The 246133-nt window shown below is 42.3% G+C and overlaps 9 protein-coding genes and 1 long non-coding RNA gene across 15 annotated transcripts; 3 read left to right on the plus strand and 7 right to left on the minus strand.

Annotated features, from left to right (window-relative positions):
- Positions 1-2405: 2405 nt before the first annotated feature.
- KDM1A (lysine demethylase 1A) lies at positions 2406-29525 on the minus strand. 2 transcript variants are annotated; one of them, XM_026679472.2, is made up of 20 exons: positions 29124-29525; positions 27454-27619; positions 21261-21320; positions 16423-16556; positions 14635-14713; positions 13034-13126; positions 11931-12037; positions 11485-11566; positions 10760-10854; positions 10154-10296; positions 9708-9798; positions 9165-9299; positions 8948-9021; positions 8221-8332; positions 7282-7414; positions 6407-6594; positions 6056-6170; positions 5290-5417; positions 4510-4656; positions 2406-3003 (listed from the first exon to the last, which is right to left on the minus strand). In XM_026679472.2, exons 1-20 carry the CDS (start codon positions 29460-29462, stop codon positions 2818-2820), a joined length of 2607 nt encoding a protein of 868 aa, XP_026535257.1. In that variant the 5' UTR covers positions 29463-29525; the 3' UTR covers positions 2406-2817. The 2 variants fall into 2 exon arrangements, with proteins under 2 accessions (XP_026535257.1, XP_087826992.1); XM_087970866.1 differs by lacking the exon at positions 21261-21320 and having other exon boundaries at positions 29124-29519.
- A 7298-nt stretch (positions 29526-36823) lies between these two features.
- ZMPSTE24 (zinc metallopeptidase STE24) lies at positions 36824-49460 on the minus strand. The gene is made up of 10 exons (XM_087970857.1): positions 49257-49460; positions 46761-46907; positions 45714-45800; positions 44642-44758; positions 42947-43099; positions 42153-42294; positions 40446-40633; positions 39593-39697; positions 38556-38699; positions 36824-37645 (listed from the first exon to the last, which is right to left on the minus strand). The coding sequence occupies exons 1-10, from the start codon at positions 49377-49379 to the stop codon at positions 37421-37423; spliced, it is 1431 nt and encodes a 476-aa protein (XP_087826983.1). The 5' UTR covers positions 49380-49460; the 3' UTR covers positions 36824-37420.
- Positions 49461-61863: 12403 nt separating this feature from the next.
- RLF (RLF zinc finger) lies at positions 61864-81668 on the minus strand. Its single transcript, XM_026679475.2, has 8 exons — positions 81463-81668; positions 72722-72876; positions 71803-71884; positions 71061-71193; positions 69582-69784; positions 68974-69110; positions 68116-68257; positions 61864-66967 (listed from the first exon to the last, which is right to left on the minus strand). The coding sequence occupies exons 1-8, from the start codon at positions 81616-81618 to the stop codon at positions 62315-62317; spliced, it is 5661 nt and encodes a 1886-aa protein (XP_026535260.2). The 5' UTR covers positions 81619-81668; the 3' UTR covers positions 61864-62314.
- A 4535-nt stretch (positions 81669-86203) lies between these two features.
- Positions 86204-91506, minus strand: CTU1 (cytosolic thiouridylase subunit 1). Its single transcript, XM_026679476.2, has 2 exons — positions 89263-91506; positions 86204-87661 (listed from the first exon to the last, which is right to left on the minus strand). The coding sequence occupies exons 1-2, from the start codon at positions 89999-90001 to the stop codon at positions 87105-87107; spliced, it is 1296 nt and encodes a 431-aa protein (XP_026535261.2). The 5' UTR covers positions 90002-91506; the 3' UTR covers positions 86204-87104.
- A 21655-nt stretch (positions 91507-113161) lies between these two features.
- On the plus strand, positions 113162-149604 carry LOC113419879 (beta-1,4-galactosyltransferase 3-like). Of its 2 annotated transcripts, XM_087970879.1 has the most exons (8): positions 113237-113402; positions 123115-123192; positions 139321-139669; positions 141078-141313; positions 142867-143054; positions 145482-145604; positions 146577-146681; positions 149039-149604. In XM_087970879.1, the coding sequence occupies exons 3-8, from the start codon at positions 139408-139410 to the stop codon at positions 149187-149189; spliced, it is 1065 nt and encodes a 354-aa protein (XP_087827005.1). In that variant the 5' UTR covers positions 113237-113402; positions 123115-123192; positions 139321-139407; the 3' UTR covers positions 149190-149604. The 2 variants fall into 2 exon arrangements, with proteins under 2 accessions (XP_026535262.1, XP_087827005.1); XM_026679477.2 differs by lacking the exon at positions 123115-123192 and having other exon boundaries at positions 113162-113402.
- On the minus strand, positions 146275-185129 carry LOC113419880 (dual specificity tyrosine-phosphorylation-regulated kinase 1B). 4 transcript variants are annotated; one of them, XR_015750479.1, is made up of 12 exons: positions 173122-173417; positions 165549-165694; positions 164972-165091; positions 164482-164670; positions 162510-162657; positions 161568-161854; positions 161154-161300; positions 160747-160887; positions 158816-159119; positions 158571-158677; positions 157800-158431; positions 146275-147411 (listed from the first exon to the last, which is right to left on the minus strand). XR_015750479.1 is itself a non-coding variant. In XM_026679478.2 (11 exons), exons 2-11 carry the CDS (start codon positions 165609-165611, stop codon positions 158036-158038), a joined length of 1902 nt encoding a protein of 633 aa, XP_026535263.1. In that variant the 5' UTR covers positions 165612-165694; positions 184780-185129; the 3' UTR covers positions 157449-158035. The 4 variants fall into 4 exon arrangements, 3 of the variants coding, with proteins under 3 accessions (XP_026535263.1, XP_087826998.1, XP_087826999.1); XM_026679478.2 differs by lacking the exons at positions 146275-147411; positions 173122-173417 and adding an exon at positions 184780-185129 and having other exon boundaries at positions 157449-158431; XM_087970872.1 differs by lacking the exon at positions 146275-147411 and having other exon boundaries at positions 157449-158431.
- Positions 185130-187064: 1935 nt separating this feature from the next.
- Positions 187065-198558, minus strand: FBL (fibrillarin rRNA 2'-O-methyltransferase). Its single transcript, XM_026679479.2, has 9 exons — positions 198437-198558; positions 198210-198272; positions 195903-196088; positions 191607-191701; positions 190385-190555; positions 189372-189504; positions 188607-188719; positions 188268-188413; positions 187065-187267 (listed from the first exon to the last, which is right to left on the minus strand). The coding sequence occupies exons 1-9, from the start codon at positions 198444-198446 to the stop codon at positions 187234-187236; spliced, it is 951 nt and encodes a 316-aa protein (XP_026535264.1). The 5' UTR covers positions 198447-198558; the 3' UTR covers positions 187065-187233.
- A 392-nt stretch (positions 198559-198950) lies between these two features.
- Positions 198951-202515, plus strand: LOC148129907 (uncharacterized). Its single transcript, XR_015750486.1, has 3 exons — positions 198951-199061; positions 200528-200582; positions 202383-202515. It is a non-coding gene; the product is annotated as an uncharacterized LOC148129907 (long non-coding RNA).
- On the minus strand, positions 199719-224619 carry IL20RB (interleukin 20 receptor subunit beta). The gene is made up of 7 exons (XM_026679482.2): positions 223673-224619; positions 219131-219257; positions 213452-213642; positions 211841-211965; positions 208279-208429; positions 204534-204679; positions 199719-202409 (listed from the first exon to the last, which is right to left on the minus strand). Exons 1-7 carry the CDS (start codon positions 223728-223730, stop codon positions 202281-202283), a joined length of 927 nt encoding a protein of 308 aa, XP_026535267.1. The 5' UTR covers positions 223731-224619; the 3' UTR covers positions 199719-202280.
- Positions 224620-224718: 99 nt separating this feature from the next.
- DBR1 (debranching RNA lariats 1) lies at positions 224719-236257 on the plus strand. Its single transcript, XM_026679480.2, has 8 exons — positions 224719-225285; positions 226492-226616; positions 227536-227616; positions 228310-228395; positions 229563-229787; positions 230792-230872; positions 233254-233399; positions 235254-236257. The coding sequence occupies exons 1-8, from the start codon at positions 225086-225088 to the stop codon at positions 235939-235941; spliced, it is 1632 nt and encodes a 543-aa protein (XP_026535265.2). The 5' UTR covers positions 224719-225085; the 3' UTR covers positions 235942-236257.
- Positions 236258-246133: the final 9876 nt, after the last annotated feature.

The following is a 246133-nucleotide window of genomic DNA, read 5'->3' on the forward strand; positions in this document are numbered from 1 at the left end:
TCCATCTGTTTCTTAGGAGTGTCCAACCTTGGCAACTTTTAAGACACGTGGACTTCAATTCCCAGAATTCCCCAGCTAATTATGCATAGCTGATTGGGGAGTTCTGGGGGTTGGAAGTCCATAGATCTTAAAAGCGGTCGAAGTTGGACACCCTACCTTCGAATATACTTGAACAGCTGGGAAGAGGAGGTTTTTCTGAGAACCGTTTGGGACATAAATCTATCCTTGTTTTCTTCTGTGCTCTTATGTATTTACAAAATCCATTGAATTGATAGCTACTATATCCATCCTTATTAGGGTTTTTGGGGGGCAGGGCAGAAATAAGATTCTGCAGAAGAAATGTATTTTCCCTAGTTAAATATTAATACCATGTCTTCGCTGTTATATATCAGGGAATCGACTTCCCATTCTCAGTTTTACTATTCCCCATCAATAATCGTATATTAAACTAGATGTAGAGCAATAAATAATCCTTATTGCCAGAGAGGGGAAGGACTGTTATTCAATGAATGGCTCTGTAAATCAGGATTATAACCCCTGGCTAACCCCAAGTGCAATAAGAGCCGATTGTATTTGTGAACATGAGGATTTCAGGACATGAAGATTGGCTCAGCTTGCACACTTCTAACGAAAAACAACTGTAAAGTGTATTTGTAAATATTTGCCAATGTTTGGGGTGAATTAATGAATTTGTGTTTTAAACTGCAAGATGTAACTACCATAGGGAATCCTCCCTCCAGGGACTTTCGGATGCTGAAAAATTGTGGTGTTTTTTTTTTTAAGGAACAAAAAATAATGCAGCTTTGTATTTGATGCACATGAATTTTCTTCTTCTCTTTCTTAACTCAAGAAACTTTAAAACATGCAGCTTCTCCCACCAGGAGATCAGGAGACTTCCGCTTCTTAACAAGGACACGACCTGTTCTTGCTCCTTTCCTACCGCTGCTGAAGCAGCATTGCAGCTCTGATTGAGGGCCAGGCATCTTGTTGACCAAATCAGAGTTTTGTACGCACCAAGTCCCAACTTCATGAGATGGTATGCAAGCCGCTGCCAGCCAGAGTAGACAGTACTAAGCTTCGTACTAAGCTTCTTGCCATTAAGAGGCAAGACTAATTTAGAGATAAAATGCTGACGTCCAAGTGCCAAGAACGTAGGGTTTTAGCCATAGGGTCGGTGAGAAAGACCCTGCATGTATGCAGCAGCTGGGCAGTGCCCCTGAAGCACTGAAATGATGCCCCCTTCCCTGCCCACTCACATTTACGGAATGAGGAGGCTGCATTTTGCTGCTTTAGTTAAAAGCCCGACTTGATCGCCAAAGAAGGAAAAGAGCAGGGAGAGACTGCTGTGCAGAAGTTCTCCCCGTCTTTTGTCTTCTTGGTTAGAGACCAAAGGAATTACTTTCTCTCTTTTTTGGGGGGGGGGGGGGTGGCTGTTGGAAGCCGAAAATCCGCCTTCCATACCTGCACAAAGGGCATATTGGTCTTCCTGCCGTATGAAACACTTGAGAATCCTTCAACTTCTGTGGAATGTATTTTTAAGAGATGAAAATATATTTTTTCTATTTGTTAATGTCCAGATGGGGTGGAAAAGGGACTGCAGAAGCCAGACAATGTTATGTGTTCTAAGGCAGATGGGCATCGCCTGCCTTCTATTCCTTTTCAGGTGAAGAAAAAAAAAGCAAGTGCAATTTAAGCCCACGATTATCTCGAGCGCCTCGGCTCCCAGCCTGCCACATGCTCAGCCAATGACCAGCACTATCCAGGTCATGCTCCCCCCTGACCCACAAGGAAGCACTAGAGTACCAGCATGCTGGCTGGGGAAAGGCTCCCCCTTCTTTCACCTCCCAAACTCGCCTATGCACTGGACAGGCAGGCAGTGGGAGCCTGCCAGTTACACAGAGCAACGAGTCTGCATGCTATGTTTAAATACATTTTCTTTTGTCCGCATGTTATCTTCTGACTAATGCTATCTGTTCTGCAGTACATAATCAATAAAATTATTTGTATGTTAATGCAACTTGTGAGGCATAATAAGTCCTTTTGCTTCTTATATGGGAAAGAAAATCCAGTCACTTCCACACAACTTACTGTGATGCGTTGGCATTGTGATTGCTAAGCCTGCATCTCACCTCACATAATTTAACTTTTTAAGCCAACAAAGAAGACCCAATAGAAGAGACTATTTGTAGCTCAAGGTTGAGCTGTGGGGCCCTTGGTGCTCTCTGAGCTTGATTGTGTTTTCTTGGAGACATTTCATTACCCAACTAGGTAATGTTATCAGTGCTCATTTTGGGTAATGAAATGTTTGCAAGAAAACAACCAAACTCAGAGAGCACCAAGGACCCCACAACACAATAGCATGCCATACTAAAAAAAAAAAAAAAACAAACCAAACACATTAGGAGTTTTTGTAAAAAAAAAATTAGGAAGATTTATTTTTTTGCTTTCTAAGCCAAATCCATGTAAAACGAACTTACCTTAATTACTAACAGCTATCTTACAAGAACTCTAAACCATAGGAAGAAAGTTAACCAAAACCCCATATGTACCTAAAATGCTCCAACTTGAGAAAGACTCAGTTTATTTTCCGAGTAGTGTGAACACTACTCTGTTGGGCCTGAAGTGGGCTGGCAAATCAAGAGCAGCATTTCAAATGATGGATATCTTTGAAGGGCTTCTCTGTTGGGTCACATGATTTCCAACTTCTGGATTAAGCCCTCCAACTGATAGTGGTACAGAACACAGTTCCACTTGCTTGTAACAGCTGCCCATGCCAAGGGTTCTGATCCCACTGCACCGTTTCTAGCACTGGCATCTTCACATAGGAGGTGTCTGTTGTGCTGTTGCCGCAGGGGTCGCTTGGCGAGGAAGAGTGTACATCGCACCAAGAAACTGGTCTGCAATACGCCCAGCTTCTCTCAGGCCACTTAGCAGCGCTCCATGAACTGTCGCTGGGTAGTTACGAATTGTATGTTCTCCAGCAAAGAAGAGACGAGGAATTGGCTGGGGGGGAAAAAGAGCAATGACGTGAGACCTTCTGAGGAAGGTAATGGGCCCCTGGTAAAAGAAGGATGGTCCGAGTCAGCTGTGTTTTTAGTGAGGTCCCCGGAAATGGAAACTGGGTGGGAGGATAATTTGTAAATTTTGCTGAAGCAGCAATAAGAATTGCGAAAATGTGATAAGCATTTATTTAGCAGATGAAGAGGGCAAAGGAAAATAACATAATATTCCTCTGATGCAAAAACAAGAATTTAAATTTAGCAAACAATAATGGTGAACCTCAAAACATGTTCAGATCAGAAACTTTTTAAAGCATGGATGGAAGGATTTGCTCACTGGTGTAGGGACTCCTAACTGGCTTCCAAACCAAGTAACAAACATCAACCTCCACAGGAGGTCCATCTTCCTCCTGGAATTTACCCACAGCCCTACACCAAAGCCTTAAATTCTACATCAGTGTAGCCCAGGGTTTTTCAACTTTGGCAGCTTGAAGATGCGTGGACTTCAATTTCCAGAATTCTCCAGCATGCTGGCTGGAAAATTCTGGAAGTTGAAGTCACCAAGGCTTAGAAACACTGGTCTAGCTGCTTTATGTCTTTTGACAGTTATAAATCATGAAAGCTGATGCCTGTTAATAAAATTTTGTTAGCTGGAAAAGATGCCACCAAACACCTGATTTTTCTGCCATCATAGACTAACACAGCACTCTTACAGAAATGTGAGTACATCTGTTTCTTTGTTCCCACATGGAACTCCTTAATGCCTGAGTTCCTTCAATCCCCCCTGACTGAAAACGGGTTAACAAAATACAGTTGCAATACATAGCCTGTTTAGCGTGATGGCCTGATCCACACAGTATAAGGCAATGGCTGTTTTCCCCAGCACACAAATTACCCAATTCGCCATCTTCTAGTTGAGTGTGTTGTGAGAATTGGGTTGATATAGTTACACACCAGGGTCCAGGTGACTTCTATGGACAACGCGACACTAAGTTTGGCTGCATGATTAGATTAATCGAAAGTTGTTATGGCTGGAAGAGGGGGAAGCTGATCCAAGGAATCAAGTAGAAAACAGTACAGGTAGTTCTTGAATTACAACCCTTCATTTAGTGACCATTCAAAGTTACAAAAGCACTCAAAAAAGTGACTTATAGTTGTTTTTTCACATGATGGTTGCCAGCATTCCCATCATATCTGGACCCTTGGAACTGGCATGTATTTATAACAGTTATACTGTCTTAGGGTCATGTGATCAACATGTGACCTTCCCAGTTGGTTTCCGACAAGCAAAGTCAATGGAGGAAACCAGATTTGCTTAACGACCACATGATTCACTAACAATTGCAGTGAACTTACTTAACTATGTCATAAAATGGGGAAAACTCACTGAAGTGGCCAATAAATTTGATAAATAAAATTAAGCCCAAGTAACTGGGTTCCTTATGCTAGTCACATCCTAGCAACATATGGTTAAACTTGGCTGTTCTTCAAAAGGATGTTTTAGACTCACCTGGGGAGCTCCTGGAATGGCTGGTCCAGGAGTAATTGGCTGAGCCATCAAATCATAATCATTTCCTGAAGAACCGGCTGCTACATAGGAATAAGAGCCTCGGGCCCACGGATCAGCCCGCCATCGAGATACCACCGTCTCTTTGGGCTGAGAAAGAAGCAGAAGAGAAATTCAATGGGAACACTGCCGAAGTAAGGTTTTTATGAAGTCTTTGGGATAAGGGTTGGGCGAGAATGTATGAAGAGGCAAATCAAGCTTATAACAAAATTTGTCTTGCAAGCAGCAAAAACCTGAAAAGTTCTGAGGTGCCTGCAGAAAAGGTTTAAGATTCCTTAACATCCAAGAGAGAACAAGCAACAGGTAGATTGCTGTCAACTCACCTCCTTCACAAAGAATGCAAAATGGAAAGAGACTGTTGCCCCATCATTGGCTATTAGTGCAAAAGGAAAGTGAAAAATCCCAAGACCTCAAAACTGACCAGATTAACAACATACAGCAATGAGAATGGCATTAAACCATTTAAAATATGGAGTATTCAGCAACCATAATTTTTCTTTAAATCAATAAAAGATGAAGCAGAGAAGGGAATTTCCAGCCTTTTCTAATACAGCAAGTTTAAAAACAGCCCCTTTCTAGTTTGGTAGATTTGCTTCACAAAGGGTATTTCTTGAAAGGAAGCTGCAAGGCTTTACTAGGATGGATAGACAGGAAAACATGCAGGCAAAAGGCTTCTAGACTGCGCATCACACAAAACGCCCAGCATTAGAAAGGACAGGATACCTGTGGGACAGCACTGCTGCCAAAAATACCCTTGAGGATAGCAAGGCAGCGTCCAACGATGACATCATCGCTGATGTTCTCCATGATTCCTGCTGCTTCTCCTGCCACCAAAGCCAGAAGGATCGGTGCTGTTTAGGGAAACAAGTTTATGGGTCATTAACAGACAGCAAGTCCAAGAAATATTAACTCCACCCACCTTGTGAATGTTTGCAAACAGCCTAGAAATGAAACAGATTTCCTAGCCATGTAAATGGTTGAAATTAAGGTGGTCTTACAATGATGCTGGATAGGCTAATGACTTGAAAACAGCTAAACTTAGAGCTATTCTGTTCAACCAGATCTGTCCAAAAAAGAAAGGTTTAAGAAAAGCTCTCATACTATGCCGAAAGTGCATGCTGAAACACTGGCTGACATCGGTGTTCCCAGTTATGGAGGGTCAGGAGCCAATGAGAGTTATTCAGGGATCAAGGAACCATTTTTCACTTAATATAGTGCTGTTTCTTTCCTTTGAGGCTCATGCAACCTCAAGATCTCCACTGCATGTCCTCAATTTACTGCCACTTCAAACTTTTCCAGGTTTGCAGGCTTCACAGTTCTTAAAATGAAGCTCAACAACCTTGTACTCAATCTTTAAACTTTACTCAGTGTTTAATATTTTATGTACTTTGAGCACTTAGTTTGCAATCCCGGTATATGACCTTATGTATTCAGGGATTCCAGTTTGCTCGTTGGAACATGAGAGTGTTACACGCCTTCACACAACTACCTTTGTAAAGATTCCAAAACAGGAAAAGCTCCCCTCTGCTCGCCGTTGTACTGCCGACATGACCAAATAAATTCACACTCGGATCCCAAAAAACACGATCAAAACACAGAACAACCTATTAAGCAAAGGAGGAAAACATTAATGCCAATTAAAGTATTCCTCATAGTTTAACAGCAGATGACAGAACGTCAAAAAAAGGTATGTCTTTTTTATTCTTGCAGAAAATATTTCAGGTATTGATAAAAGGCATTTTGCCTTTTTCACAGAGTAAGACCACAGGCATAATCACGCTGACTCTCCACGAGCTGACCAGTTATACTAAATAAACAGTCTTTGTGCTTTTCATGTTACCTTGTTAAGGTTTCCAAATCCCATTCGCTGTACAGCTGATGTCTTCCATTCCGGGAGAGGAGGAACAAACTGGACTGCTGGAGGCTGCTGCTTTAGCACTCCCAAGGGAAGGGTACACAACACAGCGTCACACTTATAAATAAAAGTCTGACTAGTGGAACGGGTATTGACAGCGATCACTTCACATCCTAGTGAAAGAATGCAAAGAAAAGAAACTGTCATGAATTAAGTGCCTAAGTGGTTCTCTGTTTTCAATTCATTGGTTCTAAATATTAAATGGTTTCGAATTCTATCAGATCTCAATGCCATGATTCCACTCTAGAGTTCTTTTAGTTGACAATTTTTTCATGTGACTTGGACAATACAACACTGTGGCACTGCAGAGATTTAAACCTGATTTGACTTCCTTGTTTCAGCCAAAAATGCCTGTCCCACTGGAACCAGATTATCCTTGTCTAAAACCACTTCAGAAGTTTTATTATTTTCTACTAATTCTACCTCTCTTACTTTCTACTAAGCTTTCTATGCCAATCAAGTGCATCATATTTTACCTGTTCATCCTGACTTCCTGTGCAAATGAGTTGCCTATTTCAAACTTCTTACTTTTTGCTTATTGGTTCACTATAAATATGAATACTTTGGTGCTATTAAAACATTAATTTTGCATCCATACTTGCATCCACTATCTGACCGTTCTCTTTATTGCATTCATTTATTTTGGGAGATCCATGGGCAAAACAGGTTTGTATATCAGTTTTGCAACCATAGAAAATAAAACCACCAAGCGCTGACAAATTGTGTGTGCCTGAAGACAATACCAGAAGAGGCATTTGAGCCAGTAGGATAATCAGAGACAACTCTTAGGTTTTGCTTACCTGAAGCAGTATAGCGAACCTGCCGAACGGCTGTGTTCAGTTTGATATCTAATCCTTCTGCCAGAGCCACAGGCACACAAGAATAGCCATTCCTCACAGTCAGGTGACTGCCTGTGAATTCAAAATCATCATCCTGAAATGGAAGCGGGGAGGGAGATTTAGAAAACTCATCAGCACAAAACATTTGTAACAGTAAGTTAACTTAAAAGTCAGTAATTTCTCCCTCATATTGTTCCATATTCTCTAAGGGTAAATGGAATGAGTAATTTCCATGGGTGACAGGCCAAAAGGATATTGCTTGAATATAGGCAGGCAATGGGAAAAGAAATTCATCTATCTGTTGTTACACAAAGTCCAGATCAATCTTTCTCCAACCTTGAATCTCTTAATATTCAGAAATTGTGGGAACTGCCCAATTAAATCCCTCCTCCCCCTAGCTTTCCATCGTTAAGAGCATAGTCGTTCCTCTTTTGGCAAACAAGAGAGTGATTCTAATTGTCTTCTCTTCCCCTCCATGTCCCTTTTAAATTTTATACTCCCCTGTAAAAATTCAGAAGTATTTATCAAGTAAATTATAATATTTATCACTTGATGTTTTTTCTGAATAATTCTGGTGCCCCTAATTTGAATTTGCTGATAGAAAATAGCTCTGTTGGGCTAGGGACAATGGCTCTTCAGGCCAGTTACACCTATTGTTTAAAAGTCATCATAGTATTTATTTTTCCATTTTTTCTTTTGGATTGCTTGTGCAAGATCAGTGCAACTTAGGCATCACACGTAGACTCGTAACTGAGTTTTCTGAATTTTAGCTTTAGTCTTGTTACTAGCCATAGCATTTGTACACTTCAATGGAAACGAATGCTTCAATTCCCCTGACATTTGTGTTTATTCATTCAGACCCATTGAAATTTTAGTATGGATGAAAAAAAGAATAGTTACCTGGTCCCAGTGCTTCAGTGACAAAGTGGAAAGTGGTGTGGCATTTGCAAATTCAAGATTTGCAAAATGCCAATCGAGAATCTGCCTGTCCCTTGATGATAAATACACATCGCTGCACATTTTTGAGAGGAAATAAAACAAAACACTGAGTATATGCTCTTATTTTTCTTCCTTAAACGTTTAACAGTTTTACTTAAATTTCCTGCACCAAAAGCTGGTCTAAAAAAACATTCTTAATTATTCTGCAAGGAAATAAAGAGATTAATTTGTAGGTCATAAATGAGAGGATTGGCCACAAAATGATTATGTAACTGTGAATAATTATTAAAACAAGGCAACTGCTAAAGGAGGGCCACTTACATTAAAAACTTCTTATTCTTTATGAATTTGTATGAATAATACTGGCAAGAAATCGGAGTCCTGGATTAGTTCTTCATTGCTATTCCCTAGCAAGCTGACCATGTAAGAGAAAATGTTACAGGACAAGGGAGTTCTCACATGAGATGAAAATCCATGTTTAAAATCTAATTCATTGCATTTGAATTGAAGTGCAGACTTTCTCTTCAAAGGAATCTGCAACTCTTCTGATTGCATTTATTGGCATAATTGTAGCACAATTTATGAATGTACTTGTAGATTAAACACCAGTGTAGTCTCCCTTTGCAATTAGTTCATTGATCTATTTGACCATCAACATAAAACATCCAGTCTTTTTCCTAAGATTTACCTTGGAGGATTTGCTTCTAGTTCCTGGAGCTTCTCTTCCAGTTTTACTTGTGTTTCAGCTAACTCATCATACTCCTAATCACAAAATAAGATAAGGACACAAATATGTAGATGATTACTAAAGGCAATATTTGTAGAAATTGTTTAATAAGTGTACAGAATAGCTTAAATTAAATTAGACATTTCCATAATAGCCAATGAGACCCATTAATTCATACCTTACAAAGAGCAGTAAGATCTCTGTGCTTGCTCTTCACAAGGAATTCTGCAGTAATATCTCGAGGTGGTTTTACTTCTGAAGCTTCTTTGTATTGTTGGTGAAGCTCTTTTATTTTCTCTTTCAAGTTTACCATCTGTAACAGGGAGGAAAATCATTGAGAGAAGCAAAACATTTCCTGACCTCTGCAGAATTTTAAGGAAAAGGATAACGTTTTAAAAATTTAAATCTTAAGATTTTTAACTGAAGCCAAACACAAATAAAAGATGAAGAAGCAGAATCATTTACTTACTGAAGCCCATTTTTACTGCACTGGTTAATCTGCATTCACAAATACTAGGAATGTGTAAACTTCAAAGATGATTTCAAAGAAAGTACTTTGGATTTTGCACAAGTATAGGGACAACACCTTCTGGCAATTTTTAAAAGTAACCTAACTTTGGAGTTCCATGAAAAAAGTGGTGGCTTTTTTATAATTTTAAGGAGTTGGCTTTATAATAAGCCAACTCCTTAAAAGCAAGTCAACGTTAAAAGCAATGCTAACCTTGTTAAGGAGATCTTTAAGTTCTTCCTGAGTTTTCACTATCTTCTTCCAATGTTCTATCTGTTCATCCTTGACATGCTTCTCCTGTAATCTATGGAAAGGAAAGAAGTCAGCAACTACCACAGACCTTTAGCAAAGATGCTGCTATAGTTCAGTGAGGAAAACTACACTGCAACATTTTCCCATGCCAATTCTCTCCAGAGCGTGCAAGATATTTGATATTCAGTTTTCTCAAGGTAGAAAAAAAAGTGCAATAAAATGAAACAGAAGAAGCCAATGAACTATGAATGCATAAAAAGGAGGAATTTGAAGCTGTTATCAGGATCTAGGCCATAATGTGCTATGTGTAAGGCTGTTAATGCACAATGCCGCCATCACAACATGGATGCAAACTTTGAGACTTAACACCTGGCACATCCCTTGACGTGACATTTAGCTTTACTTACTGTATGACAACTTCCAGGGCCTGGCCAAGAGAAACAGGCTTGTTGTTGAGGACATTGAAGTCCAGTTGGTGACTGAGGTATGAGGTAGCTTCTAGCAAACGGTTGAACTCTTGCTCTACCATTTCATCTTTTTCCTTTGGAACCTGTGGGTTAGCAAGAGGAAGTAAGCAGGTGCAGATAGTTCAAAATGGAGAAGTTAAATCAAGCCCTTAGCCTAAAAGTGCATCTTCCATATAATGAGCATTTCAAACCCTGCCAGAAACCTATTCTGAGTACTCATTCAGCAGAGAAGGAATGACTTGCACAAATTTTACATTTTATGACTAAATCACTGAGGTTCAGAAAGTTATTATGGCCCAGCCATTTCCAAAATCAGACTTAATGTATCAGCTCCTGAAATGCATGTGATGTGAGAATAACATTTCATTCAAACTTAAACATTATTAGGGAAAATATTTTCTCTTTGCATGCTACTTGGAAATTTAGGGAGGAGTGTTTAATACTGGAAACCAACTTGGCAAAGACTCTTACATCCAGTCAACAGATCACAGTATTTTCAGCTAAATCATTTCCTCAAAATTGCTTTCCAAGAATAACTAGACTTACCGCTTGTCCATTGGCTTCATAAAGTGGACATTTTTGTTTTATTTTGGCCAACTCCATGTTTACTTGCTTGCTTACTACAGCCATTGGATTTCCACCTGCAAATATTTTATACAGAGAAAAAAACATAAATTTAACAAAACAAGGGCTCAAAATCTGGAAGTACCTAGAGCTATAATGATCAAAGCCAGGCATTTAATCAAAAGTTAGATAATATGTATGTGGTCTACTGGGCATGAAAGGGCATACTCATTTCTTCCTTAAGCTTTTTTGCACATTTTGTTTCCTCTAAGAGAATGGACTAATTTAATCTTTCCTAAACCAGCACACTCCAGGCATGCTAACTTACAACTCTTAGCATCCCAGCCACAATGGCCAATGCTAGCTGAACTCTGACAAACGCAAAGACAGTGGGGTTGTAGAAAACATGTGCTAAGCTGTAGTACATTCTCAGTTTTATTCCAATTAACTGGCCCAAAAGGGGAGACTTTGCAACCAAGATGTTCATTTCTTATTGGGAAGATCAACTACTATATAGAACAGATGTGAAAGTGAGAGAGATCTCACTGCAAAGGACTGAGAAGAAAGAACAAGGAAAGAGAAGATTAGAAAAAGTCAACTTCTAATTCTGTGTGAAAAAAAGCAATACCAAAACCTGGAGATTATATTTTGCAAAAGCATGTGACTGTGTAAATTGGATTCAAATACATTTTCAAGGTAAGACTCACCAAGTCCTGTAACTACCATGGCTCCTAAATCTGCAACGTAGTTTCCTTTGCGAAAAGTAGCAACCCTGCCACCTACACGATCCTTAAAAAAAAAAAGCACAATGTTTATGACTGACAACTTCTGGGTCTTCACTAAAAACCTATCAGTAAGCCCTCTGAAATACTACAAAACGTAGGCAAGGAGAAAACTTCATACAATATGTGCCATTTTAAGGAAGTCTATTCAGCCTCATTCTTATGCTTCTGTAAAAGATAGGCTTTGCATAAATAAAGGGAACTGGAAATTACATAATTAGTATGCGAAGTGAAGATCTAGGAAGGGGAACAAAGAATCTTAGCCTCTCCCTTATGCATCATGAGTCCTTCCCGCAGAGATTAATGGAGAAAATTGGCTTATAAGAGTGTACTTTTTACAACGTTGACACACTTTGGCATTGCCCACTCACCCGCGCTTCTAGTAGTGTGACATCCATTCCAAAGCTCTGGAGCTGCCGAGCTGCTGCCAATCCAGAAACTCCAGAACCAATTATGATGACCTTGCCAGTCTTCTTGGCTAGAAACATCAAGAAGTGCTATTATGTTCGGGAGCAAACGAACAGAGAGACAGGCTTTTGACTAAAGGAGTGAATACGAGCTAAACACATCGTCAGTAAAATGGGGACCCAGATTGTTGGGAACAATATGCTGACTCTGTAAACCGCTTAGAGAGGGCTGTAAAATATACCTAAACAAAGACTGAATTCTCCAGCCTGACAGGCAGCTTGGCATTCTGCTGCTTAGCTGAAGCCTAGGAACTGGACATTGCCCTACTCTTCCCTATTGTCATCTAACCACGTCCTGAATTCCAAAAAGTGATCAACCACACCGCTTGATCTATTGGGATACTATATTTGTTTTGTTATTTTGAGGTGGGAGGTAACTATTGACAGACAAGCGAACCATGTTCAGTGGTTAGAGCTATCAACTCAATAGCCTGTCTTTCTAAACTTCAAACCTCAAGCTATCCATCCTGCATTCGGCTGCAATACAGTCGTCTCATTCTGAGCTAATCAGGCAAATTTAGCTAGTGTTTTACAGGCAATGGTTTAGCATTTAATATAAGCTGTGTGCCAAACCATGTGTCAGGATTCCGGCAGTTACCCCAATTAAATCATGAGTCTTGAGCCAAACTTCCAAAACTTCAAAAGGATTTATTGGGAGTTATCATATCCAGCACTGCCTGGGTGTAGCCGACTCATAATTCACTGTCACCCTTGACCCTGGTTTCCCCCCACCCCTGGGTATATCATAATTTATATTCTCCAATGAGACACATCCATAGCCAAGAGTCATCAATCAGGCTCTCCAGTAAGATATTTGCGCAGCAGAAACTTCAGTCACCTAGTTACTAGTTAAAACAAGCATGGCTTAGAAGGATGTGTGAGCCTAACTATGTCCTTGAAAGAAGGAAGAATCTAGAAAAAGTGTTCAGTTTTAGAGCTCTGTCACTTGGCCTTAACTTAAAAGATGAAATGATATAACTTGAAATTACAAAAAAAAATGTTCTTACTTGGTAGGGGCTTCACTCTTTTGTAGATACCAAAATTGATTAAGCCATGCCGTTCCAGGTAGCTATGTACTCGATGGACAAGTACCGTATCACCTACAACAACAAAATATCTTTTAATGGACATTTATTATGGAGAAGGGGGGGGGGGATATTTCTACAGGACTTGACAGTGTCACTCCAGTCTTCGCTTCTAATTGCATGTGTGATCCACATTAATAGTCGATACAAAGTCCAACAAATAAGAATAAGAAAGGGTCAGAGGGATTTACTGAGTTAATGAAAAAAGTGTCATAGTAGAACAAACCAAGAAATCCTTTCCCCCAAAAATCTCCACAAGCAAATTTCACCCGTGACTTTTACTTCTTAACACAGCCCTTTTCTCCAGTAACCATGTGTGAAAAGGACATAGGACCCAAAGGAAACAATCAAGGCACACTGCAGTGGTTATTATATAAACAATACATACTGAAAAAGACCCTGTCAAAGTGAGTCACTCCTGCAAACAAAAGAAATGTGCTGATATTTATACATTTCAGGAAAGGGGGAAAAAGATGCAGGCACAAGTATTCATAATTAGACAATGCTAGCATACATATTGATAACTAATAGATCTTGGGTTACTTCCTGACTTTCTACTATTCATACAGAATAATTGTCTTACTGAGAAAAAAAATAGATGAAAAGGAAGAGGCTCAAGGGGTCTGATAAACGTTACAACAGACAGGTGTGAGCCAGTTCTGAGGCAATGGGAAAAAAATTAGGTTTCCATTTGGTTTAATTCAAATGAAAACTTACCTTCCCCACATATGCTAGCACAGAGAGGCTAAGTGGCAATGTCTGAAAATGACCTGATGATACAGTGAAACCTCAAGAAATAGAGGCGCCCCAAAAGGACTGGGATTAGGGGATTTGTGGTATTTATTTATTTATTTGTTACATTTGCCACCTATCTCACCATGGGGCTATTCTACAATAGCTTACAACAATATTTTATTGCTTACAACAATAAAAAGGAAGAAATGAAAAGTGTAAATAGAATAGAAATGAAATTATAGAACAACAGACAATGAAAAAGAACATGAGAATACATCAGTATGAGAGCAAAAACATGGATGGGGGAGAGCAGAGAGCAAGGGGTGGAGAGTGGAGTCTGTCATTAATCCAGCAGCCAGTATATTAGCACCTTTTACTGTTCTTGGATCTTTCCCATAACTAGCAGAAATGGGACAATTTCCACAAATGTAAGAACCATTCTCTGTAAGTTGAAGTATGAAAAATCTCTTGTTTTGGCACAGAGGTTTTGTAAAACATGGATGAAATACGTGCCATTTCTGTACAGAAGGAACAGAAATGGTAGCATGTCACAACCCAAAGCACAAACATCAGTAGGATAACAGGTAAGAGGCAAAATGGCAGGAGGCAGATACAAAGGAAAAGAGGCTGGAATGGAGATGTGACCATCTGAAGCATCTCTTCAGCTTCAGTGTTTCTGCTGTTATTATTTTGAGCCTTTCGATTCCTACCACCACCAGTCAAGAACTATCTATCTTTGTCAAAGAACTATCTATGACATACTCAAATCCCCCACACCAGCAACTTACTATTATAGGGTGCTTCTAACTGCTGTAGTGTTGCCTCAAAGGTCAGCTGAATCTTTGGGTTATCCAACCAGAGCTGCAACTATGTTTAATCACACACACAAAATGTTGTCGTCAATATCCAGGCTGACATTAATACAGGTGTTAACAATTTTAAATGTAGACTTTGCATTGCAATTTTACATGCATTAATTTAAGAAAAATTTAAACTATGAGGATCCATTTATACAGGTAGTCCTCGACTTACAACCACAACTGAGCCCAAAATTTCTGTTGCAAAGTGAGACATTTATTAAGTGAGTTTTGACCCATTTTGCAACAGTTAAGTGAATCACTGCAGTTGTTAAGTTAGTACTATGGTTATTAAATGATTCTGGCTTCCCCACTGACTTGGCTTGTCAGAAGGTCGCAAAAAGTGATCATGTAACACAGGGACACTGCAACCATCATAAATATGAGACAATTGCCAAATGCCTGGATTTTGATCATGTGGCCATGAGGATGCCACAATGGGCATGTGAAAAACAGCCATGTCACTTTTTTCAGTGCTGTTGTAACTTTGAATAGTCACTAAATGAATTGTTGTAAGTCGAGGACTATCTGTATTCTTGTAGAATATTAAAAGTTGAAACAAATTGCTTAAGAATAGTCAAGGTTGTTTCAGGTAGAGGTTGCATGTAGCCCACACTGGCAGAAATTTACTTGGCTTTCAAAAACAGAACAAACCAAGTATTCATTGATCTGAACCCAATATCATGCCAGTGGAAGAGTTTAAATGGGCTGTGAGCAAGTTCTTGTGCACAGTTTTGTGATAAATTCATCTCTTCTTTCTCAAAGCAACTGATCAGCGAAGCCATGTATACATTATATAAGCTGGCACTCTAAACTGAAACTGGAAGAAAAACTAAGACAAAAAAGGGAAATACAAACAAGGCACAAGTCCAGGTGGTTAAGAGGAAGTTGTGAGTATCAAAGAAGAAGAAAATATTGGAAGGGGTGAATTTATTTATTTAAAACATCATTAAATAATATTTAAGCTTACTTGTACCCTTAAAGTCCACAACAATGGGTCCTTATTGTGGAAAATACTTTTACTAAGTTGCTTTTGAGCAACCTATCATGAAACCACATCTTCAGCTAAATTTATATATTTAGTTATACCCCACCTTTATTATTTTAATAAATAATTTGAAGCAGAAAACATACTTAATACTCCTTCCCATTTTCCCCACAACAAGAACCTTCTGAGATAAGTTGGGCTAAGAGAAAATGACTGGCCCAAAGCTGGCTTTCATGTCTTAAGGCAGGACTAGATCTCACAGTGCCTCAGTTTCTAGCCTAGAGCCTTAACCAGTAGACCAAACTCACTCCCTATTATTATTAAATAACAGAACTGCAGGTTTTTCATTTCAAAGTGTTACCAAAACCAAGCAAAACTGCCAGCAGAAAATAATTTCAACTGTGGAAAGAGAGAGAGAACTGAAAATGACTTAAGAGAAGGGGAGTTTTAATGTGTGTGGCTACATTTGTGGAATACATTAGTTACATACTAAAACATGGTTTGTGGCTTCTCTTAGCAAGGGGAAATTTCTCAGTATGTGCCATCACAATTCGTATTAAATAAGCTGTTTTATACTGAACAGTTCCAGCCTTCTACATATGAACAGAATAGCAGCGCTAGCAGAATCCAGTAAACACAAAACTACTTTTATGCTTGAGAGATCCAAAAATACCTGGGAAACCTTATCATCCTGGGGGAAAAAGCGTTTGAGTTTGAAATAATTATCATACCGTTCGGTTTCTGATGTAAAGAAAAACTTTCTGAGTTTGCTGGGGCCCACTGATAATATCTGGAAAACAAGCTGCTTCTTGTGATGTCATTCGGTCGTGTGGAAGCCTGCTCTGGAAAGCTGCGCCTTCCACACCTACAATGAAAGAACAAGCATGTGACAAGTATGCAAAAGTACAGGAAAGAACAAAATCTTGCTATGCACACAGTGCAAAAACTACAGAAATAGGCAGACTCAGATGATATATTTTCTTTGCTCTTTCACAGAAAGAACATCTCTTAATGCACTATTGACAACACACTCAAAACCCATTTCTAAATACTTGTCTTTTTCTTTAAAACTAAATCCTATTTCTCTTTTTTGCAGGGTGCACCTAACCTAGTCTACTTAGAAGCAGGGTTCTTATCTCAGGAAACTTATTAAAAAGCTTGAGACTTCAGCATACAGTCTAGTCTTAGACATCTTTAGTCAAATGTACTACTAAGCTTCCGTGTAGACACGGCAATCTTAATGAAGCATTTGTATACCAAGTCAAACATCCATCAGGATCCTGCTAATAAGTGAGGAGGCTTGCTAAAAGCAGTCAATACTTCACAAAGGCATTCATGTTTGGGTGCAGGCCTTAAAATGGAAATTATAAATAAGTATAAACAAAAGCACAGGTAGTCCTCGATTTACAACAGTTTATTTAGTGACCATTCAAAGTTACAACGGCACAGAAAAAAGTGACTTATGATTGCTTTTCACACTTGTGACTGTTGCAGCATCCCCGTGGTCATGTGATCAAAATTCAGACTTGGGTGAAGTGGCTCATATTTATGATGGTTGCTGGTTCCTAGGGTCACGTGATCCCATTGTGACCTTCTGACAAGCAAAGTCAACAAGGAAGACAGTCACTTCACAATCGCGTCATTAGCTTAATAACTGCAGTGATTCACTTAATAACTGTGGCAAGAAAGGTCATAAAGTGGAACAAAATTTACTTAACAAATATCTCATTTAGCACCAGAAATTTTGAGCTCAATTGTGGTGGTAAGCTGAAGACTACCTGTAGATCAGGTACAGGTAGTCTACCTGTGCCCTTGAGGTTCTCAATAGGTTATGTTTTTATTGATTTAAAGGTGGAAGCTGTCAGCTCTATTAATCGATGCTTTATTTTTTTTAGCACGAGATTGCACGAAAATATATTTATGCTGTCCCACTGTGGCACTGTTTATTTTCTTTCCCCTTCAGTTCCCATCTACAAAGGGGTAGAACAAACATTCTTTCCTTTTTTAAATTCTAGATTCATTTTTTTAGTTTTCATCCTGACAAAAACTTGAGTTTCGTCCTCTCAAAAGTTAGCCAGTAACCCTGATTCAGTTTCTTTTTTACGCTAATGATAAGGCTGTCTGGCTCGAAATAAGACTTTCCAAGCATTTGCTTCCTAATATATGAGATTGCTATGACAAAACAAAAGCTGCTTCCTGAAAAATGTGAAGCATATGCCATTCCTCTTGGGAAATTAATGGATTTTCTATTGAAAAATTACTTGGGACACTTTCTTTCAATCCTCAATAATTTGGGAAGAAGAACCTTTTCTTTCCAGGTCCACAAACTTGAAAACATAAGCTTGTATTATGATACTCTAATGGCACCAATTATGCACCCACTGCAATAAAAACTTCTAGAGGAAGTGTAATCGGCCATTCATTATTAGGCCCACAGATTTGTAATTATGCTGATTCCATCTTTAGAAAATTAGCCCATTATAAACTTTCTAACACCTTATTAGAAGTCTTTGTTCCAATGTTTGTCACATCTGGAGACTGGACTAATTTCTATAAAAGTTATATATGTGGTGCTACTGCTTCCAACACTACCAAGAAGATATTTAGCAAGATATGATCAAGACAGGGTGACACAAGCTCCTTGCATGCTATATAAATCAGACTTTCAATCCGCCTTCTAGCTTCTGGGTGAAAAATCCAAGCATATTTTTGGCTACTTCTCTCATTTTTAAATGTGTCCACTAAGCCAAACTATTGAAAAAGAAATATCAGATTTCCAATATCAGATGCCAACATGCCTAATATTTGTTGTTAGTTGTGAAGTCGTGTCTGACCCACTATGACCCCATGGACAATGTTCCTCCAGGCCTTCCTGTCCCCTACCATCCCTTGGAGTCCACAAGCTCAATGCCTAATATATAAGCTTGTATATTTTAAATTTTAACCCTTGAGGAATTCTAGCACTTCAGAATGAAAACCACTGATATTTTAGTTGCACTGGAAAAACAGGAGCAAACAGAAGTTATTATTTATGTATCACTAGAAAACAGTTCTGCCTGAGTACTTACTATTGAACATAGGAGGAAATCACATTGAAGCAGCATGTATCTCTGCACAAAATCCTAGTATTAAGGATTTTGTGATACCCATTTGTGATACTTGATCTACAACAATAATAAACTCTAATACAGGTCCACAAATGTGTATAATTGCAATTATCATTGCATAAATGGAGACCTGAGATTGCATAAACAGAGGTCTGATTTAATATTACCCCTTATTTATGGTCAGCAACCACTGGGAGAATTAGGGCACTGACGTTTCTCTTCCTGTTGGGGTTTTTGCTCTGGGCAAAATATAAATCCTGAATTGCCCTTGGAATGTTTATGCTGTAGTTACAGATTGATTAAATATTCATAACATGTCAAGTGCAAATAAATCTTAAATTTTTAAAAATAAACCATGAGATCCAAATGCAGTTTGGATGGGGTAATGAACATTTTTTATAGAAATAAAATTAGCTTGACACTGGACCAAATCCATGGAGCAATTCATTTAACATTCTGTTCTATAAATTGCTCCTATTCACAAAAGTCTGCCAGCAGCACTTTCAGCTACCTTCAGGAAACACAACTGATATAATGCATATTCTTACAATTATAAGAGCTCTGTATAGTAACAGTATGAATGCAAGAGCTGAATAATTACATAGCATGTAACAATCTGACTGTCGAATGTTATTTTCTATAATTAGCTCTTCTGTAGACAAAAGCTTGAAATTATAAGGTAGAAACTGAAACATGCATTATATGTATGAATGTAAATCTGTATATTTGATTTAAGTGTAGTGACATTTACATAATTCTTGGATGTAACATAGATGTAGCTAATTGTACAAACAAAAATAGATTTGTCTGACAAATCATCTTTTGCTAGATGTTGTCCTATAATATGGTTAGCTTTCCCATTTCAACTGAGAGTGACCGCCTAATGGTATTTTCAAGAAAGACAACTAAATAAAATATCATTACTGTAAATAAGCCACAAGTCATTCAAAGTGTAATTAAGTAATAGCTTAACTGTATTCTTTTCAAAGGAAATGCAGGCCATAAAATCACACTGAGGTGGACTGAAAGTATGCTGAAAGGAAGATTCAGGGCTTAGCAGGAAGAACCTTTCATCTCTGTCCCCGACACAAATGTATAGTACTTTGAATATAGTAATTGGAAGTTGACACTCTTGTGGTCCCAATATAAGAATATATTCACCACTGGAATTTTTGCCTTCCCAAAGTTGCCTAGAAAACTATACGAAAGTATATTTCAATTTTTTAAGCTATAAAGGGCCTCCTGAGTAACTGAGCTTGGCTGGAAAATCTAGATATATTGTCTAAGATAATATTTCCCAACTAATGCCACCCAAATGTTCATCACTGGTCTCATCCTTCCTAGCCCCCATCCAAACAGTCATGATGACTGAGGATCATTTCTTACTCAGTGTATCTGGAGGGCATCAGAATTGGGAAATTATTTCAAGGAAGAAGAGATTACAAATAAAAATCACAAATTCAGAACCACTGATAAATAAAATTACTGTAAATTAATTCCAGAACATATATACATACCACCTTCTTGAAATTTAAAAAAAAAAGACCACCAAAACCCAAATGTTTAATACTAGCACATAAAGACTCATTAGTTGGACCTTATTGTCAGACTTGCCAAGACTCCTTCTTTATTGCAGCATAACAGCACTTAACAGAGCTATCAGCTCAAAATTTTAAACCCAACCCATATTTTGAAATAATCAGAAGACATGACAAATAAATTTATTTCAAGGTCTATACTTTTATCTCTTCAGCATGTATATCCAAAATAATCACTCACTTACACAGATAAGGCTTAAAAAAATTAAACATATGATAAATTGCTCTGAAAAGCAGACCAAAGACAAATAATCTACACCTTAAACTGGCCACTTCTGTCCTTAGATACAAAAATTCTAGCCTGCATGCATGAACTGGAACTGAGATTATCATTTGTATCAAAAGTTTTCAAAAAGGTTGTCAAAGCAAGAGACTAAGACAGATTTGTAATCAATCGCTAAATTAACAGCACAATTCTATGTATATTTATTTGAAAATAAATCTAACTCTCAGTGGGATATATACTCAGAAAGTGTAAACCAAATTAGTAAAAGTGTGGGGCATCTAGCTAAGGAGTTATTTGTTCTTAAGACTCATATGCAGAATTACAGTATGTAATGGAAAAGGCCTACAGCTCTGAAAGGAGGGAGGGAAACTGCCTTTTAAATTGCATAAACATAAGCCTCTGATTTCCATCATATTCATAGAAGAGCAGAGGGTTGGGAATACTGCCTAAAAATTTCAGAATGCTTTCTTTCCCCAGCTGGGATATAAAGTTTTACTTTCCTTTTTTCAACAGGCAAATGCATGTCCCTTGTACTTCAAATTAAATCTGGGCCCGCCCACCCACACGCACTTGCAAGCATCAATCCCTGATTTGGGGGCTCTTGCTACTAAGTGGCAAGCATCAAACGCCACCCTCACCTGATGCTTGGCAGTCTCCATACCCTCCAGAACTGTCGTCTTGAAGTCCTCCTGCTTGCCCTGTGGAAGGAAAGAGGAGATCTCAGGGACCTTTCTCCATAAGTTCAAGTCATTTGGGGACAGGAAGGCCTGACAGTTGGTGATTCAAGTTTAGAAGTTCACCAACTAATGGAGGGAAAAACATTTTCTGAGAATTCAAAATCCTGAAATCTGAGTCGTGGGTTTCACATATTTTCCAGTCTTCTAATGCTTCATCCTTGTTGTTGGAACCCTTTGTCAGACTCTTATAGGGAAAAGATAGATATACACAGTATTTTCAGGGCACCTGGTGGGTAAATATGCATGAACCAGTGTATTAACAGTTTATGACAAAATAAATATATATACTTCCCATTATAATTAGGAAGAACATTTAGACGAGCGGTCTAACCAAGGGTTTGAAACACCAAGGATTTTTAAAGTCTTGGTTGGGATGTCCTTGGAAACACATATAATTTAAAGGACAAGAAATCTGATATATTATTTTATTTTTATTTATTTAGTCAAACATGTTTATATACTTTTCTTCTTTCCCATAATCTCTTACTTTCTAAGACTTTGTGCATTTAAATGCTACATAACCTTTACTATGCTAGGATTCACATTATATACAATGCTCTGGCATTTATTCAAGCATCACTGAATTATCCTACAGTGTTAAAGCTTTCAGCCTATTCAGGGAAAGAGGCAGGAAGTAAATACACTTGAAAGAAGCCCTAACCTTCCTTCTCCTCTCATTTCCACTTTTCACCAATACCAGAAGAAAACAGGTATCTATATAATGGGGAATACTTCAAGGAATAATTTGTTGAAGCAACTTTGAAGAAGAAATGTTCAGGTTGTTTCAATAAATCAAACTTATTTGCAAAACAGAATATTATTTATTTATATCACATTTTTATTATTTTTATAAATAACTTAACAGATTTTCCTCCTATTTTTCCACAGGCTAAACTGTAAGTATGTCTGGAAAAAAAAACTTGCACTGTTTCTTCTATCGTATATCTCATTTCAGAAGACTTGCAAATATATAGTTATATAATTATCTTTCTGTCCTTTTCTAACTCTCAATTTTTTATTTCTATAATACACTTTAAAAAAATTCCCATGGAAATACAGTTATATAAGTCAGCTATTTATTAGTAGCAGTCTTACACTAGAAGCTCCAGCCCTATAGATAATTTAAGGTCTATCCAGCCTTGTCAGTAGAAGAGAAATTACTGAGACTCAAGCACAACAAATTAGCACAGCATCCTTAATAAATAGAACAAACTTATCAGGACTCAGCCAGTGATTATGGTCCAGCCAGAACACAATACAACCTCACCCATTTTTGCTGAGTTAAGGGCTATAGAGCAACAGTTAGCAATAGTTAGCAACTGTCTCACATTAAATATACCACACTGTACTGTGTTAATTCATTTTATCTTGTTACACTAGGCAAAAATATATGCTTTCCAGAAACCCATGGCATGTCCAACAGAAGGATTGTTTGTACTTGAACTGTTAATTTCTTTCCCATCAGGACTTTTCAGGAAGCAGAGGCACAATTGGGTAAAAGAAAAAGGTTTTTTCCACCTGCAACAAGTTGAGCTTCAACAAGAAGCACCAACTTTCTTACCGCCGCTTTAAAAAACGCAAATGGAAACAAAAAGCAGCAATATATTCCTTTTGCCATAAGGCCAAAAAACAGAAAAATATATTTTCCCTCTTATGCCATTAGCTTTCTGTTTCCTCATTAGCAGTAAGGAAATTGGGTGGGTGGGGAGGGGAATCCTAACTCAGAGTAAAATAATTTTAAAGAACACATAACCAGCACAGCCTCTTTACTAAGGGAGAATTAAGAAAAGCTTTCTTCAAAATTTGCCTTATTTTGAAGAAAGCTTCCCTCAATTCTTCCCAAAGTTTCCTTTCATCTGAAAAATGAAGCAACCTATATGGGATGAAACACTTTTTCATCTGAAGATACAGGGGAAGTAAAGGTGTTATACAAAAATGAATTGCTTACTGAAGCTCATCTTGTGTCCTATTAAAAAGTCACCCTTCATGTGGCTATTAAACAGGAGTTGAGGTACAGAAGGGGGACCTAATGTTAAGACAACGGACATAGAAGAAAACAGAAATGAATGTTATAATATCTAAAAGAGGGGATGCAATAAGGCATGAGGTTTTTTTAACATTATGTCCCTTTAATGCACACCATGCAGTGCTACAGTAGGGACAATGCAAGCAAAGAAACGTGTAGGAAAGAGGGATTGCACAATTAACAGTACTACAAAAGAAGAAAAACCTGAGGGAATGGCTAAGATCTGGAAGGACGTGGTTGTACAACAGCAAGGTTCTAATTATCAACAGACATGGAATTATTTAGTGGATAGATATGACACAGCTAGGAATTCGCCAGCCCTCTAAATGTAGATAACTGTACAATCAGGATGGCCAGTAGTGAGGGATGATGAAAGTCGCAGCAATTCTCAATCTTGGTAAACCCTTTCTGTTGTAGAAAAACAAATTAGTAGATAATCTGTACTGTAGGAAAATTTATACTTCCTCCAAACAAAAACATTAGCATATATCAATTTTCCCTTCATAGCTTACAGCAACCTCAGTAAAACTTAAAGCTGTATGATTACTGTATAAATAAGAATTAGAGTACAGTGTAAATTGAACTAAAACATATTTTTTAAATATGACAATGATTATTTAATTGCTTAACAGATAATGTATAGAGATGCATGCTAGAACACTCCAAACCTCTTTTTAAATAATTTTTGTACTGTGCCTTTTGCCCGTGTTTTTCCTTGTAAGACAATTTTAGGTACAGTTTATCCTCAGGAATGTGTATTCTCAAGATTGTGACTTTGAATTATACATGTACTGATTCTTTGTAAACCACTTGCAGATGAATTCTAAAAAAAACATAATCCATTCTGTATTTTTGGGTAAATGGCGTGTAAATTGCCTTCTTTTTTCGTTGAGGGCAATGCTCAAACTGTGTTTTTGCATGGTATTTACGCTACTTAACTCACAACTAGAATAACTGCATTTGAACTCAGCTCTCTCTTCCTACATTTCTACATGCTGTTATTTTCATTCTCAACAAAATACATTCAAAACAGTAGTCTTTTGTGTTGTGCAGTTCATAATCTCTCTGATGTTTACTGCAAGATATTTGAAAATAATTCATCCTATTTCATTTTGCATTCCTTTTCTATGGCAAGATTATTAAAACAGCATTCTTTAGTGTAGCTCTACCACCACTTTCCTTCTTTGCTGACAAAAATAAAAAAGTAGAATCTTTTTCTCTGAACCAGTGTTCATGTGCAGGAAGAGATCATGAAATATTTATAGGTCTAGAGATATATTCAAAGCTGTTGAATATCTTTTAATTGAAAGGTTTCCTCTTATTTGTTGCAATAAAAATTACAGAAATGCAATTGGGGGATTGTAACATGTTTTATTCAGATATTCTGGTACAATTTTCTGAACAATTCAAAAGCAGATTTTTGCTACGAAAAAATAACTAATCCAATCCTTGCTGTCCCACCAATCTGTAAAACAATTAAGTCTTACGTGAAGAGACAAATGTGCTTGATGATGCACTTTAAATAAAATTACCCAATATAAAGACCAGTGAAAATTGTTTATACCCGTTAAGATTGATAAGTATCTAGTTACTAGCTATAAAAAGTGACAAATGAAGAGTCTAATCGTCTTCTTCTAAAGATTCAAAAGAAAACAACCAGGACTCTTTCTAAACCTTGTACTAAACTCGTAAATGACAAAAAAAGAAAAGAAAAAAGGAGGTATATGATTGTAAGAATGGATCTGAGGAAAGTAACAGAAATTTTCCACAAGTGAAAATAAAACCTGACTTTGCAGTGGTTAGGGCATTGGATTAGCACCAGAGAAAACCACATTCAAATCCACCAATTGCCATAAAAGGTTTCTGGGTGAATTTGGACTGGTCACAGCCTCCCAACCTACCTCACAGGAGTGTTGCTATGGGAAAAAAGAGAGGAGAAAATACTATGCACACTGCCCTGAGTTCTAGAACAAAAGGCAAGCAATCAATGAAACAAATACTTGGGATCTGGAAAAGAAACACACATGCTGACAAAATTAGAAAGATATAATTATACTGATGTACCATAAACAAACTGACAGCAGAAATAGATTGAAAATAAATGCTAAAGAATGAATAAAGATAAAAACTAGATACCTTGTAGCCTTGAAATTGAAGCCAGTGTACTGTTTTGCTAATTCTGCAGTCAATAGAATTTTTTTTTCCAAAAAAATATTATGACAAAGTAGTAAGGCACTAGATGCACTGTAATCAAAACATTTTTCAAAGACCAAAATTGAAATTCCTAATTAATGAAATTTAAATTAAATTGTCAATGAAAGTTTCCTATTAGCAGAAACTTATTTGTTTATGAAATTATTGTGCCTTTTATCTCCAGGTAAAGAAGTGAATTCTGTGATTCATACAGTCATAAATTAGCAAATACATCTAATGTTAAATTCTTCCTGGATAAGCAATTTGGAGATACATTTGTACCTTCAAAATATTCCGTTTTAACTATGTATTCCCTCTTGCTCTCTGAAATAGCTACATACGTAACACGGAATACAAAGAACATGGATGACAATAAGACAGATCTGGAATTACTGATAGATCTCTGGTAGGTTTGGAACAGATCAGCAAGAACCCCAATTATTTCCCAATAGCCTGCCCTATATTACACACTGAAATAAGGAGCTTGGGTGACCCTGAAATGAATGTTTATATGAGAAGACTGTATTTATCTACCACCCATGTAAGTGCATGTGATAACTGGATTTTTATTTCTACTATCTTTATAATTGCACTCCTATCAATTGGCAAATGTTATTGTCTTTCTGCAATAGAGGAAAACGTTCCCAGCACTTAAGTATTAAATAGAAAAAGGATACAAATGATTTCTGGTATAGAGAACATTGGCAAATATATCTAGCAGCAAAAGCAAAAGCTTGCATTTTTTAATTAAGAATAGCAACACAAATGCTTAGCACAATTCAGCAAATTAAGATTGAAAGTTAGAGAATAGATATTAGAAATGCTACCAAGCCATGTCTCTTCCACAAATAATATAGTCAAGAAACACAAAACAAATCTTTAACCAACTTACACAACTCCAAATACACTTAAACAAACTGGCTTGTTATCTAATTTTATAAAGTTCATTCATTACTGCAAGTGGATCTATTCAACAATCCAAGAATGGCTAAACCTGGATCTATTCAACTGTCTAAAATCAAACTGTGGTATCTACTAAATTATGCCTTCTCATCTGATGCCATCAGAGGTGGTATTCAGCAGGTTCTGACCAGTTCTGGAGAACCTGTAGCGGAAATTTTGAGTAGTTCAGAGAACCAGCAAATACCACCTCTGACTGGAGAGTTTACAGTATCCTTCCCCTGCCATGCCCACCAAGCCACGCCCACAGAACCAGTAGTAAAAAAAAATTGAATCCCACCACTGGATGCCATCTTCTTAATTGAAACAATAGGTTTAGAACTTCAACTGCAGGAAAGAGTGCCAGTTACCAACCATGTGCCATGTATCAAGATTAACTGTGTTTTTAAGAAAGGCAGGTGTCAACTCTTTTTCCATAAGGTACGACACATTGTTAACACTATACTGTACATGTAGTTGAACCGTAGCAAAACAAGATGCTAGAAACTTTCCTAGCACGCAGGATGACTCTTTCTCTGAAACAGAAATATCTGGTCATTATTTAATAGAGTGCAGAGGAAAAAAAACTATAAGCAATTCTCACAAAAATTTAACTTGTTTTATTTACAAAAGCAAGACCCTATACAAGAAGTCCTAGTTACAAAACAAGTGAACCATTATATTAAACAATGTCCAATAATTCTATCTTGCTGAGTAACTAAAATACAATAACATGCAGTACTTAAAAGATATAACTGACTATATTTAAAGAGAAAAAAGGAAATGAATAGAAATAACCTTTTTTCTTTGTTTCACATCAAAACCTATGGTGAACTCAAGGATTAGGGTGTGCCACTCTGTGCTGTCCTGAAAAAAACACAAATATCTCAGGGGTAAAATAACTGTTGCCTTGCTGGATTGGGATCTTCTACTTACCAGATGGTTCTTCTGGCTCACTTTCATTCTCTTCCTCAGGAGGTGGAGGAGGTGGGGGAGGCGGTAGCTTTTTCTCCTTTTCTGCTTTAGCATTTCTTTCCTCTTCAGAGTAATATTCATCTTCAGAAAGATTAGCAAGGCTCTCGTCCATTTCTCTGTATTCCACCTATAATTGGAGTTGGCCAGAAAAAATGTTGATGATCAACTAAATTTGCAAATTGTATTGAATAAACCGAACAGGCTTCAAATTAAAGATGCAATACATCATAGAAAAAGTCACAGAGTTATCTGTATAAGATTATCTAACCCTATGATGTATTCTGGAAGAAATTCACGTGGTCATTACAGATTCCAAAGCCATGGCTTAAGAGAAATTATTTCATAATTTGATTATAAATTCAAAACTGTTAAATACTAGTGCTTTTTGATACAGAATTTGATTTCATTCTACAATGATATGCAAATTCAATATTCTATACAATTCTGGAATATTTATTCAAAACCATGTTCAACAACAGAGTTTAATTTTAGGACTGAGGCTTAATATTATGAAAGATAATATACACAGCCACTCCCCTCTCACATTATATTATCCATTGTCATATTCTCACACACATTCTACCTCACATTCACAACTAAGCTTTGCCCTCAAACCTGGCACAGAGGAAAACTGGTCAGAAATCATAAGAGATATAGCACAAGATATCAAAAGAATATGGAATTACATAATTTCTCACAACTATTTCAGTAATTTTGCAAATTGACATAATTCTCTTCCTAGGAAGAAGAGAAGAATTCTAGAAGCTCCCAAGTTTCCCCTCCCTATCCAAACAATAACATTCTGTAAGGTATTTTGCAAATGGCAAAAAAAAAAGGAACATGAGAAGAACTGTATCATGACTCCACCCATAAAGCAATTAAGTTAATCCAAGAACTAAAAAAAAACAACCTACCCCTCTTTAAGAGCTTGGGACATTAAAGGATTTTAGAATGGGAATATAGCAGCCCAGGGCCCCTTCCCACCTCCAAACACAAAAAAAGAAAGTCCCGAATAGCTTTGGGAAATGCAATACAATTTTTACATTGAGCAAACTATTAAACATTTTCTTCCAGTGAAATGTGGTTTATAGGCGTTTGAAAATTTAAACGCAAAATAATCTTTCCACACTAAGCTTTCAATTATCAAGCTTTACTACTGCTACATAATGCTTTCAATCATTTCGATACCAAGAAAATAACACAAACTGATCTCTGTCTAGGGGGAACGCCACTTTTATTTTAAAGCTCTCGATTTGGGACTGAGTGGTTTCTAAGAAATACACTAGAGGAGGGAAGGTAGCTGCAGACGAAGGGGCTAAGGAAGTCCTCTGCCTGACTCAAGAGGAAACGCCGTTCTCCCGCCCATTTTGCCCACACAACAGCCCTGCAATGCAGGCCTGCCTGAAAGGTCAGGGTGAAGGTCAACGAAGTACCACCCATTTCCCCCCCCAACCTAATTTTATATTTCGAGCCGGGCAGAGGGATTTAACCGGTCGGGGGGAACTCGCAGGGAAAGGGGCGAGCAGGTCGGCCTGAGGCGACCGTCAGCTCCGCTCCGCTCCTCCGGGAGCGCCTCCCTCAGGGGCAGGCTAAGCCCAGGGGGAGATCCTGAACTCGGCGCAGCAACCCACCTTGGCTCGTTTCCGGCGGCTGGTCCTACGGCCCTCGGGGGTCTCGGCGATGCCGGTCGTTTCGGAGCCCACGGCGGGGCCGGCGGGAGGCGGCTCGGATAAAGCCCCGGGCGGCGAGGCACGCGGCGGTTCTTTCTTACGGGGCGTGCGCTCCGAGGCGCCGCCGGCCTCCGCCGCTGTGGCGGCGGCCCCCAAAGAAGCGGACAGGGCCGGGGGCGGCGGAGGCGGCGGAGGCGGCGGGGGTGCCGGCGCTTCCGAAGCGCCATCGCTCCCCGCGCCGCTCCCGCCGCCGCTTACCGGGGCCTCCGCGGCGGCCGCTTTCTTGCTCGACGACAGCATCGCCTCAGCCTGAGGGACAAAGGCAATTCCGCTCCGAGGAGGCCAGGCGCGCCGGAAGCTCCGCCTCCCCCGCGCGGCGCGGGCTACGTCATCATCCTCGCCCCGCCCGAAGCCGGTTCCTCTCTGAGAGAAACGGTCGAGGAAGCGGGTGGGAAGTGGAGAAACGAGGGTTTTTTGTCTCTTCTCGCGCGCCGTAGCCTCTGTCCCAGGTAAATGCAGCACGTGCAAAGCCATGGATTGCCAAGCGCTGCTGTACCTGGGCGGGTGAGGACCAAGGGATTTAGTGCAGTCCCAAAAGGTGCTTTTTCAGGAGGCAACTGTACTTGTAAGCAATTGACAAAAATAAATAAATAAAATAAATAAATAAAATACTTCCTTGGGTGTTTTTTTCTTTGAAGACGTTTCGCTTCTCATCCAAGAAGCTTCTTCAGCTCTGGCTGGATGGTAGTGGGGAATGGAAGGATACCAAATAGCTATGCAATGTGGGGGATGAACACCCTTCGAATGGTGTGGGAGTATGACTGGATTTTCCGAAAGGTTGCAGACTACAGGAACCATTAAGCACTACTCAGGTGACCCTGAGGATACAGGTAAACCTCCAAGTGCTTCAACGACCCTCCAAAAGGATGCAAATGACTAGCTATCTGCAAAGAATATAAATCCTTCCATTCCCCACTACCATCCAGTCCAGAAGCTTCTTGGATGAGAAATGAAATGTCTTCAAAAGAAAAAAACAAAAGTCCAGTTGCCTCCTGAAAAAGCACCTTTGGGACAACCACGGCCTGGATGACTTGAGAATTTCTAGACTTTTAGGCAACTGGACTTGGATGAGAAGGGAAACGTCTTCAAAGAAAGAAAAAAATACCCAAGAAAGTCCAGTTGCCTAAAAGTCTGTAGAAATTCTCCAGTTGGGACAACCACGGCCTGGATGACTTGAGAATTTCTACAGACTTTTAGTGCAGTATTTCTCAACCTTGGAGACTTGAAGATGCCTAGGCTTCAGCTTCCAGAATTCCTCAGCAAGCATGCATATCTTAAAATCATCCAGGTTGAGCAACACTGGTTTAGTGCTTGAGTAGCAAAGTGACGACTGTGAATCCAGAGACGGCACACAATATAGTCCTCAAATATTTGTGTTAAGGAATATTTTCTGGATTGGTTCATTTTAAAGATTATGTAAGGATAGATTCATTTCGGATTGGTTTTTTTCCCCTGGGAGAAAAAGCAACCCTGTATGGAAATACAGTAGTAGTCCTGAATGAGTGACCCACAGTAAAAGTTTTTATCACAAACTTGGCTTTAATAGACGTCCTTTCTAAGAAACCTTTTGCCTGCCCACTTTTTTCCTCAACAGATGCATTACAAAGACCTCCAAACAGAAAAAGACTCCTGACTTAAGAGACTTCCTTGGAAACAAGATAGAATAGGGAGGCAGAAACTTTAATCTGGAATGAATCATCTTCCCATTTTTATATGGAAAGAATAGAACAGAGCTGGAAGGGAATTTGGAGGTCTTCTAGTCCAACCCCCTGCTCAAGCAGGATAAGTGACTGTCTAGTCTCAGATAAGTGACTGTCTAGTCTCTTCTTAAAAACCTCCAGTGATAGAGTGCCCACAGCTTCTGGAGGCAAGCTGTTCCACTGGTTAATTGTCCTCCCTGTTAGGAAGTGTCTCCTTAATTCCATGTTGCTTCTCTCTTTGATCAGTTTCCAACCATTATTTCTTGTCCTGCCCTCTGGTGCATTTGAGAATAATTTGACCCCCACCCCCTTCATTGTGGCAGCCCCTCAAATACTGAAATGTCACCCTATCATGTCTCCCTTAATTCTTTTCTTTAGACTAGCCAAACCCCAAGCCTACAGCTGTTCTTCATATGGTTTTGTTAGGTATAACATTGATACCAAATATGGTTTGGGTGAATAAATATATAAAACTTAGATATCATGGTTTAAGTGCTTATCACTTTAAGCACAATGCAGCAGTCAATTAGCCGATTAAGGGTGCGGTTAGAAGTTACAATATAAGGAAGCATTAGAAGCTGGAAAGCTGACTGACTGTCTGTCTGTAACTGTGTGCTGCTGCGACTAACTGTGATTACTGACTGTGAGTGCCTGTGACTGAACTGTTATTGTTTGCTACTGTTTGCTGATTTACTGCGTAATTCTACTGAATATCCAGCGTTTGTTTCTCTGGAGAGTGAAACCGGAGGAGGAGAAGATATCTTTATCGGCTGATAAAGATATTGCAAGGACTCTTAACTTGGACTATACTAGTGAGTCTTACTGGATGGAAATACTGTGAATGACTTAATGGACTGAATGACAATGCTTAAACTCTAACTGGATTAAAAACTATTTAAACTACAAACAGTGTTTGTGTTCAGTGTGTGCATACTCTGGGGCCCTTCCGCTCTCCTTTGGTTGCCTGGCTTGACTACTGCTGCAATATTCTTCTAGGGGTTAATCCTCAAACCCTAACATTGGTTATGGGCCCAGCAGCATAGTCTAACTAACCAGGATATAGCAGAGAGAGTTGGTGTGAGTTGCACATTACTGTAAAAACAAACTGTTTTAATTAGTTTAAAATAGTCAAAATATCTGAAGAGCAATGGCACAAGTAAATTTGTCACAACTGTCCATGATATCCAGGCTGGATGGAACAAACTATGTTTCATGGTCAATGAAATGTAGTTTACTTCTACGCAGAGAAGGTTTGTGGGACATTATAGCAAACCCACCAGATGTGAGTAGCTGGGATCCTGCTAATGATGATGATAACGAAAAGTTACAAGACTTTAAACTGAAGAATGAGCAGGCTTTATGCATCATAGGACTGACTCTCTGTGATCAGCAGCTTGTCCATATTCGTGGAGAAGAAAATGCTGCAAACTGCTGGGAGAACCTCAGGAAGATTTATGTTCGGGACAGTGTAGGAGCACATATAAATCTTACACGGAAGCTTTTTCAACGCATCTTCAGAGGAATGGAGATATGTTAGTTCATTTAAACTGTATGAAGAGCATTTTTCAAGATTTGCAAGAAAAAGAGCTTATATTTAATGAACTGCAACAAGTCTACATAATATTATATTCATTAGATCAAAGCTATGATGACTATGTGACTTCGTTAGAGGTATTGCCAAAAGAAAGCCTCTCATTAACCGAGATTACAGGCAGACTACTAGAAGAAGCCAGAAGAAGGCGTGAGCGTGACGAGGCTGAGAGAAGATAAGAAAGAAGAGAAATTATCTTCAAAGCTTGAAAGAAACCAGCAAAGCAAAGTAAAGCACCTGGAAGAAGAGAATTTATCTTCAACAGCATACACAATTAAAAAGTGTTTTAATTGTGGAGGCAGAGGACATTTGGCAAGGTTCTGCAAAAAGAGAAAAAGCCAGAATGTAAAAAGCCAAAGAAAGCATTTGAACTAGCCACGTTTAGCAACTCTGATGTGAAGAATAATCTATGGGTGGTTGACAGTGGCGCATCCCACTGCATCACAAGAGATAAGACAAAATTTATAAAAATGTCTACAAGTTCTCAACATATATCTCTTGCCAATGGCTGGAACCTGAAAGCGAAAGGTCAAGGTTTTGCACGTTGTCCGTACATAAACCAGGATATAAAATGCTGTATGTACCGCAACTAAAGTTTAATTTGCTTTCAGTAAGGGTATTAGATAAATTAGGTTATGTAATTACTTTTAAGGATAATAATTGCATAATTGAAAAAGATAACAAAAGGGTAACTGCAGCTTTAAATGGAACATTATATGTATTAGATAATAGTAAGAAAGGGAGGCTCAAACTGTATTTAATAATATAAAACCTCATGAAGAATGTATCCATTTATTGCATAGGCGTTTGGGGCATGTAAATTTTAAAATGCTAAAACATACAGTTGAGTTATCTGAAGGAATAAGGTTAAAACCTTGTGATAAATATTTGCGTTGTAATGTTTGCTGTGAAGATAAGAGCAAGGTATTGCCTGCAAATAGGCTAAATGGTTTCACAAACAAAGAACCTTTAGAAGTGGTATTTGCAGACATAATAGGTCCAAAGAAACCCAGTATGGGGGTGCTAGATATATACTGAGCATTATGGACCATTATTCTAGATATGGGTTTTGCTATTTAATGAAAAGCAAAACTGAAACATATCAACATTTTTTCAATTGGCTTAGGTTTGCTGAAAGAAAGTCTAAACGACAACTGATAACCCTGGTGACAGATAATGGTACGGAATTTATTAATAACAAATTCCAGAACAGACTTAAGGTAGCTGGAATAGAGCATAAGAAGTCTGCTCCATACAGGCCAGAACATAACGTTTTTATTGAAAGAAGAGGCCAAACACTACAGGCAATGGTTAGAACAATGTTAAATGATTCTGGGTTACCTGATTCTTTGTGGGGAGGCTACAATGTGTGCTAATAACATATTGAATAACGTTGTTAATACAACAACAGGTGAAATACCATTCACCAGGTGGCATGGCAGGAAACCTGATCTAAGTTACCTGCACACATTTGGTGCACCAGCATGGGTGCATATTCCTGCACAACTCAGAAAAAAGGGCAACATAGAGCTAAAAGATTTTTCTTCGTTGGTTATCAGGCAAACCATAGGGCATATAGATTTTGGGAGAAAGGCACATCTAAAGTGTTATGTAGTGCTAGTGCCCAATTTCTAGAACATGAAGGATGGGAGAAATTAGAACAGGATGCCAATAAAGATGTAATTATTGAATCCTATAGAAATCCCATTAGTTATCCCTGTAACTTTAAAAATAAAGTAAAGAGACAAATACAGGATGAAATAGTGCCCATAAAGGAAGAAACAGATTCAATAGATGAACAGGATGAGGAAGATGAACAGGTAGTAGTTCAAGAAAGTCCTCCTGTAAGCCCTGTAATTCCCAGAAGAACTACACGTATATCTAGACCGCCTGATAGGTACCAGGCTAACACAGTGTGCCAGATTAATCAAGTTCCTAATTCTGTTGAAGAAATTAAAAAGTATCCTACTAAGGAAAAAGAAAAATGGTATGCAGCAATGAATAAGGAACTGAATTCATTAAGTGATATGAAGGTGTATGAAAATGCCAAATTACCTGTAGGAAAGAAATCCATTGGCTGCAAATGGATATTTAAGGTAAAAATAGATAAAGATGGTAATTTAATCCATAAGGCAAGGTTAGTAGCCCAAGGTTTTAGGCAGAATGCCAATGACTACGATGAGGTGTTTGCACCTAGTCTTAAGGCAGCAACCTTGAGGGCAGCTTTAGTGTGGGCAGCTAGTAAAAACTATATAGTTAACCATCTAGATGTGGAAACTGCTTACTTGCACGCCCCATTAAAACATATTATTTATATGAAAAAACCTGTTGGTATTAAAAGTGAAAATAAGGATAATAATGATTGTTGGTTGTTAAAGAAAAGCCTCTATGGTCTTAAACAATCAGGCTATGAATGGAACCAGTATATTGTAAAGGAACTAGACAATATAGGATTTAAAGCTGGTTTAGTCGATCCATGTCTGTTTAAGAGGGAGACAAATGGGAAAGTATCATTATTATTACTATTCACAGATGACATTGCATTGATAACTGAAACTAATGATGAAGCAAATAAAATAATAGCATCATTAGGAAAGAGAATAAAGATCAAGCAATTAGGGAGATAAAGAAGTATCTCGGTTTGAATATAAAGAAAACACGGAAAGGTTTTAAGATATCTCAGGAAGATAAGATAAGCAAATTACTAAAAGATTACAAGATGGAGCTTTGTAAGCCAGCTAAGACTCCAATGAGTCAGGAGTTTAGCAACACTGATGAACAAAGCCCTGAGTTTGATAAGGTGATTTATCAATCTTTAATTGGTAGTTTGAGTTATATTAGTAATTGGTCTAGACCAGATATTTCGTACTGCGTGAATCAGTTGGCTAGATTCAATTCTGCACCATGTGAAAGACACTGGAATGCAGCTAAGAGGATATTAAGATATCTTAAAAAGACAATGAATTATTCATTGTATTTAGAACCAAAGGGTGATTTAATTTTGAGTGCTTATGCAGATGCTAGCTTTGCATCAGAAAGAGACACTAGAAAGTCGACTTCAGGAACAGCCATAATGCTGGGTAAAACATTAATAGGCTGGAAGTCAATAAGACAACAGCATATAAGTTTGTCTACTATGGAGGCAGAATTCTCCTGTTTATCTTTGTTATGTACAGAATTAATAATGTATAAACAAATGTTAATTGATATAGGTATAACTGTAGATTATCCTATAATTATACATGAAGATAATCAGGCAGCAATTCAAATGGCCACAAATATTGGAATAAAAACAAGGAGCAAGCATACAGATCTAAGATACCTAAACGTGAGACAATCTGTAAGAAGTAAGATGATTCAGCTAGAGTACTGTATGTCGGAGGACAATTTAGCTGATAATTTTACTAAAGCCCAAGGTGCCAGTAAGCACCAGGAGAGTTGTGAAAAATATGGGGTTAGATTGTAAGGTATTATATATTTATTTCACCCAAAAGGGGAGTATGTTAGGTATAACATTGATACCAAATATGGTTTGGGTGAATAAATATATAAAACTTAGATATCATGGTTTAAGTGCTTATCACTTTAAGCACAATGCAGCAGTCAATTAGCCGATTAAGGGTGCGGTTAGAAGTTACAATATAAGGAAGCATTAGAAGCTGGAAAGCTGACTGACTGTCTGTAACTGTGTGCTGCTGCGACTAACTGTGATTACTGACTGTGAGTGCCTGTGACTGAACTGTTATTGTTTGCTACTGTTTGCTGATTTACTGCGTAATTCTACTGAATATCCAGCGTTTGTTTCTCTGGAGAGTGAAACCGGAGGAGGAGAAGATATCTTTATCGGCTGATAAAGATATTGCAAGGACTCTTAACTTGGACTATACTAGTGAGTCTTACTGGATGGAAATACTGTGAATGACTTAATGGATTGAATGACAATGCTTAAACTCTAACTGGATTAAAAACTATTTAAACTACAAACAGTGTTTGTGTTCAGTGTGTGCATACTCTGGGGCCCTTCCGCTCTCCTTTGGTTGCCTGGCTTGACTACTGCTGCAATATTCTTCTAGGGGTTAATCCTCAAACCCTAACAGGTTTAGTCTCCAGGCCTTTGATCATCTTAGTTGCTTTAAGACAGACAACAGAAACCAAGGTGGTGTCTGTAGGTATACCAACATCTTACATGGTATTTGGGACACCCAGAAAACCACATTGCAATTATTTGCTACCAATAAAAATTAGGTACAGGAGACAAGGCAAACCAAATTCCAAACCATTGTAATAGTAATATATGTAGGACACATAACTAAGGTATTTATCATTTGTAATTTATTTTCTGTTTCCCCTATTTGGGGAAAGGTGTTTTCATCATCTCTGTAATTTCATTGCGGATAAGAACTTGAATTGTGGAAGAAAGCTCCACTGTTCCCACCCGGATAGCGATTGGGTTTAGAAATGTCAAATCCCAATGGTCCAAAAATTATTCTTTAGATCTTTATCCTCTACCCCTGCCACAGATGAGTAAGAGAGTTTTCCATACTGTCTAAGAACATCTGGACAAAGTGCTTAAAAGGTACAAAAGTCACATTCAACGCTTTCACAGATTCAAGCATGGACATGTCGGTTGTGACAAATTATTTTTCCTTTCAAGCATGGCTTTGTGATTAAGATAAAAGTTACACATTACATTTCTCCCTCAACTTCTGATTACAATTCATTTGTTAGTCAGAAACAAGACTTTGGGGAGGTCATTTCAAATCAAGTGAACAGCGCATAGAGCTATGCAGGATGCTGTGGTTAGGAATGAAATGGTATACTGTATATACTTCTTTTTTTAAAAAAACCCCAGAAACTCGATTTGGGGAGAGTAGGTTTCTCTTATGGGCCTCCTCAGTTCTTTTCCCTCAGTCCTGTTTAGTTTCCTTCAGTGCTTGAAGTCTTTCTAACAGTGGAGGGTGAGAATAATGCCACATTGAAAATAACCAGTCTGAAACGGGGAATCCCAGGTTATCTTTGTTCAACTTGATCAACGCAGAATACAAATCTTTTGCCTTTCCAAGTTTCTTGGCAAATGCATCGGCTTGAAATTCAAATCGCCGACTTAATACAGTCAAGCAAAAGGAAAGCACCTGCAGTGGAAAACAAAGAGGATGACACGGGATTAAATTTCAGAATGAGTTTCACAGTCTTTCAAAACCATTTCTCCAAATCTCATCAAAGCTTCTGAAATCTAAAAGGGAGGAGAATTTGATCGCAGAAATGAGCTCTCTTTCTTTCCTGCCAAGCCCCAGATGCCACCCTCCAAAAAAATATTACCGGTACAAGGTACCAAGAGTGAATGAAATCATCTTGAGTCAGACTATAGCATGGAAGATGGAAGGGTTTTGGAAAACCTCAGAGTAAGAAGAGCCTCTAGTAGAGGGATTAGAGGCAGAATGTTCTGACCCAGGCTTCACAAAATCACAAAGCAAACTCCTTGGTTCCTTAACTATTCCCTTCTCCTGGCAGCTCTGCACATGCACACACTGGGAACAGGCTCCAGCTGTTCTTCTGCCCCACTGATTTCCCCACTCCGAAGGCAGCTGATATCTGTCAAATGGCCCTGGCCCCATCTCTGCCTCCGATGCAGAGCCTTCCCCAAACTCCAGGACTGGCCTCCGATCAGAGCCTTCCCCAAACTCCAGGACTGGCCCATGTTCCTTCCCAACCTCCTCACTGTCTTGAGTCTGCCGCCAGCGCCACTGGCTGCTGGTGGGCCACAACACAGAATACTTCCTGTGTTTTTGTGAGCTTCCTTCCTTATTGAAAGGATGCCCTGGGTGAAACATTTCTGGGAAGACCAAAGGTCTGGAGGGAGAACTAGGAACAGAAATGACCATTTTCTTGTCTCCTTTCATGGGAGGATGCTAGGACCCAACCCATTTATACAAACCGTAACAGTAATTTAGGAACCAAATTTTCCACACGGAACCCAGGCAACTTGGCCAGGAAAGCAGCTCCTATCAGTTGAGCAAAGTGCCAATCAAAACTGAAGTTTACCTCATTGTAAGGTGAGAAAATAAACTGGAAGATGATCAGCAAGCCTATCAGGGTAGGCTGGGTTTCATAGAATCCAAAGGCAGCGAAAAGCTCCTTTCGACCAATCAACACCGCAAATAAGAAGAAACATAAGAAGGAGTTCATCTGATAGAGGAGACAAAGACAGGGTGTTAGGAAAACTGTTTAAGCACCTTGACTGTTATACTTAACATGATCTATAATAAACGAGCTGGGCATTCAGAAGGAAACAGTAACACACTGCAGCTGAGGTGATTGGTTTGGTTTTGGCCAGTTGAGTGCACAAAGTATGAAGGTGCACTGAAAGGGTGATTATTAATATTTCATTTTTATCTTCTCCTATCAAGGTTGGATATCACATGCTGGGTAGCGCAAGAGGGAAGTGGGTGTTACATCCTTTATATCCTGCCTGCATGGGTATAATCCTGGAACATCTGGTTGGCTACCACAGGCATCGAATGCTGGACCAGAGAAGTATTTGGTCTGGTCTATCACAGCTTTTTTTGAGTCTGCAAAGACAGGAACCTCTCCTATGGAATGGACATTCTATGGATAAAGATATACCATTTTATAGAATGTGGAAGCATTCCCAAACTCTAGAGGGACTTTTTCTATTTCTATTTTGGCTATGCACCTCACTCAGAGCCAGCAATCTTTCAGGTTGTTCTATTGCAATCAGTTCTATATGACAACCAAGGCAGGTTAAAACATAAAATGGAAGTCATAAATGATAAATAAAAGCAACCTTTCTTCAGCTCTGATCCAATCCACTGATACATACACCTCTCTAGGGTTGCTTTTATAACTTTAAAAAAAGGCTAAAGATTCAGATTTCCTACATAACGTGTCATTTAGTCTGTTTTAACAACATTGCCCAAAGCTTGTATATGCCCTCATTCCATTTTTTTCGATTATAAAACAGAGATATAAGAAAGCAGAAAGTGAGCAGAAAAATGGAACTGCTTTATTTTCTGAATAAATAGTAACAGTAGATAGATGCCCAATTATTTCTTACATACCTGGCTAATGACAATATTTTTAATGGTGTGGCCAAGTTTCCAGTGTCCCAACTCATGTCCCAGTACAGCCAAAACTTCTTCATTTTTGCAACCTTGCTTCTTACTCTAGACATGCAGAGAAAAATATAAATCCATCTCTTTAGCTTGCGGGCATGCATACACAAATATGAATGGATAGAACACAATATCCTTGCTTAGATTACCAGGTCTAGGTGAATTTTAATAGGATTTTAAAGGGGCAAGACCTAAGATACTCATAGCTCCTTTAAAAATGGGCCAAATAGTTGCTTTCTTGTAGAAGTGAAAATTGAATTGAACAGTTCCATAAAACTGTTGAATTAGCCTATTTTACCACTTAAAACTACATTTCCACAAACCCAGGCCAAAAGTGTCAGCTTTATCTAGTCTGTTGTCTTTTAATTGACTATGACTCTTATGATTCCCATCAATCATAAAAGGTATAACTAAGGCACAAAAGGTATAGCCTTTAGAGAAGAAAACACTGCCTACGCTTGTTGTACACACAAAGGTAACTTTCTCCAAACTTGGAACTGGAGTAGAAAGCAAACAAACAAATTATCTATCAATCTAATCTAATATATATGTTACTTATGTATCCAAACATATATATCCATATATGTTACTTATATATCCAAAAATAATAAACCACATTGACATTTATTTCTTAGCAATTTGTTATCGTTTTAGCCTTAACAATCAAATATTCAGTGTGTGCATGTTTCTTTTCCTGTAACTGCTGCTTGGGCTTTCCTTTTAGGCAACCCAACTTTGTTATTTGGAACCTTTGGATCAGGTCTGTCAATAATAACCACATAAACGAATCAAGGCTCACTTTGGTTTTCGCCTTTGTCTCGGGTCCTCCCTCATTTCCTCCAGCTACCTGTGTGTCCACACCAGGGCCTTCAGAATGCTCTTTGTTAAGGGCAGAATAATCTTCCAGGAGAGTGTCAAACAACACAATACGTTTGTTCTTGAAGAAACCGTAGAAATAAGCATTGCTATGGGAAGAACGTTTAGAGCCTGGGGAGAAAGAATAGGGGAAAATTCAGTCATATTACAGCATTCTAGACTTTATGAGGGAGAGGGCTTATTTGGCTTTCAGCATCAGATAGTGCCTCCTGTTAGAGACCAGCAAACTTGTCTGGGTATGAAACTGTTCTCTTACACCAGATGCACATAGCTGGGGACCCAACCACATGGACTATAGTGCAATTGGAAAGGTCTGAAATCAAGTTTAGCATCCAGCATAGCTTTAAGGTTGAGTGCTAAACAGAAGCTACTTCCAACTGTGTAGCTACAGAAAATAACAATGACAATATTATGAAGTATGGAGAAAAGTGGCACAGGCCGAATACCTTGGGGTACTTTGTGAGACCATCCACCTAGACACTGAGCAGGATCAAACTCCTTAACCCGAGGAAGGAGGCGGCACTGCATGCCAACAAACTTAGATGGTGATTGTAGAGCACACTTTCTGTACCAACAGAGTGAAGGACCATCTTGGCAACATTACAAACCTTTAACGCAGGAGTCTTCAAACTTGACAGCTTTAAGATTTGTGGACTTCAACTCCCATAATTCCTCCTCCAATCATGTTAGCTCAGGAATTCTGGGAGTTGAAGTCCACAAGTCTTAAACTTGCCAAGTTTGAAGACCCTTGCTTTAATGTGACGGTGAGGTTTCAAGCACTTAAGCCAACTCTCTTCAGTCTGGATGCTCTCCAGATAAGCAGACTTCACATCCCAGAATTCTCAGTAGCAGTCAAGCACATCTAGAAGACACCCAGACTGGAGGAAGCTGGGTTAAGACCAAAAAGTCTGGGCTACACAGTACCAGTTCAAGGCCTGAGATTTGTTGCAGATACTTGTAAGGCTTATACTAACAATGTTGAAATGCTCTGAACATTACAGCTTGATGATGATTATTATAACCACTAGATTTAGACAAGCCAAGATGTTGAATCAATTCCCTGCTTTATTATATGCTCAGCTACAAAGTAATGGGCTGAGATCCCAGGAAGCACACCTGGAGGAATTCGTGTTCTTCCTTTATGGCCGAAGCAGGTTTCCACAGTCAGCAAGCTAAGGCTGCCTCCCCAATTTCAGAAAACCAGTGTAGTTTGGTAATACAGGTAGCCCTTGACTTATGACCACAACTGTGTCCCAAAAAAATCCATTACTAAGCAAGGTAGTTGAGTTTGCCCAATTTTACAACCTTTCTTGCCACAGTTGTTAAGTAAATCACTGCAGTTGTTAAGGTAGTAACACCAGCCAGCTTTCCACACTGGCTTTGCTCATCAGAAGTTCACAAAACGGGATCATATGACCCTGGGACACTGCAACCGTCATAAATACATGCCAGTTGACAAGTGCATTTTGATCCCATGATTACCGGAATGCTGCTCCCATCATAAGTGTGAAGAAATGATCATGTCACTTTTTTCATTGCTGTTGTAACTTTGGACGGCCGCTAAACGAATGGTTGTAAGTCAAAGACTACCTGTCTTCAGAAATGGAAACCGAGCACCCTGTTCTCATACCTTCCACAACGTAAACTTTGGTGAGTGGGAAATCTATATCCTTTGCCATTGCCTCAATCTCCTGCTTAAGCTCTCCTTCAGGAAGCGGAATGAATTTGTCAAACAACGGAGCAATGTAATCAGCATAAATTGTGACAAGAACCTAGAATGGAGCAAAAGGACGTTTTGATAAAGATACTGTTGTTCACTTAAAACAGTCCAGCTTGCACTTTTACAGAGCAAGTTGGAAAGTCATTATCAGCTGAAGTCATTTTATTGGTGCTGAACTAGAAAATAAAAACCACGGGGGGGGGGGGGCATTTTTTATATAGTGACTGAGATAAGAGCATTATATGCACAAAGTTGGAAGAAACATTGACAGCAGAGGATTGGATAATAAAATTGATGGAGCTCATAGAAATGGCAAATCTGACCAGTTTGGTCTTGTGGGGCAGAGGAGAAAGCAGTTGAGACTGTTTTAAAAAGTAGAAGCCTCAAAATGGAGTTTTTGCTGAAAGAAGGAAAGACTGAACTGATGACTGAGGAGGGACGAGAAAGAATAAGGAGGCCCTTATTAAACAGAAAGGGGGAAGTCAACATTCTACATTTTCTTTCTTTTTCACTTTTCACTTTTTTCTTATTCCTCATCCCTTTCTCATTTTTTTTTCATCTTTTTTATACTTTTATTGTAAAATTCAATTTTTTTTTTAAACAAAGGAAAATCACTATCAGCCAATGGATAAAGAACAAAAACTTAACAGAGGAGACCATTTTTGAATAATTCTAAATAAAACATCCGGATGTTGTGAACTCACCAAGGAAACAACTAAAGTGAAAAGCCAGGCATAGATGAAGAAATAGTCTCCACCTATTTTGATGATATAAAGCAGGAGCGAGGTCACCGGCAGGAGAATACACTGTGTCACAATGAACTTCTTGATGGCATCTTTAAAAAAGAATCCCAGGGTCTATTAAAGAGAAGCATACATAATAAGCTGGGGGTGGATCTGAAATGGACTCCATAAATACCACGAATTTTACATTGTGTGCACCAAAGTTACATTTCAAAGTTCTCCAGCCATTTAGCCGAGACAGCTAAAATTGACAGAACATTAAAAACATCCCTTTTATTTTATTTTAACTTACTGCACCTGTGTCTGGTTTGCCAATTGCACAGTGGCAGATCGGACAGCTCTCCAGGGAGTTAACGTCATTGCCCAGAAGATCACTGGTTGCCCTCTCCCCTCTTTGGAAGAGCTTTATAGCTCCCGCTGCCTTAAGAAAGTTCAAAACATTCTCAAAGATCCATCTCATCCTGGGAACTCTTTCTTTTGAACTATTACCATCTGGCAGACCGATACAGGACAATTAAAAACAAGGACAAATAGGCTGAAAAACAGCTTCTGTCCCAGAACAGTAACTATATTGAATTCTACTGCGTAGTAGAATGCAGTATCAGGGGTTTTTAACATTCAACATTCAATTGCATAGAATGTGAAGGATGTGTGTTTTGTTTTGTTTTTATAGTATTCTTATGTATAATGTACACTGAAGATGGCATTTAATTTTGTTGTACGAGGTGCAATGACAATAAAGTACTACTACTATTACTACTACTTTCCCAAGTATGACAAAGCAGCCCATGCAAAAACCCAAGACACAAAAAGTTTACTCAAGATGGCACTGAAAGAGAACGTGCTTAGACGTACAACCAGGAAATAGCTAAAATAAAACAGAAAAGAAAGGACATGGGCAACTCCCACAGACATCTGCAAAAGAACTAGGGCTTACACGCAAAGTGCACTACGTGTTTTGATTGTTCTCTATGAAGTTCGTATTTCAGCTATTAATCACAGTAATGAAACCATTATCAAGGCTGTCTTCTGGAGCGGAGGCTCTGCGGGGAGGAAGCTCTGAAGCAGAACAACTAGATTCTGTACTCAGCTCAGCATCAAACGTGTTAACTCTCAAGACTCCTTTTTCCCACTATGTATTCCAAGTGGACTGCAATTAACAGACATTTTGGTGTCATTTTTAGCATTTTGGGTGATGCTGCTGTTATTATATTATTATTATTGCTATCCTTGGGATGGTGACATTGTTAGGTGGGCGGCATTCCTTCTTTCGAGAGCAGGGCATTGAAATTTCATTTTAATGTGTGCCGTGGTGTATACAGGTAAATGACAATAAAGGTTATCTTATTGTTACAGGCAGAGAGAGCTCTTGCCTGTTAATAGATGTAGGATAGCAATTCCTCAAGATTAGCTGGAGTATAGTTTCCATCAGCTGTTAGGCAGCATGGTCAGTCGTGGATATCTTATTATTTATTAAATTTGTCCCCAGCTGTTTTCAATAAAGTTGACCTGTGATAGTTTACACGGCATGAAACAGCCACAATAAGGAACTATAAAACATGGGTAGGAGAACTCAAAACAAAAACTCAAAAGCAGCATTAAAACATCCACAGTAAGATATTGCATTCTATTGAGAAGGTAGAAATGATGTGATACCTGCTGATTGAAACCATGCTTTTCCTCAATGACAAAAGTATTATACAGGCTCCAGGGCAGACCTGTGACCGCACTGAAAAGGGTAGCAAGCAGGAGGAACACCAACGATTGGACAATCTGTGCATCAGAATAATGAAGAGAGGAATTGTTACAAATATTATTCTTAGCTACATAATAGGGTCAGATTGAGACTCAGTCGTACTTGCAAAGTCTCCCTACACTATAAACGGGATATCAAGTTAGTTACAACTATCTTGATTTTAATGGTTTATCTTAAGTATGACCATGTCTGAATTACAGCCTATAATTCCTATGCACTTTGGAGTTATGTTTAGGGCTTCTGCAAAATCCCTGAAATTATATGCTGGTATGAACAGTTTGAAGTTCCTCCAGCCACTGGAAGCAGTTAATCCTATGTTTCTCAACCTTGGCAACTTGACTTACAACCATTTGTTTAGTGACTGTTCACTTAAAGTCAATGGGGAAAGCTGGATTCACTTAATGACCATTCACAGGCTTCTGACTCTGTTTTCACCTTTCTTAGAAGAAGGTCTGAATAGCAATAGCACTTATATACCGCTTCACAATGCTTTACAATAGCACTTAAGACTTATATACCACTTTACAGTGTTTTACAGCTCTCTCTAAGCGGTTTAGAGAGTCAGCATATTGCTCCCAACAGTCTGGATCCTAATTTTACCGACCTCGGAAGGATGGAAGGGTGAGTCAAACTTGAGCCTGGTCAGGATCGAATTCCTGACAGTGGAATGCAGAGTTAGCCTGCAATGCTGCATTCTAATCAATGCACCACCATGGTTTCTTTCAATTAATTTGAAAGGGATTAGGGAATTACTATCCCATCTAGATACTACTGTAGCTAGCTAGAGAGATCCTAAATGGGAATCCAGACTAGATGGGAATAGTATTCCACCTTGTAAACCAGATATTTCTTTGGTTTGATTTAGCACACCTTTTCTTACATACCTAAACGTTTAAACAAAAGTTATTAAGGGATTACTTGGCACTTTACCGGGTTAGTATTCATCTGACTCAAGCAAACCAATACGCCTACCTCATATTCAGGTCCAAAACCAGCACGATTTGAAATGTCTCCAGATACAGACCAAAGAAAAGGAATTCCTCCACAAAGAAGAATTACCTGTAAAAACAAAAATACAATTTTATGGAAAAGGCTAACATGATATAACCTTTTTTAATTGTGGGATTCCAGAAATCAAAGAGGTAGATTCAAAGCTGCATTTATTTAACTGTAAACCTTATTGGGTATCAATCAACTAACAGCCAAAGCTAATGTGAGCCCAAAGCTCATTCATCTACCAGCAAATAATTTAATGCTGCAGCTTAATCACCTGAGCACTATTTTCACTGATTTTTTTTCCCCATTCTCTAAGCATTAGAAAAAAGAGGGACATGGAACCTCTGAGCTAAAGCTCAATTGTATGCAGGTTGTAGAGACAGAGAGAGAGAAAAATGGAGCATTATAGACAAAATGCTGCATAAAATAGAAAGATCAGGTAACAGAATGAGAATTAGCTAATCCTGCATTAGCTAATACACTCTTACATTTGTGGCTAGCTCTTGCTCTACTATCTGTTGCAGGAATGGACAAGTATGTCAATTTTACAACCTGTCGACTTCAACTCCCAGAATTCCTGAGCCAGCTGACTCAGGAATTCTGGGAGTTGAAGTCCACAGGTCATAAATAGCCAGTTAGCCCACCCCAATCTACTAGGTCCTTCTCTACTACTGACATACAGTCCTTGAAGGGGATAGCTTCAGGAAATGTTAGCAGGAGGAGGAAAAGCCACTCTCAATCCTATCTGGGCTTCTTCACAGCATTTGCTTCCAGCTCAAGATTTCTTTTATTCAATATTTTATGAAGGGAAGGGAAGGAAAGGAAAGGAAAGGAAAGCCCTCTGGATTTTTACATTCTATTACAGAATAAATCCTTCTAGGTTTTACAGGTTTTGCAGGTTTGTACAATTCCTTTGTCAATATTCTTGTGCTTGTATTCAAACATACTCACAAATATACATGGAAGAATACATTCTAACTCACTAAAAAATACACGAAACCAAAGAGCATGAAGGATACCTACCGTGCCCTCTAACTCTGAGTACAGTCCTGACCAGAAACTGAATGCACTTTTATCTAATTGGTAAAGACGGGATTTTTCAAACGTTTCTGAGTCCATGATTGGCCCTAATTCCAGTGGGACATGGGTGGTTGTCTTGTAGACAGTCCTCTGAAATGTTTAAAAATAAGCAGTCATTTAGCTGGCATTTTCAAAAATGTTTTCATGTGTCACTGTAAGTTCAAAGTCCAACAGCACAAGGATTGTTAAAATATGATAATTTAACAATCTACCATGATTACAAAAGTACTCATGTGCGACTAGTAAATACATCCTAAATCAATGAATCCAAGTTCTATTAGTGGATAAAGAAAGAATCTTCCTTAGTTTACCCGATAGCTTTTACTGAATAGATCTGATCAATTCTTTTAAGGCTTAGGGGCAAAACTACTTGGAAAAACTAATCAAAATTTGTTTCTGAGGCAAAGTGACTAAAGAAGCCCTGCTCTACTGTAACATCGCAATGTCAAACACTCTCATGATACCATAGATTGGTCTGTGTTTCATTAAATTTAAGAGGATCCACTCTAGAAACAGACTCTACCAGTTAAGAGGCTCTTCTCAATACCCTAGGGAAAGGTGTGTAATTTTCATAATATGATATTGGCCTTAATAATACCAGTGCTGAAGATAAAACACAGTATTAAAAATTTTGAGGCATGCATGTGTTTTGATGTATTTCAAGTTAAGACACCCAGCAGTTCTGCTGGAGGGGAAGAGAACAAAGGGCATTGTAGAACTAGTATCATACAGGTAGCACCTCAGGAAACACCTTTATCATCTATCAAGGATCTCTTTATGCTCTTCATTACTTAAGTTTTGAAAATATAGGACACCACTGTGCGCTGCATTTCAATTCCCTTCTTCCTAGCACCTATGGGAGTTGAAATTCGAAAACAGCCCTCAGGAGAGACCAGTTGAATGACAAAGACAGCCTAGCACTGACCACAGCTTTAACGCAAACGAAGCCACTTTAAGGAAAAGAGTCAGTTCTATAGCATCCCAAAGGTGCTTTTTCAAGTGGCAGCTGGACTTTCTTTGCTTTTGCTTGAAGATGTCTCGTTTCTCATCCAAGAAGCTTCTTCAGTTCACACAAAGGTGCTTTTTTCAAGAGGCAACTAGACTTCCTGGTTTTTCTTTGAAGATGTTTCACTTCTCATCCAAGAAGCTTCTTCAACTCTGACTGGATTGATGACTGAATCCTTCCATTCCCCACTATCCAGTCAGAGCTGAAGAAGCTGAGAAACGAAACATCTTCAAGCAAAAAAACAAAGGAAGTCCAGCTGCCTCTTGAAAAAGCACCTTTGTGACAACCTGGATGTCCGAGAACCTCCATAGACACCTGTCCTATAATGGTTTAGGTCAGGGTAATTCACAAGGCATATATCAAGAAATTAAAAGACGCTTTCCCCTTGGGAAGAAAGCTATGGCAAATCTGGACAGCATACTAAAAAGCAGAGACATCATTCTGCCAACAAAAGTGCGTAGAGTCAAGGCTACGGTTTCCCCAGTTGCAATGTATGGCTGTAAAAGTTGGACCATAAAAAAGGCTGAATTGAGGCCTTTGAACTATGGCGCTGGAGAAGACTCCTATGTGAGTCCCTTGGACTGCAAGGCGATCCAACCAGTCAGTCCTGGAGGAGATCCACCCTGACTGCTCTTTAGAAGGCCAGATCCTGAAGAGGAAACTCAAAGACTTTGGCCACCTCATGAGAAGGAAGGACTCCCTGGAGAAGAGCCTAATGCTGGGGAAGATTGAGGGCAAAAGAAGAAGGGATGACAGAGAGTGAGGTGGCTGGAGCACTGGAACAGTAGGCGTGATATTAAATGGATTCCGGGGGATAGTAGAGGGCAGGAAGGCCTGGAGCAGGGCTCCCCAAACTTGGCAACTTGAAGACTTGTGGACTTCAAGTCCCAGAATTCCTCAGCCCAGCGTAGCTGGCTGAGGAATTCTGGGACTTGAAGTCCACAAGTCTTCAAGTTGCCAAGTTTGAAGACCTCCAGCTTGGAGGAACGTTGTCCATGGGGTCGCGATGGGTCGGACACGACTTCGCGACTAACAACAACAACACTTCTCCCTAAGTGTGGTGCACGGTCTGCAATCCCGCCGGCCAAACTCAAGCTGCCCAGCCCAATCGATCCTGGGCCGAGCATGGCTTGTACCTATCGAGGCAACGTTAGGGGAATCGAAGTGTATAATCCTCAGGCCGACCCCGTTACATTCAAGAGACGAAAGAGAGATTAATAAGAAAAGCCGCGGTCTCCCAAGATCGGCGGCAACCTTCGGGAGAGCTACCCGCAAGGCTTAGAAACCAAGCCCTGCCAGCGGTACCCGGCAGCACCAGGTGGAAGGGCCGCTCGGCGCAGCACCAGGCGGCGAGGGGGTGACCCGGCCTCGTCTCGTCACGGCCTCAAACGGAGCTGTCAAGCGCGCGCGGGCTTGGGCGGGAAGGATCTGACCTGCCGCCAGGCGAGCAGGGCCTCCCACAGGTAGACGGCCCAGGAGAAGAGCAGCACGGAGCAGAAAATCCGGTCCTCCACGGGGCTCTGGGCCCAGAGATCGCCCAGCACCGGCATCGCCATGTCTGGTTTCGATCCGCCGCTCTTCCCACAGAGCCTCCAGCCAGCACGCTAGGTCCCTCTCAGCCGGCTTCCGGCTGCAGTGACACTCAGCCGAGCAAACTCCGGAAGCAGTTCCTCCCCGAAGAACTTCCGGAGCAAGCGCCCTCCCGTACATTGGCAGTACTTCCGGTTCCGGAAAGGCAGAAGAATCGGCCATGTGTAAGGAGGGGAAGGAAAGAGAAAGTGTATTCTCGCCCTCCGGCATTTTGGATGTTTGTAGCTTGCCGTTTATAAAATATTTTTTAAAAAAGCCTTCAACTCAGTGTTTTGTTCTGGTGACTGCCTGGACTAAGTGTTGGAAGTCGTTTGCCATTGCCTTCCTAAGGCTGGCTGGCTGTGACTGGCCCAAGGTCACCCAGTTTGCTTCATGCCCAAGGCAGATCTAGAATTCAGAGGCTCCTGGTTTTTAGCCTGGTGCCTTAAACCAGGGCTCTCCAACCTTAGCAACTTTAAGCCTGGTGGACTTCCAACTCCCAGATTTCCCCAGCCAAGTGGCTGGGAAAATCTGGGAGTTGGAAGTCCACCAGGCTTAAAGTTGCCAAGGTTGGAGAGCCCTGCCTTAAACCACTACACCAAATTGGCTCTTTACCAAAACCTGCTCAATTTTAATAACTCTAAAGATGCACAGATTTCAACTCTCAGGGTTCCCCAACAGCATGGGACAGCTTGAACTTATACAGCGCTGAACAAGGGGAACTTGTAACGGGTTCTTGTAGATGTGGCGGTCATATAGTTTCCAGCCACTGTGACTGCCATTTAGGCACTCTGCATCTAAGGTGATAATTATGACATTGTAGCATTGCATAGTCACATCATCATTTGTGACTCACTGGTGTCCATCAAAGTCAATGGGGAAACCAGCAGGAGGTTGCAAATAGTGACGGATCTTCACAACTGCTGGCCACTGTCACTGCATGGGATTAAATTAAGAATAGCAAATAGAAACTGCCCCAAATTGCTGTCATCAGTACAGTGGTGTGACATCGCACTTTAAAATCATGTTGCTTAGTAAGAGTTGCCAGTTCTAATTAAGTGAGGACTCTATATTTAAAGTTCATGGCAGTCTTAAAACTTAATGGTTTCAACCTACCAAGTTCCTGGGATTTTGAGAACCACCTGGATGGGTGTATTTAAAAAAAAAAAAAAAAGACTTGGAAGGCTGCTAATTTCCTAAGAACCCTGAGTAGCTTTCATAATTAAGAGGAAATAGTCAAAAAAAGCCTATGTAGCTTACATGCTACCAAGACTTATTTATGGTGAGGTAGAAGTATAATAAACAATTTCCAGGGGAGAAAACCTAGCTGCTGTTGTTATTTTGAACTGCATTTCCTCCCCTAGAGCTTACACCAAAGGACTTTGTTATTTTTGCATCTTGCCTTCTACCCCAACCTCACTTCCTCTTGAGGAAAACCTTAGCTTTAATGCAGAAAGATAGGGCAGAGTCCCTGCCATCTCTTGCATTTTTCCCCACGTGACCTTTTCAGTCCACATGTGAAGTGAGGAACCTTCAAGAAAATGAAAATATTTCTTATTTTCATACTGTATTTCTGAGCTATCTATATTTAAACTTAAACAGGATATGCATGAACAGAAGGGAAGTCTTGGATGGGATCTGGTTCATCCTATCCCAACAGAGGTTATTTATTCTACAGAAATCAGATTTATCCTGGACAAAATTGTGACAAACTCAGTAGTACTTAACAGAATGTTAAGAGGCACAATCCACAGCCCCAGAGCCTCTGAAGAGTATCCACTTTGGTGGGGGGGGGGAAAGCCTATAGCTTAAAAAAATAACACCATTCGGTATATTCAGCAATTGCTTAGCTCATACCATGGAAAAAAAACAATAGTAGCTGTATTCACTCAATACAAAACTCACCATAATATGAGATTGGGCGTTGGTTCTTACCTGATACGCCCCTTCGCGAGCCGCAAGAGCATCCAGAGACTGGGATGTGCTTCGAGTCCTCTTCTTGCAGGCTGAGCTTTAGATGAGGAAACGCTCCGCCCCCTCACGTGACATCGCGGGCGCCTCCCAGTTTTTTGCGATAACGAGAAGAGAGGTTATTGATTCTTTCTAATCTACTATTGGCTCCTTGGCTGAAGAAAGAGCCCCCACCAGACGGAGAAATTAGGGTGGGCTGGATGCTCCTTGCGGCTCGCCGAGAAGGGGCGTATCAGGTAAGAACCAACGCCCATTCTCCTCGAGCCGCTCGGAGCATCCAGAGACTGGGACATACCAAAGCTGGGCTGTCCTACGGGTGGGACTCCGTCTGGCCCGAAGGCCCTCCGGATCACTGATGACCCTCTGTAAGACCCGTCGGCCAAAAGAGGCCTCCGCTGAGGCGCACGTATCTATTTTATAATGTCTGATAAACGGGACGGAGAGGACCAGGTGGCTGCCCGACAAATGTCAGCGATGGGGCTTGTGTGGCCCAGGCCGCCGAGGTGGCTGCACTTCTGGTGGAATGGGCGGTTATCCCACCCGGAGCGGGCAGAGAATGGGAAAGGTAGCACCTCGCAATAGTAGCCCTGATCCAGCGACTGATGGTGGAAGGGAAACCTTAAGCCCCATTGACCTGGGTTGAAAGGATAGGAAGAGGATTCGACCTTCGCATGGATTGAGTGCGCTTAATATAAATACGCAAGGCCCTTCTAACATCTAGGGTGTGCCAGAGGACCTCCCTGCCCTGGAGGGCCTGGGGCAGAAATTTGGTAAAATCAGTTCCTGTGACCTATGGAAGGAAGAGTTAACTTTGGGTAGAAAGGTAGGGTCGGGACGAAGGACCACCCGGTCTGCGTGGAACACGCATAGATCGCTCCTGACTGACAGAGCTGCTAATTCGAAACTCGCGAGCAGAAGTAATAGCTACTAGAAAAACTACCTTGAAGGTGAGAAACTGCAGGGATGACTCCCTCAAAGGCTCGAACGGGGACGATGTAAGAGAAACGAGGACCTTGTTGAGGTCCCATGTGGGGAACCTGTGAACGGTAGGAGGGCACAGGTTGGTGGCGCCTAAGGAAGATCTAACCCTGGGGTGGTGAGAAAGGGAACCGTAGTTATCACAGGAGACCACGGTTGAGAGAGCAGAAACTTGCCGCCTCAGGGTGTTAGGTGCGAGCCCCTTGAAGACCCTCCTGAAGAAATTCCAGGATCTGTGCCACCGAGGGAGAGAGGGGATTAACCTGAGACCCGCTACACCACTTGCAGAACCCTTTCCAAGTGGCATCATAAATTTGTGGTGGAAGGGCGCCTGGCGACAAAATGTAGTGTCGATGACTTGAGTTGAAAGATTCTCAGAAGTCAGACGGATCCGCTCAACCTCCAGACGGCTAACTGGAGCCATTGAGGCTCCGGATGCAGAAGGGGCCCCTGAGAGAGGGAGACCTTGTCCGGGGGATCCTCCATGGGGCGCTACTGATAAGATGCGGAGATCCGCAAACCATGGTCGCCTGGGCCAATAGGGAGCCACCAGGAGAAGTTCTGCCCTCTCCTGAATGAGTTTTTGAACTACTCTGGGAACTAACGGGAGCGGAGGGAAGGCATATAGGAGCCCTGGGGGCCATGGGCAACGCAGAGCGTTGTGATTCTCCGACCTGTGAGACGGATACCGGGAGAAGAACCGTGGAAGCTGAGTGTTGGTCGGGGGAAGCGAAGGTCCACCACCGGAAGGCCGAATATTCTGGACGCTTCCTCGAAAAAGGGATGGATGGAGACGCCATTCCGCCTGGTCCACCGTGGCCCTGCTCAGCCAGTCCGCCTGAGTATTGTCTACTCCGGAGATGTGTTCGGCTTTTAAAGATAGGAGGTTGGATTCTGCCCAGCGGCAAAGGCGCCGGCTTCCCCTCATTAGCTGGATGGACTGGGTGCCCCCTTGCTTGTTGATATGGGCTGGCCGTGCGTTGTCCGTGAGCACGAGAACGTGATGATTGCGGATCTGAGGAAAAGCTGCGCGGGGCCAGAAGGACGGCGTGAAGCTCTAGCCAATTGATGCTGCACCCCTGCTCGGTCAGCGACCATTTGCCCTGTGCAGAGATCGAGTCGAGATGAGCGCCCAACCGGATAGGCTTGCGTCCGTGGAAGGGTGACGGTGAGTCGTTGAGGTTCCGCGAAGGTGGCCTCTGTTGATGGCGGGATTGGTCCACCAGAGAAGAGGCGTGAGGACCTTTGGAGGGACCCTGACCTTGACCCTCGAGTTGCTTCTTCCGGATCGTTGGGCGGGAGCAGGGAACCATTGGAGGGATCTGCTGTGTAGGCGAGCCCAGGGAATAATAGAGATGCATGATACCATTTTGCCCAACAATTTAGAGAGGTCCACAAGGCCACCCTCCTTGAACGCCTGATCTGATTGACCAGGGCTTGAATGCTAAGGAACCTCTCCGGAGAGAGGAAAACTCTCTGTGACACCGAATCAATTATGGCCCCCAAGTGGTTAATTCGAGTAGAAGGGGTAAGTTGGCTCTTTTGCCAATTGACTAGAAAACCGTGTGCCCGTAAGGCGGAGAGGGTGACCCTGGTATCCCTGACTGCCTGGGATTTGGACGGGAGAGAATAAGAATATCGTCCAAGTAGCAGTGGAGGCGGACGGAACGGTCCTGAGATGGGCCGCCAGGGCCGCCAGGACCTTGGTGAAGGTCCGGGGCCGAAGCCAGACCGAAGGGGGGCCACGTATTGATAATGAAGGTTATTATGGCAGAACCTGAGGAATTTGTAATGGGAGGGCCTGATTGGAATGTGGAGGTATGCCTCCGACAGATCTATGGAAGATAACCAGTCTCCCGCCTGGTGCCTAAGAGAATTGATTGCAAGGTGTGCATCTTGAATCTACGCTGGATGAGGTGACGGTTGAGCCGTTTCAAGTCTAGGATGGCTCTCCAACCCCAGAGTGTTTGGGCACCACAAAGAGATGGGAGTAAAAACCCTTTCCCTTCTGGGCCGGAGGGACAGGTTGAATGGCCTGGATGTCAAGAAGATGATGGATGGCTGCATCCATTAGAGCCCGTTTGGAGGGATCCCTTGAGGAGGGGGATGGGATAAAACAATCAGGGGCGGACCTGAACTCCAGGGCGAGACCAAACCTGATTGTGTCCTAACCCATGCATCGGAGGTGGATATGTCCCATTGGGCGGCGAAGTGGCTGAGGCGGCCGCCAATGGGGAGGGAGGAAGAGGATCTACCTTCTACGGTAGGGCCTTCCTCCGATCCCGGAATGGTCTCTTGTAGCCGCCACCGCGTCTGGTTCTATCACCCGGGTCCGAGCGGTCCTGGGACCGGAAGGAAGGAGGTCTAGGGTATCTGGGCGGGAAGGGGGGTTGGTAGAAGGGGCGGGGGAAGCTCCTCCGAAGGGCTGGGGCCCCTGGTCTCCGATCTTCGAAAAGGGAGGGCAAATACTTTCTCTTACTGCGGCCCTCGACCAGCAGTGGTTCCAAAGCTGGGCCAAACAGTTTGTCTCCGTAATGGGAGCAGTGGCCAGCTTGACCTTATTCTTTCGTCCGCCTGCCAGTGTTTGAGCCATAGCATGCGGCGAGCCGAAACGTGCGACGAGATGGCTCTGGAAGAAAATTTTACCGACTGGTAAGTGGCATCAGCCGAGAACTCGGCTGCAGCCACTAACTTCGCTATATCCTGGTGAGCTCTCAGATTGGAAGCAGGGATGTGGTCCTTGAGCTGACGTAGCCAGCGGATGGAAGACCTGGTGAAAAATGAGGCGGCCGTAGCCGATTTAATGGCCCAGGCGTCAGATAGGTGGGCCCTACGCAGCGCCAGCTCCGCCCGCCTGTCCTCAGGCTTTAAGGCCTCTAGGGCCTCACTAGGGGTAGAGGAAGAAGCTAGACCCACAATGGGGTCATCAACCTCCGGGATATTCAGAAGGTTAGACAGAGCCGCATCGAGATTGAAGAATCTCTTGTCTTGGCTAGATGGAGCAGGAGGTGTCCCTGAGGAGGTAAGTTGCTTTGCAACCAGATCTACGAAGATGGGAGGGGATGGGATGACCTCGGCTTCCACCACTGGTTGGGTGAAAATGGAGTCTTCTGGGCCCTCTTGGATTGGGGGTTCAGCAGGGGACTGGGGAAGAAGGCCAGATACATTCTTGGCCTTAAGGAGGAGGACTTGAACATATGTGGTTTGAACAGCCCCCAAAGGTGGGTTGGTCGAGGAAGGACCCTCGTCCTCCGACATCTCCCTCCATGATGTCAGCCTCTAAGAGGGGTTCACTATAGCGGGAGGATCCCATCCGGGAATCCTCTTCCTCCTCCCTGAAATCCCCAAAGTCCCCTTCCTCCTCCATCTGGGCCCCAACCGGTGGAGGGCTATCCTCTGAGAGAGTACCTGATCAGTTGGGGGACCGGTTGTGGAAGGGATCTGAGTGATAACGAATCGTGTTCAGAGGCTCGCGGAGAGAAACCTGATCTGGACACGTGTTGTAGTGCTCTGCTATGCTCCTGGCGGATGGCTGATTCCATCCAAGCCTTGATGTGAGGTGGAACCTCGGAGGTAGAGGGTTCATCCTGGCGCAGACCAGCGGCTGTGGGTGTAAAGGTGGCTTCGGGGGTCCGTCTGGTCGGAGGTCCGGGGGTCGGGAAGACCCTGAAGCGAACTGCGCCTAGGTAGGGAAGAAGGGTCTGAGGGAGAGGTAGAGCAGAGGTAGAAGGGGTTGGAGGAGGAGGTATAGGCGTCTCCGGCGGGACTCCTTGAACGCCCGGTCGAACTCTTTTCTAACGCTTTGTGGCGCCTCAAGGCGTCACGTTGTGCGGCCTTGGAAGGTTCCTTGTCCTGTCTGGAGCCCTTAGGTTCCTTGTCCTGCCTGCGCAAGTAGTGGGACTTTGCTTTAGCCTTCAAAGAAGGACGTTTAGATGGATTGTCGTCTGCCATGTTAGGTAACAATACTAGCAAAGGCGGTTGGCTCGCCCAGAATAGGCCTGGATGAGGCCGGATGAAGGTGAAGCTGGCCCTCTCCCCCTTTTGGAATTTGTAGTGTACAGAGATAACAGTGAGGTATCTGAACAATATAGTATGTACAGGAAAAATAGATACTCTATTTGTAATTCCTTTGATTTCTTTTTGTTTGTTCTTTTTATCTTTTTATCTTTTTTTCTTTTTTTTTTTTTTGTACGCAATATATATACAGGTTATCCGTAAATGTCTATATATCTATGAAAAAAATTATTACTGTAAAAAACAGAAATTATTATTATTATTATTATTTTTCAAATATATTCCTTTTATTCTCGAACAGTAGCAGTAACTGGAATCTCAGTACAGGCCGGATCAGTCAAATAAACGCCTGAGGCCTATGGTAGAAGAGAGGCCTCTGGCAGCAGGCCTCCAGACAAGAGAAAACAAAACCGGAGGGGGGCTGCAATCGCCCCGAACGGACTGCGGGAGGCCAACTAAGATAAAAGAGCGAGCCAGGTAGAAAGAAATGGGCAGCAAAGCTCTGACCCAAGGCCTGGGGCTCTAATTCACCGCAGCTAGAATCAGAAAAAAATGCGCCCGACCACGGCGGAGCCAAAATGGCGACCGAGCTGAACTGGTCGGGGACGCCTTCGGGACGGAAAGGAGGGCTTTGCCGGTCAGCTCGGCACGCCTAGGGCCTTAGGGGCAATAACCCTCCCGGTCGGGCGTTTGGGGTGGGGGAATCCAGCATAATGAAAACCACGAGGCGAACGCGCAGGAGGCGCGATGCGATCTGATAGGGGATGGGGGTAGCGCAAGCGCTGGGGCCGCAGCTTAGCCTCAGGGACGAGGGAACCTGAAGTCCAGCCTTGCGCAGGAGGAGAAAGAGGCAAACCTTATGAAGTGAAAGGAAGAAAATCTGCGACAGCCAAGGGCTCTCTAACACACACCTGACTCTTGAGCTGAGCAAAAGACTGGGAGGCGCCGCGATGTCCGTGAGGGGCGGGCGTTTCCTCATCAAGCTCAGCCTGAAAGGACTCAACACAGCTCTGGATGCTCTAGGAGAATGCATGATTTATACAACACACTCAGATATTACGTAGTTCAACTTGGTTCATGATTTTGTGAGTTGTGCAAAGTTATTGTAAACCATGGAACTATTCTCTCAGAGTTGTTATGCAAGGTGCAAATGAAAAGGATCAAATTATCTTATTTCAGACACATGTAGAAACCTAGCTCTCTGGAGAAGGCTCTAATACTGGGAAAGATGGAAGGAAAAAAAGAAGGGCTGGCAGCAATGTGGATGAATTCAATTACGGTAGCAACGGGGGCACTGTCGGAAGAGCTAAAGGATCAGGTTAGCAACAGATCATCACAGAGAAAATCTATATGGTTGCTAAGAGTCAACAACTTGAGGACACTTAATCAATCATTCCATAAATATATCACAAAATTTACTCTTTGAAATATCCCCAAAAGAGGAACTGTAATTAAAATCAGTACTAACTTATTTGGATACTCTCTGGTAAAACAAGGCAGTTTTTGATATGGACAAAAATTCCCCAATGATCCAGGATCTCCTATACCTCAATGATTTTCTATTTGTTTTTAAAGCTGAGGTTCTTTAAGACAGTTTTTCAGCAACTCCATTGAAAGACTTCAACTTTGGCAGTAAGAGCAAAAAATGCATTTTTTACTACATCAACTATAAATCTTCAGGAACAGAGCACTCTGTTTCCTTGAATAATAAATAGATTAAAGCAGAAAGCAAGAGTCATAGTTAATATGAAGCTCTGAAAAGTATCTTCAATTCAGTGGAGCTTGAGGGATGGACAACAATATAAAGGACATATTCTGCCATAGAAGATCCCTCTCACACCTATGTTACATCAGGATGAAAATATATGCCAAATAAGCCACAAGCATAGAACCACTTTTATAAATTAGAGCAGCATGTTTAGAGAAATAGGACAGAGAGAAAATAATTTCTGGCCTATTTATTTTGCTAGTCTAGTTGCTGGTAAGTAATTATTGTCTTAGTTGGTATCCTGAATTGCTTTGTGAATGACTGCCATTGGTATTTTAATATTTTAAGGTAAGCCTGCTGTCTCATCAGCCATATAGAATTAAAACACCGCAAAATGACATTCCCAATGGCAATTCTAGTTTTTCATAAGGAGTGGGGGCAAAATGACCAAAAAGTTAAATATTTCAATCTCCCTAACATTCATTAATACAATGGTAAAATATAGTTATAACACTGTTCTGCTTGTTCAGCACATTTGGAATACGACCTCTAAATTGAAATGGAGATAAAGGAACTAGCCCTATTTTGCTACAGAACACAAAATCCAAGGGGTTGTCCCATAAAGAAGAAAGCAGTCTTGTTTGTGGCTGCTATACAAAGTGGGAACAGTACTAATGAATTGAAGGTACAGTGAAATAGATTCAAGTTAGGCATTATGAGCAGTGGTTAGAATGCAGTACTACGGGCTACTTCTGCTGACTGCCAGCTACCAACACTTTGGCAGTTTGAGTCTCACTGGCTCAAGGTTGACTCAGCCTTCCATCCTTGAGGTTGGTAAAATGAGGACCCAGTTTGTTGGGGGCAACATGCTGTCTCTAGTGTAAACCACCTAGAGAGAGCTGTAAGGCACTGTAAAGCTGTATATAATTCTAAGTGGTATTGCTAGGAAGAATTTACTGAGATTTGAGCTGTCAACCAGCAGAAAGGGTTGCCAGGAGTGATGTGTTCTCTTTCATTAGTGGTCCTCAAACCAAATCAGCAATCCCCACCACCGAGGAGAAAGTTGACCCTAGGATATGTGTCTACCTCTTCAGGATCTATTACGGAGAAATTCTATCATGGATTAAGAAAATGACTTTGAATACAGAATGGGATTTTTCTGACAGATTTGAGGCCCAGAGTTCTTGCCCCCTTTTCTTGCAACACAGATAAAAAAACCTTCACGAAACCATGTTACAAATATTCAAATCCAATCTGCATAGCAGTTAATTACGCAATACAAAAAACCATTCTAGATGAATCACTAACAGCAATAATCTTCTGTTCCTTGTACATTTTTTACAGCCTTGATACTTCCCTTGCTTAGGCCCATTTTCTTTTTTTAAAAAAATCTGGGTTTCCCCTGTGCTTCAACTAAATACTATTTAGTTGCTTCAGAATGTCACATGATATAGTAGCACGGTTAACTTTCTACTACTTTCTAAATGCAGTACTTCCAAAACAGGTGCAAAATATAAGGAGATCCCAAAAAGCATACCCACTGGCCTGAACACCAGTACAAACATTTATTATAATTTAATGAATATCATCTAATGTAATGAAAATTTATCCTAAGCGATTAACTGGAGATAGTAGCACTGATGTTGTTGCCTAGTTTGGTAATAATGTAATGTCTGCAAGAAAATCACCAAGCTCAGAGAGCACCAATTGGACATTGATTTTGACAAGTTACTATAGACAAGGATATAAGATAAGGCAAGAAGAAGATTTTTAAAGGCAGCTATAAACAATACTTAAAAATTGCTTAAAAGTTATGTTAGAACTTGGCCTCCTGTGTCAAAAGGCCTATTGGAGAATAGATCTTGAAAACTCGTATTAAACTTCTGTAATGCTTAATCAGGGATATTTGATATCCACACATTTCAAGTAGATACCTACTTACGAATTTAGAAATTTAAAAAATATTCTGTGCTATATTAAATCCGAAAAATATATATTTATGTATTAATTTTAAAGAAATATAAAGAGTAGCTGTTGATGTTTCAGCATTTGTACCGTGTTTCTCATATAATAAGGCCGGGTCTTATTTTTTTGAGCCCGAAAAATGGCTAGGCCGTCTTTTCGGGGTGACTTAATTTCCCCCTTGCATCTTCGGGCGGGCGGCGGCCGGCTTGGATGTTGACCTCGGCGTTGGTGGGACACTTCGTATTGGGGTCAATGCAGGCAGCACCATATCCGGGTGTGCAACAAAGTACTTCTAATGGCAAGCCCCCCACCATTCCCCCCATTTTGCATGTTTTAATATAGGCCTTAATTTGGGGGAGGGGCTTAATTTAATTTCATGCCTATAAAACATGCTGGGACTTCCTATTGGGGGAGGCTGTATTGGAGAAACAGGGTACCTTTGAGACTACAACTGGGGATATCCTTGTCAAATTCCCTAGATATTAGGTCCACTATTGTGTTTTATAATTCCCAATGTGCAATCCTACCTATTCAACATTACTTTTAAACACCAGCAATTCTCAGTGAAAAAGTCAGTTGCTGAACCAGCTATAAGTAGACAAGAAACTTTAAGAAAAACTTTACTGAGAGTCTTCTTGCATTCTCTTCTTTGGAGACCCTACTATGGTGATTATTTTTCAACCTTATGACCTATAATTTGGTAGTCAAGTATTTCATAAACAGAATAGTATTACATAGAAAATGCCCCAAAATATTAAGTTGTTATGCTAAAGCTAGTAAATTCCGATGAATGGATCGGACCTGGAAGCTCTATGTCATTTGTGACAAATACATTGAACAGATTTTGGATTAAGAAAGCAGGTTAGTCATTGTGCTCTGAACAAAAGAAGTTAGAATTCCTTGAAGAAGAGCTAACATTTGTCTTCAAGTTATGACTTGCTAATGCCAGCTGGGGAAAATATATATTGACATCTTTGCTTTTTAAGTTCCTTCTTCAGAGTTAGGTAAATGTGGGTATCTACTTGCAGCTGTTCTACGTAGGATGTGACAGCTGTTTGGTTTGATTCTAGAAAGTAATTCTGGTCACCTATTTCACACGTACTGCATTTAGTGATTAGTAACAAAAATAAAGACTAAAGGGGACAGGAGGGAGTGTTTGCAAAGAACTGAAATTTTACAATACAGATCCTTTGAGAATAATCACTTAAGTTAGAAAAAATAATTTATAAAAATTCCTTATCAGAGTAGGTTTAAGGCTTACAAATGAAATCTAACCCCTTTATGCTACTGTGCTCATATGGTAACAGTAATTTATTAACTGAATTTACATGACAGGTTCAGCAAAGGAAAGAAAATGACATATTCTGGATTTTGAACCTCTTAAAAAGATTGAAAAAAAATCCTTCATGTTCTAAAAAGTGAAAGGGGGAGAATGAATGCTCAGAATACATTCTGCCACTGAAACTTCTTAAACCAGCCTCATTTCGTCCATCTGAAATGCAACTTCACTACCAGGAACAATCTTTATTGGTTTTTGCTTATATTTGGATTTTCTTATGGACGAGGCTCCCTATAATGGGAGTTGGCTTCTAGTTTTGTCATGGTAACATTCATATCTTTAGCGAGCTGCTCAGTTCCTTCTTGACATATCTTATAAAAACTTCCTTACATTTAATTTCACTAGTTCCCCAGCATGTTCTTTTTCTGCAATAGATTATCCCACCATGATTGAGTTTCCTCCCTTCAGTATTAAAACACACTCTACAGAATTGCTTCTCACTACACTCAATTCAAAGGTGCTTAGGCTGCCAACAGGTGGTTGTAGTCAACCAAAATGGGTGAAAAAATTCCTTTTATTGAAACTCATAACTCAAAAAATATAAGATGCTGTAGTGTACAATATGTTACACAAAGCACCCTGAGGTGCACATTCAAGTCAAGTAAGATCACCATCTCTCCCCACCCACTCCCACCCCACCTTGGTACCCCCAAGTACTTGTTCCATATACAATCATGCACATTTAATCTGTGAGAGGAAGCCCCCTCCCCCTTTTTGATATTCTGTTAATTAGCACCAAAGTGTCAGTTCTCTCTCTTAATTTAGTCGGGGAGCTATATTAGCCAATACTGTAGACAGATGTCATACATTCATGGAACTGAACAGTCTAATCTAACCTCAACAACATGTGCATGGAATCAGATTTAGCATTTCCCCAGTCTCTTTTTCATTCTTCTTTCTCTTCCTTCTTTCCTTCCTTCCTTTTTTTTTTAAATAAACACAACTATTTATGAACTTCCCACACAAAGGTGATCTGTTTTTTTTGTTGGAAAAAAGTCTATGAGGGAGGGGGAAAATTTAGATCTTTCGAGAACAACAACTGGCCGCAAGTAACGAAGCTGTTTTAAGGCGTGGTCCCCACAGCCTGTCAATGCCTTGCCCAAAATGGCCCTCAGGTTCTCCAGAGAAGGGAGGGACGGAGAGTCCGTGGATAAGAGGGGCTGCATTCCTCTCAGCTGCCCATGAGCTTTGGCACCACTGTTTTTCTTGGACATGGCTGCAGGGGGGATATTCGCATACAAGCCCCTGCCCTGCGACACGTCCCGTTTGGAGTCTTTAGCCTTCTCGATCGCACCGCCCATTCGGTAGGGTCCAACTGGCGCCCACTGATTTTCAAGGAGCTCATCATCATCATCGCCATCTTCCTCCTCCTCTTCTCGCTGCTGGCTTTCCTGAATGAACTTCAAAAATGAAGATTCAAAGCCCATGGGCTTGAAAGACTTCAGATCAAAGGGCTTCTGGGCTTTCTCTTTCGGAGCAGGAAACGGAAGCTTTTTTGTCGCCTCCCGTGAGGAGGACTGCCAGTCACTGGCCTCTTTTTCTCCGGACAACAGCAGGCTCGGTTTTGCACAGTAAGAGGCGTTCTCTTGTCCATGATTTCTCAGGATATTGCCAGCCTCGGACTGCTGAGATGACCCCACTCGATCACAGTCTTCCGAACACCTGCTTTTGGGATGGTGGATCTGTTTTAAAGTGCCTGAATACACAAGGACATCCGCCTCCCGGGATTCCTCCCCTTCAGAATAACGATCCCGTTGGCTGCCCTTCTCATCGCAACTGGAGTTCGGAAGATGCCTCTCCCTTGGGTGCTCACTTGCAGGGTGCCCTGTGACATCTTGTTTGAAGTCGGAGTTGCCCTCTGACTCCAAATTTGCTTCCATGTAGAGGTCCGTCAGTGCTGTGCCACAGTCGACACACAGAACAAGCTCATCGTACTGCTGCTCTATATACGCACCCGCCATCTGATGGGTGCGCTTATAGTGCCTCACGATGCTGCTTTCCAGTTTGACCACAGAGGGACATCCCCGAACCATGCAAGGGTACTGCGTTTGGTTGCAATTGTCTCTGCACATCTGCAGGGCTTCCACCCTTGTTCTGAAGACATACAACTGCTTTCCTTTATTTCGGCTGCCCCCCCTTTCCCCTTTTTCGCCGCTCTGCCTCTTCTTCCCACTCCCCTCTTGCCTGAGGCACCGATACTTTAAGCACCTTTGCTCCTCTTCGTCTTCAAGGTGGCTCCCCTTTTCTTTGGCTCCTTGCAAGACACCGTCGTAATTGCTGTGCCGAAAATACACATGCTGCGAATAGCTGCTATAAGTTGTGAACACTCTGTTGCAGCCGTTCAGGTCACAGTGGATCTCAATGCCTTTGCTCAGGTCCTCCTCCTTTTCGTGCTCTTCCATCAGGTGGTGCTTTAGCTTATGGAAAGAATAAAATGCAGCCGGACAGTGAGGGTGATGACAGGGAAACCTGACAGTTTCAGAAAGCACTTTGGAATCGCCTTCGTGATCAAAGGCGTGGTAGTCCACGCAATGCTTGGCGAGCGATTTAGAACACAGGAAACGCTTGCTGCAGGCCTTGTGTTTGCAAACAAAGAGTTTTTTACATTTGGCAAGTTCCCTCTTGGTTCTTTCTTTGTCTTTTTCAAGGCAGAGCTGCTCTTTGTTATACTGATGCACAGTCCTGTAGTGGCGGATCAGCCCTTTCTGATTGGTGAATGCAGAGTTGCAATTCCGGTGGATGCAGTGGAACGGTTTGTGGTACTTATGCAAAATGTAGCATAAATTCCCTTTGGCAACGGTTCTTTTACTTCCCCTCCCTTCGTTGGCTTCCAGTTCGTTTCGATGGCTGTCCAGCGATGATAATTTAGCTTGCTTTCCAGGGATGCAGCTTTCTGCCTCTTCGCTCGATTCCAAGTCGGTTTCGGAACTGAAGTCCTCCTTCTGGGAATGACAGTGTTGATCCCCGCTAAGCTTCGTTTTGTTGTCGAGTTCTCCATCTGTGCTGGTGTAGAAAGCAGACATTGAATCTTCAGTGCTGTTCAGCCTATCCTCGGCACATTCATTCATATCCTCAAAGCTTTCGTTTGCAAACAGCTTCTGGCTGACAGACATGTTGCCAAGCTTATGCTTGTTCCTGTAATGAACCCTAAGATGCGTTTTTCTTGTAAAGGATCTTTGGCAAATATGACATTTGAAAGGGGAGTAGCGATGTTGGAACATGTTCAGCTGAAGCACCATCTCTTTTGAATAATTATGTTTTCTAACATAATGGGTCAGCAATGCCTCTCTGGTCACAAATTCACATGTGCAGCCTTGACGCTCGCAGAAAAATGGCTTGGCAGCCAACTGGGTAAGATACTGGGTTGGGAGCTTGCCTCTCTGTTCTTCAGGGAAATGGTCAGAGGTAGATTCGTCTTCAGAGTTGGGGCACTTGGAGGAATAGGACTGCAACAATCTGGAAGGAGTATGACCGCTAGAATTATTTAAACTTAAGTGCTTCAAGCCCAGGAGAAGTTCCAACATGCTGTCTTCGGTATTTGACATTTTTGAATGTACGCAGACCAAGCTTTCTGGGGAAGAAGGGCACAGTTCCTCCTTAAAATAGTTTCTGCTTTTATAGACATCGCTAAAATCTACAACGTCCTGAGAGTCTGAGCTAATCTCTCCCGCAGGGCTTTCCAGCTGACTGATATCTCTATCTTTCCTTCTTGGTTTGAAATGGTAGGGATGAGCCCTTCGTAGATGTTTCTGCATCCCCTTGGAATTTTTGTACGTTGATCCGCAGCCTTCAAAGCCACAGGTGAACTTTTTCCCGTCAAAGTAGACGGCCACGTTAGAGTAGCGCTCTTTCAGGTTGGAGGGAAGGCAAGCTTTCTCCTGAGGTAGCGCAGCCCTTGAAAAGGCCTGGCCCTGATCCACGGCGTCAGTCACTGAGGTCATCTGATTCTCATTGGCCAGGCATGAAGCGTGACTTTCCAAACTGCCGTTATTTTGGCCACCCTCTTCTCCATCAGAAAGGGGCTCCTGTTTCATGCCTAGCATTTCTTCTCTCCTGGTAGATCCAGAAGGCAAACTAAGGTTTCCCTGCTGATCAGAAGATTCTTTGTTTTCTAATGCCTCCGAATCCAGGCGGCAGGCAAGCCCGTCCTGAGAAACGTTACCTTCCTGCTTAATGGACGCCTCCTCCATTTCGCCGTTCGACATATGCACGGAGAGATGATTTGTTAATTCGGTTTTAGAATAGTAGAACTTCTTACAACCGTGGAAATTGCAGGTGTAAGAGGCGTCCCGGAAATGCTGGGCTTCGTGATGGTACAGCTGCCCCAAGTCGCTGAAAACGATGTTGCAGCCGTTCAGTTCGCACTTGTAACGCAGGTCGTCATGCTGATGCTTGTGATTGAGCAGCTCGTTCACAGAGCCAAACCGAGCGTAACAGCCCACAGAGACACACATGTAGGGCAGAGGGCCACTGTGGACTTGTTCATGCTCCTGTAGGTGGAAGGCAGACATGAAATGCCGCCGGCAGTAGGCGCACTTCTCGCGCCGGTTTTTCATGTCCAAGTAGTGCATTGCGTTCTCATCGTTGTTTTGGTGTTCAGCTTTTAGGTGAACACTTAAGTACTTGAACTGCTTGAAGACTCTGGAGCAATCCGTGCCCGGGCAGGGGTACAGGTCTCGGTCTTGCAGGTGACAGCTTTCTAGCTTGCTAAACGTTACATAGTCCTGTAGGTCACTTCTGGGTTTTTCACAACGGATGATTTTGAAAGGGTGGGCTGCAGAAGCCATCCTGGAGAGGTTGCTCTGGGCCAGCCTCCGTTTTTTCAACAGCAATTTCTTCTCTGCCCGGCATTTTCTACTGGGTGGCATTTTCACATGCTCCATCACGTGGGTCACAAAGATGTCCTTCCGCTTAAACTTTTTGGTACATACCGGGCATGTAAAAATGCCGTCTTCCATGTGCATCTTAGAATGGTGGAGGATTCGAGCTTCGATACACTCCCGTTTGCAAATGACGCAAAAGAACTTGTACTGAAGCCACCTCTGGTATCTCTCCGAGGAGCCAATTGGCTTTTTGATTCTTACTCTCTCTTTGGGCCGATTTAAATAGCGGCTTTCAAAACTATTCTCTTCCCTACTTTCTTCACAGTCGCTGGGGAGACTATCTAACAGCTCAGTTTCGTTGAGGGACAACATCTCATTGCCACTCAGGTCGTCCTCTGACTCTGAAACTTCTTTCCCCAACAATTTGAGGCAATGCCGCTTTAAGGTTTTCCAGTCCCAAAATTCTGGATCGAAGGGCCAGTAAGCCTTCAGAGCTAACAGAAGCTCACAACGGAGTGAGTTTGGAACTGGTGCATTTTCTTCATCAAATTTCTGATCTGGTTGTACATACAATTCTTCCAGTAGACTGTATCCTTCTTCGCTTGGCTCCAGTAAGTATTCGGTGAGCTGGCATGCCCTTCTGACCTCAAGGTCTTCTGGCAGCAAGCATGCAATTGTTTTGCAAACAGAGCTCTTCATATCGTCTTTTTCGCTGGACCGGAGCTGCAGAGCTCTCACACACAGCAAGATGGATACAGCAAGGCCAGCTTCTTCTGCCTAGGAAAATGAAAAAAACAACAACAGACAAATCAATGACTTGTTTTTCCTCTGAATTTTCTCTGAATACTTTTGGAGGGCATGCCAGCTTCTCAGTTGGAGAAGATTAATCTTTTTTTTTTTTTAAACTGCAACATTCAATATCCAACAATAAAGCCATTCTGAATGTACCGTGAGGAATAAATAAACCTGCTCTGGAGTGAGAGGTCATGAGTGAAATGAAAGTCAAACCCTAAGAGGAAAAATAGAATGCTCTGAATTTATTCTGGCTTTGAAACAAACAAGGAAGTTCTCCCAAACTGAATAGAGGTTGTTGTTGTTTTTCCTGAAAAGCTGCAGGTCAAAGCATCACTTATTAACCTAAAGCTAATTTTTTTTAATGGATTTTAGCTTTCTTGGGAATTAAGTATACTTAGGAAGTGGGCACTTAAATCTGTAGAGGACTCAGCTGTAAGTTTGAAATTGGCCAGAGATGTTAGTGGCCAGACATCTAATTCTAGATTCTCTTCTGATGAAAAACAAGAAGAGTCTCCCAATTTCTCTGCAATTGCTTTACCACTTCCTGTTTCAGCTCCAGGCTTTTATGCTGTTGAATTATTTCTCTTATCTTTTCAGACAGAAACACTGTGAAAAAATCAGCAGAAGAGCAACATAAACAGAGCAGAAAGCTGCAGTGACTGGGCTAAAATTTATAGTGATCCACTGTCATTTGCAGACTAGGATAAAGAGGCCTTGAAAGATAGGAAACTCTACCCTGCAAGGACTCCCTGAAAGGCAGCCTGAAGCAGAGGGAACCTCAGCTAGCAAGAGTAAAGAAAACTTTTAGAGTCGCAGGTTAAGCGAGAATAGAAATGAAAGATGTGCAAGCTAGAAGGCGGCAGGCTATAATTTGAAGTGGCAAAAATATATGTAATCTTACATGAGTTATATAAATATACAACCTGCCAGTGGAATCTTCAGTCTATGGAATCTATCCATACTAAAGTACAATCAATTACCCTGCTTTCTGAAGTCAAGGCAAGAATGCACCTCCAAGTACCTTACATATATTTTTAATAATTACTACATACAGTCTCCATTATGTGATACATTTTCACTCTCCACAAAACCAAACAGCAGATGTTAATAAACCGCAAAAGGATACGTACTTCAGCTTGTATGACTCTTATGAGGAAGAACAAGTGTTGCAATGTTCTGGCAATAATGCCAAATTGCCGACATCTCTCCAGAAAGGAATCTAAGGATGGGTCAATTCTTCTTTGTAATTTGCTCCAAAACAGAGTTAGTTCCCTGCATAAGTTGGGGGGGGAGGACGGGAGGACAAGGAATTAGAGGGAATGTAAGACAATTCACACAACTTCCACAACTTCCAACCAACCCCAGCCAAAACATGATGAGAAAATATAGGCCAACACATTTATGTAGTGCCAAACTTAGGAAATAGGATTCTAGTCAACATCTAGTCAACATCTGAGTCAACATTACCGTCTAAATCAATTTCACTTTCTTTTAATGGGAGCCACAGGTTATTTTAGAATAAAATGAATATCCAAGGATGTAGAGTGCACGTACTGATGTTGAGGACCCAAAAACATACGTGTCTTTTTTGTTTAAGTAAAAACCCAAAATGATACAGCAATCAAGGATTTAACACATTTCATCCACTTCTTATACTTAAAACAACCTAGAAAAATTGTTCTTGAATTTTAATGATACAGGTAGAATAAGTTGCAAGAAAAGGACCTGTGGCATACAGCTAATTTTACCATGTGGAGTAGGACATGGCTTTTGTTATCAACACACTATTACTTATTGATTTATAGCAGCAAATATAGCAGACTTTAACATTTTAAAATACTTGGTTTCTCTTTTATTTTAATGCTTCTCATCAACAGATCAGAATGCACCATAGTGTATTTTTGTCAGCTGTTGAATTAGAAACTTTGAGAAGCTGTTTTGGTCAGGATGGGAAATTCTGAAAGCCAATTCTTGGACAGGCCACTTACCAAGAGCAGTATACGCTTGCTGCTTGAAGCTGCTGAGTGAAATATGTTGTACAGAGAATAAAAGCAGTGCTGTCTTGGCCTTCAGCTTCCAAATTGCATATCATATCTAGGACCTCTTTGCAATCCACTTTTGAAATCTTTATGAAAAAGAGGAAAAAAATTACATAAGTAATTTAAAACAAAACCTCTTTTCTTGCTAAACAAGATAAGCCCACCAGGACAACCTCTGCATTGTGTTATAATGCTAAGTTTTCATTTGGTAACATGTTTAAAGTCCATTATGGATAATCACAAGAAGAATAATTTAATGTGGATTCCTACATGCGGTAGATTAAACAGCACTGCAAAAGTTGAGGCTTCCGATGCCAAACAAGAAGGTACATTTTATTGTATTTCTGAGAAGGACAAAGAGAAATAGCACAGGGCTATCTCACACAAGGGAACCACCTGTCTCCTCAAACCTTCTGCAGAGTAGAAAGAGGGTTTAGCCCCTGCTGAGATGAGAGCCAACCCTGCGATCTGTTTCCAAATTTGATTGTGTTCGTTCAGATACTAAAATGAATATCAGTTGTTTTAAGAGTAACAAGATATAGTGATTGGCCATTTACCTCTTTGATGGACTCTTCATTTGGAGGCATGGAGCACAAGCATGTGATATAGGACTGAAGAAAAGGAGAGACATCTGGAATTTCTGCAGATTCTTTACACAATTTGGACAAGGAAGCGGCTTGAGGAAGGCGGCTTGTCTTCATCAAATGTTTTATTCTCATTTGCAGAAATGCCAACCCTTCACGTTTAATCAATTGATTCACTAGAAAAAGATGATAAAATGTTATTAAGTACTAGTTTAATATGAAGACTTAGAAGTTCAATGGAAAGATCTTGACAGCAACTGTTCTCTAAAAATTCCTGAATGTCCCACATAATACTTTCAGTTTATTATAAAATTCACTAGGAAAATGGTTCACAGCATGTCTTTTTTTTCTGCAAGTAGACAAGTGCATCTCAAATATTTGTGGCACTGGTGTGAGACTGCATGATCCACCAAATTTCTTCTACAAACTTGCTCATACATCTTGCTATCCTTTCTTTCAACTGAGCAATCTTTGAGCCAACAGAATAGACCATAATGCCACATGTTTCAAAGCTACATGACCCAAATCCCATGGCTTTGCAATCACCAAATGTATAATTATTGCACAGGGGCCACATTAGTCTCCCTGGGTGCATTTCAGATGCCTTCCCCATTCCCCATTCCTTTGTTCTTTTCTGAAAAGTCAAAGTTCCCGTATCTAGACTAGCCCCTACATTGGGGCAGAATGGTGGATCATCTCCGCAGTGATTTTTCTGGAAAGTTGCAAAAAAACCTACCCCATGGCATCTAGTCACTGTCTAACACAAGGATCTTAGAGGAGTTCTCTCCATCTCTGCCACCACAAGTAAATGAAATGCAAGACAATGTGGATTATCTGTTTTCAATATAACTTATTTTAATAATAATTTTAAAAGTAAATAAAGGCGGTGGCTAATTTGCAATAACCACTAACAGAAAAACAATCAGAATATTGTAGTTGCTCAAGAACTAATATTTGACATTTTGCAGACGTTTAAAAATGCTTTGGAAAGGTGAAAAGATCACCAGCAGAACTTTTTTTAAAAAAGAGGCTTCTTTTGCTACAATAGAGGAAGGTGCCAATCTAAATAAAAATGATGAATAAGTTAAGAGACTTAAAATGACAGCTCAGCTCAGCTATAAATGTATAAATAAATTTGTTATTACAGTAGTTCTCAACCTGTGCCCTGCAGACCCTTGTCATCATGTGGGGTCCGCGAAGACTTGAAGAAGTGTTATGATTTAACTCTTGAGTTAAGTCTTGGGGGTCCCTGTCCACAAAAGGGGTCTGTGGTGAAGAAAAGGTTGAGAATCACTGTGCTTATTACACATAGCAGTTTTTCAACACCTATCTTCTTGCTTGGTTCCTCGGAGGTAAAATAAAACAAAATCCACTGAGAAAAGACAGATTTAGTTTACACTTGAGTGGCAGCACATTAATACGAATGCTCAAAATTGTAGCTGAACAACTTACTTTCTTCTGCTTCCACTGGCTGCTGTGAAAGGATCTTTAAAAGAACTGGATTCTTCCATACACCTTCTTTTGAGATATCAGCTAGAATTTCAAGGCTATTATCTCCAAACTCAAGTAAAGCATTATGGGAGTCCTACAAGGGGAAAAAAAAGCCTTTTAAATTGTTATGTTTAACTTGGAATCATTGCTGTTTGTGTCATCTCAATTTGAATTTTAAAAGGGCAAAATGTACAAGCACGTTACATGCATTTTTACACTGCAGATCTTTATGTTTTGGAAGGTTGCACATTGCTATCTGTATCCTGTATCTGTATTCTGTGCCCACCCGTCCTCTATTTCTTTTATCAACTGAACCAAAGACAGAGGATACTGCAGGACAGGAGCGAATTAATACAACAAAAAATGTGTCCTTGGATTTCATCTCTGAATTAATAAACACAAAGATTATATGCTTAGGCTGGATTCACATGCTTTGCTTAATACAAAGTAGTCAGCTTGGTTTTGGTTTAGCAAGTGATGTGTTTACTTTCTAAACCACAGTTCATAGCTTACGGAATTATACAGGCCTTACTTACCCTGGTTCATTCAATTAATGATTAAACAAAGCTGTGATTTCATCCAAATATGCTAACCAGGCCTTGATATCATTCAAATAATCATACACAGACATTAAGACTCTCTACTCATAAACAACAGGTGCTGAAATAATGTTCTTTGCAGATAAAACAGTCAATATACTTGCCTGTATGGACTGACACAATCTTAATAATGATTCAGACAGCTCTTCATTTTCAGGCACAGACAGCAGTTGTTCAAAGCAGCTCCTGAAATAAGCAGGTTGTTAAAAAGACAGGAAGTGGCAACTGTTGTTGTTGAATCATTTTGTACTTTGCTTTTTCGTCACTCCAAGCCAAAAAGATACACAAGCAAGCTAAGAATTTGAGGACTTTTTACTTAGCAAAAATATAGTCAAACACACTGAAGCTTTGTTTTAATAATTGTGAATAAAGAACATGCCTCCCCACAATTAGTGTATTAGACTAATCTATTAGACTAATTGTGGGAAGTCATGTTCTTTATTCACAAATACCTATTCAGTACTAAAGGATGACACTTCACAACCTGCTACATTTGTGTAACATCATCATTTGTGCGATGGCATTATTGCATGATGTAAATCACTGTGAAAATCTGGCCTGTTGCATGAAAAGTCCAACAATGGTGAGTGCCATTAATTTGAGGTTTCAGCATAACAACATAATTGCTATTAATACACAGACACACACCCGTAATGAGGGGAGGGGGAATCAAGATTCTTGGTAACTATTCTATATTAGCATCAATGTAGGGTTCTTTAAAAACAAAAACAAAAAAAAGCCCACCCTCCTGATTATGACTTTCCAAAACTCCTCTTATGGTTCTTAGGATCCCATGGACACCATTCAAAGGTTTTTATTCCACGTAGAATATGTAATTTGGTGCCTTTTCAGATGTTTTGGAGTACAATTCCTACAACAGATACCCTGTTGGGGCCAGAACAGTTGGAGGGTGCCAGACTGTCTAGAAATAAAATAGGCCACAGGTATATATAAGAAGAGAAGATAAGATTTTACCACGGAGCAAAATTTCAATTAAAACAGAATGCCTGGAACCAAACGTACAATACTAGCCTGCCAAGTACCAGAAGAACATCTTCACATTCTGTAGTCAAGTAAGGTCGGGCACTGGCAAAACTCTGAATGGCAACTCGATATACTTCCAAAAAAGGCAAAACTTGCTCCGAAGTACCCTGATTGCCAGCATACTGTAGCAGAGTCTAAAACAAAAACAGATCAGAAAAGGATTTTGATTATCAGCTGGAAATTTTGAAATTCTGGCTGCCAAGCAATACTGGATTCTATAGTAACACGCTGAGGGAATTATACATTTTGAGTTGTTTTAAAAGCCAAAAAAAAAAAGGAGAAAAAAACTCTTGAAAGAGCCATGCGGAAGAAGAAAAAGCTTATGAATTAGAAAATCTTTGTTTGTAGACTACTGGAATCACGGGATCTACTTTCTGAATCCATAGTAACCAGAGGTGGTATTCAGTAGGTTCTGACCGGTTCTGGAGAACCAGCAAATCCCACCTCTGACTGGCCCTGCCTCCATCTATTCTCTGCCTCCCGAGTCCCAGCTGATCGGCTGGGTCTTTTTTGGTTGCCCTGCACAGGAGAACAGAGCTGCAAAGCAGGTTAGTGGGATGGGGAGGGAATAGGGATTTTACAGTAATCTTCCCCTGCCACACCCACCAAGCCACACCCACAGAACCACTGATGGTAATGTATGTAACGTGACTATAACATTACAATTTGTGTTCAGAAATGGTTTTAGCTTACTTAAAATATATATTTCACATGTACAGTCACATCTGCTGACACAAAATAAACAATGTTTCTTCCCAACATACTAGTGCATTTCACAAACCGTATCTCTTATCTACAGCATATGGAATAACCTGCCATGGCTAGATTGCATACATCACAATAAGCCCAAAACAAACAAACCGCAGTACACACCAGGGAGATGCGTGAACTCAAATTTGTAATCTAAATGTGATATGAGAAATCCGGGATCAAATTTCTTGAAGTTTTTCCTTGCTTAAAAACAATAATCCATATCTTATTTCAACAGTATCACTAGGCTAAAACAATAGTGAAAGAAATACAGAATATATATAGAAACCTTAGTCCAAATTCTTCCCAGTAACATGGTTGCTTTAAACCAACATATATTTAATCAACAGTATTTAAATGTTTTAAATGATCACATCTACGGCTGGTTGGCATACCATGCTAAACAGCTTGGTTTTGGCTTTGTACAATGTGTGAATTCATTAATTACGATTTAGTATTTTGTGCAAAGAAGGCCTTTACAGCTTGCTCAAAATCCAACTTTAGTCCTTTTTTGGTTAAAACTTTAACCAAAATCATGATTATGTTGGAAACTGTCACAACCAAACAAAACCTGAAGATGCCAGTGTTTAAGTCCTGATCTTTTCATGTGAGCTGTTTTCACAATAACACAACTGAGTAGGAAGAGGAGAAATATAAACGCTCTTTGTTTTGTTGGTTGGATTTCCACTTCCATTTTAGATTGTATCACCTAAGAAAATCATGTTTTGAAGTACCTTCCAAACAAGAATACAAGTTCTGCTACTCCCATGACTTATATTATTGCCTCAGTTCTGCCTAAAAGGAGGAATAAGCCTTCATGAATTCAACGCAAAAAAAGGGTGGTGGAATTGCACACCAGATTACAGCTGCCTTATGAATGGAAACCATTAATGAGCCTTTCTACGTAGCTTTGACTGCTCAAATATGTCCTACTTATGTTCTCCTGCTAATTCTTACATTACTCTGCAAGATACATCAGTATATTTGCCACACTCTACACGAATCCATCAAACTTTGGAAAGCAATACGGCTAAGTTGTTCTTTGTAAGCATGTTCTGTAAACAGAATTTAAATGGCATGCTTTATTTGTTGTCCCCTGCACTGGGAATATATGTACAATTCTTTAAAATGCCAGTTTGCTGTAGTAAAGGGATCTGGGACTTCATTTTCCTCAAGTCACTTGTGCAAACAGTAAACCAGTCAGAAGTGAAAAACAGTTGCAATGTTAATAAGAATCTGTGGTCAAAACCCCAAAAGCACAGACACCTGAAATTCATCTGAAGTAGCTACTTCAGATCATGGATCCAAGAATGATTATATTTGCCCAAAGACTATAATGTAATGAGTTTGGAAAATTCAGCAATTTCCAGGTATGTCAAGCCATCTAGGAAAACTGAAGCTGCACATAATATAGTGCCTTTCACCACAATAAACATAGATTGTAGAAGTTACTGCAATTTCTTTTGGATACTTAATTTAATAGTTGAATTCTTCGCTAGATTAGCTGGAAGGATAAGTTAAATGAAGCTTAGGTAAAGAGAGGTGCTCACGTTTGCCCTTTTCCTGCCTTTTTAAACCAAAGCACTTTTCCATGAATTCTCAAATGTCAAAGCTAGAATATCTAGAAATAGCTGAAGTGCATAAAAGCGAGAAATATAATGGCTGAAGAAACCCAATCTCATGGTTTAAATACCAAATTATGTTGAATCCAGAGAAACAAACAGTATGCTCCACAAAAAAGCAGCATAGCTTGAACTTCACCAAGCCATTTGAGAGGTAATATTATTATAAATGGGAACAGAGAATCCGGCTATATGAGGCACCTGCCATATTCTCCTCTGTAAATCTAACAGGCATTGCTCTATTGCAGGGGTGGGCAACTATGGCCCTTTTATGAATTATGGACTTCAACTCCCAGAATTCCTGAGCAAGCCATGCTTGCTCAGGAATTCTGGGAGTTGAAGTCCATAATTCATAAAAGGGCCATAGTTGCCCACCCCTGCTCTATTGTGTAAGAGGCAAAAATCTAAACTTATGTTTTAAAAAAGCTGTACAATGCACTTATCACACAAGGGGAATGTTACATCTAATCTGCATTCCAAAGATAGCCAAAAGAGTTTGTCTTCTGAATCAGTGGCCGCCACGAGAAAATCTCGGTGGTCCACGAGAAAATTTTGGTGGTTCACAGAGAAATGTCACCCCCAAAGCAATTAATCCAGGCTGCACAGGAACACAAGGCTGCACCGCCCACATAGCTCGCGTGGACACAAGGCTTGCGTCACCTGCATTGCGAACATGAGGTAGTGAGGGGAGGGGGGAAAGGGCGGAGGGGGGGAATTTGCCCCACTCACCCCGTCTTGCCTGGCCACCGGGCTGCTTCTTTCCGCTTCTATCTTCTTCTGCTTTCTGCAAGGAAATCAGCAAACGTCTTTCTCTCCCCCAAACTCTGTCAGAAATGAATCTTTGGGACCCAGCAAGGCATCCTGCTCTAAGAGGCTGTGCCGCCACGACAAGTCTCACAAAGACTCATTTCTGGCGGAATTTGGCGGAGGGAAAGAAAGACTTCTGCTGCTTTCCTTGCATGAAGCCAAAAGTCTCTCTCTCCCTCTCTATCCCTGAGATGGAGCTGGAGACGATATCCTACGATCCCAAATAAAGAGTAATCCATCGGTAGGAAAACAGGGTGGGGAATTTTCCTGCGGACTTTTTTTGGGATTTTCCCAGTGTCTCTGGTCCGCAGGATTTAAAATTATGAATTTGGTGGTCCCTGAGGTCCAAAAGGCTGGTGACCCATTCTGAATTATGGACACAACACCAACACTTCCATAAGCCAACCCAATTCAATCAACTTATTTTAAATTAGAAATCTATTTTATTTATTTGTAATATGCTAGGATGCTTTGTAGGTCAATGTCTTCCCCAAAAACAGAGAAAAAAAATTAAAATGTTAGGAAGCTAGTGAAAACAGAAGTTCATTTTACAACATTTGTCCAGAAATTACTTACTAAACCTCTCTGTCAACATACAGAATCAAATATAAACTTGCAAAGTTCTGTTCTAAAGCTCTTCATCTTTGCAGTGTGCACTTTGCCCAGTCTCCCTACAGATCTTGATGATAATGCCAGAGTCTCATAGGTCTGGTAAAGCAAATTACATTGACTCCCACCATACAAACTGTATATACACATGTAGAAAGGAATTTTCTAGCTTTCCTTTTCTCTCCTCCTCCTGCAGAACTGGAGAAGGATAAACCAGGGTCTTTCGCTTTAGCAGACTCCTAGGTTTAAATTATAGCTCTTGTGAACAGCTAATGGTCAACCCCAAATCTAGAAACATCTTGAATTTATTGACTGTGTTCTGGCTTTTCCTGGACACAAAGGAGATTCAGGAAAGAATCTCAGGCATCCATGTAGGATCCATGCAAATATGAAATAAGATCCATACAACAAGAATGAATCATATTCCAAGTTGTAAAGCCTTTAGAATAACCTCTACAAAACAGTAAATAAACATAAGTAAATGTAAGTGGAACAGTCATAAATTTTTCTATTTTTTATCTTTCATTTCCTTCCTTATATCCATTTTAAGACTAATCTCTTTGGACTAGATAGAGCCATATAAATAATAACAAGCAGTTATATAAATAATAAGCAGGTGATCTGTTAATAAAATAAATATTAATGATATTCAAGGTACTTGTCAGAATTGCAAATGTAAAGAATTCAGGTGATAACCACATCAAACATTGTGCTTAACCTAGCTGAGTCAACTACTTGGACAATATTTTGAATCAGAATCTAATGGAAGGAATTAGCTTAATGTTTCACCATAAAAGTCAATCAATTTTAAAATAAATCAGACTTAGAATTCCATTTAAAGGCAACAATTAGTTTATAATTGATCTGGCTTGGTATATTACGTGAACATAACCATTGGGAGCTGTCTTTCCCAACTTTCAATTTCATCTCTCTTACTACCTGTTCGTATGCATCCAGAAGTTTAAGTTTCTCTCCTTTTAGCAGATAATCTTACAAATATAGTAGTTTTAACCATTCAGTCGTCTGACTTTTGATAACTTTATAGCCAAATGCTCTCCGTGTTACCTTCTCAATCACAGCTTCTTTCAGTTGCTGGATGTTTATCTTTCTATCAGCTGTGACGGTATCAAGCCAGCAAGTTCTTGGCTGCCCCTTCTTCTTGACCCATTAACCATTCTTAGCATCACTGACTTCTCCAATGAATTTGCATGCGTGAAACTTTATTAACAAATAAGCAGCCAAACTGCACTTGTAGGATCCATTGAGAAACCTTGGTCTTTCGTATAAATAGGTTATTATATTCTAGATGTTCCTGCTGCATTTTAAATATCTATGTAAAATAGTTATTCTGTATGTTGCTAATAAAAACAGCAGATAGATTTTAAAACTCAACTAGAAATCCTTAACAAGCTCCTAATTTTACTCAAAGCTAATGGGAGCAGGTGGACTTTCTTGATACTACAGAATAAGAGATACTATTTGTAAACTTCTCTAAAAGGTCAGCAATTTCAGTGTCATCACATCTCTATTAGTCTCTAGTCCAATAAAGTTTTTCACAGAAAACTCACACATATTAATATAAGAACCTTTCCCCCTCCAATCCTTTCTAGGCTTAACCTTCTCTTGTAAATACCAGACAGTTAAGGTAAATCCAGTTATCTGAAAAAGTTTACAAGCTAGAAGAAGCTGGTCAAGTAATCCAAGCTAAGTAGGCATTGACTTTGAAATTATTCAGCAACAAAGTAACATTTGTTTATATTTTTTACACACATAAACTGTTCACATTTTCAGCATCATACTATTTTTCTATAAGACCTACAGACCAGTGGTCGCCAACCGGTGGGCCGAGGCCCACTAGTGGTCTGCGAGAAAATTTTGGTGGTCCACACAGAAATGTCACCCCCAGAGCATCCCCCAAAGCAATTCATCCAGGTTGCACGGGAACACAAGGCTGCCCGCCCACATGGCCTGTGGGCACCCTCCCCGCCCACTCACTCCTTACCTGGCAAACTTGCCTGCTAAGTTGCTATTTTTCTTTTTCCTGACCATCAGCTATTCTGCTGTGCTGGGAGATTTAGTTTAGCTAGAAAGCAGGAAATCATTGGATTTCTTGCTTTCTAGCTAATCTTTAGATCTTTGGCTCTGTTAAACAGAGTTGAACCTTTCTTAGGACTGAAGCTTCTATTATTCAGTGCAGACCCAGGTAGCCGATGGCAGAAAGATAGATCTCTGAGTGAATCTGTGATTCTATGAGCAGCTCAATCTGTCTACCTGCTTTCCCTGATTTTGGGTAAAAGTTGTTTTTTAATTTAAAAAAAAATATTTACATAAATATTTAGAATATTTACATACAAGCCATGCTCAGCCAGTCACATGACCACCAAGCCACACCCACAAATTAGCCCCCCCAGAACTGGTTGTTAAGAAATTTGAATCCCACCCCTGCCTCTGTGTGTTTGTGTGTGTGTGTGTAAGAGAGAGAGAGGTTAGATTAGATCTTTCTCTCTCACCAACGTCAGCAAGCCACCATCAGTCAAAATTCATATTAATGGTCCCCAGGATTTAAAATTATGAGTTTGGTGGTCCCTGAGGTCCAAAAGGTTGGCGACCCCTGCTATAGACCACACCTGGACTACCAAAATTAGCATGAAGAAAGGAATACAAACCCATTTATTCTTATTAAAAATTATAACCTCTAGAAGAATATTGTACAAAGATTAGTTTCCAAATCATTGACAAACTGAACCCAGATTCCATTATTATCCCACTAAAACTAGTTTTTCTTATAAGTGCCAACTGCTAGTCAACAATGTTTCCAAAGTTTAAAAACACAACCAAAATCGTAAAAAGCCCTGATTAAAACACAAAGCATCCATAACATAAATGAAGCCAACTGCTCTCTAATACACTTGCAGCATTCATTTTTAAAAATGCACAGTAATCATGTGAAATTTAAAAGAACCCAAAGTAATTATCCATTAAATATGCTTGAAGAAGATATCCCAGTTCAGGGATTACCACAAACAAGTATCTATCTAACTCCCAAAGGCAGGATTCCAACATATTTTTTCAGTTCTGGAGAGACTACAGATAACTCCTAAAGCAGCCCAAAGTCAATAGAAATTTTGCTCCATATGAAATAGGGCAAGTACAGAAAGAAAAAAAATCACACGTTCCCTTACATGGAGATTGGATTCAAGTATCCTTCAAGTTTTCCCCTTGTACTCAATTCAAGAATTGGAAAAGATCTCTAAGAAGGTTGCCAACGAGGCGAGGACACAGACCTCAAAAGCAAAAGTGAAACAACTACCGATACAAGTAGTCCTCGACTTATGACCACAATTGAGTCCAAAATTTGTTGCTAAGTGAGACAGTTAAGTAGATTTTGCTCCATTTTACGACCTTTCCTGCCACAGCTGCTAAATAAATCAATGCAGATGTTAAGGAAGTAACAACAGTTGTTGTTTGAATCTGGCTTGCCTATTGACTTTGCTTGTAAGGTCACAAAAGGTAATCATGTGACCCCTGAGACACTGCAACTGTCATAAATATGAGTCCGTTGCCATGTGTGTGAAGTTTGGAGATGCCATAACGGCCATTAAGAGTGAAAAACAGTCATAAGTCACATTTTGCAGTGCTGTTGTAACTTCAAACAGTCACTAAACGAACACTTGTAAGTCGAAGTTTTACCTGTACTCCAAGTCACCCAACCTACTCCTTCATCATTCCTGAGCAAAACCAACAGACCACACTTGGAAGTCCCGGGGGCTCTCTGAGCTTGGTAGCTTGCTTGCAGATGTTTTCGTTACCCATTCATGTGTAGCTTGTTAATTGTCAGCGCACTGATGCTGTTACCCAGTTGGGTAATGAAATGTCTGCATGCAAACCACACCATGGCTTAAGACAGAGGTCCCCAAACTTGGCAACTTTAAGACTTGTGGACTTCAACTCCCAGAATTCTCCAGCCAAGACAGAGGTCTCCACACTTGGCAACTTTAAGATTCGTGGATTTTAACACCCCCCCCCATTCTCCAGCCAGCTGGGAGTTGAAGTCCACGAGTCTTAAAGTTGCCAAATTTTGGAGCCCTGGCTTAAGAGAACACCAAGGACAGTTGGAACTGTGAACTCTTGAGCTGCTTATATTCTCTTGACCAACCTCCATTTATTTATCTTCCTGCCTCCATGAACCATGCATCAATCAATCAATGAAGCCGTCCAACAGCAGGGAGGCTGCCCCCGAAATCGAAGGCAGGAAGGACCTATATTAAGGTCCGAGCCCACTTCGCTCGGCGACTATCCTCCGCCCCAAATCCGCCCCGAGGACCTTTTCCGCTTTCTGGGAAGCCAAGCGCGCAATTACATGCGGGCAGTTTCAAACCGGCAGTTTGCGCCCACCCTGCCCGCGCGGCGCTACCCCGTCAGTTCCCGCTGCGGTCGGCTTGGAGGGTGGCGGGGGCGGCATTGGGAGGGGCAAGCTGGGCCGGGTGGGCGAGAGGGAGACCCCACCCCGGGGGAGGGAGCTGATTTTCACCCAATATTGGACCCTTCTTCAAGATATCGGGGTGGCTCCCGCCCTGCAACCGAAAGGAGGCGGATCCGGGATGGACCCGTTGGGAAAGCGGGGTGGGGTGGGGTGAAACCCGAAAGGAGCCCCCGCAAGAGGAGGAGGCAGAGAAGGGGATTCCCACCCCAACCCGCGAACGGCAACGGCCAAGGGAAGCGGCGGCGGCGGCGGGCGATCTCTCCGCGGTCTCCCAGCCCCGCCTCCCAGTGCCAGGCAACGGCGGGCTGCCACCTTCGCCCTCCGCACAGCCCCCCCGCCCCCCGGGCCGAGGGGTACCGAGGTTCTCCCGCCCTCGAAGCCACTCCACACACACCTCAAGGCCCGCCCCGGGAACGTCCCTTTCCTCCCCCACCCCCTCCCAGGCTTACCTGACAGAACCCTCGGCAATAGGCGCTGGAAGAGGCCGCCTCCGCCGCCTCCTGCTCGCGCAGCTCCGCCTGCAACTGCCCCAGCCGGGAGCGGAGGCCAGCGGCCAGCCGCTGCATCTCCGGCGGCAGGGCCGCGTCAACCTCGGCGTCCGCCATCTGCACCCGGCCCCACTGCGCGTAGGCAACGGATCACGTGACCCCCTCCAGTCGCTGACCACATCGGCGGGGACGCGACACGTGACTTTCAGCGGGCCCCGCCCTCCTCGGGCCCCGCCCCCTTCCCCCTCCTTGCGACTGCTGCCGCCCATCGGGAACCCGCCAGCGGGTAGGTCCCATTGGCCGCTGCTCGCTCGCTCGCTCTCGAAACCGTGACGTAAACACATCGCGCGGGGCGTCCCCTTTCCTTGGAGCGGAGGGGCGGGGCTCCTGCTTCAGGGCGATGGTTCGGGAAGCCTGGGCCGTGGGGCTGCAGCAAAAAGATCTAATGCGATCCACCGTTTTGTTTTATTTTTTAATTTGTTTTAATGTTTGTGGGTTGGGTTTTTTTTTACCGTTTGGAATAGGTTAAGCTATGATTTCTGATCCGGATATGTGTGTGTATTTATACACACACACACACACACACACACTTTATATCTATATGTATATAGTAGTGTTTGTGTGTGTGTGTGTGTGTGTGTGTGTATATATATATATATATATATATATATATATATATATATATATATACACACATACATACATATACATATACATACACACACACACACACTAATTACTAGATAGATAAACACACATATAAATGGAACTGTACAAAAATATTTTATTTTTCAATTAAAATATTTTAAGTGTTTCAACTTTAAGGCTTTAACTACACCCTTATTTTTTTGCCTTTTTCTACTACCAATTATTTTAAGTTTTTAGGAGAAATTGGTTTTTTTTTTTTGCTGATTTCTGAAAATCTTTGCTATTGAGTAATTTAAAAATAAAACCTTTTGCCCAAGGATCTCTACCAGGTGTGTCGGAGTAGTACCAGCCAGGATCGGAACCCTAATCTATATAAAAGAAAGGCGCTGTAACCCCTGGACTATCCTGCTACTATATTATTCTAGGTAACAGAAGCAAAAATATTGAGAAAAGCCTTTTAAAATGCAAGGCAAAGCAAAAGTTTTTAGAAAACCCTTTTAAAATGCAAGAGAATAAAATATCAAATGTTTAATATATGTATATACTGTTTCCTATGCCAAAGTATTTCATAATGATTTACAATTAAAACAGTAAAATAAACAATACATTAAAATGATATGAAACAATATTTAGTAAATAAAATATTTATTAAAACACTGGAGAGGGCAAATGTTCTTAAAATATTCATAACAAGAAGGCCTGAATGAAGAGATGGATTTTTAACAGGTAACTAAAAAATTCTATAGCAAACACCTTCCAAATTTCAGAAGGGAGATAATTCCACATTAGGAGTACATAGCAAACACTACCAATGAAATACTAGCAAAACTATTCTTAAATAAATATTCCAAAAAAAAACCCCTATTTCTACATGGTATTAAGAATATAATACATATATTAAGAATATATGTGTATTGCATAGTTCTGGAATTTGTTTTTGGCAGCAAGTCTAGAAGCAGATCATGTTAAGCCATGATATAGTTTATTTTGTTGCAGAAGGGAGGGAGCCTAGGATGCTTGTTAATTTGAGTGATAGCTTTAGTTTATTGTATGAATCAACCACTGAGTGTTAATCTTGTGGACAGACAATTAATCATAAATTTTAAATCAAATTTATAGGATTTAAAAAAATAAGAATCATTAGGGCGGAAGAAATAATCATTATCTCAAAGCCAGAATAAAGGCCTAACCCTTCCTGTGTTGAGATCCTGAAGCTGATTCATGCAATGAGAGGATCTCTTACCACTTTTCCTAAAAACAGCAGGGGGGAGGGGGGAATGAATTTCCCCATAAATACAATTTTGCTGGACCTTATTTATGAGTATTTTCCCTTTTTCCTAATGATGCAGGCTCAATATGGTATGCAAAATGGGAAAACATGTTCCAGGCTGATTCCAAGCTTGGAGTTTCAAGTCACTCTTGAAACAATCTTAAGCCTCATATTCCATTCCTATATTTTTATTCTGAAACCAGGCCATTGCCCAGCCAATCCTCTCTTTACCTTCTGACTCACTAAAGTGCTTTGTAGAAATGGTTCAGTGAGAAGGGTATGATGCAAATCCAATAGGAAAGTTGAAAGCTTTAGGGTAGTCAATACAGAGATGTATTCGTTCCTTTGTTTAACTATGCACTTTTGAACAATGGCAGCAGGCATTACTTTAAATTTCCTTTGTTGGTTGCTTTGCCATGTTATCATGGAACAGTTCCTGAACAGCATTGTTCCTGATCTTCACGGGAAAGGATGCTGTAGCTAACATTGCTACAGGTGTATGTCAGTCATTTTGGAACAATACAAGAAATGTAGCAGTAAGTGATCTGTAAACACCTATAAAATGGTCCAGCTTAAGAAACCATTGAATAAAAAATTTAAACCAAATTAAAATGTGGCTATAAAACAGCCTGACTTGAACCCATAAGTGTATAGTAATCCAATCTATGTTTGATTATAAGTGAAATAATAGCTAAAATTACATAAAATGTAATATCTAGTTACAGTTACAGAAAAACCTTGGTGGCACAGTGGTTACAGTGCAGTTACTGCAAGCTACTTCTGCTTACTTCCGGCTGCCTGCAGTTTGGCAGTTCAAATCTCACCAGGCTCAAGGTTGACCTCAGCCTTCCATCCTTCCGAGGTGTTAATGAGAACCCAAATTGTTGTGGGGCAATAGGCTGACTCTAAACCGCTTAGAGAGGACTGTAAAGCACTGTAAAGCAGTATATAAGTCTAAGTGCTATTGCTACATAAACTGTATGTAGTAGGAATTTGAGCTGTCAAGATCCAGTGGATTTTTCATACTGCTGTGCAAAATCTAGCTGTACATACTGAAGTGTATATACACTTTATTGCACTCCTTGGCCAGTGTGTATACTTATACCAGGGGTCCCCAAACATGGCAACTTTAAGACCTGTGACCTTCAACTCCCATAGCCGGCTGAGGAATTCTGGGAGTTGAAGTCCAAAAGGTTTAAAGTTGCCAAGTTTGGAGACCTCTAATACACATATATAAACATTTTATACACATCACAAAAAATAACACTTTAAAGAGTTTAAAAGAAAAGGAAATTAATAGGAACATTTTAAGTATCACAGAAATGCAATTTTATTGATGATGTTTATTGCCCCATTCTTGTAGCAGCAAGACAAAATTTGGCTACATTATAGTTGAGAGTGGTCTTATTTTCTGCTGAAATTATGTTTAAATTTTTTACCCTCAGGCCTCCTTCCCACTTTAAAAAACAATGGAGGAGCTTTTGTATGTAATATTTATGGATATTTGTTGTATTAAAATTTAAAATTTACACAATTGTGGAATATTTATTGAATCATGTAAAAATAACAATATAGTATTAAAACCTCTAGATCAGGGAGGTTCAATCTTGGCAATTTTAAGACTTCTGGACTTCAATATGTTGGCTGGGGAATTCTGAGATTGAAGTCCATAAATCTTAAAGTTGCCAAGGTTAGATACCCTTTTACTAGATATTAATGTAAATGAAATATTGTTCATGGGAAAATGGTATTTTTAACAAATGAAAAATAATAAGTGACATTGTTTTAAATGTTTCCAAATACCTTCAATATCTGGCAAATAATTTTGATTTTGCAAACCTCTCAAATGGGCTTGGGGGATCCCCAAATGTCCTCAAACCATAGTTATGGTAGCTAGATGTTCCTATGGTTGTCTCTTTCTAGGAATTCCTTTATGAGGGGCTGAATTAGTTCCTCACAGGTTCAAGTAGAAATGATAGTGCAACTGGATGTAATAACAAATGGTAGTTCACCTCTAAGGAGAACCTGGGCATAGGTTGAGGGTGGGAAATCACTGTATCTGATGGTCAGAAGGAGGACAAACCTGGTTCGAATTTCTGTAAAAGGAGCAACAAAGAAATAGATTTTCTGTGGTCTTCAGAATCAGAGGCGCAGCCTGTCAGACATGACTATTTGATAACTGCCATCCCAAATTGCAAATGGGAGAAATGTGACATTGAGCAAGTGATGGCTAGGTGTTTCTAGCTGTGCGAGATAGCCAGTAGCACGGTGCCTCAAAAGGGAGAGGCAACAAATTCAGAACAATTTTTGTTCAAAGCAGTTTTTAAGGAAATTGAAAAATTCTGCTATTTTAGAGACCAGACAGTAGTTTGAATCTCAGTAAGGACAAGACAACTCTTATTTGTCAAAGAGCAATAGTAACGTACGTGTAACAAAATCCTTAGTTTCAGCATCAGCCAAACATGTCTTGACGATGCTTGACTTCTTTTGAACAATAGGCTGATCTGAAACTGAACTCAGAAGGGAGGCATGGGGACTCCTGCATGAATCATCTACCCCTGGTGGAAATTATTCTGCAGGGGGAAAAAATATACATAAAAGAATTCTGAATTACCTTTCAACTTTCACCTTCAAGTTAGTCAGTTTTCTGCTTGGGGGGGTGGGAAAGAATCTCCAAATTCGGAGAGTTCAGAGGACCCAATGAATTTTTGTTGTCTGAGGACAGTTTTGTGTTGTTCATTTTATTGATTGTATTTTTGTATTGATCAATGATCAAAATAAAGCTCTGTTATTTGTCACACGCTTTATTTATTTTATTTATATTTCATATTTCTTAAGCCGCCCACCTCCCTCAAGAGATTTTCTCAATAAATCATAGCTGAGCCAACCAAGGTTTTAGTTTGTTTAGCACAGCTGATGAGCCTGGTTACTGTTGACTTTCTAGATCAGGGGTCTCCAACCCTGGCAACTTAAAGATTTATGGACTTCAACTCCCAGAATTCCTCAGCCAGCAAAGTTGGCTGAGGAATTCTGGGAGTTCAAGTCCATAAGTCTTTTAAGTTACCAAGGTTGGAGACCTGTTCTAGATCACTCAGAAAATTGAACTGCCTGGAGAGGTGATGTGTGAAGATGGGGAACAACAAGAAGACAAGGAAACTGGTCATCCACTACTCCAGCCTTGAACTCCTTTCCATGAAGGATAACCTCAGTCTTCTGTGACTAGAGGCCACCCTTAACTTCATGGCTGCAATCGCCACTTTGGGAACAGCAGCAATGCACAGAAAGCAACCTTCCTCACAACCTCCTCCCTCCAGATGTGTGGGCTTCTCCACAATTCCCAGCCAAGAGCAGCAAAGGCTGAACCAAGGAGGAAGGGGCCTGAAGCCCAACACACCTAAGAAGGCAAGGGAAGGACAGCACAGAAGGTGGTTCCTGCCCTTTTAGTACAAACACACGGACAGAAACCACCAAATGCAGCTGGGAATCCAATGACGTTTGCAAGATGGCTGCCCACGAATCATCACCCTTGCCCATCCTGCTGGAACTTGTGGTCCAGCAACTGGGATGGGAGCACACTGCTTCCCAACTCCCTGATCTATGCAATTCATTCTTAAGGATCTTTTTTTTTTTTTAAAGAAATCCCATCCCACCTGACCAGGAAAATGAGGATATAAAAAGAGGGAGTTCAGAAGTCTATTGTCCTCCCAATCCAGCTTGCTTTCCTTGAGTTCTCCTCTGCTTCTAATCCAGCCTCTGGCTTTTCCCCCTCCAACAAAGCCTTCTGCAGGCGGTTGGTTTTGCCAATGGCCAGCTTAGGGAGTCCACGGTTGAGTCCCTCCAGCAGCACACAAGCTTTGCAAAGGGGCTGGCTAGAGAAGTAACCGCACCGCCGGCAAGTGCCCTGAATGGGCAAGCGAACGTCCTTGCGGATAGCCAGACGCTCCCCCGAGTGCACCAGGTCAGCCACTGAGCTGGGCCGGATAGCTTCTAGGTCTTTCAGCAGGGCGCGGACGTGGCCCCGGTAGGCGTTGGGGGCGTACACGCACTCGGTGCTGAAGTAGTCCAAGCCTTGGAAGTAGGCATAGAGCACAATCTCTTTTTCATAAGCGTGCTTCAGCGGCTTACAGCGAGGCAGGGTTCCTTCGCCACCCGTCAAGATTTCGGCGCAGCGTTGAAGCCGGCCAACGTCACCCCGCAGGAAATTCATCAAGATTGTCTCGGCCACGTCATCAGCGTTATGACCTACGAAGCAAAAAGAAGTGTAATAGGGGGGATGAAATGGAGCAAATGGGCCAGAGGTTTCCAAACTTGGCAACTTTAAGACTTGTAAACTTCAACTCCCAGAATTCTATGCTGGCTGGAGAATTATGGGAGTTGAAGTCCACAAGTCTTAAAGTTGCCAAGTTTGGGGACCCCTGAAATAGGCTTTGGGGTTTTCTTTTACAGGAGTCAGCTGGAAACTCAACCTTCTTCCTCAGAAGCTGCCAGAAAGTTGGTCTGGGTTTATACTAGCAAATCCTCGAGTGATCAGTAATACACACGGAAGCGGCCATTTTAACAACTCAGAGACCTTTAGAAGATTTTCAAAATTGAGGTGCCATATTGAGAAAGAAGGAACTCCGGGTCTTTTAATAAAAAGGTTTGGCTTGGTTCTGAAGCTAAAAATGAAGATCCTGACCCTGCACATGCTCAGCATCACTCTTGCTACAGTTGGTTCAATGAGATACAATTAGCCAGGTTCACAAACTGCTCAGCTGTACATCAAGGTGCATTTGCACAACATGCTGAATCCAAACCAAACTAGGTATCATATTAGACTATTTCTCAGCCTCATCTCTTCTAAGGTGATGGACCAACTCCCAGAATTCTCCAGCCAGCTACTCAATGTGATGTCTGAATGTAGCCACAATTTATTTATTTATTTATTTTATTTATATTGCCGCCTATTCACCCATGGCTTACACAATGTAAAACCATATTTAAAACAAAAAATGAAAATGAAAACAATAAAAACTAACAAAAAGAATCAAATAAGTTAGTAAAGTACAATAGAACAAAATTTGGGGGGGGAAAAAACAGAAAATCAAAAACCAACTCCCCTCCCTGACCACAGCAGATCACACTGGCCACCTGATGGGCTCCATCCCTCTCTGGGTTCCCCAGGCCCGCTGGCAAAACCGGGTCTTCAGTGACTTTTGGAAGAGACCTAGAGTGGGGGGCCATTCTAATCTCTGGGGGAATGATGTTCCGGAGAGATGGAGCCACCACGGAGAAGGCCCTTCTTCTGGGTCCCACCAGGTGTATGTCCCTCAGAGGTGAGACTCCCAACATTCCCTGCCTCCTTGCTCTAATGGCTCGGGTGGATGTGATTGACAAGAGATGTTTCCTTAGATAACCCAGACCCAAGCCATGAAGGGCTTTAAAGGGGATAACCAGCACCTTGAATTGCGTCCGGATTGAATTGAATTGCACAACGCTACCAAAGTTAACGTTCCCCATTATTATTATCCTTCCAAAAGCTTTAGGGCAGAAGAGGTCTTCAAACTTGACAGCTTGAAGACTTGTGGACTTCAACTCCCAGAATTCCTCCTCCAGTCATGTTAGCTCAGGAATTCTGGGAGTTGAAGTCCACAAGCCTTAAACTGCTAAGTTTGAAGACCCTTGACTTAACAGGTCTTAAAAAAACAGGGAGGGGGGCAAAACTCCCCTAGCAACTCCCTTAGCAACAGAAAGGTTGGGTTCCACTGTGATCGTAAATCGAGGACTACCTAACACTGATTTCCACCGGCGTTTTTGTACCCTTGTCCGCCACCCCCGTCCCCGGGCGTAAGTCCTCCTTATACCTGTGGCGATCTTGTCCGCCCCTAAGAGAACGGCGCCCCGGTCCAGCGCCTGCCTCCGGAAGACGCCGCAGAAGGTGCAGTTGTTCCTGGCGCCGGTGTGCTGGACGATACGGTCCATGCTCCAGCCGTAAAGCTCCCGGTAGGAGACCACGTGCAAGGGCAGGCCCAGGCGGCCCCGGTTGCGCTGGACGGCGGCCAGCGAGTCGTCCCGGTAGCCCGCGATGCCCTCGTCCACGGAGAGCAGCAGGAGGCGCAGGCCGTAGCCATGGCGCTGGTTTAGCAGGCGCAGCACGTGCGCTAGCACCGTGGAATCCTTCCCGCCCGACGCCCCGATGGCCACCGTCTCGCCCGGCTGGAAAAGCCGCGCCGACACGATGGTGTCGTGCACCTCCGCTTCGAAGGCGGCCGCGAAGCAGCTCCGGCACAGCGCCTGGCCGGTTTTGGGGCGACGGAGCGCGGCGCGCTGAGCCCCGCAGCTCCCGCAAAGGACGGGCCCCGGCGGCGGCGGCGGCATCTCGCCAGCCGGAAGAAATGGGCCCCGGCTGCCCGGCTGCTTGACGTCCGCGAGGCAAGGACGGACTACGACTCCCGGCATGCTCCGCTTTGCCCGCTGCACTTGGTTCTCACGCTGCTCAGAACTTCGCTCAGAACTTAAGTTCCCACGAGGGGCTGAGTTGATGCACCGTCCGTCCCAGCTGTTGGGGTTCGCGCACCGTGGTGGTTGGGGGCTGCTGGCCATGTGGTTGTCAAGACGGCTTACTGAAGGTCCCCCCCCGCCCCGCCCAGAAAACCGGGGTTAAATCGATCGGCCTAGATGATCTCTAAGGTCCCTTCCAACTCTGATGTTCTATGTTTTCCAGCCCGGGGATCCTAACAGGGAGGACAATGAACCAATGGAACAAGCTTGTGGGTGCGTTGTGGGTGCTTCGTCGCTGGAGGTTTTTTAAGAAAAGCCTGGACACCCACTTGTCTGAAAGCATAGGATGGTCCTGCTCGAGCAGGGGGCTGGACTAGAAGACCTCCAAGGGCCCTTCCAGCTCTGTTCTGATTCCTGGGTTAAGTTGGAATAGGTAAACCGAGCACTACATGCCTCCTAGGAACGGCTGATCCATTAGAGCTGGTTATTGAAAGTGTAGTCCCAGGAGTAAACTTAATAATACAAGAGAGCCAGTTTGGGGTAGAAACAAGGAGGCTGCAAGTTCTTTTGTTGTAGGCATTTTTTACTGAGTTACCAAGTATTACAAAATACAAAAGTAAATAGAAGAGCAGTAGGGGGGAAGAGGAGTGAGGAAAGAAAAAGAAGCATTTACTGTTGACTCTCTTTGTTGCAGTAAAATAGGCATCAACATCATATCACAACTTTTTGCTGTTCCATAATAGTATAAACAAGCCATTTCTGTAAAGATCTATCAGTCTAATCTATAAAACTCAAAGTCAGAGTTTTATTCTTTTCCACATCTAGCACAAAGTTCAAAAGCAGTTTCCACATGGAAACAAAAGTATTTATGTTCTTTTCCTTAAATCAAAGTAGTCAGATTTTGCTATTTCAGCCAACTCATCAACTTCTGCAACGGGAGGCTGTGAGTTCTAATCTTACCTTAGGCATAAAGCCATCTGGGTAACTTTGGGCCAGGCACCCTTGTCTCAATCCTAGGAAGAAGGCAAGAGCAAACCACTTCAGAAAGAAGTCTGAAAACTGCAGGCATTCACCTGTAGTTAACACTGATTCAAAGGCACCCATATACAGGCTTAATACAGCCCAGACTATGTCCTCTTTATCCAGGATGCATTTAAGTACTTCTTTATTTATTGGAGATTTAAAGTTGTCCCGCTCTGAAAAGCCTCTGGATGGCTGTTGATGTTGCTATTGTTCAGTCACTGTGTTTGACTCTTCGTGATCCCATGGATTATAGCACACTAAGCTTCCCTGTCCTCTCGTCTCCTGAAGTTTGTCCAAATTCATGTTCATTGCGTTGATGACATTAACCACCTTGTCCTCTGCCCTCACCTTTTGCCTTCCATCTTTCCCAACACCAGGATCTCCTCCAATGAGTCCCTTCTTCTCATTAGGCAGCCAAAGCATTTGAGCTGCAGCTTCACGATCTGTCCTTCCAAAAAAAACAGTGAAGGCTGATTTCCTTTAGGATTGACCAAAGTGATCTTCTTGCAGTCAAGAGTCTTCTCCAACACCACAATTCGAAAGCGCTCTGGACTGTATATCTCATATACATCATTTAAAAACATGGTTAGAAACATAATAAAAACAAGACAATATTAAAAGAACTCCATAAACAATAACCCCAGGCCAGGAAACAGTCTTAAAAGATTTCTGGAGCACATGGAGAGTGATATTTCTGGCACTCTGGTTTTAAAAACTGCATCATTCTCAGCTCATTCAGCTGCTTGTTTCTGCAGTAACTATGGTGTGCAATTTGGTTCTTAAAAGCAAATTGTAAAATGCTGCCAATTTTCTCCCTAGTGATTTCTGAACTCTCCTAAGCACTGTTTAACTAGAGTATTGTTGTGATTTAACAGTAAGCACCATCACAAAGATAAGAGAGCCAGTTTGGTCTAGTAGTTAAGGCCACAGGCTATAAGCTAGGAAACTCTTGAGTTCTAGTCCTGCCCTAAGCACGAAAACTAAGCCAGTCACTTTCTTTCAGGCCAACTCACCTCACAGGGTTGTTGTTATGGAGAAAAAATAGGATGAAGGAGTATTAGGTATATTTGCCACTTTGAATTATTTGATAAAAATGGAGGTTGGAGAAGTATAAATAAAATAAGTTGGGTGATACTATTAATCCCAGCCAAAACCTTTTGCCCATCTAATGCTTCATTCGGATGATGAGACACTGCCACAAGGGGGCAGACTTATCTTAAGCATCTTCTGGAACATGGACTTCTTCTCGGAAGATTATGGAACCTCTCACCTTTGCTGAACACTTCATGATTTTATTTATTTATTTATTTATTTAATTTTATTTTGTCAAGCGATTATAAGATAACAGGTATAAGTATAAACATAGTTATGAATACATGAAATGGATACAAATAAGAAAAAAAGAAACAATACCAATCATACCTACTGTCTCTGTCCTATTGTTTATTTTTTTTTAATTTATACATATCCATTTCATGTATTCATAACTATGTTTATACTTATACCTGTTATCTTGTAAGCGATTGACAAATCAAATAAATAAATAAATAGGACAGGGACGGTAGGCACATTGGTGCGCTTATGCACGCCCCCTACAGACCTCTTAGGTCAATAGTAGGCAGTCTAAGGTTAAAGTTTTTGGGGGTTGGGGAAGAAACCACAGAGTCAGGTAGAGTATTCCAGACATTGACCACTCTGTTGCTGAAGTCGTATTTCCTGCAATCAAGTTTGGTGCGGTTTACCTAGATTTTGTATCTATTGTGTGCTCTTGTATTGTTATGGTTGAAGCTGAAGTATTCATTGACAGGTAGGACATTGCAATGTATAATTTTATGTACTATACTTAGATCAGACCGAAGGTGGCGTAGTTCTAGGTTTTCTAGGTCTAGAATTTCAAGTCTGGTGGCATAAGGTATTCTGCAACAAGTAGAGGAGTGGAGAACTCTTCTTGTGAAATATTTCAGGACTTTCTCCACTGTATTAATTCTGATGACCCAAAAACAGATTATGTGACATTGGGGAAGAGACCCCTGTGACATCCAATGTTTGTGCTCTGTCTAGCTCTGGTTTGCACTTGTCCAGTCATGGTTGTTTAACCTATAGCAAGGGTCTCCAAACTTGGCAACTTTAAGACTTGTGGACTTCAACTTCTAGAATTCCTCAGCCAGCCATGCTCTCTAGGGAATTCTGGGAGTTGAAGTCCCCAATTGTTAAAGTTGCCAAGTTTGGAGGGCCCCTGACCTATAGAAATGTATTATGTAGGAAAGTAGATGGGCTCAGCTGCAAAATCTGCTTCCTGTTATTTTTCCATCATTCTTTGCCTGGGGTCAGAAGAATTTAATTTCCTGTCTTCTTTGCAACTGCATTCCCAAAGAGGCCCAGGGAAACCTTTCTGATCAAATAACTTTTCTATTTTTTTTCTCAAGTACTGTGATATTGGAAAAGGAGAGCTAGTTTATTCAATTTCTGAAAAAATTTAAATATAATAAAACAAGGAAATTAAGAAGGAATAAATGGGAAGGGGAAAATACAAAGTGAAAAGAAAAAAAAAGGTAACGTCTAACTTTCTTCAATACAGTTACAGATATAAAACAATCTTTTGATCTAAAATTCAATATTGTTTGGTATTGCTATAATCTCAAACAATTCAAACAACCAGACCTCAACATATAGCATTTATTTCAGCATCGAGCAAGAAGTCCAAAAATGGTTTCCATGTAGAACAGGGGTGTCAAACTCACAGCCCATGGGCTGGATGCCTCACGTGCTGGCCCCTCCCCCTCCCAGTTTAGCGAAGGGGGAAAAAGTCCTGATACGCCAGGGGACGATGCTGTGACGTGAGTTTGACACTCCTGACGTAGAAAGAAAGCTAGACAAAGTATTTTATTTCATTAAGGTAATTTCATTAAGATATTAACATTGCAGTCTCAACTTTTTATTTTTACATACTCATATATGCTAGCCATTTCTATAACAAGAAGCTTATCTAATCAGCAAAACCCAAGTTTCATTTTTTCCCCATCTCAAGCATAAAGTCCAGAAGCTGTTTCCAAGCAGAAACAAAATTGGGCATGTTCTTGTCTTTGATTAAAGCAGTCAATTTAGGCATCGCTGCTAGTTCCATCTGTTTTTCTAGCCATTCATCCATTGTGGAAAGTAAAGTATCTTTCCATTTTTGTGCATAAAGTATTCTTGCTGCTGACAGCAATACAGATATGATATTGCTTAACTAACACTCTCAGTGTCCCCTGCCAATAGCCATATTTGCCTGGTGTTTCAGTACATCCTGATGGACAATACATCCTTGTTGGTAAAATGCGGGCATTTCCCTTTCTGTGATATTCTACAATTGTCAGCATTGTATAGAAGGTGTCACGTGAACATAACTTTCTCTCCTATAGCCTTAAATATTTCCTATTTGATCAATTTTAAAATTGAAAATGACAGGTGCTGCAAGTACCCTCCAAATTTGGCATGTCTGTTATGTATTTCTTTAGTCCCTTAAGTAAAATAAATAAAATTTGATTCTGACATTTCCTTACACTGAATTCTTACTCCTGTTCTTCTGGATTTCTGGCCTGGGAAATGCATCTCTTATTCTCACCTCAGGAGACACTAAACAGATAACAGATAACCAGAGTTGGAAGAGACCTTGTACGTCATCTAGTCCAACCCCCCACCGCCCAAGCAGGAGACCCTACACCATTTCTGACAAATGGCAGTCCAATCTCTTCTTGAAAGTCTCAACTGATGGCGCTCCCACAACTTCCGAGGGCAAGCAGTTCCATTGGTTGATTGTTCTCACTGTGATAAAGTTTCTCCTTATTTCCTGATTAAATTTCTCCTTGTTCAGTTTCCGTCCATTGTTCCTTGTCTGGCCTTCAGGTGCTTTAGAAAATAGCTTGACCCCCTCCTCTATGTGGCAGCCCCTCAAACATTGGGACATTGCTATCATGTCTCCCCTGGTCCTTCTCTTTACTAGACTAGCCATGCCCAGTTCCTGTAGCCATTCTTCATATGTTTTGGTCTCCAGTCCCCTAGTCATCCTGGTTGCTCTTCTCTGTACTTTTTCTAGAGTCTCAACATCTTTTTTATAGTCTGGTGACCAAAACTGGATGCAGTACTCTAGGTGTGGTCTTACTAAGCCTTTATAGAGTGGTATTAGTACCTCACTTGATGTTGATTGTATCCCTCTGTTAATGCAATTTAGGATTGCATTAGCTTTTTTGACTGCTGCTACACACGGCTGGCTGATATTTAGCTGGTTGTCCACTAAGACTCCAAGATCCCTCTCACAGTTACTGCTGTTAAGTCTGGTTTCACCCAGTCTATATGTGTACTTTTGGTTTTTCTTGCCTAAGCGTAGAACTGTACTTTTCTCTACATTGAAGTTCATTTTTTTAAATACAAATGGTTGTAAATTGAGGACTAGCTGTACACCCTTTAAAACTCTTCAAATTCTCTTGTCCAGTTCTGGAAGGCAGTTATGAACATTCCATGCCTATGCAGTCCTCAAGAATATGTCAGAATTAAAAGCTTTGATGTCCTCTGATGGAAAATTATGTAGCAGAAATTCAACAGACAACTCTGGGCTAATTTAATTTAATTAATCCAACCAGGGGACAATCACTCATTCAAGGATCCTGTATCTCAGTGTCTGATATGCTCTTTCTTAAGACAGCATTTCCCCCCAACAATTTCACATGAATTTTGTTGTCACCAATGTGGGTTTGTTTTAGTTCATTATACTGAGCTACATGCATTCCAGACCAGCAGTTTCGTGGCAATTTCTACCACTTATAAAGTGTTCTTAAAAGTTGTAAATCTAGTTTTGTAACATTCCATCGTTATTTTTGACCAGATGGCAATGGGAAGTTCTGATATATTGTTTTCAACTTCCTTCTCTTTCAAGGTGAGGCTGAGGTTTTTGGGATAGGTGGAGGAGGAGAGCATGGTTTCTAGCACTTATAATAAACTGAACTACATCTTAGAATTTAAAATATAATTTGTCGGTTTTATTTAGTTATTAAATATTTATGCCACCCATCTCCCCTTTAAGGTGGCTCTGGGTAACTTACATATGAAAGATAAATGGAAAAATAATTAACATATTAAAACTGCAAATTACAATTTTAGAACTATATGGTATGCAGTTTGCAACATATCTTGGTATGTTTAACCTCATCAGCTACAAATCTGTAATTTGCTACAGTACCTTAACCATTGATTAATTCTGTGCTTGGATATTCTGCAAGCAGGTTAAATGTCTGTGTAAATTCAGCCCTATTGCTTTGAATGATGTGTGCCATCCATCATGCTTCTTCTGGTTGATATAGTTCATCTGGAATTGCCGTAGTGGAAAAAGTGACTTTAAGTGACTCAACTTCAAGCTAATCCCAGATCTCTAATTAAACATTAAGTAGTGCAGAAAGGAACATTTCAGTTTAATCAAGAACACTGTCACGTTTTACCCAACGTTTAATGGTGCAAACGTAAAAATGTTTACACAGAAATAAATCTTGCTAATATCAAAGGCTGGTAGTGCCAATCCAATTGTTAAAATATGAGTTATGTTTTATAAAGGTTTGCCTTTACCATCACATCCTGATCACACGTCATTTGAAGCAAAAAATAAAATAAATATTTGCTTATACTTGAGCCTTTTCTAAGCTATATTAACTTCTCAACATCTACCGGGGAGGCACCAACACCTCAGAGTCTATGTGTGCGAATAATACATTTTGTATTACAAGTATGTGCTCTGCTCCTGAAAAAAAACCTTTATTGAAATTTAAACTGCTGGGAAAGTTGTACAGAATTTAGGCCCCTTAGTAGGCTTAATAATAATTGTAATTATGTAGCAGCACAGCCCTTGATGAATGCACACATTGGGGGCTGAGAAATTTATTTTTTATTTATTAAAGAAATGTATATGCCTGCCTAACTAACAGTGATTCCAGTGGCTCACAGGAATAAAATCTCAAATAAAAAAAAAACAATACCCACCCTCCACTGCCTTGGCGACAACGTTCCAACAAACCATTTGATGCGCTCCATATCCACCTGGGATCCTCCAGGCCTGCTGGCAAAACCATGTCTTCATGACCTTTTAGAAGAGTATCAAGGTGAAGGCCAGTCTTGTCTCCACAGGGATGATGTTCCATAGGGAGGAAGCCATGACAGAAAAGACCCTTCTTCTTGATCCCACTAGATCAGAGGTGGGGAATCATGGCCCCTTTATGACTTGTGGACTTCAACTCCCAGAATTCTTGAGCCAGCATGGCTTCTTGTTGTTGTTGTTAGTCACCAAGTCGTGTCCGACCCATCGCGACCCCATGGACAACGTTCCTCCAGGCCTTCCTGTCCTCTACCATCCTCCAGAGTCCATTTAAGCTCACACCAACTGCTTCAGTGACTCCATCCAGCCACCTCCTTCTCTGCCATCCCCTTCTTCCTTTGTCCTCAATCTTTCCCAGCATTAGGCTCTTTCGCAGCGAGCCCTTCCTTCCTTCACATTAGGTGACCAAAGTCTTTGAGTTTCCTCTTCAGGATCTGGCCTTCTAAAGAGCAGTCAGGGTGGATCTCCTCCAGGACTGGCTGGTTGGATCGCCTTGCAGTCCAAGGGACTCACATAGGAGTCTTCTCCAGCGCCATAGTTCAAAGGCCGCAATTCAGCCTTTCTTATGGTCCAACTTTCACAGCCATACATTGCAACTGGGGAAACCCGAGTCTGACACCCCTGGTCTAGTGAAATGGTAAATGGTATAGCATGGCTGGCTCAGGAATTCTGGGAGTTGAAGACCAACAAGTCATAAAAGGACCATCGTTCCCTACCCCTGCACTAAGAATCCGACTAGAGCTGGAAGGGACCCTGAAGGTCTTCTAGTCCAGCCCCTGATCTAGTGAAATGGTAAATGGTATAGCATGGCTGGCTCAGGAATTCTGGGAGTTGAAGACCAACAAGTCATAAAAGGACCATCGCTCCCTACCCCTGCACTAAGAATCCGACTAGAGCTGGAAGGGACCCTGAAGGTCTTCTAGTCCAGCCCCTGATCTAGTGAAATGGTAAATGGTATAGCATGGCTGGCTCAGGAATTCTGGGAGTTGAAGACCAACAAGTCATAAAAGGACCATCGTTCCCTACCCCTGCACTAAGAATCCGACTAGAGCTGGAAGGGACCCTGAAGGTCTTCTAGTCCAGCCCCTGATCTAGTGAAATGGTAAATGGTATAGCATGGCTGGCTCAGGAATTCTGGGAGTTGAAGACCAACAAGTCATAAAAGGACCATCGCTTCCCTACCCCTGCACTAAGAATCCGACTAGAGCTGGAAGGGACCCTGAAGGAGTCCAGCCCCTGATCTAGTGAAATGGTAAATGGTATAGCATGGCTGGCTCAGGAATTCTGGGAGTTGAAGACCAACAAGTCATAAAAGGACCATCGCTCCCTACCCCTGCACTAAGAATCCGACTAGAGCTGGAAGGGACCCTGAAGGTCTTCTAGTCCAGCCCCTGATCTAGTGAAATGGTGGTATAGCATGGCTGGCTCAGGAATTCTGGGAGTTGAAGACCAACAAGTCATAAAAGGACCATCGCTCCCTACCCCTGCACTAAGAATCCGACTAGAGCTGGAAGGGACCTTAAAGGTCTTCTTAGTCCAGCCCTGATCTAGTGAAATGGTAAATGGTATAGCATGGCTGGCTCAGGAATTCTGGGAATTGAAGACCAACAAGTCATAAAAGGACCATCGCCCTACCCTGCACTAAGAATCCGACTAGAGCTGGAAGGGACCCTGAAGGTCTTCTAGTCCAGCCCCTGATCTAGTGAAATGGTAAATGGTATAGCATGGCTGGCTCAGGAATTCTGGGAATTGAAGACCAACAAGTCATAAAAGGACCATCGCCCTACCCTGCACTAAGAATCCGACTAGAGCTGGAAGGGACCCTGAAGGTCTTCTAGTCCAGCCCCTGATCTAGTGAAATGGTAAATGGTATAGCATGGCTGGCTCAGGAATTCTGGGAGTTGAAGACCAACAAGTCATAAAAGGAGTCCAGTCCCTACCCCTGCACTAAGAATCCGACTAGAGCTGGAAGGGACCCTGAAGGTCTTCTAGTCCAGCCCTGATCTAGTGAAATGGTAAATGGTATAGCATGGCTGGCTCAGGAATTCTGGGAGTTGAAGACCAACAAGTCATAAAAGGACCATCGTTCCCTACCCCTGCACTAAGAATCCGACTAGAGCTGGAAGGGACCCTGAAGGTCTTCTAGTCCAGCCCCTGATCTAGTGAAATGGTAAATGGTATAGCATGGCTGGCTCAGGAATTCTGGGAGTTGAAGACCAACAAGTCATAAAAGGACCATCGTTCCCTACCCCTGCACTAAGAATCCGACTAGAGCTGGAAGGGACCCTGAAGGTCTTCTAGTCCAGCCCCTGATCTAGTGAAATGGTAAATGGTATAGCATGGCTGGCTCAGGAATTCTGGGAATTGAAGACCAACAAGTCATAAAAGGACCATCGTTCCCTACCCTGCACTAAGAATCCGACTAGAGCTGGAAGGGACCCTAAAGGTCTTCTAGTCCAGCCCCTGATCTAGTGAAATGGTAAATGGTATAGCATGGCTGGCTCAGGAATTCTGGGAGTTGAAGACCAACAAGTCATAAAAGGACCATCGTTCCCTACCCCTGCACTAAGAATCCGACTAGAGCTGGAAGGGACCCTAAAGGTCTTCTAGTCCAGCCCCTGATCTAGTGAAATGGTAAATGGTATAGCATGGCTGGCTCAGGAATTCTGGGAATTGAAGACCAACAAGTCATAAAAGGACCATCGTTCCCTACCCCTGCACTAAGAATCCGACTAGAGCTGGAAGGGACCCTGAAGGTCTTCTAGTCCAGCCCCTGATCTAGTGAAATGGTAAATGGTATAGCATGGCTGGCTCAGGAATTCTGGGAGTTGAAGACCAACAAGTCATAAAAGGACCATCGTTCCCTACCCCTGCACTAAGAATCCGACTAGAGCTGGAAGGGACCCTGAAGGTCTTCTAGTCCAGCCCCTGATCTAGTGAAATGGTAAATGGTATAGCATGGCTGGCTCAGGAATTCTGGGAATTGAAGACCAACAAGTCATAAAAGGACCATCGCTCCCTACCCCTGCACTAAGAATCCGACTAGAGCTGGAAGGGACCCTGAAGGTCTTCTAGTCCAGCCCCTGATCTAGTGAAATGGTAAATGGTATAGCATGGCTGGCTCAGGAATTCTGGGAGTTGAAGACCAACAAGTCATAAAAGGACCATCGCTCCCTACCCCTGCACTAAGAATCCGACTAGAGCTGGAAGGGACCTGAAGGTCTTCTAGTCCAGCCCCTGATCTAGTGAAATGGTAAATGGTATAGCATGGCTGGCTCAGGAATTCTGGGAATTGAAGACCAACAAGTCATAAAAGGACCATCGTTCCCTACCCCTGCACTAAGAATCCGACTAGAGCTGGAAGGGACCCTGAAGGTCTTCTAGTCCAGCCCCTGATCTAGTGAAATGGTAAATGGTATAGCATGGCTGGCTCAGGAATTCTGGGAGTTGAAGACCAACAAGTCATAAAAGGACCATCGCTCCCTACCCCTGCACTAAGAATCCGACTAGAGCTGGAAGGGACCCTGAAGGTCTTCTAGTCCAGCCCCTGATCTAGTGAAATGGTAAATGGTATAGCATGGCTGGCTCAGGAATTCTGGGAATTGAAGACCAACAAGTCATAAAAGGACCATCGCTCCCTACCCCTGCACTAAGAATCCGACTAGAGCTGGAAGGGACCCTGAAGGTCTTCTAGTCCAGCCCCTGATCTAGTGAAATGGTAAATGGTATAGCATGGCTGGCTCAGGAATTCTGGGAATTGAAGACCAACAAGTCATAAAAGGACCATCGCTCCCTACCCCTGCACTAAGAATCCGACTAGAGCTGGAAGGGACCCTGAAGGTCTTCTAGTCCAGCCCCTGATCTAGTGAAATGGTAAATGGTATAGCATGGCTGGCTCAGGAATTCTGGGAGTTGAAGACCAACAAGTCATAAAAGGACCATCGTTCCCTACCCCTGCACTAAGAATCCGACTAGAGCTGGAAGGGACCCTGAAGGTCTTCTAGTCCAGCCCCTGATCTAGTGAAATGGTAAATGGTATAGCATGGCTGGCTCAGGAATTCTGGGAGTTGAAGACCAACAAGTCATAAAAGGACCATCGCTCCCTACCCCTGCACTAAGAATCCGACTAGAGCTGGAAGGGACCTTAAAGGTCTTCTAGTCCAGCCCCTGATCTAGTGAAATGGTAAATGGTATAGCATGGCTGGCTCAGGAATTCTGGGAGTTGAAGACCAACAAGTCATAAAAGGACCATCGTTCCCTACCCCTGCACTAAGAATCCGACTAGAGCTGGAAGGGACCTTAAAGGTCTTCTAGTCCAGCCCCTGATCTAGTGAAATGGTAAATGGTATAGCATGGCTGGCTCAGGAATTCTGGGAGTTGAAGACCAACAAGTCATAAAAGGACCATCGCTCCCTACCCCTGCACTAAGAATCCGACTAGAGCTGGAAGGGACCTTAAAGGTCTTCTAGTCCAGCCCCTGATCTAGTGAAATGGTAAATGGTATAGCATGGCTGGCTCAGGAATTCTGGGAGTTGAAGACCAACAAGTCATAAAAGGACCATCGCTCCCTACCCCTGCACTAAGAATCCGACTAGAGCTGGAAGGGACCTTAAAGGTCTTCTAGTCCAGCCCCTGATCTAGTGAAATGGTAAATGGTATAGCATGGCTGGCTCAGGAATTCTGGGAGTTGAAGACCAACAAGTCATAAAAGGACCATCGTTCCCTACCCTGCACTAAGAATCCGACTAGAGCTGGAAGGGACCTTAAAGGTCTTCTAGTCCAGCCCCTGATCTAGTGAAATGGTAAATGGTATAGCATGGCTGGCTCAGGAATTCTGGGAGTTGAAGACCAACAAGTCATAAAAGGACCATCGTTCCCTACCCTGCACTAAGAATCCGACTAGAGCTGGAAGGGACCCTGAAGGTCTTCTAGTCCAGCCCCTGATCTAGTGAAATGGTAAATGGTATAGCATGGCTGGCTCAGGAATTCTGGGAGTTGAAGACCAACAAGTCATAAAAGGACCATCGTTCCCTACCCCTGCACTAAGAATCCGACTAGAGCTGGAAGGGACCTTAAAGGTCTTCTAGTCCAGCCCCTGATCTAGTGAAATGGTAAATGGTATAGCATGGCTGGCTCAGGAATTCTGGGAGTTGAAGACCAACAAGTCATAAAAGGACCATCGCTCCTACCCCTGCACTAAGAATCCGACTAGAGCTGGAAGGGACCTTAAAGGTCTTCTAGTCCAGCCCTGATCTAGTGAAATGGTAAATGGTATAGCATGGCTGGCTCAGGAATTCTGGGAGTTGAAGACCAACAAGTCATAAAAGGACCATCGTTCCCTACCCCTGCACTAAGAATCCGACTAGAGCTGGAAGGGACCTTAAAGGTCTTCTAGTCCAGCCCCTGATCTAGTGAAATGGTAAATGGTATAGCATGGCTGGCTCAGGAATTCTGGGAGTTGAAGACCAACAAGTCATAAAAGGACCATCGTTCCCTACCCCTGCACTAAGAATCCGACTAGAGCTGGAAGGGACCTTAAAGGTCTTCTAGTCCAGCCCCTGATCTAGTGAAATGGTAAATGGTATAGCATGGCTGGCTCAGGAATTCTGGGAGTTGAAGACCAACAAGTCATAAAAGGACCATCGTTCCCTACCCCTGCACTAAGAATCCGACTAGAGCTGGAAGGGACCTGAAGGTCTTCTAGTCCAGCCCCTGATCTAGTGAAATGGTAAATGGTATAGCATGGCTGGCTCAGGAATTCTGGGAGTTGAAGACCAACAAGTCATAAAAGGACCATCGTTCCCTACCCTGCACTAAGAATCCGACTAGAGCTGGAAGGGACCTTAAAGGTCTTCTAGTCCAGCCCCTGATCTAGTGAAATGGTAAATGGTATAGCATGGCTGGCTCAGGAATTCTGGGAGTTGAAGACCAACAAGTCATAAAAGGACCATCGTTCCCTACCCCTGCACTAAGAATCCGACTAGAGCTGGAAGGGACCTTAAAGGTCTTCTAGTCCAGCCCCTGATCTAGTGAAATGGTAAATGGTATAGCATGGCTGGCTCAGGAATTCTGGGAGTTGAAGACCAACAAGTCATAAAAAGGACCATCGTTCCCTACCCCTGCACTAAGAATCCGACTAGAGCTGGAAGGGACCCTGAAGGTCTTCTAGTCCAGCCCCTGATCTAGTGAAATGGTAAATGGTATAGCATGGCTGGCTCAGGAATTCTGGGAGTTGAAGACCAACAAGTCATAAAGGACCATCGTTCCCTACCCCTGCACTAAGAATCCGACTAGAGCTGGAAGGGACCTTAAAGGTCTTCTAGTCCAGCCCCTGATCTAGTGAAATGGTAAATGGTATAGCATGGCTGGCTCAGGAATTCTGGGAGTTGAAGACCAACAAGTCATAAAAGGACCATCGTTCCCTACCCCTGCACTAAGAATCCGACTAGAGCTGGAAGGGACCTTAAAGGTCTTCTAGTCCAGCCCTGATCTAGTGAAATGGTAAATGGTATAGCATGGCTGGCTCAGGAATTCTGGGAGTTGAAGACCAACAAGTCATAAAAGGACCATCGTTCCCTACCCCTGCACTAAGAATCCGACTAGAGCTGGAAGGGACCTTGAAGGTCTTCTAGTCCAGCCCCTGATCTAGTGAAATGGTAAATGGTATAGCATGGCTGGCTCAGGAATTCTGGGAGTTGAAGACCAACAAGTCATAAAAGGACCATGTTCCCTACCCCTGCACTAAGAATCCGACTAGAGCTGGAAGGGACCTTAAAGGTCTTCTAGTCCAGCCCCTGATCTAGTGAAATGGTAAATGGTATAGCATGGCTGGCTCAGGAATTCTGGGAGTTGAAGACCAACAAGTCATAAAAGGACCATCGTTCCCTACCCCTGCACTAAGAATCCGACTAGAGCTGGAAGGGACCTTAAAGGTCTTCTAGTCCAGCCCCTGATCTAGTGAAATGGTAAATGGTATAGCATGGCTGGCTCAGGAATTCTGGGAGTTGAAGACCAACAAGTCATAAAGGACCATCGTTCCCTACCCCTGCACTAAGAATCCGACTAGAGCTGGAAGGGACCTTAAAGGTCTTCTAGTCCAGCCCCTGATCTAGTGAAATGGTAAATGGTATAGCATGGCTGGCTCAGGAATTCTGGGAGTTGAAGACCAACAAGTCATAAAAGGACCATCGTTCCCTACCCCTGCACTAAGAATCCGACTAGAGCTGGAAGGGACCTTAAAGGTCTTCTAGTCCAGCCCCTGATCTAGTGAAATGGTAAATGGTATAGCATGGCTGGCTCAGGAATTCTGGGAGTTGAAGACCAACAAGTCATAAAAGGACCATCGTTCCCTACCCCTGCACTAAGAATCCGACTAGAGCTGGAAGGGACCCTGAAGGTCTTCTAGTCCAGCCCTGATCTAGTGAAATGGTAAATGGTATAGCATGGCTGGCTCAGGAATTCTGGGAGTTGAAGACCAACAAGTCATAAAAGGACCATCGCTCCCTACCCCTGCACTAAGAATCCGACTAGAGCTGGAAGGGACCTTAAGGTCTTCTAGTCCAGCCCCTGATCTAGTGAAATGGTAAATGGTATAGCATGGCTGGCTCAGGAATTCTGGGAGTTGAAGACCAACAAGTCATAAAGGACCATCTAACTGGAAGGGACCCTTCTACCCCTGCACTGAAAGGCTCAGAGCTGGAAGGGACCTTAAAGGTCTTCTAGTCCAGCTGGAAGGACCCTGATCTAGTGAAATGGTAAATGGTATAGCATGGCTGGCTCAGGAATTCTGGGAGTTGAAGACCAACAAGTCATAAAAGGACCATCGTTCCTCTACCCCTGCACTAAGAATCCGACTAGAGCTGGAAGGGACCTTAAAGGTCTTCTAGTCCAGCCCTGATCTAGTGAAATGGTAAATGGTATAGCATGGCTGGCTCAGGAATTCTGGGAGTTGAAGACCAACAAGTCATAAAAGGACCATCGTTCCCTACCCTGCACTAAGAACCGACTAGAGCTGGAAGGGACCTTAAAGGCCCTTCCAGCCCCTAGTCCAGCCCCTGAAATGGTGAAATGGTATAGCATGGCTGGCTCAGGAATTCTGGGAATTGAAGACCAACAAGTCATAAAAGGACCATCGTTCCCTACCCCTGCACTAAGAATCCGACTAGAGCTGGAAGGGACCCTGAAGGTCTTCTAGTCCAGCCCCTGATCTAGTGAAATGGTAAATGGTATAGCATGGCTGGCTCAGGAATTCTGGGAGTTGAAGACCAACAAGTCATAAAAGGACCATCGTTCCCTACCCCTGCACTAAGAATCCGACTAGAGCTGGAAGGGACCTTAAAGGTCTTCTAGTCCAGCCCCTGATCTAGTGAAATGGTAAATGGTATAGCATGGCTGGCTCAGGAATTCTGGGAGTTGAAGACCAACAAGTCATAAAAGGACCATCGTTCCCCTACCCTGCACTAAGAATCCGACTAGAGCTGGAAGGGACCTGAAGGTCTTCTAGTCCAGCCCCTGATCTAGTGAAATGGTAAATGGTATAGCATGGCTGGCTCAGGAATTCTGGGAGTTGAAGACCAACAAGTCATAAAAGGACCATCGTTCCCTACCCTGCACTAAGAATCCGACTAGAGCTGGAAGGGACCTAAAGGTCTTCTAGTCCAGCCCCTGATCTAGTGAAATGGTAAATGGTATAGCATGGCTGGCTCAGGAATTCTGGGAGTTGAAGACCAACAAGTCATAAAGGACCATCGTTCCCTACCCCTGCACTAAGAATCCGACTAGAGCTGGAAGGGACCTTAAAGGTCTTCTAGTCCAGCCCCTGATCTAGTGAAATGGTAAATGGTATAGCATGGCTGGCTCAGGAATTCTGGGAGTTGAAGACCAACAAGTCATAAAAGGACCATCGTTCCCTACCCCTGCACTAAGAATCCGACTAGAGCTGGAAGGGACCTTAAAGGTCTTCTAGTCCAGCCCCTGATCTAGTGAAATGGTAAATGGTATAGCATGGCTGGCTCAGGAATTCTGGGAATTGAAGACCAACAAGTCATAAAAGGACCATCGTTCCCTACCCCTGCACTAAGAATCCGACTAGAGCTGGAAGGGACCTTAAAGGTCTTCTAGTCCAGCCCCTGATCTAGTGAAATGGTAAATGGTATAGCATGGCTGGCTCAGGAATTCTGGGGAATTGAAGACCAACAAGTCATAAAAGGACCATCGTTCCCTACCCCTGCACTAAGAATCCGACTAGAGCTGGAAGGGACCTGAAGGTCTTCTAGTCCAGCCCCTGATCTAGTGAAATGGTAAATGGTATAGCATGGCTGGCTCAGGAATTCTGGGAGTTGAAGACCAACAAGTCATAAAAGGACCATCGTTCCCTACCCCTGCACTAAGAATCCGACTAGAGCTGGAAGGGACCTTAAAGGTCTTCTAGTCCAGCCCCTGATCTAGTGAAATGGTAAATGGTATAGCATGGCTGGCTCAGGAATTCTGGGAGTTGAAGACCAACAAGTCATAAAAGGACCATCGTTCCCTACCCCTGCACTAAGAATCCGACTAGAGCTGGAAGGGACCTTAAAGGTCTTCTAGTCCAGCCCCTGATCTAGTGAAATGGTAAATGGTATAGCATGGCTGGCTCAGGAATTCTGGGAATTGAAGACCAACAAGTCATAAAAGGACCATCGTTCCCTACCCCTGCACTAAGAATCCGACTAGAGCTGGAAGGGACCCTGAAGGTCTTCTAGTCCAGCCCCTGATCTAGTGAAATGGTAAATGGTATAGCATGGCTGGCTCAGGAATTCTGGGAGTTGAAGACCAACAAGTCATAAAAGGACCATCGTTCCCTACCCCTGCACTAAGAATCCGACTAGAGCTGGAAGGGACCCTGAAGGTCTTCTAGTCCAGCCCCTGATCTAGTGAAATGGTAAATGGTATAGCATGGCTGGCTCAGGAATTCTGGGAATTGAAGACCAACAAGTCATAAAAGGACCATCGTTCCCTACCCCTGCACTAAGAATCCGACTAGAGCTGGAAGGGACCCTGAAGGTCTTCTAGTCCAGCCCCTGATCTAGTGAAATGGTAAATGGTATAGCATGGCTGGCTCAGAATTCTGGGAGTTGAAGACCAACAAGTCATAAAAGGACCATCGTTCCCTACCCCTGCACTAAGAATCCGACTAGAGCTGGAAGGGACCCTGAAGGTCTTCTAGTCCAGCCCTGATCTAGTGAAATGGTAAATGGTATAGCATGGCTGGCTCAGGAATTCTGGGAATTGAAGACCAACAAGTCATAAAAGGACCATCGTTCCCTACCCCTGCACTAAGAATCCGACTAGAGCTGGAAGGGACCCTGAAGGTCTTCTAGTCCAGCCCCTGATCTAGTGAAATGGTAAATGGTATAGCATGGCTGGCTCAGGAATTCTGGGAGTTGAAGACCAACAAGTCATAAAAGGACCATCGTTCCCTACCCCTGCACTAAGAATCCGACTAGAGCTGGAAGGGACCTTAAAGGTCTTCTAGTCCAGCCCTGATCTAGTGAAATGGTAAATGGTATAGCATGGCTGGCTCAGGAATTCTGGGAATTGAAGACCAACAAGTCATAAAAGGACCATCGTTCCCTACCCCTGCACTAAGAATCCGACTAGAGCTGGAAGGGACCCTGAAGGTCTTCTAGTCCAGCCCCTGATCTAGTGAAATGGTAAATGGTATAGCATGGCTGGCTCAGGAATTCTGGGAATTGAAGACCAACAAGTCATAAAAGGACCATCGTTCCCTACCCCTGCACTAAGAATCCGACTAGAGCTGGAAGGGACCCTGAAGGTCTTCTAGTCCAGCCCCTGATCTAGTGAAATGGTAAATGGTATAGCATGGCTGGCTCAGGAATTCTGGGAGTTGAAGACCAACAAGTCATAAAAGGACCATCGTTCCCTACCCCTGCACTAAGAATCCGACTAGAGCTGGAAGGGACCTTAAAGGTCTTCTCAGTCCAGCCCTGATCTAGTGAAATGGTAAATGGTATAGCATGGCTGGCTCAGGAATTCTGGGAGTTGAAGACCAACAAGTCATAAAAGGACCATCGTTCCCTACCCTGCACTAAGAATCCGACTAGAGCTGGAAGGGACCTGAAGGTCTTCTAGTCCAGCCCCTGATCTAGTGAAATGGTAAATGGTATAGCATGGCTGGCTCAGGAATTCTGGGAATTGAAGACCAACAAGTCATAAAAGGACCATCGTTCCCTACCCCTGCACTAAGAATCCGACTAGAGCTGGAAGGGACCTTAAAGGTCTTCTAGTCCAGCCCCTGATCTAGTGAAATGGTAAATGGTATAGCATGGCTGGCTCAGGAATTCTGGGAGTTGAAGACCAACAAGTCATAAAAGGACCATCGTTCCCTACCCTGCACTAAGAATCCGACTAGAGCTGGAAGGGACCTAAAGGTCTTCTAGTCCAGCCCCTGATCTAGTGAAATGGTAAATGGTATAGCATGGCTGGCTCAGGAATTCTGGGAGTTGAAGACCAACAAGTCATAAAAGGACCATCGTTCCCTACCCCTGCACTAAGAATCCGACTAGAGCTGGAAGGGACCTTAAAGGTCTTCTAGTCCAGCCCTGATCTAGTGAAATGGTAAATGGTATAGCATGGCTGGCTCAGGAATTCTGGGAGTTGAAGACCAACAAGTCATAAAAGGACCATCGTTCCCTACCCTGCACTAAGAATCCGACTAGAGCTGGAAGGGACCCTGAAGGTCTTCTAGTCCAGCCCCTGATCTAGTGAAATGGTAAATGGTATAGCATGGCTGGCTCAGGAATTCTGGGAATTGAAGACCAACAAGTCATAAAGGACCATCGTTCCCTACCCTGCACTAAGAATCCGACTAGAGCTGGAAGGGACCTGAAGGTCTTCTAGTCCAGCCCCTGATCTAGTGAAATGGTAAATGGTATAGCATGGCTGGCTCAGGAATTCTGGGAGTTGAAGACCAACAAGTCATAAAAGGACCATCGTTCCCTACCCCTGCACTAAGAATCCGACTAGAGCTGGAAGGGACCTTAAAGGTCTTCTAGTCCAGCCCCTGATCTAGTGAAATGGTAAATGGTATAGCATGGCTGGCTCAGGAATTCTGGGAGTTGAAGACCAACAAGTCATAAAGGACCATCGTTCCCTACCCTGCACTAAGAATCCGACTAGAGCTGGAAGGGACCCTGAAGGTCTTCTAGTCCAGCCCTGATCTAGTGAAATGGTAAATGGTATAGCATGGCTGGCTCAGGAATTCTGGGAGTTGAAGACCAACAAGTCATAAAAGGACCATCGTTCCCTACCCCTGCACTAAGAATCCGACTAGAGCTGGAAGGGACCTTAAAGGTCTTCTAGTCCAGCCCTGATCTAGTGAAATGGTAAATGGTATAGCATGGCTGGCTCAGGAATTCTGGGAATTGAAGACCAACAAGTCATAAAAGGACCATCGTTCCCTACCCCTGCACTAAGAATCCGACTAGAGCTGGAAGGGACCCTGAAGGTCTTCTAGTCCAGCCCCTGATCTAGTGAAATGGTAAATGGTATAGCATGGCTGGCTCAGGAATTCTGGGAGTTGAAGACCAACAAGTCATAAAAGGACCATCGTTCCCTACCCCCTGATCTAGTGAAATGGTAAATGGTATAGCATGGCTGGCTCAGGAATTCTGGGAGTTGAAGACCAACAAGTCATAAAAGGACCATCGTATAGCATGGCCTATTCCCTGCACTCATAAAGAATCCGACTAGAGCTGGAAGGGACCCTGAAGGTCTTCTAGTCCAGCCCTGATCTAGTGAAATGGTAAATGGTATAGCATGGCTGGCTCAGGAATTCTGGGAGTTGAAGACCAACAAGTCATAAAAGGACCATCGTTCCCTACCCCTGCACTAAGAATCCGACTAGAGCTGGAAGGGACCTTAAAGGTCTTCTAGTCCAGCCCCTGATCTAGTGAAATGGTAAATGGTATAGCATGGCTGGCTCAGGAATTCTGGGAGTTGAAGACCAACAAGTCATAAAAGGACCATCGTTCCCTACCCCTGCACTAAGAATCCGACTAGAGCTGGAAGGGACCCTGAAGGTCTTCTAGTCCAGCCCCTTGCTTAAGCAGGACAACCTATACCATTTCACTAGATCAGGGGTGTCAGACTCGCATTGTCACATCATCACATGATGTGTTGTGACTTTTTTTCCTCTTCGCTAAACTGGAAGTGGGCGTGGCCATCGTGTAACGCATCCAGCCCATGAGCTGCAGGTTTGACACCCCTGGACTAGATGGACGTCCTTGCTGGAGGGATCCATAACAATACCCTGTCTCCCTAATCTGATGGATTGATAGATGTAATTGGGTTTTATTGAAGTTTAAAAACAGTTTAGTGGAATAATGAAGGTGCTGGCCCAGAAACCAGGAAACCATGTGTTCTAGGCCCCGCCTGGAGGAAAAATGGGATTAACTAAATAAAATGAATCTGCACTTGATATGCCATCTTAAATGAGCCCTGAAGGTGTTCTGAGGGCTACAGTCATTCTCCATTCCAAGTAACTTTTTCTGGCCAGATTTGGCTTCAAAAAAAAATAAAAAAAAAAAAATAGGAAGGCTCTGATATCCAGATCCAAAGCAAATGATAGCAAGAGTCATTTTTCTGCTGTGGCATTTGCGGATAGATAAGAAACCAAAAAGGCGAAAGATGTTGATATCTTGCCAATTGTTATGCATTGATTGTTTGGTTTAATAAGTGGGTTAGAACTGGGATAAGTTATCTTTCTCCAAACAAAGATTAAATAAAAGTCAGCTGTATGACTTTGAGCCAGTTCCTCTCTCACAGCCCTGCCTCCACCTCACACAGTTTTTGTTGTGGGGAAAAAAAATAGGAAGAGGAAGGAATATTAGGTACGGTATGTTTGCCACCGTGTGCAATTTATAAAAAGTAATAAAAGTGGGATAAACACTAATTCAAAAGCAGCCAATGAACTCCAGCTTCTGAAGTAATTTACTGAGGATTATCAATGTCTCATATTCCCAGGATGTACAGCTGTAGAGTTGTAATTGCAGGAATGTTCCTATCTTGGATGGCAAACCTCAGATAAAGAATGTTTACAAGCAAATACAACTCAGGCAAACAAAGTCACTAATCTAAAGGAGGATTAGAGAGAGGAAGTAAACATATGTTAGACTTTAACTAGAGATAATTAATTGTGTTAATTACTATTATGCTAAACAGTAACCAAAGTTAAGCAGTAACCAAAGTTAACCAATGTTGGAGGATTACTAAAAATGTGTATAAATGCAAGACTAGACTCTAATAAAGTTCATCATGATTCAGTTGATCATGATCAAACACTTCGACTGCCTCGTCATTACAACATACAGCTAGTCCTCAGTTTACAAGAGTTTGTTTAGTGATCATTCAAAGTTACAACGGTGCTGAAAAAAGGGACTTACGATCATTTTTCACACTAATGACTGTTGCAGCATCCCCATGGTTACGTGCACAAAATTCAGAGGCTTGGCAACCGACTCTCATTTATGACAGTTGCAGTGTCCCAGGGTTATGCGATCACCTTTTGCAACCTTCTGACTAGCCAGCGGGGAAGCCAGATTCGCTTCACAACCAGAGTTAGTATTCAGCAGGTTCTGATCAGTTCTGGAGAATCGGTAGTGGAAATTTGGAGTAGTTCGGAGAACTGGCAAATCCCACCTCTGACTGACCCGCCCCCATCTATTCTCTGCCTCCCGAGTCCCAGCTGATCAGCTGGCTCTTCTTTGGTTGCCCTGCACAGGAGAATGGAGCTGGAAAGCAGGCTAGTGGGGTGGAGAGGGAATGCAGATTTTGCAGTATATCCTTCCCCTGCCACCTAGCCACGCCCACCAAGCCACGCCCACAGAACCGGTAGTAAAAAAAATTGAATCCCACCACTGTTCACAACCATATTAAAAACTGCAGTATTGTAGATGAACTGTAATTCACTTAGCAACTGTGGCAAGAAACATCATAAAATGGGGCTAAACTCACTTAACAAATGTCTCGCTCAACTACATAAATTTTGGGCTCAGTTGTGGTCATAAGTCGAGGACTACCTGTATTGCTTTTCCTTTAAATCTGGTGTGAAAACTGACCAGCAGAATCTGCTTTGATTAATATTGGAATCTTTTGAGATCCTCCAACTCATACATAGGTTGTGTTTGCCCAACATTTTCTTGAGTTTATGCAATATGCTAAGCCCTAAACAAACCTCACAATTTCCTGCTGGGTTTGTTCAGAAAACTTCCAGATTAATAGAAAAGAATGTTCATTATTCTGGATTGAACTATAGAGTCCAGGGTGTGCTCCGATTGCTTGCAGATGTTTTACTACCCAACTAGATTATAACATCAGTGGTGTTACCTAACCAGGTAATGAAAAGTCTGCAAGCAAACCCAAAGGTGCTTTTTTCAGGAGGCTGCAAGCAAACAAATCTCACAGAATAGAATAGAATAGAATAACAGAGTTGGAAGGGACCTTGGAGGTCTTCTAGTCCAACCGGCTGCTTAGGCAGGAAACCCTACACCTCTTCAGGCAAACGGTTATCCAACTTCTTTTTAAAAAACTTCCAGTCTTGGAGCATTTACAATTTCTGGAGACAAGTTGTTCCACTGATTAATTGTTCTGTCAGGACATTTCTCCTTAATTCTAAGTTGCTTCTCTCCTTGATTAGTTTCCACCCGTTGCTTCTTGTCCTGCCCTGCCCCATTGAACAGACAGGCGAACCCATTCACTCAAGTTAGTAAATCAAGATTTTGGGGAGAGGCTTGGTTTCACCCCATTGCTCGGCCAACAAACCACAGACAAACCATAACCATCAAAGCAGAGGGACGGAGGCACTAACTAACCAACCCCGCTTCCCGCCCCCACCGCCCCCACCCGGCCAGCGGCCCCGCCCTCTTTCCCGGGTTTTGTGAATTTGCCACCACTCTGCGCCCAATGACGTCGAGAGCGTTCGGGCTCCGATTGGCCGGCCTGGGCGCGCCTCCGCCCCCCTCTCTCTCGTGGCCCGCCCCTTTTTCTCGCCTCGGAGGGCGATTGGCCGAGGCGTTCGATTCTAGCCCCCCCCACCCCCGCTTGCGTTCGGAGGCGGGGAGAGAGGCGGGGGCGGGGGCGGGTCTTGAGGCGCGCCGTTGCTCCGGCGCCGCCTCGCCTTCTCTGGGCTTCGGAGCGTCGCCTCTCAGACCGTTGTCGCGAGGGCCGCCCACTCCGTCAGTCGACGATCGCGGAGCCGCCGGCGGGAGCGGCGACCCAGAGGCGGCGCGGGGGGACCCAGCAGCAGCAGCAGCAGGAGGCAGCGAGCAGCGCCGGATCTTCCCAAGGGGAGGCGTCGCTCCGGCTGTAAGTGCGGGCTTCCTCGCAAGGAAACCCCCGGGCCGTCGGAAGGGGCTGGTCTCTCGGCTGTTGCGGCCGCGCGGCGCCGGATGGAGGACGGGGGATTCTTCGGAAGGCGATGGCCGGGGGTAGCGGCGGCGACTTTCCCCGGGATTCACCACCCCGACTGGCCGCGCTTGTGCAACAGGCTGAACAGGAGCCCACCCACTCAACCCATCCATCGCCGAGCTGGGTTCGCACGAGCATCCTCCAGACACGCGTGTCCGGCTTCTTGGCGTGTTGTGACAACCCGCCGACGCGTGTGTGTGTGTGGGGGTCCTTTCGGCTTCTCTCCGCCTTTTCCCCTCTCAACCCGTGTCCCGTCCCTCCCCGAGAGAGCGGAAGGTCCCGGCACCCTCCCGTCGTCTCCCAACCCCACAAGTCGTGGGGAAGAAACCTCTCCCTCGTTGGGGAGCGGGGATTAAAAAGAGTGGGTTGATTATCCCCCCCTCGCAAGTATTCATTTCCTGCCCTCTTTAAGCGGACATAGGGCACATGTTTTTGGCCGGAGGAAGAATTGGACTTTTGGGGGGAAATGGGCTACTTTCCCAATTAAGGAAGAGAGAAATAATAATAATAATATTTTAAAAATGTAGAATTGGGGAGGGGGGGGAATCTAGTGACGTGGAGACATATGAGTTCTCAGCTTCTTTTTTTAAAAAAAGAAAGAAAAAATCGGTACCAGTAGAAGAAGAAGAAAAACGAAGAAAAATTGTTGCTGGCAATCCTAAGAGGAGGAAATTGGTCAAAGTTGGCAGGTTTCTCTCTTGTTGCTTATTATGGGATGGCGACACCTGCAGATTTCTGTACAGTGGTATGAGGTTTTTTTTAGATGTGGCATTGTTCTTCTTCTAAACTACTTGTAAACCTAGAGAGAGAGAAAAAAAGAAACAACAATTTGACACCTTTGATGTGTTGTGTTCACAAATGGTACGGGTGGAAAAGAGGAAGGAGAGTGGCATCTTCCTTAGGGATTAATAATCCACATTCACACAATATGTTCACCCAGCTTTTCCCACACTTGGCCTCTTTTAGTTGTACAGATTTCATCTCTCAGAATTTTTTTTTGCTGTGGTTGTGATGGACAGGGAGTTAGAAACAAAGCCAGAAACCAGGAGATGGGTGAGTTCTAGTCCTATTTTAGGCATGAAGGTTAGCTTAGTCACACTGGTCCAGTCGCTCTCAGCCCAACCCACCTCCCAGGGGTGTTGTGTGGAAACTAGGAAGAGGAAGGGAAAGCAATAAAGGCAGGACAATCTAATTAATTAATGGCATATATTTGAAGACTTCCCAGATAGCAGAAGACAATGCTATCAATTTAACCTAGGTAGCTAAAGGTATGCAAGATTTATTTTAAGAAAAAAATTAGGTACTAAATTACATATTAAACAGATACAAAACTGTATTTGCTGGCAGCACTGATACATGCTACAAACTGAAATTTCAACGTATGAATCCAACCAGGTTTTATCATCATGAAAGCTGTACTTGGGGCTCCCTAAGACTTGGATTTTTCCTTTCCAATTCAAGGGAAATCATTGATCCTTACCTCAAATACTATGAAATGCTTGCATCTTATCTATTGCACAGGTAGGACTCATATTTTAGGGTACCTCTTCCATCCACTGGAAACATGTTTGCTGTGGAAAGGTAGTTCTGAAACACCATAAATGGAAAAGCCATTCCATCCTGACTGGCTGTTGGCTATGGAAGTTGAAGCTGGCAGGTCTGGTATAGAAAGTATGTGAAAGCATTTATGTCATGCAGAACCATAATATGGGTTGCTTGTTTGGGATTTTATGTGTTCAGTCACCAAAACAATTGTTGCTTATTCCACAATTATAGGTAATACACAAAACTTGCATAATGAGTCATCCAGTTGCTGCGCCTTGTTGGGAATTTTTAATACAAGATAGATTGTAACCTTTCATTTTTTACCTAAGCATCCAAGATTTCCAGATTATATAAATGTTCTTCATAATTGAAGAGCTTTTTTGGCTCATTCAAATCCTCCTTAAATGAATGCATCTTTTTCTTGTTTTATCTTGGAGGTTTTCAGCAAAGACAGTCTTGACTTTTCTTACAGTATATTTCGAACTTGAATGTTTAGTACTTTTCAAGGCTGAAATCCTATGCTGTAAGGTAAAAGAAAATAGATTTTTGCTTCTTGTAAGCCTTCGTTTGTATATTATTAGAGGCTGCAGATTGCCATTCCTTTTGCAAATAGGATAACAATAGATAACAATAGATAACAACAGATAACAATAGATAACAATAGAATATATAGTAATAGCACTTAGACATATATATATATATATATTGCTTCATGGTGCTTTACAGCAGTCTCTAAGCGATTTACAGATTCAGCATATTTCCTCCAACAATCTGGCTTCTCATTTTACCGACCTCGGAAGGATGGAAAGCTGAGTGGGTCAGATTCGAATTGCTAGCAGGATCAACCTTGATCAGGTCAGGATCGAACTGCTAGCAGTCAGCAGATTTCGCCTGCAATTCTGCATTGTAACCAGTGCACCATCACAACTAATGAGAATAAGAATAGAATTCTTTATTGGCCAAATGAGATTGGACACGCAAGGAATTTGTCTCCGATGCATAAGCTCTCAAAGTACACACAAACAACAAGGTAATACAATCATAAGTTACCAATAGGAGAAGGTAATAGGAAAGACGGGAAGGACAATAGCATTACAGCCCTACTACATAGGTAAATATCTGTAGGCATAAGTCTGCTGTGGGAATTGGGTGATGGCATGGGGGAAAATCTGTCTTGTGTCTGGCAGTTTTGGCATGCAATGCCCTGTAGCCTCATCCCTAGGGGAGGAGTTGAAACGGTTTATGTCCAGGATGTGAGGGTGGTCTGTAGACATTTTCTGAGCCCTCTTTCTAGCTCGTGCAGTATACAAGTCCTCAGTGGAAGGCAGGTTGGTTGCAGTTGTTTTTTCTGCAGTCCTAACTGTCAGTTGGCGGTTTGTAAGGTGCAACATTCTTTACATGCATTCTGTAATGCTCAGTTATTTCCCTGTTGTCTGCCAATTCTTAATATTGGCTTTTGGATGGAGCTTTTCTGAACAACATAAAAACTAATTTCTCAGAGATTTTTGTTTGTATGGGTGCAGTCCATGCCTAGGGCTCTCACCCAACATAAGCCCCCATAGATCCAATAAGGCAGTGATATTCCAATTGGATCATGGCTTGCATTATAGCAGTTTATTTTGTAATTCTAAGTAGAAGTGTGTATATTCTGGAGTGGGGTTTCCATGTCAGTTGTGAGTTACTCTTGCAGCTAAGCTGTTTGTTTTTCATGCTGGTGTTCGTAAGCACAGATAATCTGTGACTTACGACTGTTCATTTAGCCAAACGTTTAAAATTACAGTGGGGCTGACAAACAATAATGGCGTAGGACCCATCTTCCAGCTTACGACTGTTGCAGTGTCTCTGCAGTAATTTGATAACAATCCAGGCACTTGGCAAATGGTCGCATTTATGACAGTGGGAGCATCCTAGAATCACGTGATTGCCATTTGTGGCCCTCCTAGTCAGCAGTGGGGAAGCCAGCAGGGAAGCATGTAAATTGGCATCATGTGATGCCTTGCTTCATGACCACAGCAAAAATATCGTAAAATCGGGTACAATTTCATGTGATGTCTTGCTTAACAACCACAATGCTTACTTACTGATGAATTAGCTGATCAATTAAAATTAATAACCAATTAAAAAAAAAACCAACCAGATCCAAAAAAAAAAAAAAAAAAAAACAAAAAAAAAAAAAAAAAAAAAAAAAAAACAACCCCCCCCCCCCCCCCCCCCCCCCCCCCCCCCCCCCCCCCCCCCCCCCCCCCCCCCCCCCCCCCCCCCCCCCCCCCCCCCCCCCCCCCCCAAAACCCCCCAAAAAAACCCCCAAAAAAAAAACCAAAAAAAAAAAACCCCCCCCACCCCCCCCCCCCCCATCCCCCCCCCCCCCCCCCCCCCCCCGCCCCCCCCCCCCCCCCCCCCCCCCCCCCCCCCCCCCCCCCCCCCCAAACCCAAAAAACCCCCCCACAAAACCCCCCCCCCACCCCCCACCCCCCCCCCCAAAAAACACAAAAAAAAAACCCCCCCCCCCCCCCCCCCCCCCCCCCCCCAAAACCCCCCACACAACCCCAACCCCCCCCCCCCCCCCAAAACAACCCCCCAACCCCCCCCCCCCCCACCCCCCCCCCCCCCCCCCCCCCCCCCCCCACCCCCCCCCCCCCCCCCCCCCCCCCCCCCCCCCCCCCCCCCCCCCCCCCCCCCCCCCCCCCCCCCCCCCCCCCCCACCCCCCCCCCCCCCCCCCCCCCCCCCCCCCCCCCCCCCCCCCCCCCCCCCCCCCCCCCCCCCCCCCCCCCCCCCCCCCCCCCCCCCCAATTACCAGTCAACGACTGCCTGTATCCCAGTGAACAGTTTATAGGTATTGAGAAATGGACTTTTATGGAAGTAAGAAAAGAGGCTGTTTTGCAAATATTTTTTTTTGTTTCTCTACATTTCCTCCCCTCCCCCCCCCTCCAAATTTGTTTCATTGTAAGAAGGAAAGATGTTGGTTAATTTTAGACTTGAGTCTGTGGGCAGAGAACTATCACTCTTGGTTTTACTGTGCAGCACCTCATAATTTTAGATGCTTTATAAATAAAATAGCATGATGGCTTCAGCTGTTGGGCTTGAAAGGGTTTTGTTTTTTTTTTGTCTGATCCTTCAGGCTTCCTAACCTTCAACCTGACCAGATTGTTAAAAAAAAAAGGGGGGGGGGGATGAAACAACAGCAAAAAGAAAATGTCAGGGATGGGGAGAGAATAATATTCCTTTTTCTGACTTTCTCCTGAAGTCTTGGAAGTAATTTCCCTGCTTTGTTTCTTCTAAAGTATGTGACCTCAAAGAGTGTCCTCAAAGTGACCTCAAAGTCAGAAAAAGGCAAAAATTTCACAAACTGGGCTTAATTGATTACTTCACTGGTTCTCGTCCTGTGGAGCCCTGGGACGTTTTGAAGGTTTGAAATCTTGTTATGATTTAAATCTCAAGTCTTGGGGTGTTTGTGGCCATGGTTGGTGGCCACAAAAGGCATTTAAAGGGGTGTCCATGGTGACGAAAAAGTTGAGGATCATTGGGTTATGGGTAGCCCTTGACGTCCAACAGTTCATTTGGAGTTACGATGGCGTTGAAAAAAGTGAGTTATGACCATTTTTCACACTTAACAACCATAGCAGCATCCCCAGGGTTACACGATCAAAATTTGGACGCTTGGCAACTAGTTCATGCTTATGACAGTCGCAGTGTCCTGGGATTATGTGATTCCCTTTTGCGACCAGATTCACTTAAAAACTGTGCGACTAACTTAACAATAGTGGTGGTTCACTTAACAGCTGTGGCAAGAAAGATCGTAAAATGGGGCAAAACTCGCTGAATAAATGTCCTGCTTAGCAACAGAAATTTCAGGCTCCATTGTGGTCGTAAATCGAGGACTACCTGTAATTCCTGGATAGCTCCTTGATACTGGGAACAGCACAGAAGCTGTTTGCCGTTGCCTTCTTTCTAATGCAGGTTTTGTTTTGTTTTTCATGTACCAAACTAAGACGCAGTTCTGGGATTTTGAGATAGCATTTAATCTCCCGTCCAAACGCAAGTGAAGTCCGAGCCCTCCTTAGAGTCAGCCTTCCCTCCTTGTTGGGGGGGGGGAAACCACAGAAGTGTGCATCTCGCTTCTGAACTCTGGACTGGCAAACTTTCCAAAAGCTAAGGTTTATAAGCTTGATGGTCCGAAGTTCAGAAGCAAGATGCACACTCCTGTGGTTTTCTCCCCAACAGTTGTATTTTAATGACTGCTTCTATTGGAACAATTTTCCACTCCGCCTGTTTTTAATGGCGGTAAACTGCCTCAAAGTTTATTTTGAACAGAAAGGCAAGGATGTAAATTCAGTAATTAATTTTAAAAAAAGTAACTCTAAACATAGACTCTGTGTTTTGTGGTGGTGGCCATGGCAGCAGATGAGTTTTGCTCCATTAATTTCAGTCTTTCCTCTGTTCTCTCGTCTGATTACCTTTGAAAGTTACCAAAGTCTGTGGCCATTGCCATTCCTGATGATAGCAAATTGCATTGGATATAACTTTTGCATTGCACGAAGAAACACATATGTAATTTGTTTTGCCTCTCTAACCAATCGTTTTTCTTTGGGTGATTCTGAATGGTTATCATAGTAACAGGAAATTCTCTCTAGCTTCCTTCAATTCTATTTCAGAATAGAATAGAATAGAATAGAATAGAATAGAATAGAATTGAATTGAATTGAATTGAATTGAATTGAATTGAATTCTTTTACTGGCAAAGTGTGATTGGACACACAAGGAATCTGTCTTGGTGTGTATGCTCTCAGTGTACATAAAAGAAAGCCACTATCTTATTCCCTTTTTCCAAGGAAAAGTAAAACACATTTTAGTGTTCCCCACATAAAAACCTATTTTAACACTTGGATCAGCTGGGTTAATCATTTTCTGTATGGTTTCTAATCTCTGAACCAGGATAGACAAAACTTAGGTTCGATTGTGAAGCCCCTTTGTTCTTGTGAGAGCATGTGCATGCCCGTACATATACTTTTTAATAGCTAACTCAGATTTATGGTCTTTTTTTCTTCTGTGCAGATTGCAACAGTTCTTTTCCACAGATACACAAACAAAACTGTGTTTCATTACTATTTCATTGCTGTGCTTTAGGACTAGAGCCCAGGAGAGAGAAATGGAAGGAAAGCAGTTTTTAACTAAAATTTAAGGGGAAGAAAACCAACAGGAATTGGTTGACAGGAATTCATCTTTAGAAATTTGGAGGAGTGTTCCTTTGTTTAGCACTATTTAAATAAAGGCTGGAATGCCATTGCATTCCGCTCCAGTATGAACAGAATAACAGAGTTGGAAGGGATCTTGGAGGTTTTCCACCCACCCTGTACCCGTGATGGTGAACCTATGGCATGTGTGCCACAGGTGGCACGCAGAGCTATTTGTGCGGGCCCTGCCAAACTTACCTGCACTGCACATGTGTGTGCCTCCCAGCTGATTTTCGGCCCGTTTGAGGCCATTTTCGCCCTTCTGGATGCTCGAGGAAGCCTTTGCAGCCTTGGGAGGCTGAAAACCGGGCCTTCTGGAAATACCAGAAGTGCCGAAATGAGCCTGTTTTCAGCCTCTTGAGGCTCCAGGAGGGCGAAAATGGCCTCAAAAATCAGCTGGGAGGCGCACACATGCGCAGTGCAGGTAAGGGGGGGGGGCGAGGTTGTTGCATGCGCATGTGCAGGGGGCATTGCATTGTGGGTGGGTGTGCTTAGATGATCTCTAAGATAGCTTCTCCTCTATCACCTAAAGGACTTGGCAGAATGAAGGGTGAAATGAATTATGTTGTCGAACAAAAATTACACGATCCCAACACAGGCACCATGGCCTCATGTTTTAAGAGAATGAGTAAGGGTGTACTTGAGAGCATGGGGTATATGAAGTGGTAGGATTCAACTGTTACAATCAAATCAAATACAAATAGGAAGAGAATGAAATAGGAAGAGACTATGTTGCTCCTGTAAAGAGCTCAAGAAACTATTAGAAAGCAAGCCTTCCTCTTTCCTTAACAGTTTCCATGATGATATTAATTGTCCCTATTTACTATGGCAACTTCCTATTTTGAATGAATGGCACACAAGCAATGTTATCTTGAGTTAGCCTGTTCAGAGATAATCGTGAGAATGTCACCCTTGTTTGTAAAGATGGATTGTTGAGCAAGAGTCCTTTTTGACTCTTCTTAGAAACCATATAGATTTTAAAGATTGGAAGACTTTAAAATGACCTCTGGATAACCCTTAAGGGACTTTGGAGTGGCTTTTTCTAGATTATGTTTAGAATATAATTTAGGGTCACTTTCTACAGGTATAGTACATGCCTTCTGAGTGTTGTGTGGGGACTGGATTCTAAAAAGGAGTGGTTATTTTATTTTGGTTAAAATTGCAGTGAATTTACCATATTATTTACTCTGTAATCATATTTGTATACTTTCTCCTGTTACATTAAAAATGACAGTTCAGTGTGTATCAACAAATGATTTGGGGATTCACACTGTGTTAACTATGGTTCTTATTTATCCTAGCTTGAAGTTTTGATTTTTTTTTTTGGTTCCTTAACCCTATTCAATTATTCATAATTAATGATGTATGGAAAATTATAACCACTTACAGGTTTTTAAATCTCCTGTATGTTTATCTCTTGTATATTTATTTACCTTTTAAAATTCTCGTTGTCATTTTTTTGATCTGTAAAAAAAAGTAAAACTTTTACATGAAAAAAACAAGCAAATGCAAAATTACATTGCAGCCGCTTTTAAAGAGTTGGAGTCTCTCTAAAAGGCTTTCAGAGTTGCATGCTCCTCTGGGAGAATTTTAAAAAAAAGTTCCTAGAAGAATTCATGGATTCAGATGAAGCCACTGGATTGTCTTTTGAATGCATTAAATCAAGATCAGTGGACTTAAAAAAAAAAAAAAGGTGCATTACACATGTCCTTGAATATAAGTTGTCAAAATGGATTGGATGTTGTTTGCGAGCTGGGGCTTTCTTTCTTTCTTTCTTTCTTTCTTTCTTTCTTTCTTTCTTTCTTTCTTTCTTTCCTTCCTTCCTTCCTTCCTTCCTTCCTTCCTTCCTTCCTTCCTTCCTTCCTTCCTTCCTTCCTTCCTTCCTTCCTTCTTTCCTCCCTCCCTCCCTCCCTCCCTCCCTTCGTTTTAAAAAAAACAACCCTTCTTCGAGATCAGATAGCCCTTTAAGAAAAACTAGATCCAAGAGTGGAATCTTGGTAACCTATCGTTGTCTAAGCAACGTTGTGTTGTATAATCGAAGCAAAGTCTGCTCTGGGGGATTGGAGTTAATGAGCCATTGCTTAACTCTCCTATGGCTTCTGTGTTTTTCCCTAGAGAATAGTAAGTAAAATAGGCAGCCAAGAATTAGTCTAGGAGCTACAGAAAAGCTTCCAAGTAATGGTTGGGTTCTTGAGAAGGATTTTCTTGTTTTGTTGTTCGAGTTGAGTATCACTCCATCCATGTTATTGTAGTGAATGCTGGGCTCATCTTCAGGGGGGGGAAAATTGGGAACATTTAGCAAATGATATGAGCTGGTTCAGAGAGCTGTTATCTGTTGGAGAAGTGACATCTGGTATTGACTAAGTTCTACCCTTCTTCTGAAGGCACTACACATTCTGGACGTGTTTCCTCCCCCCTCCCCCCCCCCCGCCTCCCTCCCTTCCATCCACCCACCCTTCCAATTTCCTGGTTTTGCTCTGCACCAGCAGCGTTCCACTTCCTGTTTAAATTGGCTGAATACTATTGGCTCGAAAGGACTATATATTACTCTGAGTAAATGCCAACTTTTGCCGGTCTGCCTTAGGGGGTTGTTAGTCTGGCTGCGTGCCCCAGTTCTAAGTTGTCCCATCTTTTTAGTGTCCTCTGATTCACGGCAGAAACTCTATTGAAATTGGAATCAGACAAATCCTGCACTCCAGGAAATGAGGTTTTACCATTGTTCTGCTGAATAAACAAAGCTGCCCTTAATGTGAGCCAGGCTGGCATATACATTTGCTTAATAAATAAATGTATATATTTTTATATATGTTGGCACATTATTTTTTTAAAAAAGATTTCTCAGGTGGCCACGTAGCCGAGGAATTAACAAGCTGGATAGGTCCCGTTTCTCTCTGAAGAGCAGCAATTTCAGGTATTATTATTTTTGTTTTGGGTACAGTATTGCTTTATCCTTAATGTGAAGCGCTTCTTATTTCTGAATGAACTGATGGGAGACTTGGAAAAATGCTGTCCTCAAATTAAAGAGCCAAGTTGCTTCTTCAGGTGTGAACTGAAAGGTAGATTCATGGCCGTCTCTCTGCCCAATATGGACTCCAGGAAGCGCTGCCCTGTATCCCTGAAGGCACCTAACTTTAGACATGAATGCAGAGCTGTAAGTTAAGAATTGGACCCTTCTGTGTTCAGCCATAAGGAACCACAGCAATATACTTTCCAGGTTTTGCAATCTTAAGCTGGCTGGGATGTGTGATGACCTGGGGTGTGGCACAAAAGCAACAAAGTCACAAAAGTAGGTAAAGTCCCTTTAATTCCTCCAACTTGGCCCCCAATGTCCAGTTATCATCAGCTGGAGAAAAAACTCTCCCAAGGACAGTTTTTAAAAGGAAGAAATTCAGTCCAAACCCAAAGTACATCTAAATTATAAATGAAAACCAACACAAATCATGCTGCAGCAATTAATGAGACCGGCAGGATAAGGAATTGCAGACTTCAAAAGATAATGAAACACACACAGTTGGGAGGACACCAGAACCCAGATAAGATTTGACAAGCAAAGATAATTCATGCTTTGCTTCCAGCAAGGTGCTGTGCGCAAATGCCCTTTTTAAATCCTGTTTTCCCAGCTGCAGTTAATGAAGGAAATCAGGGCCCTTTTCTCCCCTGTAACTCACGTTGCTCCCTTCTCCGTCCCTCCCTGCGTGCCCTAGGATGAAGAGGGGGTGGGCCTGGGTCTTCCTCTGAATGCCCAGCCAGACTGTGCCCTTCCCCAGTTTCCTCCACAGCCACCAGAGCCACACTCCCACTCCCTGTCAGCTGCTCAACCTCCCCCTCGGAATCAGATTCCAACAGAGGCATGGAGATTTTTTTATAAATATTTTGACCATCATCAGCAATTCTTCCCCTAGATTTCCTCCTTATACTATGACAACTCCCCTCCTTTTCAAACCGAAACTATTAGTTTTAAGAAGAGAAGGGTTTTCTGCATGTTTTGAAGGAAATGTTTTACTGGATAACTAGCATTACCTGACTGGGCTTTATAAGAATAAATGTCTAGGATGTAGCTCAGTGAAAACCCATGAGGTTCAGGTCTTCTGTAAACCCAAAATAATATTTACTAAGGTCTCAATGACAATTTGCCCATCTCTTAAAAGTAGCTACATTACTTTTTATTTGTAGAAACTGTTTTCTTCATTGCAGATAAAAAAATTCATCTACAGTAGATGAAGAGATCCTCAGGAACGGTTGTTATTTTTACAAATGGTGCAGATATTGATGTACCAACTTTCTAAGGGATTAATTATATGCTGTTTATTCTTCCCCGTTATTTGTAAACAGATGTGGACAGGTTAATTAAACCGAAACACTATTTACACTAGTTTACAGATCCATGTTCTTGTTACAACTCTTGCATGTAGTTCTTACCCATATGTTTACATATGGATTTTTTTAAATAAAGTTTTATTTGGGTTTTCACACATACAAAATACAAGTAAAACATCTTTTTTGAAAATAGCATGGTCCCAGGTTGAACTTCTTTATACAGACACAAAACTCAATTTCATGCTCCTTTTTGTATTCTATTCCATAGAATACAAAATTTTACATTTTGTATTCATTTTTTGTATTTTTTGTATTCATTTTTTGTATTCATTCATTCATTCAATTTTACATTTACTATTTTACATTTTCTATATAGTTTTTCCCCTCTTTTAATTTTCTCAATTTTGTTTTGATTATCTCATCTCAATTCAAATCATTATATTTATACTTTTGTCTGTTCTGTTTCAATTTCATATTATCTTTTCTCATTAAACAAATTTTCTCCTGTAGTTACTAATTGGAGTATGACACCTTTATATCTTTTAATTACATCCATTCAACTCTTATTTAAACTTCAATACGGTATATACCTTAAGTTTATGACCTTCAATATAATACACAATACATAACTTCCAATCGAATTCTGCTTGGTACATTCTTATAATACACACTATATTCTTTTAAAAAAAAGATTGTAAATATATGTAATTATAAACCCTCATTCCATTCCAGTTCAGTTCTATCATTAATAATCATTAAAATCTTAACATCTTTAACACTTCTTTTCAATTAAATATCATACTTCCTTAAAAACACATATAATCTCCATAATTAATTTTTCCCTTATTTCTCTTCACATGTTTTATAAATCATTAAATATACCTTTTGTTACATTTATTTATTGATTACATATGGATTTAAGGCACATCTATACAATGCTTCCTGTGTATTTTACTTTCTTGTTTGTTGGTAGACTGGATGGTTTCATTCTCGCCTGCTGGATGTATGAAATAGTTCCTTGGTAGGGGCAGAATTGTAGGGAATATCTTTTTTTAACAACGGGAGGGCAGCATTTGGGTTTGCAAAATCATCATTATTATTGTTAGTTGCACAATCAGCCAAATGCTCAGACTGGATTTGGCATTTTTATCTACCTATCAAGTAGAGTCTTTGGAGATGTTCAGTCATCCAAGTCATGGTTGTCCCAAAGGTGCTTTTTCAAGGGGCATCTGGGCTTTGTTTTTCCTTGAAGAGTTTCGTTTCTCATCCAAGAAGCTTCCTCAGTTCTGACTGAATGATGGAGAATGGAAGGATTTATATTTCTTGCAGTCATCTGGTCATTTGCACTCCCTTTGGGACGACCCTTGGAAACCCTTTGGGACTACCTGTCAAGTCCTTTCAAAAGACCTGGGATAGGTAGATATTGTTTGGTGGTGTTAAAAGGGATCATTGCAGGATGTAAGCTGTTCCAAGTAAAATTTTTGCTTTTTGCAATTGACTGTTTTTTTTTCAATGCCAAAGATATTCAAGTGGTGCTCCAAATTTCTTAGGACTGCAGCCAAAATGTATTGGTACTATCTTTGCTTTCTTTTGCCACAGTCATTCTACTTCTATTTGCAGGTCTTTGACAAGTTGTGATTTTTATCTTGTATTCTGCTGTCTCCAGGTTCTGTCACACCACTGTTCAGACTTTTTTGCCTTTCTGGTCAACAGTTGTTAAGTCTGGGGTGTTATGTGGCAAGTGCCTATCCGTTTGAATTCTAAAGGAGACAGATGCTATTTCTTGCAGATATTCTAATTGACCATTGTTGTAACCTTGTCATAATGTTGTTCATAGTCATTACTGCTAATATGTTTATAAAACCGGAATTCTATGACCAACCAACTCAAACTGGCATTCAATTGGTAAAGAGTGAATGAATCAGCTATTAATCTACACAAGCTCATACAGAAATCAGAAGGAGTCTGGCAGCACCTTTTCAGACTGACAAATTTTATTAAAAGCCATAGTGGTTGGTGAACTGCTCACTTCATTAACTTCAGGGCCATGGAACTGTAGTTTTTAATAAATAACCTTTAATAAACTCTATTACAGTAGTTTGAAAAGATGCCACAGGACTCCCGATTTTTTATGACCATAGAGTAATATGTCCCCCTACAAAACTGCTGGAGATATGAACTACATACAGACCATGAGTGTATATGCATAGGTTACTTCCCAGCTACCACTTAGTTGATCTCCCTGCCTCCTCCCACTCTCAATGGTTTAGGAAGTCTTGCCAAGCAGAAATAAAGGCCTTTCATAGTGAAAGAGTAACCTTAAAACATTCCTATGGGGATTAGCCAAATCCCAAGCAGAACAGCTTTTTCCATAAGAATTAGATTGAATTGCATACCATCAAAGAAACATGATCATTAAAAAAATTATAAGAAGGGTACTCTTGGCCTAGCCTTTGGGAGCTGGGTCCTTCAGATCTTGTTTCTCTTCTAGTGGAGGGAGAAATGGATCAGGCGCTGCTCCAGCGGGTGAAAAATCTCTTATTTTGCAATTTTCATTCCTTAAGGATGATGTGTTTGAACCGGGAAGGACTATTTGTCAAATAGTTTTGGTTTTACACTTTTGAGTTCATCCTTTCTTACTCACTGATTAAAGAAGGCTGTCAGGATTGGGCAATCACTGTTTTTTTTTTCCCCTAGGGGAGAACTTTATCCCTAAACTTTATGCCCCATATTAGTCTTTTCTCCTTGAGCCGCTCGGAGCATCCAGAGACTGGGATATGCTTCGAGTCCTCTTCTTGCAGGCTGAGCTTTAGATGAGGAAACGCTCCGCCCCTCACGTGACATCGCGGAGCGCCTCCCCAGTCTTTTGCTCAGCCTCGAAGAGTCAGGCTGTGTGTTAGAGAGCTCCTTGGCTGATCGCAGTTTTCCTTCCTATTTCACATTCTGATAAGGTTTGCCTTCTTTCTCCTCCTGCGCAAAGGGTCTGGACTTAAGGGAAAATTTTCCCTCGTCCCTGAGGCAAGCTGCGGGCTCAGCGCCGTTTAGCGCGCCCCCATCCTTATCAGATCGCATCGCTGCCTCCGCGTTGCCTCGTGGCACGCGTTGTTTTTCCTTTCATTTTACTGCTGGATTCCCCCCACCCCAAACGCCGACCGGGAGGGTTATTGCCCCTAAGGCCCTAGGCGTGCCGAGCTGACCGGCAAAGCCCTCCTTTTCCGTCCGAAGGCGTCCCCGGCCGGTTCAGCTCGCGGTCGCCATTTTGGCTCCGCCTCGTGGTCGGGCGCCTTTTTCTGGTTCTAGCTGCGGTGAATTAGAGCCCCAGGCCTTGGGTCAAAGCTTTGCTGCCCATTTCTTTCTACCTGGCTCGCTCTTTTATCTTAGTTGGCCTCCATGATCCGTTTAGGGTGAAGTTGCAGCCCCCTCCGGTTTTGTTTTCTCTTGTCTGGAGGCCTGCTGCCAGAGGCCTCTCTTCTACCATAGGCCTCAGGCGTTTATTTGACTGATCCGGCCTGTACTGAGATACCCAGTTACTGCTACTGTTCGAGAATAAAAGGAATATATTTGCAAAATAATAATAATAATAATAATAATTTCTGTTTTTGTACAGTAATAATTTTTTTCATAGATATATAGATATTTACGGATAACCTGTATATATATTGGATAAAAAAAAAAAAAAGAGAAAAGATAGAAAGAACAAACAAAAAAGAAATCAAAGGAATTACAAATAGAGTATCTATTTTTCCTGTACATACTATATTATTTAGATATCTTACTGTTATCTCTGTACACTACAAATTCCAAAAGGGGGAGAGGGCCAGCTCCACCTTCACCCGGCCTCATCCAGGCCTATTCTGGGCGAGCCAACCGCCTTTGCTAGTATTGTTACCTAACATGGCAGAGCGACAATCCCTCTAAACGTCCTTCTTTGAAGGCTAAAGCAAAGTCCCACTACTTGCGCAGGCAGGACAAGGAACCTAAGGGCTCCAGACAGGACAAGGAACCTTCCAAGGCCGCCCAAGCGTGACGCCTTGAGGCGCCACAAGCGCTAGAAAAAGAGTTCGACCGGCGTTCAAGGAGTCCCGCTCGAGCCGTCTATACCTCCCCATCCAACCCCTTCTACCTCTGCTCTACCTCTCCCCTCAGACCCTTCTTCCCTACCTAGGCGCAGTTCGCTTCAGGGTCTTCCGACCCCGGACCTCCGACTAGACGGACCCCGAAGCCACCTTTACACCTACAGCCGCTGGTCTGCGCCAGGATGAACCCTCTACCTCCGAGGTTCCACCTCACATCAAGGCTTGGATGGAATCAGCCATCCGCCAGGGCATAGCAGAGGCACTACAACACGTGTCCAGATCAGGCTTCTCTCCATGAGCCTCTGAACACGATTCGTTATCACTCAGATCCCTTCCACAACCGGTCCCCCAACTGATCAGGTACTCTCTCAGAGGGATAGCCCTCCACCGGTTGGGGCCCAGATGGAGGAGGAAGGGGACTTTGGGGATTTCAGGGAGGAGGAAGAGGATTCCGGATGGGATCCTCCGCTATAGTGAACCCCTCTTAGAGGCTGACATCATGGAGGGGAGATGTCGGAGGACGAGGTCCTTCCCCGACCAACCCACCTTTGGGGACTGTTCAAACCACATATGTTCAAGTCCCTCCTCCTTAAGGCCAAGAATGTATCTGGCCTTCTTCCCCAGTCCCCTGCTGAACCCCCCAGTCCAAGAGGGCCCAGAAGACTCCATTTTCACCCAACCAGTGGTGGAAGCCGAGGTCATCCCATCCCCTCCCATCTTCGTAGATCTGGTTGCTAAGCAACTTACCTCCTCAGGGACACCTCCTGCTCCATCTAGCCAAGACAAGAGATTCTTCAATCTCGATGCGGCTCTGTCTAACCTTCTGAATATCCGGAGGTTGATGACCCCATTGTGGGTCTAGCTTCTTCCTCTACCCCTAGTGAGGCCCTAGAGGCCTTAAAGCCTGAGGACAGGCGGGCGGAGCTGGCGCTGCGTAGGGCCCACCTATCTGACGCCTGGGCCATTAAATCGGCTACGGCCGCCTCATTTTTCACCAGGTCTTCCATCCGCTGGCTACGTCAGCTCAAGGACCACATCCCTGCTTCCAATCTGAGAGCTCACCAGGATATAGCGAAGTTAGTGGCTGCAGCCGAGTTCTCGGCTGACGCCACTTACCAGTCGGTAAAATTTTCTTCCAGGGCCATCACGTCGCACGTTACGGCTCGCCGCATGCTATGGCTCAGACACTGGCAGGCGGACGTAAAGAATAAGGTCAAGCTGGCCACTGCTCCCATTACGGGAGACAAACTATTTGGACCAGCTTTGGAACCACTGCTGGTCGAGGGCGCAGTAAGAGAAAGTATTTGCCCTCCCTTTTTCGAAGATCGGAGACCAGGGGCCCCCAGCCCTTTCGGAGGAGCTTCCCCCGCCCCTTCTACCAACCCCCTTCCCGCCCAGATACCTAGACCTCCTTCCTTCCGGTCTCAGGACCGCTCGGACCCGGGTGACAGAACCAGACGCGGTGGCGGCTACAAGAGACCATTCCGGGGATCGGGAGGAAGGCCCTACCGTAGAAGGTAGATCCTCTTCCTCCTCCCCATTGGCGGCCGCCTCAGCCACTTCGCCGCCCAATGGGACATATCCACCTCCGATGCATGGGTTAGGGACACAATCAGGTTTGGTCTCGCCCTGGAGTTCAGGTCCGCCCCCCTGATTGTTTCATCCCATCCCCCTCCTCAAGGGATCCCTCCAAACGGGCTCTAGTGGATGCAGCCATCCATCATCTTCTTGACATCCAGGCCATTCAACCTGTCCCTCCGGCCCAGAGGGGAAAGGGTTTTTACTCCCATCTCTTTGTGGTGCCCAAACACTCTGGGGTTGGAGAGCCATCCTAGACTTGAAACGGCTCAACCGTCACCTCATCCAGCGTAGATTCAAGATGCACACCTTGCAATCAATTCTCTTAGGCACCAGGCGGGGAGACTGGCTATCTTCCATAGATCTTTCGGAGGCATACCTCCACATTCCAATCAGGCCCTCCCATTACAAATTCCTCAGGTTCTGCCATAATAACCTTCATTATCAATACGTGGCCCTACCCTTTGGTCTGGCTTCGCCCCCGGACCTTCACCAAGGTCCTGGCGGCCCTGGCGGCTCATCTCAGGACCGTTCCGTCTGCCTCCACTGCTACTTGGACGATATTCTTATTCTCTCCCGTCCAAATCCCAGGCAGTCAGGGATACCAGGGTCACCCTCTCCGCCTTACGGGCACACGGTTTTCTAGTCAATTGGCAAAGAGCCAACTTACCCCTTCTACTCGAATTAACCACTTGGGGGCCATAATTGATTCGGTGTCACAGAGAGTTTTCCTCTCTCCGGAGAGGTTCCTTAGCATTCAAGCCCTGGTCAATCAGATCAGGCGTTCAAGGAGGGTGGCCTTGTTGGACCTCTCTAAATTGTTGGGCAAAATGGTATCATGCATCTCCATTATTCCCTGGGCCCGTCTACACAGCAGATCCCTCCAATGGTTCCTGCTCCCGTTCCAACGATCCGGAAGAAGCAACTCGAGGGTCAAAGTCAGGGTCCCTCCAAGGGTCCTCACGTCTCTTCTCTGGTGGACCAATCCCGCCATCAACAGAGGCCACCTCTTCGCGGAACCTCAACGACTCACCGTCACTACGGACGCAAGCCTATCCGGTTGGGGCGCTCATCTCGACTCGATCTCTGCACAGGGCAAATGGTCGCTGACCGAGCAGGGGGTGCAGCATCAATTGGCTAGAGCTTCACGCCGTCCTTCTGGCCCTCGCAGCTTTCCTCAGATCCGCAAACATCACGTTCTCGTGCTCACGGACAACGTCACGGCCAAGGCCCATATCAACAGGCAAGGGGCACCCAGTCCATCCAGCTAATGAGGGAAGCCGAGCGCCTTTGCCGCTGGGCAGAATCCAACCTCCTATCCTTAAAAGCCGAACACATCTCCGGAGTAGACAATACTCAGGCGGACTGGCTCAGCAGGGCCACGGTGGGACCAGGCGGAATGGCGTCTCCATCCATCCCTTTTCGAGGAAGCGTCCAGAATATTGGCCTTCCGGTGGTGGACCTCTTCGCTTCCCGACCAACACTCAGCTTCCACGGTTCTTCTCCCGGTATCCGTCTCACAGGTCGGAGAATCACAACGCTCTGCGTTGCCCATGGCCCCCAGGGCTCCTATATGCCTTCCCTCCGCTCCCGTTAGTTCCCAGAGTAGTTCAAAAACTCATTCAGGAGAGGGCAGAACTTCTCCTGGTGGCTCCCTATTGGCCCAGGCGACCGTGGTTTGCGGATCTCCGCATCTTATCAGTAGCGCCCCCATGGAGGATCCCCCGGACAAGGTCTCCCTCTCTCAGGGGCCCCTTCTGCATCCGGAGCCTCAATGGCTCCAGTTAGCCGTCTGGAGGTTGAGCGGATCCGTCTGACTTCTGAGAAACTTTCAACTCAAGTCATAGACACTATTTTGGCCGCCAGGCGTCCTTCCACCACACGAATTTATGATGCCACTTGGAAAGGGTTCTGCAAGTGGTGTAGCGGGTCTCAGGTTAATCCCCTCTCTCCCTCGGTGGCACAGATCCTGGAATTTCTTCAGGAGGGTCTTCGCAAGGGGCTCGCACCTAACACCCTGAGACGGCAAGTTTCTGCTCTCTCAACCGTGGTCTCCTGTGATAACTACGGTTCCCTTTCTCACCACCCCAGGGTTAGATCTTTCCTTAGGGCGCATCCAACCTGTGCCCTCCTACCGTTCACAGGTTCCCCACATGGGACCTCAACAAGGTCCTCGTTTCTCTTACACGTCCCCGTTCGAGCCTTTGAGGGAGTCATCCCTGCAGTTTCTCACTTTCAAGGTAGTTTTTCTAGTAGCTATTACTTCTGCTCGTCGAGTTTCGGAATTAGCAGCTCTGTCAGTCAGGAGCGATCTATGCGTGTTCCACGCAGACCGGTGGTCCTTCGTCCCGACCCTACCTTTCTACCCAAAGTTAACTCTCCCTTCCATAGGTCACAGGAACTGATTTTACCAAATTTCTGCCCCAGGCCCTCCAGGGCAGGGAGGTCATCTGGCACACCCTAGATGTTAGAAGGGCCTTGCGTATTTATATTAAGCGCACTCAATCCATGCGAAGGTCGGAATCCTCTTCCTATCCTTTCAACCCAGGTCAATGGGGCTTAAGGTTTCTCCTTCCACCATCAGTCGCTGGATCAGGGCTACTATCGCGAGGTGCTACCTTTCCCATTCTCTGCCCGCTCCGGGTGGGATAACCGCCCATTCCACCAGAAGTGCAGCCACCTCGGCGGCCTGGGCCACGCAAGCCCCCATCGCCGATATTTGTCGGGCGGCCACCTGGACCTCCCGTCCCCGTTTATCAGACATTACAGAATAGATTCGTACGCCTCAGCGGAGGCCTCCTTTGGCCGACGGGTCTTACAGAGGGTCATCAGTGATCCGGAGGGGCCTTCGGACCAGACGGAGTCCCACCCGTAGGACAGCCCAGCTTTGGTATGTCCCAGTCTCTGGATGCTCCGGCGGCTCGAAGGAGAATGGGCGTTGGTTCTTACCTGATACGCCCCTTCTCGGCAGCCGCGAGGAGCATCCAGCCCCACCTAATTTCTCCGTCTGGTGGGGACTCTTTCTTCAGCCAAGGAGCCAATAGTAGATTAGAAAGATTTAATAACCTCTCTTCTCGTTATCTAAAAACTGGGGGGCGCTCCGCGATGTCACGTGAGGGGCGGAGCGTTCCTCATCTAAAGCTCAGCCTGCAAGAAGAGGACTGGAAGCATATCCCAGTCTCTGGATGCTCCTCGCGGCTCGCCGAGAAGGGCGTATCAGGTAAGAACCAACGCCCATTCCCAATATTACCTCTGCTTGGAGACTCAGAATGTGAGTTCAAGGAATAAGATCTCCCTAACAGGGCTGGCCTATGTTCTGGACACTTTTTTTTGATGGCGGTTGGATTGATGTTCTTGTGGAGATCCCAGGAAGAAGCAGGCAAAGGGGTTGGCTTTGGTGATTTTCAAGGAGCTTTAGATATTGTGACAGTTCTACCCGGTGGCTGCATGTTTAGAAAGCAGGGGAAGAAGGTTGGGGAGATAAATGCAGATTAGGAAGGTCAGCATGAACACAGGTCCATGAAGCATTTTCTCAAGCCTTTGTCTTAACTTGGGTAGCAGACCTATTGGGACTTTATTAATTTATTACCAGTTAATGAGCTATATCTTGTTCTATTGCATGTATTGAACAGTTTTATTTCATAAAGACCAACACGTTTCCTCAGTTTTATGAGGCCATTGTAAATTCCACACCAAAGTCCAACCTGGGCCTTGACTAATCGGTTTTGGGTGTGATATTATAGGATGAGAAGTTTTCGGGGAGCTTGGAGTAATAGAGGAATTCAATGCCACAAATATTGGATTTCATTCCATGTGAAGGAAGGAACACAGTTCATTGCTTTCATGAGCCAAAGGATCAAAGTCTTCGAAATCAAAAATATTTTCTTCTGTTCTGTTCTGAAAGAGAAAGAAGTCGCTTTTTCCAACTTGAAGGGTTTTCCCCCCGGTGTCTCTTTTTCTGAATCTCAGGGTTTCTCTTAGGTATGTTCTGTTTCAGTGATAGCACTTGAGATCACCTTCATCGAACATTGATCAGTTTAATTGACTTAAGGGAGCCTTTGTCTTTTCTAACGTCAGCATTCCAACTAACAAACTCCAAACCAATAAACTCTGAGACAGGCATTTTCTCAAAGTTCCATTTTATGAGAGTTGTCACATTGGCACATCTGGGAAAACCCGAATCTGAGAGTCCCGGGTTGTCCCTTCCCCATAGAAATTCAAAGATCCATCCCCTGCATCCATCAGTCCATCACGTGGTCCAATCAAACATTGCCCCAACTGGAGACATTCCCCTGGACACTCCTCCAGGTGCAGGGCAACATGTCCTTAACTTCTAAGAAAGAATGTTGTTGAACATTCAACAGTCCAACTCTCTATGAATCCCCCCTCCCAAATTCCCAGGCACTAAATGTGGCAGCCTCAAAGCTTCTAAGTGAAATATGGCTTCCAAGGCTGACATCTTTATTAGCAGCCCAGACTTGTGTAGCATTATTTGATTTGTATCTATTCCTCGCTGGCTTTGCTGATCACCACTACCTTACTTGCATCCTGTTCCTCTCTCTTTTGCTTTTGAAAGTGTGGATTAGGGATTTCACTGTGCTGTAGACAGGAAGCTATGTCAGGGCACAGAGCAAAGCTGAATAGACTGTGCAAAAAAGCTGGATGCTCAACATTTTGCATTTCAATACCCGGCTACAACCTTCCATTCCTTTTTCTGGGGCATGAACCACGATTACATGTAGGAGAAAAGAGACAGAGGGAGGGAGGGGAGAGGGAGAGAGAGAGAGAGACAGGGAGAGGGAGAGAGACAGAGAGAGTGATCCACATCCCTGCAGGATCTGTACTGATCTTTTTCACCTAACATTTTTCTTATTAGTTGGGAAGTCATGTCCGACCCACTGCAACTCCATAGATAACGTTCCTCCAGGCCTTCCTGTCCTCTACCAACATTTAGGCTCCAAAAATTACTCATTAATTACCCCACTTCAAGTCGTGGAGTTGCCGTTTCCAAAAGGAAGTCTGTGAAAGTGGAATTTATTTTGCATTAGTGTTCCAAATGACTTGACACATGACACAGGCAGATAAAAGTTTATCTCGACTGCTAATGAATGAAAAGCTATTCTTTCCTGATAGGCAATAAGATGAAAAGCTGTTTTGCAATACATATACAGTATATACATCCCTAATAATTTTCTGTATTTGCATACCAACTATAAAGTCAGTTTATGCTTTTTTTTTTTTTTTGCAGGTTATGCTGGAACATTTTTTTTTTAAAAAAAAGACTAAAAGCAGACAAAGGTGTAACATTCTACAGAAGTCTAGCTTGGGATAGCATTGCAATTTTTGAAGATGAAAAAGGATCTTGTTGGAATTAAAGAAGTTTCTTCGTATGCTAAGTTCCTTACTAAGTTTGGAACACAGCTGCTTTCTTACTAGAGGCTTAGAGTCAGGAATTGTGTGAGAGGTCTCCAAACAGCTGACAAGCTTTCTATAGCAAACTCTTACTACAGGTAATATTCTTTCTAAGGGAACAAGCCTTTTAGACATACTCATTCCTTTTGTTCCCCACATAATCCTGTGACGTCTTACTCAGAAATCTTTCCTGCCATTTCCTTGTTCCTTCTTAGTTGTTGCAAACTGGGCATGGTGTCAGGACACCTGTTGTGTCCAGTAGGGTAGGTGTAACCATGCAATCCTAGTGGGTCTCTTTGAACAGAAAAACAACACTGATGCTTGCAGCCAAGGAATTTGTCCTCCTTCCGTGTTGCAATCCAGTCCTTTGAGTAGAAACCTTGTCGTTTCCCTGGACTCCTGCAACTGGGCAAGCAAGGATTGAAGTCAAGGGCTTCGTATGGAAGGGTTGATCCTAAAGAACCCGAACTGCAACTTGGGGAAATCCAGAAGCAAACAAGTGTAGACTGCGCAAAGTAGGGCGCTAGGAAATACGACCCCAAAAGGACCAAGGTTTTCTGTTCCTTGGCCATTTAGCATCCTTTCCCCTCTTCGGTGCACATATTCAGGGGTGGGACTGCTGGGGGTTTGCAGGGGTTCGGGAGAGCCCCTAACTAAGATTCTGTGCAGTTTGGAGAACCCCCCAAATCCCACTCCTGGCTGGCCCCAACCCAGCCCTCCCCTCCCAGGAGCCCCCACGTGGCCCGTTTTGGATGCAGGTAAGTGCAGGGCGTGTGTGGAGGCTCAGGGAGGGTGAAAAACGGGCCTCCCGGAAGTTCAGGAAGGCCAGAAATGGGCCTGTTTCCAACTTCAAGAGAGCCTCCGGAGCCCAGGGAGGCCATTTTCGCCCTCTTGGAGGCTCGAGGAAAGCCTCGGGAGCCCGGGGAGGGCAAAAACACCCCCCCTTGCTGTGATGCAGGAGGCTGACCAGCCCACGCCCACCATAGCCACGCCCACCCAGCAACCGGGCAGAGAACCCATTGCTAAAATTTGTGAAGCCCACCCCTGTACATGTTTGCAACCATGTGTTTGTCTATCCATTTCCACCCTCCTCTCTTTTCCTGTGGGCATTTGGCATTTGACAAAGCAAAAAGACACTTCAGCCATGTGCCTCCTTCTTCCCTCAAGCGTGCTCTAAGGAGATTTCATCTCATCGGTAACATATTATTGCTGTTTTAAGGATGGACTGGGATTGCAGCAGGAACCCCAAGGATAGGAAGCGCAGAATAAAGGACTTTTTATGGTTGAAGTCCAACTGAAGTCGTTATCTGATACGAATCCAACTGTTTTAATTAGGGCCAATTAAAGAAGACAATGAAATGATCAAATCTCCATAAATTTTCTCCTAAGAAAAATTAATTGGTAAGTGGAAGGAGGGAATCTGTTTTTGGGTAATGTGAGCATGTACTGTGGTCTATTATCTTCTGACTGGAGGCTTTCCGGTTCTTTAAGGAGAGGATGCCTCTCATAACAGATGCTTAATTACAATATGTCATCATCCATCCTCATTTTAGCCATTGTCTATCCACTGCAGGATTGCAATAGCACTTATATACAGCTTCACAGTGCTTTACAGCCCTCTCTGAGCGATCTACAGAGTCAGCCTGTTGCCCCCAACAATCTGGGTCTTCATTTTACCCACCTCGGAAGGGTGGAAGGCTGAGTCAACCCTGAGCCTGGGGAGATTCGAACTGCCAAATTGCAGTCAGCTGGCAGTCAGCAGAAGGAGCCTGCAGTACTGCACTCAAACCACTGTGCCACCACGGCTCTTATGAAGGCGTCTTCCACATGTTTCCAACCAATATGGTCCTAAGCTTTCCTTTGCCAATTGGGCCCACAATACCTGCTGATGTTGTCGATCCATCTTGTTTTAGGTGTTTTGGGGGATGCTTTTTATCAATCCTGCGTAGCTTTTTCTCCGGTAATATCACTCTACTAACTAGAGCATATAAAACATTTGCTGGACCAATACTTGAATACAGCTCATCAGTCTGGAACCCACATTACATATCTGATATTAGTACAGTTGAGAAAGTCCAGAAATATTTCACAAGAAGAGTTCTCCACTCCTCTGCCCGTTGTAGAATACCTTATGCCACCAGACCTGAAATTTTAGACCTAGACAACTTAGAACTATGCTGCCTTTGGTTCGATCTAAGTATAGTATATAAAATTATATATTGCAATGTCCTACCTATCAATGTATACTTCAGCTTCAACCAAAACAGTACAAGAGCACTAAATAGATACAAACTAAAGATAAACCGCACCAAACTTGATTGCAGGAAATACGACTTCAGCAACAGAGTGGTCAATGTCTGGAATACTCTACCTGTGGTTTCTTCCCCAAACCCCAAAAACTTTAACCTTAGACTGTCTACTATTGACCTCACCCATTTCCTAGGAGTTCTGTAGGGGGCATGCATAAGCGCACCAAAACATGTCTACCGTCCCTGTCCTATTGTTTCTTTTATTTTTCTTATTTGTATCCATTTCATATATTGATAACCATGTTTATACTTATACCTGTTATCTAATAATTGTTTGACAAAATAAACAAATCAATAAATAAAATAAGTGGGATCCATTCTATGACTGCCTTGGTCCACCTGCTCTCAGTTCTTCTTGCTATGTGACCAACCCATTTCCATTTCCATTCTTTTACTCTCTTGATGATATCATATACTTTTGTTTGTCCTCTAATCCATGTGCAGGTCTTTCTAGCTTGTCTTGTGATGCCGAGCATGTATCTTTCCGTGGCTCTTTTGAGGCCACTCGTAGCTTTTGTGTCGATTGTGAGGTTAATGTCCATGTTTCACCGGCATATGTCAGAGCAGATAGCACACACTGATCGAAAACTTTTCAGGCAGAGGGGGGGGAGGCTGTTCTTGAAAATTATGCTTAGCTTGCTGAATGCCTCGTGGACCCACACAAACTCCTTCGCCTCATCAAGGCTCCAATCATACAAGGAGAATTAATATAAAAGAGAGAGATAGTGATAGATAGAAAGAGAGATAGAGGGTTTAAATTAGATAGATTAGATAGATATAGATTAGATATAGATATATATATAGAGAGAGAGATAGAGATATATAGATATGGATATGTGTGTGTATGTGTATACAGTATATATGTATGTTTGTATATGTATATTTGTGTGTATCAGAGATGGTATTCAGCAGGTTCTGACCAGTTCTGGAGAATCGGTTGTGGAAATTTTGAGTAGTTTGGAGAACCGGCCAATACCACTTCTGACTGGCCCCACCCCCATCTCTTCTCCGCCTCCCATTGAGTCCCAGCTGATTGGCTGGGTCTCCTTTGGTTGCCCTGCACAGGAGAACGGAGCTGGAAAGCAGGTTAGTGGGGTGGGAAAAGAATGGAGATTTTACAGTATCCTGCTGCCACGCCCACCAAGCCACGCCCACAGAACTTGTAGTAAAAAAAATTGAATCCCACCATTGGTATGTGTATGTGTGTGTGTGTGTGTGTGTGTATGAATAATTTATATATGTTTAAATCTGAGAGTGCTTCAGTAGGGAGCAACCTGTAGTTTCTTCAAATGTGGATGCATTTTTAACGGGCGATTCACTTAATTCACTCTTTTCCTCTCCCAACAGGTTGGTTTTTCCTCCGCCTTCCCAATTGCTGCCCCCGCATTTCAGCCCAGGGACGCCATGGACAGATGATCTTGGCTCTGCGCCGCCATGCTACAGATGCGTGGCCGCTACCTGCTCCTTTTCCTGGGGGTGCAGCTGGTGGTGATGGCCCTGCTGTACCGTGAGGGCTACCGGAAGCGCGTGGCTTATTTCTTAGGGATTTTTTGCAAAGGGGGCACTTGGACTATGCCGGATGGCTTCCCCAACGCGTCGCTGCCAGGGGATGTCTACGCTAACCTCAGCCTGATTGCTCGGCCTCCTCTGCCCCCCGAGGAACTTCCCTACTGCCCCGAAGTCTCACCTTTTCTTGGTAAGTGAGCCAAACATTCTGCAATGTTCAGTTCTCGTGACCTTCGGACCTAGAATTTTTGTTGCGAGGCTTAAAGTGTGTGGGTAAACAGAAAACACCAGTTTCCTCGAAAATGAGCCATAGTCCTCGACTATACTCGGGGCTGGCTAAGTTTAAAGGTTACTTTGTTGAAAGGGCAGCTATGGGGGTTGGAGAAGAAAAACGTGGAGGGAGAGGCAGGTGCTACAGCCAATATGAGAAGACCACGAGAAGCCTGCACAGGAACGGCCCTGTTGGAATTACTCATGTCAAGATCTGTGTAAACAGACTCCCCGCATCCTTCTATGCTCCCTGCCTCGGACCCAGGTTATTTTTCAGGCACAGAGTACAATATTGGAAGTCCTTATTTAGAAGGGGAAAAAAAGAGCCCAAACGCTCATATGTTGACGCTGGGCCACTCCTTGAGTTTGCTTGTCGTGCCCTTGCTAAAGTGGGACTCTGATGGAGAGGAGGAACAGCCATAGGGAGTGGAGGTGTGGCTCTGGAGGTTGTGGAGGAGGCTGGGGAAGGGCAGAGGCCAGCTGGGCAGTCAGAGGAAGAACCAGGCCCATCCCCTCTGCATCCTAGAACATGCAGGGAGGAACAGAGAAGGAAACAACTTGGCTTATGAGAGAGGAAGCGGCCATGATCCCCCTCATTGGTTGCAGCTGGGGAGAATAGTATATAAGAGAGACAGTTAAAACACAGCATTGCCAGAAGCAAAGCACCCATCCCCTATCCATCCTAGGGCAGGCAGGGAGGAGAGGATAAGGGAGAGATGTCGTCTACTCGGGAGGAGAGGGCCTTGGTCCTCTTCATGGGATGCAGGTATGACAAAACTGAATAAGAGTTTGGACCTGCATACTGGCAAACACTGGAAACAAAGTGTGTTTTATTTTGGGCTGAAGTTATCTTGGTTGGCGTCCTTCCAACAGACTCTGCCTTGTTATCTCCTTGCAGCTGGTAATTACTTATCCTGGTCTGTTGTGGAATTTCCTTCATTGTAGTTTGTTTTGTGTTTTTATTTCACCTCTATCTGCTCATTAAGTTCGGACTGTATTGCTTTCTTTTGAAGACTATTTTTGAATATGTTTTATCTCCAACTGAGAATTATTGAACAGTGGGGCCAAGTTGGAGGCATTAAAGGACATTTATTTACGTTTTGGATTTTGTTACATTTGTGTTACACTCCGGGTCATCACACTGCTGGTTCAAAGAGAGGATAGCAAGCCTCACCCTACTGCAGCCTGACACATTTTCTTCCTTGGTGTGTTGGCTAGGAATTCTGGGAGTTGAAGTCCAGTTGCAAGTTTGGAAAACGCTGCTCTAATTCACTGATTTATGGGGCAGTAGGAGAGAAACGGACTAATCCATCTCTGCTCGCGTGCAGGAGGGCCCATTCGAGTGACACTTCCCCTCGGATTGACGCTTGAAGCAGTCCTACGGAGGAATCCCTATGTGACCAAAGGGGGGCGTTACCACCCCCCCGACTGTGACGCCACTCACAAAACGGCTGTCATCATTCCTCACCGTAACCGGGAGCAACACCTCAAGTACCTGCTGTATTATTTGCACCCTTTCCTGCAACGACAGCAGCTCAGTTATGGCATCTATATCATCCATCAGGTATGGCATGGATTCAGAGGTGAAGCCGGGAACAAGCTCTCCTACGTTTGTCAGCACAGTTCTTGAAAGGAGACAAATGTTTGGAGATGAAAGCAAGGAAATAGAGAGCAGGGATATGGAGTAGGTGGAGCCATCACCATTTTTCCTGCTGTGGAAAACTAGTAGCAAAAGCACTTAGACTTGTATACCATTTCATAGTGCTTTACAGCCCTCTAAGCCAAGGGTCTTCAAACTTGGCAAGTTGAAGACTTGTGGACTTCAACTCCCAGAATTCCTGAGCTAACATGACTGGAGGTGGAATTCTGGGAGTTGAAGTCCACAAGTCTTAAAGCTGTCAAGTTTGAAGACCTCTGCTCTAAGCGGTTTACAGAGTCAGTCTCTTGCCCCCCCAACAATCTGGGTCCTCATTTTTACCAACCTCAGAAGGATGGAAGGCTGAGTCTACCTCGAGCCGGTCGGGATCGAACTGCCAAAGCTGTTGGCAGCCGGCAGTCAGCAGAAGTACCCTGCAATACTGCATTCTAACCACTGTGCCACCACTGATCTAAGATTTCTTCGTGCTGGGCACAGAGGAAGTATGAAAAGGAGATTAGTAACTCGGCTTTAATTTTGCTAGGTCAGTGTTTCTCAACTTTGGCAGCTTTATAATATTAGCTGGGGAATTCTAGGAGCTGAAGCCCTTACATCTTAAAGCTGCCAAGGCTGAGAAGCACAAGTTGATCTGGAAAGGCTTTCCACCCTACTAGCCATAAATATTGTTCTAGAAATCCAACTACTTCCTGAATTTTCAGCCTTGAAGGACTTGACAGTTGGAAATAAGAGTTCACACAAAGCTGCTTGTATAAAATTAGGCCGCAATCAGAGGTAATAGCAGAAGATTGCAGGAGTTACTCCTCTAAACCCCAAAGTGCATGATGCTCTGCAGAACTTTTAACAACTTAATTGTTAAAAAAAACTAGAACCAAACAAAGATTCCAAGGGAAATCAGGAATCAAAATTTAGATTACACATCCAAATTTTAAATAAAGGAGAACTGGGACTAGGAACTGAAAATCAAGGTGTGACCAGTATCTAGTACAGTGGTACCTCGGTACTCAGTGTTAATTTGTTCTGGGAGACACAATGAGTACCGACAATGAGGAGTAGCAAAAAAAAAATTCCCATAAGGAATAATGTGGGGAGTCACAAGGAACTGATGACAAGTTCTAGCTTATGTGATGAGTATCAAATACGCAATGAGCACTGGGACAAAGTTTTCACATCAAAATGTGTTGAGTACCAAAGGTATCCCCTCTTCTAGTTACCTTGAAGAGGGGAGAGATGAACTGTATAATCTGGGCTGCAGACCATAATGTCAGGCTGTGAAGTGGAATACCGTAAGCATGGCCTGGTTCTTGTGGAAATATGGCCGATGGATATGTGACTGATCTGATCTGATGCAAAGCCTATTGGCTGTTGGACTAGATGCACGATTCAATCACTCTTAAGGAAACCCCATTAATCTCAATTGCTGGTCCATGTCAATTGTTTGGTTACCCTCTTCTTTCTCCCAGACTGAAAGTTATACTTTTAATCGGGCCAAGCTTTTGAATGTGGGCTTCAAGGAAGCTATGAAAGACGAGGATTGGGACTGCATATTCTTCCACGATGTGGATCTCATTCCGGAGGACGACCGAAATATTTATACGTGCGATCAATTTCCGAAACATGTGGCTGTTGCCATGGACAAGTTTGGCTACAAGTAAGCGTTAAGCTTAAGGCTAGTGATATTTCTTTCCTAAGTAGGCAGCCGCTTCCCCTTCCCCTGTTCTAATGCTCTTTTTGGAAACAAAATGGTATTCAGAAAGGGAGCTTTCTTTCAAATTCCACCTAGAAATAAGGTGCAATTTCAGTGATTAAAGATCAGGAAACCCTGAGTTTAAATCCTTCCTCAAGCCATAGAACTTAGTGGCTGGAAGTCATTGTTTCCCCAGCTTATTTCATTTCTTGTTTTTTTCTTTAAATTCCTTTCCATTTCTGTTTTGGAAATAGGGTGCAATTTGAGTGACTAAGGCCAAGAAACCCTGGGTTTATATCCTTGCTCAGCCATAAAATGTACCCGCTGGCAGTCATTTGTTTCCCAGCTTATTTCTTTTGCTTGATTCTTTTTACTTTATTTGGCTTCCCATGAAAATGGATGCTTGACAGTCCAGCCCCCAAATCCAGGAACACAGCCCTGAACTCGGAACCTTGCAAAAAACACCAATAGAGTTAGGAGTAAACTGATGTCCACGGGGAGTGTGTTCCACAGGGCAGGTACAACAACAGAAAAGGCTCCTTTGCTGGTCCCGCCAGATCATATTCCTTAGCTGCTGGATCTGTAAAGGGCCTCTTCTGCCAGATCTAACAGGGTGAGGCAGTCTCACAAATGATCACCGACTCTTTCATTTGCACCCAGAAAAATACCAGCAAGCAGTGCAGCTTGCAGAGCAGAGATGTAATGTGTGGACACCGAGGGGCTCTCGTAACTACCCTGCCCTTCCATATTTTGAACCAGCCACAGTTTCTAGATTGGTGCCATAGGAACAGGGTGGATAAAAATCGATTTAAAAAAAAAAAAAGGATTTTTAAATTTTAAATTGGATTTTTAAAAAAATAAATCCAGATTTTTTTCTATCAAATTTATTTTAATAAAATGCTTTTGGAGTAAAAATCTATCTAAAGATAGTTTTCTATTTAAGATACATTAATAATGTGATCACCCAGGGTGGGATACAAAATGAACACAGTCACAGCAAACAGGTGAAACCCCTTTTATTCCTTCACTTTGCTTCCAAGCTCCAAATTTCCTTGACGGAAGACAAAAAACTCCCACACAAACAGTTACAAGAAGAAGGAAAAAACAACACAAACCAGGCAAGGGCTGGAGGACGTCCACAGATAACACATACTGGGAAGGATGCCAAACTCAGAGAGGAACCATAAACTAGAAATATTTCCACGCTTTGTTTCCAGCACTTGCCTATACGCAAGTCTGTCCTCTTATTCAGTTGTCACAGCTGCAGCCCATGAAGAGAATCAAGGCCCTCTCCTCCCAAGCAGACCACGTCTCTCCCTTATCCTCTCTTCCCTGTGTGCCCTAGGATGGAGAGGGGATGGGCCTGGGTCTTCCTCTGACTGCTCAGCCAGCCTCTGCCCTTCCCCAACCTCCTCCCCAACCTCCGGAGCCACACCTCCACTCCCTGTTGGCTCTTCCTCTTCTCCCTCAGAGTCAGTTTCCACCAGGGGCATGGCAAATAATTTAGTTTATTCAGCATGAAATGGAGCTTAGTTATGCAGCATGAGGCTGTATATTCTGCAATATTTTCATTTTTGATAAACTCATTCAATGAATCCAAGCCCCTGCAAGCTAACTAGGAAAGCTTTATTTTGTTTGCAAATAATAATATTAAAGACTCTAGCTACCAGCAAGAATGAGTCCTTACATTTAAAGGCCACCTGTCATTTCAGATCCATCCTGGCGGGGCCTGTTAGCGGGCATCCACTCACCTGCTGCATCACCAGCCATCCCATTAAAGTGACTGGGACTGTCGGTGAGTCAACAGCAGGTCAGAGGAGGAGCCGCTGAGGGACAGAGATGACAGTTGTTCTAAAAATTTATTATTTAAATCGAGTTGATTCAAATCAAGCCTTTTTACTAGTGATTCAAATTATGATTTAAATCGGCTTGATTTAAATCAAATCCACCCTGCATAGGAACCATCGGTTATAGCCTTGAACTCTAGAGGAAAGGTGATAAAAATGCCTCGTTAGATGGGAAATCTTATTGACTGTATTGGCTTGTCTGTCTAGCAGAGAGGAAAAGGAAGGTGCTTTCCATCAAACAAGTGGAGGAGGGATTTTTAGATATCCTGGAATATGAGTTATCAGCCTATCCATCTTACGATCAACCTCAAGACAGGGGACAGTCGGAAGCAAGTGCCGTTTATGATGGGCAGCGTATGATGAGACTGCCTTGAAGGCCACGATGGTGCAAACGCCGCAGGGCCTTTTATCCCTTTGGTGGGAACCAAGTCTCAACGAACCTTCTCACTAACAAAATTGTGAGTTGGGGTGGGAATGTCAGCCCACAGGTTGCTGCGCCAGTTCTAAGGTCTTGCAACGTTCTCCTTCCTCGTTCTTCTGGCAGGCTTCCCTACAAGACGTATTTTGGAGGGGTTTCGGCACTTAGTCCAGAGCAATATATGAAGATGAATGGATTTCCTAACAACTACTGGGGCTGGGGTGGTGAAGATGATGACATCGCTGTCAGGTATGACTTTTATTGACAGGTCGGTTGCCATCTGGGCTGGAAGCAGTTACTCCAAGGAAGGACAATAGCAATAGCGCTTAGACATACATACCACTTGACAGTGCTTCACAACCCTCTCTAAGCAGTTTAGAGGGTCAGCCTACTGCCCCCAACAATCTGGGTCCTCATTTTACCCACCTGGGAAGGATGGAAGGCTGAGTCAACCTTGAGCCTGGTGGGATTTGAACTGCCAAATTGCAGGCAGTCAGCAGAAATAGCCTGAAGTACTGCACTGTAACCACTGCGCCACGTGGCTCAATCCCCAAACACTATTAAGAAGTTAGCGGTGATTAATAAGATACATCAATACGCAGAAATGATTAAACTATTTTATTAAAAACAGGGAAGAAGAATATTTTACAATATATGGAATATATGGTATAACTGGTTAAAAAAGAAGTGGAGTAAAAATGTTTTGTAAAAATGACAAATGAAATCGCAAAGAAGAATGTGATATATGACAAATATGTGTATATATGTAAAGTAATGTAGGTAGATAAGTATTGTATTTTAATAGTAATATAACAAGGAATTAGTAAATTAGTTATAGACACACTTATGGTAAATAAACTTAATTGTTACTAAAGGATATGTACATTGCTATGACATCGCTGTAAAATGTGACAACTTGTTTTCTTTTTTTAATTTTTTGAAACTTTTAATAAACATATATTTTTTTTTAAAAAGAAGCCAGTAGAAAAATTATAGGAGATGTATTCCTACTTTCATGTGAGACTCCTTTATGTAGGCAATTAAGGCAGCAAATGTTTTGTCTGTTTGCTCCCATTCTTCCTAGGCAGATTAAAAAGCCAGTTTCCACCTGGTGGTGTGCTAGTGGGGTAATCCCTGGGTGTATCTTTGATTCTAGAAGCAGCCATACCTGTTGCGATCACTTGCTAGCCTCTGCTAATGTTGATCCTTCCCCTCCTTCAGGGTAGCCCTAAGTGGGATGGTGATCTCTCGCCCGTCTATTCAGTATGGCCGTTATCGCATGATCAAACACGGGCATGACAAGGGCAATGAACAGAATCCCAAGAGGTGAGTAGAAATATTGAAGAAGAATTTGTAGACGGAAACTGCTCCCAGCATCAGGTGCAGTTCGCCTGTCCCATACTATTCCTCCTCTTCTTTTTCTGCTGCTCTGCCATTCTTCTGTTCATAACAGCCATGACATTTGCAGAATCTTCTAAGCCTGGATATAGACCTCACTATAGAGGTACTAGAGGGACGTGGTGGCTCAGTGGCTAGGACGCTGAGCTTGTTGATCAGAAACCTCGGCACTTCGGTGGTTTGAATCCCTAGCACCGCGCAATGGAGTGAGCTCCCGTTACTTGTCCCAGCTTCTGCCAACCTAGCAGTTCGAAAGCACATAAAAAATGCAAGTAGAAAAATAGGCGGTGGGAAGGTAACAGTGTTCTATGCGCCTTTGGCGTTTAGTCATGCTGGCCACATGACCATGGAGACGTCTTCGGACAGCGTGGCTCTTCGGCTTTGTAACAAAGATGAGCACCTCCCCCTAGAGCCAGAAATGAGTAGCACGTATGTGCAAGGAGAACTTTTACCTTTACCTTTACCTTATAGAGGTTCTACCGTGAATAACTTTCAGAGAACAATTTTGTTGGGTAGATGTAGCAGTCAAGGGAACTGGTCAGGTAGCCCCCCAAATTCAGTTGTTCATTTATCTTAAGTCCGTACTCTCTGATGGAAAGTTGTCAGCTTGTCGGGAATTGAAGTATCACATAAGGGTAAACTGACACCACGAAGAAATCTACAGAGAAATGGAAGGACAAGAAAATACAGCATAGTCAGACTTTTTTTTTAGTCCCCCTTGATTGTTAATATGTTTCTTGCAGAGCAGATCTTGCCAGAATGCTTTTCTTGTGCAAAATAATATGGACTAGAAACCTATAGCCATTAGAATAGCAAATGTAAAAATTTAAAACTTTGGCCTTTTTTGTCTTTTTTGCCTATTGTAATGGAAGCCATAATTGGTAGTAATCATCTGTCTGGTTCTAAAAGCAGTAACCCTATAGCCATCTTTTCTGCTTCATTTGCAATATGGCATAATCCCTTCTATCTATAGGTCTGGTTTGTTGTTTGGCCCCCGTTTCTTTCCCCCTTGAATTCTTTGTCTTTACCAGTACAGGTAATCCTTGTTTAATGACTGCCTTGTCTAGTGACCGTTCACAGTTACAGCAATATAGCACTAGCATTTAGACTTATATATCGCTTCACAGTGCTTTACAGCCCTGTCTAAGCAGTTTACAGTCAGCCTATTGCCCCCAACAATCTGGGTCCTCATTTTATCAGAAGGATAGATGGAACTTTATGGCTAATGCTCACATTTACAATTTTTATGGGTCAAAAAAAAAAAAAAAAAAGCAAAGCAAAGCTGACGGAAGATAAACACAGTCATGGTTTCACCTAGTGACCACTTCACATAATGACTGAATTGCCAGTCCCAATTAGGGTCACTTCACAAGGACTACCTGTAGCAATTCTCCCACTTCCTAGCCATTGATTCCAACCCTTTCCTTATTTGTTCCTGAATTTTAGCTGTAATCTGTTTTCAGATTCCATACAGTTGTCTTTGGGGAGGTGGGGGGGGGGAATACTAACATGACTGGTTCGGGATTTATTGCTTAAAACGAACGTCTCCATTCTCAGCTTTTGTTGCAAACTGTTAAAAGCATTAGGGATTTGTGATAGAGGATGCCTAAAGCCGTGATGGCAAACCTGTGGCACGCAGAGCCATTTCTGCTGGCAAGCTTACCTCACTACACATGCACGCATCTCACAGCTGATTTTCAGCCAGTTTGGGGCCTTTTTCGGCCTCTCAGAGGAAGGCTTCTGCAGGCTTTGCAGGATGAAAACTAGGCCCGCTTCATCACTTCCTGTTTTTCCGGAAATACCGGAAGTGATGAAACGGGTCTAGTTTTCGGCCTGCAAAGCCTGCAGAAACCTTCCTCAAGTGTCTGGGAGGCCAAAAAAGGCCTCAAAACGGCGGAAAATCAGCTGTGAGGCACAGTGCAGGTAAGAGGGCAGGGTGGGTGGGGATTGCACGCGCATGCATAGGGGGCTTGGGTGGGCACGCATTGCCTTCTGGGTGCTGGCACGCAAGTGCGAGCATGCAAGCGCGCACACAGTTTTTGGCACAGGAGCCCAAAAAGGTTAGCCACCACTGGCCTAAAGCTTCTCTCAATTTGTAAATACGGGAAGCTGTTGATCATAGACTCATATGGGCTGGGAGGGGCCTTGAAGGTGTTCTAGTCCCACCCCCTGCTCAAGGCAGGAGGCCTTATGTCAAATGGCTGTCCAGTCTTCTGGAGCGGGGCAGAGAGACGAGAGAGAAGGAAGAAGTTAAGGCCTCGATTCTTCCCATATGTCTCCTGCAGATTTAACTTGCTGGCCAAGACGAGGAGGACATGGAAACAAGACGGTATGAACACCCTGGAGTATCAGCTGCTCTCCAAGGAACTCCACCCTCTCTACACCAATATCACTGTGTTCATTGGGACTGAGAAAGGCATGCAGCACACTACATGATGCATATCCGGCAGAGTGGCCCTGGGGACAGGAGCCCCACCCTGCCACTTCTTCTGGAGGGACCAAACCAAAGATTCCACCGAGGGATATTCTTGTCCAGAGTTGGGTGGCTGTATCATATTCTGACCGCAGAGTCCAGCCAGGATGCTGCGAGCAACAGCCCTGCAGTGACCGAATGAGGATTTTACACAGCCTCCCCCTCAGCCGCCCCACTCCTTTACTCCAATTTTGGGGGCCTTTTTAACCCTGGGGATTGAGGTGGCTTCTGACGTTTCCTGGGATGCCTTCTGAACTTTGCCTTGGAGGAGCGGCACTGAAATCACAAGGGGGGGGGGCTCCCTTAAGCAATCCGAATTTTCAGAGCTGTTGTGCCAGGGTTGGCTTTTTTTCTTATTAAAGTGCAATTTATTTTAAACGTAATGGCCAAGTGGCAGGTTTTTTCCCCCTCCACCCCCCTGGAATCTGGTTCTGGAAGGAAATAGCAATAGCACTTAGACTTATTTACCGCTTTATAGTGCTTTACAGCCCTCTCTTAAGTGGTTTACAGAGTCAGCCTATTGCCCCCAACAATTTTGGGTCCTCATCTTACCCACCTTGGTAGGATGGAAGGCTGAGTCAAACCTTGAGCCTGGTGAGATTTGAACTGCCAAATTGTAGGCAGTCGGCAGTCAGCAGAAGTAGCCTGCAGTACAGCATTCTAACCACTGCGCCACCACGGCTCTTATGAAGGCCTCTTCCACATGTTTCCAACCAATATGGTCCTAAGCTTTCCTTTGCCAATTGGGCCTGCAATACTTGCTGATGTTGTCGATCCATCTTCTTTTAGGTCTGCTTTTTATCAAGCGGGATCCATTCTATGACTGCCTTGGTCCACCTGCCCTCAGTTCTTCTTGCTATGTCTGAGGGAGTCTGATCTCCCGAACGAGTGATGCTCTTTGCATGGAGAGAAGCTGGGCCACGTTTAGCTAGAAGGCGAGACATCGGCTGAGAACCAGCACTAGTGGCTCCATTTGTGGAGCTGACTGCAGGCGGACACATTAACACAAGGGTAGTTTCTGCCGAAGCGTGGTGCTAGGGGAACAACAGGCTTGCTTTAGTAGGGCCCTGATCAGTGTTTCTCAAGGTCAACAACTTTACGTGGACCATGCTGGCTGGGGAATTCTGGGAGTTGAAGACCAGCCATTTTAAAATTGCTGCGGTTGAGAAATGCTAGTATAGATGAGCATGGTAAATAATTAACACTAGCTTCAGCTTCTTGGTTTTTTTGCAAACACGGTGGCTCCGAAAACACCTTTGTTTTTCATTCGTCTGTACCTGTGCTGAATATGGCACTCTGGTTTGGTTTTACCCCTTTCAGATAGTAATCCCAAAAGTGCTTTTTCAAGAGGTAGCTGGGCTTTCTGTTTTTTCCCCCCCTTTGAAGACATTTCACTTCTCATCCAAGATGCTTCTTCAGCTCTGTCCAGGAAAAAGAGCTGAAGAAGCTTCTTGGATGAGAAGTGAAACATCTTCACAGGAAAAAAACAAAAATCAGAAAGTCCAGTTGCCTCTTGAAAAAGCACCTTTGGGACAACCATGACTTGGATGACTGAGAATCTCCATGGACTTTCAGGTGGTAAGTTTCAAAGGAGTCTGGCCAGTTCTGAGTTCACATAAATACGAGGTGATTCCTGCCATTAACAATATGTGGTCAAACATGCAGGATATCTAACAGTTCCTAACTCGGCAAACTGATACTCAGCTATTTAAAAAAACAACAACAACCACACACACAATTTCTAGCTTTTGTCATTTGAGTAAACTCCCGTTTGTTCTATCACCCTTGAAAATGAGCGAACAGACCACTTTGCACTTCCCAAGGGAGTGGGTGGCGATAATCTTGCAATACAGATTTCCATCTGTTACCATTTTGTGGCCACCTTCAATTTTTCTCTCTCTCTTCTGCTGCTAAGAGATTATGGATTTCCCTCCTCCCCCCAAAAAACTGTCTTGCAATGAACACAGCGGTGGCCTTTATGAATAGATTGTATTTTTAGCATTTCTGTTATGCAAAAAACTCCACAGGTCAGTTTTCACAAGAGGAACTTGTACTTACTCAGAAGATGGATCTAGACCAGCATATACATCTGCTGGGGCACAAGGACCACGTATCATCCAGGTACTGATGTAAGAGAGCGCGAAGCGAAAGGAATGTGTTTTCTGACATAGTTGGGAGCAGAACGGTAGCCTGACTGGAGAAGCAGTCTGAATTTTGTTAGCTTTATAGCAGTGGTCCCCCATTCCTAGTCCATGACCAGCAGTGGGCCGTGGCATGCCAGAAACAGGGCCACGGAAACAAGCGAAGCCCCATCCACGGGATGCAGGCAGCATGTGAAACTATGCCCGCCTCCCTGGTTTCGCAGAAAAACTTATCTCCATGGAACCGATTCCTGGTGCCCAAAAGATTGGGGACTGCTCTGTAGCACATCAGCAAGTTCACTATCCTGTTAAGTGGCTTCCATGATGTTTACATATTTATTTTCAAAAAGGATACTTTTTTTAAAAAAAAATGAAGAAGACAGCTTAAAAGGAAACTGAACAAAGTCAGGAAATCAAAACAGAAACTTGAATATAACCTGTACTTCAAAATAGGGAAGTTTGAAAGGATTCCAGCGTGATGAATAAGCTCATCAAGGAAGCAATAAAACTTAAGAAAACTTCCTTCAACAAAACGGTATTACTCAAATTGAGGGCAGGAGACAGGAGGGAATAATCTGGTGCAAGAAATGTAATTTGGTGGCTAGGACAATGGGAACAATCTGGGGAATATTGGCAGCATAAAGACTTTTAACAGGAATGATTCGAAATCCTGGACTGAGCCAAATGTGGCTTGCTTTGCTTTGGGTTAGGGTTTTGTGAACACACCTATTGTCTGTGTTTTAGATGCCCTTAAAAATATAGCCAGAGACCTTTTGTGCTCCTAGTTGGCAAGTTAGATAGACTGTTGAAAAACTGAATTCCTCAACTCTCTTCACTATTAAAAACATCAGACCTTTTCAGGATGGATTTTTTTTTTAAAAAAAGGAGGTGAATAAAGGTAGAGATGTGTTAACATGTACTGATCTTTAACAAAACATTGAGCCCAAATATCCATGCTGCTGCTATCTATTATCATTTATTGCAGATGGAAATTGGAAAGTAACCAATGGTTACCAATGGATTCCTTAAAAAGGAAACTGCTTGTTCAAATTGACATGACAAGTTTTGCTGAAGAATGATTTTTGCTTCTGCAGAGACAACTTCTGCCTTGCTATTATTTTTTGCTTTAAAATGTTTTGAGCATATTAAATAAGCATTGCGGTTCAGAAGATTTGAAGCTCCTGTGGAAACGCTGCTTGCTCATGGGACAAAATGATGGCTCTCCTAAGGTGTTTACAAAAGCAGCAGGGCAGAAATAAACCTAAGGAAGGGAAACCTGCAAATGTCACTATTAAGGTTTCTAATCTAAAGAAGTTTGAAATTGGAGGGATGAGGTAGCCATGCCAATTAAAAACTGCCCTGCTATCTTTTCATACCAATGCATCGTCCCCAATACATATGTACAGGTAATCCTTGACTTACAAGCATTCGTTTAGTGACCGTTCAAATTTACAACAACATTGAAAAAAGGGACTTAGGATTGCTCCTTGCACTTACAACCATCATAGCATCCCTATAGTCATGAGATCAAAACTTGGTCACTTGGCAACCGGCATGTATTTACGATGCTAGCAAGCGTCCCAAGCAGTGGTAGTATTCTGGTTCTGGCGAGCCGATAGCAGCGATGAGCAGCGGAGACTGAACCGCTTGGGCCCACTCGCCCGCCCAGGCTCCCATAGTCATTTTATCCGCTGAATTTGAAGCGCAGCTGCTTTGCGCAGCACAGAATAGTGCCACGCGGCAGCTGCTGAAGCGACTGGGATTGTGCAGGCTTGCAGGAAGTGAGTTAGAACGCCTCTGCCTGCGCAAAGTGTGCCTTTGCACGTGCGCGCAAAGTGTGTGCACATGCACAAAGCGCGCCCACCAAGCCACGCCCACCAAACTGGTGGCAAAAATATTTGAATCCCAGGGGTCATATGATCAATATTTAGGATCTTCCCAGCCAGCTTTCAACAAGCAAAATCAATGCTGGAAGCCAGATTAGCTTAATGACCATAGTTCACTTAATAACTGCAGTCAAAAAATTTTTCCCACCGTGGCCAAAATGGTTGTAAAATTAGGCATGTTTCACTTAATAATCACTTAGCAACAGAAATTCTAGCCCCAACTGTGGCTGTGAAGTCAAGACTACTTGTACCCCGACTTGTAACTTCACTGTTGATTGTGACCAAAGATCTCTGCGTTGTGGGTATTTCAAATAAAAATTAGGTCTATTTATTGGGGAAGCAACTGAAAAACTGCCAGAAATGACACACACTTTTAAAGAATAAGTCCTCACAAGGTTCTGTTAGGGTTAGTATCCCCATTAGGAGGAGCATCGACTGTTTTTGTTCATACCCTCCCAAGAAAAACCATCTCCCAATCCCAAGCAAGTCAAATCCACACAACTATCACCAGAATAGGTGAAGGGGAAGAAATATTTGAAGAGAGTTTCCCCCTCTCCCCTGTTCAAAGTGCACGGAAGTTAACAGCACATTAATTTGGCAGCAGGGATTGATCTGCTAAAAACTGATAGGAGGGTGAAGGAAAGTCATGTGGCGGGTCGGATGTCCCCCACCTAGCAACGTGCATTGGCTTTCCCATTGATTTGCAGAAGAAACTGGGTGACGATGGGATGTCAACTGGGAGGACAGCCTTCCAAACAGGCCTAGCTATGGCTATGCCGTATTGAGCTCGATAAGTTAATGGCTGTTAGGCTGTGTTGAGACTATTAACCCAATTAGCCATTATTATCTAGGCAGATATTTTTCTGTGCTCCTTTCATAATGTATATAATCCATTTTCTCAACCCCCCCAAATGTACAGGTAGACCTGGTGTGAAATATATCCAAGATTAATCTGCATTTGAGCTGATTTGGCTCAGGAAGCAAGTTGTAGGGCTCATGGCTGAGCTTAATAAACTTCCTTAAAGGGAGGGAAAGGTGATAGAGGAAGAAATACTTGCATCAGGGCGTGAGCTTATAAGGATACATGACAGTTGTTCTTACGGATCTATTATCGAGACATTAGATTGAACTGGAAAAAAGTAGCAGACATTATATCGTCCTAGGCCATGTACTGCATAGAAATTATTAATGGTAAGGGAACCTGGGGCTGTCAAAAACAATAGGGATAATTGTGTGTGGTGTGTGTGTGTGTGTGTGTGAAGTTTCAGATTTTTTTCCATGAAAAACCTGCTTGTGATTAAACTAATCACATTTTCAGAATGAAAAGAACATTAGCGACCACAGCAATACATCAAGAGTAACGATAGCGGAGTCCAACATGTGGAATTCTGTATTTTCACTGTATATAATCAGACAAGACTAGAAGTTGGAAAGAGAAAATCAAGCTAACCCAATCAAAACAGTAATTATCTCAAACACACACCCTGAAACACCGGGGATGTCACCCATTAGTCAAAATGGTGAATTAAAAATGAAGGGACTTGAGCAGATTAGACATTAATATCCTCAGCAACCCTATATATAGGCTATGATTTGTACAAGCTAGGCAAATTGCAAATTTCCATTTTTCTTCCCTATTTGTCACTTTTGAGGTACAAGATGGTAAAATAGCTCTCCTCAAGAACCAAAAATACGCTATTATTTTTGTTACCTATTCACCAAAGCAAAATACAGGTCTCATGGCATAAACCCAGTGGGGATCTACAGTGAAAAGACTGACAAGGTAGATGGTGTGTGACTGGTTAACCCAACATGCTACCCTTAATCCAAATCTAAACAAATCATATGATGGCTTAATACAATGCATGAATGTCTCCTATGCTTTCAGTAATTCCTTGCCTTTAACCACATCAGCTCCGGGGGAAGAAACAGCCCTATCACTTTTTAAAATCCAAATGGTTTTAAACACCCGTGTCAAGTTTATGCTACAAGTCTTCTTGCTTACCTGAATTAAGTTTATAGTGTTAGGGATTGTATTTACAGCAGCTTTTATTCCCACCACCACTCTAATTTGATCTTGTTTAAAACCAATCTCCACTGTCATTTTTAAAGTCCCCCCAATTAAAACTCAGGCCTAATCCAGGTAATTTGCAATTAAACCACTGAAACAAGAACGTTAACGTTTCCTTCAGTTTCCATACTTTTTCTTATATTTGTATCTAACTGAAACGAAGAGTGACTTTGCAATGACGACCTTTCCTTGGGTGGGGTAAGTTAAAATTCAAGAAAGTTAAAAATCTACGGAACCGAGAAATCATTTCCTTCCCTTGTGCACCTGCACAGGCTACATACCGTTGCGGTTCCTAGTTTCAGCTTGTAAAATATTTGTTAAAACACAGCACAAGAACTGCATTTCCAGTTACAGCTACCCTGTGGCAACTAGCATATCGGTTAATTGGTACCAAGATAATCACATAAGAGGCAAGTTGCAGAAGATGAAAAACTATTGTGTGCATTTTGAAGAATATAGATGGATGAATGACAAAGGTGTGAAAATGTGAACTCCATGGTGGGGAGGGAGAGACAACAGGTAGGCAAGCAAGAACACAGAATCCTTTGATGCTCATTTCTACACATTTATCATTTAAGGAGGGCTTGCTAGCTAACAATACATTCCCAAGTTTAGTTTAAATTCTAACGTCAGCTCAGAATCAGCATCCAAAATTGCAGGGTGTGCAACTTTTGCGATGTTTGTTGCTGACTGGCAGTGCCTGAGGGTTCCGTTTCCAGTAGAAAGCTCTTCGTACAAGTATCAATGAGCGTCAATGTAATTCTTTATCCACTGTGAAATTGTTCTTGAGTACGGCTGTGACTTTTCTTCCCAGTTAAGACTGCCTATAGCTATTGATGTCTTCATAGCCCTCCTTCCTAGCTGGGTATCTATGCCACTCCACCTCTGCAGTAATACATCTTTCAAACTTCTTTTAAGTAGTAGCAACCTGTGCAAGGTTATGTACCTTGTTGTAAATAACACAACAAAGCCTTGCAGCCTTGAGAAAACTTAAAATACCGCAAACCTGTGTCGATTGTGAAGTATGCTTTATTTCAGCTTTCTCTAGGTGGCAATGGACACTAGAGAAAAACTGCAGCATCCTCACTCCAACCAATCCGAAACCTAATGAGCTGCCTCCTTACTTCACCAGGTCTGTTTGCACTTTTAAAGCTAGCCTTTATGGCAGATTTTCAGGAAACTGGATCCTAATATCAAATGTCAAGCTACAACGTACCTGTGTGTATGTGTAATGACAGCTAAGCGCAAGGCTAATATTAACACAGAGTGTGAAACCTGTAGCTCTCCGGATATTGCTAAATTAGAACTGTCATTATCTCTGGACATAATGGCTGAAAGCCCATGGGATGGGAACACCACAAGTTTCTTAACCCTGATCCACTGGAATGAGTTTCTAGACTAAAAAAGGCTGTGCGCCATAGACAAAAGCCACATTCAACCACTTGATATTTCCACTGAGGCATCACCTTTGGTCTGACTTTAGCCAGGCCTGGAACTATGTGTCCTGCACTAGAGAACAAAGAAGAGAACATCTCGTTCCAGAGCAATCTGCTGGTGCTACAATACTAACACAAAACATCTCTAACTCTGGTCAGACACTAGCACTTTTCTTGACTGCATAGTATGATAGCACTAAGCACCTGGTGAGTAACAAGAAGCAAGTGGAAAGTGGAGATATGTTCTCCAAGAGACCTTTGGCCTTGGTGCATCGGTTTCTTGCCTATCCAACAGGGAAAGGGGAGGGAATGGGAGGGGGGAATACCCATATGAAGTTAATATATTGGTGCATGCTTGGGTGCTAAGGTTAAGGACCAATCTCAAGTGACAATGAATAGTGATATCGGGTCACATCCCTCATTCTCTGCACAGCTTCCAAACTTCCTATTCAAGAAAGCAGAATCAGACGACTGTGCAAAGATGCAAGAGCTCAAGTAAGGCAGAGTTAACAGTTCACAGCCATGGTCCAGCTCAGGTCCCACTTTGCCACCTTTCCTAAGGTAGCCTGGCACGTGTGGTTCCACCCAAGGATGTCAGAGCATAGACCTAGGCACTATCCCCTGGCATACACATAACAAGAGGCAGGTCCAAGATGGCTGCGCATGAGTCAGCATAAACATTCGCTGGTTGGGGCAACCCTTTATTTCCAAGCAGGGAGGGAGTTTTAGCAGCAATTCCCATGGGACCACACAGGCCACCAAGCCCATCAGTCCATGTAGTGCACAGGAGTCTGTCTGTCCGTCCAAGCACAGAATGTTGAAATCTCTCGCACCAGGGAAGGGAATGGCTGGCAGGCCACATGTCGCTGAGTGAATCAAGAGGGGCTGTGGCCAGGAAGGACCGCATGTCAGAGAAAGCACTGACTGAAAAGGGGGAAGGCAGCATCCAGTTTTGCAAGGGCGGCAGGATGCTGGCTCCACATGCTTCCCCCTCTCAAATCCCCCCCTCCCTCCCCAGTTCCCACCCAATAATGCTTACCACTGGCAGCAGGGTCCTGGGTAGTAACAGGACCTGGTCTCCAGACTGGCCATAGCCAGGCAACCTGACCCATCCCACCCCAAGTCCTGGCCCACTCAAGGTTCTCGCATGTGGAGAAGTGCTCTATGGGCACTAGTTCCCTGCCCTACAGTTAGTCCCGGCCCGTCCAGGCTCTGGTGCAACAAAGGAGTGCTCTCGCTGGGCACCGGCTCCTAGCCTGCCGGGCCAGTCCATCATCAGGAGCTGGCAGCTGTGCCCTGGGGCACACAGACGCCCATCAGTGCAGTCTCGTCCGTGTCTCGGTGCCCACGGCCACGAAGCGGGTAGTTGAGGCCAAGTCCCTCAGGGCGTGAGCCGCCAGCAGTCCTAGTCCGGAAGGCCGAGGCGCCCAAGTGCAAGCCGGAGGAGCCCAGCCCAGTGGGGTTGCAGTCCAGATGGCGAGGGCCCAGAGACACCTCCATGGCCTCCGGGAGCGGAGGAGATAGCGGGAGTGGAGGGCGCTGGTACGGAGGGTGCCCGCTTGGGGGGAAACATGGCATGGCCTGACTAGGTGTGGGCTTATGAGGTAAGATGTGAGGAATACCCTCGTTGTCACCGCTGGCCCAGAGGCGCATCTGCTGTTGAGGAAGCGCCTGCAGGAAAGGAGAGAGGAAAGAGAGGTAATTATAGAGCAGACGGAGGCAGGAAGGGGCTGGCGTTGTTCCTTTGAGGACTAGAGTTTCAGAGGAGACCTGCAACCGTTAAGTGGCCGGGGCTTGACATCCAACATACCTGGGGACTCTGCATCTCACAGTCAGCATGCACTGTGCCCATGTTGCTGTAGTAACGATTGCTGTAGCGGTAACCACGGTTGTCATTGGAAGAACCACTGGAACCACCTGTGCAAAGACAGGACAGTGGAGAAAAGAATACTCACCGGACGGACTAGCATGGAACTCTCCAAGGAGTGCTGGGAACATGAGGAGGAGGAGGAGAGCTAGAAAGAAGGGGAGGGGAAGGGAAGGAGAGATGCATACCTGAACTGGACACAGAACTGGTGGTGCTGGTGGAGTGGCTATGCTCTGTTCCCAGGCTTGGTGAGGTGCTGGCACTCGTATTGGTGCCCTCATCAGCAGTTTTCTTGAAAAAGTTATGCTGCAGGGCATAGAAGGGAGTGATGCGGCTACGGGGTTCATAGTCCAGCATGCGCAGCACTAAATCCTTGAACTTCAGGTAGTCAGAAGGCGAATGGCCCTGCTCTCCTGCACGGCGTCCTCCTGGGCCCCCACTCTCTACCCCTAATACTTCATGCAGCCGCCGTGTCCCTGGAACCTTGTAGTCCTAAAAGATATCAAGCAACAGGAAAATTAATGGGAAGATGGAGAGAATTCATTACTGTATAGAACAGCGGTCGCCAACCAGTGGGCCGTGGCCCACTGGTGGGCCGTGAGAAAATTTTGGTGGGCTGCAGAGAAATCTCAGTCCCAGAGCACACACCCCCAAAGCAATTAATCCAGGCTGCGCAGAAACAGAAGGCTGCTCAGCCCACATGGCCTGCGGAAACCCTCCCCGCCCACTCACTTACCAGACAAACTTGTCTGCTAAGTTGCTATTTTTCCTTTTTCCGACCATCAGCTGTTCTGCTGTGCCAGGAGATTTAGATTAGCTAGGAAGCAGGAAATGGTTGGATTTCTTGCTTTCTAGCTAAGCACAGCTGAACCTCCCTTAGGACTGAAGGTTTGCTTGCAAGCAAATTCAGTGCAGACTCACGGCAAGCAAATTTGAGAGACTGAGCTAGCTGATGGCAGATAGATAGATCACTGAATGATTCTGTGAGCAACTCAATCTGCCCGCTTTGCCTGATTTTGGATAAAAGTTGTTTTTAATAAAAAATTCAATATTTACATACATGGTGTGTTGTGAGTTAATTTTGTGAGTTTGCTTGCTAGCAAATTTTATGTGACAGACTGAGCTAGGCAATGGCAGATAGATAGATTTCTGAATGAATCTGTGATTCTGTGAGCAACTCAATCTGCCTGCCTGCCTGCCTTGCCTGATTTTGGGTAAAAGTTGCTCTTTTTTATAAAAAATTCAATATTTATATAAATATTTATATTTACATACAAGCCATGCTCAGCCAGTCACATGACCACCAAGCCACACCCACAAATTAGGCCACGCCCACAGACCCAGTTAGTGGTCCCTGGGATCTAAAATTATGAGCTTGGTGGTCCCTGAGGTCCAAAAGGTTGGCGACCCCTGGTATAAAATATATAGAATATATTCATTACTGTACAGAAACAAAGTGTTTTCTTTTAACGTAAGTTCCACCAGAAATAATGCCCTTGTCTCCTTCAAGCAAAAGGCTTAACGTGACCCTAAAAGACAACCCAAAGAACAGCATGAGGGCTATTCCTCAGCTTAGTATTTTTGCAGTTGTTTCCCACCCCCCACCCCTTTTGCACACAGGAAGTCCGAAGGGGGGAAAAAAAGACCAGAATGTGAGCAGAAAGAGAGCAGAGAAAAGAGGATTTAATCAGCAACTGTCCTTGTATTTTCTTCCCCTGACTTTAGATCAGGGCTCTCCAACCTTGGCAACTTTAAGATTTGTGGACTTCAACTTCCAGAATTTGCTGGCTGAGGAATTCTGGGAGTTGAAGTCCACAAATCTTAAAGTTGCCAAGGTTGGAGAGCCCTGCTTTAGATAGCGCTCTACAGGAACCATGCTAGAATGAAGAATTTAATCATGAAAACCCATTTCTTCAGTGTTCGCCTTTAGCAGGGTATATTAGAGCAGACTTATATCATTATTACCATCCTCCTCGCTTCAGATGCACTTAAGGGCACTGATCTAACATAGCAGGTAGACCTTTAGTGCAGTTGTCTACATTTTCTTGAAATGCAGCTGAACGAGGAGTCAGAAGAACCCCTCCCTCCCAAAGATCCCAGGGTGATGCAGAGTAATTACCTTCCTGCCATCTTTGCCCCGCCGGAGGACCCAGCCCCCCTCGGGCAGCTTCTCAAAGTATTTCCGAGCCTTGGGAGCCTGCTCCAACATGTGAGGTGGTGGCAGTCCCAGCACCTCCACAATCCGGCTCATTTGATCTGCCTGCAAGAGAAAAGGGATCACAGGATCAGGGACCTTCTCCCCTGATATGAATTTCTGATGTCCTTCTTTCTTCAGGGACCTCTGGGATCCATCTACATGCTTACTGACTTAGAAAACTGGTCACGGTGCTCAGACACCTCCAGTATTTTTGACTCAAAACAACCGAGGTTTCGCTAGGCTCTCTGACTAGGGACCGGTGGCCCTGCCGGCCCAGTTCCAATTCCAGTTGCTGTGAGTTGTTCTTTGAAATGTAAAGGCCACTTTACCTCATTGGCACCACTAAAGAGGGGCTCCCCTGTATGCATCTCCACCAGAATACAGCCTAAGGACCACATGTCGATTGCCAGGTCGTAAGGCATGCCTAGCAGCACTTCAGGCGAGCGGTAAAATCGGCTCTGGATGTACTGATAGATCTGCAAAAGACAAAAGAGATGGTCAAACGTCTGTACTGAGAGTATCAGAAAGTCAAGGCAGACGGGATTCCTCTCTGTGGTTCTCTTGTCAAATGGTGACCGAATCAAACGAACCCCCCCAACTAGGCAAGGTCAAAATGCTGAAGACCTGAGAAGGAAGGGAGCTCTTCAAGCTCAAAAAGTGCCAAGGTGACCCAACCGAAAGGGGCAGGATCAGGGCCTGGGAGACAGTTTCAGGGGGCAGGTTAGAGCTAGGGAATCACTTACACGCTGGCCCAGCTGGCAGGAGCTGCCGAAGTCTACGATTTTAATGGCACTGCGCTTGGGGTTGCAGAGCAGGATATTTTCAGGCTTGAGATCACAGTGGATGATGCTGAGTTCAGGTGTTGCCAGGAAGAGCAGCGCAGTGCACAGCTGCTGAGCAAACTTGCGAGTGAGATTGAGAGAGACGCCACGGAAGTTGGTGTTACGAAGCAGGTCATAGAGGTTGTAGGACAGCAACTCAAACACCAGGCACAAATGGCTCCGGAACATGAAATGACGCTTCAAGTGCACTGAGGAAGTAAAGAGAGCAAAGTGGTATGACAACACTGTCAGCCTGCTACAGTTATTGTTATTGGCAGTATCTCACTGAAAGAATCTGGTTCATAAAGTACTGTGTTCAGTACATAAATACCACCTCACTGACAAATTTCTCTCTGGAGTAGGGGGTCCCCAAACCCCAGGCCACACACTGGTACCTGTCCGTGGCCTGTTAGGAACCAGGTTGCACAGTTGGAGGTGAGCGGTAGGCGAGCAAGCAAAGCTTCATCTGCAGCTGCTCCCCAGTGCTACATCACAGCCTTCGCTCCATCTCAGATCATCGGGCATTAGTCTCATAGGAGCACGAACCATACCGTAAACTGCGCATGTGAGGGATCTAGGTTGCTCTCTCCTCCTCCCTCCACTCCCATCAATGGAAAAATTATCTTCCACAAAACCGGTCCCCAGTGCCAAAAGACTGCTGCTCTAGAGTATCACTGTCAGTGAAATCCTGTCTTTTATCAAAAGGTATGCTGTTGGCAACTGTCTCCAACCTGTCTTTAATTAACTCCTCCAATGCATGGAAAGTTCTCATCAATCTCCAGTCCTGGCTACCTCTTAATGTTTCTCAACCAATTTCAGAATCTCTCCCTCCTGTTAAGAGACTCTACTCCCACAAACTCTCACCAATGTAGTATTTCATCTCAGTGTCATGCTGGTTCATGAGCTCCAGCAGCCGCAGTTCAATCTGAGCCTGACTCAGAAATGCTTTCTTATTCTTGATAATCTTGATGGCTACCCATTCCTGAGCCTGTTGATCGTAGGCCTTCACTACCTACAGGGGCAGGAAAAAAACACACAATAAAATGACTTTGCATTCAGCAGCTTATTATTTATTACTTTGGTATGTGCCACCATTTCTGAAGACCCAAGCGGCTTACAAAATAACAGCATAAAATTAAAGCACAATCAATCAGTATCAGAATGAAAGTGTCATCATTTTGACAGCAGAATCTTCAGGGACCCCAAAAAAGTGCCTCCTAGAGCAGTATTTCTCAACCTCAGCAACTTTAATATGGGTGGACTTCAACTCCCAGAATTCTCTAACCAAGCATGAGTGCACATCCTGTTAAAACTCCCTAGGATTCCCTGGTACAAACCTAACTCATATAACCTTGCAAAATGAGGTCTTGTATCAACTCAGATGGTCCTGCCCAGATTGTATCTAACTGAGTGAAATAGGCTGATTTGATCTTTTAAATGCTACATGAAGCCCAACAGACAATCTGGCTTGGTTTTCCCTAATAGCGCTACTAATAGATGGATGGCTGTCCATGGATTCAGTGACAGTGGAGAATATCTTTCACTGCTCTTACAGTCCCAACATAGGCATGAACTTGAGGCTTTCCCTATGTTCAGTCACATATATTTTTCGTTTCACACCACAGTTCCTCTACTTGATTCCTAAATCATATAATCTCCCAGAGCTTCTCAGAGTTCCAATATGCTCTCTTAAGTTGATGGCCAGAGATGCCATTCTGTCCACCCCTGCAGCTGCGCCTTTTCCTGAGTTTAGCAAATACTCAGTAGTACTGTCTACTGGAAACCAACAAGATGTCAACTCATAAAATATTCCTATGCCTGTTTTAGCTTGGCTTAGTCTGGCTTGAGAATCATGATTTAATTAGAATGACTGCTGGAATCCTGACACAAGAATCATTAGGCACTTGGGGTGGGCCAATCAAACAAGTCCTTAAGTAAGTCTGGGGAGCCAATCAATTCCATAGTAACCAGAGAGTGATCCTAAATTTAAAAATAAATAAATTAGAAAATTAAAAAATAAAATAAAAATAAAAAAATAAAACCAAACCAAATTAAAAAATGTGAACATGTAGCAACCCAATATGTATTGGGGCCACAATCCTGAACAAGTCCATGAATGTCATGGTGGTCACAAATTCAGAAGTTGCATCCCCATGTCCTAATGAAGGAAAACTGAAATTCCAGTACCAACAAGCTTAGGTAGGAATAACGCTAGTGACAGGGAGTCCAATACAGTGTCAATATCCCTAGCCTATCACCAAGGCCAAAAATCACAATTCCACTAAGTACCATTTTAGAGTTAACCTCTTATGGAAAACTAACATGTGTAAGTAACTAAGTTAACCTCTTATGGAAAACTAACATGTGTAAGTAATTGCTCAATAGAGAAAAACAGACAAATTTACCAACAACAGTACTCTTTGGGAATTGGAAAAGGGAACTTAGCTTAGGATGAGGCGGAAATACAATTCCCAGTTACTTACAGAAGACAGGATCTACAGCCTTACAGAGACAAATGACAGTCCACATAATATAGTACTGTTTCCTGACAGGCAGAAAAGTCTGTGGGATTTCAAGCAGACCGCTTACACACCCTCCTTTGGAATGCTTTATGTAGCATTCAAACCATGTGCTCTACTACTGGCCAGTGGCTCTTCCTTTCTGAAGATTGAAGATAATTTGCTGCTATGTCTACACTGTCTTCCATCTGATGGAAGACACTATCTGCGGCAAAGGAGGTTTTCTAGCCCATGTTCACAATGGAAATGAGTACAGCCCCACATATGGTTACAGATCAGATACAACATTATTTTCTTTGCTGCCCCCATCCTCTGACCTGTCCAAAGGATCCTTTGCCAATGAGGGAGTCTATCTCATAGCGTTCTAGCCAGCGCTCGCCATTGCGGACAATGTAATCATAGTTGTCATCATCATAGCCTTCGTTGTGCACTTTCCGTTCCTTTTTGGTACTTGTATCCTCAGGTGCCACCTGCAAAGCTCGGCGTTTCTTCTTAGCATAATAGACCTGTCAATTATAGCAAAGATCAGGGTGTAACTAAAAGCCAACCAACCACCCAAGCAAAAAAGAAAATATGTGTGTATGTGTGCGTATGTGTGCGTGCGTGCGCGTGTGTGTGCATGCCCTTAAAAAAAATGAAAGTTACTTTTTCTCAGGGCAATAACTAACATCTCAGATTGTCTACTGAGAGAACATGGAACGGTACTATCAACATAAAAAAATGAAGGAACAATGAGGCTGGTATCTATGACATTACTGCTCCTCCTCCTTTCATATTTTAATCAAAGCTGCCCTCAAAAGAACTTACCTCATTGATATGCTTGTATGTTTTGATGAGGTCCACGGAGAGCTTGCGCAGTGGAGCTGTGGCAGAGTCCCGAAATGTAAGTGGGATCCTTCTCTGCAGAACGGCCAGGTCTGGCATGATCTATGGAAAAGAAATAACCAAAAGACCACAGTTAGACATACTGTAGGCATAATTCCCATGGAACTAGGGGGAAAACAAATTCACCAAGAAAAGAGTGTGCAGTAATGATGTTAAATGACTGTATTTTGATTTTGGAATAGAGAGCCTGTCCCCAAATTTGAGCTTCCTCCAGGGGATTGACCAATAGTTTGCTGTCACTTGGAGGTTGTGATTGATACTATAGAAGCCATTTACCTCCTCTGAAATTTCTATCCATGTTCCATGGTTTACAGACTGAACTAATGCCTGCAGGTGCTAAAAACCAGGGCTTCAAAGCTGCAAGGTATGCATGCAGATTTTGGCTGGAATAGCTACCGGTCGAAAGCGGGAAAACAGCTAAGTTTAATTGCATGCTTTTTGAAGATGAGCTGAATGAGATCTCTAAGGAAGGCAGAGTCAGGATTTCCCAGGGAACTACCTGCTGATGCTCAGCCATGGTCTGGATGCTGGAGAAGGGAGCATGGCTGTGCTGGCTCGACATGATTGTCTCAGTAGGAAGAGAGCGGCCCAGAGAGGCAACCTGGCTGCAGGGAGGCAGCTGGCATTGTGGGGTGCTGCTGCCACCTAGAGGACAAAAAAAGAGCCTAGATGAAAAATATTGCAAAACATGGTTTGTACTGCCCCAAAATAACATTATGCCTTGACCCCAAAATGAACTTGTTTAAGAACAGAGTCATGTATCTCCATTACAATTTAGAGTAAAGATGTGGACCAGAAATTCAGTTCTATTCCTAGCTTGTCTGTAGGAAAGGAGGAAAGCTGACAATGGATCTAATTTCCTAAAATAGCCCAGAATGACAACAGAAATACATCAAATTGTCTGTATTTTACTATTAAGTATATTTCTTTAGTAATATTGTAAACCACAATGTGAGGGTCAAGCACATACAATTCACTATTTTAATGCTTGGGTTCAAACTCTGTGCTCAGTCCTGAAGGTTACTGGGTGACCTTCAGAACAATAACTACCATTCAGTTAATCCTCCTAGAGCAGAATGGGGAACTATGGCCCCTTTATGACTTGTGGACTTCAACTCCCAGAATTCCTGAGCCAGTCATGCTGGCTTTAGGTTAAAGTCCACCAGTCATAAAAGGGCCATCGGTTCCTCACCCGTTCTAGAGGTTTGTTAAGAAGATCAAACAAAGGGAGACTCAATATATAGCCCTCTGGTTCTTAGAGGAAGGACAGGATAGAAATGTAATCAATTCTAGGTCTGGAAAATGAAAATGTTTCTCTTTACCTTTTAGGACCAAGAATGCATTCCTGAGGACATCCTATCACTACTGTAATTTGGAAAGGGAGGATGAGAGGATCACAGGGGCAGGCAAGAGAAGCAAGAGGAGAAACTAAGGTGGGGCCAAGCATAAAGGAGGGGCAACAAGTAGAAAACGAGAAGGCGGCATTTGCATTATTTTGGGGTGAATACCTCTCCTTGGATACCTTTTCTGGTAGGCTAGGACCACAAGGATTGAAACAGATGATTAGGTGGGGCTTTGGCAAGAAACAAAGTTTTGTCATGCAGCCAAGCCAAATTGCTTAGGGCTGTGCAAAATGTTGAAGTGGTGACTTATTTCAAAAGAGTTTCAATTGAACACCCTTTCAAATCAAGCCTATGCTTTGAGGTGTCTTCAAATAGCTTTGGAGTGATTTGATGGTGATTCAAAGATTCTTTGCAGTTTCTGACTTTCGGAGTTTTAAATATTATTATAATTTTCCTTCCATAAAAAGACAAATCTGAGGAGCAAAGTAGTAGAAGGGACTGGATTCCCTGATGGTGACATGAATAGCTGGACAACGAACTATGCCAAGAAACGTCCCAGCAAAACAGGTGGTCTGAGAGTGGTGAACCCATTGATCTTTAATCATAACAGTTTAAAAACTAGTTTTTGATGTTTTCAGTTCTAAACTGATTTAGGCAAATTCTTTATAGTCTGTTTTCTCATCCCTTCTAGCCTGTATTAAAAGAAGCAAAGGGGGAATAGTTCAAAAATATATTGTAATTAAATCCTCTAAAGTAGCTAGGCAAAATTTTGAGTGTTGGTGTCCTTCAAAAGTTCTATCACCACAGCTACTTACATCCCACTCTGCAAATAAAGTAGCTGAAAAGTTTTAATTCCTCTCCATTAGAGCCCCTCCCTTTTTTTAAGAAAAAAAGCACTATGAAAACTTCAGATATGTTCAAAGCTAATCTTGTTCCTGAATGTTATATTAAAATAAAATCCTGCCACCTTCAAATACTAAATCTTGAGTTTGTATATTTTGGTTGTTTTATGCAACCCTACACATTTTAACATCAGTTTTATTTATTAAAACAATGAAATACAAAAGAAGAATCAGCATTGTGTAGTGATTACACAGTGAACAACAAAAAAGTAAATTATCTTAAAATATTTAAAATGATCTATATGTAACCATAAATAATAACAAAAAGATCCGTAAACTATAAATACCTATATAAAATTAATAGACATTAAGTTTATCATTAAATCTAAACCATATAGCAATATGGCCCTAGAAATAAGATCACTTTTTTAAACATAGTTAGGTAAAAGAGTTCCCAAGAGTATATGGGGCAATCAATCTTTTAACTGTTTCTGGCACTGCCTTCAGATTCTAGACTATCATTTGTTGCTCTTCTCCCTCAAGAAATAACTTTTTACAGTCAGTGCAAGAACATATCAATGTGAATGTGTGGTATTCACTTTTCCTAACGTACAATTATTACAAACGGCTCCAGACAAGGTCCTGATAAAACACGATAGCGAGCAAGTTTTACTAGAAAAGTAATGAACAAGAATTCATGGAATAATCTGGAAATGGCAAGTGTCCATCTTGCTTGCTTCTAATTTCAATCTATGTCACATATGATATACTGTACATGCTGCATTATATCCCATATGCATTTCCCCCCCATTACATTGATATAAAGATGAAGGCCAAGGGCTCATTCGGACGTTGTTGCAGGATGTTTACGATCTGGCAACTCAATCATATTCCCTGTGCAAATGTTTCCCCTCAGCCCACAATCGTAGTGGCTAGGGGACTTGGATAGAATTGACCATTTATTTTCTCTAGATCAGTCAGAAAGATCTGGACATCTTCACATGATGTCTCAAAGGCAATAAGGTGCAGAATCAGTGAACGTTACATCACTACGAATTTATTCAATTTTTGGACTAAAAATAATAGCACAGGTATAGGTAAACATCTTGTTCTGAACTAACTACCGGTACCTGCTCCACATGACATTATAGATTATTTCACTCAACTAGTTCTTGGTCAGCCCATGTGATCCAGCAAGAATTCTAGCACCTGCATGTTTGACTGAGGAAGGCAAGCTCTGATTTCTTTTCTAGCAATTATTTGTAATTTTGCACTGGAAACTTGAGGAGCACTCTTTTCAAATACTGAAGGTATCATCAGATCATCATTTTTATTCTACCGTTTTCCAGGATATACATTTCTATTTTGTGAACTCCTTTGCTGAGATTCACATGTCCTATCACAGCACTTTTTTCAAAGTATTCAAACAATCCCAAAACTTGAAATAACTTAAATGTTGCTCAAATAACATACATCCATTTGCATGATATATTATGCTATAATAAGGAAGTCATGGTGCTTTTAATTATCTGTAAATATAAATAAATTATCTTCTCTAATTTTTAACTTCTAGATGAAAACTTCTGCAGGACCAGACCAGATTACTATTACCAATTTTTTTAAAGAAAAGTCCTACAGAATACTTTTTTTCCTCCCAGAATTAATTATGAAAAAAATAACCACAAAAGGTTTATTAATGTAAGATATTAATCTAATTGTGTGCCAAGAGAAGAATTTTGTTCATGCATATACGCTTTTTCTCCCCCCCTCACCTCCCTCCCTCTCTCACACACACACTCTCTGCTAGTCATGAGAAGTGGTAGTGCAGGTCACAGAATTCTAGTCCTATTTCTACTGGAAATCTGATTTTGACTTCATTTTCTTCATGTTATTTCCTCTGTTATACTGTATATATATATACGGCCTTGATATGCACAAACATTGGTAAAAATAGTTTGTCATATTTATGTATTATGAGATTTCAAAGATTCCCAAAAATATAACCTAAAATGACCTTAGGAGGTATTACAGTATACTAATTCTCCTTCACCATAAAATCTGCCATCTTCACAAGAAACATTTCTAGACTAAAACTGTAAATCTAGGCTCAAATTTGATTCTTAATAATTCACAGTATATATTCCAATGGGCCATTGGAAGAAGACATGGGACATAGCTGAGAGGGAAATTAGCTTAGCAGGGACACATCAGGGGCAGGAAGCAATTTAGCTACCATGTGAACAATGTTTCTTTGGAAGCTGAGCTAGACATTTTAGCCAAACATTTTATCTACATTATCTACACTGATTCAATGGCAATTCTCTTGGGCTTTCAGGAGATGTTTTCTTCAGACTTATAACCAAAGAACTTATATTGACAATGCTGGGGACTGAACCCAGGGCACTCTGCAAATGATATATAGCAGGGGTGTCAAACTCAAGGCCCGTGGGCCGCATCCGGCCCATGGGGTGCTTAAATCCGGTCCGTGGGGCTGGCCTGGAAATATGAAAGAACTGGCCCCCAGTGCCTCTAGCGGCTAAAACAATCTGCATGCAGCCTCTCTGTGCCTCATTTTCACCATGGCCTCCTGCAGCACTCTGCCACCCGAAAATGGGCCAGAAAACAGCCCGAAAAACAGGCTGAAAACAGCCTGAAAAATGGCCCCAAAATGAAAATGGGCCCAAAACAGCTGAAAAATGGGCCCAAAACAGCTCAAAAACCAGCCCAATAACAGCAAAAAAAACCGCCGTCCCCCATCCTACTGGCCTGCAGAGGAGAACTACAATGCTGATCTAGCCCTAAAAGAAATCCAGTTTGACACCCCTTGATATATAGTGTTACAAAATAATGGCTGTGGTTAATTTCTGCTACTTTGAAGTGAGGATAAAACTAACTCAAGAATGGGTTCCATAGAGCAATGCTGCAGGAACAAGGATCTCAATGAACATTTTCAAACTCTCTGTCAAGTACATCCTTCCAATGCCTTGATGTCACATAAGTTGTGAAGGATTTTTAACCTATTACATATAATTGGCCAGGTGGTGTCCCATCCATGGATTTGAGCCCATGACCTCAACATGAAAAATGTGCAGCTAGACCATCTGTTGCAATTCAAGGAGGCAAGGCTGTTTGTTTAGTTTAAAATGCAGCTTTGCCTTAAGAGTATCCACAAATAACAAAAGCCAGTGACATGTCATATTAGTCAGTAGTCAAAACAGTGGGCTGGACCCAGCTACATCTCCACAGCATGTAGGTTCTACACTGTGGGGGCATTAATTATAATGCAATTAAGTACAATTTATTTAAACCAATGCATTTAAATACATAGTTGTTTAAATAAATTGGACAAGGATTTGAATAAGAGTACAATCCATGGGGGTAGTGCATCTCATGACTGGTGGAGAGACAATGCCTCCATAGCTTTAAAGGTTTTGGCCATTAGTTATTTATGTCATAGAATCTGTACTATTTGGAATGTCATATTCCATAGTACATAATAAAGCCAATCAGGGATGGTCATGGATGGACATTTATAGCAACTAATAAAGAAATGACTTTAAGATATATTCATCCTGGAGGATCAAAATATGATTTAAGTTTTCGCTTATTTTTGAGAAAGATTTGCAATTAACCCTAGGATTGGACTGAATTATAAATCATTTTGTGCATTATGCTCAGGAAAGATGGTTGTCACATACTTAACTGTACTTTTAGTTGAGAAAAGAAGTTGACTGTTTTAGTTAAGCAAACTCTTCTGAATTGGAATTGATGGGGTTTGCTCTGCCTGACCAGAATTGTGAGCTCAAGTTGTCTGCACAGAGCAGAAGCAAAGCACCACAACCCTGCTAAGTATGCAGCTATAGCTGGCACAACACTATAGAGATGCTGTTCTGCTGATAATTGCATGTAGCTGGGCTGAACTTGCTAAGACAGTACTGGATTTTGTGCTTCAGTGGAGCAAAGCTAGGAATAGAAATGGCTAGCTCTCTAACATGTTCGCTACTGTATCCCATTCCAGCCAGTCTTAAAACATCCCTTCCACATCTAAGAATAGCACTTGGTACTTTGAGTGTTGCTGGGGCACCATCCTTAGTAATAATAAATTCTATTTATTATTTATTTATCAAATATATATGGCCACTGATCTTTCAAGGAGTGATTTTGGGTGCCAAACAGCAAAAAAGTATAAAACAATAAACTTGACAAACACAGTCATATTTTAAAAGTTTTTAAAACAGCAGACACAAGAGATCTGATCGGTAACGAAGCCATCCCAAGACCAAACCTCCTAAAATTGCATTTTATGTGCAAAGTGAACAGTGACATCAGCCTGAAGTATCTCTGTGGAAAAGCAGAATTTTTTCAATGGAGAGAAATCACAAACGTAACTAAGAGATAGCCTATATAACTCCAGTGCCAATTTTGAAGGCTCCCCAAATCTTAATAATAGTTTAGTGCTGAGTGGGTTCTGCTGTTCCCTTGTATCAACCATTTATGTTAATATGGCATTTTGAGAGGCTTGGGAGCATTTGATTTTCTCCCCAATCATACATTATTCCCTTCATATTTTACACTTTAATATTACTTCATTTTTTTTAAAAGGATAGCCACAAATAAATTCTCAGAAACACAGTTCTGGATGCACCTCTACTCTTTATTAAGACTTCTCTATCTTGGATTCTATCTAGCAAACCAGGGCTTGAACATGAAATTAATAAATTTAAGAATAATTTAGACCTGGGAGTATTTTATTGTTAGGTCCAGCTCAACAAATGTTCTGCTATTAAATGCAACTGCAAATGGTTTTTTGAGTTTCATATTCAACTTGCGTTGTCTTGCATTTTGAAACCCATGTCTTATGGTCCTATAATGGTTTAATGGCTTTTTGTGTTTGTAAAATAAAATCAAGGCATTTCACTTCTTTTCCTTTAGTAAAGCATGTATCTTTCCATATCTTGAAAGGAGAATGCGAACTCATGAATTTAAACAAATATTTTTTTTCTTTACGGTACTTTTCTTCTCACAAGGAATAATTTATACAATAGCGTTTTAAAGAAAATACTGCAACCACCTTAACTCAGCATATCAAATACGTTTCTATCAGATAAGCGACAGATAACCAGCAATATAATATGCAACTCCCACAAAATTCACTGATCATTCAGTCTAAATAAAATTCTGTAGCCATAAGATTCAAAAACTTCCATATATAGAACACTCGTCTGTTATAGCAGTAATTATAAGCATGGTCTAAAGATGCATCAGTATAGAATTCATCATGTTGAGTCTTAGAAATTCATTCAAACTCAGCCATGTTACTTCTAACTCAGGCATGTAACTTAAAGGTGTACTGCTATGGTTGATAAGATTTTCATTCTCATTACACTGAAGACAATCTATTCCTTGCATTTCAAGAAACTAGGTCACTTCATCTTCAAGAATAAAAAGTCATCCTAACCTAGATTTTAACTGTTAAATAATTTTTAATATCAATTTTACTGTTAATTTTAATCTATGTTTTACCTCTCTCTATTTTTAACTTTTCTTAACTATTTTGAGTACATGTCAGAGTAGAATGGCAGGATGTAAGCCAAATAAATAAATAAACTTAACACTTCAGCTAGACTTTCCTGCTCAGAATGCTTCCAGTTTCTCACCCTGCTCTTTTATATGGCTTGAAAAATATTCTCACATTACAACTTCCTTTCCCATCTACTACAAATGTAAAACAAAATGCCTTTTCCTTCTCTAAATAATCCATTGTCCTTTTGCCCTATGATTGTACACAATTGTATACCTCATCCGCCATCTCCATATTGACCGCTCAGGAGAAGGATTTTATTAAATGGCTATGCAGAATCCTTTTGCTACCACAAACAGATCTTACCTGTGACCATTTTTCTGTTATAGCAAGTGGAAGGCAGAAAACAGGAAGGCTCTTGCCGGGCCCAATGTGTCTGCAATGTCAGCAGCATTGTACAAGATAGACCTTAGCGATGGAGAAGATCACCAAAGGGAAAGGCCACGCCAATTTCAACCACATACAATCCACGGAGTTGACAGCCAGGCTTTTGGGACAGTACTCACCCAGGTTGTGCCCCTAAGTGAGTCTTAAAACCACAGTGAGCTAACCCAGAAAGCAGTGCTACACAGCTGTCATTGCAAAGGCTATGGAAGGTCAGTGGGTGTGGAATGCTCTTTTGCCTGGATCAAAGCAAACAGCTGGTTGCATGCCATGGCCAAGTGGAAACTGATCAGAGGAACAGCTGACAAAAGATTTCTAAATGCAGCCCAGAGAAGCTACTAAGGACTGAAATGTGCCAAATCTCAACTCCGCTAACAAATGCTTCCTCTAGGCTACCACTTGACTCTGTGAGTTTTCCCAATGGTATTCACTTGTTGGTAAAGGCCTGGGCCACAAGACTTTAGGAGATGTATATAAATATGATCACCCACTTTTTTCTGCCAAAATACAGCATACTGTTTCAATGTATGTTGACAATGTATTGAGCTAGTTCAGCTTATGCTTTATTGAACAAACCATGGTTGAGCAAGACAAATCATAGTTTGGAACTGCATAAATGAACATTTGCTGTACTCATTTTTGCACTATTAATTTACAGCAAACTGCTGTATCCAAATGCACAAACGTTGCAACTTTGACTAAAGCCCAGAAAGTTTTCCAGCAACTTCAAATTTAATCTGATTGGTCACATCAGATCTTTTGCATCTCTCAATTTTTTGCTCTTCAATAAATTGGCCCCATCCTGTTTTTGGCCCAACACTGTCACTATTCCCAAGAAATTAATCTAAGACATACAAGAAATACCAAGCTTGTGGGAATTCTCCAGGGCAGAGCACATTGGAAGAAGGCAAATGTGCCCTTATCTTTATGTTTTGGTATCACAAGAGAGACACTGTGTATACATCTGAAAGAGTTAGGATGTGAAATTTAAAATCTAACATTGATGATAATAGAACAACCAATTCTAAACTTGGAAGGAATAAAAAAGTTACATCATTATTAAATGGTCATTAAAGATGGGATGACAGTGATGTTTTTTTAACCCTGTTAAACCATATACAATGTATTTTTTTATCCAAGCATCAGTGCATGAGGCAGATTATGTTTCTCCCCCCCCATCCTGGCATCTACATATTGAGAGAAGGTCCTGTAGTCTTTCCTATCCCAATGACACCTGTATCTCTCATATCACTGGCCTTTCTATTCTTATTAATTCCTCTAGTATATTAACACATTGTTTTTAAAAAATCTAGCATGCAGAATCTCAAATAAGGTCTTACCAATGCTAAGCAAATTACAGTATATGTTGATATATTCTCTGAATAGATCAAAGAAAAATAAAATAATTTCTGGAGTTAATACTCAATGCTACTCTAAGTCTCTGAAGCACCTTCGCCTATTGGGAAAGAGCGATCTAGAAAACTTCCAATGAAAAAGGTCTGAGTTTACAGTTTACATTCCTGGAAGGCATGAAGACTTTCTTTCTTTCTTTCTTTCTTTTTTTTTTTTGGGGGTTGGGGGGGGTTGCAGTATTATTATTTTTTGACTTCTGGGTTCCTTAAGGCACTTCTGTAAGTCTTGAGAGGGTACTGTGTTTTTCCAAGAGCTTTCAAAATTGTGTCATCCATACTTTTGCTGTGCCCAAGTACTTGCCACTTCTTCTGCTAGTGACTGGAGGAAGCAACTACTATCTGGAATTACTGAGAGTATATACTGCATTGTAAAAGTTCCATCTGAATTGTAAGGAATAGCTTTTAGGAAAGATACTGACACAGAACCTCATGTTTATTTGACATGAACATTACTTTGCCATCTTAATGGTTTCAGAGCTCCTTTCTTGACCAAACTTGCAATGTTATACAATTTGAACTGGCAATATGATGAAATTAACTAAGAACTTGGAAGTTGTCTGCAAAGACCACACAATTTATCCAGCTGCCTATTGAATTCCAAACACACAATCAAAATGAGTACAGTTGTCATTTCTGGAGGTCTCTAGTTGCTTTCTACTTTTTTATATGTCAATCTCTACCAAGTTTTGAAGCATTGGGGACAAAAACTTGGAGAGCCAATCATACAACTTGTGCAAGTAGTTCAAAGCTTGAGAAAAACATGAAATCTAGTAGAGGACATGTGTTCATCAAAATATATATATATTTTAAAAGCTTTTTTATTTTTGTACATTTTCTCAATGTAATCTGGTCAATTACTGGGACAAGAAAAAAATGAAAAAGAAACCCCTTTCTTTTACGTTGGAAGATGACATCACTTTTCTTGCAAAAAGTAAGGTGACTACATCACAGCTACATCCAAATGACTCCTGGATAGCAGAAGAATGATACAGAAAAGCCTCTGTTGCCATCTAATGGTCATTTGGATTTTTGCCCAGATAATACATGGTACCCTCAACTGGAAACAGAAACACAAAATTTCCCATCTTTCTTCTTCAGGCCTCTCTTTTCTAGAAGCTGCAATATCATTTGAGTTCCTTGTACATGAATCTATGCAATTTATCAGAGCAATTCTATTGAGGATCCTGACTCCTGACTAGGACTTGTTCTATAACCCATCACTAACTAGTGGTAATTAAAAATTACACCTATGCTAGGGCCACAATATAATCCAAGGAGGAAGTCGATGCAAGCAATCTGATATTTAGCAAATTAGATTTATGAAAGGGGACGTTTCTGATGCAATTTTGGAATGTGCTCCATTTATCAATAAACAAAGATACACTAGTGTAAAAAAGTGTTTGGTTTAAAACAGCTGCATTAAACAAATCACATCTAAAGAGGTAAGAATTTGATGCCAGCACAAGCTGAAAAACTGCACTGCATACCAGTAAAAATTCAAAATTTCAGACTTTCATGGCTGCCGGTGAGTTCTATACGTATCAACATTGCCAGCTCTGCTGTTGCAATGGCTTCTGATCGAACTGTGTAGCTAGCACAATTGCATGGCCCCTACACTAGGAGAATGCACAACAAGCTTTTTTGAGGCTGCATATGTCTCTTGTCAGAACACTCTTGCTGTTCAGAGTAGATGGGGGGGGGGAGAGAAGGGGGAGGGAGGGAGCTTACATGGAAAGAAGACAGAGGAGGGGTAGGAAAAGAGAAGCATGTTACAGGCACTTTGCAGCAGAGGAAATATTAGCCAAGGAGCCGTACTGCCATGTATGCAGGGTTACCTAGGGGAGTTTCAGTCTGTCAGCCCACCCTAGCATGGTACGTCACTGGCACTGGGCCAAGCCTGCACTCTGCTTCCAGGCCACAGGCTACGCATTAACCCTCTGCCTGGTCCCTATTCTGCCCTGCAGATTTCCACCAGGCAGCAAATTCAATCCCCGCCTCTTCATTTGCTTCTGTGCAATGCTATCTCTGCCATGGCAACAAGCTTCTCATTGGAGAATGAGAGCTGCTGAGGAGCCAATGAGAAGCCAGGCGGTGTTGCTAGGTTCTCCGGGATGCAATGGGCTGATTATGCCCAAACAAAGCAAGAAAGAGAAGGCGAGAGTCTCCAAAAATACCTCGGTGAAGAACTGGCTCTCCTTCCAGGAACAGGGGCTAGAAATAACCTGCAAAGGGAGACCCAGCAACAACAGGGTTCACAGTGCTGGCAGAATGCCATAGCCACTCACTGCAGTCGTGATCTCTCTTGCGTGGTGACTCTTACAGCCAGCTGGGTCAAAAGCCCTCTCCCCCCCCCCCCCCAATCCCAAGTGGTGCTTGAATCACATCTTTCTCCATCTTCAGTGTAACAAGCAACTCTATCATAAAGGGCTTCTTGGTTTGGCCACAATGCCCTAGCAGGTCCTGCGTCCTTTTGTGCCAACCACAAGGCATCCAGTATCTTTCTCCGAAGAGGCTCGGTGCCAGATCAGAAGCTTACGAGAGTTTCATAGAGTTAAGGAAAATACGTGGTCAAAATGAATGGCCTTACGAACAGGAAACAGCTGTGCTATAAAACTGGGCAGTTAAAAGCATTACTATATATTTTACAGGCTTGAGACCTTAGCCAAAGGCCACTGAAATAAACGGTGAACCTTTCCTTGAGATAAATCAAGGTCTGGATCAAGCCAAGTCTTTCGACTCTAGGATTGCCCTAATTAGCCAGAAAGAGCAGATTTCCCCCCCACATACTGTAGTTATTTCCTGGCAAGAGAATTATGCACCTGGGAACCTACTGCAACCCACTGGAGGTGAGGAAAAGCCCCCAAAGGTCATGCAATTGCAGTCCTAAATGTGCCTCTCAGAAACACCTTGAAAAATTAAAACAAGCAAAATCCTTGCAGAACATTTTAAGGGCATATGATCTCATGAGGAAGGATGCCAAACAGCCTTTTGGTGTTTTTTTTTTTTTAAGTTATGGATTATAATTTATGTCAAAAAAACTACACAGACCATTCCCAGCTTGAAAGCTTTATATGCTGTACCTTTTACTTTAAATAATAAATGATAAGAAATATCTCCTTTAAGGAAAAGTTCATTCCAATGCCGCACAACAGTTTCACTCCCCATTATTTAATAATTTCAAATATATTACAACCTGTCAATAATAGGTAGAATATAAATAGTTTGTATAATATAGTTTGTAAACTGCTTTGAGATGCTTTTATACAGGAAACTATAAAAATTATTAAAAGTATATGCAGTTACTACTGTACAATATGTAAACCAAGTTTATATGTCATTGTATTTTTTTTGAAAGCTCATCTTCTAAATTACTCACCTTCAATTAAATCAATAACAATAAAGCACACATATCTGCCTCATTTTCAAATTATTTGGGGGGAGAAAATTAATCACAGAATTATTAAAATACATGGCACCAACATATAAGAAAGTCATTCCTAAACCCTCTATGTTCAGAAACTCAAAAACAGTACCATAAAAATAAAAAAAATAGGAAAGACTAGGTAGAAGAAAATAGTTTTTTTTTTAAAAGAGGTTTCCAAATCTGAGTTCACCTCTTGGATTTTAACAGAAGTTACTTCCAAATGTATTCAAGAGAGCAGCCTGTTTTGAAACACTAAGCACACTTACTGGGAAGGCTTATGAGCCACACTTCTGAGTAAAAGGTAGACCGTACAGAGATGACTCAGGGCACTGTGACACCACATCAGAAGCTTCAAGATCTACAGAAGCCCCCCAAAATATTTTCAATGCATCACCAAAAAAAGTATGAAGATATCATACAGCAGAAAACAAACTAAATGAAAATATGGTACCTAGAATTGCTGCCAGCTTTCCTTCTGAATAAGGTACATGGAAAGCTCAAATGGCAAGTGAATGGACTAGTAATAGCAGGAAAAGTGTATGTAGCAGGCTTGGCAGTAACATAGATGACATGATTAACCTACAAGCCATGTTTGGGTGTGAAAGATCCTGCCTCGGTGCAGAAACCTTGAGCAGACAAGCCATTCTGGGATAAACTGAAGGTTTATCAGCCAAGTATCTCATTGCCAACAGTAATTCCATTTGAGTGTTAACAAGACAACATTCAGATGGCATAATAAATCACAAGCCAGCTTCATTATCTCAAATGTTGAAGATGAATTGTTTAAATTGAATCATAGTTAAAATTAAGTAGTATATTGAGTTCTGACAAAACTCAACCTCTAATGTTCTAAAATGGAATAAAAACACTTCTGATAACTCCATAGGAAGGAGGGAGGACATGTATATTGGAGATACACATAAGTTGGACTTAGTGTGCTAAAGATAATACACCTTGATGATGGGCAGCCAATATATTTTGATAGCTCAAGATGCTAAAAGAACAGCCCTTTTCTTACTGTTACACTTCCATACATTTATAGGTGAATCTTTTAAAATAATTTCTGCATTCCATGTAACTGAATTCAGCGGATCAAAACTGAACTTTCCTACAAGTTTTATCTTGTGAATGAACAAAATTCATTCCAAATTTGCCTTTTTAATCAAATTGTTAGCACTTTCAGGGAAGAAGTTTCTAACATTTTTAGCACATTGAAGTGGATAAAACTGATCACATTTTTAGATGTGTGTGAGCCAAGATTTTCACAGCAAAATATGTGGATACATACATGAGTCATGTTAAAGTCTATTTTTAGGGACTCCTTTCTACCAAAGCTTAAAGTTTAAATCTTTATTTTCCCTCATTTATCTGATACAGGATGTCTCAAGGTGACATTTATAGGAATAACTTTCAAGATCTTCCTAACTGTATTCCGAACAACCAAAACCAAGTACCTGAATTTACCTGCTCTTTTTAGAAACCAGAAATGACCTGCTCTTGGGCATCTTAATTGTAAAATAAATCATAATGTACTTGGAGTTAAAGTCACACATATTTCTTACTTCTATTCTACATCTGAAATATTGTAAAATTAATCTTAAATTACAAGAATTTGAATAATTACTATATCATAAAAGTTCTTTTTAAGTCTCTCATAAGACTTAAAAATCTGCATTTTAAATCCTTTTTTCATTAAAAAAAATTCTGGTTTTCCTATCAATGAAACTGCAAGTTTTGTTCAGAACCTTGATAGATGCTGGAGTAGCCAGAAGTTAAAGTCCAAAAAGATAATTGCCAAGTTTTAGTCTAATCCTCTTGAACCAAAACAAGTTTCCCACATTAAATGTACTGTTATTAATAAACTATAAAAGGCATCAAATATAAAAAATACCAGCAAATATATATTAGAAGGCATCAGAAAAGAAGGTAGAAAATCCATACCAAACAATTTAGGGCCCCAAAATTAAACACGTGAGAAATAGAACATAGGAATGTTGTCAATGAAAAGTTACATTGTAAAAAAAAAAAGAACATTTGAAAAGCATATCATAGACTCTAAATATAATAGGTTAAGGTTTTTGGAGAAGACGGTAATTCTCTCTGCATATTCTTTATAGCAAATCTGAATCTATGTCATCAATTTGGAGCTAAAGACACCCACTCAAAACATCCGTATGCACAAATTGTCAGAATATACTAACATAAAGGCGATGTAGGTTAGGAACTAGTTTTAATGGTTTAAATTGCTGGAGAAATGATTCAGAATAGAATTTAGCCAAATAGTAACAAAACACACTGAATCTGAAATGTCTAAAAATTGTAAATGAACAATGCTTACTGGAGCTATATATGTTACTAATTCCTTATTCTCATGTTGCTCTATGTGCCCTGTAAATTGTTGGTTCAGAAGTACAATCAATAATACCTGTATGGTGTTTCCAAGCTACATACTCTAAGTTTAACAGGATTGTAGTTTTTCTCTATCAAAGACGAAGATTGATCCTAACATATGCAATAATATACTATGGCTAGTAAAATAAGATTTACCATAACCTCCAACCTCTTGCCTGAAATATGAATAAAGAACAGGTTATCAGCATGCAAACCTTATACATTTTCCCAATTCTGAAATACCTATAACTCCTTATTAAATTAACATACAATGTTGAGCCAAGTCTTAAAACTATACAGTATTAGAATCATCAAGCAGCTAAGAGTTTTGTGTTTTCATAGTATCCACTGAACCTGAAACTACTTTTTGAAAGTCATGGATTCAATTATAACAGTCTGACCTCAGATTATAACATTCTTGCCCATGCTTACGCTTAATAGAAAATAATTTCTCAAGAAGATAAAAGTATAGCTCAATATTAATTTGTATGTTACATGTCCATTTTAGTTTCTCTTTAGAAATGAAAACAGTTAGCTAATATGACTCCATGTTCCATCCAAGTTTAAGACCTCATCCAAGCTATTTCTACATAACACAGTGGTACCCTAGGTTAGTCATACAGGTGACTGCAACTCAGCCATACTCCATAAATGTCATTGCAGGACACTTGTATTTTAGTGTCTACCACAATTTACCCTGGTTGCCTATGGGAAATTATGGTTTGGCCTCCACCATGAACTGGTTTCTAGACAACCAGTCCAAAAGTGATACTTTGGGGTGGGGGACTACATTCAGTGAATTAGATTCTTTAATGTGAACCATGGCACACAATATTTCACTTTAAAGGAAAATGTAATCATTATGAATTTGCAGTATACATCTTGACTTGTTTGTTGAATTACCAAATTAGATGTTCTTACAGGACCTTTATTATTCTTGGTTTATGGTACACTGTGGATTCAAGGATTAACTTTAAATTGGCATGTGAATTAACCCTTTCTAACAGAGTAATTAAGTTTTCTGTTGTTTCTTCAGCTCTGTGATTGTCAAAAATGATGTTTCCTATACACTAGATATATTTCTCATTAATAACATGTAATAAGTATTATCCTCTCAATATCCATCTTATCCATACCCATTTAAAAATCCAAATTACTTTTTTGGAGCAATGAAACAATAGCTTGTCATTCATAATCATTTATATTGGGCTAGAGAGTTTCAAGTATGTTACCTTTCATTATATACAGGTTTATGAAATCATTCAGCTCTGTCACAGAAATAATGTAACTTATCTTTATTATGCTTATCAACATATCAGCAAATGTCATAGTATCAGTTTGCAAAACAGGAAATGCCTCTAATGTGGTAACCTTTACATGATCCCTGGGGCAATTTAATTTCTTTCAGTGCAGAAAGTACCCTGAACTTTTGCCCAAATATGAAAGGTTCCAGAACTACAAAAAAATAAGGAAAACATACCTGAACAGCACAGTAAACTAGAGAAATTGTCTACTTGGGTTTTCAAGAGGAAGTATCCGTCCCCTCATTTTCAGAAGTAACCAAGTCCACAATGTATTCTTTATACTCTAAAGGCTGCTTTTCTCTCCTAACAAAATTTCAACTCCCTATTCTACCTGCCAGAGTTCATGGACTGTGTAACATATCATCCCATGGTCCTTTGTCAATGATTTCCATTGCCTCACATCAATTCACTTTTGGATAACAGAATTCACTTATCAGAGATGCTCTTTTTGTTGCTTCCCAATAACCAAGCAGATAATTATATTACTTGTATAGGGTATTGTCATCTTGGAAATTTAATTAACAAGAAGTTTAAAATTGGGATGGATACATACACACGCATACACATACACATCACTCAAGGTTGATTCTTTGTGACCAAAAGCTCCTCCAATTTTTTATGGATGAGCTTTTGGCCACAAAGGCTTCCATGTTTTCAATGATCCAGACCAAAATGTGATCAAGAACAGGGTTCTACAAAAATCAAATTAAATCTTCACAAATTAAACCAGACAACAGACTAAACAAGAAGCACAACAACAATTTAGTCTGAAGCCATAATTATTTATGCTTTTCAAAGAGTTTCATGGTATGTTATTGCACAAATTGGATACTAACAGAGAATTGCTAGGGCTGTATACACCACCACATAAGCCAATCCCAACCTCAATGAATAACATCAGATTCAACTCAGGAACAGCTGAGAATTCCAGGAATCCAACTTACCATCAACATCCATAATATTTCCAAACAAACAAAATCACTCTGTGCTACTATAGCTTGACAAGCCAATACAGCATTTTTTGAACTCAGCAGCTGAGTTACTTGCTAAACATTTATTTTATAATAGTCAAAAACTATATTGATCAATACACTACTTTTTGTAACATTTCTGTCATAAAAGCAGCGTTTATATATGCTAGTGCCTATCCAGATTAGAGGATTAAGTAAATTCTATCACTTATTGTTGGCAGATATGTAGTGAAATTTATTTCCCTAGCATTATTGTGAATTATCTACATTGCATAATTTTATTACTGTTTAGTCAAAAGTAAGTCCCACTGTATTTTTATGGTTTATATCCAGGCAAAAATGGATTGCAGCTTTGCATTGCTTGACCGAACACAATGGCATTTATTTCTGAGAAGCACTAATAGGTTCACTATGAATTTCTCCTCAAAGTTATTGGCATCAAGGAGCGTTTCCATTCTCTGCTCCTACAATTCATAACTATTCTGAATTATATCATTACAGCTGCTAGCATTATTTATGGTGGCATTTATATTTAACATAAGAAACTCAGACAGGAGATAAGAAACAGGTCACACTAGAATTAGTAATACTGAAGCAAAGAGGGCAATTATGATTTTTTTAAATTTCATTTGGTTGGGGGCAATGGAGAAAATACAATATATATATTAGGACAAGGAAAGCATTTGAAGATCACGTATTTCAAGAAGAGTGACAGAAACAAAAGTAAATGTACTACCTGCCACAATATTTAAATAATTATGTGAGTGAAACATAATTTTGCTTCCCTAAAGATAAATCTTAAAGGAATCAATTCAGCCCATTAAGATCAATAATGACACTTTATTTTAAGGTTCAGGCTTGTCCAACTTAAATCTTCAACCAGCAGTCTCTTAAAAATAATGGGGCACACTGAGGCACAATTTACAGTTTTGGAAAAACAAGGGCCTTTAGATCCTAACTTGTCCAAAGTTAGGGGAGCTAACTATCTTCTTCATGTATCTTGAATACCAAACATTGAAATAATGGTTGAAGGATTGAAAATGGATTTTATTTGTGATAACAGGATTATCAAATACACACATACCAGAGACTCAACCTGTGCTAGTGGTTTTTTTTTTTTTTTTTAAGTACAATACAGAGCAGTCAGCTCACCCAGATTATTATTATTTTTTTACCCATCACAAATTCTGGAAAAAATAAAGAAAGGAGAGGGGGAAAGGAAGGGAAGCACTACCAAATCCAGTGATATCTTAGAGACCGGCCAATTTGCCTGGAACCTCAATTTTACTAGTACATCGCGCTGATCTTGAAGCAGCAATGACTCTCTACCAACTGTAACAGCATCAGCAATCATAATGGCATTTAACAAAAAAAAAAAAAAAAGCAAGCTCCGAAAGAGAAATAAATGGACGAATGCCAGAACAGATCTCATTCCTTTTGGAAAAGGTACCAAAAGGGAGATAATGAGGGGGGAGAAAGGAAGGGGGGGAACAGAGAGAGACCCGGTGGAAACTGACTATCATGAAGGCAAGGAAAAGAGGGGGAAGAGAGATGGGCCGTCCATGCACCACCACCACCAGCAGCAGCAGCGCGCAAGGGAAGGGAAGAGAAGAGAAGGGGGGAGAGAAGGAGGCGGCGGCGAATCCGATCCAGCGGACCGGGCCTATTCTGAAGCCAGCAGCCAGGAGAGGTTGCGGCGGGGAGAAGTTTGGGGCTCAGAAATGGGGAGGGGGAAAAAAGGGCAACGGCGGCGGGGGGATCAGGGTGGGGTCGGGCGGCGGGGAGGGGACGAGGGCGGGGCGGGATGGACGGGAGGCCGAGCGGGGTTCCGCCCGAGGCGAAGCCGGAGAGCCGGACAGGGGCGGGGCCTGACGAGGCAACCCGGCTCGCTGGGCAAAGCTGCCCGCCGCAGCCCCGGCTGTTTGAAGTGGAAGGGAAAAGCGGGCGGGAACAGGTTGAGGCGCCCCGGAGGCTCCCCCGCCTGCCCCGCTCCCGCTCCCTTCTTCGCGCTGGGGAAGGGCCCTAAGGTGAACGGGAGGGCGGGAGGCGAGGGAGCGACAGCCGGGCGGGTCTCTTACCTGAGGAGGCGGCTGCGGCCCGCGGCGTGTTTCAAAGCTGGGGCTGAGGAGGAGAAGCGCGCTGGGGGCGGGGCGCGGCAGGCGGGCGTCTTGCGCCCCCACCCCCAGCGCAAGGGGCGTTCTCCGGCGGCTGCTCCGGCGCCGGGATTTCCCAGTAATGCAACAAAAAATGGCGACCACAACAAACCGCCTCCGCTGTCGCCGCTAAGCGCATGCGCCCCGCCGGCGTAGCCACGTGAGGCAGCGGGCCGGGAGAAGCAGAGAAACGACGGGGGATGGGGAGAGAAAAAAATGAGGGGGTGTGAAGAGAAGAAATGGATGCCCGCCCGCTAGGAAGGTGCGTGTTCCCTGCCGAGGGTGCGCATGCGCCGGAGTCTGCAGCCCGTGCAGCTGGGCGTATATTCATCTCGGCACCCCCCGCCCCATTTGCAGAATGGCATCGACGAAGCCTAGAACATTTTCTACGTGACATAGAAGGAAAGGGTAGCAGGATGGGCTGCACCATTGAAGAGCGAGCGAGAGGGGGGGAGGAGAGGGGGAAAAAAAACCTCCCTTTAGGTTTTTTTTCCCCCAATGGTCTTCCAGGTGTGGGTGGAAATACGGAAAAAGTGATCTGTTGCCGCGTTTGGGGGGTGGGGGCGGCAATTTCCTTGAGCTAATTTTTTCAAGGTTTGGTTGGGGAGGGGGCCGGAATTAACAACGCGCTCTGCAATGCCCTAACGGTATTGGCAAATCGATGGGTAGAATTAGCACAATTTTAGTTTCGCAGGCTCCGGATCCCTCTCCTTGGTATCACCCCTGAAAAGGAGCAGCGCGGGGGAGATCCTTTTTTCCCACCCACCCCCACAGCCCCCACCCCAATCAGTTTGCTGCCGAAGATTAAAGCCTTTAAAAAAAAACCTAACACGTCCAGGTTTCGTAACACGAGCATGAAATAATGCACAGGACCCCAACCCTTTCTGGACTGCATTTAATACAAGCATTTTTTTTTTGAAGAAAAGAAAAAAAAACCCTTCAACATCCCTACGGCTGAACAACTTTGAGGAATTGAATGCTATGAGAAAGCTTAAAAGAACACCTAGCCTGAAATCTTGGATTGACATTACCTTAATGGCATAAAGATGCTGTAGCATGGAATCTGGTGGAGTTACCTATGGATGGTGCCATTGCAACATGCAGTGGTCGTGTGTCAGGGAAGCTTTGGAAATAACTAGTGCATCTGGACCAGAGGATTTTGGAAAAAAAAAAAAGGAGGGGGGGGGAGAAAAAGAGCTATTCTTTTTACAATTCTTGGGCTACTTGAAAAGGACTGGGGATGCTACTTCTGAGGTTTTGCTCACTTTGCTAGTTTATTACAGAAACCCTAGAATTTACAGCTCCCTCTTCACGCTGTTCTTTATTCCTGAAAATAAACTGCATGTCCAGGTTTCTTTCCTCTTAAGATAGTAAATGTTTTGAATTATAAATTGTCAAACAGCTATCACATACAGTGTACATTATCAACCCTGAACCATCAACCTTGAAAATCCGTTAAAGAGTTAACAATCAGCAAGGACCAACTTGTAAGTCCCATAAATCTGGGGTTTGTTTTCCAGAAAAATTCTATAAGTTACTAAAAAAAAAAAAGTAGCTACTTTTGTAAGGCTTTTACAGTATAACAGTTCCTCCTACATTCCAATTTAGGTTTCTTCCCCACTTTATTACCAATTTAAATGTTAATCTGAACTGTTCCTGAATCCAAGGCACTGGGATTTTTTTTTTTTTTTTGGGGCAAGGCTTTAATTGGAGATGAGAGTCAGTTTGGTATTAAAGGCATCCAGATAGAAACCAAGAGATCATGAATTCTTCTGCCTCAGATATGAAGCAGCTTGGATGATTTTGGGCCAGTTTCCCTCTGTTTTAGGAAGAAGACAACGGCAAGCCATTTTTAAACAATGTTGCCAATAAAACTGCAGGGATTTGCCCAAGCAGCTGCCAAGACAGACTTGGGAGCCAAAAATAAACAAATCTGAAAATGGTCAACCAAAAACCAAAATGGAAATAAATCAACAGCTAAACGGGCAACACTGTATACACATTTCATTAATCTACTTTGTTTAATATTGTTTTATGATGGGAGGTGTTTTAATACTTCACATACAGTATTTTAAAATGATGGATGCAGATACTGGGTAGGATGTAAGCAGAGTTAATGAAAGAGCAGGGCTAGAGTTCCTTGAATCAGTCTGATTTGTTAATTTTGGCAAGTCTTGCCTCACTCTCAAAACTACAAACAATCTAGCAGGTCTCTATATTACTTATTTTAATAAAAAAAATGTACACATTTCAGAATGCCACAGAACATAGATGCAGTACAGCATCTTAGACTGTTGAGTCCCAGGCAGTAGCAAGAATCCTGACATAAAAAGAAGTAAGAAAAGTCCTTTTGCCCCTATAGCAATAGGCATCAATTATTTATGTGTTTTGCTTCTTCGGTTTAGGTGGTGGCCTGTAAGAAAAGGAAGATTAGATTAATTTTTTAATGTTTATAGACAAAATAGAAAGGAGTCTGTTACCTGAATTGGAAATAAACAGGGACACCTCAATCCTTTGGATGTGGCAAAACTATCCAATGTACAATTCAATATTTTCAGGCTTCGCCTACAGAGTTTTTAATAAAGTCTTCATTCATAAAGGTATCTATTTGCATTCCAAAGTTTTATACAGATTCAGAGGTAATCTTTGAACAACTATCCCATGTAGCTGCAAAGAGGGACTCTTAACAGCAATAGTAGGATGGTTTTCCAGGAGGCAGGAGATAGTCCAACAGGGAGCCCAAAAAATATATGACCAAGCTTATCTCAAGTTTGAATGAATAAATGGCCATAGGTTAGGACATGTCTTTGATTCACCCATCACAGGTTCAAGAATAACCGAATGCACTGTACGCCAAGTCTCAGATTAAGCCTTTGTTGACATCATCCAATGAAAGGGAAAAATGAAATTAACAAAAAGGGCGCTTGGAGAGATATTTCTCTTCAATCCACACAATAATAGATTAGATGGAAAAGAAATGCTATCATTCAGAACAAGGTTGACATAGGGCTTATAGGTTGGAAAGTTAAATGAGATAATGGGTATTTTCAATGTCTATGGAGATTTTCAGTCATCCAGATCATGGTTGTCCCAAAGGTGCTTTTATAAGAGGCAACTGGACTTTCTGGTTTTTCTTTGAAGACATTCCGCTTCTCATCCAAAAAGCTTCTTCAGCTTCTTGGATGAGAAATGAAACATCTTCAAAGAAAAACCCAAAGTCCAGTTGCCTCTTATAAAAGCACTTTTGGGACAATATTTTGAATGATTCTGGGTAAGCAAGGGCATAGCTGCTGTTGTTGGAGGGTGGATAAGATGGAAGAACAGATTCCATATTTTACTAACGACTAAATACCACCTTTCCAAATCCTGGGAAGCATAAGGAATTCCATCAGTGGCCTCTGGTTTCCTCATACCTGTATATGCCAACCACCACAGCATGATCTCGCTCATATGGCTCCAAAGTCAGTTGTTCCTGGGGTTTCATGTTTTCCTGCTGCATTTTCTTTACTTCTGATGCAAAAACTGCTTCAGGGGCCGCTGTTGAATCAATACAGTTGGCCTGGAAGACAAGGGAACGGATAAGTATACCAAATCCTCAGCTCCAACTAGATTAGGGGACACCTTACCACTCCCATCAAATACAGGAATACAAAGCAGGGATCTCTAACAACAATCATACCATAAGATGTTCCCCTATTGGCCCAAGATCCTACAGCCAGAAAATAAAACTGGAATCAAGATTAAAGCCTTACTTTGATGGAGATAACAAAATGACCACCGTTCTTCAAAAAGTTGTGTGCATTTAAGGCAACAATACGTGACTGATCAGGTTGAGCCACATCTGCGAAAATGACATCCACCATGCCTGCAAAGAGAACATGTATATCAGAACATCTACAGGCTATATGCAAAGCCTTTAATTTATAGTTTATATTACAATTAATATGTAATCATATACCTTATTCATCTAGCTTAGTATTTTCTCAACCGTGGCAACTTTACAATGTGTGAACTTCAACTCTTAGAATACCCAAAGTGGCATGCTACTGAGGGTTAGAAGAACTGATCTTATTACAACACCCACCAAGATTGCGGAAGCTGTAGGTCAACCTTGAAAAGTGTAGGCAGTTAAGCTAAATGGATGCCCACAATGAAGATACAGAATTTTACCTATTTGCAAAACAGCTTGGGCACTGAATATCCTGGAACATTTTGTTCTGAGAAAAACAGGTCTTGAAGATTCCTACTGCTTTCTTACATTCTTAAACTTCTTTGCTCAAGGTGTAGGATAGAGCAGGGGTGGGCAACTAAGGCAATTTTATGACCTGTGGACTTCAACTCCTGATGGCTCAGGAATTCTGGGAATTGAAATCCACAGATCACAGAGTTTCCATAGTTGCTCTACCCCAACCTCCATCCTGGAATAGGAGAAAGCAATAGACAGGGATTCCCCTCTAAGAAACTTAAATTAGTACTCATGGGTCTCTTAGCTGGAATCATAGCTTTACAATTCTTACCAATCAACATGCGATATTTGTGTGGATGTCGTGCATCCTCAATGACAGGAATGATGTTGGTCCGTTTTTTTGCTACATTGATGAGGTCACGACCTGAGCGATGGGAGAATTCCACAGCATACACAAGCCCTTCCTGTTTAACCAGAAACAGGAAGGAAGGAAGAATTGGTGCCTTGCTTGACCACACACACACATATATATATGGTGTGTGTGCGTGTGAATGGAAGCTGACAAAGAAAATATTCATATCTTTGGGAGTGCAATTAAATGAAACTATTTAAAAGTTAATTATTTGGAAGAGCAATGATCACTCCTATTCTTCACCATGTTGCTTTCCCTTGATCTTTTCTTTAGCTAGGTATTGTTATAGAGAGCATAGCTCATCCTCACAATTATATTTGATTCAGTATTAGATTTTTATCCCGCCTTTACAGCATTATTTTATAAGTAACTCAAGGCAGCAAAACTACCTAATATCCCTGTTCTATCTTTCTCCACAACAACCTTGTGAGGTGAATTGGACTGAGAGAGGAGGGTCTCACCCAACGTCACCCAGCCGGCTTTTATGGTTTCCAGATCAGTACCTTAAGCATTACGTCAACCTGGCCCTCCATGGTGGATTCCTAATTGGGAACCATTTCTCCTCTTCCCTGTTCCTGCTTCTGATATGCAATTAAGGAAGAGATTTTCTCCACTCATCCAGAAATCTAAACATGAGGTCTGGTGCAACTTTCTACTGACCACTGAGCAAAATCCACTGAAATGCATTAAGGCTTAGGAAAGTTGTTTTTGCCTAAAAATTCAATTAGCTGTGATACAATTGCAGCAGCAGCCTATGGCAAGGATAGCAATAGCACTTGAATTTATATACCACTTCACAGTGCTTTACAGCTCTCTGAAAGCGGTTTACAGAGTCAGCATACTGCCCCCAACAATCTGGGTCCTCAGGATAAATCACCCGTAACATTTACTCAAGTTATAGTCGCTATTTTGGCTTCTGAGAAGTTTCTTACCGATCCCACTATGTCAGAGACATGAGACACCGTTGTTCCCGATGCTGCTCCCAAGTATAACACTTTTGTTCCTGGTTTGATATGAATCTGATCAATGCCTCCAAGGATGGCAGCAGCCAACTTAGAACGAAAGGGGTTCCAGGCACGGTATTCCACTTTTGTTTCACCCTCCTGGATTTGAAAAGCAAAGCATCCTGGATTGAGACAGCCTTTATGAAATGAAAGAATCCTTTGGGACATGCTTCTAGTTTGACCATTGGTAGTTCTCCATTTATGATCGCAACGGAGATCAGAATTTCCATTATTAGGCAAGGTGATTGAGGAGTTGTGCCTGATTTTACGTCCTTTTTTTTGCCAGTTAAGCAAATCAACTACAAGTTGTTGAGTGAAATGTGCAGCCCTTAAACAAATCCGGCTTCCATCATTGATTTTGCTTGTCGGAAGCTGCCAGGGAAGGTCACAAATGGCCCCTGGGAGGCTACAACTGTCATGTGAAGATTGGTTGTAAATCACTTTTTTTTTCAATGCCACTGTAACTTATAACTGTCTCTAAATAAATGGTTTTAAGTAGAGGACTACTTGTATCCCCAAAAGCACTTACAGACAATCCAGTGAAAAGAAGGTCTAGGGGAGACATGATAGCAGTGTTGCAATATTTGAGGGGCTGCCACAAAAAAGAGGGAGTCGAGCTATTCTCCAAAGCACCAGAAGGCAAGAAAAGAGATGGATGGAAACTCAACAAGGAGAAGAGCAACCTACAACTAAGGAGAAAATTCGTAGCAGTGAAAACAACCAGTGGGACTGTTTGCCTTCAGAAATAGTATGTTCCGTCTCTGGAGGCTTTGAAGAAAAGACTGGATAGTCACTTGTTTGGAAAGGTATAGGGTCTCCTCTTGAACAGGAGTCTCCAACCCCCACCCCACTATCTGGCCGTGGCCTATTTGCAACTGGGCTGCGGACTGACGCACACACATGCAGCTCGACTTGTGGGAGTGGTGGGCCAGCGAGCACACACACACACACAGTTCCACTTGCAGTCAAGCTGCGTGTTCGTCTCGGCCCACCACTCGCGAGAGTTGAGCTGCGCACACGTGGCCCAGTTCCACAGTTGAGGACCACTGGACTAGAAGACCTCCAAGGTCCCTTCCAACATTCTGTGTTTCCTCTTTCTTGTAGGTGTTCCATTGTCTTGTAATTTTCCAAAGCATTCCCTGATACTCACCTCTACAGATATTCTCTTCTCTCCATATACAGATTCTCCAGGTACCAGATTTAATGTGACTAATGCATCTTCTTTTCCTCTGCAGATGAAGATACCTAAGTATACAAAAGATTAATTCATATAGCAGTCATAGAGATTTAAAGATTTAAATGCCTTGGCCTCTAGTCAACATTCTAAGAGCACAGTTTGTAGAATACAACACAGAGGGAGGAAATCCTGCTATTTACCCATCCTTCCAGGTAATTCTTCCTCATTAAAAAGGACCAATGGTATACAAACAAAACCCTAATCATGGATCCGTAACGTAGACCTCATGGCTGGTTATTCAGAAACAACCCTTATGTTGTTCAGCTAGGTTTATTCTCAGAAAAGCAAGCACAAGACTACCAGTCATCATCTCAGACAACAGCAAGGAGACCTTGGGCCTATTTCAGCCTGCTGTTGTTACTTTCTAAGTTTGTCAAGAAGCCAAATGGAAATTTCAAACATGAAAAACAACCATCTCTTTAAAACATGTCTATGTCAACAGCACGTGAACTCTCTTTCCAAGAATTTGTAATATACATACTATGCAGCTTGTGTTTATTTGTATTCCAAGTAACGCATTAAGCTTATTATAGCTCGGAATTTAAACATGCATGCAGTAGCCATTGGTAACAAGGGATTACACACAGACACATGCATGGAATTTTATACAGGCAAAGGAGCCGGCTGGCAGTAGAGAACTGGGGGAGCATTCTCTCTCCCCCCTCAATACTTGGCACGAAAGCTAAACTGGATGAAACTCTGCCTCCCGTGCTCAACACTGAGAGGGACAGAGCAAATAACTTTAAAGGGCTTATTTACAACAGTGACAACTAGAATATTTCCAGATTTAGCAGGTTCTTTTCAAGATCTTATTAGATGTATTACTTTCCAATGGGGAAGGAAAGGCATTGTATTTCTTTTACATTATTAAAAATGAACGTTCTAAGTTCTATACTTGTTTGGCTTAACAATGGCTTCCTATGATATTACTGCCTTTAAAATTTAAAGAGACACCTTTTTTAATTAAAACACCACTATGAAGAAAATATTAATCAGATTAGGCTATATCTGGACAAAAATATGTAAGTGATATCTTTTCAGACAAATAGCCCAATCTAGTTGGAGCAGTTTCAAGCAATCAATGCACATTGAGATGCTAGAATTAGGCCTCAGCATTTGAAAAACACATTTCACACATATGCACTTTTCCTGTGTAAATATACAGTCCTCAACTTACAACAGTTCACTTAGTGACCATTCAAATTACAATAGCAGTGAAAAGTGGGGTATTGACATTTTTTTCACACTTATGATTGGTACAAGGGTCCCCATGGTCACCTGATCAAAATCCAGACACTTGGCAACTGACTCATATTTATGACGGTCAGTGTCCCAGGATTATGTGATCACCTTTTGTGACCTTCCGACAACAAAGTCAATGGGGAAGCCAGAATCATTTAACCATGTTAATGATAATTTTAACAACTGCAGTGATTCACCTAACAATTGCGGCAAGAAAGTTCATTCACCAGGACAAAATTCACTTAACAAATGACTTACTTAGCAACAGAAATTTGGGGCTCAGTTGTGGTCGTGACTACCTGTACAATAAAAATCCAGGCTTTCTAGTACTCTACAAAATCATGTACTTGCAAAGATTGTAAGCATTGGTGAATAAGACTTTTCCCTCCTTGGACACAAATTACTGTTCAGAAGTTGATCTTTAAAAAAATGGGTCAAAGGAGAGGTATGGTGGAGATAGCCTTGCTCACCGTCAGCATACTCTTAGCAAGCTACGGTGAGGAAATGGCCTTTGGGTTCAAAACAAAAACAGCTTTCCATAAACCAATATTCTACAATGAACAGAACCTTCTTAATCCTCAACTAGCTAAAGCAAGGGTGTCAAACTGAATTTCATTGAGGGCCGCATTGGGGCTGTGGTTGACCTTGGAAGCAGAGGTGGCATTCAGCAGGTTCTGACCAGTTCTGGAAAACTGGTAGCAGAAATGTTGAGTAGTTCGGAGAACCAGCAAATACCACCTCTGACTGGAGATTTTACAGTATCCTTCCCCTGCCACGCCCACCAAGCCACGCCCACAGAACCGGTAGTAAAAAAATTCTAATCCCACCACTGCTTGGGAGCTGGTTGGGCGTGGCTGACTGGTTGGGCGTGGGCAGCTTGACGCCACTCCCCAAACTGCTGGCATGTTTTCTCTTCGCATTGGGTAGACCGGGCCGAAGTGATGCAGGCCAGCCTCTTACAATTTTCCAGGACAGCCACATGGGCCGGATCCGATCACATTACGGGTCGGATTTGGCCTGCAGGCCTTGTGTTTGACACCCCTGAGCTAAAGCATTTATTCCGGCCATAATTTTGGTCCCAGCTAACAAGGTATTATTGAAGAACTATGTTAGTCTATGGTGGCAAAAAAAAAAAAAAAAACATATCAAAATCTGAATCTGAATCTGGTATAGTAGTGCCTTTTTTGATTAACACATTTTATCCAAACATACAGGTAGTCCTCGAATTAAAAGAGTTCATTTAGTGACCATTCAAAGTTACAATGGCACTGGAAAATGTGACTTATGAACCGTTTTTCAAAGTTACAACTTCTGCAGTATCCCCATGTTCATGTGATCAAAATTCAGATGTTTGGTTCATATTTACGACCGTTGCTGTATCCCAAGGTCATGTGATTCCCCTTTTGCAACCTCCAGACCTTCAAAGTCAACGGGGAAGCCAGATTCTTTGAACAACCGGGTTGTAACTTATCAACTGCAACGATTCACATAACAACTGTGGCAAGAATTATAAAATGGGGCAAAGCACACTGAACGTCTCACTTAACAGAAACTTCGGGCTCAATTGTAGTTGTAAGTCAAGGACCTTGGTGCCTTGACCATTACCCCAAACTGGCTCTCCATTGGGAATATAAGGCAGTATAATTTGCTGAATGTTTGTGTGCTTGTGTGTGTGTGTTCCAAAATGTATGCTGTCCTTTAAAACAGGGCTTCAAAGAGTGGTTTACAGTATTTTTAAAATTACACATGTGAATATTTTGGAGATAATATTGCTACTATGTCCTCAAGGAGAGTAAGAGAAAATTACTCAGTCAATGTTTTGACAGTTAAGGACACATGTAATGTTATTTGAGGCAGTCAGAGTTTACAGGAAATAAGTTTATGATGCAAAATGGTGATGCCAGAATTTTTGAAGGGAATAATTCTTAGATTTGAGGAAGGAAATTTCTCTTTCTTTTAAAAACACTATTAAGTCTAGTTTACGATTTATTTAGGTTTTTTCCTACTTGTATACTGCCAAATCAATACAGACCTGCGGTGGTTTACAAAATAGTCAATAGAAAACATCCATAAATGGTTAAAATGTCCACAATAAGTGCCAATCAAATTAAAAATAACTTTACTTATCAAGTTTGCAATAAATACAATAATAATGAGAAGTAATCAAAATTATTAACAAAACCAAGTATTAAAATGAAATAGTAAACCATTTGATCACTATAAATGCATTCAAAGAAAGATAAACTATACATGTTTTTCAGCAGAGTCCCATCATATATAACTCCCACTCTGTTAGAAAGAATGGAGGTGCTCTAAGGGAAGTGTATTACATAAGCTATAATGCCAATCTGACTAAAATATATTTTAATCAACTATTTTGGAAGGCTGCAGATGCTACTGAGCAGTAGTACCTTCTGGCTATCATTTCCCTTATTTTGAGAAAGTAAAGTTTAACATTAACCATCTTTCAGGAAAATCATACTGGAAGGGCAAATTCAATAGTCCTGCAGATAGATTCTAAGTCACAGGGGGGTTAGGTCAAAACCAAACTTCAAATTGTCCACAGAAACCTATTGGTAACTAATGTAAAGCTCAGGTAATAATGTAATGTGCCTTGGCTGCTAATATCTATTAGCACCAATCTTTTTTTTGCACCAATCCTTTTTTTCCCTCCTGATGATCTGCAAAGGTGAAGTCCCATGAAACCACATTGCAATACTCTATAATCAAGAAGCATCAAGGATATAAGCCAACATTATGAAAATTACAGATGAGTTTGTTTTCAACAGCTATTGGGGCTGAAAAAAAAAGAGCTTCCGGGATTGCATTCTGTGTCAAGCTTCAGGCTGCCTATGCCTTTTCTAGACCGATGGCATTATTCCTCCATCAACTTCTTAGCAGAGAAAGCTAAAAAAATAAAATATTGTTACATTTGAGCCAATATATGACACATTGGGCAAGTCTTACCTTCATGCCTATGGGGTTCTATAGTCACCCTTTTGCCTCCTTTGAAGCCACCCCGTCCACCTCGTCCACCACCTCCTCTTCCACCACCTCCTCTTCCACCTCGGAAGCCGCCACCGCCACCTCCTCTTCCACCCCGGAAGCCGCCACCACCTCCTCGGAAACCTCCTGGAGATTTAAATCCACCTCCTATGAACAATGGGGGAAACAGGTGGCATAGACAGCACCTGGTCAGTATTACATGACATTCCAAAAATTGACCTCAAGATAAAACCTGTACAGACGTTTGAGACTGATGATATTAACTCAACGCTTATGCCCGATTTGTTCCCTTCGAAACACAAGCTCTGTGAAAAGGACTTCCAACCTAGCTTTTCTCCTAAAAAAAATCAAGATTACATGATCACTTCTCTTGGAAAACAAATCCATGAGAAATCAAGATCACTTCTCTTGGAAAACAAATCCATGAGAACAGAAAAGATTCAAACCTAATATAACCCAATAAGTTATATAGTAGAACCTCTGGTCATGAATGCTTCTGACTATGACCAAATCAGGTTCTGGCCAAAAAATTCACAAATCTGGTCACGAACACATACTCAGGTGGCGATCAAACACGACCCCTGACCCAGAAATTCCTGAAGATGAAACAGAAGACAAAGAAATGGCCTACTGAACAAATTATGGTCATGACCAGAGGTTCTACTGTACTAGGTTTGGACCTTTATTTGTTCCACTGACAAATACAGATTTGAAACTGGGCCTGCAGGACCACAGATTTTTTTTTAAAAAAAACCACACTTTCAGAGAAATATCTTTAAGTTTTGCTGTTTTCTTGCAGATGTTTCATTAGCCAACCAAGTAACATTAGAAGCAAACTAATCTGGAAGCAAGCAAAGAAGTTCAGAGAGCACCAAGAACAGTCTTTTCTATTAATATCTTTAAAGCAAATTTAACCTATATTCATTTTGACAAGCAACAGAATAAGTAAAAGAAAAAGCATACAGGTAGTCCTCACTTAATGAATGTCCTGTTTAGCAATTATTTGAAGTTACAATGGTGCTGAAAATATAACTTTACAAACTGGTCTTTGCACTTATGCCCTTTGCAGTGTCCTATTGTCATATAACCATCATTTGTACATTTCACAGCTGTCTTCTGACAAGCAGAATCAGTGGAGAAACTGGCAGTAAAATCTCAAGTTTTAGTTGTGCAATGTTTCACATAACTGTATTGCTTAGCAATGGAGTTGCTGGTCCCAACTACAATTGTTAAGCAAGGACTATCTGTATACAACTATTGTTACAACTATTTGCAACAGATAATCAAGATTAAAAAGATAATCTAGTAATCAATGTCATTATATAACATATTCGTTCTTCAGCAAATTGCTCCATTACTGCCAACAACAGTTTAGAAACCTACATTAGATCCCAACATATAGAGCAGACAAAACATGCTCTAAGTTACAGAAATTTCTACCATAATTATAGTTGTTGATGTGGTAATGGCATCATAACATCTTTTCATGGTTGTGGTTCAGATACCACACTAGCAAGGCCCAACATGTAATCTCAGGGGGAAAAGTTGACACATCAGATGTACACCAGCTGCATATTAACCAAACTATTAACAGAAAATGCAACTAAGCATAACTTTCAGGTAAACAATGATTTTGACTTCGGCTCACCAAAATGGTAATGAGGAATCCACAAAGTGGTGGCACTAAATGTGAGATTTCAGCAGATTCTGTGATCTTATTTATATACCGTATTAACTGTTCTGAGGGTTGTTTTAGATTAGTTTGTTTGTTTTATTGTATGCCACTAGGAGTCATGTTAGTAAGTTGTGGGGGGTATATACTTTTGAGAAATAAATAAAATCTACAAGTACCTTTGGTCTCCCCTACTCTAATGGTTATGTGGGAATGGCTTTGGGAGGCAGGAGAGATCTGCAGCCCAGATATTGGTCTGACGGACCAAACTTGAGCCCGAAAGAGGAATAATGGCGAAAGCATCCCAGAAAAGACCTTCTCCTACTTTTCAGAAGAGTAAAACGAGGGGGGTATTTTCAGACTTACAAGAATGACGTTGGGTTTGCGAAGTAGTCCACACAAGAAGCACAACCAGAATTTTAGGTGTTTCTACTGGAAACTTCCATCAACAGAACCTCGTTAAGTCTGACCATACCTCTACCCCGCCCCCTCAACCGAGACCTAGGGGCCGGTGGAATAGCAAATCTCAATATTCCAAGCCCATATTGAGATGCGGAGAGAGAAAAAAGAGAAGAAACTCATAAGAGTTAACAAACCTCGTCCTCCTCGGAAGCCTCCTCGTCCTCCACGGTCCCCACGACCTCCGCGAGGGCTAAAACCTGCAGGCAGAGAATCCCAGTCACAAATGGTCACAGCAACCCTCTGCCCGAATCCCTCCGTCCGTTCCCCCACCCCACCCCACCAGCTGGGCCGCGTTAGTCGCCACACGACCGCCGGAAATCAGTTCGACCGCGCCGAAGGGGTTTCCTCACACGCGCCTTACCGGGCCGCATGTTTGGAGAGAGAGAGAGAGAGAGAGAGCACGCCCGCCACCTCCTTCCCCACGCGCCTAAAATTCCAGGACGGGAAACGCAAGCGCGCAGTTCTTCAGACGTCACAGGCCGCGGGTCGCACAGGAACTACGCGAGGATCGGCGCGCATGCGCGAGCGCGCCCCCGGGCTTTCTGGGGAATGCAGTTTGCTGCAGTGATTTTTTTTTTGCCTTTTTTGTGGGGGAGGGGGACCGCTCCCGGTTTCCATCGCTTCGTTTCCTTTCACGTTCAAAACGGTTGTTTTTTTTCCTTGTCCCCCCACCCCCAGCCCCACCTCAGCGGAGGCTGGATTAGGAGAGGATTTACTGATCCTCGTGGATCTACTTGAGATGCCGCTAAAGGCGTTTTATTGCGGGAGGAGGAATAGCAAATGGCGACCTTTTTAAGTCCTGGCGCATGAAACCCAGTGCTGGCTAGGAAAATTTATCCTTCTCCTGTCAGTTGAAATGCAGAGAGAGGACCAAAAGAAAATATAATTTATGGCCTTTTCCAGGCACGTGAGGTCACCATTAGGATTGTCACCTGATTCCGTAAAATTTTGGTCGACCGTTTCGGATCTTGAAATCAAGAATTTGTGTAAGATTTTTGGAGGGGAGTGGGGTGGGGAGATGTTCCGAAGCAAAAAGAAAATAGTTCTCTATGTTAGCGCAGGCTTTGCTTGTAGAGATGGATGCTTCTTTCCGTAGCACGGAATGAATGGAGATTGTCAAATGCAGTTTGCAATAATCTTTTGCTTTAAAGGGAGCTGTACAGAGTGCTTCTGGCATCTCAATTCAGCCAGAAACACTTTTCGCAAATAAAAATGTCCTACATGTAATCTGGGTATTTACTCAGAAGTATGTACCAGCAAGTTTAATACAATATTTATTGTTCTTAAAAAGGTAATTCTAGGCTACAAAATATTTGCATGGTTACCTAGAAATAATCTTTAATATTTATAATGGGATAAAAGATGAAGAGACTATCAATTCAATATTATGTCTGAAACATTTTATCTCTGAGCAAAATGCCTTTGCTTCATTACTGAATAAACACATGTAGCTTCATTCCTGCCTCTAGCTCTCCTTTGAATATACCTGTATTTCTGCAGTTTTGGATGTGAATTGTACATGTTTGAGGTCTACACATGTAACATAATTAGAGATTCACCTTAGTGAGCTTCATGGAATTATTTTTGTTCACATCAGGAAGGAAAAAAAATATTAGGAAGAATTTTAACTACTGAATCAAAGATTTTCCAGAAAGTATTTTTGATTATTAGCAGTTGAAGCATTTAACAGAAAAGTATTGAGATATTGAAGCTTATTTGATTTCAGACATGTAAAGGTGTGACAATGCCACTTCAGTTTTTGTATATGTTCTTAATGCATTTTATTTAATTCAGCAAGAATCTTCCTGATAATGGAATTAAAGCCAACATTATATAAGTAGTCCTCAACTTATGACCATTTGTTTAATTACCATTTGAAGCTACAGCAGCACTAAAAAGTCTGCACACTTATAACCATTGCACCATCCCTGTGGTTACATGATCAAAATTTGGGCATTTGTATTGATGTATTTATGATAACTGTAGCATCCTGGAACAATTATTGCCATTTATGACCTTCCTAGCCACTTCCAACAAGCAACGTCAATGGGGAAAGTCAAATTTTCCCATTAATGACTGCATCAAAAAAGGCAAACTTGAATGCAGCTTGCTTAACTACTGCCTTGTTTAGTGACAGAAATTCCAACTGGTTATAAGCTGAGGACTATATGTATTTTTTTTGCCTGAATTATACTTATATACTGAATTATAATGAATTACAGCATAAAGAAGGCACAATTCAGTCAAATTTATGTTACCATTACTACAAGTTGCCATTGTAAATAAATGCTTACTTATGGATTATTTTGTATATATTTAAATCAGGTCTAACTTTCAAATCATGAATCATAAATCATATATTCTGATTCTGTTCTATTATTACAAATCATTGCTATTGAACCAGGCAGCAATGTTCATAGCAATTCTAACATTTTCATTTTCTTAATGACAGACATACTGCCGTAAGGTTGAAAGAAAAATCTGATTGATGGGGGAGGGAAGATCAGGTAAAATTTCTAACTTTCCCCCTTCCTTGAAACTATTTTAACAGGTTCCCCTTCTTTTAAAAAATACATGAAGACTGTTGTTTAATAGCTGCATGACAGACCAAGATTTTCCTGGTGCAGTTTTTTCCTGCCTGCAGAATCAGTGGCACGAAATGCTGGGCTGGTTAAGATTCTGCCTTTTGTGCACTTGTTAAAGGTACAGGCAGACACATAAGAGAAACATTTAGCAAGTCTAACAGGATCTTAGATATCACTATATAATCTTGTTTTGCTAGAGTTGTTGAATATTATGCATAAATTCACCTCATGCCAAGGCATAAGCTACCTATAATTCACAACACCTGGATTTTCACAATGCATTCAACTGAAAACTAAACAAATCACATTATGGCTTAGTGTGAAATGTGAATCAAGCCACTCAACCTATGTGAATTTGCCAGAGCTTGGTTCCCCTTCCAGCCCCATAGTCATAATTTTGCATTATCTGATGTCTTCCCATACATTTGCTTTCAGCCATAGCAAATCTTAGGAGTGACCAGGCTGTAAACACAGATACACAGCAAGATATCTGGTTGTTGTATGGCTAATATAAGAAATATACAAAGGTTTACACCCATCTTAAACCTCCAAGTCTGTGAACTGAACTTAAAATTCACATGTACAGCCATAAAGTAAGTAAAAGCTCAACTCAGTATTTTAAATACGCATTTAAGCATTTCAGTGCTTGCATGTTAAAAAAACACAAGCAAAGAAAAAGGTTTTTTCATTTAAAATCTCATCCAGGAATAGAAAGCTTCCAAACATTGAATTCCAGTTCTGCAGTAAGTATTCCAGTTTGTGGAAAACAGCCATGTTTTGCTCAGATTTGGCAGTTGGAAATATATACCTATCTAGGAACCTCAAAAAGAAAAAAAAATACTCCAAAATACAGCCAGCAAGCCAGCTATGAGTTAACGAGTTCTGTATTTGATTCTAAAACTCACATAAAAATCAGAACCTTATCTAGATGAGCTGATTAGCAGTCCTATGTGGAATTATACCACAATGAATGGTCAGAATAGGTCATAATGCCTAGGAATGATTGATTTATCCTTTCTTTGAACAATTGATTGAATGATCCACTAAATCTCAACCCAAATTTCTGAGTGTCGGGCTCTCACTGATTGCCTTTCTATAACAGTGGAAAGATAGTGGCATTTAGAGCTCCATTGCTTTCTGAATACTTGAGAGCCTGTGGCTAAAGCCCACAAGAATTGTAATAAATAATCTGAAAAAAGATCCATTTCATGCAACTTGCTTTCTTAGAGAGTATACTGTACTATTAAGACAGAATACCTCCCGGTATTTTCCTCTATTCCTCCTGGCTTGCAAGCATGAATTGGAAAACTGACTTGGACTTGTACCTCTTTCCAATATTATTCCAATATTGGATTGGCTCAAGATCCTTACATCTCAATTAAATAGACAGTAATTCAGTAAGTGGCTGTAAAGATGGTCTGTTTGCAACCCACAACCAGTCTAACACTTCTCTGTCAAGTAAGGTTGCTGGAATCTCTCCCTGATACCGATATATATTTTGGTTCCCATCTTTGTGCAATTTGTCCTTCTCGGTAGAAACCTTGTGTGTGCCTGAAGAGGGATCAAGAAGGAGAGCAAGACTGTTAATCTCAGTTTGCAATTAGTGTCTTCAGGGTGATATTAAAGAGTTTCATGGATCCAAAAATGAAGCAAAATGTCTTCGGAAGGCAATACTTGCACTGATTCATCACATTTCTCCATCTCTTCTCCCCTCTCCTTTAGTATCTTAGCAGGTGATGCTGTTAGCTTCTAGAAGAGAAAAGGTAAGCTAAGTGGAGCAGAATACCTAGAAATATCCTTTCTACTGCAGAAATCAATTCACCCACAGAGAAGACGATGTCCTAACATTCTGATATAAATACAATGCAACCTCTGAGCATCAACAGCCTGCACTAGCACACTTTTCCCAAAATGTTGTCCTTAAGATATATCACATTATGTTTTCCAGAATTCTTAGCTCAGAAGCTGAGAATTCTGTAAATCTTTGTCCAAAGGATTTGGAGAAAGCCAACTTGGGCAAAACTAAATAAATATAAAACTATACATGCTCTGTCTGTCCCAAGTGTCTTTTGTTATTTTGCATATTTTGCATTCTTAATTTCTGTAACTTATCTTCTGATGCCTAGCATCAAATGCTCTGTTAATGTACCCACCCAGCTTACACCAATCTAAATCCTTTGTTGACCAAACCAGGTTGCAAATTGATCCAAAGAGATCCTAAAGATCCCTCAATACCTAACTATCTTGGGAATCCTTTCAGAAGGTAAAATCTCTGATCAGCAACATCCTGGACTGGATTGATAGAAGTTTGAGTGCCTGTTAAATGGAAGTTCAGATACATTCTCAGGAAAATACAAAACCTTCGTAGAAAAACAGTGGACTATGAATGCTAATAAAAACTTGGTTGTTTTCTTGCAGACATTTCATCACTCAAATTAGGTAATTAGTTTGGGTAATGAAATGTCTGCAAGAAAACAACCAAGCTCAGAGAGCACCAAGGATTCCTCCAACTCCTACTACACTGAAGAACCTACTACTACACCGAAGAACCTACACTTATAAAAGTACACCTTCTTCAGTATAACACTTACTAGCTGGGTACCCATGCTTCGTTATGAAACTATGTGGTTGGGCTTAGTTTGTGGGGAGGAAAATAAGGGGAAAAAATTCTGCCTCTACCTACCAGCATCCATCAGTATTCATCTGGCTAGTGTCCTGTCAGTGTGTGAGAGTTGAGGGCTGCTTGGAAACTGAAACAGTATTTGCTGTGTGAGCAAGGAGCCTGGGCGTGGCTTACAGTAGCTCAATTGTTCTGTAACTAAAGCTGTTTGCTAAACTGAAACTGAAACTCCTCTGCTTGTGTTTTGCATTTGGAACAGATGTCTTTTCAGGTGGGGAGGGGTAGCTGAACTCCTTAGCATCAGAGCATGTTAATAATAATATATGAAATACTAAAGCTCTGATGGTCATTTCGAAAAAACCTTTCTTAGTGAGCACCTAGAAGTCGAGGGGAATGTAAGTGCCAAATTTAAAGTTTGTAGGCTTTACGGTTCTGGAGATTTTGTGATGATCCGTGAGTGGTATTTCGTTTTTATATCTATAGATTAAGTACACATCCAGATAGCCGGTTTAACAACTCTTCTTTCAGTCTGGGAGATGACATAATTTGCCCTTTCTTGCCAGCTGATTTCTATTACACCTACTTACGAAGGCAGTAATCTAATGCCATCCTGACAATTTTAATGTGGAGATAAGTTGATGGAAATAATTGGTGGAATCCCTGCTTGCAGAGAAGATCTCACTCATTGCTCTTCCTAATGAGGGGTGAGGCGGGGCTCAGAACTTAATTGATGGGGGTGGGGTTTTTCCTGCTTTCCTGGGAAAAACCCCCACTCACTACACAGATGGAGCAATGCTGTTCCCACTCAACCCATGAATGATTCATAGATTACCTCTTCCGACATTGGTTCCCGATCATACCTGCCGCTCAAGATAAAATGGATATTGAGAGAAGGTGCCAAATGGGATTAGAAGAGAGAGGGGGAAGACAGAGAGGGTGGGGGAGGGAGGGTGTATCCAAATCACAGAAGCCAAAAGCAAGAAATAGGAACGGGTCACATTCCATCAACCGGTTGCTGCTAAACTGCTGCTGATCGTGCATGCAGTGTAGCAAGGTTTGTGTTGGGACATGGATGACTAACATTTCAACACTGAATGGGAGAAATACGAAGTGGAACCGTCCCTACTTTTTGCTGGGAAGCAGAAGGAAAGCCGAGTCTTGAAGACGTGTCCTTCAAGAATAACGGCAAGGTGCATGGACTCCAGGTGGATGAGTTCAGAAGCACAAATGAAACACCGCGCAGAGCTTCTTACCAAAGTATCTGGAAGGACCTCATCTGGGCAGAAGGAATACTGGCAGATCCGACAGGTTTTCCAAGCAAGAAAAGGAAGGACCAAAACAGCCACAAAAAAAATAACCAGGAAGAGCGGGGCAAAGGTCAACAGTATGACTTTGGCATCTGGAGGCAGAAAAAAACCCACAAATATCTCAGTGAAGGCTTTGCATTGACAATTTTCAGAAACACAGGTGGGCAGCATAACAATTTAATATAAATAAATGGAATAGGTGCATTCTGCAATCACTGTTCTCGATAGCTTTTAAGCATTCTCCAAATTGCTTTTCACCTGAGCAAGTTCCTTCTGCAGATATCTCTTGGACACGTATTAGTAGCAAACCTTTCCCAGATCAAGTTATCCAGTAAGGAATTTCTATTCACTGAGAAATAGCCTGGAGAGCCTCAGAGGGAAAATTTTAAGTCACACAAGAAATAACAAAATCAGTTACTGGATTAGCAGGGTTATTATAGAGGTCTTCTTCAGGCAAAGAGGGACAACTGTTTGTTGAGATGCTCTCTTGTGAATATCCAAACTTGAAAAAGTAGGACAAGATAATCATGAAGGCCATTTTCACGTCTATGATCCTTATCCTTTAGCTAGCTCGATACCCGTGCTTCGCTATGAAACTATGTGGTCGGGCTTAGGTTTTGGCGACGAAAATAAAGCGGGGAGGGAATTGTGCCTCTGCCTGCCAGCATCCACCGGTACTCATCCTGTCAGTGTGTGAGAGAGTTGAGGGCTGTTTGGAAACTGAAACATGGAAATTGAAACAGCATTTGCTGTGTGAGCAAGGAGACAGCAAGGACCCTGGGTGTAGCTTAGCTCAACTGTTCTGTACTAAAGCTGCTTGGTGCTCTGAAACTGAAACTAAAACTCCTCTGCTTGTGTTTTGCATTTGGAACAGATTTCTTTTCAGGTGGGGAGGGGGAATAGAACTCCTTAGCATCAGAGCGTGTTAATAACAATATACGAAATACTAATGCTCTGATGGACATTTCAAAAAATCCTTTCTTAGTGAGCACCTAGAAGCCAAGAGGAACATACATGCCAAATTTCAAGTTTGCAGACTTTACAGTTCTGGAGATTTTGTGATGACGCATGAGTGCTTTTTCACTTTTATATATATAGATTTGAAAGACCCTATAACCCCTTTCCCTTTTATAACTGGCTATGAAAACCCAACCATTATGTTTTGCAAACCATAATGGATATTGTCTTATAAACCAGTGGTCCCCAACCTTTTTGTACCAGGGACCGGTTTCAAGCAGAAACATTTTTCAAGGACCGGGGGGGAGAAGAGAGAGAATCCGAGTTTGGTAGTTTGCTTGCAGACGTTTCATTACCTGACTAGGTAACATCTGATGTTGTTACCTGGTCGGGTAATAAAACGTCTGCCAGCAAACCACCAAGTTCAGGGAGCGCCTGCGTCCCTGCCTCCCTCAGCCCCATCCCTCAGGTGTCTGCCTCCCTCCCTCCCTCAGGTGTCTGCCTCGTTCCTCTCTCAGTCACTCTATCGCTCCTACAGCAGCCCAGGAAGAAACTGCTTCAAAGAAGCCGGGGTGGGGGGTGGGGGTGGCTTTCCTGTCGCCACAGCTTCCCGGCGCCCGTTTCACCCCCACCCGCCCGCCCGCCCGCTCGCGGTTCAATCCACAGTGCTCCGTTCTACCTGCCTGCCTGCCTGCCTTCTTCGTTTCGGAGCAGCCGGCTGATAAAAGAGGCGAATAGTTATTATTCTCAGCCGAAGCTGCTCCCAAACAACCAGAAACTAAGGCAGGCAGGCAGAACGGAGCACTGTGGATTGAACCGCGACGAGCGGGCGGGCGGGTGGGGTGAACGGGCGCTTCGGGAAGCTGCGGCGACAGGAAAAGCCACTCCCCCGCTTCTTTGAAGCAGTTTCTTCCTGTGCTGGTGGAGGAGCAACAGAGCGACTGAGAGAGCTGAGCCAGAGAGCAGGACAGGCTTGGTTGCTTCCTCCCTCCCCTTCTTTCATTTGTGTCCTTGATCCCGATCCCAGCAGCATTCACCGAAGGCGAAGAAAGCCGCCATTTTTTTTAATTTTTTTCTTTGCGGCCGGTAAAGAGTGCTCCACGGCCCGGCACCGGTCCGCGCCCGGTGGTTGGGGACCCCTGTTATAAACCACATGTAGTTCAGTAAACCAGTGATCCCCAACCTTTTGACGGCCGCGGCCCGGTACCGGCATCAGCTGGGCGCGGCGCCGGTCCGGCATCAGCTGGCGCCGCCATCTTTTTTGATGAAAAAGTGCTTCGGTGACCTCACGGGCTGCGTTTTCATCAAAAGATAGCGCGCAGCGCTCGTGAGCTTTCGGGTAGAAATGGCTTTCTGCCGGAAAAGCTCACGAGCGCTGCGCCGCCATCTTTTTGATGAAAGCGTGCTTCGGTGAGCTTTCTACCCGGAAAAGCTCACTGGAAGCACTTTTCATGAAAAAAGATGGCGGCGCCACAACGCCCAGTAGGAGTTGTTCCGCGGACCAGTACCGGTCCGCGGACCGGTGGTTGGGGACCCTGCAGTAAACCATGGTTAAACCATGCGTAAGCAAATAGACAGCCTAGGGTATGGGGGTCAAACCCACGGCATCATGTTGCCGTCATGTGATGTTTCGCGACCTTCTTCCCCTCCGCAGAGCTGGGGTGGGCGTGGCCTGCATGTGACACATCTGGCCCGTAGGCCACTAATTTGAAACACCTGGCCTAAGGGTCTTCCATTTGTTTTTGTGCCTTCTCAGGGGGACCAGGTAGCTGATGAGCAACCATGTTTGAAAGGGTGGCTGCAACATGTTTTGTCTTTTTTCCCTTGAGAAAGTTATTTGGAGGTAATTAAGAGAGGTAGTCACATTTTGCCTCATAGATCCCTCAAAACGGGGAAAGAGGGCACAACTTGGGGAGCAAGATGGGGCTTTATGGGGTGCCATGGACTCTTTAAGGCCTTATGAGGCTTTAATTTTAATTTTATCCTTTAAATCCCCCTCCCTTCCAGTCCTCCCTCAATAGTTTAGATCTTTTGGCTTTGCTCCTTCTGGAGCAGCGTTCTTAATCTTGGCAACGTTAAGAAGTGTGGATTTCAACTCCCAGAATTCCCTAGCAGACATCTTAAAGTTGCCAAGATTGAGAAACCCTGCTCTGGAGAGTCCGTCCAGCTTCGCAAAATCTGTAAGCCCCTTTTATCAGGGGTGGGATTCTACAGGTTCGCACCTATTCTCTAGAACCGGTTGTTAACATACTAAGCAGTTCGGAGAACCGGTTGTTAGAAGAAATTACTGGCCTAATCCTGTAAGGAAGGCAGGAAGGAAACATTCTGGTGTTGCTTACAGAAACTGCCTCTCCGTTAACCCTTATTACATTCTTGGCAGGACTAGACTTCCTGTCTCAGGAACTTCTCTGGAGTTATTTTCCCCTCATTTGCTGGTACTTTGCTTGTGTGGAGTGACCATTCAAAGTTACAATGGCACTGAAAAAAGTGACATTATCATTTTTCACACTTACGACTGTTGCAGCATCCCCACAGTCATGAGGCCAGGCGAGGAGATGTGTGCCTTGATGTGAGTGATATTGAGTTGGCCACACCCAGCCAATAACATGACCACCAAGCCATGTCCACCCAGTCACATGACCACCAAGCCACGCTCACCACCTAAGCCGCGCCCATAGAACCGGTTGTTAAAAATTTGAATCCCACCCCTGCCTTTTATCCCCCTTGTTCTCACCTTCTGATTTCACGCACTGCACCTCGCTGAAATTGCTGCTCCTGTTGATCGCTTCCACAAAGGTCTGAGCTTTAACACAATATTCAGCTCCAGCCTCCATGGTTTTCAGATGCACAGTGGTGGTGCTTTCTCTCACCACTTTGTGGTAAACCTAGGTGTGTAAAACACGGAATGAAAAACAAATACAAGGCTGAATTTCCACATGTTAGGTGAAATAATCTGCTTCACTAGATTGGCTTACCCTTCCCCGGACCCCTGTGGCTAAACAAGAAAAAAAATTGCACTGTTCATTTGCAGGATGCCTCCAAAATCTAAAGGAAAAGCAAACGGTTATGAATTTTGGGGTTTTACACGTTGAAATGTGGTTATACACAAGTGGCCCTCAAATTCAACCATGCATTCAGTGACTGTTCCAACTTACAACGGCATTGATTAAAGTGATTTCTGATCGTAAGTTTTCCACACTTATGACCGCTGCAGCATCCCCATGGTCACGTGATCAGAATTAGGATGCTTGGCAACTGGCTTATATTTGGGGTGGTTGCAGTGTCCCAGAGTCTTGTGATAACTTTTTGCAACCTTTTGTCTAGAAAAGTCAACGGGGAAGCCAGAATCACTTAACAACTATATTACTGACTTAGCAACTGCAGTGATTCGCTTAACAGTGGTGGCTAGAAAGGTCTAAAACGGGGCAAGACTCACTTAACAACTGTCTTACTTAACCACAGAAATTTTGGGCTCAGTTGTGATCATAAGTCAAGGACTGTTTGTATTTTGAGTATGAGATTCAATGTCGAAATTTAGAACAGTAACAAAAAGTGAGGAAAGTACACACAGGAGTGTTTGTAGGCAAATTCAGGTTATCCAACTGCTACATGTCTCTTGGGTCTGACAGCCATTTAAGCAGCTCCGGGAAGTTAAATCATTCCGTACTGCAATATACTGCTTTATTGATTTGCAATTTGCAATCAGTAAAACAGTTAAAAGAAAGAACGGGTGAAGAGGAAAACCCAAGCCTCACAAAGGAGCGACAGAGAAAAACACAATAAGAACAAGCCTAAAGCGTGCACCAAAAATGCGGCCTATCAAAGAATGTTTTAGCACCACACTAAAATACCAATGAAGAAGGGATCCAACTGGGTTTCCTAAATTAGTCCACAACTTGGGTGTTTGGTAAGTACCCCTGCCTCTAATTTTGATCGGCCCTCCCGCCCATCAAACCATTTCTTTTCTGATCCAACATTACAAGCAGCACCAAGTAGCTGGTTCTAGTTTCTCTCCAAATCTCTTAAAATTCTCTAGACCTCGGATTCTTTGGGGCATTGTGAGACATTAAAAGCATAACTGGACTCTCTCCTGACAACTTCATGGCAAATATGGTCATCTGCAGAGGTGGTAATTCATCAGGTTCTGACCAGTTCTGGAGAACCGATAGCGGAAATTTTGAGTAGTTTGGAGAACCAGCAAATACCAGCTCTGACTGGCCCCGTCCCATCTATTCTCTGCCTCCCGAGTCCCAGCTGATTGGCTGGCTCTTCTTTGGTTGCCCTGCACAGGAGAACGGAGCTGGAAATCAGGTTAGTGGGGTGGAGAGGGAATGGGGATTTTGCAGTATTCTTCCCCTGCCACACCCACCAGGCCATGCCATGCCCACCGAACCAGTAGTAAAAAAATTTGAATCCCACCATGGTCACCTGGCCCCAATGAGAAGAAAACTATGCATGAGAGGCTTTTTTGACCAGGCAGCCAGGTGACTTTGGGCTCAGTGAGTACAGTAAAAAAGCCTTTTCTTGCATTTCAACTCATAACAACTCCTATTATATACAAGTAGTGTACTTGTATTTATGCATTTTTGTTTTTCTTTAATGGTTCAGTGGTTTCTAACTCTTTGTGACCTGAAGGATGTCAGTTTGCCAGGATGGTTTATCTGTGCCTGCTTCTCAGAGTTTCTCTAATCTCCTACTTGTGTCATCGGTGCTGTTATCTAGTTTTCTATTGTCTTTTTGTTATTGCCTTTGATTTTTTCCAAACATCAAACTCTTCTCTAATGATTCTTGCCTTTGCATCTTACATCCCAAATATTTTATAGTCAATTTCCTTCTTAATGCTTTCCAGGAGCTGCATGGTTTCACTTTATCTGATGTTTAATTATTCGTTCTTCTCACAATTCTAAGATACTCGTAACAATTTTCTTCAGTCCCAAATTCAAAGGTGTACATTTTTCTTCAGCCTTTTTGATGATCGAGCTTTCAGAGCCATATGTTCCAACTGGGAAAACCATGGTTGACTGTCAATGTGGGTTTGCTTATTATTATTTTTATTCCCACATACAATAAATGAGAAAAAAATAATAGCAAGAGCACTTAGACTTGTATACTGTTTCATAGTGTTTTTACAGCCCGGTCTAAACAGTTTACAGAGTCACCATATTGCCCCCAATAAACTGGGTCCTCATTTTTACCAACCTCAGAAGGATGGAAGGCTGAATCAACCTTGAACTGGTAAGGATCAAACTGCCGACAGTCAGCAGATTTAGCCTGCAATACTGCATTCCCACCACTGCGCCACCACGGCTCTATAATGGCAGTGGGATTCAAAAGCAAGTTTTGATAATGGTTGCAGATAGGCGTAATGATATGGGAGAATAACCTTGGGAGACGAGGATCAGGAGTGAGATCCAGTCTAGGGAATGGTCAAATAAGAGAGGACATAACCTGCAGTTGCATGGAGGCAGTAGTCCTTGACTTATGACTGCAATTGAGTTCAACATTTATGTTGCTGAGATGTTTGTTAAGTGAGTTTTGCCCCATTTTACAACATTTCTTACCACATTTGTTAAATGAATCATTGCACTTGTTAAATCAGTAACATGACTGTTAAGTGAACCTGGCTTTCCTCATTGACTTTGCTTGTCAGAAAGTCGCAAAAGATGATCACATGATCCCAGGACACTGCAACCATCATAATATGTATCATAAATATAAACCAATTGCCAAGCATCTGAATTTTGATCACATGACCATGGGAATGCTGAAACGGTCATACACGTGAAAAACGGTCATTTTTTTCAGTCCTGTTGCAAGTTTAAGCAGTCCCTAAATGACCTGTCATAAGTTGAGGACTACCTACCATATTATGGGCAGAGAAAGAAACTCAAAAGGGATTTCCTTCACCCCCACTTCTGTAAAGGAGACGGTGAGAAATTCGAACTTTCAAGCTTCTGTTCACTGTAGCCTTACAATGAAATTGAATTACTTCAACTGGTTGTTTTTCCTGCCTGGTCTACCTGAGAAGGCTGGCAATAGGTGAACACGCTCGTATTTCCAAACAAGGCAGCTGAATCGCCACATGCAGGAACCAAAATGATCCTTTGCTTCTACAGGCAACAGTATATGACAAGAAATCTCAAAGCAAAGCAGATGAGTCACGGCGGGGCTATGCTCCTAGCAGCATTCAGAGTTTCAGTAAAAAGCTCAGGATGGCTTGATGACTCAACCTTGGCCAGTAAAGAAATGTTCCTGCCTTTCAACTCATCCAAATCAGAAGCAAGATCAGAACTTACTGTAGATTCTGGGCCCTTCTTCCAGTAAAATATCCAGAATTCAAAGGCAGGCCCCAGGTGTTCTAATTCTGCTAGCAAGTGATATCCATCAGTGGTGACAGTCAGCATTGGCGGAATGAGGGATGCTATAAAAAAAAGAAAGAAAGTGGATTCACATATTCAGTAGGTGGAAAAAAGGAAGGTTGGAGACGGGAGAAAAATCACTCATAATTGTGGGGTCCAAGAATGGATTCTCGAGGAAGGGCTGCATCACCACTGTTTCCTTCAAGGGAGGTGTGAATTTGCCACCACGTGGACCTGAGTGTCATGCCCCTGGCGGAGGCTGACTCTGAGGGAGAGGAGGAACAGTCGACAGGGAGTGGAGGTGTGACTCCGGAGGTTGTGGAGGAGGCTGGGGAAGGGCAGAGGCTGGCTGAGCAGTCAGAGGAGGACCCAGGCCCATCCCCTCTCCATCCTAGGGCATGCAGGGAGGAGAGGATAAGGGAGAGACATGGTCTACTGGGGGGTGGGGAGAGGGCCTTGATCCTCTTCATGGGCTGCAGCTGTGACAACTGGATAAGAGGACGGACATGTGTACGGGTGAGTGCTGGAAACAAAGGATGTATGACCCCAAAAAAAGTCATCATCCTCTGTCTTAAAAAGGAGGGAGGGAGGGAGGGAGGGAGGGAGGGAGGGAGGGAGGGAGGAAGGAAAGAAGGAAGAGGAAGGAAGGAAGGGAGGAAGGAAGGAAGGAAGGAAGGAAGGAAGGAAGGAAGGAAGGAAGGAAGGAAGGAAGGAAGGAAGGAAGGAAGGAAGTCAAAGACAAGAATTTATCAGGAGTAAGCCCAGCCCTTCATCAGCGGACACCTCCCAATTTAATCAGAGCGTGCTGAATTTTTTTAAAGCAAGATCCCCTAATTATATTCCTGACACAAGCATGTTTTGTGTATTCTCTATTTCTCCTGACCTAGTCCTGATTTTTTTTTTTGTTTAGAAAACCCTTAGGGCTAAAGTGGGGAAGAAGCTGAGTTCTATCATTAAAGCCAGCAATCTTGCTTGGACTTGAAATGTTTCCTGGGTTGTTTGAATGTCGTATTTGCCCCCAGGTGCCTTCTGTAGTAATAAATAACCTGTTACTTGTGCTCTGGTTCTAACTAGACAAGATAACTGCAATGGTACTTTATGCTGAATGGATGTAGCAACCTCTTGTGGCCCACAAGGCTTGTGGAATTCCTTCCCATATGGTCAATATTAGTCCTTTGCTCTTTCCATTGAGAAAATGGACTCTTAAGATGCATTGTTTCAGCTGCTTTTTCTTTAAATAGAGCCCTTACTCTGTTTATGCTGACTTAACTTTCCTGATTTATTGCTCCCAAGCACTCTCCCGAATCCGAATGTTGAATGGTGGCTTAAAAAGCTTACTTCCCACTGAGGCAGGCTGAATCACCACCTCAGTACAAGGCCTCATTTCCAGTCAGAAAAGCTGTCACCAAATCCTGCCCCACCCAATGCAGCTGCTTTAAATAGTTGTTAGGCCTGATATCAACAAAACACGGTTCAAGACTGGGCTCATTCAGGCAGGTGCTGTGGGTTGTGAGGTTTTCTAACGGGGACGCAGACTGAAGGACTTACTTGTGACACGATTGAAGAAGCCGTTGAGTGTGGCCCAGAGAGAGGCCTGTGTCCCTGTAGATGCTCTAACACGCAGATTATATGGCACGGTAGCTGATATGTCTTCTGTGATATCACACTGAGTAACGCTAACATCTGTGCATTCTGCAATGGGGATCCAGCTGTCGTTGGCATAGTCTCTCTCATATTCCCTAGATATAGTTAGGGGGGAAAAAAACAATGTCAGCTTCTATACAGAGAACATCGGACCTTCCTTACATTACCTCAAAAAAATAAATAACCCCAGTCTTTTGATTCAATGACATACAAATATAATAAATAAAATAGCAAGGACCAGCTTATAAGCAACAGGATTTCCTTGGCAGCCTATTTGTAACTTCAATTGCAGCTCTGAGGTTAGGTATCCCTAGACGTGTGTACATAAGTTCAAAAACTGGACAGATCAAATAATGAGTAGCTCATCTGCAGCCAGCCAATGAGATCTGATTCCAAATCATTAACCTTTTAGCAATCTTTAGGCCCTTAGAATATCTAACCCCTATTAGACAAAGATGGCTCAGAGTACGCTGGAAATAAGTGTAGTAACTCGTTTCCTGAGCCTAAGGATAGAGCAGGGGTGTCAAACTCAAGGCCCGCAGGTCAGATCCGGCCCGCGAGGTGCTTAGATCTGGCCCGTGGGGGTACCCTGGAAACAGCAAAGGACCGGGCTGTGGTGCCTCTGCCAGCAAAAATGGAGTTTGGGAGAGCAGCCCTCAAACTACAAAACAAACTACAAACAAAACAAAAGGAGAAATGTTCCTCCTTTTGTATTTGAGCATGCAAGAAGGGACAGGAAAGGGAAAGAGAAAAGAAAAAGAAGAAAAGATGGGAAGGGAGGAAGGAAGGAGAAATAAGGAATGAGGGGAAGGAAGAAGGAAGGAGAATGGAGGGAAGGAAAAAGAAAAGGAAGGAAGAAGGAAAGAGGAAGGAAGGAAGGAAGGAAGGAAGGAAGGAAGGAAGGAAGGAAGGAAGGAAGGAAGGAAGGAAGGAAGGAAAGAAGGAAGGAGGGAGATTATAATGAGAGTGAGGGAGGGTCTGAGGGAAGTCCTATGTTAGCACTTGACCACCATGAGTGATGTCAAGCTGACCACACCCACCCTGGCCATGCCCCCCCGCCCCCCCTCTCCCCAGAAGTAAAACACAACCCTAATGCAGCTCTCAATGGAATTGAGTTTGACACCCCTGGAATAGAGCTTTCAGCCTCTCTCTTATAACTGGCTCCCGTTGGTGGATCTAATGGAAGAAAAGGGAAGGCATGGCTCTCCAGAGGTTAGTTTTTTAAAATATGTTTTTACTTGTGAACCACCCATAGTTGTTGAGTCAGGCAGTGTATAATTTTAACAAATGAATAAATTTAGCTGAATTACTATTCCAAATTTCTCACTGTTAGGTTAATGCTGCCTAGAGCTATCGGAAGCAATCATTTTACTACAACTGGAAGACCACAAGGTCTGTACCCTTCAGCTAAAAGTTATTTTATTATTATTTCTGTTGTTAATTGTTTTATAGAAATGCCCAAAGTTTAATTCATAGATGTACTCAAGTCTACCCACGTTCTAAGTCATAGATCATGATTTATAATTTTCAAAAGCCAGATTCTCACACACTAAGCTAATGTTAAATTGTATACAGAGTCAGCTTAGTCTTGTGGTTAAGGTACCAGGTGAGAAAGTGGGAGACTGTGAGTTCTAGGCCTTAGCCATGAAGCCAGATGAGTGACTTTGGGCCAGTCACTCTCAGCCAACTCACCTCGCAGGGTTATTGTTGTAGGAAGAATAGGAAGGCATGTCGGATATGTTCACCACTCTCAGTTACTTGTAAAAATTAACAGCGGGATATAGATAAATGAAATAGCATCTTAGCATAATGTGTATTTATATATAACAATGTATGTTCATACCAGTCTTTCTACATTTGCCTCTTTTTCTATATTTCTTTCTCACCCTCTTCCTTCTCTCCTTCAATGTATTTTCCTACTTTTCTGGCTGCAATTTATTTATTTATTTATAAAATAAAATTTACTGGCCACCCATCTTACCACTGAGTAACTCTGGGCAGCTTAAAATCTTAAAAAGATAAAAACTATACAACACCTAAGAGACATAAATAAAATACTGTAAAGATCCCAAATTAAAAGACAGGGAGGGACAAATAGGAGGAGGAGGAGGGGAGGTGGGATCCATTAATCATCTACCGAATACCTCCAATGTGAAACTTTTCCATTGGAGCCCCAAGCTAATTGGCACAGCCAGATCTTTAGGCTCTTATGGAAGGCCAGGAGGGTTGCAGCTCACCTGAGGTGGGAGGGGAGACGTTCCAAAGGGAAGGTGTAACGGTGTTCCCTGCCAGCTAGAATACTGTGGCCAATGGGGCCCACGGCATGCCTCCTCTGCCAGCACAGGTGGGATGGGCCAATCCAAAGGGATGAAACAGTGCCTCAAGTAATTTGGACCCATGCCATGAAGGGCTTAGATGCCTGAGATGTTCAATTCAAAGAACATTCATTTTGCCCTAAAGATGTTGTTGACAAAAATCTCATCCACCCACCCTCCTTGCCCTGGAGCAAAGAAGGGCTGTTTACTGTTGAGGACACAGCAACAGGCCTTCAAGAATGAGAAGAAAGCACATTGCTGTGGATGGCCCAAAGGACCTCCTGGAGATGATGATCTACCTGTGGCTTCCACCTGTCCCATGGTTGCTGTGCTTGTTCATGTCACAGAGAAAGGAGAACGTAAAGATTGTAGTTGAATCTCCTTTCTGAATGAAAGCATTTCTTCCACCCCGACCTACAACCGCACATCTGCATTACAATGTGATGAAGCCCAAAGGCATGTAAACCTGGCAGGGATACTAGTCCAACCATGCATGTGTTAATTTCTTGCAATACTATTGCATGCCTAGCTTGCCTATACATGCAACAGAATGCCATGGCAAAGTTTTAAGGCGGGAAAAGAGATTTCATCACTCCAAACAGCAGATAAAACATTTGAAACGCTATTCTTAAATTACTTGGGAGTAGAAAACAAGTTTAGTAGGTGGGGATCTGGTTTAGAAGTTTCTCCCAATATGGACAGAAGCTAATCAAGGAGAGAAGCAACCTAAAACCAAGGAGAAATTTCCTGACAGTGAGAACGATTAATCAGTGGAACGATTTGTGGGAAGATGGAGGTGCACCATCACTGGAAGCTTTTAAGAAGAGATTGGACAACTATCTGTCTGAAATGGTATAGGGTTTCCTGCTTGAGCAAGGGGTTGGACTAGAAGACCTCCAAGGTCCCTTTCAATTCTGTTATTCTGTAGAACTTTCTCCCAATGTTTTTTTAATTGCACTTTGGTTTCTTAAGGGGAATAGAGTAGAGTAGAGTAGAGTAGAGTAGAGTAGAGTAGAGTAGAGTAGAGTAGAGTAGAGTAGAGTGGAGTAGAGTAGTTGGAAGGGACCTTGGAGGTCTTCAAGTCCAACCCCTTGCTTAGGCAGGAAACTCTATACCATTTCAGACAAATGATTGTCCAATCTCTTCTTAAAAGCTTCCAGTGTTGAAGCATTCACAACTTCTGGAGGCAAGTTGTTCCATTCATTGTTTAAAAGGAAGTAGAAGGGGGGAAAAAAGGATATCACTCTCTAGTAGTCTGAAGTGATACAGTCTCCTGTTTTGGGAGATTTTTCCATCTTACATTCCTGCATTTGTATCCTGATGAGGAGGAATTTTGAAGGAGCTCAACTTTTGGAACAAGTAAACCCATCCTCCATGCATACACCAAGATGCTTTGGATCTTATCTAAAATTTGCCTTGCAGTTTCCAAGAAACTTGGTCAAAAAGGCTCCTATTTTTCTACCTAATTGTCAGGGTGCTTGAGAATTTCTTTCAAATTTCTCTCAGTGGACTTTTCTGAACTTACTTCATGGGTGGAGGTGACAGAGGGTGCGACTTCTGTGTTTTGTGGTGTTGTGTTAACACATTTTTCTACTTTCCTAGCTGCCTGTCCTTCCTATACCAGAAATCCCTAATGGAAAAAAATTACCTCACCCTGACAGCCTTTCGAGTAATAACAGGGCCTGCTGAATCAGATTAAAGACTTAACCAGTCAACCTTATTCCCCCAAACAATGGTCAGTTAAATAACCATGGAAAAGTAAAGTGGTACATAAAAAACTGGTGCCTAAGACTTCTTAAAAATATATAGATAGAAGACAAAATTAAAGTCAGCATTATGTGATCAAGAGGCAAAATGGGATTGCCAAACCATTTGGGTGCTGTAACTGTCCACAAAGAAAGGGGCTAAGTTTCCCTTCCTGTAGAGACCCTGGGAAAATCCCCAAAAAAGTTAGCAGGAAAATTCCCCACCCCATTTTCCTACCGATCGATCATTCTTTATTTGGGATTGCAGGATACAGTCTCCAGCTCCGTTCTCAGAGGGAGAGACTTTTGGCTTCATGCAAGGAAAGCAGCAGAAGCAGCAGAAGTCTTTCTTTCTCTCTCCCAAACTCTGCCAGAAATGAGTCTTTGCCAGCGCAGCCTCTTGGAGCAGGATGCCTTGCAGGGTCCCAAAGACTCATTTCTGGTGGAGTTTGGGGGAGAGAAAGAAAGACTTTTGCTGCTTTAATCAGGCATGATATTCCCCTCTGAAAAAAAAATCGGGGCCGGCCAAAAGAGACCCCCCCACCGCGCGCCAAGAAATCGCTGCCCAGCTCCCTTTTCCTGCCGCTCAGCGGCCTCCGCTCGCACCGCCCGCCCGCATGGGCTCCGCTCGCACCGCCCGCCCTCCGCTCAGGTATCCGGCTGGGGCTGTCAGGAGTTGCTACCGCTGGCGCGGCTCCGCGCGGCTCCAGTCCCGCGTTGCCTCGGGAAGGGAAAGACAAAACCAGGAGCCGCTGCTGCTGTTGCAAAGCGCCACCGTGGCTCTTCCTTTTTGCCTTTCCCTTCCTGAGGCAACACGGGACTGGAGCCACGCAGAGCCGCACCAGCGGTAGCAACTCCTGACTCGGGGCCTCCGAGGGGAGGGGAAGGAGGAGAAGAAGGGGGGGGGGGGGGCGATTCCCAAAAAAATCGGAATTCCGATTTTAATCGGAAGAATATCATGTCTGTTTAATTGAGTGCAGCCAAAAGCAGCAGAAGAAAGAAGTGGAAAGCAGCAGCCCAGTGGCCAGGTGAGGCACGTGGGGCAAGTTCCCCCCCTCCGCCCTTTCCCCCCTCCCTTCACTACCTCGTGTTGTTTGCAATGCAAGCGATGCAAGCCTTGTGTTTCTGCGGGCCATGTGGGTGGTGCAGTCTTGTGTTCCTGCGCAGCCTGGATTAATTGCTTTGGGAGTGACATTTCTCTGCGGACCACCAAAATTTTCCCGCGGACCACCAGTTGGTGACCACTGCTTCATAGCATACATAACTTCATAAATCTCTGTGGTGTCTCCTCATTATTAGCTAAGTATTTTATTGAGTATAACAAAAAAAAAAAGCTTTCCTTCATCTTGTAATCTCGACTTGTGGGACTGTAACTTCTACTACTCGCAGCTGGTATGACCAGTTGTATCTTAGTCTAACGTATTTAGTTGGTATAAGTTGAAGATATCTAGGAGCACATATTTAGTTATCAGTCATGCTGAGTAGCCTTTAGGCAACCGGTATTCAAGATGAGAAGAACTTACCCTTGAAATTCGACTGAGTATTTTACAACCTCGCCAGGCGCAATCTCAGCAACTGGGCTCCAAATGAGAAAGTGCTTCATATTGGTGGACAGAATTGTAATATTCTGAGGGGGTGTTAGTAACGCAGCTTTATGTAGGGGATCATCAAAATGACATACAAAGAGAGAAAAACAGAAATTACCTCACAGATTAGAGACACTGATTTGATTATTATCAAATCCTTTATTACTGAATAATCAATTACCAGATGTAGGTGTATAGGTAGTCCTTGGTTTATGATCACAACTGAGTCCAAATTATGTTGCTAAATGAAAGGGTTAAGTGAATTTTGCCCTATTTTACGACTTTCCTTGCCACAGTTGTTAAGTGAATCACTGCAGTTGTCAATCACATGGTTTTTAAGAGAATCTGGCTTCCCCATTAACTCTGCTCATCAGAAGGTCGCAAAAGATTATCACGACCCTTGGACATTGCAACCGTCATAAATATGGATCAGTTGCCAAGCATCTGAATTTTGATCATATCACCATCGGGATGCCACAATGGTCGTAAGCATAAAAAATGGCCGTAAGTCGCTTTTTTCAGTGCCATTGTAATCTTAAAACAGTCACTAACTGCTCTGAAGAGCTTAGTTAAGCTTAAAGACAATGCTGATTTAGCTAGAACCAAGGACCAAGGGGCTCAGTGAATTTGCTTAAGAGATATGCCCCAAATTGTGCTTTTAATAGAACTCGAATTAAATGGCATGCAGTTTAGTATTTGTTTTACAAGATACAGGATAGAAAAAAGAGCTTTATCAGATATTTAGTATTTGTTTTACAAGATGCAGGTTAGAAAAAGTGTCTTATCAGATCCTGTACATTACTTAAGAATGAGGAAGACTCTGCGTCAATTCATTTTTGTTTAAACTTAAAAATATGTGTTTGTCCATAGTTTAAATATTTTCCTTCAAGGTGTATTCCTGCTGTGAGAATTTTATATTTTCTCAGCACACATTTTATGTGCTCTTGTCTTTAGAGATGCATCTCTTTTACATTCACTTAAGATGGCAGCTCTGTAATGTATGAGTGCATTCTTCTGAAAACAACAACTATATTCAAACATTGTATTAAACCATAGTTAATACAGAACAACTACAGATTGTTTATATCCTTTATCTTGCCTTAATCAATTAGAATGGGGTTGCAAATGTGTATCATAGTTTGCCCCGGAAAGATTCTTAGTGTTTGTGATTTATGCTAATCACTGCTAAGATTCTATTGTAGGACTAACACTAGCATATCTAAATTGTCAACATCTGCATTACCACTTGGTAGCACCAAAGGAAATACTATAGTGTTTCAGGGTCTCTTTGCTGCCACCTATTGACTGACCACATAGTTGCAGTCTACATATGCCAATCTTGATGGTGGAGATCCCTACCCTGCTCTCCATAATGGTGACCACTTAGCTATTCCCCCCCTAGCCCCTCCAAAAAAGAAAGAAAGCATATTCGCAAACAGAGGAACCATATTTGCAAAATATTCACATATGCCATCCAATTCATAAATTACATCTCTCAACTTTCTTTGGAAAGAGGGAATAACCAAATCAGATCTCTGGTGCAGAAATAACCCAAATGGTTATTTCTGGTTTCCAGATGCTACCCTACAGCAATTGATTAATTCACAAGCTCTGAACATTTCAGTCCCAACACAACTCAAGGACAATAATTTGGGGTAGGTAATCCCATAGTCTAACTGTCTGTATATCTGAATCTATGAGTGCACATTTTTAAAATTTATTTATTTTATTTTATTTGTGTAAGGTGCTTAACTAGGACATAATAAATTACCTTATTGAAACCATTTTTATTGTTCTTATTCAGAACATAGGAAATTGCCCTATTCAAACCCTTTATTTGTTTATTTATGGTTCTTATCCAGGACATAGGAAATTACTTTATTCAAACCCAATCTAGGGTTGATAATATAAACTATGCTGATGCTGGCAACTCTATGAATAATCTGAAATATTCTAACTCTGAAGTATAAAAGCAAAAGAATATATCTTACATAGAGTTAAACACTGGCTGGGCCCAGTTTCTATCAATCTTCAAAAGCCACAGCAAAAGCTATATCCTAGCCCAGTTTCATGTTGTATGTTCCTCCTCAACTTCAGATGGTTTTCATGCCTCAGTCACCTTGAAAGTGGACTACTGCAATGCACTCTACATGGGGCAGCCCTTGAAGACCATCCAGAAGCTACAGTGGATTCAAGAATGGAACAGCAAGCACAATAATAGGCACATTTTGGTCATTATTGCTACACGAGCTGCATTGTTGGCCAGTTGGCTTCTGGGTGGGTGCAATTCAAGGTCCTGGTTGTTACCTATAAAGCCCTTCATGGTATAAGCCATGGTTAATTGTGGGACTACAATACCTATCTCCAAGTTTATGCCCAGCTGGGATGTTTGGGCAGAGTGAACATGCTTCAAGTCTCCTCAATTAAACAGTGTCATCTTGTCTGACTGGGAAAGCATGCTTCTCTGTCACTGCCCCTGGCCTCTGGAACAGCAATGATCTCACTTCCATATTTGTGGTGAAACACTCTATTTGTGGGCAGCAGAGACTAGAAGTCACTGACCAAGTTGGCCTGAATAATGGGGCTGGAATGATATCAGAAGCGAATTGTTCTCAGCCATAGCCATGTATGTCTAAGACTCAGACTGGCCCTAGTATTAGCAATGGCGCTTAGACTTATATACCGCTTTACAGTGCTTTACAGCCCTCTCTAAGCAGTTTACAGAGTCAGCCTATTCTATTGCCCCCAACAATTTGGGTCCTCATTTTACCCACCTCGGAAGGATGGAAGGTTGAGTCAATCTTGAAATTAGGAAGAAATAGATGGCTGTCAGAGAAAGCACACTTTTCCGTTCATAAAAGGGCAACACAATGCTATTTGCAGTTTCTGATTGTCAATATTCTTTTTATTGCCAAGAAAGTCTTATTGTCTGGGTAATCCTCGACTTATGAGCATAATTGGGACTAGAATTTCCATTGCTAAAATGGTTGCTAAGTGAGTCACACCTGATTTTACAATCTTTTTTTTTTGCCATGATTGTTAAATTAATCACTGCAGTTTCTATGAATTGTGTAGGTTAGAGTTAGATTTATTTGTTTGTTTGTTTGTTTAATTTTTATATCAGTCACCTCCTCTATAAGGTGACTCTGGGTGACTTAGAGATTATAAAGGACAAAGGGAAAAATAATTAAAATATACAAATTTTAAATTTTAAAACTGTACAAAAATTAGGATTTGGCTGGCACAGGGAAGAGTTCTTTTTACCCTGTCAACCACTTTCAGTGGTGAGCACCCCCATCAGGGTCCTAGGTCAACCAGCAATGTCAAGTTTTAATACCCTTCCAGAAAACCAAAAGGATGGAAGCAGTTTTCACCTCCAGTGGTACAGGGTTCCACAGGAATGAGGCCATAATGGATGCTGCAACCATTGTAAATACATGCCAGTTGCCAAGCTCTCTAATTCTGATCATGTGACCATGGCGATGCCACAATAGTCATTAGTGCAAGGACTAGTTCCAAGTCATTTTTCTCAAGGTTTTTGTAACTTTGAAGAGTCGCTAAACAAATGGTTCTAAGTCAGAATTTTATTTATTTAATAAATGAAATCAGTCAAAAACAAGCTATATTCCCTATCCCATTTACTGGAATAATATGGAATAATAATATGGCTGGAATTGGATATTACACTTAGAAAAAGTCTTGTTTATTGTTTATTTATTAACTGAGGCCACCTAGCTCCAAAATAACTCTGGTAGCCTTGGGCTGACACTTCCAGACTGAATCCAACATCAAACACTGTACACAAAATGAAATATAATTTTCCCTAATCCCATTGTATCCTCTGTTTCCTGCCTCAAAATTCTAAGGAATCTTACTTCTTCCCACAACAGATATTATAGGAAATGACATTACAGTGCAAACATTGTTCTCAGTCACCATTACAGTGTGCATGAAGGATAAGTCTTATGATTTTTTTTTTCTTAGCTGTTGGCAAAGTAGTCTAGATTTAAACATACCTAGCATAAACCTTTTGAAATTAATACAGTGTGAATTCATCACTCTATCCATTTATCAGATTATTCTGTTGTTGTTTTTTTACCAATATTCAAATGTCAATTCTACTTGAGTGATGTGTTAGAAATACATGTTTCTAAATATTAAAAGATTCAGTTTTACACACTGATGTTGTCCAAAGAGTTTGTATTACAAACGACGAGCCTCAACAAAACAATTTTCCTCTTCCCTAAATCCAGTTGCTGGAAAAAAAACCACATTTAATTAAGAAAGCTACATCGACATTGCCTGTTCTTTATATCCGGTTTCTAGCGAACTGAGCTACAAAGGATCCGTTGAACTTTTGCAACTCCAGTCAAGAAGAACTCTGCCTTCTTTGGCTCTAAATCCATACTCCTAGAAATATTACTTCATGTTTTCACTTTGCTTTAAGGACCTGCCTGAATTGGGGGTATCACCACCTACCTGAAGCGAAAAATGGCATCCAAATAAAGATCATCATCAAGAGGAAGCATATGGCCATTTCCCTGCGGTTTAGGGACCTTGCCAAGGTATAAGCAGATCCGGCATTTCCCACTTCTGCCTCAGGAGCAACTCCATACTCAAAGCGGATGCTTGATGTTGAATGCACGGCACCTTTGTTGATCCCACGGGGTATCAACTGCTACTGTCGGTGTCTAGGCAGTGTCAGAGGGTTCTCCTGTTCCATGTTCATCTGCATTGCTTGGAAAGGTGTGGCTTAGAGCTAATTTGGGTTCAATAATAGGTTTGGGCAACTCCATTCTGGTATTTTCCTACAGGTTATGCAACTGACCTCGTGAGAAAAGAGGGAGGGAAGCTAACACTTGGCAGTTGAGGCCTGCTGATGGTGCAATCAACAACCTGGGGGAAAAACTGACTTTAAGAGTGACTTGAATTTCTTCAGACTCCAGAGTGGAAGTTTTTATTTCCAAGGGTGTTGGGAAATGCCAACCCTTTTGTATGTTTTTGTTCTGCTTTACCCACCGACAATCTGTCACATCTATGGCAAGTGCCCAACATCAGGCCAATGCCCTTTTCTGAATTTTACATACTTCTCTGCCAATTTCATCATCTTTCCCATGGCACCCTAATGGCAGGTTTAGGGGCTTAATTGCAAACAGGAGACCAGAGATACCAACCTATGGATCTGCTCCCCCCCCCCCCCGTCTATGGCGGCCATTTATGTATTTATTTTTTAATCTTTCCTCAAGTTATCAGTAACTCAAGACAACAAACGTACATCCTATTTTCCCCACAACAACCCTGTGAGGTGGGATGGATTGGGCTGAGAGAGAGAAGAGCCAAACCACCTAAACCAGCTTTCATTTCTAAACTGGGACTAGAATTTACTCTCCCAAGTTTCTAAGCCAGCACCTTCACCACTACAGCAAGCTTGTACGTATATAAAATATATATCGTTAGGAAAAAGGAAAGGTGCCCTAAAAATGCTATTATGTTTCTTTCTAAAAGCGAATTTTCCACGGGTTGGAGGGAACGGGAGGGCGGGAGCGAATTTAAGGCGTTCCGCTGCGCGCTGCCCTCGTGAATCTTTCCTTTCCACGCCATTTTCCAGAGAAACCAATCCGGAAAAAAATAAACTCTGGGGCAGGAAGGAAGGAAAGCAGAAAGAGGGGGAAAAGGGCGAAAAACAGAAAAAGAAACCGCCTCCCGCTCCAAAACAGCCCCGTGCCCGCTTGGCAAGGCAGCAAAGCGCGGGACCCGGCCTCCATTTCCGCGGGCGCATGGGCAGAGGGCCAAGAAGCGGCGGTTGGTTCCGGCCGCTTCCCGAAAGCGAAGGCCGGCGCCTGCGTGGGAGAGGCCCCGGCCGACGAAAGCGCGCATGTCTCGTCCGGGAAGATGAAGGTGGCGGTGGCCGGTTGCTGTCATGGCGCGCTGGATAAACTGTACGAGACTCTGCAGCTGCTGGAGCAGCGCCACGGCGACGCCCGGCCGGATTTGCTGCTCTGCGCCGGGGATTTCCAAGCCGTGCGCAACGCGGCCGACCTGCGCTGCATGGCGGTGCCGTCCAAGTACCGCCAGTTGGGAGGCTTTGCCAAGTGAGTGGGGGGACCGGAATATGGGGAGAGGGGGAACCGGGGCTGATTGGGGGAGGTCCGTTGCAGGCGGAGAGCCGAGGGAAGCGTTGTGAGTTTTGGGTCTCCGCGATGTACAAAAGATGTGAAAACTCTAGAAAGTGTGCAGAGAAGAGCAGCAAAGATGCTTAGGGGACTGGAGGCTAAAACATACGAAGAACGGTTGAAGGAATTGGGGCACGTCTAGTTTGATGAAAAGAAGGACTTGGGGTGACGTGATAGCAGTGTTCCGATATCTAGGGGGTTGTCACAAGGAAGAGGGGGTCCACCTAGAATAGAATTCTTTATTGGCCAAGTGTGGTTGGACACACAAGGAATTTGTCTGGGTGCAAATGCTCTCGGGATGTTGTACTCTGACAATAAAGGTAATAATAATAATAACTTCCCTTCCTGAGTTGAGGGTAGAATAGAATAACAGAGTTGGAAGGGACCTTGGAGGTCTTCTAGTCCTACCCCCTGCTCGAACAGGAAATCCTATAGCATTCCAGACAAATGGCCATCCAATCTCTTCTTTAAAATCTCCACTTATGGAGCACTCACAGCTTCTGAAGGCAAGCCTTTCCACTATTTTATCTGTCAGGAAATTTCTCTTTAGTTCTAGGTTGCTTCTCTCCTTGATTAGTTTCCACCCATTGCTTCTTGTCCTTCTCTCAGGTGCTTTGGAGAATATTTCCTCTTCTTTGGGGCAACCCCTGAGAGATATTGGAAGACTGCTATCATGTTTCCCCTAGTCCTTCTTTTCATTAGACTAGACATACCCAGTTCCTGCAACTGTTCTTCATATGTTTTAGCTTCCAGTCCCCTAATCATCTTTGTTGATCTTCTCTGCGCTCTTTCTAGAGTCTCAACATCTTTTTAAAATCGTGGCAACCAAAATTGGATGCAGTATTCCAAGTGTGGCCTTAGTTGGACTACTAGAAGACCTACAAGGTCTCTTCCAACCCTGTTATTCTGTTCTATGAGAGTGGGGGCCCGCAGAGTTGCTGAACTTGGCTAGCACAGCTATAATTTTATGCCCACTAGCCATAGCTTCTTGGCAAGTCCCTTCCCTTCAGTTCCAATGGAAAGGGTTTAATTAATGGTGATCCTGTGAGTTCCCCTAAGTAGAGGATATCATAATAGAAAAACCTGGATCTTTAACAGCTCAAACTTCCAACTGTCTTTTCCTAGATATTATTCTGGAGAGAAGAAAGCACCTGTCCTGACTATCTTCATTGGTGGCAACCACGAGGCCTCCAACCACTTGCAAGAGTTACCATATGGTGGATGGGTGGCCCCCAACATCTATTATCTTGGTATTGTTCTTTTTTGCTTTCTGGCTTGATAAGTATCAAATGCTTGATGTAGAAATAGAGAAGGGATGGAATGGAACCCTACATGGATGAGACAATGCGGTTCTTCCATCAGTGTTTTATTTATTTATCCATCATATTTATACAGCTGCCCATCTTGCAGAACATCATAAAAACACATCATTTAAAAAAAATGAAATGTGCAGAAATTAGTAGATTGACATTTGCTATTAGAGAGCAAGAAGAAAGAGTACTATAAAATTTGGGATTTATATTATCAATGGCTAGATAAGAAAATAGAGAAACAAAATACATTATAATATAGATATAGTATAATAGTAAAGATGATACATACACTAATAAAATGTAATACTTGATGATGGTGAAATGAATGATATTATGAACTAGACATTGTAAAAGTTGAGATTTGCTCGAAAAGAATGATATGAATTTATAATCAAAGTCTAATAATGGTTTGATAACAATATAATACGGTATGGATAGTTGATTTATATAATATGAATTTTAAGGAGAGAAAGACTGTTAATATTGTGCCCAAGAGATATATACCAACCAACACACTGTACAATGGAAAGATGGTTTTATGTTCTGTGTTTATGTTTGTGTTTGTCTATGTTGTTAAAATAAAAATAAATAAAAATACATCATTTTAACTGCAGCAGTTTGCTTCGGGATATTGAAGCAGGTTCCACCCTCCTCTCCAGTGTTTTATATCTTTATTTTTTTCCGTGCTCCATTTTAATTGCTGTGCAACTTTTTAAGATGTTTTGAGCCTTGAGAATTAGGGAGGAGCCTTCATGAGACCTGTTCCATTGTTATCTGGACATTCTGGATTTTAAATGGTTGCTTTTAACCTAGGTGATGTTTCTCTTTGTCAAGGTTATTCTATTACTCTCTACAGGTTATGCTGGAGTTGTCAGGTACCGAGGGGTGAGAATTGGTGGCCTCTCTGGTATTTTCAAAGGTCATGATTACAGAAGAGGTATGTGTGAGTAATTCTTCAAGCTCTTGTTTGAAGCAAATGGGCCATTGAAATTTGTGTGGCTTGGTTCTAGTGCTTTTTGCTGCTTTTATTGTTACTGATATATATGTTTAGGATTGATCAACTGTAATGGGAAGCTGGGTTGTCAAAATAGGATCTGAAGCTATAGTTTGATCTTGGGTTACTTGACTAACACAATCTCAAAAATCCCTCCTCTGAAGTTAGCTTGGAACTAATAAAACAAACACACAAGGATGGAATAACTTCTGATCAGATAGTTGTATTACAGAAAAGTTAAGGAGACATTATGAAAGAATTCTAGTGATTGCCGTGTATCAAAGGCCAGTCCTCTGTGTGGGTGGCCCTGTTTGTATGTGTCTCATATTTTGGTAACAATCAAGTCTGCGATCAGATGTTTTGTTCCTTTGACTGTGCAGGAGCCAACTCTTACTGTCTCCAATTCATGTCTCCTTTGACTTTGGACTCAAGTTTATCAAACTTTAGATTCATCTCTGCAATTTTTTTGGCAAGATAATGGATGTGGCTTACTATTATTGCTCTCTGGGATTTTATTTTTAAGTTGATAGTTTAGCCTTCAGCCTTGGACTTCCTCCTATGAGTATTACCCAGGGCCTGTCTTTCAAAGTGAACATTTTTTGATGTTTCAAGGTGCTGTTTCTGAACTTGTTTCAGGTCACTTTGAGTATCCTCCTTACACCCAAGAAACAGTACGAAGCATCTATCATGTAAGAAATATTGAAGTTTTCAAGCTGAAGCAGGTAAATCTAAATATCATCTTGTCATTTATTGGGCTCTTCGTATTCATTCCCACCATCTAAAATGAAGTAGGGGGTGCTGTAAAGGAGGGCCAATGCACAGAAGAATTATGGAGCTGAAAGGGACCTCAAGGATCATTTAGTCCAACCTCTGTAGGAGAGGTGGTTGTCCACCCTCTTTGTAAAAACCTCCAGAGATGAGTAACTCACAACCTAACTGGGTTAGGTCACAGAAAAGTCAGACTTACCTTTGTATCCTAGTAAATTGGCTAAATATGACCTCTAATTGTTATAAGACTCCAGCATTAAATCTGGATTGATTATGGAAGGTCTCTTTCTGAAGATGATCTCTGTATCTCTGTTCAAACCTTATGTCCAATCATGGTTTGCTGAACCATAATTTATTGAATAAACCACTTGTTGCATACATACCACATAATAACCCAATACTTTACAAACCATAATGGCTGTTCAGCTAAGCTGGAATCATATTAGCTTAATAAGAAATGCTATGTGCAAATCTGGTTTATATTAAACAAAGCCAATATATTTTTCTTCTCCATAAGTGTTCTTATTTATTAATTTGTTTATATTTCACATTTCTATATTGCCCATCTCCCTCAAACAATTCTTCAATATCATCTAATATCCTCAATGTATTTATGCCAAAGTTGACTGACATTTGCAGCTCCTATAACCAGCTCAACTCAAAAAGACATCAGCCAACTACAAAGTAAATCAATGCAACAGTAGAAGTAAATCAAAACTACAACCTTCCTCTAGATCAGGGGTCCCAACCTCCAGTCTGTAAGCTGGCACTGGGCCGTGGCATACTAGAAACCGGGCTGCCCAAACAAGCAAAGCCCCATCCATGGAATGCAGGCAGCACACAAAACCACGCCCCTTCCGGTCCACGGAAAAACCTCTTTCCACGGATCCGGTCCCCGGTGCCCAAAAAGTTTGGGACCACTGCTCTAGACAACGCACCCATCAAACTTTGGTAGGATTCAGTCTAGTGAAATAAAACTGTCTTTAAAAATCACAAGGGAAGGAAATTTATCTGATCTTTCAGCTGAAGCTGATGGGAAATTGTTTGCACCTGGCTACTATCTTCCCTTTACCATCAACGGCAACAATCTCATTTCACTTCTGTTGTTTTCGGCTTGACAGCTCAAGCAGCCCATGGATGTATTTTTGTCCCACGATTGGCCTAGAAGCATCTACCATTACGGAAACAAGACATTGTTGCTTAAGAAGAAATCCTTCTTCCGCTCAGAAGTGGAGAACAACACTTTAGGGAGCCCGGCGGCATCAGAACTCCTGCAGCACCTGAAACCCAGTTATTGGTTTTCGGCTCATTTGCACGTCAAGTTTGCAGCATTAATGCAGCATCAGGTAAGAGACAGGTCTCCAACGATGGCAACTTTAAGACTTGTGGACTTCAACTCCCAGAATTCCCCAGCCAGCATGGGAGGTGGGAGATGCATTCTGGGAGATGAAGTCCACAAGTTTTAAATTTGATATGTATTTGAATATAAGTAGCTCAGGTTGGTAGTTGGGCCGTTGGGCTGTTGGGCTGAGCTTGGCAATTTGGTTGAAAACATTTGGTCACCGTTCGAGGAGACATTGTCAGTGCGCGAGCACAATTCAAAGCACACTGAAGATGTCTCTTCGAATGGTGACGAAATGTTTGCAATCAAATTGCCAGGCTTGGAGCTCAGGCCAACAGCCCAGTTTTAAATTTGCCAAGGTTGGAGACCCCCATAGGTAAGAAATGTAGAGAATGGGGGTGAGGGGGATTGCTTTCTTTAAACTGAGTACATTGTAATGAAAACTGGAGAACTTTTAACGGTGGACATAATCTCCCAATTTTGCAAAATGTTTCACAGGAATGTTAGTACTCGAAAGACAGTCTGTTTCAAACTATAATAGTTAAGATACCAGCTTCTTAAAGGAATACCAAGATTGTTACTTATTTATCAACTCTTTATTTCATGGTTTAAAGTTACCGTCTCACCATTGACCCAGGACAGGCTACAGAAGATTAAAAAGTTAAAAGTAGATTATAAAATCAATTAAAACAACAGTAAAAATGGCCAAATTGTGGGGAAAGGGAAATCCACTATAGTGAAATAATATCAATTCAAAATGGTGGGATTCACACCACTCCCTGGCCTGTTGTCCTAAAGGACAAGATCTGGGAGCTGAAGTCCACATATCTTAAAAGACGCCAAGGTTGAGGAAAACACTACATTATAGAATACAGATGACAATGAGTACAGTGGCAATAGAAGCTAGAAATCGTATCATGTTATCATGAACGTTAAAAATTGAACCTTAAAAAAGGTGACAGGGGGAGGCCTTTCACAATATGATTGTCCCTGTTCTTGCTTTTTTAGGCTGATAACAATGAAGAGCAACCCAAAACTACCAAGTTTCTGGCTCTGGATAAATGCCTGCCCCACAGGGATTTCCTTCAGGTAAAACAATCCTCAGTTTTTCTTTTTGGATACATTCGGACAGTGATGGCAAACCTGTGGCATGCGTGCCAGAAGTGACACGCAGAGCCATCTCTCCAGGCACGCCAGCTGTCACCTGTTGCTCTTCCGGGTTCCGGCATGCACATGCACACTGGCCAGCTGGTGTTCGTGCGCGGAAGCTTGCTGGAAACCGGAAGAGCAGCTTCCCGGCGCGCGCAGGCATGCCAGAGGGCTGCTCTTCCGGTTTCTGGCTTTCCCTCGTGCGTACTTGCGCTTTTTGTGCCGAAAAGGTTTGCCAGCACCGCATTAGGATATATCGGTAAGATACAACAAACTTTGGAGTCTTCTGTGGGAGGAGAGCAAAATGATTAGCTAACCACTTTGTGGGCGGGTGTGCTTTCGTTATTATTATTATTTTTACCTCAACTGAATTTGCATCTGATCCTAATTTCATCAATCAACGTTTAAAGGCTGCTCTTCACTTGATTGACCCAGAGAAGGATTTTAACTGTAAGCATGACATACTTGGAGAACTTGTATCTCATCAATTTACATACAAGACTCTTACTCAATAGGTCAGGGCTGTCAAAACTCATGGTCCACGGGCCATATGTGTCACGCGCTGGCCACGCCTATGCCTGGTTTAGCAAAGGGGGGGGAAAAGTCCCGATACATCACGTGACATTGCCATGACGACGTGAGTTTGACATTCCTGCAAAAGACAGTAACAAGAGCAAAGGGATTATATCAAAATAGAAAGTATTTATAATGAGTGTATTTTATTATGATTAAAAGTAGGGGAATGAAAATTTATTAAATTATATAGGTAAATCTTGGCTAAGTGAAAATAAAGGGAAAAAATGAAATGGTTATATGAATATCTCTGGAATAAATATAAGATATAATGTAGATTGGGGGATATACCATGTGGATCCTAAACATATTAGTCTCATTTTATTTTTACTCTTTTTTGGTTGTTTATTATATTTCGGTCTAGAGAAAGCTAAGGATGATAATGACGTATAATGTAAAATAAAATAGGTGTAAGCTGAAAATGGGAATAATAGGGGATAAAGAATTCAAAATATATGTGAGGATGAAATGATATTGATATTGAACTAATGAATTGAAATATGACATGGAAACTTTTCTAAGGATGGAATGGATAATGACTTGATGTAATGTTAAACAAGATAGTTGGAAATGTAATTATGACTATGCATAAATGATGTAATCTGGAATCATGTTGCTGACGTGAAGAGATGTGTAAAAAAAAAATTAAAAACTTTTTTTAAAAAAGAGCAAAGGGGATTTCCTCTCATAGGGCTTCCCTCCCCAATTTATGCCTTTCCAGCTTTATACTTTGACACAAACCCACTAAGGTCATCTTTGGCCCCTAGCTAAAGATTCTGCACACCTACATTACAGTTAGGATTCTGAGGTACAGGTAATCCTCGGCGTAATGACCACAGCTGAGTTCTGTTGCTAAGTGAGACAGTTGGTTTAGCAAACTTTGCCGCGTTTTATGACCTTTCTTGATGCAGTTGTTAAGTGAGCCACTGCAGTCACTAAATGAGTAACACGGTTGTTCAGTTAATAACGGTTGTTGAGTGAATCCAGCTTCCCCACCGACTTTGCTTGTCAGAAGGTCGCAAAAGGTGATCACATGACCCTGCGGCCATCATCAATATGAGTCAGTTGCCAAGCGTGTCAGTTTTGATCACATGATCACAGGGAGGCCACAAGGGTTGTTAAGTGTGAAAAAATAGTCATAAGTCACTTTGTTAAATGCTGTTGTAACTTTGAACGGCCGCTAAATGAACTGTTGAAAGGTGAGGACTTGTATAGGTATCCCTGTGTCAGGGTTGCAGCAGTTACCCCAATTAGATCATGAGTCTCGAGCCAAACTTCCAAAACTTCAAAATAATTTATTGGGAGTTAATATGTCTGGCATTGCCTGGGTGTAGCCGACTCTGAGACACATCATTCATTGTCGCCCTTGACCCATTGTTTCCCCCACCCCACCCCCTGGGTGTAATTCATATTCTCCAATGAGACACATCCATAGCCAAGAGTCATCAATCATGTTCTCCAGTTAGAATTTTGCCACCGCAGAAACTTCAGTCACCTGGTTATTATCTCTGAAAAACTATTTATGGAATGCACTTTTGGTTTCCAAGCTGCCACATTACTCTTTCAAACCCCTTTCCCACCTCCCTTTCTGTTGGCAACTCTAAAAAGACCATAGAAATATTTTATGAGTTGACATTCTGCTCCCCTCACTCCTTGAAGTTCACCTGTACAATACGAAAGTTCACGATTGTCTTTTCTCTGTTGTGAGAGCCAAGAGGCCTCTCTTGATTTCTCATTCTTCTCTTAAGATTGTAGAGATCGAACACAACGCCACTGCATCTGACTGTCTGGAATATGACCCTGAGTGGATTGCTGTTCTGAAGGCGACCAATGATCTCGTTAATGTCTCTCCTTGTTACTGGAACATGCCTGAAAATAACGGACTGCATGAAAAGTAGGTGTACCGTAATCTTGCAGGCTGGTAAATTCAGTCTGAAGTTCTAGAGCAGAGGGCCCCAACCCATGGGCCGCAGCCCACTAGTGGGCCATGGCCTTTTGGCCACCGGGCCGCATGACTGGCTGGCCGGCCAGTACATGCACTTGTGCTAGCGTTGCCACGAGCGCTTGGAATAAAGAAAGGAAAAATATAGTTCAGCACGAAATGCAGTTGCTTTACAAGAAGATTCAACCATGTAAGCCAGGGGTGTCGAACTCAAGGCCGGGGGCCACATCTGGCCCACGGGGTGCTCAGATCTGGCCCACGGGGCCTCCCTGGGAACAGCGAAGGACTGGCCCGCGGTGCTTCTGCCAGCAAAAATGTAGCCGCAACACTCTGCCAGCAAACTCAGAGCTCAGTTTTCACCAGCAGAGCACTCGGGCCACCGCAGGTGCCTCCAACATGAGTGACGTCAAGCTAGCCACACCCACCCTGGCCATGCCCACCTGCCTCCCCCAGGTCAAACACAAACCTGATGTGGCCCTCAATGAAATCGAGTTCGACACCCCTGATGTAAGCTGTTGGGTAGTTAGAGAGATTCTTCCTGCCCAGACATTAGAAATAAGAGCTGAAATTCTAAGCCACTATATCGAAACTGCTAAGAAACTTTATGAACTTTATGAGTGCTGTGTGGGTGCTGCCATCACCACCTCATTTGCATCGTGTGCTCACACCATCCAGGCCGCCAACCCAGAAAAGTCAGGGGTCACTGTTCTAGAGAACTATAGGCTAGAAGTGTAGACCGGGTTTCTCAACCTTACTCGGACTAAGTCAAGGACTTTGTATACAGGTATTCCTTGACTTACGACCAAAATCGAGCCCCAGATTTATGCTGATAAGCAAGATCTTTGCTAAGTGAATTTTAAGTGCCCCATTGGACGACCTTTCTTGCCACAGTTGTTAAGCGTATATCATTGCAGTTGTTAGTAAAGACGGTTGTTAAGTGAATCTGGCTTCCCCATTGACTTTGCTTATCGGAAGGTCGCAAAAGGGGATCATGTAATCCCAGGACACTGCAACCGTCGTAAATATGAGTCAGTTGCCAGCTGTCTGAATTTTGATCAGGTGACTATGGGGGTGCCACAACGGCTGCAAGGGTGAAAAATGGTCACAAGCCACTTTTTTCAGTGCCGGCGTAACTTCGAACGGTCACTAAAGGAGCTATTGTAAGTCGAGGACTGTCTGTACATTGTGTCTACCAGCTTCCGTCCATATGGGTTGATAGCCCTGTTAAGTAACAATCAAAAACAAGGCTGGGCAACCTTTGGTACTTCAGATGATGCTGAATTACCAACTTTGGCCAGCTGTAGAATGGCCAGGGATGCGGTGGCTCAGTGGCTAAGATGCTGAGCTTGTCGATCAGAAAGCTTGGCAGTTCGGCGGTTCAAATCCCTAGCACTATGTAATGGAGTGAGCTCCCGTTACTTGTCCCAGTTTCTGCCAACCTAGCAATTCGAAAGCACGTAAAAAATGCAACTAGAAAAATAGGGAGCACTTTGGTGGGAAGGTAACAGCGTTCCATGCGCCTTCAGCGTTTAATCTTGCTGGCCACATGACCACGGAGACGTCTTCAGACAGCGCTGGCTCTTCGGCTTTGTAATGCAGATGAGCACCACCCCCTAGAGCTGGACGCGACTAGCATTTATGTGCGAGGGGAACTTTTACCTTTACCTTAGGAAGAATGGCCAACAATTATGGACACATCTGAATGGAGTTCCATAATTTCTTTGCTCCTGATAAAAAGCATGTAGAGGAGTACAGAATAGGGAGGGTTCATTTCACCGAAACTCTTGAACTTTTCCCCTTTTGCAGATGGGACTACAGTGTTACAGAAGAAGACATCAAGAAGCTTTTGGAAGAGGTCAACCATGACCTTGTGGTTCCCCAGAACTTCAGCATTACAGAGGCTTGCTACAATTCAGACAAGTCTCCACAAAGGACGGACTTGATTCATAGAATCAACCCCCAGACTACCGAGTTCTGTGCCCGGTTTGGCCTTGTGGACATCAATACTAAAATCCAACAACAGAAGGAAGAGCGCAGAGATAATGTGCACGGGGGTGAAGAGGAAGAGGAGGAGGAAGAAGAAGAAGAAGAAATAGACACTACTGGGTCAATGATGGAGTCTAGCACCGATGTCTCTAGTTCAATTTCTTTGAACCCTGATGAAATATTACTGGATGAGGATAGCTGCGATGACGACTTGGAGGCCTCAGAAGGGCCATCCTCTGACTTTTCCTGCAATACTTCAGAAATCTTTTCTGATATCAGAATCCTGCCTGGTTCTATGGCAGTGTCCCCCAACGACACTCTGGATGTTGTAGAAGATGAACTGGAGAAATCCAGCAATGGAAATCAGGCCGCGGAGCAAAGCCCTGGTGTGAAGCCTTTGAAGCGCTTAAGTGATGAGAACAAAGAAGGGACAGTTGGACCCAAGAAAATCAAAAGGCGGAACCAGGCTATCTATGCTTCCCAAGATGAAGATGAGACTCCTGGATGAGAATCCTTGATCGAACTGAGTGGCAGGATCATATTCTTGGCGTGCCTGTGGCAGCTCCAGAAGTTGTGGAGCTCTGTATACTTTTGATATTGAAGTTGTAATAAAAGCCTTATTTTTAAAATAGTACTTTTTATAGTAGATCAGGTATTTTATTGACATCCGCAGATTGATTTGGAAGAAAGAAATTACAGGCTTTTTTTGAGAACCAAAAGCTAATGGAAAACTTTAGAATTTTTGCTACGGATTTTCCTACAATTTGGATTTGCTTTAATGGATTCCAAAAAAAAGAGATAAAAGAAATATTGTTTGCACCTAATGGAATGGATTCAAAGTCTTTTCACTTTTATTAAAGCTCATGTTTTTGTTTTATCATTCAATTTACTTTTATATCCAAATCCAAATGTCCATCCGTATTGGGTGTATTTTGTGGCAATAACAAGTGGTTTCTCTCCTTTGTTCAGGTCAGCCATAGAATCAAGTCAGATATCTTTATTATGGGTCACAGACCGGATAAGTCCCAGAAATGAAACAAGGATAGATAGTCTGGTACCCTTCAGATATTTTGGACTACGGTATCCATAAGGCCTTATGGACAAATGTTGAGCATTTTGGAAGGTCTGCGTGTGTACTTCTGGGATAATCTGTGATATTGTTATCTCTAGGATAACAGGCAAAATAATAATTTCAGAAATTGGAAAAACAAAATGGTGCATTGGGCCAGAAGTAAAAGTTTATCCTCCTTAGTGTCTTAACATTCTAGACCAGGGCTCTTCAAACTTGGCAGCTTTAAGACTTGTGGACTTCAACTCCCAGAATTCCTCCTCCAGTCATGTTAGCTCAGGAATTCTGGGAGTTGAAGTCCACAAGTCTTAAACTTGCCAAGTTTGAAGACCCTTTGTTCTAAGCTCATATGTGTGTATAAATGTTGTTTTACAAAAACAACATTTTACACTTGTTTTTGGCTCTCTTTTCCAGTTTGTGGAAGGAAGTACCCTCTGTATTTCTGTTTTTGTCCCAGTTTTGCAATATGAATCTTTATTATTCTGTTTTAGAGTTTGTGCTAAGCCATAATTTAAGGCAACAAGGATGAACTTCAGCTCTTTGTCTGTAATTTTTTTTCTTTTCCAAATCATTATGCTAACTATGGGATGGCTGAATAAAAGGACCTTTGAACCATGGGTTGCAGTTTAGAATTGGATTACACCTTGAAATGCAGCTGGTGCAATTCAGAAGATGAAGTGGTCTATACACAACTAAATCTAGATTACTTACTGCCTGTTTGCAACCCCCTGTTGCAATTTTAATTATAAAAAGTAATTTGGATCAATTCTGGCAATGCAGATTATACCACTGCATAGCAGTTGATACTAAAAAATTATTTTCTCTCTACATACATCAACAACTATTAGAATTGCTTTCTCTGGATGCTTATATCTTTTATTATTCATTAAACAGAAGCAGCAGTATCTTTTGCCATGGTAATCTGACTGTTTCCTATTTTGTGGGCTCATCTATATAAATGGATGTGCCCATGTATATCTCTCTTAAGTTCACTGTTCAACTTGCATTTGTGAAGTACCTTTTTCTGAAGGACAAGAAAAAAGCACCATATTGACAAGGTGCAGGGAGTGAAAGGGCTAGGAAAGATTTCTTACTTGTGGAAATGATGCTTAAAGATAGCCCTCGACTTAACGACCAATCAATAAATGACCCGTTCAAAGTTATAATGAACTTTCCCAGAGCTGCTTATGACCCGTTTTCAGAGTTACAGTGGCCAGGCACCCTCTTGCAATCGTGTGATTGCATTTTGGTCAACTGGCTCATCTTTACAACGATTTGCAGCATCTGACAGTCACATAACCATGGTTTGCGATGTTTATTTTTTTATGGTTTCTGTATTTACTTCCAGTTTCCAGCAAAAAAAAAAAAAAACCATTGGGGAAAATGGATTTGCTTAACAACTGTGGCATTCAGTTAATTCATGTTAATGAAGTAACTTCACATCCTGTCATGGGATGTCTGGAGTTAAAACTGAAATTTTGGGCTCTATTGCGGTCATAAGTCGAGAACTACCTATATAAAAACCAGCTTGTAGAGCAATTCAACTGAAACAATGCTGCTGAGGAGATCAGGTGCCAGAAGAGGGCATCCTGTACCCAGCAATGCAACCACTGGCTAATTCTAGTTCTGCCAATTAAAATGTCTCTGATTTTCACATGGCAACTGTGCCCATTTGTGGAGTCAAAAAAACCTAAGTGATGCCACAGTATTCATGGGGTGAAGTTGACCCTTTGACCATATCCTGCATTCATCCCTATAAAAAGCCTTTTTTGGAAACGACTCAGTGTCTTGCCCACTGCTGGGAGTGCAGGGTGGGATCATGAAACAATGCAGTCTTTTTAAATACGCTTTGGTAATATGTGTGCTTTTTGAATATAAAAAGGACGTGATTATTATTTCTAAACTTTTATAAGGTTATAGTAGTATACGATGCCTCTGCTTTCACCACCAAATTTTGAAGGATGTGTAAATGCACAGAAAAAGGGTCATAAGAAAAGCTGTCGGAATGCACAGGAAGAAAGCTAATTGTTATGCCCCTGTTGGAGTCTGAATCCGAGGAAGACAAACAGCTGACGGAGTGGGAGTGTGATTTTGTTGGCTGTGGAGGAAACTGGGGAAGGGCAAAGTCCGGCTGGGCAGAGCAGGGAAGAGGTAGAACAAGGGACAGGGAGTTCAGAGGAAGACTCGGGCCCACCCCCTCTTCATCCTAGGGCATGCAGGGAGGAACAGAGCAGACAGCAACGTGGGTTGCGTGGCTTATGGGGGGAGGAAAGGGCCCTGATTCCATTCATTAGCCACATCTGGGAAGAGAGCTTAAAAGAAATGCATGCTGAATGTAATGTCTGCTGGGAACAAGTTTATCTTGTGTTGACTTTGGTTATCTGCATTCCTGGCATCCTCCCAACCGTGTTGAGTTATTTCAGTGCCTTCACATCTGGAATTCCTTCTCCTGCCTTGCTGGACTAATCACTTCACTTTGCCTTGTTTGGACTTATAGTTACAGTTTTTGTTGACCACATTTTGGACTTGATTCTCTGCAGCCAAAGGCTGTTCCTGGGAGAGTTTTTTTTCCAGCCAGAAGGTAACCAGGACATTGGGGGCAAAGTTGGAGCTAATAAAGGAACTCCAACTGTTTATGACTATGTTGCCTTTGTGCCACGCCCTGGGTCATCACACTAATATTTCATTTCCTAGAACATTTATTCTGACTTCAGGATCTCAATACACTTCATTGGTATTCCCAAGTTTTTTTTCCTTACCTGTAAGTATCAGTAGAAGTAGAAATAACTTGAAAAGACGCACATCCCTGTAGAGAATAGGTGTCATCTGGCTGAGTCTTCCTGGTTGCTGGTGGGGCTATTAGATCAAGAGCCATTTATTTCCACAGAGTTTACCCCCTTTAAACCTCTACTGGCCCCACCTTCCTTGCCTTTATCTAGGAACAGAAGGATCCAGTTATGTGACTCCTCTTTCCTCCCACACAACCTGCATCCTATCAATCAATCCTTTGAGGCACCACTGGCCATACAAAGGAAAATGAAGCAAATACTACAGAGAAGTCTTGATCTTACTCTTTGGCAGAAGAACCTGTGGTGGAGAACGAGAATAAAGCAAATTCCCCAGTATTTAACTGAAGAAAAATAAGGGTGGATAGGACAGTACATTCTGGTGTATGACTTTACGAAGTGGAGTTACTTGCGCGTTTAATCTGATTTCATGAACATGAAATCCAGGAACTAACTGAATTGTAGTTCCAGGCACTAATTGCAGTGTGGGTGTGGGTGTGTGTGCATGTGTGTACACATGGGCACATACATGCATGCAGGTTGTTTGCAGTTCAGTTAAGAGTCTGTGCCACAGATATGGCATTTATTTTGAAGGAGTGCTATATGACTTACTTTTTAATTATCTTATTTTATTTACTACATTTATTTGCTGCCCATCATGTCATGAAGAGACTTATACTAAGACCATGACAAGAGGCAGGAAAATTCCTCTCCAGTTTATTTGCTATCCAGTGACATGGACTTCGGATACCAAGAGATGCAAATAGCAGCATTTAAACCACAATTTTAACCAGAACTGTGGACATAAGTAAATCTAACCCACTCCTCCCAGCTTCATGCCTTGTGGATTTAGTAGCAATTACAACTTCCTTTCTTCCTTTCTTCCTTTCTTCCTTCCTTTCTTTCTTCCTTCCTTCCTTCCTTCCTTCCTTCTTTCCCATTTTTCACAGTTGCTTATAGTTTTGAGCAAATATCAATCTTGGACTCTTAGCTCTGTTGTAAATCATTGTGCTATTGATAGATACTATCTGAGATAAGGTAGAAATTAGAACATGTTTAATCTGTTCCACAAATCACTTACGATGCTCACTAATATGTGAGATAGGAATTCTCCTTGGCTATTACTTGTTCTCAAATGGGACTTTTTAAAAAAATCACAAACTTTGCTTATCACTTTGTTTGACCATGATGATATATTTTTATGTGAAAACTGAGTAATTTTTAAAATCAATGTGCATTAAAAAAAACACTTCTGTGCTTGTACACCAAAGTTATGTAACAGCTCTATGATTAAGTTGAGAGGAGGGTTGTCAAAACAAAGTACATTATCCTTGCAGGAAACAAAAACCATGGTTAAAAGAAGGCATTTATTTGCCAGAATTTACTTATGATAATCTTTTGCTCTCAAAATGTAAAGAGCACTTTTAAACTGTATTTTTAAATTTTAATTGCAAAGTCAAAAATATAGTAATAGAAATAAGGTAAATAATAGAGACACAAATCTTTTGCCAGGTATTTTTCTTCTGCTGCATGGAAGAAATTATTACATCTCATTTGGGGGTTATAGTTTGCAATGCACCAAGTTTTGCAGGAGAAATTAAAAATGGTTTGTGCAAGAGTTACATTGCATAAGTTAGATGTGGTAAGCTTAAATATCAACAATTTCTCCATTATTCTTGCATGGCTCTGTCCTTGTTCTTTTGACAATGACAGTTTTCTTTGATGTAAGGTGTGGCAGAATTCTATTCACTTTGTAAAAAAAAAATCCTTATGAAGGAAATGACATCCATCAATAAAACCGCCTAAAAATTCACAGCAGAGTCATCTTAATGGTGCTTTTGTTCCAAATTCTTAATCATGCTGGTTTAAAGTTTCTAGCTTAGAGTTTCAGATCTTGTTGTTGATTGCCTTCTATTGATTGTTGGGGTTCCAAACACCCAGTGGTGGGGTTCAAATTTTTTTTACTACTGGTTCTGTGGGCGTGGCTTGGTGGGCATGGCAGGAGAAGGATACTGTAAAATCTCCATTCCCACTCCACTCCAAGGGAAAGATACTGCAAAATCTCCATTCCCTCCCCACCCCACTAACCTGCTTTCCAGCTCCGTTCTCCTGTGCAGGGCAACAAAAGAAGACTCAGACGATCAGCTGGGACTCATGAGGCTGAGAATAGATGAGGGCAGGGCCAGTCAGAGGTGGTATTTGCCGGTTCTCCAAACTACTCAAAATTTCCAGTACTGATTCTCCAGAACTGGTCAGAGCCTGCTGAATACCACCTCTGCAAATGCCAAGACCATAATGATTTTTTCTGTTCCTTCCAGTTTAGTCTTATGGAACCCCATGACCAGGGTTTCCCAACCTTATCAGTCTGGAATCCGCACTGTATATCAGACATTAATACAATTGAGCGAGTCCAGAAGTATTTCATGAGAAGAGTTACTACACTCCTCTGCTCGCAATAGAATACCTTATATCACTAGGCTTGAGATTTTGGGCTTGGACAACCTTGAACTACGCCGCCTACGGTTGGACTTAAGCGTAGCACACAAAATTATCTGCTACAATGCCCTACCAGTCAATGACTACTTCAGCTTCAACCACAACAATACAAGAGCACACAACAGATACAAACTCAATATAAACCGTTCCAAACTTGATTGCAGAAAGTACGACTTCAGCAATAGAGTGGTCAATGCCTGGAATACTCTACCTGACTCTGTTGTTACATCCTCTAACCCCCCACTCCTTTAACCTTAAACTATCCACTATTGACCTCACTCCACTCCTAAGAGGTCTATAAGGGACACGCATAAGCGCACCATCGTGCCTACCATCCCTGTCCTATTGTCCCCATTTATTCATACCTATTTCCTGTATTCTTACTCATGTTTATACTTATACCTATTATCTTGTAAACGATTAACAAATCAAATAAATCAATAAAATAAAAATAAATTAATAAGCATAGGGACAGCACTGTAGGGGGTGTGCTTCACAGAAATATACCATCTTGGTCAACATCAGACGAATAAAAACTCTACCTACTGAATGACCGATAAAGTGGTTTCATACTGGAACGGTATCCAATAAGAACAAAGAGTCTTGTGACTCAAGGAATCTAAATCCATGACAGCACTGAGGAAGTGGGTTGCCTTGGCTTAATGCACAGTTGGCCAGGATCAAATCTGCCTAGACCAGTTTTTTCATCTGAACTGTGACTGGCTTCCCAGACAGACTAGACAAGATAAGCTAATTCTTCTTTATGGGAAAACTACATTAATAGTATCTTGCAAGTCTGAAAGTGCAATATTCCCGCCTTTACCTTTACAGTCTGATAACTTAGAGGGTTCCTCCTGAGCTACTTGCTCTGTTCGTTATGCAGCTGTGGGCTATGCTTCCACTTATCGGATCATTCCCTAGGCAGCATCTCTTTGCCCAGTCTCCCAAGATCACTTCCACGTATTATTACATCTGTACCACAAAGCCTTATGTTGCCGCACTTGTGTGAGAAGCACTGAGGTGCCCTCAGGTTGAACTAATTAGCCAGTGACATCACCATTGCCCAGGGGATAACCAATTGGGGGCTACTTTCATGTCCCCAACATGAGCTGGAGTGAAGAATGGGAGCTCAACCTCGCCCTGTGGCAGCTCTTGGGTCTCAAACGCAGCCTTGCTAACCTCCTGCCCACCTCCCAACCACTCAAGCCATTGTGCTCCTCTAAAGACTTCTGTGAAAAGCCACCTCTTACTGATTGTTGAAACTCTACATTATTGTTGTAAGGTATAATGAGAGAATCTTATAAGCTTTGTTTTGGTTATGAGTGAAAGAACCCTTTTCTGTCCCTAAACCCAGGTGAAGTGCCAGCATGTAAATATTTGCATGATTTCAAAAAATGGACTGCAACCATTGACCTGAAAGAAGTTGCAGATCCCCAAACTCAGGTTACATTTCAGAATAAGACGTTATTCTCTCTCGTCACTTACCAACAATGCATCTTTTGTAACAATGGAAGGATTGGCCACATTCCAGTATTCCTCTCGTTACATCTTTGATTCAAACAAAAGGCAAGCTAAGGAAACAGATGCCTCTTTGAAGCAATGCCAAAGACATGTAAAGCCTGAAGGCAGGAGCATAAGGAAAGAGGGGTTTGTCTAAAAAAGTGAAGAAGGAGCCCACAATTGCATAAAGAAGGCCCTGCTCCCCACCCAAAAAGGGAGGGTGGGCACAGCTTTGATCATGTAGTTGCATATGCCAAACTTGATTGTTTTGATTCCCCTTTCAGATATACCGTAATGGTATGTGGGAGTAACCTTGGGAGGGAGGAGGAAGAGCTGCAGACTAGGCAACTGTCATGCAAAAGATATCTCATTCCAGAGAAGCAGAGGAAAGATGGGAAGGGACCCTCCCTGGTTTTCTGGGGAGTACAAGGAAAGGATGGCTGGGACACTTTCAGAATAGCAAGATTCTTTTAATATAACTATAGGAGATGAGCAGGCTGAGCCTGAATCAAACACATCATCAGTCTTCAAATCCCTTCGCACCCACAAGAGATCTAAGTCCAACCCACCTTGAATTTCTTTGACTCTCACCTACCGTCAATTTGATTGACCGTTAGTAGTTCAGATTCTTGTAGAGAGCTTACACTTGCAGTACATCTTTATATTCATTTGAACTGCCTGGATTTCCGGATTTCCTTGGGGCCTGACATTAACCTTACAATAAAAATAGAATTTGCACCCATTGCTGTGCTTTTATCTGGATTACCTCAAAGGGCTAACATCTGTGTCAACTCGTAAAACATTCCTATGCCTGTTTTCAAGTTGCCATAAACAAGGGAGGGGAAAAAACTGAAGGAGTAATTTGGCAGTTTAAAACCAGAAGTACATTCCACCCTTATCTTAAAAAGATTATACCTAGGCTACCGGATCTATCTGCCTGTGAACATGCTTCATTGGAGAATCTGATTTATGATACACCCAGGGAGGAGGGGGGAAACAGGGTCACAGGTGACTGTAAATTACGTATGCCAGAGTTGGCTTCATTTAGGTTAATGCCAGCAAGTTGCTGCTAATAAATCTTTTGAAATTTTTTGAAGCTTGGCTTGAGGCTCATGATTTAATTAGGGCAATCTCTGGAACCCTGACAATCTGACAAACTAGAAAAACAATAAATGTGGGAGATTTCAGAGAAAATCTATCACTGGTATTTGAAGTATATATTCAATGCCTGCACACACATAAAGGATATTCAATGTACAAACCAAGGAGAAGTAACAAGATCACCCATCTGTGGGACTGTTGCCCTCTGATTTATTTCCAGTTTTAATCAATATATATATATACATAAATGAAAGTTGTGATTGTAATCCAAGAATACCAATAAAAAGGCATTGTCTAGATTTTTTTGTTGCAGCTGTTTCATGTCATTTTCTTGATTTTATTTGTTTATTTATTTATTTATTTTTGTATTCCCATCTTGATAACCTCTTTATTGTTATCTTCCATGCTTCAAATTCTATGCCAGGTAAAAGTTTTTAATTTTTTTCTCATCATCTTTAAAAAGTTTATCCATCAAAATCTGATCCTTTATGAGATATTACTTATTAATATTTTAGGTCATGTAAAAACTTTAAAAGTTATAGCTGGGTTGGCCATTTTAACACTTTTCTGCTTGATCTTTTGGTTCCCACCGTTATCCATTGGCAACCTTCATTTATTAAAATTAAATTTACATGCCACTCATCTCACACTTGAATGATCTGGGCAGCTTTATCAATCTTTATTAAAACTCAGTTCCTAATATGGTTTTCATTTTAGTCATGTCCCACAAATATATTATTTCATTATACACTTGCCTTTCAAATCTTACAGAAAAAAAATAACCAATATTCCAAATCTCCCTGGTTTCCCAATCCACTTTCCCCCTGTTTTTTGTCAATTGTATATTATTGTAAATTTTCAAGACTCTATTTAAAATGTCTTAAATCCAAAGAAGTTAAAACTTCCCAGATGTCCAATTGAGCTTTCTGTTTTGAAGGTCTCTGATATCCATAAACTAGTTAAATTAGACATTTCCAAAAGTAATTAGAAAGTGAGTTCAACTGTTTTAGCGTCCTTATGAAAAGCTCTGCCCCTACTGAGAATAAAGACATCATTTTGGCTCCTGGTGCTCAAACCCCTGGGAGATGGCTGTTTTATGGTCTCCTCATGAGAAGCTGCCATTCAGAGCACCTCTGGGTGACTTCCCAACCTGTCCTTCATTGAAGAAATGTGAAGGACTGGTTTACTCACCAGTCTTTTGCACAGTAGTCATTGTCTCCACCTGTTCATAGAGGCATTTTTAGTCAGCCCTGACTCACTCCGGAAGCCAGGGGTGAAAGCTATCGCTGAGGTTCTCTGTTTTAATGTAATCCATGACTCAGGTAAAACCTGAAGCTTGGCCCAACAGTGCTATGCTTCAGGGGTGTCCATAGGACCTGAAGCTTGGCCCAACAGTGCTATGCTTCAGGGGTGTCCATAGGACCTGAAGCTTGGCCCAACAGTGCTATGCTTCAGGGGTGTCTATAGGACCCGAAGCTTGGCCCAACAGTGCTATGCTTCAGGGGTGTCCATAGGGTTAAAAAGAAAAATCAAGATGGCAGCCATGATGGTATGATTGAATTTCTGCCCAGGCAAACCTAAATTTTTGACCACACCCTACGGACCACCCTGCACACTTAACATGCTGCAAGAGCTGGATTTCAGAGTTCCTTACTGAAACCTAGACAACTACAAAGTGTTCACACACTGAAACAGGAGTCATACAGCCCCATGTGTTTCTTCTGGCTCTCCATTATAATAGATCAGGG

This window comes from Notechis scutatus, chromosome 8 (genome assembly GCF_049901735.1).
Source record: "Notechis scutatus isolate UNSWTSFEM ecotype Mainland chromosome 8, rNotScu1.2, whole genome shotgun sequence".
Classification (NCBI taxonomy): Eukaryota; Metazoa; Chordata; class Lepidosauria; order Squamata; family Elapidae; genus Notechis; species Notechis scutatus.

What these genes read in the sequence shown, in the direction of transcription:
- KDM1A (XM_026679472.2), bottom strand. Translation starts at nt 29,462, where the DNA reads ATGCTGTCGTCGAGCAAGAAAGCGGCCGCCGCGGAGGCCCCGGTAAGC. An exon ending in GCCCTGGAAGTTGTCATACA is followed by an intron (nt 9,799 to 10,153) that starts GTAAGTAAAGCT and finishes TCCTTTCCATAG; the next exon opens with ATTACAGGAGAAGCATGTCA. An exon ending in GGTTCGCTATACTGCTTCAG is followed by an intron (nt 6,595 to 7,281) that starts GTAAGCAAAACC and finishes TTCTTTCACTAG; the next exon opens with GATGTGAAGTGATCGCTGTC.
- ZMPSTE24 (XM_087970857.1), bottom strand. Translation starts at nt 49,379, where the DNA reads ATGGCGATGCCGGTGCTGGGCGATCTCTGGGCCCAGAGCCCCGTGGAG. An exon ending in AAAATATTGTCATTAGCCAG is followed by an intron (nt 38,700 to 39,592) that starts GTATGTAAGAAA and finishes CTCCTCTATCAG; the next exon opens with ATGAACTCCTTCTTATGTTT. An exon ending in TTTTCTCACCTTACAATGAG is followed by an intron (nt 37,646 to 38,555) that starts GTAAACTTCAGT and finishes TTTCCACTGCAG; the next exon opens with GTGCTTTCCTTTTGCTTGAC.
- RLF (XM_026679475.2), bottom strand. Translation starts at nt 81,618, where the DNA reads ATGGCGGACGCCGAGGTTGACGCGGCCCTGCCGCCGGAGATGCAGCGG. An exon ending in GTACTTGGCAGGCTAGTATT is followed by an intron (nt 71,885 to 72,721) that starts GTACGTTTGGTT and finishes TGCTTATTTCAG; the next exon opens with GAGCTGCTTTGAACAACTGC. An exon ending in TAAGAGTCATACAAGCTGAA is followed by an intron (nt 66,968 to 68,115) that starts GTACGTATCCTT and finishes TCATTTTCCTAG; the next exon opens with GCAGAAGAAGCTGGCCTTGC.
- CTU1 (XM_026679476.2), bottom strand. Translation starts at nt 90,001, where the DNA reads ATGGCCAGCAGCCCCCAACCACCACGGTGCGCGAACCCCAACAGCTGG. An exon ending in GGCGGACAAGATCGCCACAG is followed by an intron (nt 87,662 to 89,262) that starts GTATAAGGAGGA and finishes TTTGCTTCGTAG; the next exon opens with GTCATAACGCTGATGACGTG.
- LOC113419879 (XM_026679477.2), top strand. Translation starts at nt 139,408, where the DNA reads ATGCTACAGATGCGTGGCCGCTACCTGCTCCTTTTCCTGGGGGTGCAG. An exon ending in GATGATGACATCGCTGTCAG is followed by an intron (nt 145,605 to 146,576) that starts GTATGACTTTTA and finishes CCCCTCCTTCAG; the next exon opens with GGTAGCCCTAAGTGGGATGG. An exon ending in AATGAACAGAATCCCAAGAG is followed by an intron (nt 146,682 to 149,038) that starts GTGAGTAGAAAT and finishes TGTCTCCTGCAG; the next exon opens with ATTTAACTTGCTGGCCAAGA.
- LOC113419880 (XM_087970872.1), bottom strand. Translation starts at nt 173,209, where the DNA reads ATGCTGCTGACATTGCAGACACATTGGGCCCGGCAAGAGCCTTCCTGT. An exon ending in TCTTTAGTGGTGCCAATGAG is followed by an intron (nt 160,888 to 161,153) that starts GTAAAGTGGCCT and finishes TTTCTCTTGCAG; the next exon opens with GCAGATCAAATGAGCCGGAT. An exon ending in CAGTTCTGTGTCCAGTTCAG is followed by an intron (nt 158,678 to 158,815) that starts GTATGCATCTCT and finishes GTCTTTGCACAG; the next exon opens with GTGGTTCCAGTGGTTCTTCC.
- FBL (XM_026679479.2), bottom strand. An exon ending in AGAACCCCATAGGCATGAAG is followed by an intron (nt 191,702 to 195,902) that starts GTAAGACTTGCC and finishes TTGTATACTTAG; the next exon opens with GTATCTTCATCTGCAGAGGA. An exon ending in GTGGTGGTTGGCATATACAG is followed by an intron (nt 187,268 to 188,267) that starts GTATGAGGAAAC and finishes CTTTTCTTACAG; the next exon opens with GCCACCACCTAAACCGAAGA.
- IL20RB (XM_026679482.2), bottom strand. Translation starts at nt 223,730, where the DNA reads ATGGCCATATGCTTCCTCTTGATGATGATCTTTATTTGGATGCCATTT. An exon ending in GCAGTGCGTGAAATCAGAAG is followed by an intron (nt 204,680 to 208,278) that starts GTGAGAACAAGG and finishes TTCTGCCTCCAG; the next exon opens with ATGCCAAAGTCATACTGTTG. An exon ending in AGGTCCTTCCAGATACTTTG is followed by an intron (nt 202,410 to 204,533) that starts GTAAGAAGCTCT and finishes TTTCTCTTCTAG; the next exon opens with AAGCTAACAGCATCACCTGC.
- DBR1 (XM_026679480.2), top strand. Translation starts at nt 225,086, where the DNA reads ATGAAGGTGGCGGTGGCCGGTTGCTGTCATGGCGCGCTGGATAAACTG. An exon ending in CCCCAACATCTATTATCTTG is followed by an intron (nt 226,617 to 227,535) that starts GTATTGTTCTTT and finishes TACTCTCTACAG; the next exon opens with GTTATGCTGGAGTTGTCAGG. An exon ending in CAGCATTAATGCAGCATCAG is followed by an intron (nt 229,788 to 230,791) that starts GTAAGAGACAGG and finishes TTGCTTTTTTAG; the next exon opens with GCTGATAACAATGAAGAGCA.